The sequence below is a fragment of the Lissotriton helveticus genome, chromosome 10 (genome assembly GCF_964261635.1).
Source record: "Lissotriton helveticus chromosome 10, aLisHel1.1, whole genome shotgun sequence".
Lineage (NCBI taxonomy): Eukaryota > Metazoa > Chordata > Amphibia > Caudata > Salamandridae > Lissotriton > Lissotriton helveticus.
In genome coordinates this window covers 1,099,539,810-1,099,828,167 of record NC_136071.1, presented here as the reverse complement: position 1 = coordinate 1,099,828,167, position 288,358 = coordinate 1,099,539,810, and the positions used below count along the sequence as shown (strand labels likewise).

At 44.5% G+C, this 288,358-nt stretch overlaps 2 protein-coding genes across 3 annotated transcripts in view; both read left to right on the top strand.

The window, feature by feature from the left end:
• Nucleotides 1-44,304, top strand: part of LOC144784803 (Krueppel-like factor 8) — an 857,002-nt gene extending 812,698 nt beyond the window's left edge. For both annotated transcript variants that reach the window (XM_078663848.1, XM_078663847.1), the window contains 4 exons: nt 8,260-8,830; nt 33,566-33,668; nt 34,575-34,711; nt 42,769-44,304. In XM_078663848.1, coding sequence (XP_078519974.1) covers nt 8,260-8,830; nt 33,566-33,668; nt 34,575-34,711; nt 42,769-42,950 — 993 coding nt within the window. In that variant the 3' untranslated portion in view covers nt 42,951-44,304. The remainder of the gene's footprint in view (nt 1-8,259; nt 8,831-33,565; nt 33,669-34,574; nt 34,712-42,768) is intronic.
• A 77,101-nt stretch (nt 44,305-121,405) lies between these two features.
• On the top strand, nt 121,406-258,912 carry LOC144784801 (uncharacterized). The gene is made up of 8 exons (XM_078663843.1): nt 121,406-121,569; nt 153,127-153,332; nt 186,691-186,853; nt 203,290-203,433; nt 217,768-217,896; nt 218,765-219,022; nt 251,385-251,510; nt 257,583-258,912. The coding sequence occupies exons 2-8, from the start codon at nt 153,214-153,216 to the stop codon at nt 257,868-257,870; spliced, it is 1,227 nt and encodes a 408-aa protein (XP_078519969.1). The 5' UTR covers nt 121,406-121,569; nt 153,127-153,213; the 3' UTR covers nt 257,871-258,912.
• The last annotated feature ends 29,446 nt before the right edge of the window (nt 258,913-288,358 follow it).

Here is a 288,358-nt window from a genome sequence, read left to right as displayed (position 1 = left end):
AAAAAAGCTAAGAGATGAGCACACAATGTTCTGGCAGCTTGAGAACTTTCTGTGCCTGGACATTTTGTCATCAGCCACTTTCAGAAGGAAGCAGGCCTGGAGCTCGTCAGCCCCACCACACCCTCGCAGGACATGGGAGCCTGGGGCGGGTCACCCTTTCTTGATAAAGATTGCATGTGCTCGAATGTGTCCACACTGAGGTCATGCGACCCGCAAATTGCCCTACACTTGGGGAGTGGAGGGCGATGGATTAAAAACCAAAAGAAGCAAAAGTGGGGAATCTAACAAAAAATCAACAGAATCCACCAGAAACTGCACAGTTTCATCCAGACACCATTTTATGATCTGTGTGCACTGATAGTGCGTGCTAATACTAAGGCTGATCGTCTGAAATTCTATAATGTATTCACACTTTAATGGTAAAATAGTGTGGTATGTGTGTGTTGTGTGCACATGCCACAGAACTGCATGATCAGGCTGCCTGTGCATAAAACCCCGTGTGAGTGGAACCCTAGCCCTGCCAGTATTTGTTAGTGTGTCTGATTTTTTTCTAATAATGATGGGCAAAGCCTCAAAAGGGCTTCTGAAATAATGCCCAGTCATCCTTCGAATCCTGTGAGGGTTACTTCACAAGTCCAAGACACTAAACATGGATACAGAGGAACAGGATGTTCAGTGAAACAAGATGGTATCATTTAAAGTGTTACTAGTTCTATCAATCAATCCGGGTTGATACAGCGCTGCTAATCACCGGATAGGGTATCCAGGCGCTTGCAGGCCCAGGCCTCATTGGAACAGCCCGGTCTTGAGGGCACTTAGGAATTCCAAAGGTGGAGCTCCGGCTCAAATTGCCTGGCCTCAAGAGTCATGACATCAGTATATTCATAGAAAGCTAAGAGGTCTCTCGGAGCCATGTTTATTTTTTGTAATTTCTCCTAAACATATCCCCTCAGAAGTCAGTATGACCTTACTAAAGTGTAACGATGGAACGTAATGTTTGTTTTGAGGAGATAAAAAACAAACACACCGTTTAACTGCGTGTTACTACACAATCAAGTGCTTCCTCTTTTTTCTCGGCCTTGGAATGATGAAAGGCAGAGCCAGTTCTGTTGATCCTAGGACGTGCGGATGGGCCCAGCCCGCATGCAGCGATAACCTGCTTTTCCAGATGGGGAGCAGAGTCCCCGGCCCACGTTTGCAGGGCTGGAAGAGCCGAGACACGCGCGGCGTCGGCCGCTCCCCGCCCGCCCCACCCAAGCTCCAGAGCCCCTATCTCGGGCGGCCCTGCCCGCCCGCGCCTGGCTGCCTTTCAGGCGCACTTTGCTCCGAGGCCCGCCGCCCTGGGAGTGGCGAGGCCGGGCCGAGGCCTGCCAACGCCCCTGGCACGGCGCGCGGCTCGGGCGTGGCCCGGCTCGGGTTTCCGCACACTGGGGAGGGAGCGCAGGGCCACACCTTGCCAGGCCCTGGCGGTGCATCTCCGGGCACCGGCGGCTGTGAGAGGTTATTGGAGCAAACGTGGTGCCCGCAGCAGCATTGGAGTGGGCGGTCTCGCGTTTAATACTCAAAAATAAATATTTGAAGTTCACACGTTATATAATTAAGAATATCAGAACACCCATGTCAAGGCCGGGAGTGTGTTTAGTGTTTAAAATTCGACTACGAATTTCACAATTTTCACCCTGTACACATTTTGCGTTTCTCTTTAAACTTCGCAAGTGCAAAGTGTCTCCGTATACCCAGGTAATTTTGTTCAACAGCGCGAACATTTTTTTACTCTAATTAAAAGCAGCCATGCCGTAAACTGTTGACAGCGTTGTTCTGTAAAAGTTTACCCTGCACAGATTTATTTTTTATGTGCACTTGCCGTTTGAGGACGACCATTCATTGTGTCTTGGTAGTATTAGTATATGGTATGCAAGGCAGAGTTCTGCGGCCAAAATTGTCTCAAGATTTGCGATTGCCCCGCCGTTGTGGCAAAACAAAACCTTCTCATGGTCGCAAAGTTTTCTACAGAGCTTGTAAATGTGGCAAAAATAAATTTGCACACATCCTTGTGCAAGGGAAAATAAAGCTCAGGCGATCGAAATTTGAAATAGGGCGCCTGTAAACGTGAAAAGGGTGTCTCCCCTCTTGCATAGCTCACCCGGATGGGGTAGGTATTGGCATAGTTTTGAAATACCCCCATGCCGCGTTCAGTGCGGGGTATAGTGTGGGTTCAAATGGCACAGATAACAACTGTGACATGACAGGAAGTAAGAACGCACCCCACCCCCTATCAGGATTCCTTTGACGTCAGAGTGGTGATTGGCCATCTAGCCAGAACTGTGGCGTCCTCTGCTGACGGAACTGCCCAAAATACTGCATATGAATATCTGAGCTATTGGACTAGTGTCCTTGAAGTGAGTTTCGTAGCACTAGGGTAGGGGGCGCGTTTCTAGAATAGCCTAAAAAAATAAATGGCTGGCTTTGACCTTCACTGTCACAAGGAAGCCCTTCCTAGGGTGATGTGTTGACACTTGTGAACGTACCGAATGCTGAAGCTGGTCGAGATGGAAGGCCACGAGCCGCCGAGTGACAGCTGTCAATAATAATAATAAAAACATTTATTAAGCGCATGAATACACTAGGACAGTGCGTCTCCGCGCTAGGATGCGTTCCAACCCAAAAAAGTCAAGAGCAGGGTACGAACTGCCATCTGTTTACAACTCAGAACAAACTGGCACAAAAGATTCTCAGCAGTAGGTGCATTTTGCTGTTGGCAGCACCCACGTTTTGCAGTTGTCATTCTGCCTGTGTTGTGCAGCAACACTTGAAATCATGCCCTGAGATAATCCGTGAACACAACTGTGCATGTATTCAGCCCCCATGGTCCTTGCCAGCTGCACACAGAACTGGCAAAAGTGTGGTGGTGTTTCAAGGCCTTTGTGTTGTGTTATCTCCTTGAATCAAAAATGCTGAATATCGAGACAGAGTCTGATCCATGCCACATTTTCCAGATAACCAAAGACTGTAACAGTTCCATTCCCATTCATTGTATTACATGACGTTTCCGAAAATCTGTCCTGGGTCCATCCTGCTGGGACTTCTTTGGACGCCTCTTGTGCACATCCACGCAAGACGCGGTCCCCTTCAGTTCCAGGTACTGCTGATGCAATGCGTGCTTTTACATACAATATAGAGATATCTTCTGACATTTAGATAATGCTTCTTTCTGCCTTTCTCCACTAAAACATTGCCCGGATTCCTTGCAGTCACGTGACTTCTTAGAATGTCAATGTGTTTCTACTGAGACATCACCTGACCGTGCAGGGCATAGGAAAGAGGCCGCCCCAGGTCTCATTGCCTCAGGATGGTGTGCGAATAGAATGTGCCATGCAGAACAAGCATTTACAATGCAATGGTCTCGGCATTGTTACAGTTAGAGCTATTGGCATTGCTCATGACATTATTTTTATTTATTTTTTTGTTTTTAAAACATATAAATAAATGGCATTGTCATTTACAATGCCAATAGCTTAATCTCTCGCAAATGCGAGACCTATTGCATTTGCACCCACACACAGAGCCACACACTCAAAGCCACCCACACAGAGCCACCCACACAGAGTCATTCACACACACACACAGAGCCACCTACACACACACAGAGCCCAACACACACACACAGTCATCCCTCAGTCTAGGTCAGCCACACGCCCATCTCTGCCCAGTAACGCCCCAGGGAACAGAGGCAAGGAAAAAACGATCAGAAGCAGGGAACGATCAGAAGCAGGTACAGAGGCAAGAAAAACAAGATTATCACAATTATTACATACAATTTTATATAACCAAATCCATTCAGTAGAAAAACAACCACCCCAGGATTGACTTCAATAAATACAACCATACCACAACCATTCAAACACATCCATAATCTCACAACAATTCATACAGCCAGCATCTGTACAAGGTAGAGGCTATGTGTGACAAAAGAAACCTCTGCGACCAAATAGATATTTATATTCAGATCACAAGGCTCAATACAGGGTTGACGCGTGTTTCGGTGGTATAAGAAGGGTGGTTAGACAACCTTCCCAGATACCCACATCAATATCACAGCAACTTAAAATACAAGAAAGTCACTTATTATGAGTACTACTAGTAAAGCACTTATAAATTGTTGATTGGACCGAACATGAACACACAGTAGAGACTGTTGGTCATAAGTCACCCTACAAATGTACTGCTCCCACTACTTACAAATGGGGGCCCAAAACAAATCATTCAAACCACCATTTATTAAACATACCATAGTGTGAATGGTGTTTAGAAAAGTATGAACTTTGAAAAACTCCAGAGTACCAACCACCAGTTTTGAAAACAACTCTCACCATCATACTGTGAATATAGAGAGACTCCAGAGTACCAACCACCAGTTTTGAAAACAGCTATCACCATCATACTGTGATCAACTGTATCTTAAGAAAAGAAAGGGTGAACCCTGTCGTTTATGGTCAATGTGTCTAGTTCTGTGGCCCTATATTAAATAAATTCACATAATTACTCACAGGATCAGAGAATGGGGGGATTTCTTAGAAATTATCAACCAGCAGCTATTCGTGTAATCTCTTGTTCAGAGACCACGTCCTCCCTTGTACTCAACACTTCTGTGTCTGTATACATAGTAAAATAAGTCATTAAAAAGGTACCTGGGATGGAGTTTATACATGGTATGAGTTTAACCTGCTTCCCCTAGTATCCTTACGAAAGATTGTTTCCTTCGTCAAAGTCAGATTTTTCAATATCTTGTGCCTGTGGTCCAATGCACTAAAAGGCCAGGCTAGTCCTAAAGAAAGGGAAACATGAACCTGTTATATATTGTCTCTTCAAGTGGATCAACGGGGTCCAACTAGTCTGTTTCTGGTAGCCATAATTATCTTGCAAGTTGCCACAAGTACTAACCTAAATACTTTGAGAAGGTGAGACTCTGGCCAGTCTTCTGCGTTCTTATATGTCAGTCTTTGTTCCACATTAGTCTGTAGCTTTAGCTCAAACAATTATGTATGTTCCACTATAAAGAAAGACAACGAAATGACAGGCAGTCAATTAACTACCTTATCGCGAACACCAGGAGTTAGATTAAACGCGGATGCCATGCTTATCCTCACAAGGATCATTGAGGCAGTCCCGACTCCCGAAATTCCCGATTTTAACCACCTCGCATCTCAATTTAAAAAAAAGGAGTTTGTCATTTACCTAGTACCCCCACTACTAATAATCACTATATCGACCGCAAAACAACAGTACTTGAGTAAAGCGCGGGTGAAATGCTCTTAACCACCTCGACTATTAAGGCAGTCCCAACTCCGGTTATGCCAGCTTTCCAACATCGCTTCTCTTGATGCAGAAGGAATTCATCCTTAATATGACCATCCAACTGCTTATATACATATACTCGCCCATAAACGACTACAATTAAATTGTACGCGGGCGCAGTACTCTGGCCCCCATTAAATAATAATGCAATCCCGACTCCCGTTATATCAGCTATCCAGGGTCTCTCCTCTCAGTCAGGAAGGAGTTAATCATTAGCATAGTCCCCCCACTACTTAAAATCATAATGTCCACCCTAAAAGGAGGAGCATAGAGAATAGACAATAGAGACCCCCAGCTACCGCGCTTACCTGTTTTATAAAATCTGGTATCCAGAACGCTCTGGCCCACGGCTCTACACTCGATGTGCGATCAGTTATGCCTGACTTGAGGGGCTTTAAAGAGCCCCATAGTTAAATTGCAAAAGGCGCGAAACGTAACATAGGTGGGCGATCAGCAGAGATCTGTGATCACCTCCATAGAAATAGGACTATGCCTACACTGAAAGTGGGCGCCATTTTGTAGTGTGTAGTGACGGCTCTACAATTGATGTACGATCACTTATACCGGGCTCGACGTGCTTTTAGACAGCCCCAGACTCAAATTTACAAAAGGCGCGAAAATGTTACATAGGTGGGAGATTGACAAAGAACACCAAAAGTGGGCTCCATATTGTGGTGTGTAGTGACAAAGTTTATCATAGTACAAAAAAGGAGCAAAACAAAAGATTTAGAAAGATCAATGTAAAGATGTTAATTAGTTGACAGAATAAATAATCATCTTTGTAATAATAAGAAAACTTACCGGCTCGGGGGGAGGGGTCTCTGTCTGTTGTGCGGCCGGTCAGACAACGCCATACACACCACCACGTTTCTCTGAGGCCAAGCAGAAATGCCTCGGAGAAACCACTGTCATTCTCGGGATTGAGGGGCGTGTTTATTGTTCTCTCCTCTTCCCATTGGCTGGAATGTAAAATTCCAGCCAATGGGAAGAGGAGAGAAAGAAAACAGAAGGAAACGAAAAAACACACCCCTCAATCCCAAAAAGACGTGGCTTAAACGGACAGACGCCCCTCTCGTCCAATGGCTGGCTTCCATTTAGTAAGCCAGCCAATGGAGAAGAGGGGCGGGTTCAAGCCCCACTCTCTAAGACATAAAGTCTCGGAGCGAGACTGCGCAAGCGCAGCCTTTCGCTAGCCGAGACCTAAAAAGCAGTTCAAATGCAGCAAGAGCCATCTATGCTGTAGTGAATAATACCAGCTTGAACAGTTATAGGGCAAGAGTAAAAAGAAGACTGACTTAAAACAGGTAACACGGCTGGCAATGTGTTTGACTAAGATTTTGTGTTGATCATGTTTTCTTTGTGTAAGACTGTCTGCACATGATGGGTTAAATGCAAGGAGATTGTGTGTGGAAACGAAAATATGTATCATGTTTAGTTGTTCCAAGGCCCCGTTTTGCAGGCCTGCCCTTAATAAGCTAAGACTTTTAAAAAGTAAAATGTATGTACTATCAATACTTGCATGGGCTTTCGGTGATTCCTCTTAACCCATTGGCCTGCTGCAGCGTCAAGCACATTTTGTTTCTGCTCACCACAGCATACAGCATGGGGCACAGTGCCAGCCCTCTTCAGCCAGTAGCTTACCTGGATGTGTGAGTTGAAGTTCTGTTCCTGCACAGTGTTCACATCCACACAATAAGTAGTCCCCTTCAGTGCCAGGGACTACAGATGCAAAGAGTGCTCTTACATAAATGCTTTCTGGTCTTTAGACAATGCTTGTTTTCATACAATGTGTGCCACCACAAATAAAATAAATAGAAAGCCAAAAGATCAGCGTTCATCAGCAGGCTTGATGTCTTTACCAGTGCTTGTTTAATTTTATTGATTTTGGTTTTTAAGGATGGGCACAGATTTCATAGGTTAAAAGTGCAAATGGAACTGGAGACTCTGGAGTCTGTGAAATGCTGCAGTTGGCACATATTGGGCATGTTACACGAGTCAAACCACTTAATGTCTAGTTCGCTAAGCGTGATGGACACAGAGCATGGTACTTACAATAGCTGGGAAACAGATACCAACAATACTCGTTTAGGAATGTTTGCTAGAAAGTTGGTAACAGGCCCCAGTATGCTTTCTGAGTGGTTGAGTAAGTAGTTATGAATGTTTGAAAAGACTGTTAGTTTGAAGTGTAGTCTACTTTTTTGAGTGATTCAATAAGAAGTTACTCAGTTTGTTATGCATTTTTTAAAAGAGTGTTTGAGTAAGTAGGTACTCAGTTTGTTATAGTGATTGAAAAGAGTTTGGTTTGAGCTGTAGACTGGTTTTTGAGTGGTTTAGCAAGTAGATACTCTGGTAGTTAGGCATGCTTGAAAAGTATGTTGGTTTGAGGGGTACCTGTTACAATGCATACAATCCAGATAAATGTTGATGATCCATTGTCGTGAGGTAGCGCGGTTTTAAATGTGCTCGTTGGTTGGGATGGTGTCTATGTGCCCTCTCGGTCCGTATAGAAGTCTAGGAGAGACCATAGCACATCCTCCAAGTGGTATTAGAGTTATTTCAGAACATTGTGGACGAGGCGCGGGTGGTGCCTCTTTGACAACAGTAAGAACCTGGATCTGTAAAAACAAATCTAGCTGTTCCCTATCCTTGGTATAACTTGGGCAGAGTTGTGGTGGTAAGAGTGGTATGTTTCCAGTGCATCTAGCTTGTGACGGCATGGGACCCATAAGTGTAAATTACTTGTTCGGTTGTTGGAAGAGCTTGCTTGATATGGTATTCCAAACATTGCGGCAAGCTAAACGTTAGCATCAGAAATTGAATCCAGCTTTAAAAGTTGACTTGACTGTTTACTTGATGTAGAGCTGTTTCAGTAGTTTGGCTTGACTCTATCTTCCTCTCTTGCAGGCTGGCAGCCCGGTACAAACCAAACCGTTGCAACTGAAAACGGGGAAGGCTATGATGGCTGCGTCGTCGCTTCTTGAGGACCGTGGGATGGAGAACCCAGTTCTGCTTCAGGACATCAAATTGGAGCCACCTGAGGAACTTCTGGATAGTGACTCCAGCCAACCACAGGCAGAACCTGTGGACCTGTCGCTGAACAAGTCCAAAGGGTCATTCAAGGCCCTGCTGCAGACCCCGTCCTCTCGGTCGTCTCCAATTTTGACGCCGGCTCCCTCCCCGTATGCCACGATGATGTCCATGTCATCGTCAAGCTTGGGCTCCTCGTCCGCCATCCCAGCAGTGTTGTCGCCCGGGTCTATTCTCGCTTCCACGCAGGGCAGTGGTGGGCAGCAGATACTGCACGTGATCCATACCATTCCATCCGTCAACATGCCCAGCAAGATGGGCAGCCTGCAGACTATCCCGCTGGTGGTGCAGTCGCTGCCGGTGGTGTACACGAACATGCCGACGGACGGAATGACGGCTTCTATGACTGTACCTCTGATTGGAGGAGACGGAAAATCTGCAGGAACTGGTAAGATCACAGTTTTATTCCCATCGGTGTCACATACTTTCCATTCCTTTGAATTGTAGTTCCTTGGCACCTACCACTTTCTTCGTCAAAGGAAACTCTGGTTCTTTACATGTGGTTGTGAAACCACATAGGTGTGCAACTATATATTTTGTTTTGAGGGTTGTGGTTTAGATAGTGCTGTGGAATTGTAATTCACTTTTTTCCAACTAATCCATTTGCATTGCAAACAGAGTTGGGAAGTGAGCATACATATGCTGTGCACACTCTACAAGACTATGGTCTAAAAAAAAGTTCAAGGGTCACCAGGTGACTGTCAATTTCTATTTTTAATTCCATATTGTATACAAAAGGGACTCACCCAAGTTATGCGAGCAGTTTAAATATCCCACATAACTGCCGAGACCAGGAGACCTAATTTGTTTCCCTAGGATTAAGAAATGTAAGTCAGATGACAGTGTTTATTCCCTCATAGCAAGAGTTTTGTTACATGACATAATTCCCTCCTGCAATGCTGAGTTGTATGTTTCATGTTCATGTTTCAGTTTCATTTTCTGGTAGTAAGAGTTGCATGTTAAGTGGTATGGTGTCCACCTCCGGTACCAAAAGTCGAATAGTACAGCAAATAGCAAGGGTTACGTGTTTGATTACATCATTTCCTGTTCCTGGACCAAGAATTGCATGTTAGATGACATCATTTCCTCCACCTTGACTGGTCGTTGTAGTGAATTTTTGAACCTGTTTTTCTCTCTTTCTCTTTTTAAGACGTTTTGAGTCAGTGGAGTAGGCCGCGTTCAACTGTCAAACATGTTAATTTGCTGTGACACTTAAAAAAAAAAGTATACATTTTTGTTAGAAATATGAAGAGCCTCATGAACACCTTCGCCACTCTAATGACCTTATCACTTAGTAATATGTATTGAAACGGAGCCATTGCATGACAGTGGTATGCTGCCTGTTTGCGAAATTAATATACAAATATTCACGTATAAATAGGCTCCTGTAGAAGAAGGGAATTTTTGACATCCTTAAACAGTCCAGTGAGTTTTTATACAGGTCCCACTTGATTTGGAGTGGGCGATCACCAAATAAGTCTTATTCTGTTGACTTTTGGGCGCGTTTCTTTTGTGTTTGTTATTATTCTTTGCGCAGCCTCATCCCAACCTCGTTGCACCAACACATACATTTTCCCGCCATGTGCACTATTGCGAAACACATCCTGATGGCCGAAAATTAGATTCTAATTAGAATAAAATTAGATCCCTCCCTAAATAATAAAATCATTATTGTACATGACGGTCACAGTTTTCTCAGTTGTTACAGCATTTGGTATGTAGCTTATTTTTTTCTCGTGAAATATTATATTTACGTAGAAGTAAGACCTACACGTGTATAAACAGTAAATAAATGATGTAAGCAGCAAATGCATTAAAATGCATAATTTGCAAAGATTAAAACTAAATATTTAATTCAAAATAGGACTGGGCGGACTCAGTAAAATTGAAAACGCCAGAAGAGGTGTAAAGGGAGATGGAAAACAGAAAAATAAGACGCATTATGGTAGCTAACCGATCAGTTCGGACATTACGTTTAAACACTAGCCATAAAAAGTCGAGTAGTTGTTCACCCTGCACCAGTTTCAGAAGTCATAATGTGATTTTGGTTCCACTGTTTACTTTGGGGGGGGTCTGTGTTAGTCATGAGTGGATACAGAGCACGAGCTCATGCTGGGAGGGATGTGAACGGAAGGGAGTTTAGACGCATACGAAAATGAGCTTTGGCTCAACTACCCTTTTGTGATGGAAGGGTGACTGCAGCCAAGCTTGATTGACACTTCACAGGTACAGCACGCGCAGAGTCAGTGCAGGGCCCCCTGACGCATACGTGCGCACGCACGCATCCCACGTACAGGGCCGGCAGCGGGAGTGCGCGTGACTTGGCCCAGGCGTCCCTGACGCACTCGTGTACACAGAATTGACTACAGCCGTGCCAGCTTCTCAGAGACAAGAAACAGTCGCATCACGATTCAAGGCGTTGCCTCCCCCACCACACACACACAACTGGGACTACACAGAACACAGCAGTGCACTTTTTCTATCCTATACAGAACAGCTGCAGGAGCAGGGCAGCAGCAGGGAACCCCTCACTGGTCAAGGGCTGCGTTTAAAACCTCCTATTGGCTGCATTCAGAGTGTGTAAACAACAAGACAAGACCCAAAGGACAGCAAAGGAAATGCTGAGTAGCAGATGGAGAGATCAAAGACCAACAGAAAAGGGTGGTTGTGTCCTCACTGTGTGGCATAAACAGCACTGGTAGACCCTCGTCTGGAGAACAGTTTCCACCTCCCTGGAGAGAGTCTGCGCCATGTTGTCTAGTTCTTGATGCCACATCTGGGATACTCTGTCCAGTTCTGGGGGTCACCTCTTTTCTGTTTTTCCAGGTGATGGTGACACAATTGTTATGTTTTGTCCTGGCCAGGCGATCACTTCCGACGTTTGAGTAAGTGTACTGTTAGCGGGCTAGTTAGTGTGTGTTGTTGTGTGGGTGCGAAAGCAATGGGTTGGGTGGACAAGTAATGAATGGATGCGTGAATAGCTCAATCGAGCAGTATCAATGGGTGAGTAGAAGGCCGAGGTTTTCGGTGACTATATGGATGAATGTGCGGAGTGATAAGTGAGTACATGGGTGAGTGTGTGCACCACTATTACTTGAACACTATCGAATCAACTGACTGCCACATGGACTGTGCATTGGTCCTTAATGGTAAATGTAAATGTAAATGTAGTTGAGCTTATATAGCGCACAGCTACCCGCAGTGGGTTTCCCGGCGCTTGCTTAGGGAACCCGTCCTGATATTCCCCTGTGAGATATCAGGGTATCCACAAGGTGAAAGTCGGGCATCCCGCCGCGAGGGGCCGCTGTGGAGATTAAGCAAGCTATTGCCCAGAGTCGTACCGCGACTCGTCATTCCCTGAGCTTGGCTTTTGTTCTCAAATCGTTGTGATTAAGTTTGATTAATGCATCTGCCCGGTTGTAGTAATGGCAGGATGAGGGAATGGCCGTGGTTGATGTAAAGTTTATGTCGACGTAAAGGTCGTCCACTCTAAATAGAAGTAGGATCCAGTGTGAGGGTGGATGGGTGAGTGAAACAGATGGATAGGTAAATGGTTCAATGAGCTTGTGGGTGAGTAAGTTGAAGTACTTGTGGATGGGTATGGTCTGTGGGTGGTTGAACTGTTGTATGGAAGTGCTTATTTTTCGAACTCTTGTCCATGAGGGGTGCATGAGCCCAGATGCAAGTGCCTGTACCTCTGAGCTATAGCTCCTGGCTAAAGCTCTTATCTTTTGATGGGTGACTATGGGCATGGTGGTTGCCGATGGATGAACTGGTGCAAAGACTGGGGTGTACGTCAATCAATGTATGGGTGATTGGGTAATAGGCAGCCATGGGATTGAATAGCAGTGTTTGAGCCAGTGGGTGTATGAGTGAGTGACTGGATGGGGTAGGTCATGGGTGGCCGGATTGGGTGTATGAGTGTATTAGTGAGTTATTGGATTTGCAGGTGTGTGTATGGGTTGGAGAGAGACTGGATGCACGAGAAACAGAGAGGGAGAGAGAGCGAGAGCATGAGAGGAATGAACCAGATAGAACCTGGAGGCTTGAATAGTGATATTTAAACAGAATTTAGGTAGTAGTGTTCCCGAAGGAAGCGTCCGCACAATTCTTTATAATACAATAGTATTATATATGCACATAATACACGATGTATATGGAGCAACAAAACATAATTAAATACACAGAGGGTGCTAAAGAAACTCAAGACACCTACTACCTCAAGGTGCTATATGCATACACAGGAAGTGAATGCCACAAAGACTATTGAGAGTTTGAGATTCTAATTACAGCACTCCAAACGGTCATAAATTGTTCAGTCTGGGCTTAAGTATGGAGCCCTCAGCACAGAAGCTCTATCTATCATAGAGATTGGAATCAAGAGAACAGACAATGTTCCAATAGATAACCAGGATCCAAATAGTCCAAGATGAATTCAAGTAGAGTCCATTTTAAGTTTCTTCAATATTTTTCTTTATTGATATTCAAATTTCATAAAATAGATTTTCCCAGCATGTACAGCTTCTGTGCTGAGGGCTCCATAGTTAAGCCCAGACTGAACAATGTATGACCGTTTGGAGTGCTGTAATTAGAATCTCAAACTCTCAATAGTGATATTTAAACATCAACAGAGGTAACCAGGGAACAATAAACTCTTAAAAGGATATTGCCTCCCTGTTACCTCGCTTGATCTTGCTCATACTGCTTCCTTTCCCTTTCAAGCTACATTTTTGGAATTTTTACAACCCAGGATGAAACGGCAACATCAGTACTGCTAAGCAAACCGTTTCTAAACAAACAATTCATTTACAAAGCAGGATCTGTTTTGAATATGAAAATAACTTGGCAAACAGTGATTAACATTTTGAAGGCTGTAGAAAGCTCGTCTGGGAGCGGAGACGCAGCCTGTACAGTGATGACATATAGAATGACGCATGTATAGCCGTGTATGGGGTACACCCTGGGTGTCTAGGAACCCCACTCCCATATGGGCAGCCTGCACAGTGATCACATATAGAATGATGCAAGTATAACCGTGTGTGTGGTGCACCCTGGGTGTTTAGGGGCCCCTTCGCTCATATGGGCAGCCTGCACAGTGATCACATATAGAATGATGCAAGTATAGCCATGTATGGGGGGCACCCTGGATGTCTAGGATCCCCCCTCCCATATGGGCAGCCTGCACAGTGATCACATATAGAATGAGGCCAGTATAGCTGTGTATGGGGGGGCACCCTGGGTGTCTAGGAACCCCACTCCCATATGGGCAGCCTGCACAGTGATCACATATAGAATGATGCCAGTATAGCTGTGTGTGGGGGGCACCGTGTGAGGTTAGCCCCCTTCTCTCCCATGGGCAGCCTGGATGCCTGACTCAGCCTTATACCCCCGAACCAGGCAGGTATGCGTTGACCTCAATGCAGAGCCCGGCATCCCTTGCATGACAAAGGACACGACGCCTGCACACACATAGTCTGAAACCAGTTACCATCCCCTTTGTGGCCGGGATATTGTTTTTTTGTGAGTTGTAGGAAATTCATCCGTTATCTGATAAACATCATTCCAAAATTGATCGTTCCTCGGAATCCGGTTTCGGCCCACAGATCTGCATAGTTTGCATTTTTGAGCTAAAGGGAGCCGTGTGATGGCTTGTAACAAAAGCAGTGTGTGCAGGAATAAGGAAGGCGCCGCGTGATAAAAGCAATGTGTGCATAAATAAGTAAAGGGTGCTTGTGATGGCTTGTAACAAAAGCAGTGTGTGCAGGAATAAGGAAGGCCGTGTGATGGCTTGTAACAAAAGCAGTGTGCGCAGGAATAAGGAAGGCGCTGTGCGATGGCTTGTAACAAAAGCAGTGTGTGGAGAGACAAGGAAGGCGCCGCGTGATAAAAGCAGTGTGTCCAGGAATAAGGAAGGCGCCGCGTGATAAAAGCAGTGTGTGCAGGAATACGGAAGGCCGCGTGATGGCTTGTAACAAAAGCAGTGTGTGCAGGAATAAGGAAGGCGCCGTTTGATGGCTTGTAACGAAAGCAGTGTGTGGAGGGACAAGGAAGGCACTGCGTGATAAAAGCAGTGTGTCCAGGAATAAGGAAGGCGCCGCGTGATAAAAGCAGTGTGTGTAGGAATAAGGAAGGCGCTGTGTGATGGCTTGTAACAAAAGCAGTGTGTGGAGGGACAAAAAAGGTGCCACGTGATAAAAGTAGTGTGTGCAGGAAGGAATAAGGAAGGCCGTGTGATAGCTTGTAACAAAAGCGGTGTGTGCAGGGACAAGGAAGGCGCGTGATACAAGAAGTGTGTGCAGGAATAAGGAAGGCGCTGTGCTCAGAGGCAGTGTATTAACTAAGGATGGGCAAAATTTTCGAATTCGCGCGAAAGCGAATTCGCGGTCCGTGAAATCCGCGAATTTGTGCGAACTTGCGCATTTTTTTATTTTGGCGTGTTCGCAGTTTTTTTTTCAGCATGGCTACCGCGAACTTACCCATGCGGTCGTTTTTGGGCGCGACCATCTTGTTCGCGGGAGGAAAACAACTCTGCAAACTCAGAATCAAGGTAAGTCAACGCAGCGCGCGCGAGATTGTATATTTGAAGTGCGAACAAGCAAAAAAAAATCGCGAACTTGCGAATTGCTTGGCAATTTTGCGCGATTCGCAGAGCGCAAAATTGCCAAAAATCCACAAATTTCGCGAGCGGGACGAATTTTCAGCCCAGGCTTAGTATTAACTTGCTGGAACAGATAATGTGCATTGAATATGCAGCTGTTTTGTCTGCAGATACCGTGCAAGTTGTGTGTATGCGGTGAGTGCGAGCTGCGTGGTTGCGCAAGAGTGTAGGCTTCGTGTTTGTGCAGAGCATGTATGCATGGGAGGCAGGGGGCACAGCTGTCCATCACAAACTGATGTTAGTCCATACACCCAACAAGGGAGATGTTATGGTTGGAATGCACGCTTGCTCTGCTCTGCCCCCTGCGGTGGCTTGCAAGCATTCCCTACCGGAGTTCCTGAGCACGTGGGGCTGGTGCTGGCTCTGCTCCTGCCCTTTCTCCTGGTAGAAGAAGCCTGCAGGTGCTTCCGGAGACGTGCCATGCCAGCCACCCAGGAAGACCCAAAGAACTTGGGGGCCGTCGGAAGCCACCTCCTGCAGAACCCCGAAGTGGAGAGGTGTGGTGCAGCGCCCAGGGCAGCTGACTTCGGAGCACAGTGTTCACTGTTCGATGCCAGGCGGCAGCTCAGCTTAGCACCATGTGACTCTAGGCAGTAGCTCACTTAATTTCCACGACGGCCCTCAGCGCCTCGAGACCCGTATGGATGAGTAGTTCGTGCTTTACAAATAAGGATTTACATTTTTTACCAAGGGCTGTAGCTGGGAGCACATCCTGGGCTAGCATTGAGCTGGCGAGCCTAAGAGCAAGGAGAAGAGCACCAGCGGGCACTACCAATGCACCATGCCCGATGCAGGGAAAAAGCGAACAATGGAAGAATTGCTTCTGTGGACGACCTTCACTTCCGCTTGCAAACCCGAGCTAGTACTGAACACTAAACTGCAGTGGGAACAAAAGCCTCATATCACATGCTCAGCCATGTAGTGGCTCGCTTTTAGAGGGCAAAGCGGATATTTTCATAAAGAGGATCGCTTTGCCTCCATGGCATCAAAGGGGTGCCTTACCATAGCTGCAGTGCACGCGGAGCATTGCTTTTGCAAAGCAAGAGTCTTCAAGTCACCTGGCTCTGTCCAGGTCTGCAACCAGTGTGATGCCTGTTTGTACTGCATCAGCAGGGGATGAAAGCAATTGTTTTGTGTGATCTCATTTCCAACACAAGGGCAACTCAGGAAGCTTTATTAAAGATGTTTGTGGATCTAGAGATGTCCAGGCGTGATTGACTGAAAGACATCGCTGACCGTCTATTTCTAAACTGTTAAAGGGGGAAGTACTTTGGTTACACATCCGCAAGTCACTTTCACATGGGCAACTCTTGTGCTGCTTGAAGAAACTGCATCCCCATAGGTTTGGAGTTAGAAAAACCATTGCATGGCAGATGTGCGTTTTCCTCACCAGAAAATTGAAGAACAAAGGCATCTCCTTAAATGAGGGCCATCTACAGCTCTTTGGCACAAGTTAGAACTAGAAACTGGCAAGGAGAGCTGAGATAAGGGTACTCTAACAAAAAGTGTCCTCAGGGCATCGGGATGAGGCCTGACCCTTTGAGTGACATTGGCGGGGATATGAATATGTTCTTTTCAGGGACAATTGGCAAATCAGAACTAAATGAACAGGCCACGTTCGCGGGCGAGGATGTGAAACTATGTGTACATAGGAGGTGATGCATCTGAGAACCTTCAGGCTTTTATTGTATCTCCTGCTAGAAGGGTAGAAGATATACGAAGACAATTTTAACCTAGCCGTGTGCAGCCTCCCTGCACCATCCCGAGAAGGTGGTCTTCCAGGTAACGGTGTCACTCAGGGCACAAGTCGTAAAAAAAGAAGTGGAGGGACGCTGTCACCGGAAGTGACGTCACGACAGAAAGTGACGTCACGGAAGGTGCCGAGCTCCTTGTCCCAGAGACCAAAGAGTGAAGTCCAGCTGTTTGGCAGGGGGGATGGTGTCCCCCCGGTAAAATAAGTGGGGGGACTCCATCCACCCGCGTGGTACCCCGACTCGAGCCCTGGTGTCACTGAATCTCGAGGCAGAATCTTCTTTAATGAGAGTTTGAGCTGGAACCCAAGGGTATTTACCCTGTGAGATGCCCTCTGTGGCCCATGGCAACCAGTGCATGCACAGGAGGGCCCATCTACACGCAGTGGACCTGGTCCTGTGTGTGGCTGTTGCTGGTTGAGTTGGTTGTGAGTGAGCAGGTGTGACAGCCTTGCTGAGACCTCTGCCGAGTGTCTGTCTGTTGAAAGATCAGGTTGACCGTGCACCCAAGAGTCTTTTTTTTTGCCAGCTGATGAAGCTTGTGGTCCTTTGTTAAGTTTGAGGTTGTGTTGTTTTAGGAGGGTTCGGCTCACACATTAAGGCCTCTGCTCAGCAGAAGTCTCCTTCCCTTCGAGAATGGAGATGACATCAGTAAATTGTGAAAGGAATTAGCATGGATTGCCTGGTTGTTTGAGGCAAAGGAGATTATGTGGCCTTGGTTGGCAGTGCAGGATCCGAGGTTTCATGAAGGATGTTTTGTTTTTCGATGATTTTATCTGAAGTCGATGTTTAGCTTGAGAATGATGTCAGGACACTGCGGCTCTCGCTGCTGGACCTGTGCTCTATTGGCATTTCGGATTTGCCTGGCACTAGGTCTCTTGCTCTTCGGTCGTTTCCCTGTGGGATGGAGGAGTTCTCTGGTGTCGGGCAGTCTGTGCTCTCCAGTGGTGAGTAGTCGTCGGAGCCAGGTTTCCCACTGAGTCTGTGCTCCATTGCGGGGAGTAGTTGCCTGGCGCCTCTGGTGAATATGCTCTCTCTTGGTTTGTTTCCTTTTGCTGTCTGGATTCAGTCATGTTTTTGTAAAGAGCCAGGGTGTGGTGCAACATTCAATTGTGAGCTGGCCGACTGTTTCCAACAATTTAGCTGATGTTAAGAAGAGTGAATGACATTTTAGAGAAGCAGTAGAGGGTGAATGGTTGGTTGTGCAGGTGTGTGAAAGAGAGAGAGAGAGAGAGAGATGCAAAAAAGGTACTGACCAATAAACGCAGATGCAAAGTTTTACTCAGCCAAACACCATTTGTGACAGGATGGAGGCTGTGTGTGCGAGCCTGTGTGTGTGTGTGTCTGAGAAACTATGGTGGCTGGGCTGGGTAACACAGTGTTGGTAAACTCCTAAAATTCCAGCTGTTCAAAGACACATGTTGTGTGTTCGTGTATGCCTGTGTATGTGTAACCAACCTCTGTGGTGTATGTGTGTGTGGATTGTTTTTCTTTTTCCAGGATTTCCCTGTGATTGCTGATAGGTAGATATGCTTTTAGAGTTGAGAAATGTGGACGGGTTGACCTACTTGAAGGAAGTTGTATCCCGGTAACCATTGGGTGGTAGTCTGGGTGGGTGGGCATCCCTCAGGGCAAGTGTCATTGGGCGTTATGTGGCGAGTTGGTGTGCAATTTCTTTGTGTATGAACATTTAGAGTGGCTGAAGTGGGGGTGTTTTAGAGTGGGTGGTGGTTAAGAGTGTAGGGTGGTGGTAAGTGATTCCTAGTATGTATTGGTGTGAATGGTGTTGGAGGTGTGGTATGAGGGAGGGGTGGTGTGTTGAGGTAGATCTGTGGAGGGAGATGGGGAGAAATCTATAAAATGAGAGAGGAGAGTTTTGAGTTCTGCTAAATAACCATTCCTATGTCCTTTAGTGGCTCAAAACTGTTTATTTTGCGTTGTCTTGCTAACACCTCGATTTGCCATTTTGCCTTCATGGTCAAAGGGTTTCACCTACCTCGGTGCTGGGGCAAAGCCACGCATTTTGTCTACCCTCATTAAAAGCTTACCTCTATCCCTTCTTTGAGGACATTGTGCCACCTCCTCCTCTCGTCTTCCTTAACAAAGCCTCTCAAGATGCGTAACATGGCTCGAGCCTAGAGGACCGAAACACATGGCTCTTGGGACGGGGGCCAAGCATCCTTTGCAGGTAGGCCCAAAAGTGGCCACTACTTCTGTGCTCTGTGGAGATTAGCTTCCGGATTACAGAATACAAATGTATTAAAGTGTGACCCTCAAACACAGCTTGGCAATATGCCATTAAGCTCGTGTGTCGTGATTGATGGTGTTTCTAGGGGCTTTAACTGCATGGGGTATCTTAACAGCTGCCCGTTATAAAATGTAAAATGCATTTGTATAGTGCATCGAGGTACCCTTTCTACGCCCCAAAGCGCTTCTGGCATCTCGGATTCTTATTGACTGGAGTCAAAGAGGTCTGTTGTTCTTAATTCTGAGCTAGAGACAGCTTCAGCTGTTTGCCAGCCGGGAGTTTTTAAGAAATACATGCACAGTTACAGGGGTTCCGGAGAGTGCTCGAGTCTGCTCAAGTGTCAATCACGGTTTGCTTCCGCGAGCCACGGATACAGCATGCTGCACCCATTCACACGTGCACATCCACCGGAAAAATAGTGTTTTCCAGGGCTGGCGTGCTGGCACTGCCTGGACAGTCCTTGTGGTTTTTTTCTGTGTTAGGTGTACGTTGCTGCATATTGTATGTTTACAAAGGATACAAAACTGCTGCGTTCTGCATTGTTACGCTATTTGTCACTATTATCTGGTAACTAGAACATTCCCTCGAAGTCCTGAGTTCTTGTACTAGACAGGCGCTAGACTCGGGCCCCTGGCTTGTGATTACTGCACACCCCGTGCCACGGGCAGGGAACACCGGGCGACGGGCACTTTCCTAGCCCCGCACTTTTGAGGGAAATGTACCCTATTTAGGAAGAAGTATGCGGCGCGGGCCCTGTCGTGGCCTGAACGCCTGCCTGCTGCAGCGCCTTCCACGCTGGTGCTCGGGGGCAGGCGGCGGCCGTGCCAGCTGGCCGGGACGGGGGAGGGCGGGGCGGGCGGAGCTCGCGCATTGTTCTTGTTCACCTACCCGTGCACTCTCGTACCTCGGATCCTGCAACTGCGGAGGAGACCGGGGAATAGCGTGGAATGACTGCGAGAATGCAAGATGGTAGGCCAGGCAACAGTGGCACCTGGTGGCCGCGTATAGAACTGCTAACCTAGCAGGCCGCCTGCTGCGATGCCATGCTCATCTGCGTCGTTTGTATGCAAGGGCGGGATAATGTGCCTGTCGCTGCTCAGTATCGGAATGCATCACGCTGACGAGGAACTTCGTGACATCCTCGTATATAAATAAAACCACCAATGGCACCTGAAACTGCTAAATGACATTACTATAAATGTGTTATTCATCCTTCCTCCCTCGCTTCTCCGCTCTTTCTCTCTTTGTTAACAAGTTCTCATCCTTTCTTTTATCTTCACATTTCCCGCCATTTTTGTCCTTCCTGCTTTCTTTCTCCATGTTGCTGGCTTCCACTCCCATTTTACCATCCCTCCCTCCTTTTTCTAGTGCGCCCCCTTTAAGTCTTTCTCCACCCCCCTCCGCTCTTCCCTTCTCCCAGACCCTCTCTGATTTGCTTTGCTCCTTCTCGTCGAATTTCGGCAGCTCGCACATCCTGAAGTCAAGCCTCCCCTATTATAAAATGCCCCCGTCTCTCCCCCTCCCTCCGCTCACCCATCACGCTGCCCACCTCTCTCCTTTAAAAGCCTCCTTTCTTGTCACTTCTATTCACGCTCCATTCCTCGCCCCTTGGGCTCCTGCGCCCCTCCCTCTCGTCCTTCCTTCATCCCTCTCACCGCCTCCCCTTCCTCCCACACCCTCCCTCCCGCCTTCCTCGCCCTCTTCCTCTCCACCCAGCCCTGTCCCGGGGTGTGACCCGCCCATCCTGTGCTATCTCTCGGTGGATGACCTTTGCAGGATGGCGAGGCTGGCAGGTGCCAGGGCTGAGCGCCGAGCCGGGGCCGTGTCTCCATGGCAACAGCTGCACATGTCCAGGCGGTGCAGGAGGGGCCGGGCCGGGGTGGGGCTCTCTTTATCAGGCAGTGCAGGAGGCCTGGCGCCAGATGGGGCCATTCCCACCCAGACCTGTCTGTCAAACGGCCTTCCCTCGGGTTGGGTCACTTCCGGCCTGGCCTGGCTGCCAGGCAGTGCATCAGGGCAGATTTGATGTAAACTCAGCAGGAAACAGGCAGCTGAGGGGCCCTCCCGCAGCACGAGCCTGCCCACAGCCCGGTGGGATCACTCGGTGGACTCCTGCTTGTATCTGTGTTTCACGGCTTAGCCACAGGTCTGAAACGGGCGGGTCCGCTCAGCATTTCATCTTCGCAAGGGCGATAAAATGAGTACCACTGGCTGAGTTCATTTTAAGTATCTCTTATAGCGTGGCCAGTACTCGAGAGGTTCTTCGCAGATCACAGTCTGGACAGGGGCGGCCTTAGGCATGTGCAAGCTGTGCACATGCACAGGGCCACCAAACCCCAGCGGCCACCACGCCAATATATATCCTTAATGTAATAATCCTGAGGATGGATACATATATGCGTGGCGGCCCCTGGCAGGGATTTGGCGGCCTCCGGCTCTGTTCCACTTCCAGACACCCTGGCCCCCCCCCCCCCCCCTCTTCACTGGCCTCCGCGCCCCACCCGGACCCCCTCTTCCTGGGCCCCCTGCCTACGCTCCCTGCCCAGGGCCACCATGAGCCTAGAGCCGCCCCTGGTCTGGATTTTCAATATATTTATGTATGTGGTTTAGTTTGTAACATTTCTCTCCTGTAACGTAACTGGTTCTATTGTACAGCGCTCGGACACCTTTGGGTAAAGTCCGCGCTATATAAAAATGTATTAAATAAATAAATATATGTCTCGAGCACCTTCACTCCGAAAATGAATCCAGTGGTACCGGTAAATCTCCCACCCCCACCTGGCTTTCCTGATTTAGCAAAGGATGGAACAGACTTTATTTCTTTCTTTCTTTTTCTTTCTTCCTTCCAATGGCCATAAAAGCAATGCAGTTTAAAAAATTGGAAAAGAAAGCACAATTTATTTATTTATTTATTTATTTTGAAAGTTTTATATAGCGCGAACAAGATCTTTGCAGATATCAGAGCGCTTTACAGACGAAGGGTACAACATGTGAGTAAATAACAATTGGGGTGGGGAAGGTACATGCGGGAGCATAGTCAGACAGATACATCAATAATGATACAAGTACAAATAAGTGGTAGCGTAATCAATCAGATAGGTCAATAACACGAGTCATACAAAAATGCAAAAAGATCAGTAGAACTGAATGGTACAGCGTCTGTAAATATCATCCCCAATAATAATTCAAGTGTATTTAGCCATGAGGATAGTTTTTACTTCTTTCTTAAAAAGTATGGTAGAGGAGATGAGCCTGGTTTCAGGGGGGAGTGAGTTCCAGATCCTGGGTGCCATTCCTGAGAAGGAGCGTTTATAGGTTTTTTCCTTGCGGAATCTTTGGGGCTTTAGCAAGAGATTGTTTGTGCCTCTAGTGTTTCTGGAGCCTCCAGAAATCGTCAGCTTCTGAGCGAGGTATCCGGGTGAGCTCAGGTGGACAGCCTTGTGCGTCATGTAGGCGATTTTCAGATGTATTCTGGCTTCCAAAGGCAGCCAGTTCAGGGCTTTCAGGTCAGGGGAAATGTTTGAGTGTTTTTTTGATCCAGTGATGAGTCTCGCTGCGGCGTTTAGAGAAGCTCTTATGGGTGCCGTAGTAGTTAGGGGGAGACCGCAGAGGGCGATGCTGCCGTAATCTATTCGAGGAAGACTAGTGCTTGTACCGCAGTTTGGAAATCTTTGGCTGGAAGGAAGGGTTTGAGTTTCCTTAAGGTATTGATCTGGTAGTTAGCACCCTTAGTTGCTTTGTTGATGTGTTCCTGCATGTTGAGGTTTTACAGTGCGGCTAGAAAATATGTATTTTTATTTTTCCCATTCCGTTTCGAATCCACGGGGGGGGGGAGTGGGGGTGGTACTGAGCGCTGCTGGTGATCCACTACTCTGCGCCCCCCCCCCCCCCCCCAAAAAAAAACCGGACCACTTTTTTTGCCAAGGAAGGGTTCCTCAGGGACCCCTTCCTGTGTTCTGTGGGGTCAGGATACCTCTATCCTGACCCCTTATGTTCTTTTTCACCCTACACAATGGCTAACCGAGAAATAAAATGGCGGCTGCAACTTACCTTTTAGGTTGTGGGCAGACAATCAGGGCCTTGCTTTTGCCCCCTGATCCTAGGTGCCCCCATGGGTGGATCCACAAAGGATCGGCGTCCCTAGATATATATATTTTTTATTCTTTTATAACTCCCAAATTACTGAACAGATTTACACAATTGCAAAAAGAGCTCTCACTAGACCAAGAACTACCTTTCTGTAAAATTTGGTGTAATTCAGTTGAGTGGTTCAGGCGGTAGTTGTGTCTAAAAACTACAAAATCCTCAAGACATTGCTTGAGGAAAAAGCTTTTTGGAACCCACCACCCCACACTTTTTCTCAGCCCTAGTGGCGTAGCTAGACACTTTGGCCATCCATGGCGGTCCCTGACTTTGCTACCCGCGGCAGCCGCATGTAAGAGCGGGGTTGGGGGAGCTGGCACGATGCTTGCATTTGATGCGGGGCAGCAATCGCATGGAAGAGCGGGGGGAGCTGGCCCCAAAACTTGTGTTGCCTGGCTCGGACCGCCACGCCCTTGCTACGCTACTTTCAGCACTAATTTTGAAAATTTTGTAAACATTCATCAAGCCGTGCTAAAGTTATTAGCAAAACAAAAAAAGGCTTTGTCTATGGGAAAAGTTTGTCCTGATTATAATTACTTACTGGCTATCCCCAGTTGATAATATACATACATATATTATATATAAAAATATATTATATATAATAGTATCATTAAGGTGCACACCTCTGTCGCTGTATGTTAGAAGTGTACGCTTGCATTTGTTGATGAAGGTTGTATTTTTTATACAACAATTATAAGGTGGCTATTCTGAATACAATACACCACTCCTGCCAAACTTTTGTCTCGCTAGGGTGATCCAGCACTCCAGGTGCTGGCTATGGAGAACGACCATGAACCCTTTTTTTGGCTTCATATGTTTTTTGTGATAAAGAAATAGAAACCCAAATAAAAAGAAAGCAAAACTGATCAATACGTTGAAGTAACAACCACAACAGGGCACAGGGTGGCATTTATTTAGCTACTCATTTTAAAATTTTTAATGAGATTTATCTAGAATGGAGCAAGCCAGTCTGGGTAACGTGGCACTTTACATTTGTTTAGAACATGATTAGAACAAGATTGAAAGGTAAAAACCTAGTTTCATAGGACTACAAAAACTATAGCACAAAAGTTGAATCTCTTTGATATCATATATCGCTCTAAGAGCAAAGTGCAGCGACCCCGTCAAAAGGAGGTTTGGGTTGACACTCCGTCAAGTGCCGCGGCATTTCATACTGAAACAACAGCATGGTATAGTTCTCCCAGGATTTTCACACTGTTCTAAGGGCAGTGCTGGTGGAAATGGAGGGAAAATGTAATATTCTGTGTATGTAGGATCGTGCACCACTTTTATCCTTGGTATACTATTTTTCGTGCTCCAGGGCTCACTCCCCGTCTGGAGTGATACGTGATGAACCATGTGTTGCCTCTATACCTAATTGGGTGTAGCTGTCCCCCTGGGCACCGATTTGTGCTGTGTCCCAGCTTTGTATTTATATTTCCCTGATGAAGGCAGCAAGCACTGCCGAAATGCATTGGAATTTATGGAAAATAAATGAAACTCAATCGGCAATGGAATAATTGATTTATTTTTGAAACAAAGCATCATGTTTGAAACATTTAAAATTGAATTGTGAACGAAATACAAAGCTGGGACACAGCACAAATCGGTGCCCAGGGGGACAGCTACACCCAATTAGGTATAGAGGCAACACAAGGAAATGGAGGGATTCCAAGTCTTTCTTGAATACATTGTAATCTGGATTGGCTCTGATTGGTGTAGGGAAGCGATGTGAAATAAGGAGGGAGGGATTACAAGGGAAGCCGGATTTTGGGGGTCTGGAATATTTTAACCGTGGGAGAGAGTTCTCCCAACACATTGAGATAAAATGATTAGAATCTGGCAGAAGAGATTACAAGTGTTTAAAAATGGGTTCAGAGGCTTCTTCCAATAAATGTACTTTGTACCTGGATAACAAATAATACCCACATACTGAAAGATCCAGATGAGTTTCATTAGGTTTTATTCAAGATTCCATTAATGCAAGAGAGGCTCAGGAGGAAAGAGGTGTGTGTCTTCTGTATAAGCCTATATGTTAAACTCTGTTTCGTATTTGTATCTCCTTTAAATCTATATTAGTTCTAATTCTGAGATTATGAAGACATTAAAAATGAAAGCAGGACAGCGGGCATTCTGGGCAGGTGGAATCTTAAATGGTAAAAATAGGGGCTGTGATGCACAGTTATTCATAAAAACACAGCTTCAACATCACGACCCGCCCCGACTACGCCAGACTCCACCTCCCCTGTGAACACCACCAGCGCCAACCGCCTGACCTCCTGGTCCAACGTCAATGAAGACGAGACACGCACGGTCATGAACTCCATCCACTCAGGATCTCCGTGTGACTCGTGCCCACACCACGTATTTAGCAAACCAGACGCAGCCATCGCACCCCAACTACGGAAGGTCATCAACATCTCCTTCGAAACAACAACATTCCCGGAAAGCTGGAAACACGCCAAAATCAACGCCCTCCTCAAGAAGCCCAAAGCAGACCCCAAGGAACTCATTAACTTCCGGCCCATCTCCCTGCTCCCATTCCCGGCCAAAGTCATCGAGAAAATCATCAACATACAACGGATCCACCACTAGGAAGACACCAACATCCTGGACCCGTCCCAGTCCGGATTCAGACGAAACCTCAGCACCGAGACAGCCGTCATCGCCGCCACAGACGACATCAGACGGCAACTAGACAACGGCGAAACGTCAGCCCTCATCCTCCTGGACGTGTCAGCCGCCTTCGACATGGGCTGCCATCACACTCAAAAGACACGCCTCCTAGAAACCGGAATCCAAGAGAAGGCCCTTGACTGGACCTCGTCCTTCCTCACCGGCAGAACCCAGAGCGTCCGCCTCCCACACTTCCGATCCAAAGCCACCGACATCTGTAGCGTCCCCCCAGGGCTCATCCCTCAGCCCAACGCTGTTCAATGTCTACATGGCCCCCCTCGCACTAGTGGCCCACCATCACAACCTCAACATCCTCTTCTACGCCGACGACACCCAGCTCATCCTCTCCCTCACCAAGGACCCACACACTGCCAAAACCAACCTCCACAAAGGAATGAAGGCCGTCGCCAACTGGATGAGGAGCAGCCATCTGATGCTGAACTCGGACAAGACGGAGGTCCTCATCCTCGGATCCACCCCCTCAGCCTGGGACAACTCCTGGTGGCCGACAACACTGGGAACAGCACCAACACCCACCGACCACACACAAAATCTAGGATTCATCCTCGATCCTCCTTTTCCATGTCTAAGCAGGTCAACGCCGTCTCCTCCTGCTACGACACGCTCTACATGCTCCGCAGGATCTACAAGTGGATCCCGACCGAAACAAGAAGAACGGTGACACAGGCCCTCGTCAGCAGCAGACTGGACTACGGAAACGCAGTCTACGCAGGAATCCCATCCAAACTCCTACGACGACTACAACGCATCCAAAACGCCTCCGCCCGACTTATCATCAACATCCCCACCGCAGCCACATCCCCCCACCTGAGAAACCTACACTGGCTCCCCGTCGACAAGAGGATCACCTTCAAGCTCCTCACCCACGCACACAAAGCACTTCACAACACCTGATCAGCGTACTTGAACAGCAGACTTAGCTTCCACACCCCACCCGCCAGCTCCGCTCCACCAGCCTCTCCCTCGCCGCTGTCCTCCGCATCCAATGAACGACCTCCAGCGGTAGATCCTTCTCTTACCTCGCCGCCAGGACCTGGAACACCCACCCCACGCACATACGGCAGACCCAGGACCTACTCACCTTCAGAAGACTCCTCAAGACCTGGCTCTTCGAGCAGTAGCAGCACACTCCCCCCTCCCTTCAGCGCCTTGAGACCCTCACGGGTAAGTAGCGCGCTTTACAAGTACATTGATTGATTGATTGTACGGTATGGGCTCTCGATCATTGATTGCATTAACTTGCTCCGTAGGCCAGTCCCCATCTGCCTGGGACAAGAAAGTTCATGCTAGTCTTGAATGCCCTTTCTGCATCGGAGGTTACGGCATACTGAATAATGTTAGTAAGAAGTCTATTATTTGAGAATCATGTCTTCCCTTAAAACCTTATCAACAAGGACAGAGAACTCGAAGTGTAAGGATCGACTTTTGTTGTGTAGTCTACAGACAACATTGATTGAGTGATGTTTTTTTGAGAGGGCTAAATCCTGCCTGTATGAAGTGTTAGTGTGATAATTGCTCCAGGAAAGCTGTTCTTTTGATTTCATGGTTTTGGAAAAGGAAGCATAAAAATAGAAGATATTTGACGTGTGCAGACATGTGTCAGCGTGATACATTAATTGACCCTACTTGCTTGATATCCACTCATCTATAGGTTATCAAATTCTACAAAGGTTTCTGGAATATTTTGGTCTGTATTATGGAGAACTTCATAGCTGTCTTTGACGAACTTCGTTTTCTCTTTTTCTTTCCTGACAAAGGGATTTAGCTAGAAGTTTACCTGATCTCTTTCTCCCATCGTGTATTTTGGTTTCACTCTAGGAATATGGGTCAAAACGATTAGAATGGTGTATTGCTTGTTGAAGTTAACTTTTAACTTCAGAAGCTGTTGAAGGTAATAATCCAAGGTTTGTTCAGTGTGTTTAGTTTCCAAGAGTTTGGACTTAACTGCCACAGTCTTGGAATGTTATTCAACATTCCTTTTGCAGGTGGCTAAGAATGTAATCATTTCTCCTCTCGGTGTTGCTTTGGTGGAATCCCATTTCATTCTGCATAGTTATCATGGTTTGTAGCGTTTACTTATTCTTTACGGAAACGTAAAGTGTGGCACCTGAAGATGGTTGGCTGAGTTAAGTGCTACCCAGCTGTGCCATCTTGATTATTTAGGGATATGTTGATCCAGGATCAAAGGTCATAGAAAAGAAAACCATGAAAGCAAAGAAATACTCAAACCCGGAGCAGGAAGCTTTGGTTCTGTAACATTCTTCGCAAAGCCTTTTAACTATAACAGGCACGTAATGGGATTTAGACTCTCTATCAACAGTGGAATTTAATACTAACCAGCTACAGTCTGTGAGAAGACAACTGACCACCTTTACCCGCGAGGGCATTTTAGCATTCCTTGGAGACTGTCCGGGTCCAGGTACTGTAGAACCCCGCTACTGTGTGCACACAGCACTATACGGAGGCGGAAAGGGTCATGGAGGGGTGGGTTGCTGCATTATTCGATATTGACGTCATAAATATTGACGTTAAAAAATATTGAGTCAACACCAACAATCAAATCAGTCTGTCCTCTATGTAAATATATATAAGTACGCATTTACTATTCTTAACTCCACATGTACCTAACTTGACAATATAGTGTGGAATCAATATTTTTATAATTGTATATTTCGATCTATTTATTGTTATTCCCCCTTCTTCCACACTTCAAGCTGCCAACGGGCCTTTTGGCGCTGGTAGACATGACGGTCCATACTGAATATTTCTATTTAAAAAAAAAAAAAATTATTTTCATTTTTGCAAAAACAAGGTATTGATTTGTACTATGCCTAGTTCATACGTACATCATTTTTTTTGTTCTGTAGTTCACATCGAGATCTCTGTTAGGGACGTGCCCCGTTATTCATCCAGCGTGACTTTGTTGATTTGTTTAATATGGGGAATAAAATGAGGCGCAACGTTCGTATTTTTATTCACTCTAAACATCACATCTCCGGTGGTCTGTGTCATGTAGACGAGACACTGGTCATGCCTGCTTGCAGCAACGAGGAGCCCTTGCTTCCTCAGTAACTGCAGTGTGCAGCCGGCAGGGGCCCCAGGTACGCAGTGGCCCTGGAGCACTCGCGCTCTGCCGCGGAGCACACGGTGTGTGCAGTTAAAGGCAGAGCAGCCGGCGTTCCCCGCACGTCCCTGAGATATGGGCACTGCCAACAGACAGGGGGGGGGTCTGAGGAAATCAGTTTTATTCAAAACCCAACACTTAGATTGCTCCAGTCTCCCCTATTGTTAACAGTAGGGGAGACTGGAGCAATCTAAGTGCATTTTACTGAATATTAACCGCATGCGCGCTAGCGGTTTTCCCGCTGTGCGCTGCGTTTTTTCAAAAGCCGCGTTATATGACGAGCTCAGCTCGTCATGAGCGTGCGAGCGTCGTAACTCATGACGAGCTGAGCCCGTCATGAGCGCGGAATGGGTTAACCCCTTCCGTGCGGCCGCGATTCCCCCGTGTGCGGCAGCTGCACGAACAGGGCGGGCCGTGACGAGCCCCAGCCGTCATCAGCACACAAGCACCGTGGAGCGTGACGGCTGGGGTTCGTCACCAGCATGGAAGGGGTTAAATAAAATGAGCTGGTATAGCTCAGATTCAGTCCATTGTCGTTCTGTTGTGAAACAAGACACATCTGTTTGCTTTATGTTGTATTTGGTTGGCAGAAAGGAGACTTCAGGGAAAGTGTGGCTAGCTCCTGGGCACTTCAAGGGCTCTAGTCTGAATATTTTCAAACCTGGTGTGCTCCACAAGGTAGCAAGAGTCCTATATATAAAATCAGCAGCACTGCTGGCTGTGGACCTGCTTCACTACCATGTGGGCAGAGAAGCCAGATTAGACAAAGGTACTCCAGGCAGAGGCACACCTGTCCCATTGACTGGTTTTATCCCAGAAACCCTTCCATGGTGGGCAGTCAGGGTGAAGCAGTGTCACCCTCAGTGCTGCCGGTTAGCCATAAAAGGACACCCCAAGGTCACTCGACTACTCCAGTCTTTTACAGGACTCCAAATGCCCCTCTTGTACGCTGGGTGGCTTGGGCAACACCCACTAGGCTCCAAAAAGGCTCCCAAAAGCCTCACAGTGCAAGTGCTACAAATGAGGCCATTTCAAGGATGCTCTTGTTATGTTGTGGTAAGTAAGCTGTGGCTTCTGCAATAAGAGGAGAGTGAGGTTAGCCAAAGGGGGAGGTAAACTATACCCATGTATATTTGGTCTGCGGTGCAGCAGTCATTATGGCGCCCCTTAGTGGAGCATTCTGGAAGCACTGCAAATAGATGTCCTTGGGTTACCATGGCAATGGACCTGACTTGCACCTTTTTCTGACCTAGGAGTGCAGTACTACTTGCAATGTGCAGCAGAATCCGTGCAGCAAAAATATAAACAACCACTCAAATTGCAACCGGTTTCAGAATACGCCCAAGATGGCGGCCACCCTGAGTTTGTTCTGGGCCTGCGCAGGCATACACCCTTGGGATGAGGACTTCCCTATGATACACGCCCCGCTGCTGATTCACGCTGCAGCACAATAGAGAAACGCCGCCTTAGCTGCGTGTCCCCTTTGTTTGTACTCGTATGTAAAGAGAGGAGTAAGGCCTCGAGGGGATGAAAAAATTGGCAGAACAAACATTTTGGGTAGGGGCGGGGATTTATAAAGGTTTACAATTGTCTTTCATTCACCACAACCAGAAAGGCATGCGTTATTGTAGACACTAGTGTCTATGCAGATATCTGTATAGTTTTACCTCCGGTTTTATAACTGTTTCTTAAAATTGATATTTTCAATTCTGCATTACATCATATCAAGTATCAATTCCGTGCATAGACACCTACTGTAAATATCCCTACTAATCGGTAGAATGAAGGCAATGACAACTAAGGAAACAATGAGACAAGACACCAACCAGGGAATACTTAGGGTGCTTGTTTCCGGTCTAGGGAGGACCTGGCCTGGCAGTTTGGGCTGGACTGTTCCCATGAGGCACAGGGTCGTTTGGCATATGGCTGGGTCCAAACTGGGCTGACGAAGTGAGTAAAAGGAAGGAAGGATGGATTTTACCCAGATCTCTTGACTGGGGATGAATGTTTGATTTACCCAGCCTTCCAGCCATCAATTGTTGCTGTAGCACACCACGCAGTGAAAAGCCATCCACAAAGGTTAACTGGTCATCTTTCAGTTATTTATTGATGTATTGGGGTGTTAGAGGAGTATTAATAAGGCGAAATGCTTGCCTAAACAGTGTTACATTGTGTGCAAATGACGAAAGAATAAAGTGATACTATCTCAAAATGTGCTGCATCAAGTTGCATAATTTGACCTTTCTTACCGCATAATTTAGTCAACCCTGCTGCATAATATGGTCTTCCCATGCCGCATAATGTCCTTGGTTCTTTGAATAAAACTGCAAAAAAAAAAAAACAGTCCCTCTCCGGCCCTTTCTTGTGCTGTGTATTTTCTCCCAGATTAGGCGGCTAACACTGAGCCCCCTTCATCGGGATATACAGACAGGAAGCGGTGAATGCCGGGAAGGGCAAATGACCCTGGATGAGGCTGGCACGTGCACCTGGGCCGGCCGAGCGCGAGGCTGCAGGTAGCTTCTCGAGGCAGGCAGGGTGTCTGCTGCCTCCGTGTTGCCATGGAAGTTAAGTGCGCAGATCTCAGGGAAGCCTGGAGGCCGGGCGGCTCGGCAGGGGGCCGGGGACTTCATTAAATCGTGTATTAGAAGCAGTGGGCGAGCGGCAGAGAGGGGCCTGTGCCTCGCCGCTCCCGTCAAGGAGGAAACGTTGGCTAGTCCGGTGGGGGAGAAGAGGCCCCAAGTAGAAGGGGGAAAGATTCAGAAGCGCCTTGCTCACTTACATTCCATAGAGACAGGAAGCGCTGTATATTTCTGCCATGCCAGTGAAAACAATCTTGGCCAAATAAAACGTTATTTGGAACAGCTGTACTTGTATTTCTGCGGTGCAAAGATCGCATTTCACAACACCGCACTAAACCTATTGTCATGCTACGAAAGTCATTGTTGGCAAAAATTAAATCTGGCAGAGATTTATAAAAAAAAATAAAGCATTGGCAAAACCATCAGGTCTGGATTTAATGTGCTAATGAATGTAGCCTTAACAGCTACACGGACAGGAGGGAGCCGGGAGAGTTGTAAACAAGTCCCCAATGTGGTTCCAGGTCAGCACTGGAGTGGAGGTGGAAGGATACATAAATATAGGCAGTAGCATCAGGTGATGGATGATTATTCCACTGACAAGGCCAAGACGTTATGGACAGAGTGTGAAGCCATAGGCTGAAAGCGGCCATTGAAGAAGCCCTGTGATTGAAAGGGGTGTAACTTAACCCAGTTGCAATTACTGTTAGCAATATGTCTTTTGAGAGCAGTGCTTTCAATACCCAAATCTAATGCATGTCAATTATGCAATTTGTAGGATTCTCTACTTATGAGTATGTTGGCTAGTTCATAAAAATATATTTTTTGTTTTGTTAATTACTTTTGCCCCGTCTAAAAATCAGTAAGAATCCTTCTAGAAATAAACTGCAATTCATTTTCGATTGGTTTGGAATTTTCACAAAAGTTGGTCAAAGGGAGAGGGCTGCAAAAGAAGTTCAAATTATTACTACTTCACTTTAATTTCCATGGGAAAGATTTGCTGAGACTACAGATGAACCCATAGATAGAAAAACATTTAGCGAGGAAGGGCTTGGTGAAGTCGCGCCAGAGCAGATCAGGAAGAAGAGAAGTAGAATATGCGCTTTTGTGTAAAAGTAAGCCATTGGTTGTGCCGTCCGCAAGCTCACAGTTGTGTGGTAGGTTATGGACATATTTTTGGCTAGCCTTATATTCCAAGCGCAGCAAAAATGCTTCAGTTGGTCTGTGAACCTCAGATGAAGGTTCATGGTTTGCACAGGTTCTGGCGACCGCGCAGAGCATACGGGTAAGCGGATTGGAGTGGTTTGAGCTGCTGGGCACAGGACATGGATGAAGACTACACCCTGTGTCTGCTGCTGCGGTGCCCAGTGAGTGCTGTGTGAGGATGGTAGTTTCGGGCATAGAGCACGTAGGGGATGGTCTTTGACCCCGCCCTCTATGGAGCACGTACAGGGCATGGCCTTAGTCCATGTCTGCCGCCTGATACATACAAAGACGTAGGGCATATAGGATGAGCCAACACACAGGGTTTACCCATGCCCTCTTTGCCACCCGCTCTGGAGCCTAGCGTACACCTACGGGCCATGTTGTATAGGTATACATTGCTTTAAATCCTTGCTTCAGAGTTAGGACTAAGAGTCTTATTTAGATCTCGATGGATGGAATGCTGCATCACAAACATGACAGATAACCCAACCACCATATTTCAATCTCCATAGGATATAATGGGAACGTAATACGGCGAAATGGTAAATAATAGGTCACAGTGGTGTTAATGGTAGCATAAGGTTTGGGAGTTCATACTGTGTACGAGCTTTTCAGAGAGTTGCCAGGAAAATTGACGGCCATTTTGTTTTTTTGTAAGTGCTCCTGTGTGCCCTTGCCTGATGACTGATTGGATATTGTCTTATTTTTCTTTTTCTGCAGTGAAAATGGAGCCTGGCGCCATGTCACCGGTGGAGATTAACACAGATAGTGATGACAGCCTGGTGGACACCGCAGCCATGTCCTTTTCAGAGATGCAGCGAGAGTGAGTATTGCATGTTCCACCTATAGGAGCAGATACTTAGAGCAAAAGTGCACAGGGCAAAAATCAAGTAACGTAACACACCAGTGCTAAGTAGTCCAAAGTTGACAGTGATGTTAGAGGCTGTGTTGATCTCGGGTTGATATCATGGAACACGGTCCAAGCCAAGGAGGAGTATGGGAGGAGTATGCAGACCAAGTGAATCTATGATAGTTGCAAATTTAGTGATACAAATGAGTTACCGTTTTCCACATTTAGTGTAAGCCAAGCTTTTGTCCCTGGTTTGGATACTGTTTCTTAAGTTCTTGAATGACCTCAGTTCATGGATTGTGTGCGGAAACTGAAGAAAGAAGGCTACAAAAAGCAAAATAAACACCCATTATAGAGCTGGGAAACCCTTTCAAAACTCAGTCTTTCTATTAACCCCTTCACTGCGGCGGCTATTCCGCCGCAGTGCTAAGGGGGCGCGGCGGCCGCATGCTGGTGACGGAACCGCTCCGTCACCAGCGTCGGTTGAGCTATGCTGGTGACGGAGCGGTTCCGTCATGGCCCGCCCCGCTCAATAGAACCCTCAGCGCAGGCGCGGAATTCGCGCCGCGCATGAGCGTTCTATTGAGCGGGGCGGGCCATGACGGAACCGCTCCGTCATCAGCACAGCGCACCCGCAGCTGATGACGGAGCGGTTCCGTCATCAGCGTGCAAGGGGTTAAATGGATTAGAGAGAGTTTAAAAGGGGAAACGCAGTTTGTTTCCAGACATTGACGTTCTCTTGTATCTTTGCAGCCTAATCTCTCCTCCTTCAGGCGATGTTAGGGGCTGCTCGCTCGGGGGAGGAGGGTTGCATTCATGGTATAAGGAAGGGACTGAAGATACTTTTCTATAACCATCTTCTTTTCTGTGTTCTTCTAGCGCTTCGATGGGGCGCATGCGGCGATCAGAGTCCCCAGATGGCAGGAAGAGGCGAGTTCACCAGTGCGACTTTGATGGCTGCAACAAGGTGTACACAAAGAGCTCCCACCTGAAAGCACACAGACGAATACACACAGGTAAGCCTGGAGTTCAGATGACCAGCCTCAGGTGGGATGCAGGGAGGGATTTGTTAAAGTTGGGTCTGCTTAGTAGACAAATGCATCCATTTTAGGGGCCTGTATTCGACCTCGTAGTCACAGGTTCAAATCCTGGTGGGTCCACTCAGCCTTTTATCCTTCAGAGGTCGATAAAATGAGTGCCAATGAGTTGGGTAACAATAAACCTATTTTATTCAGCGCCAAGATACCCTAGGGTGAACTTGCACTTTACAAATACACGTTGGATGATGGCAAACACCCTACATAGGAAAGCCAAGAAACCATATCCTTTGTGTACATAGGCCGGCCTGCATGTTGGTTCCAGGTTGCAGAATGTCAGTAGGCATTCCACGACATCTTAGAAACAATATTTTTGTCCTCGATATTCTTGACACAATATTTTGACCACAGATACTTTTTCTCAACATTTTTTTTAAAACACCTCTCCAGTGAAGTCCATTCTGCTCTTGAGGTGCCACCTGGTGGCATCGCTGGATGCTGACACGTGGTTCCACCTTGAGCTCAACTAAACCTTGGAGTCATAGGGGCAGCAGCGGCTCCTCTGCTACGGTGGATGAGCATCGCCCCCCACATTCCCCCTGCCAATAGTGTAAAAAAAGTAGAAAAATAAAACTATAATAAACCTGGGTTTATTATAGTTTTATTTTGCATCCAGCCCGAGTCTTTGGGTTGGGGCCAGAAGGATGACGGGCATGGAAGGGAGTGGTGGTGACTGCTATTGATAGTTTGGCTGGCTGTCTCAGTCCGGCCAAACAGTCATGCACCCTGATGCTCTCTCCAACCCAGCTGCATTGCTGAGTTGGAGACAGCAAAGCGCAGGCTCTCAGTCTCCCTGGGAGCGCTAATCCTCGGCGCTCAGGCCAATCCTGAAGCTGCACTCATGCATGAGAGCAGCGCCAGGATGTGCCTGCAGGGCAGTCTGGAGCCTCTGCCAACAATAGAACCACTAGAGGAGCAGAAGACCGGCAATGCGTCGGGCTGCAGGGATTTTTTTTTTTTGTCGTCTCCCACCCTTCTCACTGCCATGCACCTCTCTTACAATACCAGCCTCTACTGCATAAGGGGAGTTCTGTTATATCCTTGTGCCCAACACTGGAACTTGCCTGATTCACTAAAAATGCTAGCAGTTGTTTACTGGCAATTTGATGATAAAGGTATGCACTCACTGCCCATTGAGCAGCATTTTAAGAAAACTAAATTTAATGTAGGCCTTGATTCTTATTGTCTACTCCTCTAGTAAAATATTTAAAGGTGAAACACAATTTCAAAGAAAACATGAGATTTGGAGAAAGCACAGCATGTGAATTAGCTACACTGCAGGCAGCATCCGATTGCTACAGGTAAGTAACCTTTTCTTTAACATAGCAGTGTATCCTGCAAACATACCAGAGTAAATAGCACTAAAACATTATTTAAAAAACCCAACAAGCTCCTATAGTTCTGTCCGTGTATTCAGGTACGCCTGTCAAACTGGACGGATATAAAATGTTGGGTAATCGATCCTTCCTACAACTTCGCCTTTAGCGCTAAATGTCGCTTACAGCACCGAGTTTGCACAGGGGCCTTTCTGGTAACAACCTATTGTTTGTGTGCGTGTGTTTAACTCTTCGCCTGGAGCCCCTTGGAGGAGGAGAAAAGTTGTTTCCTGAAGAGATCCTCAAATACCCAAAGTCAAAAGCTTTGAATTACCCAGTAATCTCTATATCTTACTGGCGCCAGTGCTTGTTCTTTTTTAAGGACTGCACTCAATCATTTTTCTCTTCTTTTCTTCTTTAGCTCATTCTTTTCATGATATTATCCAAGCAGCCATATTCCGCCTTTAACTTCAGGATGTCTTCTCACTCTGTGCACAGTAATTCTTTGAAAATTCTGCTCAATCTTTTCCTTTCACCCTATCTTTACTATTATTTTCTCCGTGGTGCTTTTGATTGTCCACTGTCCTTTTCCCACATCGTAGCTATTTTCCTCGACTTTAACTTTCAGTGGCTATTTGTCACAACTCTCACTTAAAGTGGATGTTTCCCACAACTTTCACTTTGAGCGCCTGTTTTCTCTGACTCTGGGCCTGGTTTAGAGTTTGGAGGCTGGGACATTCCGTCACAAATATAACGGCTCTCCTGTCCGCCCTATTAAAAGTGCCATAGGATATAATTGCGGGAGAGGGGAGAGGAGTTGGCCTAATGGCTAAGGCGCTCGACCTCGGACCTGGAGGAACTTGGTTCGAGTCTCGGTAACGACGCCAAAACCTCCTGTGATTCTGGGCAAATCACTTAATCTCCCCGTGCCTAAAATGAAAGTAACTAGAAAACGTAAAAATGTAACGTAACTGGAAAAATATGTAAAGCGCTCTGATACCTGATTCGGTTCGGGTCTAGTTCGCGCTATATAAAACTCTGCAAAAAAAAAAAAAAAAAAAGAGGTGTGGCACCGCGGGTAGGGCGACTGACTCCGGAATCTGGGGATCACGGTTCGATCCCCGGCACTGGCGGCAGATTTGCCCAGCGCCATGTGACTCTGGGCAATAGCTTGCTTAATCTTCCCAACGGCCCCCAGCGCCTGGAGACCCTTACAGGTGATTGTGCGCTTTACAAATGTGGATTATTATTATTATTATTATTATTATTATTATTATTATTTGAAAAACCTGCTAGATACCCTCTCAGGTCATTAGTGCGCTATACAAACCAATATACCATAACACAATATGGTGGAAAGGACATTTGTGTTGGCGTCTACCATGTTGCAAACACTAAATCAGTCCCTCACACTTTAAGCAGCTGTTTCCTGCAACCTTCACCTCCAGCAGCTGTTTTCAGTGACTCTTACTTCCAGCAGTTCAGTGTCCATAATAAATGCCCATTACTCACAGCCCACGCCACCGCCCTCACGGTTTGGCTTGTTGTACTCATCCCCTCTTTTATGTAGGGCGACTTGATGTTATGGATTAGCCAGTGTAGTTCTTATTTTTGGACATCTGAAAGGAGGCCGCCGTTGAAGAGGTTTTGTTGTTAGAGAGTAGAGTTCTTCACACTGGGCTAAGGCTGCGCATTATATTTGTAAGCTTTTCACTGCTGCATGGACGATAAAATACTTTGAAAAACAAAAGCTGTTATCTCTCTTTCTTCAACTTTGTATTAGAAGACGTGACCTCTTCAAACAACGTAAAAATGTCAGGAGTTGGCCCCAAAGTTTTAACTTGGTGCCTGCGATTCTTCATGCATAAAAAGCAGGGCCACTGGAATTGTGCGATTCTGCGGCCATGGTCATTGATCTGCCACATAATCCATCATCGACTGAAGAGGGTTGGGCTGAGCGATGAGCCTTGCGGTACACCGAAGGTTATGTTCTTAGGGAGCGAGGAGTAGGGTGGGACGATGACCTTCTGTGTTCTTCCTGTGAGCTAGGATGCTATCCACTTGAGGGCTGCCCCTCAAATTCTGATCTGGTGGAGTCTGTTTAGCATTGTGAGGTGGGATACGGTGTCGAAGGCTGCTGAGAGGTCAAGGAGGATGAGGGCTACTGCTTCCCCATTGTCCAAAAGCATTCTGATGTCATCTGTGGCTGCGATTAGGGCTGTCTCTGTGCTGTGGTTAGGTCTGAAGCCTGATTGGGAGGAGTCCAGAAGGTTGTGGTTCTCTAGATGTCTGGTGAGCTGGATGTTAATGGCTTTCTCTATTACTTTGGCAGGGAAAGGGAGCCGAGAGATAGGTCGGTAGTACTTGGGTTCCGCTGGATCTGCTGATGGCTGCTTCAGCAGTAGCTTCACATCGGAATTTTTCAATTTCTGGGGGAATTGGGCCGTGGTCATAGAGGAGTTGAGGACCTTGGCAAGCTCTTTGCTGATGGGCTGATTGCCGAGGTTGAAAGTATGATGTGGGCAGGAGTCTGCTTGGGCTCCAGAGTCGATGGATTTCACCATTGACCTGCTTATTGCTATACTTGGGTGTTAAACTGGTGCTAATGAGGTGAAACCTTTTACCAAGACAGTTCTAACATGTATAAGTGACAATATAATGAAGTAATACTGTCACAAAATGTGCTGCATTATGCTGCATAATTTGCCCTTTCATGGCTGTTAGTTTAGTGAACCATGTTGCCGAATTCCAGTGGCCCTAATGAAAAGGCACATACAGCCATTAAATTGCCCACATCTAGAAATTAGCTTTCAATGAAACAGTTCTTTTCATTGGAGAATGTCCCCTTTAACGCTGTGCATTGTCCTTAAATCTTCATCTGTAGCACTGGCAAAGCTTAATTTGAGCCAGTGCTTAGCACCGGAACTTAATTGGTTTCCGGTGTTCGGCACCTGCACCTAAATGTCAACACGATACCTAGAACAGTCCACCACATGGTGGCGCAGCTCATCCAATTTAGAGATAAGCAGAACAACTGTAGTTTAGAACTACAATATACACTAAAACTGCTAATACCTGCCTCCTAAGTCATTCCTTTAACTTTGGGGACCTGGAATAATCTGAAGTCTCGCATTTACATGCGAGAGAGATGGTAGTAGTTGTTTTGGCAGCGATGTCAAGGGTGATGGGTGGTGCAAGCTGCAGTGGCCTCCAGGTCAGAGCCCTGGCACTTAATATTTTACAAATTAAGCACTGTCAGTAGCAGTATTGATTAGCGAAGCTGAATGTGTATGTACCCTATTGGTTTGCGAGCTACACACATGTATGTTATAGGTTCGCAAGCTGAACACACCATTTAGCATTTGTTCATTGTATTTTTCGCTGCATTGTTCTTAGATTCTCACCTTTATTAGAACATTGGAATGTTGGGAGCTCCATTGCAGACAATGGAATGCTCCTTGCATCTACGGGCCGGTAAAGGCCCGCAAAGCAACATTCCAATGTTGTTTTCAAAGGCCTCTCGGAGCCCAAGGGAATTTAAACCCCTCGAACTCTGAGAAGCCTTTGTTTTATTTGTTGGAACATTCTGCCCTCTAGTGGTAGAATGTTCTAATAGTCGTATATCCCTTGTAGCTGGGATGTACCGGCTATTAAAGTCCTGCTCCCTTGTTAAAGTACCTCGCCTTCGGCTCGGGCCTTTAATACTTGAGCGGGCTGTAATAGCCGGTATAGCCTCCTACGGCGGGCTATAAGGCTATAGTATAATTCTACCAGCCCATGTTTAGTTCACAAATATCCCTCAAAAGTTTGAGAACTATTGGGCGTAGACACAGGGTTATCTGTAATTAGGCCCCTTGGGAAATCCAGTTCCATTCCACAATCCCTTCGATTCCACACCTTCTTCGGAATGTCTTGTTGAGCGGACTCATGACATCAGCCAGGTGCGTCTGCTGTTTACGGTTATGAGTGGCGTGGCCCCACTGTTCATAGAAGGGGAGAGAGAAGAGAGGCAGGAATACAAAAGCAGCTCAGCGGAATAAGGACTGCTCCATTTAATTTAGTCTCAAGATGTTTTTATGTGTGCCTTGTGGAAGCGACTACGCATGTGCCTTCAAGGGTCTCTGTCGCCCTTTAGGCACAAGCAATGGTAATTATGTCCGGTGTGAGGCAGGGTCTTATTTCAGCACCCTTCAATCTTGGTTGACTCAGGGCTCACTCATATCTGGCCATGGGCGATGTCAGCAAAGTTCCATTGAGGATCGAAAGCCGGGGCAGGACTGACTGGCGGAGTCAGGTAGGAGTGGGTGGTTTTGGGTAGTTGGCTCCTCCCATCCTTATGTTGTCATCAATGGTTGTGAGGGAGGAGTCAACAGGAAAGTCATTCTGTGGTTCTGGTACATTCTTCCCTCGTGTGGCGGTATAGTTCTATTCCTACTCCAGTGGAGAGTCACTTCCTTGTACCGGCGAGTGCTCTAAACGTCAGTGCCATGCCCACTCCAGTTCTTTTTGCTCTGAGATCGCTTCAATCACATCCATTAGACTGTCCATGCAACGGAGATCCGCCATACTCCGTCATCCAATTCACTGCTGCAGAACCGGTCCTCTTTCTCCTAAATGACTGCAAAAAGGAGTGTGACGAGTCAGCTGTAAACAGTACTATCTTCGGCATCGCCCTCCTTGTTGCTGCGGTCTCGGCTTTGGCTCAACATCCTTCAATTATAGGCAAATCACTTAATCTCTCTTACTTAAAAAATGAATGTACTCTTGTGTAATGTAACTTTTGCACATTTAAAGCGCTCAAAAAAACGTTATGTTCCCGCTATATAAAACAAACAATGTACGAACGGGCCCCGCTGCAGTAAATTGGACGGCTGACTGGTGTTGAAATGTGTCAAAAAAAACAATAGGAGAGTAAGGGTTTCTCCACAAAAGTAAAGGGAGGTACTCCTGGTCCCCTAGACCAATAATGTGTAAACAAAATGGAGGAGTATCACCACAGGACCGGGAGGTGGCCCTACTGGAGTTGGGGAAATTTATGAAGACTCAAGGAAAATGTTCCTTGTTTTTATAAACCCCTCACTCACCAACCTGGTTGGTGACGTGCTTCATCATCGGGGCCCACCCGGATCGCCGAGTGCCATCCGGGTGGGCTGCGACACCTGAATTACAGTGGAGCGAGTAGTTTTTTGTGTGTGAGGGGGTGAAGAAACAAAATGAAAGTGATTTAAAAAATTGGCACAGTATACATTCAATAAAACTTTAATCTGAAGGTACTGGACAATAATAAAAACAAAGTGTAAGATATAAGCGAAGGTTTCAATGGCCGACTATATCTGTGTGAAAAGTAGGTCTACATGTTTCAACCTCTTAGCGGGATTGCCAGGTTTTCGTCATGACCAAAAAAGGGGAAGGAAGAGCCTGGGCGGTCTGCGCTCGCTAAGGCGCACCCAACCCTAGGCCTTCGAAAAACTTGACTGTAGATTCACAGTCAGGTTACAATTGGCTCTCAAAAATATGGAGTCAAAAAATAAACACTCTGGGAGAGAGTGAGTGCTGCCTCATAGGAAATCGGGGACAGGCTGCGTTCCAGAGTCTGTTGTGACTTGGATGGGAAGCATCAGTTATGCCTAAGGGCTGGCCGCCGGATCCTTGAGGCATAACTGATGCTTCCCATCCAAGTCACAACAGACTCTGGAACGCAGCCTGTCCCCTTTTTCCTATGAGGCAGCACTCACTCGCTATTTTTGAGAGTCAATTGTAACCGGACTGTGAATCTACAGCCAAGTTTTTCGAAGGCCTAGGGTTGGGTGCGCCTTAGCGAGCACAGACCGCCCAGGCTCTTCCTTCCCCTTTTTTGGTCCTGACGAAAACCTGGCAATCCCGTTAAGAGGTTAAAACATGTAGACCCACTTTTCACATAGATATAGTCGGCCATTGTAACCTTCTCTTATATCTTACACTTTGGTTTTATTATTGTCCAATACCTTCAGATTAAAGTTTTATTGAAGGTATACTATGCCAATTTTTTAAAATCACTTTCATTTTCTTTCTTCACCCCCTCACACACAAAAAACTACCCGCTCCACTGTAATTCAGGTGTCGCAGCACACCCGGATGGCACTCGACGATCCGGGTGGGCCCCGATGATGAAGCATGTCACCAACCAGGTTGGTGAGTGAGGGGTTTATAAAAACAAGGAACATTTTCCTTGAGTCTTCATAAATTTCCCCATCTCCAGTAGGGCCACCTCCTGGTCCTGTGGTGATACTGGTGTTGAAATGTACCTGTTTGTGTATGCGCACCCTCCATCCCCACAAATAAAGCATTGAAATAATGTGAAGTTATCATGTAAAGTTCAGCTTGCCTGGTGACTTAAATATCTCCACTTTCTAAAGTCACCAGCCCCTACTGACATCAGCTCAGTCGTAATAGCATTTTCCTACCTGGTGGGGAGGCGAGTGGGTTGCGAGTGAAATAAGCTGCAAAATCAGTGTTACAGGTAAGCATTTTTTTTCTCCTATATTTCTCTTGAATTGTTCTCATTAATTCAACTTCATATAGCTGCCTAATTATAGCTGATTAATGCACAATGCAGTAAATCTATAACTGAGTCCATCAAGCAGTGTTCTGACCTATTCTCTCACTTCTTGCCTCCTGCAGGGGAGAAGCCCTACAAGTGCACCTGGGATGGTTGCACCTGGAAGTTTGCACGTTCTGACGAGCTCACCAGGCATTTCCGCAAGCACACGGGTATCAAGCCGTTCCGCTGCACGGACTGCGACCGCAGCTTCTCGCGATCCGACCACCTGGCGCTGCACCGCCGTCGACACGTCATGATGTGAGCGGGTCGTCCCCGGCACTCGGGAGAGGCGAAGAGAGGACGAGAGAAGAACAGAGAGGAGGAGAGATGGGGAGACCGCACAGGAGGCCCATGTGGTTGGTCCAAGTCCAACCAATGGCCCTCCCACTCCCCGGCATGATTCAGCCAATCACTGGCTGAATTCCAACCTGGCACCCATGGTTGCCCTCAAATTTGAGCAGAAATGTTTTTTTTTTAATTCTGAAAAAACAGAACAATGGACTTTGCAGACTGTGAATTCACTCAGTTCCTTTCTCTCTTTCAATTCCTCTTTTTTTCTTATTTTGTTCTTTATTTCCTTTCTCTCTTCCCTCCCTCAGGGCTCCAGGATGACTGGAAAACAAAAAATCGCAGTATTCCTTAGACATGCTTACTTTTTTCATCACACATGTCAAGCATTTCTGTCATCGAACAAATACACAAAAGTGTAAGGCCTGGAGTACGCCTGAACTGAAGGGACAACGGTGGCAGCCATTGAGGGCATAGTGAGCGGTTGTTACGGACACATGCACTGTCGCTCGCGTTTGCACGCACAGAAACCCCCCTGGCCCGCCACCAAGTACCCGCCAGGGCTTTGGCCAGTGGAAAAAAAAAAGCACAGAAATTTGACATTCAAAGGACACAAAATGCACGCCTGTGATGGACCTCCTCAGTGCATCAGGAGAATAAATGAAAACTTTTTTTGCCAAATTGACTTTCATTTAATAAATTCTTCTTCTTTTGTTGTGGACTGAGTATAAAGGGTGGAGGGTGGTCGGAGGGTGGGAAGGGAGTGGGATTGTATGTGGAATTGCCAGGCAAGCTGCTGCAATATTTGTGAAAGGGGGTTTGTCGTCTGTTCTCCAGGGGTTATGGTACCATGTAGACATGTATTAGATGGCGTGGGCCATCACCGTCTTGCCTCTCCATCAAATCCCACATGTGAATTTATGCACTTTGAGCAGCGGGACAGTTTACAAGGGTCTCTTTAAAAAAAAGGTCTCTCCTACCCTTTCCCTCTTCCACCTTGGCCCTCACCTACCCTTCTGTCACCCCAAAGTGGTGGAAAACACAAGGACTCAAAAGTGACCTCTACGTCTCAGCGGTGTGATGGCACAGCGCATGGGAATAAAGTAAGATACACTTTTGGCTGTTGGTCCTGTTTTAAGAAGGCCGCTCTGCTTGCCAGAGAAACTGGCATTTCTGTGTAACACGAGACTGTGATAGATGTGGAGCACGTATGTAGAGCCGGTGGGAGGCGTGAGGATTGTTGGTGGGTGGGCGTTTCCGCTCATTCTGCAATCATAACTTTGGAAATAAAGAAGTGTCTAGATTAAAAAAGGAAGCCTGGACACAAACCTTTCAAGAGTTTTTATGGTTATTTAGTTTTAATGTTTTATGCATTTCTGCTACTTTTCCTTTTTATGTGGTGTAAGTGAGCACCAAAACTGTAAGATGCTCACTTCTAATATTTCCGACACCATACGGACCAGCGCTCGAGGATGACACATGGACCACTTGTACTATTGGTTGCCAGTAATTTTGGCTGATCGGTAAGTAGATCAAGAAACCGAGGCTTCCCAAGCTGCATCTTACATCATAGAGGGAGGGGTACGTCCACCTAATGGTTGATGCCCAAGAGACTTTCTTGACCCAATCACTAGACAGCGGAATAATGCATAGCATGTGGATCCAGAAAACTCCTCAAGCTGCAAACTTACTCTTACTGATATGTAACCATTGCACTACCCTATGTAAACTCATCAGTTTTAGCCTCAACATTTCCTGTGTAGAAGGCCCTTACAGGTGGTTTCTTTCCATTAGGTGATCACCTGTTCCCCTACTTGTCCCCTGAGCCTCATCACCTACACCAGAGCCACTGGGACAGCATACGGTTTTCAGTTTCTCAACCAGCCATTTCGTGCCACCACTGAAACTGGTAATAAAGCCAAAGGTTTCAAAGAACTGGTTGGGAGACTTTACTTACGTTGACAAAAAAAAGCAAACAAAAATAAGAACATATATGAGCTAACACATCATTCCAAATGTGCTTGCTATGGTCATTCATAAAATAGTGTTTCAAAGCATTAGGGAGAGTTTGTCCTTATAAAACTAACAAATACAATATATTTGACTGTATACACTATCCAATTATGCTAATACAAAATAATAATAGTGATAAAGATAACATAACCTAATATTCCATAATACAACATATTATGACTGATAAAAGTAATTAATGAGTCTTGTGTAGGTATCCGCTGGGGATAGGAGTGATGAGGGAAATCTTGGTAAGTGTCTCTAGATCATGGGTACTCACAAACATTTGCCCAGGGGCCACAAAGTATGGTCTGCGGTGTGTCCGAGGGCTGCACTGATGCCAGCAGGGTGGAGGTAGGTGGCCTGGGTGGGTCAGAGATTGTCTAAGTAGGTTTAAAGAAATGCTAAATAAATGGGCAAGCACTTTTTTGCAGGTTAATAAATGCTGGTCTGTTTATTAAAAATAAAATTCTGAATATTAGAGCTCAGCAACTAAACAGCAGCTCCTGCTCCCCAGAGGGGCCGAATGTAAGGGTCAGGGCCCCCGGACCATACATTGAGTATCACTGCTCTAGATGGATCACCGCTACAAGCGAAGGAACGACCACTAAGAAGGAAGCATCTAAAAGGCTCCTCACCAAGGTCCCACACCATGGCAGAGAAAGACTCTAAATTAACGCAAAAGTGACTTAAATCGGATCCACCCTCTCTCTAAGACCCTTTTAAGTAATTGTGACCCGGTCTGTAATGTATCAGGTCTGGTATTGGTCTGAAATGCCACAGATTCAGAGGGATTGATTGATTGCCAAGGGGAGGGCTTGTTAAAAGGATGTCAGTGTCTGCACGTGAATGTGGGAGGTGATGATAACAAAGGGATGGTTCTTAGGGCTTATAGTGCATTAATGGGCCTTGCTGCACTAAGATGGGCCTTAACATTCTTGCAATGATGTGAAATGAACACCCAGGGTACTAGTTAGTACTGTATGCAAAATGTATCTTACTAGCGCCTGGCTAACTATCTGATTGAGAAAAACTAGTCATAGATGCGTTTGTGTGTTAAGATTCTGGCGCAGCCGGAGCTGGTACTGGAATAATATTTTGTGTAAAGTCCTGGTTATTAATTTTGAACATTGCAATTTGGCATTTATTTTCTTTGATAGTTTTGGGGAATAATGTAGACATCTCTAAAATATGTTTTAAGTATTTTACGCTTATTCTATTTGTGGTTTTACACTTCTATTTCAAATGGAAAAAGAATATTGTCATTTGTTGTTTTCCCAATAATTTTACCAGTGTTGCCAGGAAAGTACTAGCCACCAAGTTAAATACTGGCGCCAGGTGGCATTCCTAACCTATATGAAAGACAGTCTCTTGGTGAATAACAGCTGCTTCTTCAAAAACAGAACTCCCCTTTCTCTGAACTTTTATGACCTAATTTCATTAGATTTTGAGGGGTGCTGATTATTTTTCACATATCAGAAGCAGATCAAGCTTAAGCAGATCATCACAAAGCCCCTTTAATAATCAAATTAAATGTTAACCAGTTATTGGAACTGCCATTCTTTTGCTAAGCCATTCTTCTGTGAAGTCCATTCTGACCTTGTAGGAACCAAATCCCAATAATCATCTGAACCCCAAAATTTGATCACCCCAATATTTATCAATATAATCTTACTCCAGAATCTCCAGGTGATCTAGTCATACGAAACTACATTCCGCATCAAGGAAGACACAGTTTAGCGGAGTTGAATGGAATAAATGTTCACTGCAGACTGAGTTCTAAAATTAGTATTAAGGGTATTTTTAGCAGATAATCAAAAAGGCGGTACAGATGAGAAATGCATGAATTGCCACGAAAGCCCAATAGAGAAGTACAGATAAATGAAAATCAAAAATCCCTGGTTAGGCATATTCTAAACAAAAAATTGAAGTGTCAACTTGTGATGAGTACCAACAGCATGACGGGTCACCTACGAGAAAAATTGCAAAGTTAACCCATGAAACACAAAATCCCATCACAGAAGATTCTGCAAATTCCGCATGGTAGGATCATAGTTTGGGTCACATATGGCAAATCAGGAATAACAATGTAATAGTTAAAAAATACACAATTATTTAAACACTAGCCCATTTCTTAAGGTAAGGGAAATCTTCTGCTTGCTTCCTCAGCAACTGCACTCGGGAGATGTATAATACTAATGAAATATTTCTTGAACAATAACTTATAGAGCTAACACGTCTTTAGTGGAACTTAGAGCTGAAGTCCTGGAAAATTATACTTGAGCTGCATCATGGAAGCCGCATTCGCAATACACGATTCTAACAAAATATTGTGCATCACTAGTATGTCAATGTCATTTACTCAATGCCTCACAAAAACAAGGGGAGTGAAGGCTTTGCAGCGGAACACCGATTAGGAGAGGTAATAAGCAGGAAAAGTTGAACAGAAGATTAGAAAACTGTGTCCATTTTATAATAATGGAATACTACGTGAAAATGTGAAACAACTGCTTATTGCATTATGTACACTTCTAAGTGACCTAGGCCACTTCTTTCAGGTGCAGCTACATCAGCCTCTCGGTTACAACCCTATACACCATTAAATTAAATCCTTTCTAAATTAATTTATACACAATATTTGCACATTTTTCATAATAAAAAAACGCCTTCGCAGTTCTCTCCCACTGATTATTATATTAATCACTAAAACTCTATTAATAACTTTATTAATTCAAGCATTAGTCTTTTGAAGTCCTCCGCTTTTTGATTCTCCAAGCATCCTTCTCCATTCATCTCGTCTGTTGGAATGTTCGGTTCAGATAATAGTCCAATTCAAACTAATCCTCTGGTGGGTTTTTTTGTTGAGACTTTACATCACCTTGTTTGTTTTCCTTCTTATTATCATACTGTACACCTTATTAGTTGTAATAAGAAGAATAAAGAAATTGCACACATCACATTTATTATTATTGGTGTTTAAACAGCTTACAGAACTGCATCACTAATAATACTTGGCCATTCTCCTGCTTTTCCAAAACCATTACCCAAATTATTTATCCAGGACCCTAAGGTTTACGAGACACCTGGATTTTCCAAATATTTAATAGCAAATGTCAGATTAGTTATGTTAGTAATGTGTGAATTAATCTTTCCACTATAATGTGGGAAATAAGTACAACACTTCTTTGCCCCAATTACCTTACAGACTCTACCCTCCTTCGCCCAAATGAAATCTTAGGCGAGACGGTCCTGCCTCATCATTGCATTCATTGACAACACTTCTACATTCACGAACGTGAAATACCCTGCTGTATCCATGAAAAGTCTATGTACAATTCTAGACAAACATCTAATCTTCACATCGTTCACAGCTATTCCCATAGGAGAGATAATAGCGCCTAGTATGTTCAGAACCACTAGCCCAAAACGCCTCTTTATTCTTCTCAAACTATGTTCCTTGTTCAATTCTTGGACATTATAAACTCTAGGAAAAACTAAGGCTAGATAACAAACCTATGCAATTCTTTAGCAAATTAAAATAAGCAGCCTTCCCAAAAACACAATAAATTTCTCTCATTAGTCCAATTAGAAACTCCCCACTTTGTTCTTAGGTTTTGTCACATGTACTTTCACCAACAAACTCCATCTTACCTCCATCCATTGGACTACGCCTTACCATACACATTTCACCTCTCCTTTTTCATTGCATCCTCAATCTTGGGAGTAAACTCGAAAACCTAAATTATTATTCTTCTTCGAGCTCTTCCATAGCAATCTCATGTTCTTCTTGAGTTCTTACTAGTTTTATACCTCTCATTACATTCCAAAATAGAAACAACTTCTTTCTTACTCCTTAAACAGGAATAAGCAGCATCCTTATTAGTTTCAGCATTGATTTGTGCAATCTTAGATACTTGCCACAGTGTTTTATAATTTTCACAAATGAATACATTTTCTGTTGTCACATTAAAATTAGTCCGATTTGGAGAAAGAAAATCCTCATAATTAAAGATGGCAACAGACACATTGCAGGGGAGAGAGTAGGAAAGCTCCAGTTACTCCTACCTTGCCCTTGGGGACAGGTGTGGCGCCACGGCCAGGGCGACTGACGCTGGACGCTGGGGATCACGGTTCGATCCCCGGCCCTGGCAGCAGGTTAGCCCAGCACCATGTGACTCTGGGCAATAGCTTGCTTAATCTTCCCAACGGCCCCCAGCGCCTAGAGACCCATACCAGTGATTGTTTGCGCTTTACAAATGTGGATTATTTCCCCAGCTGACTTAGGACGAAAAGTACACATTAAGCAACAACTGACCTACTTGATATTCACATATTTTCTTATCATCCATGTATATCTCTAGAACCACTAACTAAATGCTTTTCATGTACTGGTATTCCAAATTCCGTATGATTATTTCCATTTTTAGCATCACTAGTTATATGCTGTGAAACATTTCCCAGAGGAGTCAGTAAGCACACCAACAATATAATTAATATTAAAGTTAATAATGCCAATCATAACATTTTATAGGAAGTGCTATAGCTCATCTTCATATTAGAGACCAAAAAGAAAACAAAAACAAAATTCTTGTAGCAAAAATCAATGTTTGAGGCATATGAGCTGCAGATCACACACTATGAATAGATCGCCATCTGGTGTTGAGCCCGGATGTTTGCACTTGTTTCTGTCTTGGAGAAGTCTTTAGAAGTCACAAGATAGGTGACTCCTCCTTTGGATGATAGTGCGCATGGGCATCGGCTCCATCTTCAGATTGCATTTTCCCGCCATCAGGCTCGGATGTGTTTATCGCGCTCCAGTTCGGTGCCGTTACGGATACAACTGTCGACGCGCAATCCTTCACCCTTTCTATGGTATTGTTTTCGATCGCGAACCCCAGTTGTCGCGCATCTCTTCAATTTCGAAGTCCTCGATTCCGGTCGTCGACGAGGGCCTTCGAGCCTACCTGGTCCTTGGCATCTGGCTCATGGAAAGGACTCCATTTAAAAAGTGTATTCAATGCGGGTCGAAGTTTCGCCACACCGATCTGCATGAGGTGTGTAACCTCTGCCTCACACCGGAACACGAGGCCAGAGACTGTGCAGCTTGTGCCTCTTTCAGCTCTAAGAAGACCATTCAGGATCGTTGAGCTCGAAGAACAATGGATCGCTCGTCGACTTCCATTCCCAATGACATCTTCCAAGAGGGCGTCGACGTACCAGAACAGGAGCGGGTCGATGAACACATCAGCGCCTCCGAAGCTGAGGAATCAGACACCGAAGACCTCACTCCAGCGCAGCGGGTCGTAAGTAATGACGTCGACCCCGACCCCCTCCATAAACCTTCCAAAAAGACTTTGGTCACACCTTCACCTTCGGGCCCAGCTGCATACTGAGAGGCTGCTTCACATGCCCCGCAAAGAAGCCTATCAAGCCTTCAGGCGAATCAGGCTTGAGTCTGTCTGCCATCAGCACCAAAACATGGTCACCGACAAAGAAACCGCCGCCCTCCTCCGTGCCGATCGCTGCCTCCACATCCAAACACTCGGCACCAAAAACAACAAGCACCGACCCTTTGACTCCGAAAAAACACACGGAGCTGAGCAAAAGACTGCTCCCTAAAAGTTCGGAATCACACACCAAAAAAAAAACGGGTTCCACTGACAAGCACAGATACTGTAACACATCACAGTTCCAAGCCAAAAGACCACAAAACCATTCAGGAGTCGGTGCTGCGTAAGGCTGCCGAACCAGAAAAGTCGGTGCCGAAAGACCAACCTCCATCACAAGAGCTTTTTACACTAGATCCTAAACAAAAGACTCTTCGAAAAGACCCTGAAACTGGGAGACCCTCTAGGCCTTCCCCTCCAGAGGATACAACAGGCTTTAATCAGCTACTATATAGAGCTGCCCAATACCATGGTGTTAACTTACATACAGACCCTGTGGAAGAGGATTTCCTAATAGACACTTTTGATACCTCACAAAGGACCACCTCTATATTGCCTATGCTAAAAGGGGTCATCAAGCATGCACCTGAAGTGTTTAAAGATTCTGTGAGGGCTAGAGTTATTAACCCAGGATTGAGAAAAAATACAAAGATGCCCCTGCGGACCCAGCCTACATTAAGGGCCCCGTACCTTTAGATTACCAAGTAGTCTCCAATGCTAGGAAGAGGGCCAATTCTCAGACATCAGGGGATGCTCCACCACCTGATAAAGAGTCCAATCTCTTGGATGCCTCTGGCAAAAGAACAGCATCTCAAGCAGCTAACATATGGCGTATTGCCAACACTCAAGCTCTGTCAGTCAGGTACGATAGGGCACATTATGATGAGCTAGAGACCCTATTAGAGCACCTCCCGGACAAATATAAAAACAGGGCCAATGACCTCATACAGGAGGGAAAAATCATCACTAACACCTCCATTCGGTGTGCTCTAGACGTAGCAGATACTGCCTCCAGAGCCGTCAACACAAGTGTGCTTCTGCGTAGACATGTTTGGCGACGCATTTCTGCTTTTGAACCTGAAGTACAAACTTCCATATTAAACCAACCATTTGATCAGGAACACTAATTTGGGCCTAATGTAGATTCATCACTTGAGAAAATTAAAAAAGACTCAGACACAGCTAAATCAACAGGAGCATTGCAATCACAAGCTTCCAGACATTCTTTTCGTCGCTCCTTCTACAAGGGTGCCTCCAGAGGCTACTCCTCTGACAACCCCTCCACCTCTTACCAGTCTCCCACCCAGTTTACATTCACCAGAGGTTACCAGAGAGAAGGCTATAGAGGCAACAATCACAAAGGTAGAAGCAAGACCAACAATACCCGGTCTGCCTCCACCCCTACCCAATGACTTCCCTCCGCTCCACCCGGACCATTCCACTCTGGTCGGGAGAAGAATACAACAGTTCCTTCCTGTCTGGAACAACATTACCACAGACAGGTGGGTAAGACAAATCGTTCAATCAGGTTACGGTCTAGAACTTACTTCTACCTCCCCAACATACCACCCAAACAGGATCCAATGCCGTTAGAACATTTATCGCTGCTCAAGCAGGAAGTCATCTCCTGACTACAAAAGAGTACAATCGAACCAGTTCCCCTGCACCAACAAAACACAGGAGTGTACTCTCTGTATTTTCTCATACCAAAAAAGGATGGTTCTCTGAAACCTATTCTAGACCTCAGACCCCTAATCCTGTACATACACTCAGACCATTTCCACATGGTCACACTTCAGCAGGTTCTTGCTCTTCTTTCACAAGGTGTCTTCCTTGCCACTTTAGATCTCAAGGACGCCTACTTTCATATTCTCATTCACACATCTCACAGGAAATACCTCCGGTTTGTAGTGGACGGTCAACACCACCAATTCAAAGTACTCCCATTCGGAATCACCACAGCACCCGAAGTATTCACCAAGTGCCTGGCGGTACTTGCAGCTCATCTCAGAAGACATCTCATTCACGTCTTCCCCTATCTGGACGACTGGCTAATAAAAGCCAGCTCATACAATCAGTGTGTACATCACACTCACGTCACGATTCAACTACTCACCGACAACATGACAGCAATATACTACATACAGAAACAAGGCGGGACACACTCCCTACAACTCTCCCAACTAGCTCAAAGCATATGGAGATGGGCTATTCCCCAGAACATTTTTCTCCTAGCCCAACACGTTCCAGGAGTCCAGAACAATATAGCAGATCTGTTAAGTCTTCAAACGTAACAGATTCACTAGGGGGAACTTCATCCGCAAGTTTTTCAACCATTTTTCCATATCTGGGGGCAACCAGCGATAGATCTCTTCGGCACACACGAAAACAGTAAATGCCCAACCTTTGCCGTCAGGTATCCACACCCATTGTCCAAAGGCAATGCGATATGGATGAATTGGTCAGGCAGATTTGCGAACGCTTTTCCACCTCTCCCACTCATTTCACTGGTGGTGCGCAAACTACAGCAACACTCACTAACACTTATCCTAGTTGCTCCAACTTGGGCCAGACAACCGTGGTACACAACATTGCTAGAATTATCAGTACTCCCGCATCAAAAACTACAACTCTCCCCACGCCTATTGACTCAGAACCGTGGAGAGATCAGCCACCCGGCCCCAGCGCAGATCAACCTAGTGATCCAGCTCCTGAGGTCTTAGAGTTTGGTTACCTTAACCTTCCCCCTGAATGTATGAACATTACCAAAGAAGCTAGACACCCCACCACTAGAGCCTGCTACGCAGCCAAGTGGAAAAGATTCGTAATATACTGTAACAACAACAATATCAATCCACTAGATGTGTCTATTCAACACATCATATGTTAACTATTACATCTTCAAAGGTCTAGCCTGGCATACACATCTGTTAGGTTACACCTCGCTGCCATAGCAGCCTACTTACAGAATAGACAGCACTTATCACTATTCATAGTACCTGCCATCAAAGCATTTATGGAATGTCTCAAAAGAATAATTCCTCCCAGGGTACCACCCTCACCGGTATGGAATTTGAACATTGTTCTCACAAGGCTAATGAGCCCTCCATTCAAACCTCTGCATAAAAGTGAATTGCAATTTCTTACATGGAAAGTTGCTTTCCTTGTGGCCATTACTTCCCCTAGAAGAGTTAGCAAGCTACAAGCACTCACTATCCAAGAACCATTTTTACAACTCCATCATAACAAAGTGGTTCTCAAAACCAATCCAAAATTCCTCCCTAAGGTTATTTCTCCCTTTCACCTCAATCAGTCTGTGGAGTTGCCAGTGTTCTCGGGACCACAGTCGCACAAAGAGCTCTACATACTCTAGACGTAAAAAGGGAGCACTCCTTAATTACATTGAAAGAACAAAACCTTTTCGTAAAACAAAACAACTTTTTGTGTCCTTCTCACCACCACATAAAGGCAACTCCATATCAAAATCTGGAATTGCTAGGTGGATTGTCAAATGCTTACAAATTTGCTATCACAAAGCAAAACGTACATTATCTATTCCCCCTAAAGCCCACTCTACCCGCAAGATAAGGGCTTCAATGGAATTTTTAGGGAGCATTCCCTTAGATTACATCTGCTAAGCAGCTACATGGTCTTCACCGCACACATTCACAAAGCACAATTGTGTAGATGTGCAAACAAGACAACAAGCTAATGTGGGCCAAGCTGTATTCAAAACACTATTTCAAACTACTGCAACAGATACTGGTGGTCGCCGCTAGGAACGGGTACTGCTATACAATCTATGCATAGTGTGTGATCTGCAGCTCATATCCTTCAAACGGAAATCCTACTTACCAGTATGCATCTATTCTTGGCATGTAGAGCTGCAGATCCACACACGCCCACCTGCCTCCCCGGCTACCTTTATCTGTTCCAGTATTATCTTATTTATATACAGCATACATGGGCATCTTTTCTGTTTCTTACAAAACTCCATCATTTCCCTGCTGGCAAAAAACAATCTGAAGATGGAGCCGAAGCCCATGCACACTATCATCCAAAGGAGGAGTCACCTATCTTGTGACTTCTAAAGACTTCTCCAAGACAAAAACAAGTGCAAACATCCAGGCCCAACACCAGATGGCGATCTATGCATAGTGTGTGGATCTGCAGCTCTACATGCCAAGAATAGCTGCATACTGGTAAGTAGCATTTTCCTTCCTCTTTATCTTTTATTAAAGCATAAACAGGAAAAATGTAAAACAAAATTATCTAGTTTGACTTTCTTAAAAATAAATCTTTCTTTTTTTTTTAGCTTAAAGGCTCAGTTCTGGTTAAATCCCAAAAACTAAATCAGTTCATCGGTTTTCTCTGCACACAGTCTATTTCAGTCTGTAGACAGAATTTACCTATCTTATTTTGAGTTTCATCAAAAACAAGAATATTTGAAAGTCTCTATTTTAGGCTCAAGGTGATTCTTCCACTGTATCAGTATCAGATTATAGATCTTGGTCATTCTCACAGTAATCTTAGCACCAGTTCCGTAGGAAGTAATCCTCTCATTTGTGTCATCCTCTGATATTGTAGCCAGATCTACCCACTCTGGGGTAGCATACTTCTGATTAGGGGCTCTCCTACGTCACTACCTTCACCAGAGCCACTGGGGTAGCATACTCTTTTAGGTTTCTCTATGAGCAATGACATACCACCACTTAAATAGGTAATAAAGTAAACGTGTGTAAACCTTCTATAAGAAGTGATACCTGCACCCTCTAACCAGGGAGGTATGGGCTAGTTAAGCCACAAACTGCAGGGATGGTGGGTCATCCCCTGTCCTTTCTGGTGCCATCACACAATGGTACATTGTAGGTCTCCAGCCTTTAAACAAAGCAAGTAGAAAACTAAAGGTTTCCAGAATAGATTCACATGCTGTGGATACTGCTGTCATCTACGTTGCAGATCTGGGTCCTTTGTAGTTTTTTTTCTTCTTGTGAAAGTCTTTGTTCAGCTTCAGGCATAGAAAGAAGGAACATATTAATAGATTTGAACCACATGTGTGGAAAAGCCTCACTTTTGCTTTGGCCAACAACAAGGGACACCACCAAGAGCCAGAACTTTACTGCCAACAGCTTTATCTGGTTGTTTGACTCTCTGGGAAGGGCCTGGGCTGAAGCTTAATAACATGTAAAATAGCCCACTTAAGGTCTTACTCTTGGGCAACGTTCACCGTCCTGGAAAGGCAGTAGCTAGCATCTGGAAGATTTGTTTGCTTGGGAAGCACAACATTACTTTATGCCATATTTACAGTTCTCTGTTACTCGAGCAGGACATTTTCACTAAAAAAGTCTGCCAACACAGTGGGAACACTTTGTGCAAAACTGTTAAGGCCACCTGTCCTTCCATTTCTAGACGGACCAGGCTAACACATGTTGTTTTTCAGAAATGTATCCTCTAGAGCACTCCTGTGGTGAGGTCATCCTTGACCTGCACCAAGCAGGTCTTCAGCACAATCGAGGATTCTCCCCATCTCTGCTCCTCTTTACATCTACATGGCATCAATTAAGACAATCCTTCGAAGTTATAACACAGGCCGCCCAATGTGTGCAGATTCATACAAGGATGCTGTAGGTGCTCCAGTTTGTTTGAAAACCTACAACGGGTATACCCCGATATCTTCAGTTTCTATCCGAAATCTGTAGATCTTTAATCTTGAGAAAAAAACAAGACCATGTTTTTTTTACTTTGGTCGCCATTGCTGTATCCCCCATCTACTTCTAATTCGTCATTTCATTACCCTCGTTCTTGCACTTAATAATAATAATAATAATAATCTTTATTTGGATATAAAACAGATATGCTTAAAAGAGTTTTTCAATAATTCACACCATGTACAAAGTATTAGATACAAACAGAAGGTAAATGGGACAACAATGGTAAAATGTAGAACATCCGCATCACGTTCTTCCTGTTTCTATTATATATTAAAAGTTGAGACATAATGTGCAAAATAGTTCAGACACATGGCGTAAAGCCAACAAAATTTTGTTGCGCTAACAGTCAATGATATTATACATATAAAAAACAATCCAGTGTTCTGGAGAGTGCACCTGGATACAATGACCAGTCACATTAAAACATAAAATGCTCCTCTTTTCTTTTTTCTCCTTTTCATCCCCTTTTATTCCCTTTTCTTTCCTTCTTCCCTCTTTCTCTTTTAAGAACTTAGTGGAAAAGTACGTGTTGGTTAAGACTTTCTTGCACTTGTCACCTTATTCCTCACCAATGGTAATGTCAAGCAATCTTCGAAGAATGCATAGCCTTTCTGCAAGTCTCGTTCTCAACCTAACAGCAAATAAACAAAGGGAACTTGCATTGACACCGCTCCACTGGCTGCAGGTCCAGCAGTGCATCTGCAACGACCATTTAATAGTATTTAGAATTCCAGAAAGAACAGCTCTGATGGAACTGGTCAATGACAGCTCTTTAGTCACTTAACCAGCAGAAGTAGGTGAGGCTATTCAAATCCTCTCTACAGAAGCCTATAAGAAAGAGTGTGTAAATCACCTATTAAACATTAAGAGGCATATTTACTATGAAGTGGCGGAGCGCGGCGTTAGCCTCCTTGGCTTAACGCTGCCCGCCGCCACTTCTGAAATGCAGGGCTGTGTTTCCCACTGTGCTGTTGCTAAATTTAGCAGCATAGCGCCAACGTAGGCACCCTTGCACCATAGGCCTGCGTTGTAGGGGAAGATTGTTTATGTGCATGAAGGTGCCCACTTAAATAATCTTTAAGTGCCGTTTTGTAACTTCTATGTGTGCTGCTTAATGCAGTGCACACAGAAGTTGCAAAACATAATTTTTTTAATTGATTGTTTATGTGCTGGAAGGGACTCCATCCTGCATATCAACAATCAATTGCCTTTTGCTGTTTCTATGGGTGCTGCACAACGCAGCACACATAGAAACAGCAAAAACAAGGAGAAATGAAACATTTCTCCTCGTTGTGCCTGTTTAAGACCAGGTTTTTCCTAGTGGCGGCTATTGCTGGATCCCAAAACGTGAAGCTGCATTCATGGTGGCAGCAAATCCCCGCTTTCCTCTTTTTTATGCACTCATTAAACAGAATGACCCATAATCTCTGGGACTGGTTCCATGTAAGAACCACTACAGCAGTTATGTGATTTCTTTGGTACATCTTTATGTTTCTTACACAAATGATACCAGAGATGTACTAAAGGATTTAACTTTGGTCCATTTGCTAATTTCTTCCGCATCTTGATGTGGATGCATGCTATCAGGATTCCTCAGGAAGTTAACTTTTCCATGATGAGTAACATTTTAAGGAAAGTGGCATCACATAATGTGCTAACCTAGCCATGCAAGAAAACGTGCCTAAATTTGAGCAGATATTAAAGGGTACTTCTATGGACTGTTTCCATAACCCAGTCTGGCTAATCTGTAAATGCACTGGTTTGAAATCCAGCACATCTACAGTTTCGACAAACTCTTTGGTCTCAATATTTGAGTATGGAAACGCTACATTGATGACACTTTGATCAACTGGCTTAATGCACAATGCACTAATTGGATCAAAGATATGTACACAAAACCCACACCTTCATTGTGCCTATGATACCCTGTCCTTTCTGGATCTTGTCATTATTCCCTGCAAGGGGAAAGTTATCATTAATGTTTGCACAGAACCTATCTGTTGACTGTAATACCCTTCTTCAGTTTGAAAGCCAACACCCTAGAGCCATTAGGGAGAACTTAGCTTTTGACGTTTTCCAAAGATTAAGAAGGAACTCCTCTTCTATCTCAATGTGATGGACAAGTCAACTCATGAATTGCGTGAGAAGGGATATCCCATGAAATGTTTACAGTGTGCTAGAAAAAGAACACACCACAATAACCAAGAAGCACTTCTTGACAACAAATGATAGGTTGACCAGTGTTATTACATTTTCTCTGCTTTCTAATTACATCAAGAAAGCCATTAGCTCACATTGGCATATATTACAGCATTAGAATATTGATAGTACAGTTGAAGACACATTTCGCTAATAATGGCTGGTATAGACCTTCTGCGCCGACGTTTCAAGGTTTGTCTTTGTTTCTGCCTTTTTCATTTGGAACATACTACTCTCAGCATGGAGAGTGTTCTAATAGCATTATAACTCTTATGCCTTGGGCTATCTTATAGCCCGCCGCAGCGGGCTATACCATCTATTAAAGGCCCGCCCCCGCGTTAAAGGCCCGAGGTGAAGATGAGGGACTTTAACAAGGGACCGGGACTTTAACACCTTCAATGCTATGGCTTTTCCCGTCCTGTGCTGAGATTTCTCAAATCTCTTTGTTCCATGACGAGTTCACCTTGTCATCCGCACAGGGTAGGTAAAGCTGATGACGAGCTGAGCTCATCATCAGCATGGAAGGGGTTAATAGCCGGTATAGCCCTACTACAAAGGGCAATAAGGCTATTAGAACATTCTGCCACTAGAGGGCAGAATGTTTTAACAAATAAAACAAAGACCATTCGAAGCTCGAGGGGAGCTCCGAGAGGCCTTTGTAAAACATTGGAATGTTGCTCTGCTGGCCTTTACCGGCCCGTAGAAGCATGGAGCACTCCATTGTCTACAATGGAGCTCCCAACATTGTAATGTTTTAATATTTGTTAAAGGCCTTCATCCTCGTGATAAGCCCTAGTCTTTGGCTTTGGCATATCGGACCAATAAGTCAAGTTCAGGGCCTTTAACAATGGATATAGCCCTCAACTGTAGGCTAAAATGCTATATTAAATATTGACAACTGTAAATATGATCCTTCCCTTTTCTACATTTAAAAATGGCAGTAAGTTGAGGTGCTTTCTTGCTCACGTTAGACAAATGAAACCTATCAGCAATCCACAGCGGACTCTGAGATATGTCACCTGTACTTCGCCACCACACATGGGATGTATGTCGCGCATGCATTTACAACGCATGCCTTTACCACGCAGGTTTTACAACGCAAGTCGTTACGACTTGCGTTTGGGGGCGCTGGATAGTGAATAGTTTAATTTACTATTCCAACTCTAGTCCCCGTGGATAGTAGGGAAGGTTTTGGATAATAAATTAAACTATTCCCTATCCTACAGCGCCCCCCAGCGCAAGTCGTTGTAACGACTTGTGTTGTAACAGTTGCGTGGTAAAGGTACTGCGTGGTAAAAGTTGCATTGTAAACGCTGTTCACCCCACACATGTGACAGAATTAGGTGTTTGCTGCTTTACGGAACATACGGACAAAGTTGACTTAAGGCTGGCCTCCTAGAACACCAACGGTAGTAGCAAGAACGTTGATGTAGAGTTAGATACCCTTGCAGGCTACCGTACATTGGAAGGACTGCTAGGAAAATGAAGATGCACATCAATGAACATGGTAGTAACAGCTGGCGCAGAAGGCGTTTTGGAGCAAGGATAAATGGAGGGTGAATTTAGACAGCCAGTGATAGAGAAACTTTGGTATTGTCAAGTAAGTGTGACCTCCAGGACAAGATAGGCATCCTGGGGGGTTCCATTTTAGAATAGAACTCACAGGCTTGCCCTAATGTTCAATCTGTGTCAGAGGACTGAAGGCTGTGGCTGGGGTGACAGATTAAATCTTTACTTCCCCACATGCTCTCCACTCGTTATGTTTTATTTGATCACTGGTGATGAGCTGGATGGGATCGACTTTTCACGTCACCACGCTGTCACACATTTGGTGTCGACGACCTACTGTGCGAGCTGTTCAAGACTTGGAGGATTCTATGTTACTGCTCTCTATGAGGCCAGGGCATTTGAGGAATGTTTACACCTGAAGCTTTCTCTGTTTCTGTCTTCTGTCCCAGCAGATAAGTGAAATCATCTGTTGCCGACATTTTACAAGGAGCTTTATTATATATATATATTTTTTAGCTTGCCTTAATCTGTCAGTTAGTCTTTAAATTGAGGCTGACTTGTGAGCTAAAGGATTATCTTGAGCACGACCTGGTGTTCCAGCTTGAGTCCTCAGTTCCTGACCTCACTGCGTCAGTTGGCCAGGCATAGAGGAGTAGTGAGAGAAATGCGTGCTTTCTCCTTACCAGAAATAAGTTTGATTTGTAAAGGCGTCTCTTTACTGCTTTCGCTACTTTATTTTGTGCCTAAACGTTGTGAGCCTCATTTATAATTTTTCAGCCGTAGGGCAGCGCCACAGGCCTTCCTGCTGCGTGCCCTACGGCGAAAGAAAAGGTCAGGAATGCGCCGTATCTATCAGATACGGCACATTCCTGTCCTTTTCCTCTGCGCTGACGCACAATGGGCTACTGTGCGCCAACGCAGGCACCTTTGCACCATGGTTCAAGGGTCCCTGCTTAGCAGGGAGGATTGTTTTTGTGCAGGATGCAGAATGCAGCACACATAGAAAAAGTTAAAACTAGGAGAAATAAAGCTATTTCTCCTCATTGTGCCTCCCTTAAGCCTCCTATGGGGAGGCATATGTTTTTGGCTCTGCCTCAGAGTCATAAATCTGGGTCAGTGTCAAAAAGCCATGGATGATGCATAACCCTTTAATGCAAAAAAAAACGCAAAAAGTGACGCACCGGCGGCGCAAGGCTGTGTGTGCCTCTTATTCCGTCAAATTTTATAATTCAACACATCCAGCTCTGGGCTGTTGTCTCACTTTACTTTTAACAATTGGATCGTCTCACTCGCAATCTCCATGAACACTGCTGCTTTCGACAAGTTTATTTTTTTTTTTAAATAAGAATGTAAAAGGTGCACATTTCACCCGGTTTCCAAGTGGATGCCTCTGCACTTCTCTTCTTATGTCGCTCACGTTGCTCTGAAGTACTTCCTTCACACAGAGATAATGTTGTACATGCTTCCATCTGCAGGTCACTTTTAGGAACTGCAAGTTTAACATTGGTAAATACTTCAGTTGAACAAACAGCATGTGTGGTTTTACTCCTAAAAAGTGTTCATATCCCTGTTTGAAAAGTAAGCATGAGACCCTAGTTCTTTGGCTTCCACTCAAGCTTAGGTCGACGGATATTTTGCGAAAACTGTTTTCTGCTTGACGGTGATAGGCACACCTCCAGAAATGTATAAAAAGTTGGCTTGTCGGTGACAGGCACACCTTAATCAAATGTGAACGTGCATGCTGTTTCATAGTGGAATAGAAATTGATAAACCCATCAAAGTTTTTGCTACACGGCTTTTTATTGATTTGTTTCTTATACTTGAGGCTGTTTGTGTTTGTAAACAATTGTTGGATTTTCCTCAAATTCATAAAGCAGAATGTTACAGCAACACCTTTTTTCCTGAGTCAACCAGGTGAACCACCTTTATGATGGTCAAAGTAGAAAAAAGGTGTTTTACAAGTATACACATGTATGTGATACTAATATTGGTGCAGTAAGAAAATTGTCTCTCTTATTAATTGTTTACGAGCAGAAAGACAGGAGGTATTGGAGAATTTACCTGCTTTGAATGTTGAAGAAGGGAGAGGTTTGAATGAATTCGAGATATGCATGAAAATCTCAACATTTATTATTTATCTCACATTAGTACAACAATTGAAATGTACTATTTTTGTACAAGAAAACGAAATGAGGAGGAATTGTAAAAGACTATATTACACCACTGAGGAAATTAGCAAGCATTTATAAATTGGGAGCACTGACTGAAGAGTGCATTAGGGATCAGTTTTTGTTTTGTTGCACAAATAAATGCATCGGGAAAGAACTTTGGGTGGTTAGAGGATGAACCAACACTGTGTGATGTGATTATGATTGCAAAAACACGTGCAAATGTTTGGAGGTTATAAAAAAACAGAATGTGCATTGAACTTATCTGAAAAAAATTCATGTGTGCAAGTTGTTGAGGAAAAAAAGATTAAATCTGCAAAGAGTTTTTTATTTAAAGGACAGAATTTTAGGTGTGGGAAAACTTGACACATGGCAAATGACAAAGGATGTCTTGTAAGCAAAGGTGTGCGCAGTCGCTGTGGAAAGAGGGGACATTTTATAAAATGTTGCAAGAGCTAATACATTTGCGAATACGTCTGTGATAAAATGGTTTTACAACCTGTTTCGAAAGTTGATGAATATCCCTCTGAATTACTAAAGGTTCATGGGATTGATGTAAAAATTATGTTAGATTCTTGTTCTAGAATAGCCATACTCTCTAAAGCGGTGTTTAAAGGGAAGTTTAGCAACATCACTGAACTAAGGAAAATGGACATTAAGCCGGGTGGGCATGGGGGAGTTAACATACAAATCTTGGGTGACTTTGAAACGGTGCTTGAACTTAGAACAGAATGACCGCTGAGGAGGTCTATTTGTCCCTGAAAGGAGCCTCTATAATCCGATGTAATTACAAAAAGGGGGTGGTGATGGACAGAGTATCTGAGTTAATCAGAACACTCCTACCCAGTCAACAGATCAGGGCTTTATCCATCACCGTTTTTTAGCTCACTGCACCATCCCAGTTCAGAACCTGGCTATATGCAAATTAGTCTGTCCCTGGCCCAGTGCATCATGGGAACAGGGCAGACCAAACTACCAAGCCAATTCTTCACTGGAAAGGAAACAAGCTTCCGGGGACCGGTTTCTGGCATTACAGCCGTCTTCGGCCCGGCTTGCTTGAATCCTGATGGTGCAATGAGCAAGGGACTCATGTCTGAGCATACCCTTCCACACTCATGGTGGCCAAAATAATTACAAAAAGGGGGTGGTGATGGACAGAGTATCTGAGTTAATCAGAACACTCCTACCCAGTCAACAGATCAGGGCTTTATCCATCACCGTTTTTTAGCTCACTGCACCATCCCAGTTCAGAACCTGGCTATATGCAAATTAGTCTGTCCCTGGCCCAGTGCATCATGGGAACAGGGCAGACCAAACTACCAAGCCAATTCTTCACTGGAAAGGAAACAAGCTTCCGGGGACCGGTTTCTGGCATTACAGCCGTCTTCGGCCCGGCTTGCTTGAATCCTGATGGTGCAATGAGCAAGGGACTCATGTCTGAGCATACCCTTCCACACTCATGGTGGCCAAAATAATTACAAAAAGGGGGTGGTGATGGACAGAGTATCTGAGTTAATCAGAACACTCCTACCCAGTCAACAGATCAGGGCTTTATCCATCACCGTTTTTTAGCTCACTGCACCATCCCAGTTCAGAACCTGGCTATATGCAAATTAGTCTGTCCCTGGCCCAGTGCATCATGGGAACAGGGCAGACCAAACTACCAAGCCAATTCTTCACTGGAAAGGAAACAAGCTTCCGGGGACCGGTTTCTGGCATTACAGCCGTCTTCGGCCCGGCTTGCTTGAATCCTGATGGTGCAATGAGCAAGGGACTCATGTCTGAGCATACCCTTCCACACTCATGGTGGCCAAAATAATTACAAAAAGGGGGTGGTGATGGACAGAGTATCTGAGTTAATCAGAACACTCCTACCCAGTCAACAGATCAGGGCTTTATCCATCACCGTTTTTTAGCTCACTGCACCATCCCAGTTCAGAACCTGGCTATATGCAAATTAGTCTGTCCCTGGCCCAGTGCATCATGGGAACAGGGCAGACCAAACTACCAAGCCAATTCTTCACTGGAAAGGAAACAAGCTTCCGGGGACCGGTTTCTGGCATTACAGCCGTCTTCGGCCCGGCTTGCTTGAATCCTGATGGTGCAATGAGCAAGGGACTCATGTCTGAGCATACCCTTCCACACTCATGGTGGCCAAAATAATTACAAAAAGGGGGTGGTGATGGACAGAGTATCTGAGTTAATCAGAACACTCCTACCCAGTCAACAGATCAGGGCTTTATCCATCACCGTTTTTTAGCTCACTGCACCATCCCAGTTCAGAACCTGGCTATATGCAAATTAGTCTGTCCCTGGCCCAGTGCATCATGGGAACAGGGCAGACCAAACTACCAAGCCAATTCTTCACTGGAAAGGAAACAAGCTTCCGGGGACCGGTTTCTGGCATTACAGCCGTCTTCGGCCCGGCTTGCTTGAATCCTGATGGTGCAATGAGCAAGGGACTCATGTCTGAGCATACCCTTCCACACTCATGGTGGCCAAAATAATTACAAAAAGGGGGTGGTGATGGACAGAGTATCTGAGTTAATCAGAACACTCCTACCCAGTCAACAGATCAGGGCTTTATCCATCACCGTTTTTTAGCTCACTGCACCATCCCAGTTCAGAACCTGGCTATATGCAAATTAGTCTGTCCCTGGCCCAGTGCATCATGGGAACAGGGCAGACCAAACTACCAAGCCAATTCTTCACTGGAAAGGAAACAAGCTTCCGGGGACCGGTTTCTGGCATTACAGCCGTCTTCGGCCCGGCTTGCTTGAATCCTGATGGTGCAATGAGCAAGGGACTCATGTCTGAGCATACCCTTCCACACTCATGGTGGCCAAAATAATTACAAAAAGGGGGTGGTGATGGACAGAGTATCTGAGTTAATCAGAACACTCCTACCCAGTCAACAGATCAGGGCTTTATCCATCACCGTTTTTTAGCTCACTGCACCATCCCAGTTCAGAACCTGGCTATATGCAAATTAGTCTGTCCCTGGCCCAGTGCATCATGGGAACAGGGCAGACCAAACTACCAAGCCAATTCTTCACTGGAAAGGAAACAAGCTTCCGGGGACCGGTTTCTGGCATTACAGCCGTCTTCGGCCCGGCTTGCTTGAATCCTGATGGTGCAATGAGCAAGGGACTCATGTCTGAGCATACCCTTCCACACTCATGGTGGCCAAAATAATTACAAAAAGGGGGTGGTGATGGACAGAGTATCTGAGTTAATCAGAACACTCCTACCCAGTCAACAGATCAGGGCTTTATCCATCACCGTTTTTTAGCTCACTGCACCATCCCAGTTCAGAACCTGGCTATATGCAAATTAGTCTGTCCCTGGCCCAGTGCATCATGGGAACAGGGCAGACCAAACTACCAAGCCAATTCTTCACTGGAAAGGAAACAAGCTTCCGGGGACCGGTTTCTGGCATTACAGCCGTCTTCGGCCCGGCTTGCTTGAATCCTGATGGTGCAATGAGCAAGGGACTCATGTCTGAGCATACCCTTCCACACTCATGGTGGCCAAAATAATTACAAAAAGGGGGTGGTGATGGACAGAGTATCTGAGTTAATCAGAACACTCCTACCCAGTCAACAGATCAGGGCTTTATCCATCACCGTTTTTTAGCTCACTGCACCATCCCAGTTCAGAACCTGGCTATATGCAAATTAGTCTGTCCCTGGCCCAGTGCATCATGGGAACAGGGCAGACCAAACTACCAAGCCAATTCTTCACTGGAAAGGAAACAAGCTTCCGGGGACCGGTTTCTGGCATTACAGCCGTCTTCGGCCCGGCTTGCTTGAATCCTGATGGTGCAATGAGCAAGGGACTCATGTCTGAGCATACCCTTCCACACTCATGGTGGCCAAAATAATTACAAAAAGGGGGTGGTGATGGACAGAGTATCTGAGTTAATCAGAACACTCCTACCCAGTCAACAGATCAGGGCTTTATCCATCACCGTTTTTTAGCTCACTGCACCATCCCAGTTCAGAACCTGGCTATATGCAAATTAGTCTGTCCCTGGCCCAGTGCATCATGGGAACAGGGCAGACCAAACTACCAAGCCAATTCTTCACTGGAAAGGAAACAAGCTTCCGGGGACCGGTTTCTGGCATTACAGCCGTCTTCGGCCCGGCTTGCTTGAATCCTGATGGTGCAATGAGCAAGGGACTCATGTCTGAGCATACCCTTCCACACTCATGGTGGCCAAAATAATTACAAAAAGGGGGTGGTGATGGACAGAGTATCTGAGTTAATCAGAACACTCCTACCCAGTCAACAGATCAGGGCTTTATCCATCACCGTTTTTTAGCTCACTGCACCATCCCAGTTCAGAACCTGGCTATATGCAAATTAGTCTGTCCCTGGCCCAGTGCATCATGGGAACAGGGCAGACCAAACTACCAAGCCAATTCTTCACTGGAAAGGAAACAAGCTTCCGGGGACCGGTTTCTGGCATTACAGCCGTCTTCGGCCCGGCTTGCTTGAATCCTGATGGTGCAATGAGCAAGGGACTCATGTCTGAGCATACCCTTCCACACTCATGGTGGCCAAAATAATTACAAAAAGGGGGTGGTGATGGACAGAGTATCTGAGTTAATCAGAACACTCCTACCCAGTCAACAGATCAGGGCTTTATCCATCACCGTTTTTTAGCTCACTGCACCATCCCAGTTCAGAACCTGGCTATATGCAAATTAGTCTGTCCCTGGCCCAGTGCATCATGGGAACAGGGCAGACCAAACTACCAAGCCAATTCTTCACTGGAAAGGAAACAAGCTTCCGGGGACCGGTTTCTGGCATTACAGCCGTCTTCGGCCCGGCTTGCTTGAATCCTGATGGTGCAATGAGCAAGGGACTCATGTCTGAGCATACCCTTCCACACTCATGGTGGCCAAAATAATTACAAAAAGGGGGTGGTGATGGACAGAGTATCTGAGTTAATCAGAACACTCCTACCCAGTCAACAGATCAGGGCTTTATCCATCACCGTTTTTTAGCTCACTGCACCATCCCAGTTCAGAACCTGGCTATATGCAAATTAGTCTGTCCCTGGCCCAGTGCATCATGGGAACAGGGCAGACCAAACTACCAAGCCAATTCTTCACTGGAAAGGAAACAAGCTTCCGGGGACGTTTCCGGAAGCTTGTTTCCTTTCTGGTAAAGAATTGGCTTGGTAGTTTGGTCTGCCCTGTTCCCATGATGCACTGGGCCAGGGACAGACTAATTTGCATATAGCCAGGTTCTGAACTGGGATGGTGCAGTGAGCTAAAAAACGGTGATGGATCAAGCCCTGATCTGTGGACTGGGTAGGAGTGTTCTGCTTAATTCAGAATACTCTGTCCATCATCACCCCCTTGTAAATAATTTTGGCCACCATAAGCGTGGAAGGGTATACTCGGATGCGAGTCCCTTGCTCACTGCACCATCAGGATTCAAGCAAGCCGGGCCGAAGACGGCTGTAATGCCAGAAACCGGTCCCCGGAAGCTTGTTTCCTTTCTGGTAAAGAATTGGCTTGGTAGTTTGGTCTGCCCTGTTCCCATGATGCACTGGGCCAGGGACAGACTAATTTGCATATAGCCAGGTTCTGAACTGGGATGGTGCAGTGAGCTAAAAAACGGTGATGGATCAAGCCCTGATCTGTGGACTGGGTAGGAGTGTTCTGCTTAATTCAGAATACTCTGTCCATCATCACCCCCTTGTAAATAATTTTGGCCACCATAAGCGTGGAAGGGTATACTCGGATGCGAGTCCCTTGCTCACTGCACCATCAGGATTCAAGCAAGCCGGGCCGAAGACGGCTGTAATGCCAGAAACCGGTCCCCGGAAGCTTGTTTCCTTTCTGGTAAAGAATTGGCTTGGTAGTTTGGTCTGCCCTGTTCCCATGATGCACTGGGCCAGGGACAGACTAATTTGCATATAGCCAGGTTCTGAACTGGGATGGTGCAGTGAGCTAAAAAACGGTGATGGATCAAGCCCTGATCTGTGGACTGGGTAGGAGTGTTCTGCTTAATTCAGAATACTCTGTCCATCATCACCCCCTTGTAAATAATTTTGGCCACCATAAGCTTGGAAGGGTATACTCGGATGCGAGTCCCTTGCTCACTGCACCATCAGGATTCAAGCAAGCCGGGCCGAAGACGGCTGTAATGCCAGAAACCGGTCCCCGGAAGCTTGTTTCCTTTCTGGTAAAGAATTGGCTTGGTAGTTTGGTCTGCCCTGTTCCCATGATGCACTGGGCCAGGGACAGACTAATTTGCATATAGCCAGGTTCTGAACTGGGATGGTGCAGTGAGCTAAAAAAACGGTGATGGATCAAGCCCTGATCTGTGGACTGGGTAGGAGTGTTCTGCTTAATTCAGAATACTCTGTCCATCATCACCCCCTTGTAAATAATTTTGGCCACCATAAGCGTGGAAGGGTATACTCGGATGCGAGTCCCTTGCTCACTGCACCATCAGGATTCAAGCAAGCCGGGCCGAAGACGGCTGTAATGCCAGAAACCGGTCCCCGGAAGCTTGTTTCCTTTCTGGTAAAGAATTGGCTTGGTAGTTTGGTCTGCCCTGTTCCCATGATGCACTGGGCCAGGGACAGACTAATTTGCATATAGCCAGGTTCTGAACTGGGATGGTGCAGTGAGCTAAAAAACGGTGATGGATCAAGCCCTGATCTGTGGACTGGGTAGGAGTGTTCTGCTTAATTCAGAATACTCTGTCCATCATCACCCCCTTGTAAATAATTTTGGCCACCATAAGCGTGGAAGGGTATACTCGGATGCGAGTCCCTTGCTCACTGCACCATCAGGATTCAAGCAAGCCGGGCCGAAGACGGCTGTAATGCCAGAAACCGGTCCCCGGAAGCTTGTTTCCTTTCTGGTAAAGAATTGGCTTGGTAGTTTGGTCTGCCCTGTTCCCATGATGCACTGGGCCAGGGACAGACTAATTTGCATATAGCCAGGTTCTGAACTGGGATGGTGCAGTGAGCTAAAAAACGGTGATGGATCAAGCCCTGATCTGTGGACTGGGTAGGAGTGTTCTGCTTAATTCAGAATACTCTGTCCATCATCACCCCCTTGTAAATAATTTTGGCCACCATAAGCGTGGAAGGGTATACTCGGATGCGAGTCCCTTGCTCACTGCACCATCAGGATTCAAGCAAGCCGGGCCGAAGACGGCTGTAATGCCAGAAACCGGTCCCCGGAAGCTTGTTTCCTTTCTGGTAAAGAATTGGCTTGGTAGTTTGGTCTGCCCTGTTCCCATGATGCACTGGGCCAGGGACAGACTAATTTGCATATAGCCAGGTTCTGAACTGGGATGGTGCAGTGAGCTAAAAAACGGTGATGGATCAAGCCCTGATCTGTGGACTGGGTAGGAGTGTTCTGCTTAATTCAGAATACTCTGTCCATCATCACCCCCTTGTAAATAATTTTGGCCACCATAAGCGTGGAAGGGTATACTCGGATGCGAGTCCCTTGCTCACTGCACCATCAGGATTCAAGCAAGCCGGGCCGAAGACGGCTGTAATGCCAGAAACCGGTCCCCGGAAGCTTGTTTCCTTTCTGGTAAAGAATTGGCTTGGTAGTTTGGTCTGCCCTGTTCCCATGATGCACTGGGCCAGGGACAGACTAATTTGCATATAGCCAGGTTCTGAACTGGGATGGTGCAGTGAGCTAAAAAACGGTGATGGATCAAGCCCTGATCTGTGGACTGGGTAGGAGTGTTCTGCTTAATTCAGAATACTCTGTCCATCATCACCCCCTTGTAAATAATTTTGGCCACCATAAGCGTGGAAGGGTATACTCGGATGCGAGTCCCTTGCTCACTGCACCATCAGGATTCAAGCAAGCCGGGCCGAAGACGGCTGTAATGCCAGAAACCGGTCCCCGGAAGCTTGTTTCCTTTCTGGTAAAGAATTGGCTTGGTAGTTTGGTCTGCCCTGTTCCCATGATGCACTGGGCCAGGGACAGACTAATTTGCATATAGCCAGGTTCTGAACTGGGATGGTGCAGTGAGCTAAAAAACGGTGATGGATCAAGCCCTGATCTGTGGACTGGGTAGGAGTGTTCTGCTTAATTCAGAATACTCTGTCCATCATCACCCCCTTGTAAATAATTTTGGCCACCATAAGCGTGGAAGGGTATACTCGGATGCGAGTCCCTTGCTCACTGCACCATCAGGATTCAAGCAAGCCGGGCCGAAGACGGCTGTAATGCCAGAAACCGGTCCCCGGAAGCTTGTTTCCTTTCTGGTAAAGAATTGGCTTGGTAGTTTGGTCTGCCCTGTTCCCATGATGCACTGGGCCAGGGACAGACTAATTTGCATATAGCCAGGTTCTGAACTGGGATGGTGCAGTGAGCTAAAAAACGGTGATGGATCAAGCCCTGATCTGTGGACTGGGTAGGAGTGTTCTGCTTAATTCAGAATACTCTGTCCATCATCACCCCCTTGTAAATAATTTTGGCCACCATAAGCGTGGAAGGGTATACTCGGATGCGAGTCCCTTGCTCACTGCACCATCAGGATTCAAGCAAGCCGGGCCGAAGACGGCTGTAATGCCAGAAACCGGTCCCCGGAAGCTTGTTTCCTTTCTGGTAAAGAATTGGCTTGGTAGTTTGGTCTGCCCTGTTCCCATGATGCACTGGGCCAGGGACAGACTAATTTGCATATAGCCAGGTTCTGAACTGGGATGGTGCAGTGAGCTAAAAAACGGTGATGGATCAAGCCCTGATCTGTGGACTGGGTAGGAGTGTTCTGCTTAATTCAGAATACTCTGTCCATCATCACCCCCTTGTAAATAATTTTGGCCACCATAAGCGTGGAAGGGTATACTCGGATGCGAGTCCCTTGCTCACTGCACCATCAGGATTCAAGCAAGCCGGGCCGAAGACGGCTGTAATGCCAGAAACCGGTCCCCGGAAGCTTGTTTCCTTTCTGGTAAAGAATTGGCTTGGTAGTTTGGTCTGCCCTGTTCCCATGATGCACTGGGCCAGGGACAGACTAATTTGCATATAGCCAGGTTCTGAACTGGGATGGTGCAGTGAGCTAAAAAACGGTGATGGATCAAGCCCTGATCTGTGGACTGGGTAGGAGTGTTCTGCTTAATTCAGAATACTCTGTCCATCATCACCCCCTTGTAAATAATTTTGGCCACCATAAGCGTGGAAGGGTATACTCGGATGCGAGTCCCTTGCTCACTGCACCATCAGGATTCAAGCAAGCCGGGCCGAAGACGGCTGTAATGCCAGAAACCGGTCCCCGGAAGCTTGTTTCCTTTCTGGTAAAGAATTGGCTTGGTAGTTTGGTCTGCCCTGTTCCCATGATGCACTGGGCCAGGGACAGACTAATTTGCATATAGCCAGGTTCTGAACTGGGATGGTGCAGTGAGCTAAAAAACGGTGATGGATCAAGCCCTGATCTGTGGACTGGGTAGGAGTGTTCTGCTTAATTCAGAATACTCTGTCCATCATCACCCCCTTGTAAATATTTTTGGCCACCATAAGCGTGGAAGGGTATACTCGGATGCGAGTCCCTTGCTCACTGCACCATCAGGATTCAAGCAAGCCGGGCCGAAGACGGCTGTAATGCCAGAAACCGGTCCCCGGAAGCTTGTTTCCTTTCTGGTAAAGAATTGGCTTGGTAGTTTGGTCTGCCCTGTTCCCATGATCCACTGGGCCAGGGACAGACTAATTTGCATATAGCCAGGTTCTGAACTGGGATGGTGCAGTGAGCTAAAAAACGGTGATGGATCAAGCCCTGATCTGTGGACTGGGTAGGAGTGTTCTGCTTAATTCAGAATACTCTGTCCATCATCACCCCCTTGTAAATAATTTTGGCCACCATAAGCGTGGAAGGGTATACTCGGATGCGAGTCCCTTGCTCACTGCACCATCAGGATTCAAGCAAGCCGGGCCGAAGACGGCTGTAATGCCAGAAACCGGTCCCCGGAAGCTTGTTTCCTTTCTGGTAAAGAATTGGCTTGGTAGTTTGGTCTGCCCTGTTCCCATGATGCACTGGGCCAGGGACAGACTAATTTGCATATAGCCAGGTTCTGAACTGGGATGGTGCAGTGAGCTAAAAAACGGTGATGGATCAAGCCCTGATCTGTGGACTGGGTAGGAGTGTTCTGCTTAATTCAGAATACTCTGTCCATCATCACCCCCTTGTAAATAATTTTGGCCACCATAAGCGTGGAAGGGTATACTCGGATGCGAGTCCCTTGCTCACTGCACCATCAGGATTCAAGCAAGCCGGGCCGAAGACGGCTGTAATGCCAGAAACCGGTCCCCGGAAGCTTGTTTCCTTTCTGGTAAAGAATTGGCTTGGTAGTTTGGTCTGCCCTGTTCCCATGATGCACTGGGCCAGGGACAGACTAATTTGCATATAGCCAGGTTCTGAACTGGGATGGTGCAGTGAGCTAAAAAACGGTGATGGATCAAGCCCTGATCTGTGGACTGGGTAGGAGTGTTCTGCTTAATTCAGAATACTCTGTCCATCATCACCCCCTTGTCTATAATCCGATGGCCACATCAGAAGGAGTTGGGAGTCATTTCTGATCCCAACTCGATTCCCGAAGTTCAACTGAAAGCATTGATGTAGGAGTGCATGGAGTCTCAAGATGGTTGTCTGAATTTTGAGGAAAAGTTTCCAGAAGTTTCGTGTTCACGGGGTGTGGCCACACCGGCGAAGCACTGGTGACCTCTGCCCAAGCGCTTTAAGAAATAGGCCAGAATTGGTATCTCTAAGTATCTGGGGTGCTTTGTTGCAACCTCAGGCATCCACAACCTGTAATGTTTAGGGCTGAGGTTCATGGACGCCTCCTACGTGGCAGATCAAGCTGAGTGGCTGGCAGCCCAGTCCGTACCTCGGAAGCCCCGTTTCATCATGGGCCGCGGGTGAGCCTGAGGTTCGAGGCTATTGGGCCTTGCCGGGCAGTCGAGCTACACTTATTGCTTGCATGAACCCTCGACACCTGTGACTGTGCCAAGTGGAGCCGACCTGACGTGGCACAGAGGGACCGCACTACTTTACAGACCAGACCTGGGGATACCGCTGAGACTCTAGGGCTGTCCTATTGTGGCTGTATGGGGAGGCCCAACTTTCCCACTGACCTGACTTGGGAATCTGGTGGCAATGCTGCATGTGCCCAACGCCTACCGGTAGGACACCATGGCCCCTGCGGAGCTCACTGTGCTTCGGACAGCAGCTGCCTCCGACTGGACCTGTCCTAGAACGCTGCTGTCGCTGCAGCGCCTTCACAGCCTGGGCCTGTTGGGCGAGCCACGCTTCCCTGCCTTCTATTCCTGATAGATGCCACGTGGGCCCCTTGAGACCTGATGGACCACGTTGTCCTGGCTTGTTCCCTACTGGTGGCTAGGCCTGCATGCTGCTCTCCTGTTGATGCTAGCCTGTGGCTACACCCGACCTGGGCCAACCACTCACATAACGCATCAAGTGGAGCCATTCTAGATGGTGGCATTCCACTCCCAATGATTCTGCCTAACCCTCCTTGCCGCCTGTGATTCCCCGTGGAGGGGCCCTTTCTAGACATGGTGTGCGGCAACCCCAAGCAGCGCAAGTTACCATTCGAACGGTCCAAAGTTTCTGATAGACTGGAGGCCATGTGGAGATGGAGACTGGTGTGACTGGGGCTTCAGACCCTGAGCAACTGACTGGCACTGCCACCATCACGAAGGAGCTCCGTGTGGGCTTTCACCCTATTGATGCCCAATTTCACATCCTCACAAACTGCCTTGACCATTTAGGAGAACTCTTGGACCGACAAAACATTTGACTGGAGGATGCGGAGGAGCGCATATCAAGCTTGGAGGAAGGAGCCATGACAATGGCTAAGCTTCTGGAGAAACTGGAATGAGGGCCTCCACAAAACAGTGGTTATCAAACATGAGGTTTAAGACGTGCGCATACTGGGGGCATAGCGAAGTCCACCGACAAGGGCTACCTCAACCTGTTTGTAGAACGCCTACTGTTCGAGTTCTTTGGCTGGCAGAACTTCACTTCCACTTTTGTTGTGGAGCGGGCCCACAGGTCCCTCGGTCCAAGCCTCTCCTCAGGTGCCCCACCACGTACTATAATCGCCCAGCTTTTAAATTTCCGAGATTGAGATACTGCATTAAGACTAGGAAATGAACATGGCCCAATACAATACAAGGGCTCTATGATCTCCCTCTTCCCAGATTTCATGATGGTGGTGCAGGAGGCATGTCACACATTCACTGATGCAAGGTCTTTGCTACAGAAGCAGGGATTCAGCTACGGAATGCACCTCCCATTTGATTTGCGAATTGACATTAATGGCAAAGCCTTTTTTTAGCTTTCCCGGCCGAAGCTCTTACATTCTGGAAGCAATATGCTAAGGAAAAGTCCCCTCCTTGATGTGACACGTCTAAACGCTCTCCTCCGGACATGCATGTTACGGTTACCAGTCCCCGCAGGATTGATGACCCCGGCTGGTTATGGACCCTTGCTTTGGATCCCCCAGAGTTGCCCCCTGTGTACTTCACATAAGCTATCCCACCGCTGTCCATGCAGCAACACCCAGGATTGCACACCCCTGGTGACAATTTATGATCCATTTCTACCTCCCCTTACTTCAGAGCAATTGGTGCCTGTTCGCCCCAGTGTTGGTCCTACAGAGGTGCATACCACCTTGGAGACTTTGAGGGTTTCTGTTTGTTTCAGGTACTTATACTTGGATCTGGTAGGATTGTTTCTGCCTAGTGTGGATGGGGGGAGAGTGGCGGCTGTTGTAATATTTGCTTTTTTATTTGTTTGCATCCCTTTATAAGAGAGACCACTGCACTTGCACAATGCTTCCACATTATGAGTACATTGTTGGATGGTGGTGACACGTAATACTGGGAGATCAGTGGCGGAAATCACATTCCTATCATGAAACATCAGAGGCCTTAATAACCAATGCAAGGGAAAGCATGCATTACAAAATCTGAGCCGACACGGCACCCAGATAGTCTTCCTACAGGAGACATGCCTCACCTCTGGGGACTCGCACACCTTTGCTTCCCTGTGGGGCCCCCACAGATATTTCTCAAACTATAGTACATACTTGTGTAGAGTCTGCATGTTGATAGATAAGTCTCCCCTTTTATCCCTCTGCTAATTTCCTAGATGAGGACAGCCGATATGTCATGGTGGCGGGATCTCTGGCAGGACAGCAGATACTGTTGATTAATGTATACGCCCTCAATAGTGATTCTCTGAATTTCTTTAAAAAAACTCCTATCCCTGATAGGGCGCATAGACATAATGGGTGGTGACTTTAATATGCTCCTTGACCCCGTGCTGGACCCCACTGCTACGGTGCCAACTGGTAAGCCATGCTCATTGAGGATTCTCTGTGATCTCTGTGACACCTAGATAGTCCAAGATTCCTACCGTCTACAACATGCCTCCACGTCAACATACACATTTTACTTCGTACCTCATGGCATCTGGACTCGTACAGACTATTGGCTTATCTCCACCACTCTTGCCCCGTGGTTAAACTCTGTTTCACATTTTGCATGCACACTCTCTTATCACTTTTGGAGGGGGCTTGGAACATCAATAGCGCTTCCCATGCACTGCGCTACTTGATGAGCTGTTTCGCTCTGAACTCCGCTCTGCAGTCAAAGAATATTTTTAACTCACTGGCTCCCTCACCTCATAGGCCAACATCTGGGAGGCTTTCACGGCCCATATCTGCGGGGTATGTGTCTCCAAACATGCAAGGGCGCTGTGTGACTTACGAAGTAGCCTGACCCATATAGAAGCTAAACTGCCAGACCGGCAAGGACCCTCAATATTGTGGCTCATACTGCTCTTTGTAACTGCTCAATTTTGATAATAAGATACTTGCTAAGGTTCTGGCAAATTACCAATTGCTCTTGATGAATCAGATTATATCTCCTTTCAGTTGGGTTTCATTCCCCACTAATCCGCATAATTGAACTTGCGTACTGTTTTGACAGTGCTTAATAGACTCTCCTCTGACTTCCCAGCCACCGTGGCCCTACTGGACATGGACAAGGTCTTTGATTCTTTGAAGAAGTTTTTTTTGCAAGTTGTACTCCTCAAGCTGGGAATGCCGCATGGATTCATTTCACTAACCATGCTTTTAAATTCTCAACCAGTGGCCCGGATTTGGGCCAACAGCTCCCTTACGACTCCCTTTGCCATCGCTACAGGGACCAGACAGGGTTGCTCCCTGTCTCCGCTACTCTTCATCATTGCCATGGACCCCCTGGTGCGTCATCTACAAGCGAGACATATGCATCGTGGTTTAAATTTCAAGCCTGGCCCCTTCCTCCTTTCCCTATATGCGGATGAGATTTTGGTGTTCGTACCCCTCCCTGCAGATAACTTAAGTCCAATCCTTGTTCACTTCAGTGGCCTCTCTGGCCTTCACATCAACTGGAACAAGCCTGAATTGTTCCCTCTCACAGATGCCACCGCACCTATTCAGTGCGTGTTTTCCCAGGCTTGGTTCGATGGCCCGGTTAAGTGTTCGGGCATTAACTTTCAGAAGGAGATGATGTTCAGTTCGTAATGCCACTTACATGGACCACTTCGTTCTGTGGCACTTCCACAGCACCCTGTGAGCCCAGATCCATTCATATCCCTTGGCCCCTGAGGAGTTCTCCCCCTTGGCATTGGTGATCACTGACAACGAAGGGTGGAGGTTGGTTTACAAGTTGCACTGTGCCAGCGTGGCTCGGCTGGCACTACGCAATGGGAAACAGGGAGGTTTGGAAAACAAATGACCTGGGACGCTCCCTGGCCGATTTAATTTGGTATTCTTACTACACCCAAACACAACTTGCCTCACCCAATCATCACTAAAAGTTCATACATTACAAATTATTATGTAGATCCTTTGTTATGCTTAGTACTCTGGCATGAATAGACCCCAAGAGATCCTCTAGGTGCCCTAAAAGCCATGTCAATGGGGCTGATTTTGCACACCTGAAGTAGACGTACAGTCATATCGAGACCTTTGGTTAAGAAAGAGATAGACAGGTTGTGCAATGATGGTATCATTGCTCCTGTGGAATTATCTAAATGGCTAGCTCCCATAGTAGTGATGAAAAAACCTTCTGGGGGAATAAGATTATGCATTGATCTAAGAGCCCTCAAAAAAGAAGTGGTTGTTGATAAGTTCCCCTTATCCAATATCATGGATTACTTACAGAATTGAATGGGGCAAGGTTTTGGTATATACCCAGATCTGTCTTCATGAAGATTGCCAAGCATACACATCTTTTGTTACTCCTGTAGGATCTTTCAAAATGTTGTGTATGCCTTTTGGGCTGGTTTCAGCTGCTTGTTTTACAAAGGGCTATGGCCTCTATTTTAAGGGAAATCAAAAGGGTGAGATTCTATCAAGACGCCCTGGTTTCTGGAAGGTGATAGTCAGAACACAATAACAGCGTTTCAAATGTACTGGAGAAGCTCAAAGAACATGGCTTGACTTTGCAAGCTGAAAAATGCAGTTTTGGGTTCAATGAGATCACATATTTTGGGAAAAAAGTCAATTGTCATGGTATCAAACCTAAAGTGATCTTTTGGAAGTCATTCAGAATATTAAGGAACAACAGAACAAACAAGAGCTTCTTTCTTTTCTCAGGATGGTTGAATTTCATGATAAGTTTGTAATTTGCGTGGCTGAGAAAACTCTTGTTATGCTCATGCTACTCAAGAAGGGTGTTGAGTTTCCTTTGGATCAGGAGTGTCAGGAAGGTTTCCTAAAGGTCAAGAATAATTTCTAAAATGCCCCAAGTTTTGAAGGGTTTGTTCCTGGTAGAAAGTGCTATAGGTTTGTATGCTGTGTTAGTTCACGTTTATGTGGGTGTTGAACATACGGTTGCATTCGCCTCCCAGGCTCTTACGAATTCAGAAGCAAGCTGCTAGGTCATTGAGAGGGACATTTTAGCTGTACATTGGACGATAAATACATTTTGAAATTTTTTATGGAGTCAGAGATTTACTGTTCGTATAGATCATAAACTGTTGCATTACATTTTGTAATAAAAAGGACTTAATGCTGTTTCAGCCATATTAAGATGCTCAGTGATTAATTAGCAAGAATATACCTTTTAAATTCAATACCTACCTGATGTAAAAAATGTTGCAGCTGATTGTTTGTCAAGACGTTTGAATCTGGTGACAGTGGCCGAGATGAGGGGTGTGAAGAAGAAAAGTATGCGTCCTAACTGTAGGTGCTATTTCTGAACATGATTGGAAATTTGAGGTCAGCAAAGATGAAACAGCTCAAGAGGATATGAAAGCTTTGAGAGAAGGGTGGCCTTCCATGAACAACATGTCTGATATAATCAAATATTTTTGGTTGGTCAAAGATGAGTTGATGATTCATGTTTCCATGGTACCAAACTTGTTATGCCTAAGACTTTGAGAAGATGTGTAACGGATGTAGCTCATGAGGGCCACCTTTGAATAGTAAAGACCAAAGACAGACTTAGTTCTGGGTTTTGGTGGCCTGAGCTGGAACTGGAAGTTGAAAGGCTGGGAAGAGAGTGTTGGGAGTGTGCTAAGAGAGACAACGTTTTGAAAATCAATAAGCCACCAATGTGTTGCAGTGGTTTGTAAACATGCCGTGGGAAGAGGTAGCTCAAGATATTATTGGATCTCTTTCAGGTGAACCAATGCTTTCATATGTTATTGAGTTGGTGGACTTATTTTCTAGATGGACAGAGATAAAGTGGGTACATGAAATCTCCTCTTGTGGTATGAGGAATTTTTACAGGAGAGTTTCTGCAGGGAAGATTATCCTAGAGCTGTGCTTACAGACAATGCTGTGTAATTGTGTTCAAAGGAGATTGAAGAGTCTTTTTCAGACTGGGATTGTTCCGAAGAAAGGAGCCTTATACCATCCGGAATGTAATGGTATGTTGGAGAAGTTCAATCATACTGTGAAAGAAGTTATACAATGTGCCAAGGCTGCAGGTCTTGATTGGAAGACTAAATTACTCGAAAGGATTGAGTCCTACAGACTAGCTCCTCATCAAATGACTGGAAAACTCTCTTTGAGCTATTCAGAGGCAGGAACCCAAATTGTAAATTAAGTTCTAGGTGGATCCATTGGCACAAAGGTTGCATCAATGCATTGGTTGACAGCGAATGGCATTTTTGAGAAAAGAAACCACGAGTGGGACGATAGGAGATTTTTGATCCTAGGAATACTATCAAAGAAGTGAATGTGGCAGTGGGTGACTGGGTTCGTATTAAAGCCCCAGTGGGTTCTGAGAAATTCTCCTAATTTACTAAGGCTTATAAAGTTATTACAATGTTTGAGGATGCAGTTATAGTTGTGATCATAGAATATGGAATTTGAGTATGGTTTATATATCCTGAATTTCAAGATGTGGTTCATCATCGATCTTGTCCTTGGTTGTTTCACATCTATGAAAAACACATTTGTTAAAAAATGATTTTAGAAATGTGTTTGATAAGAGTCTTTCCAGGAAACCATCATATCTCCAAGACTGTGTAACTTAAACATGTTTTGTTGGAAGTTATTTCTCAAACTAGGCTATGCTGTGCAAAACGGTGTACATTACTTTTTTTTGTATTTCTTGTGTTAATAGAAACACATTTTATATGGTTAAAAAGGAAGATGTGTAGTATTGTACAGTAACTGTGTGACCTCTTGGACATGATAGGCATCTTGGAAGGTTCATGAATGGAACTCACAGGCTTGCCCCTCTGTTCCATCTGTGAGAGTTGACTGAAAGCTGTGGCTGGGGTGACAGATTAAATCTTAACTACTTCCCCACATAATCTCCACTTGTTACCTTTGACTTTTTCACAGAAACTTTACCGACCCATTGTCCTATGAGAAGGTTCAGTCATGAACTCTATGTGAAAGAACAGGTATGGGTATGCAAATTACAAACGATATGATAATATGCCATGGTTATCACTCGGTCCCTGAACACCAGTCATAATCAAAATTCTGTTTTTTTACACGCGTCCTCAATTTTGAACCCCAGGATTGTTATTTTCTTACCTGTGCATCACTTGCCATACTATAGATCGGTCTAATCACAATCACCCAAATTATTTGAGGTATTTTTCCACTAAATACTGTTTAACACATCAGATATGGACTGGTGCATGGAATGATTGTCGAACAAGATATGTCACATGTTCTTACCATCGTCTTGACTATTGTCATACTAGTATTCTCAGTTTTATCCCATATATGAAGCAAACGACGACGTGGGAGCCTGCCTGTTCTCTTACCTTGACTGTTGCTGCTCGCCGCTCCCGCTGCGCGGGAGCCGCTTCGCTACGTGGGACCCTTCAGCCCACCAACGCTGTTTGTCCTCGCCTGCTGGCTGTGCTGCCGTGTGAGTCCATCATCTGTGGAGGCTGCAGGGGTAGCGCGGCAGGGACTCACTATCCCAGGAGTCTCTGCTTGACCACGTAACATCCGGTCAGCGCCCCCCTGCGTGCCCCGCCCACCACCGCCCATCCTATAACACCAGGAGAGAGCCGTCTTGCGGGACGCAAGCGGGACGCCGGGCGAAGCCCCGGCAAAGGGCGGGCCGTCTGTGGCCGTCCGGGGCCAGCAGGGGCCGGGACGGGCCACCCCTCTAACGCCACAGGTAAACCAGAGGTCCATCGCGCAAGGGTATACAGTAATACAACTAACTGTGCTAAGCATTCGTACATGTCTACATATTCCCCAATGGCAACTCGTTCAGGTAGAAGCTCACGGAGAGGGGGGAATTCTACAATGGGGACCATGGATAATTTCATCACTCGTGCAGTTTCTGTCGTAGAGAAGGAGATCATCTTAGCAGAACGTAGACTTTCACGCGAATATTTGGCGCACAAGCGATCCTCCATAGGGTCTCTTGCGCAGGCCAAATCTCCTCCAAACGTCATCCAAGTTGAACCAATTACCTCCCTTATCCCTAGCGACCAGCGACCATGTATTGTCGATTTGAGACCGGATAGTGACCTTCTTCAAATTGTATCCGATCCTGTATCTTCAAACGAAATGCCAACTAATGTCGGAACCAGAAACGTTATGAATTTTGTAGCGCCAGCTCCATCAGCTTTGCCCCTAATAACGGTACATGATACACCCACAGAACTTATTTTTCATTCACCTCCTCAGAAGATACGTAGGGCCGCAGTAAAACGCAAAAGACTACTTACCCCACGCAAAGCTTATAGATTAAAGACTTTAAAAAGAATTCGTAAAAATCATATGAACGTGGGAGCGTACAGCAAAGCAGTAGTTAATGACCCTACGAACAATGGGACGGAATGTAGTGAACCTCCGGAGTGTGACCAACCAAATGTTTCAGCTGACACCGCTGTGGCCATTGATTCAGGAAACACGCTTGAAGAATTGCCAGCATCAGACTTGCTGATGGAGCGGATCCAATCCCTCATGACATCTTTATTGCTGCCAGTAACTGACAAGTTGAAAGAGCTATCAGACCGCTTGGACAAATTCGAGCAAACAACCTTGGACAATTTTTTTTCCTTAAAAACGCTGGTTAAACTTCATTCAAAGATTGGCCAAGATACTGTAAGGGTGGAGAAGAGCACAGTATCACCCAAACTTATGCAACCATCGTGCCCACCCAGGAACGATAGGGCAGCAGCAGATCAAAGCAGGACTAATGCCGTACTGGGAGGATTAAGCCTTGAGCTCCCGAAAGTCTTACCGCCCAACGGCGGAAAACAACTGGTTGCTCCCCCAAAGCCTGCACCGCGTAAAATAAAACAATTATCAAATACTACCAATCCTCAAACCTCGGAACCCACAAAACCATCTAATGGAATGGGACCTATAGCCAACAGTAATAACATCAATGTTCAAACATCTGATCCTAGCACAGGACTACAGGTGCTAAAGAAGGTCCCAAACGCACACTTGCCACCAGGATGCCAACCATATGTGGTAGTTCTCACCGGGGTTCCCCCATTGAAACCCAACAAAAGGGAGTCTTACGATGAATTAAAAAACAAGACTTTACATTGGTTAAGGGAAAATAGACCTCTCCCCCACTCTGTCAATTGTCAAGTTATTCAAGTCCGTAGAGTCAGTTGGCTGGGTACTAGGTCTAAAGATATTGAAGGGGATTGTATCCTGGTTAATTTCAAAGATCCCTCTGTAGCACAACTTGTGTATAGCCAACAACCACGAAGAGGCAATCGAGGAATTGGAACCTGCGACCTCAGCTACTTTTATCCAATGCAACGGAAGCAAGAAAGCAGAGCCCCTCAACATTCAGGTCCAATTACCAATAGATATTCATTTTTCGATCCTCCAACCCCAATTGAAAGAATACACCCGATAAACTTGGGATCGGATAGTAATTGGTCATGGTGGGGTCATTGACAAAAAAACGAGGACAATGAACCTAATGGATTGCCCTTCCTTACTTTTAATGCATATCAGCATGAATCAGGTGACACACAAAAGACATGTACTGGGGTATTGAACTCTGAAATAGAGATAACCAGGCCAATGGAGGCAGGGAAAATGCCCGGAAGAAATTTGGTTGGCCATCAAGGACCGGACTTAAATGACGATAGTAATGTTCAGGCCCATGATTTATTATCACTGGCTAATAAAGTATCCCAGGACCAGGAGTGTGGAAAAGATTCCTTGGAGTTCCGTAACGAGGAGGGAACATTGATTATAAGTAATAGTGAACCAGCTTACCAAATTCATAGTAAGCCCAACCGAGATCTAAAAATAATGTCATGGAACATCGCCGGGTTGTCTAGGAACCTTTGTGATAGTAACTGGAGCTCCTTTATGGAGGAGCATGACATTATATTTCTACAGGAAACATGGGCTATTAACATCGTACATAGACTTGGTTATAAAGCATTCTATTGTGGGGCAATTGCATCGGTGAGAGGTAGACCCTCAGGGGGTTTAATAATCTGGATAAGTATATCCCTAGATGTTGTTGTAACACCCCTGTACCTTGCTTCCAATGACTTACTTGGTGTTAAGTTAACCATGAAAGATATGGGTGATGTGTATATGATAAATGTTTACAATAGACCTTCTCCGCAAAATAAGGAATCATTGGTTATAGAACAACTTAGCTCTTACTTGTGCAACTTAGAGCCTGATTCCAAAATATTTATAGGCGGGGATCTTAATTGCCAGTTCGAGCCCATGGTGGGGCTCGAAAATTTATTGGAAAATGAAGACAAAGCGCTCAATATCCCCTCCCTAGATAATGTAAAGCCGGTAAGATGTACAGTGGCTGCTATGCAGATATACGAATTGACTGTAACCCACGGTTTGAGGGCATGCAATGGGCGACTAGACCCGGACAAGCCAGCTAACAACACATTTAGTAAAGGGTTGTCTAAATCTCTGATCGATTTTATGTTGATTTCAACTAATCTCTGGTACCTATTGTTGGCCTTTAAGGTCGTGAATAGACCGGAGAGTGATCATTTCCCATTAATATTAGAGCTAGTGTCGGATCCCTTTTTGACACATAATAGTACGATGGAAAGTGAGAGGGAGGTGGCTGAGGTTGTTGTTTCCAACAATAGGAAAGCTATTAAATGGCCTCATATTCTAGCAAAAGAGGAGACGCTTTTGGGAATTTATAATATTTTCTCAGATATCATCCCTTTATATGAAAATTTAAGGTTGGGATCCCCTGAGGTTCTGAAAATGCATTACCATTTAGTGGAATCACTAACTCCCCTTCTGAGTAAAAATTGTACAAATAAAAAAGATAACACAAGGAGGCAATTGGAACTAGAGACACCATGGTACAATAAACAGTGTCATCTAGCTAAAACTAATTTAATCACTGTCGTGAAATCTAAAGACCAGCTGAGGGTTAGAGAATGCAGACAGGAATATAAAAGACTTCTGCAAAATGCAAAAAGGGAATGGGATGATTTAATCTGGGAGGATCTCTTGAGTGCTGCTAGGAGGCACGATCAATGCACCTTCTGGAACTTGATAGCCAAAAATAATAAAATAGGTAGCTCTAACAGGGACTTCTATTTGGATGAAAATGTTTGGTTTGATCACTTTGTGGTTTTGTATGATCAGGCAGGGTCACCCTCTGAGTACAATAATCCTGTTTCTTTTACCCAGGGCATTGACACAGTGAAGTTCACTATTAAAGAAACCTTGTGCGCAATAAAAGCAATAAAGGCAGGCAAGGCCCCAGGCCCGGACAAATTACCTGGTGATTTATTTTCCCACAACATTGACGTATGGTGCCCCTATATAAACTATTTGTGTAATTCCATTCTGCTGGGAACCCCGATCCCAGAATCATGGAAGGGGGCAGAAATTGTAACAATCTATAAAAAAGGGGATCGCTACAACCCGGGTAATTACAGACCAATTAGTTTAATTGATATTTTACAGAACATTTTTGCCAGACATATTTTAAATCGGCTTTTAAACTGGATAGAGGAATCTGAAATCCTTTCTAAATTCCAAGCAGGATTCAGAACCAAGACAAGCACGGTAGATCAGGTGTATAGATTCATGTGTATATGCTGGAAATACATCAAGATAAAGAAGTGTAGTATTTATGTTGCATTTGTAGATCTACGCTCAGCGTTTGATCTTGTTCCCCGCAACTTACTATGGCAATGCTTAAAGAAGATGGGTGTCCCGGATGAATTATTGGTCAACCTCATAAGACTCCATACCGATAACTTTGCTAAAGTAAGGTGGGGAAGGAATGGTGAACTTACCCGAGCCATTCCAGTAAAAAGGGGGGTAAGGCAAGGGTGCGTATTGGCCCCAACCCTTTTCTCCCTATTTGTAAATGATATTCCCCACTACCTAGCACAATGTAACTACGATTCTCCCAAATTGTGCAATGAGGCAGTTACAGCATTGCTATTTGCGGATGACACCATCCTAATATCCCAAACACCAAAAGGCTTGCAAAACCTAATAAATAAATTTAACAGTTATTGCGAGTTAAAGGGGTTAGAAATCAACTCATCTAAAACTAAATATATGGCCATTAATCCCTCTAAAACATTCAAGAAGAACTTAGCCTTAAATAGTACTAAACTTGACTATGTGGACTCGTTTGATTATCTCGGTATCAGGCTGGACAGCAGATTGTCTTGGACAAACCAATTAGTAAGAAGCAGGTTAATATTAAAGCAGAACTCCCTCCCTATTTTAAAAATACATGGTGGGAGTACTTCAAAAGCTATAACCCCAGCGATTGAAGTGTTCAAAGCTAAAGCACAATCTGCCGCCCTGTATGGGGCCGAGATTTGGGGGCCCCACACAAAAAAATCATTTGATATCGATGAAAATATATTTTTAAGACGTCTATTAAGACTCCCAGCAAGAACACCACTAGTGCCGGTCTACTTAGACATTAATCTAAAACGCACAGGTTATCTGTGCTGGTTGAGGCCATTGCTTTATTGGGTGAGATTATGGTCGACCCCGGAACTTGCCGAATACAGAGCAGGATTAGTGGAAGTAAGGGAGCTGGACTCTTTTAATTCAATTAAGTGGCTGAGACATGTATCTTATTGGCTTATAAAAATAGGCCTATCACACTTCTGGGAAACACCAGCATTGTCAATCACCTCGCCAAATATTTGCAAGGAACAAGTAAAATCTGCCTATTGGAATTATGTAAACAATAATGTATACGAATGTGCTACTGGTACTTTAACGCTCAAATTTCTGCAATTTAAGGACCATCCCTCGTTTGAACATTTTATGGACGAAATTGAGCCACCCCTGGCTAAATCCGTTTATCTCCAATTTAGATATGGGGTCTTGCAAATAAATGCTAATACTTGTCGGTGGGGAGGGGCAAACAAAGATCGGAATTGCAAATTATGTGATCTAAAACTTAAAGAAGACGAGGCTCATATTCTTTTTTTTTGCCCGTTATACGTATCACTACGCAAGAAATGGATTATACCCCTTTGTAAAAATTTGGGCACAAGATCATTCAAAGAGGCAGAGCGTATACTTAGATCTTCAACTATTAAGCTATTAATATTTGGCTTAAGTAGGTATCGCCATGGTGTTTGCATAACTAGAAAGAAACTTGGAATGTTAATGTAAGATTGTTTTTACTTCTGGCATTTTTAACTATTTATAACTGTTTTAATTGCTCTTAAATCATGGTCTTGTAAGATAGCCGGATTGTAGATTGCCTACAAACGTACGAGTATTGAATCACCTTACAATTTTTTGTAAATGATGGCACTGGACCTGCACTTTATGCACACTTGTATCTATTGCATTTTGCACATTATGAATGGTTGTTAATGTATTACTAATTTTAACCCAATTTTTTTTTTTAAAGATGATTAAGTTGTATGTATTATATGTGTGTGTTGGCTTTATGACAAAGTGTCGAATAAAAGCTTTTACAACAACAACAACAACAACAATATAAAGCAAACTACATGAGTTGGCTATCATTATGACACACTTTTTGTTTATTGCTTTCTACGGCACACTTGAGTTTTATTTTTTGGGGGTCTCCCCTACTAGACAGTGCCTGTGCTGTCTCTTGCGAGACATTGCGTGTTTACCAAGCAAATAGAGGGGTTTGGAGTACGCTCATTGCTTACCAATTGGATTTGCTGTCATTTTCATTTGCCTGTTTGTTATTCATGTTCCAGCATTGCAATCTAGTGCTTGTCCCTCCCATGGAGCATAGCATCTTTACCAATTTCTTTTGATTGTCTGGCTTCTATGCTTCCATTGCTTGCTTTTCAAGCAGTTCTTCTTTTGGGTTTAGCACTTCTTGGGAGTGCATGTGTTTTCCAGCTGTCACCCTCATGTACTTCTCATCCTCTGCACTCTGTGCTGCTCTCTGTTGCCCGTGTGCTTCTTCCCCACCCGCTTATCATTGCTCTGTGACCCATTGCTTCTCACTCCCCCTGCTCTCCTTGTTGTTTACCCCCACTCATGCCTGTCTTTCTTGCCTGCTGCTTCTCCTCCACACACTACCAGCTCTGTTGCTCTCCCTCATATTGTTTCCCCCCACCTGCACCCTCCATGTTGGTTCTTCCCGATGCTTTTGTGCTACCTATTTTTTTTATACTTACTAATCTACCTCGGTAATAACAATTTTTTAAAACGTGTTATTATGTAGGTGCACACGCGTTGTGTGCGCAGCCACAAATTGATGCGGCCACCGTGTAATAGCGCGTATTTGGCTTTTAGTTTGTTTTCTTTCGCCATGCTGGACAGCACTGGGGTTTTTGTACAGCATGGCTAACTACCATTGGCAAAGCCAATAGGCCCTAAAGGAGAGACCTATTAGCTTTGCCAATGCTTGGCCTCATAGCCTCTTCATTGCATGGAGCTTGTATAGAACCCACATTTCTTTTTCAGATTGATAGATCGATAGCACCCTTCTACAACCTTATTGTGTAGGTCCAATTAACAGACCCTATGATAACTGTTCCTCATCATTGATGCTTACGGCAGGACAGGTACTACCCATGCAATGATGTCACACGCAGTGACGCTGATGAGGCAATGACGGGTTACACTTACTGTGGTGACCAAAGGAAATTCTAGGTATTTTTTAAGCTGCCCGTCGAGCGAGAATGATCCTCTAGGTTGGCGGTGTCTTACCCCATAGGTGGATCAGCGAGGAAAAAACACTTTTAAGTTAAGGGTGAGCAGTTTTTTGTCCCATCATCATGGCCCTGTTGCTATTCATTACATTTGTTTTCTGATGCTTTCTATTTGCAGTTGAGCATTCTCAGCACCCTGAACTTTTCCTGCCTCAAAAAAGAATGGTACCAAGCCGAGTCATTGTAAGGTTGTGACAAAATATCAAAATATTATTAGTGTTCAAGTGTGAGGGTTGTATATCAGTTTCTCTGGTAGTCACACAGTCATAGGACTGTTCATAGCATTTGTTTGATGATTAACAGGTTTGTGTGGAAGCTTTCAAACCTGCCTTGAAGGGTGATGAAATGTGTTGGGCAGTGTCATCTGCCTTGTTATTTAATTTGAACAATTTTTGTAGTTGTTCCACAAGGTAATTTTAGTTAATCTTTCTTTAATTAACTTCTAAGGGTGTTCTTTGTTGTAGTGTCTTGGATTACAAAGTAAATGCTAACCGGCTCCCTTATGTCATACGGTTGAGAAAACTTGTGTCACTAATCAATGAAAGTTGTGAGGAGAATGCTACTCCTGGGTGGGTGTGAGCTCAGCGGCCAATCAAAAAACACAGACTTCATCACGTTTTTATTCTAATCCCAATAGGGGTGCACGTGACCCCCCTTCCTGGCCTAGCCTCTTGGCTAGAATTCCATAAATTGCATTTTTCTTCCTTTTCTATCTCCACCTAGAGCTCTTATATGTTTCGTTTTCCTATACTATCCTCATTAGTAGAAGTTTCTGTGAAAAACATCAAAACAAAATAGGTTTTTGCATCTGCTATATTAACCATGTTTGTGTCCTTTTACATTCACACGATCTGTAGGCCATCTAAGAACTTTTCTCATCTCCCTGAGACATCTTAATTGAGACATCTGAACTCTATCAACACGATGGGCGAGCCCTAATTTCATGTTCCTGCACCATGATCTAGCTAAGATGGCTCCTTGCAAACATGAGGGCCTGACTGGGGATGGGTGGAAAGTTACTATAAAGCTTCCCTGCTTAAAATATAGATCTCAATTCATCATAATGCCAAGGGTATCGAGAGTAACATCATACATCCTTTCACCAACGGTGATATCACAAGGTTGACCCCTTGTCCCTTCTTTTGCCCCCTAGTAGCCTCCTATTTGGTGATGAGGAACTGGGAGACAGGTATGAAGTAGAAACTAGGAAGTAAACACAGTTTTGCAGCACAAATCTTTTCTGGATTCATATGCTATACATTATTCTGCCATCTAGTGGTTGGGTCTAAAACTCTCCTCTTGATATAGTCTGTTTACTCTTTCCTCTTTTTCTTAATTTTTAATTGGTGGGCATTGACTGTCCTCACCATTTGGTGTTTAGCCATCCTTCTCCTGACGTCAGTCACCCATCCCGTAAGCGTCTGCACATGATCGCCATCTTCAGTTTCTTTTTTCCATGGTTGGGTCTGGAAGCATTGCTGAAAGCTCTCCAATTGTCAAAAGAAAGAAAACAAGCTAACAGAGGAAAAATCGAAGGTCTAAAGGGAAAACAGCATCACAGCAGAAGGGAGGGATTCTCATTGAAAGATTTCACCAATTTTCATCGAAAGACACTAAAGTAAGTAATACACGCGGGCGGCCGATGAGCGAAGGCTGAAGGATGTGTGTGCATGGGGGCCTTTGCTCTCAGTGAGATGGAGAACACACCATTCCGTTTGTGTCCTTAATTTTGCCCGAGGGATAACTGCCAGGTGTGCAATCTCTGCCTGCAGAGAGACCACAGCATTGAGAGCTTTGAGGCTTGTGCTGAGTCCAAACCTAAAATGCTGAGGGCACGTGGAGAAGCAAAGGCTGGCACACTACGCCATGCAGGGCCAGAAGAAAACTGTATCAATGAGAGACCTCAGGCTGTCGAGCGAGGAGGAGGACATTGTCATTGAAGGAGCCGAGGGGAGGGCTCAGATGTAAAAAACAAAAGATCAGCGACATTGAGCAGGAACACAAGAAGCAGAAAAAAACTTTCAATGCTGAGAAAACAGGGAGCAGGCAAGCCGAGAACATCTGACTGTAGATCCCAGAAGACCACTTCAGCGCTGAAAATCTCACTGACCGAAGGCAAGTTGAGGTCGAAAGAGCCGCATGGGTTCCACACCAAGGACACCACAGGCAGTCGAGTCTCGGAGAACACGCCAGCGTCAAAAGGCAATCAAGGTTGAGAAAAACACAAGACGTGGCAGTTGAGACACCAACAGCCGAAATGTTGACACTGAAGAAAAGACCAGCGACCACACTTGACGTCAAAGAACATGCCCTTGAAATTGAATGCAAGAAAAGATGGCTTGAGGACAACATTTCCAAGGACCTTCCAAAAAAGAAGAGCTTCAACGCCCCCCTCCAGGAATTCCATATTATGTCTAGCGCTTCAACAGAAAGCGTACATGTGAGGAAAGACTCGGGGGAATTGGAACCCCCAACAACCCTAGAACAACAGGAAGAAGAGGAACAAGAAATATTCCCAGATGAGGGCCTTCACCCACAGATGACATATCCATGTATAACCAAATTGTGTAGAGGGCAGTAGATCGGTATTGGGTCCAGGTGAAGGAGAAGTCGCAGACATGTTTTCTACTCGAGCAAGAAGAACTGTGACCATGAGGTTAAACACAGGCCCCTGCAGCGGACGCTTTCATCCACTGAGCCACCAGACCCGACATACACACATCTCTCTCTCTCTCTCTCTGTTTCTGTTTCTCTCCCTCTCTCTGTCTCGCTCTATCCCTCCCTCTGTCTGTTTCCCTCCCTCTCTCATGCTCTCTCTATCTCCCTCCCTCTCTCTATCTCTCCCCCTCTCTCTCTGCCTACCTCTGTCTCACTAACTCTGTCTCCCTCCCTCTCTCTCTGTCTCCCTCCCTCTATCTCCCTCCCTCTCTGTCTCCCTCCCTCCCTCTCTCTGTCTCCCTCCCTCTCCCTCTGTCTCCCTCTCTCATGGTCTCTCTATCTCCCTCCCTCTCTCTATCTCTCCCCCTCTCTCTCTGCCTACCTCTGTCTCACTAACTCTCTCTCACTCCCTCTCTCTCTGTCTCCCTCCCTCCCTCTATCTCCCTCTCTGTCTCCCTCCCTCCCTCTCTCTGTCTCCCCCCTCTCTCGCTGTCTCCCTCCCTCTCCCTCTGTCTCCCTCTCTCTTTGTCTCCCTCCCTCCCTCTCCCTGTCTCCCTCTCCCTGTCTCCATCCCTCTCCCTCTGTCTGTCTCCCTCTGTCTGTCTCCCTCCGTCTGTCTCCCTCCGTCTGTCTCCCTCCCTCTGTTGTCTCTCTCCCTCTGTCTCCCTCCCTCTGTCTGTCGCCCTCCTCCCACTCTCTGTCTCCCTCTGTCTTTCTCCCTCTCTCTGTCTCCCTCCCTCTGTCTGTCGCCATCTGTCTGTCTCCCTCGGTCTTCCTCTGTCTGTCGCCCTCTGTCTCCCTCCCTCCTACCTCTGTCTGTCGCCCTCCTCCCTCTCTCCGTCTCCCTCTCTCTGTCTCCGTCCCTCTGTCTGTCTCCCTCTGTCTCCCTCTCTCTGTCTCCCTTTGTCTCTGTCTCCCCCTCTGTCTCCCTCCCCTCTCTGTCTCCCTCTTTCTGTCTCCGTCCCTCTGTCTTCCTGTGTGTCTCCCTCTGTCTCTGTCTCCCTCTCTGTCTCTCTCTATCTCCCTCCCTCTCTTTCTGTCTCCCTCCCTCTCTGTGCCCCTCCCGCTGTCTCCCTCTGTCACCCCCTGTCTACCTCCCTCTCTCTCCCTCTCTCTTCCTCTGTCTTCCTCTCTGTCTCCCTCTCTCTGTCTCTGCCTCTATCCATCTCTCTGTCTCTGTCCATGTCTCTGTCTCTCTCTGCCTCCCTCTCTGCCTGTCTCTGTCTCAATCTCTGTCTGTCTCTGTCCGTTTCTGGCTCTATCTGTCCCTGCCTCTACCCCTGATTAAATCTCTCCCTCTATCTCTCCCTCTTTCTCTGTCTCTCTCTCTGTGTGTCTTTCTCTCTCTCTCTGTCTCTATCACTGTCTGTCTCTACCTCTAGCTGTCTCTGCCTCTACCTGTCTCTGCCTCTACCTGTTTCTGCCTCTATCTGTCTCTGCCTCTATCTGTCTCTGCCTCTATCTGTCTCTGCCGCTATCTGTCTCTGCCGCTATCTGTCTCTGCCGCTATCTGTCTCTGCCGCTATCTGTCTCTGCCGCTATCTGTCTCTGCCTCTATCTGTCTCTGCCTCTATCTGTCTGTCCCTGTCTCTGCCTCTATCTGGCTCTGTCTACCCCTGCCTTCATCTGGCTCTGTCTGCCCCTGCCTCTATCTGTCTTTGCCTCTATCTGTCTCTATCGGTCTCAGTCCCTATCTGTCTCTGCCTCTATCTGTCTCTGCCTCTATCTATCTGTCCCTGTCTCTGCCTCTATCTGGCTCTGTCTACCCCTGCCTTCATCTGGCTCTGTCTGCCCCTGCCTCTATCTGTCTTTGCCTCTATCTGTCTCTGTCTCTATATGTCTCTATCGGTCTCAGTCCCTATCTGTCTCTGCCTCTATCTGTCTCTGTCAGTCTGTCCATGTCTCCGTCTGTCTCTGTCTAGCTCTGTCTCTATCTGTTTCTGTCTCTATCTGTCTCTGTCTCCGTGCCTCGGACAATGCACACGTACTGTGTCTACACGTCCCGGTCACCAGCCCAGAGACAGCCCTCCCCCTCTCCCTGTGTAATGTAAAAGGCCCAGTTGTGTCCCACCACTGGGTCTTGGGTCACATCTGTCCCTGGCTTTAATTCTTACTCTCACCCCCGAGCTGTCAGATCAAAGCCCCCCTTTTGCGCAAGTCACCCGAGTACTCCACAGGTCTTTAAAAGACCATATACTTGTTAATGAGGCTTTGTTGTATTTCACCTCCTTTTAGCGTCCATGCATCTCCACTATCGCTGGAATCGCCAGCCCCATAGAGCAGTAACCGGCGGTGTTTGCTGACACTCTTAAAAAAAAAAAAAACGCAGGTACAATGTCTGCAAGGTCCGCGGGCCGCCAAGGAAGGCTTGTGGGCCATACTATGAGTACCCGTGGTCTAGAAGAATGGCTCCTGAGTGCATAGAGTTCGGACACCTGGGATTTCTAGAGAAAGCAATGGCAGCCCTCAGGGAAGCAAGAAGGCCAACAGCAAGGAAATGCTACACAGCCAATTGGGAGAGACACACAAGGTGGTGGTAGAGATCTGGCCTTTTTCAGGACAGGACATGGGATACTACAGTCATCAGATGTCTTAAACATCTGCTATACAACAGCCTAACCTTCGCATTACTATAGGTACATCTAGCAGCGATAGTGGCCTACACAAGAGGATACATACGAAGAGGCTTCTTCACTACATCAGTGATCAAACGGTTTCTAGAAGGGACTAAAAGGATAGCTCCACAAAGGAGCACGGCAACAGTCATGTGGAACTTAAACGTGGTGCTCACTCAACTGATAAATGAAGCATTTGAACCTTTCCACAGGGTTACCTTAAAATACACCACACTCAAGCCAGCGTTGCTATTAGCAATGACATGCACTCGGTATGCAAGAGTCATACCTGCAAATAAACAAGGACAGGGTAGTAATGATGACCAATCCACACTTCCTACCAAAGGCCATGTCCCACTTTCACATAAATCAAACAATCCAAATTCGGAGTTTTTTTCAAGAACCATATACTCGGGCCAAAAGAGCACTACATACACTGGATGCCTGCAGGGTGATAATTACTATTCGGAATGTATAATTCACAGACAATAACAAGGGGAAACTGGTTACAGAGAAAACCATCACAAGATGGATAACTCAGACAATTAAAGTGTGTTACAAAAAGTTGGCATACAGCAACAAACTAAACCAAGAGCACACTTGACAAGACAGACTGGAGCTACATTAGCTTTCCTGGTAAACATTCCTCTGAGTTACTTTTATATGGCAGCCTCATGGTCACAAGGCACTACTGCATTTATGTCCAGGAGAATAGGGAAGCACAAGAGAGACGTAGGGTACCGAAGGATTCATTTGTAAGCTCATCCTCATCTCCAACCCAGTGAGGAAACTGCTACGAAATCAATGCACAGCATCTGTAGCCGGAAAAGAGTCCCACCTCAAAACGAAACTAAAATGGTTACTTATCATTAGAAGCAGTTTTGCTGCTTCAAGAATTTTCTGGATTCAAATGTGACCCATCCACCTCCCCAGGAAATTAGGCAAAGTAACGAAGGGCATAAAAACGGTTTCAATCAAGAGTAAGCCCTTGAAAAATTAATTGGACAGACAATCGCCAGAAAAAAGAATCTGAAGATGGCGACCACGTGCAGAGGCTTCCGGGAAAGACATCTGACGCCAGGAGAAGGCTGGATTAATTTCCAAATGGTGAGAACAGTTGACGCCTAACAAAAAAAAAACAGAAAAGAGACTAGTTCAAGAGGAGAATCCTGGACCCAGACATTGGATGTCAGAATAATGCACAGCATGTGAATCCAGGAAATTCTTCAAGCTGCAAAACTGCTCCTACTAGTAGTAACCATTTTGTCTTCACGTCTTATTTTAGATTTGATGGGCAATGGTGCTTTTTCAGTTCAAGGCATACTGTATTCTATGCATATGCTAAGGGGCTCTGGCTCAGCCTCCTTCAGCCATTGACCTCTTTGGCCCAGCAACCTTTTGCCATTGACTATTTGGTGTATTCTCCCACTTCACTGAAATGCTTGAGGACCTATTTTACATCTGAAAAGAACACTTTTAATTGTTTATCTCATCCTTGTGTTGCATACGCACAGCAACACTTTTTAAAATTGCTTTAAAAACAGCAGTCATTTGTGTTAACAAATGCTTGTTGCACTTTGTTCAAACCACTGCCTTTGTGGCCCCAGGTAGCAAGGGCAGCGACAGTAGTACCAAGGGGCGAAGCCTGAGGCTGCTACCACTGACTTGCCATTTTTGACTCAAATAGCTCCCAATGATTAAGCCCCCTGGAACCCTTTGCATCTCTTGGTACTGTGCGAGAGCAGCTTTGAAACTCATCACAGCATTGAAACTCATCACTTCTACACTGTGAGTTTTAAGGATGGGGACAGAATTATGTTTCATGTCACGGATCCGTCGAAGAATGTGTTTGGTTCTGATGAGAAAAACACAAGATATAAAAGAAAGTACTGGCGCAACCTACTTCAAGTGCTGGGGGTGGAGCTGCAGCATCATGCCTTCATCGAGCTGGTGAGCTGCAGCTCCCCCAACTCACCGGTTACTCCTAACTCGCTCATTGAGCACCTTCTCCAGTCCCAGAGGCACACGCCAATCATCTTCCTTCACACCCTAGGCATGGTGTCTCATGTCATTGGCTGGGGATGCCATCTTCATTCCAGAATATTTTCACCCATCTACTTAGCATTGTACCATGGCGCAACGGTGCCTGCGTTGTTGCATGGAAGCCCATAGTACCCCAGTGCAGGGGAAATGGACAGGAATGCACCATGCCTAATAGATACAGCATATTCCTGCCCTTTTCTTTTGATGCAGGGCAGTGCAGTAAGATTCCTTGTGGCGCTGCCCTGCGCCAAAACCTGGGAAATGAGGCCCTAAGTTGGTCGCCTTGGCTTGATTCGTGGGAGCAGCACAAGTGCACCAGACAGAATATAGGGGCATATTATCAAGGGGGTTTATCTCCGCTTTTTTGACTTTAAAAGCCAAGAAAGCGGAGATAAAATGATCTCCCTATTACCTAGCTGTCGCTAACACCAGTTAGCGACAGCTAGTAGGAGATAGCGACCATCTTGGGCCCCACTTTGCATGTCAGTGATATTTATAACTAATGACATGCAAAGTGGGCGTGCCAAGATGTTAGAGACTGGAAACAGTCGCTAACATCGCTATCTCCTATTACCAACTTTTGGAGATATTCGCGCTAAGCGCGAATATCTCCAAAAGCTAACGCCTGCCCAGAGCAGTTCTTAGCCATGTTATCCAATGGGAGGTGGATAACATGGCTAAGAGCATTAGCTCGGTAATGCATGAATATCGCTGACTTTTCAGCGATATTCATGCATTGCGGCCGATTTTTATCGCATTTGCGATAAACCTTGGCAATACCAAGGTTTATCTGCGATACAAATCGCCGCAGCTCAGCGGTAAATTTTTGTCTCTAACCAAGCAATAGCGATAATTATCGCTATTGCTTGGTAATATGCCCCATAGTGTGGGCAATGGGTGGCCTCAATTGAAGTGCAGACAAAAGACAGCGTGCATTAGAAGCAAAGAAGACAAAGTGACGAGCAAGAGTCCAGTATACCGCTTTGTCTTTTAGAATTAAAAAAACAAATTCAGCATAGCTCCAACCTTCCAATTAAAATGTACATTTCAATTTTTCTATATTTGTTTGTGAATCAAATATTTAATCATTTGTGTATTTGTTTAATGTATATTTTTTCTGCAGTCTCCATCTTCCAGTAATGACTCTGAGAGACCACAGGTTGACAGTAATGATTCAGTGGCGGTCCACAGAGGTCAAAAGGTTAAAACTGCTGTTATAGAAATTCCGGTGCATTGCCCTGAAGGGTCAAGGGTTGTCATGTTCAATGGTTGCCAGAAACTATTTGCTCCTTGGTAGGGTTTGGGCTTGCAGTGGCACTGTGAGCTAGCTGGTCTATAGGCTGACATATCCTGTGGGGATGTCCGAAATCAGTCTAGACACTAATCCCTTAGTTTATGTTGTCCAACAAACAAGCAGATCCTATGTATTCTTAGGAACTACACGACAATGACACACATGCTCCTCCACTGACCACACCCAACGTGCTCTTCGAATGATGGTGCTCAATAACTCGAGAGGTCAGAGTACTCACACGGGGCATCTACGTATCCAGGTGGAATCCAGTAGTTTTGATGCCCTGTGATGCCAGTAATAAACGGCAGCACCCACATAGGGTACGGACCAGGAGTTGCTGACTGCCAGCAGGGCACGAAGAAAGGAGCTCACACTAGCCATCAAAATGTGGCCCCAGACATTCAAACCCAAGAAGAGCACGTGCTGGTAGGGACCACCCTACAACCAGCAGTGATAAAAGAAAACGTTCACTTTTTTAAAATACAAAGTTGCTGGTTGGCACAACACAGTGCAACATGATTTAGAAAAAAAGGAGCAGATGTAGCCTAATGGCTAGGGCGGTCGACCTAAAATCTGGGGTACTGGGTTTGAGTCTGGGCAACGAAGCCAGGGCCGGACTGGCCGTAGCGGGCTCTGGGCAATCCCCTGGTGCGCCGCACGGGTGGGGGCCGGTTTTGGGCCCCTTGGGGGCGTTTTTGTTACAGGGCCGTTTTGCAGCATAGGTGCAAAAGCGGCCCTGTAACAAAATTGGCCGAAAACCGACCCTGGCAAAGAGCTCGGCGGCACATGGGGGGGGGTTTGGGGGGGCGGCCAGCACTTTGCCAGTATGAGTAATAAAGGGGTGGGCCCTTAAAAACTCGGGGACCTGGGTCCATAGAACAGTACAAAAGAGATTGGGTCCGAGTTATGGTTTCACTAGTACCAAGAATCACTTAAATATTTGTTTGTACAGACATTCACCACAAACTTTTGACCAATTGAAATGGAACTTTTAAAGAAATATTGCAATATTCAAAACCTCAAGTGGCATTTATTTATGCAAGGTTATTATTTCATTATTTTGCAACAATTTCTATCACGTGCATACAGATTACTTCAATGTAATTGTAGAATCATTACATTCAAAGTGCTCTCTGTGAAGAGGGGAAAGGGTGTGCAAAAGATGTGAGGGACAGGGTAAAGGTGCTGTGACTTTTTAAGAACATCGCGTTAAAATCAGAAACGCCTTTACAATCAAATGCATGAAAAAAGTTCCCAAATTACATCACACATAGGTATGAATCAATTTCTCATTTAAATCCTATGGTGTGTTGGATTGGCGTAGTTCTACGTTTCGACCCCCATGTACGCTAAAGGGTTATTCAGGCCTCATGTTGGGGTCTTCGTCAGGAAAATAGTTAGAGAGCCTATAAAACAATGCAAAGGCTAAAATTAAATTACTGTGGTGATTAGTCAATGAAGTTGTAGGGTGAAAAAAGGGTTTTACATACATCAAAGGACGGTTGCCATCTATACCGTCTGATAGTGGGCCTTGATGTGCTCCTATGATTTCTGTAATATATAAATTTGAGGAAAGTCTCAGTGGACTGAGTCAGGCTGTGGGCCCGGACTAGGTCGAGTGAAGGCAGGGGGAGGACTTACTTGGACGGTGTTCCTCATTGAAGGGTACACATCGCCGTGTCAGGTGTGGTCAAAGGGATCGCTCCTCGCGTCCCAAAGCGCAGATTGCGTCTTTCTGGAAGTATTAAACAAAAAACGCCATTAGATGCTGTGCAGGCGTGGAGGTTGGATTACAACTCTGTTGAAAGTCGGACAGATCGGTAAAACGTGCATGCGGTGTTCATATTAAACAAAACGCCATTAGGTGTCGAGGTTGCATTACAACTCAGTCAATAGTTAGAAAGTTAAAGTAGGACGTGCACGCGGGGTGAATGGTTCAAGGTTCTAATGTAAACCCCAACTCATACCTCTTTGTGAAAAGGCAGCTGCCGTCAGTCCTCCTGGCTGTCTCGCTGCATCTGTCGATGCTCGCGGTGCAGCCGCTTAGTGCTAGTATGACAAAAGGGGGCTCGTCACACGCGAACCAATCACGGTGAAGTATTCTAACAGCGCGTGACGCACGAACAAGGGAGCCGGATAGTTGGCTCAGGGAGCGGGTACAAAGTATGTAGTAGGTTTTGCAAAGTGTGTTTCAGACGAGTGGCCATGCGTTGGCATATAACTGAGATACAATTGTCGGTATCTTACAACCCAACCAGCATAGAGGTGTTGGGCTGAAGTGCTGTAAAATGCAGTGATCATCATGCAAAATAAACATATACATACACAATACCGTCTTCATGAGATAGAAATAACAGTTTTAAGAAAATGGTTTTAAGGAAAATCAAAAAAATTACCATAGGATATATTAGAATTCGTGAGTAGGAGACAGTTCAAGATACAAATTGCCTATTCAGGATTTAAACCAGCCATTTGTGCAAAATTATCATCTAATTCATTGAGCCCTCCAGTTATGGTCTTAAATTTGTGCATCCATTTACATTCCCTGATATCGAGAATGGAGTTCAAATTCCCCCCACGTGGTCCCAATGAGATCTTTTCAAGTAGCAGCCATCTGATCGATTCCGGGGCATGGTTTTTGTCTTTAAAATGGTCCACTAGTTGTGCCCCCACTGTGGAACAACGGATCCTGCTGCAGTGTTGGAATATTCGATTTTTCACTTTTTGTTGTGTTTGTCCAACATACATCAGGTCGCATGGACATAGAATCGCATAGATCACACCACTAGTATTACAATTTGTGAAAGACTTCAGATCTATCGTGAGATTATTGTAAACTATTTGCTTGGTTTCCCAACAGGTGGGGCATGCTTTACACGAGGTACATCTGTAATGTCCTACTACCTCTGGTAGTTTCCATAAGCTTTGAATCGTTGGTGCCTGTGGGGTATCTAGTAGTGATCGTACCACGTGATCCCTTACGCTTTTCGCCTTTCTGAAGGCATGCATCGGCGGCTCAGGGCTCTCAAGAGTATCCGCAACCAGATCCCAATGTTTGTTGACAATTCTTCGTATGTCGTTGCTTCTTGTGCAAAACGTCGTTACACAAATCATACGTTCATGAGATGTGGTCCGTGTCTTGGGTGCAAGTAAAGTAGATCTGTCTTGGAACCATGCTCTTTTACGAGATCTCTTGACGAGGCGCTTGGGATAGCACTTTGCCAGGGCTTGTTTTGGTTCCAGTCCGGCCCTGAACGAAGCTCAACATCCTGTGATTCTGGGCAAATCCTTTAATCTCCTCGTGCCTAGCAAAAATGAATGTGTCCTTATATAACGAAACCGGTGCCCATGTAAAGCGCTCTGATACCTTCGGGTCGAGTTCGCGCTATATAAAACTCCTGGAAAAAAATGCATTCCTTGCTAGTTAAAAAGCACGTCATTCATTGTTTGATAACCAACTGTTTGCAGTGAACAATTTGTCTTCGCTTTCACTACTACTGGTCCATTTTGGTGTAGTAAATTGCAAAGACCATAATGGTGGAAATAAATAGCCAACATTATTGAAACACATACGGATTTGAAAACAACAAACGTACAAACGTATACGTCGATCGGCTCGGCATTTGGAAGGTTTGGTGAGGATGCGCTACATACATATAGTCACTAGATGTCACTATTTCTCACAAAACAGCAATTGACAGTGCAGCAAAAATAAAAGGATAGTCAGTGTGTCCCTTGAAGAGAAATTGAAAAGGTTGAACTGGAAGTGTGTGTTGTAATGCCATTAGTATCATATCACTGGGGTCCGTATTCTGTAGTGGAGAGATGTATGTCACTTTTAGTAACACACATCTGAGTAAGGTCGTGGATTTACCTCACCTATAATATTCTGTATTCTAAAAGGTACTCCATATTGTGTAATGAATGTGATAGATCAAAAATTCACTATGTTTCGCTATTATTAAGGAACTCGTCTACATCGACATTTGAACCACAGGGGTCACACAATATCAAGTAATCGACAGCACACCAGGGTATGGCACAGCACACAGGTGAAAACTCAGGTTTCGTTTGAATTAAGGAGTCTACAGTGAAAAATTAGGTATTAGACAGGATAAAAGACCCCCCACCTAGATTACCATGAGCCTACAAAGTCTCTTGGACTCACGAATGCTGACAACCAACTGAACTTTCCAGTCTCAATAAACATGGGTCTCTGGGTTAAATTCACTATCATGATTCTGTATTGTACCCCCTGTATAACGGGGCAGTATGTATACTAGCGCTTAATGAATATAGAGCATCCCTGATTTGTTTTGCCTTGAACTCTCAGCTGGGGCCTAGTTGGAGAGGGTTTCTAGCATTTGTGTACTGTGATTTATGGGTGAAACTTTACTGTGGTGGAACATTGCTTGTCAGTCTGACATTGATCTCCATGCTGAAACGGGGGAATGGTTGTAGTGTTTGTCAGCTTGCTGGCAGACCTGTAGTCGTGTGCTTGTTTGTTTGCGCCAGACGATTGCACATATGGGGCACTGATGGAAGCTCTGGCAATGAAGGCAAAGAGCAGGCATTGCATTTTGTCTTCCAGCTACACTACCAAGTCATAGGAGGGTGGGTAAAGTTGGAAAGGTTTTCTCTTGCAAACTTCCCGTCATTCTTGTGAATACTTTGCTTACACTACATTTACTTCCTGTAGGGTGCAAACTTCACCACCTGTGGGTATTCACAAAGAATCAGGACTTCCACAAACAACCCTTTTAAGTAGTTGCAAGAAAAAAAGATTGTCAACATCCCCCAGTTTTAACGTGTGAGTTGAACAATTAACTTGCGCGAAAACAGCACGTCCCATTTCGGCGCCAAACAGCATTCACATGGAAATATTGCCAGTTTGCACGGAAAACTGGAGGTTCGCCAATACTCAGGAACTACGCAAGTCTTCACGCACACAATAAAAATGTGGCACACCCCCAGGGACAGATTTATCATTGGATTGCGTTCCCGTCACGCTAGGTGTTGTCAGCGCAACGCAATCCTTCAATCACATTTACCAAGCAATGCAAGGCTACCTTTCTGGCCCTGCGCTGCATGGTAAATCAGGAGTACCGTGTGGTAGGGCAAATCGCTGCCTTGCGTTTCTATGGGTGGATTGTGCACCAGCACAAGGATAGAGCAGGAAAGGCCACATCTTTATAGATATGGCGTATTCCTGCCCTCTCTATTAGGGCGAGACACACAATGGATGGACGGAATGCAGAACAAATCAAAACATTCACCCCCAGTCAAGAGATATGGGTTAAATCCATCATTCTGTTGCTCACCATGCCACCCCAGTTCAAACCTGGCCATATGCAAATCAGTCTTGACCCTGTGCCTCATGGGAACAGTCCAGCCCGAACTGCCAATCCAGGCCCTCCCTGGACCTGAAACAAGCATTCTAGAACCGGTTTCGGGGTTTCACCTCTCTTCAGCCAGGATAGCTTGATTCCAGTGGCATGGAGAGCACGGGACCCACATCTGGGCATACCTGGCGCACTTGGGGCGAGAAAGCAAAAGACACACAATAGATGGACGGAATGCAGAACAAATCAAAACATTCACCCCCAGTCAAGAGATCTGGGTTAAATCCATCATTCTTTTCCTCACCATGCCACCCGAATTTAGACCTGGCCATATGCAAATCAGTCTTGACCCTGTGCCTCATGGGAACAGTCCAGCCCGAACTGCCAAGCCAGTCTCTATTGGACACAGCGCAGTAAGTTGTCTTGCAGCGTTGCGTTAAAGTTTGATAAGTTCTGTCCCCAGATTATAAACAAGCTCGCAAAGTCTTGGTATCAGGAGAGTTTAAAAGGGAGTTGTAAAAAAAAAATCAAGCATATTTTAACAGGTTATATGAACTACCAGTGCTTTGTAAATGGAACCATATTTCATTTTTTATTTTATTACGGTTATTCGTATAGTATGGAACTCACCCCGGTGGACAGTAAATTACTGTATATAGCACCGGCGGGCACTGTAAAAACTTCCACGAGTACTGAACAGTCAGATAGTGGCCACTGATCTTCATCATGGAGTGAGTGAAGGCCTTTTCTTGCAAAGTATGTGAAGATTTGTGCACATTTTCGTAAAAGCTTGCAAGTTAAATCACACTGATGTTAAAATAGCCTCAGCAAAATCAGGATTTATGAAAAAATATAAGCAAACAAGAAAAGAGACAAGTACCACTATTTGTTTAATAGTAGTGTCAATCTTTTGGACATCTTTGTATAAATGCCAAAAAGCATGTAACACATATTTCGTTCAAAAACTACAAAATATGTGAGGGTCACAAACTAATAGCCGAGTTAAGTTTTAGCCTGAAAATCTGAACTTTTGTGAGCATTTTTGTCTGCAATTGTAATCTGATGTACATTCCTTCGTGTCTGTTGTCACCTGCAACAGAAAGGTATTTAGTTGTATAAAAAAAAGCTCACGAGTTACAGGCACAACTCTTTTTGAGAGTACACACAAGACAAAGCTAAGCAGGGAATACACTTGTGTACAAAATACTCATGGGTTACTATGCAGTATGACTTCAAAATACTCACGAGAGAAAGCTAAGCAAGGTAAGCTCAGCCATACACATTTTTCACAAGTTAAACATGCCAACTAACTCATGCAAGGAAAAACTACTCCCAGGATTATACGAATGGCTGTGAGGCAATTTAGCGAACTATGCGAAGGTCAATAATCGGAAAGTATGACTTTGATTGTACAATTAAACATTACACACTTCTAAACCATTACTCAATTGCAGACCATGTGCAAACATAGATAGAATTAGTTTACATTCTTTTCTCATCCAAGAAACTGACTGCATCACAAGACAGTACAGAAAGTGCAATATGTGTCCATGTTGTGGCCAATATTGATAATCCATGTAATTCACACTTTGACTTGCTCCTGAGAAGGCATCACAGCTGCTTTTCACACAATTATTTTATCGAAGGCATAATTTACATTTTGGTGCAAACATTTTCAAAATACTAGAGGTATTTTGAATATTATCACATTTACAGCAATACAAGCTCACTAACATTTAAAACCACCACCCAAGAAAAGTCTGACCACTGCTCCCTTTTCAAACACACATTTGGATTTGGGCTGCTAAAATGGGTCAGTGCACAGTCAAGAAATAACATGATCTTTCTTTGAAAATATCTAACAAAAGAACTGTTTGATAGTCATACATTCACCACAGTAAACAGCGTTTTGTTCGCATGCAAAACAACGCATGCCATGACGCGGTCATTACAACGACCACGTTGTTATTTCGCATACCGTTACAAAGCAAGTCGGAAGAACGACTTGCATTAGGGGGAAGAAGGTGTTGGATTTAAAATCCAACACCTTACCTAGTGTCCGCACAGACTGGAGTTTGAATAGTAAATTATACTATTCCAACATCCAGCGCCCCCTTAAAGCAAGTTGTTCTTCCGACTTGCATTGTAACGGTATGCAAAATACCAACGCAGTCGTTGTAACAACCGCGTTGTTATGGCATGCGTTGTAAAAGCATGCGAAAAAAAGGCCTATATTCGTTCACCACAGCTTTTCTGTGCAACGCAGATTTGGCTGTCCCTCCTCCCCAAAACCCTTTAAGGATTTCAATGAAGGAACAAATTAATACATTTCAAACGGACCAGCGACACAACCTCAGGCAGGACTGGAATTAGTAGACGTGAAGCATTTGAAAGTGATATCACAGAAGAAAGGGGAACATTGAATAGACAGTGGCAGTTTAAGAAGTGATTAAATGAGTTGACAAGAGGATGCAAGTAAAGTAGACTAAGGGGCATATGTGCAAGCCTCTATCGTCACCACAATGTCACTTTTATCGGCGTTGTGGTGATGATAGGGGCTGCGCCTATATACAAGGCAGTGTTAAACCACTTAACGTGGCTTAATGCTGCGTGGTACACAAGGCCGCCTTTCATGCTATGGTTGGCGTGCAGTGGGTGTTGTGGTGGCAGTGCCAGACTGGGAACCAAACCTGGCCCTGGCAAAGTGCTCGGCCGGCCCTCTGGGGAGGTTGGGGGTGCGACCGAGCTCTTTGCCGGGGCCGGTTTTCGGGTGATTTTGTTACAGGGCCGATTTTGCAGCTATGCTGCAAAAACGGCCCCCAGGGACCCAAAACCGGCCCCCACCCTTGCGGCGCACCGGGGGATTGCCCGGTGCCCACAACGGCCAGTCCGGCCTTGTGTGGTGGGCGTTCCATAGCAACACCCATTGTATTTGACGCTGCCCCCTATGTACAAGAGTGGTGTACATAGGAGGCAGCTCCAAAATTAAGACCAGGAAAACCCTGGTCTTAAGTTGGAGAAACGAGGAGAAATGCATTATTTCTCCTCGTTTTTGCTTTTTCCATGTGTGCTGCCTTGTGCAGCATACATGGAAAAAGCAAAATGCCATGGTTTGTTTATGTACAGGAAGATACAAATATATATAACCGGATAAATCCTTTGAACGCATTTCAGGTGTAGTCATGTCAATCTTATGTCTTAGGATAAATCCATATGCGGCCATGTATTGAACTGTATATATGCAACAATGTTTTCTTCTTTTTTTTGTTTTTTTTGTGCAAATAGGTGCAAAGTGTGCAAAAAGTGCCAATTTAAAGTGCTAAATAAACAGCATGTAATTATACACAAGAAAGATCTGATAAAGTTCAATGATAATACAAACCATTTAAAAGTTAATATATTATTAACAGTAAAATAACCACAGCCGGGCAAAATACTAATAAAAGACATATAAAAAACCTTAGTTTGCATTAAAAGAATTTCTTATTATACTAGTTATGTAGCTGTGTAGCAAAGAATAATAAATCTATATTTTAGGCCTGGCCGTAAAACTCCGCTCCAATCGCAGAGTTTGCGGAATACAGTCAATCCGCGGCGTAGCGCGAAGCTTCTGAATTCCGCCTTTCAGGCACTAAGTGGATTTTTATATGTTCGAGCACTTGAGATTTGTATTGGCGCTCTCTTGTGAGCACCACAATACTCTTGGACCGCTCGCGAGCACAAGACTTCGTGCTCCCTTGCATCACTAGCGAGCTCCCGCAGGACTCTGCACTCACTGGCATGGATTCCGGCAGTGACGGCGCCAATCTAGTGCTGATCATGAGCCCAAATGGAGCGCTCGAGCAGCTTTTGTGCTCAAGATGCAGCCGAGAAGCATTTTGAGGGGATTTGCTTCTCTAACTGGCTGTTGCAGTTGTTATTTTGTGTGCGAGAAGCCTTTTCTAGAGGCTCAAAAACATTTTTATGTAGACATTGGAAAACTTCTGGTAGGTCTTAGGATGTAACTGGACAAGGAATAATAGGCCTAGGTTTAAAAGTCGAGTAGCTAGAGAGGACACAGACTGAACTGCTGCATCTTTGAAGACCTGAATAGCAGCCCATTGGTTTTTAAGGCACAGCTGTGCCTTAAAATGTTTTGAACACTCAAAGGATGATTGCAAGAAGCAGGAAGAATAACTTTTGTTTCACACCAGCTCTCAAAACTATTCAAGTGGTAATTGTAAACCATTGACATTGCACGTCTTCTGGACTGCTGAATACTTTAAGCCACTTTAGGAGAGCAACACTGTACCATACGTTCTCCCTTTTAAGAATACTACCCCAGTCTCAGATGCCTGAAAGTGGTGGTAGATAAGGAACTCTGAGGGAAGATGGATGCCCAATGAGGAAGCGTAAACGGCTGAAGACGCAGAGGAAACCAAGCTCTTCTAGTCCCACCTGGGATTACTAGAAGCACCTCACATGATCACCCGGGATCATCTTCACTACCCTGGATATTAGCAGGAAGGGAGGAAATGTGTAAAGAAGACCTGGGCACCAAGGAACTGATGTGGTATTCCACGCCCCTCCCACAGCCTCCCTGATTGGAATTAGCTTGCAAAAAATGTGTGAGAAGGATTTTCTGTGCTATGGCAAAGACAGTTAACCATGGATAACTGAACTGAACTTCTAAGACATTTCCTGAAACTGAACTGGACTGGATAGAGATATCGCGGAAGGAAAAGTCAAGTTGGGCAGGTCCACAGGTCCATGCTCCTCTGAAAGATATACTGCTGACAGAGAGAGCCGGTTCCCCTGTGCCTAGTGTCATATTTTCCAGGGAAGGAATTCTAGGGAAGGAGCCTTCATGATTTATATAGGTTTTCACCACCTGATTGTCAGTTTAAAAACAGACTGCTTGATGTGTCAATAAGAGAGTAAACTACAAGGAGCTCTCTTGACAGCAGCCACTTCCTTCCAAGTGGAAGATGCATTTTTTCCTGTCTGTTCCAATGACCCTAGGCCTTCCTGTCCCCCAAAACTGCTCCTTGTCCAATTTAGCTTGCTTCTATTGTGAGCACTACAGGTGACGTGGATACTAGCTGGAACCCCTTGTTCATAGTCCTCCGAATTAACATAGATACTAAGGAGCATATTATCAAGCAGGCCGTTAAAATTATTGCCGTTTTAGCGGCAGAAAACTGCTGCTAAAGCGGCGATAATGGGCTTGATAATATGCCCTGGAGAATTCCAATAGAAGCCCATGTTCACACCAGAACATTGGTTTCTATTGGAATTCACAAGGCCATATTATCAAGCCCATTATCGCCGCTATACCGGCGGTTTTCTGCTGCTAAAACGGTGATCATTTTTAACGCCCTGCTTGATAATATGCCCCTAATAGATTTGAGGAGTCACTGGTAACACACATCATTGTTTTGGGACATGGGCTCCAGAAATGTGAAACCATCTAGTGATGCACTACAGGGTGAAGAGGAAGTCATCCCCATGGAACGAGAGATAGGATGGATTACATGTCCCCTTTGCTCTCATTCACCTACTCTCTGTTGCTTGATCTTTGGCTAGCAGTGCTGGCAGATGAGAAGTGGACTTCTGTTTCCTTTCCTCTGAGAGGAACACCAGGCCCATGTCTGTTTAAAAAAAAAATGACTCATATGAAGAATAGAATGTGCGAGGGATTTGGGTTTGATTTCTTGATATTTATAAGAAAACCATGATCTTGAAGAAACCTGCACCATTGCTGCACCCCCTCGATTTGTCTTGGAGAAAGAATAAGATGCAATTAACCAATCATCAAAGTATTGATAAAAATGAATACCTTGAGAACGTAATATACCCACTGATGATGCCAAGAGCTCTGTAAAAACCTTTGACGCACATGCGAAACTGAAGGGCAACAGCTGGAGCTGAAAATACTCTCGATTCGAGCAAAAGCATAGGTATCTCTAGAATTCTGATACTTTGAATACGGAGATATGCATCCAGCAGATCAATTCACGTTAATAATTCTCCTGGATGAGAATCCAGAAGATTAGTTCCTGGATGTCTAACACTGGATAATAGCCCTCAGATACCTTATGTGCCGAAAACATAATTGAATAGAAGTTGGAAAACTCTCTGCCTGTGTGGTAGAGGGATATTTTTCAGATACGATTGCTGCTTTGGTAAACAAGCCCTGAGCACTCTTCCAGAGAGCTGTGCTTGTTGGCAATTTATGCATCGAGGAAGAAGAGTCTTGCATAACGTTTCTTGTGGAATCCCCGGAAACGTTATCTGGTAGTCAAACTTGCCAGTTGCCAGAGCACAAGTGTAAGAATGTGGGTTATTGGTTGAGGGCGGGGTGGAAGCCCCAATCAGGCAAACACCACAATCCTTGTCAGGGTGAACCACAAAAGTCACTAAATTATCCTGGGCTTAACCCTCTGGTAGCTTGCTGAGAAAGCAGTCAGGCTTAACTTAGAGGCAATGTGTAAACTATTATGCAGCACACAAACAGGAATAAAGTGAAAACACGAGAAAAATAGGAAACCAATTTAGAAATATAGTTTACATTTTAATTGATACCAAAATGACAAAAATCCAATCCATACAACTGGGGATATGCAATCTCAACGTTTTAGGTGGATATAGCACTTAAAAACACAAAAAGTGCCATTTGCAGTCATCTGATCATGCTAGACCAGGGGAAAGCCACAGGTTCACACTGACCACGATGGAGTGCCGGCTGGATACAGGGACCAAGTTAGGCCTGTTGAAAAAGGTGCCTTCTCAAAGTCCAGTTCATAGAGTTCCGTTTGTGGAGGGCAGGCCCGAAGGAGCATGGACAGCGTCGCAGATGGTGGTTGCTATAGCTCGAAGAGCAGGCCTGGCAGAATGGGCTGTTGTCACTGTAGTACGAAGAGTCGGTCGGGTGTCGTGACGGTTGTTGCTGGAGCTTTGCATTGGGAGTCACTGCGGGCTGTCGTTGCTGTTGTACGAATGGTAGATTTTGCATTGCTGGCTATCACTGGTGGTTGCTGTAGTGCGAAGAGTCGGGTTCATGGGAGCTTCGCCTTGGTGGCTGCTGCAGGTGGCAAAGACTCAGTGGGAATTGACCCATTCACTGTCAGGAAGAGCCTAAAACTTCAGGATTTTACCTTTCTTCCTAGAAGGAGCTGACTAGGTGCCAGCCTTGGATCCAGGACCTGAGGTAGACCTCTTGGGGACTAGGAACTCACTCTAGAAGAAATCAGCAGGGCTCAGGCAGGTCCAGTGCAGCAGGTCAGCTGGGCAGTTGCAGGGAGGCCTCTGGAGCTTGTTGTGTTCCAGTAGCTCAGACAGGAGGTCAGTCAACCAACACTTGGAGTCACTCTGGTTAGCCTGGGATAAAGGGAACAGGTCTAGTCTTCCTTCTCAGAGAGCAGGACAGTCCTCTGGTAGCAGCAGGACAAACCTCTTGTGGCAGGGCAGTTCTTCTTCTGTAATGTCCCTAGCTCCAGGAGTCTTCGGATGGGTGGCTTGAGAGATCCAGTATTTATAACTGGTGCCAGCCTTTGTATAGGAGGAACATCCTTTCCTAACCCTACATCTGGTTCAGGAAATGTATTATATTTGCCTTTCAAGGCTCCAAAAAGTCTGGGTTCACAATAGACTGATGTCATGCTTCTTTGTTTGTGCTAGAAGCAAGCCCATTGAAGTGTTAGTGGGGCAGGGCACAACTCCGCCCCCATCCATTCTGGCAGGATAACTCATTCTGTCTACACCTATTCCCATTTGTGTCACTGTCTGGGAGGAAAACACAAACCGCGACAGCAGGGACATTCTCAGTCACATGGTACAGGTAGAAGGCACAAATGGTTTGAACAAGAAAATGCCAGCATTCTAAAAGTGGCATTTTCGGAATTGTGATTTAAAATCCAACTTTACCATTAAGGAGGATTTTAAATTACAATTCATTTCAGTCTAAACTGCCTAGATCATACCTGCTCCCAATCCAAAGTTAGCACGAATTAAATGTAATAAGATAACCCAGTGTTAGCCAATGGTGGAGCTAGGCCTTACAGTAGAAAACACAACCTTAGGAATTTTTCACTACCAGGACTTGTAAAACGTAATCCCACATGCCCTACTTTTTAAATTCCATACACTCCGCCCTATGAGCTTTTAGGGCCTACCGTAGGTGTGCGTTATAAGTATTAAAAGGGAAGATTTAGGCCTGACAAAAGGTCTATTTTGCCAGGTCTAAATGACAGTTTAAACTGCACTGCAGGCTGCAATGGCATGCGTGAGGCATGTTTTAAAGTGCTACTTCAGTGGGTGACACAAAGTGTGCTGTAGGCCCACTAATCAGGTGAGGCCAATTTGACTATCTTTTGAGGGAGATCACAAGTACTTTAGCACTTTTTATCAATGGTAACATTCACAGAGTCCTAAAGCTAGAAAAAAGGAATTCAGCAAAACAGGAGGAGTAAAGGCAAAACGTTTGGGGTGACCCTGCATAAAGGGCCAGGCCCATCAATGGGTATTTGTGACTGTAGAGTTCTATGTTTCCATGAAATAACGGATGCAACCCCCAACCAGAAACTCCCTGGCACAGTCCGACTTTAGGAGGAGCCAGAGGTGTAGATTCCGAGTTTGGCTGGAACTGCGATTTCTCTGGAAGATGAGTCTGCAGGCTATGCACCCCCTCCCAGAAAGGACTCATTTTCTGACTTTGTCATTCCTGGACCAAAAATGTGTTTGGCACCAAATATTCAGCCTCTAATAAAGAAGCAATACTGTCAAAAGTTGTTTTTATTTCCACCGACATTTGAACCATTTCTTCCAATTGTTGCCCAAAACATTTGGAACCTTCAATGGTAACTTCATCAGGGCTGACTTCTGAGAAGCTTTAGTCTTCCAAGATCACACTGATATGTGTCTAGGGGCTGCAATGGATGCCCTAGAAGATGCTGCTGTTGCACAGAGCCCCTCGAAAGACACATCTGATAGGAAACAAACCTTTGTCCCAAAATTGATAAAGCTGTTGAACAGCCCACCCATTCCTGCATTTGATCAGCAAATACCTGTGAATCGTCCTTCATAAGGGATCTGATTATGTAGGTGGCATTTAGCCGGATAGCAAACTTTGAAGCAGCGTAGGACCATTTAATAGCCTTCAACACAATTTTATTATTGGAATCCAATGGTAATGCATCTACTGAGATAACCGTGTCTTTAGATGGTAGCCCTGCTATGAGGTTATCAACTATTTCTGCAGAGTGGTACTCCTCTGCAAAGTATATCAATACATACTGCCTGAATGAAATGTAGGCAAAGATGTTTTCATTCATGAGTAAGTGCCCTTCTTATAGAATCTTGCAAAGGTAAATAATCTGGCTTCTTCAGTATGCATTGGGCAAAAAATCCACATCCTCCCCTAAATGAGCTGGATTTGGAAAACACAAATGTTCTCTCAAACGCTGAAGTAATTCACTTAAATCAGATCCCCAAACAAAGTACAGGGTGATTTGTGGGATCATTTTCAAAGCCTAACCTAGGCACTTTAGAATTAGGAGGTATCAATGTAGCTCTAAAAGCAGCATCAATAGCATATTCAATTATCAGCGGCAGATGGAACTTAGTCAAGGACACAAGGGGACAGACACGCGATATTGGATGTTGCTGCATCACTAGAGATCCCTCGCCCCCCCCTTCCCCCCGACCCCCCCCAGGAGTAGTGGCCCGCACCCACACCGAACTGTTTACGTAACACTTGGGGGAAAAAACACGCACACGCAGTTGCCCCTTGCCCTGTTTTGATTAGCATTTTGATTGGTTCTATTTTTTTGAGTTTCGATTAGTCTGAACATTCCCAGTTTGGGATGTTGGCAGTTGCACCAGGAATTACTCCTCCCTGAGCTATAGGTGGAGACTGCCGGAGCGGATAGTGTCGCACCGATACTTCAGGATCCCTAGAAGCGAGAACGTATTATCTGATCGAGAAACGGCTGGCATGATCACATGAACAGGGATATCCCAATAGGATAGCTAAACCCTGACACTGGAGGGCGCAGGCACTGTCCCACACTGCATAGGCCCTTGTGTATCGATTACTCGAAGTATTACATGTTATGGGTGTACAATTAACTCTACCTGGCTGGGTATGCGCATATTAGCTAACATAGCCCTTATCAAGTACCTGTACAATGTGGTTTCAGTGTGGTATGTTTCACTTCAGTTTATTTAGCTTATGGGATATATGTGTTGCCACTGACTGCGGCACTGACCTGCTGTTGTATACGGATGTCGAGACAAACAATTACCAGATGTACATGTCTTATTGCATTCTTCGATCATCCAGGCCTAAATAACATGTATAACAAGTGATATATGCACCAGACCGATTGCTGTTGTGTTTAATCCTGCTTGCTGCATCCATGCACTTTTGTATCAAACACAGCAAAATGTTAAAATGTTAATAAAAATATTCAAACAATAGCATATTCAATCATCTGCTGCTTCACCTGTATTGTCGGGGCACCCTGAACTGAAGCAGACAACTCCTCAGTAACCGGCTGAGTCGAGCTGTTTCCTAGAAAACCACACATTGAGTCAGGCACCAATGAGGGATATTAAACAAATGCTCTTATAGGCCCAGATTTAATAATGGATTTGGCATTTACTAAACCACACAAAGCCATTTTGCATGGCATTGCGTAGTTTAGTAAATAAAAAGCAACACAATGCAGCGCAAAACGCGGATTTGCATTATTTTGTATCGGAGAGGCATTTTATAGTTGGAGCATCCCCCCACGGATTCTGATACATTCTCAGATTTACTAAGGTGAGTAAACTTGTGATTGTGCCAAGAATCGATGCTTCCTGAAGTAGGCGTAACGAGGAAAAATATCTTTATTTCTCAGCATTACTTCCTCTTTCTATGAGTACACACAGAAAGAGGAAATTCGTTCAATGGATTGTTTTTGTGCAGAAAGATGTACAATCCTGCCTGTAACACAGACAAACTTGGAACAAAGTGCAAGGGTGTCTGTATTGGCACTGGGCAGCATGTAGTGCGCCAACGCTAGGAGGCAGCAGAAATGTGCCATATCTCACTAGATATGGTGCATTTTTGCTGTATCCCTTACATACAACTCAGTGCAGCAACTTTGCTTGCTGCCTTGCATTGCATGAAGTGTTTGCAAATATGTCCCATATCATTTTTATCCCCAAAGCAATGGTCGCTAAAGCATAGCAAAGAAAAGATCAGGATAATATTAAAAAGACAACCCAGAAGGTCTATAAATGTATCTCTGTTGGTCCCGTCTGCTCTGCAAGATGGAGATGATTGGTAGCTGCACTGGCCCAATAGAGAAGGCCCAAGTAGAACAAGAAAGGTTCAAAATATAGAAATATCAGATAAATATAATAATTCAATATAAAATTCTTAGCCTGATAGCATGGGAAGGTAACACTTCTGTACAAAATAATTCAAAACTGGAAGTAAAAAGAGCAACTCCCCCATTTAAGGAATTATGGATAATAGGGCGCCCGCCATGTTCCGGAAGTGTTTTAGCCGGGATAGTTAAACAATGTTATGTTATGTTATGTTATCCGGATTTATAGAGCGCACAGATGCCCCAGCAAAGGGGCGTCCCGGCGCTAGTACAGAACAAAAACCGGACAGGAGGTGGAAGACACAACACAACAACAAAACTAAGGATCCAAGGGGAAGAGAAAGGTTTTAACAGCCTTCCTGAAGGCGAAAAGCTCATCAATGGCCCGAATGTGGACAGGTAAGGAATTCCACAGCTTGGCGGCGAGAACTCGGAAAGATCGACCGCCGGTCCTGGCTCTCTTGAAACGAGGAACTATGGCTAGGTGGAGAGCAGAGGACCTCAGAGAACGAGCAGGAACGTAAGGGGAGATAAGTCGCTGTAAAATCTGAGGGGAAGAAAGCTTTAGGATTTTGAATGTCAAAATCAGGGATTTAAACTTTATTCTCTGTGCCACCGGAAGCCAATGGAGATTAGAGATGGTTTTTCTAGCAGAGCAAAATCTGGGCAAACCAACCAGGGCCCTGGCGGCAGCGTTTTGGACGCGTTGGAGACGGGAAAGCTCAGCCTGGTTGACTCCAAGAAAAAGGGAGCTAGCATAATCTAGTTTAGACAAGATCATGGCCTGCACAATCAGTTGTCGGGTGGGAGCGTCAAAATATTTAAAAGTAGACCGAAGCTGACGCAGAATCCCAAAGCAGGATGCAGCAGTCTTTTTAGTATGAGTGCAAAAACTCAGTTGGGAGTCAAACCAGACCCCAAGGTTTTTCACTTCAGTAACGGGGGTAGGGGTAGGGCCGAGTTCAGGTGGCCACCAGCTATCGCCCCACAAATGAGTTTGTTTCCCCACAATGAGCACCTCGGTTTTCTTAGCGTTCAATTGTAGGAAATTATCATTCATCCAGTGGGCCACAGATATAAGTCCCTCACGGAACTTAGCTGCCTCGAGATCGGAAGCTCCACTAATCGCAACCGCCAGCTGCGTGTCGTCTGCGTAGGACACGATGGAGAGGTTCCCACGCATGGCGACAGCAGCTAGAGGCTGGACATAGAGATTAAATAGGGTGGGGCTCAAAGCCGAACCCTGTGGAACTCCCTGGGCAATCGCATGTGGGGTGGATTCAAAGGGGGGAGTGATGACCCGGAAGGAGCGATCAGATAGAAAAGATCTGAACCATTTAAGAGCCAGCTTATCAACCCCAGCCTCAACCAGACGTTGTAATAAGATGTCATGGGAGACAGTGTCGAAAGCGGCACTTAGGTCAAGGAGCACAAGTGCCGCCGTGTGACCTGAATCCACCAACATGCGAAGGTGTTCCGCCATATACAAGAGCGCAGTCTCGGTGCTGTGACCGGGCCTGAAGCCATTCTGCGAGGGGTCTAAGATATTCGCAGAATGGAGGTGTTTTGCTAGAATGTTATTAACATGAGCCTCAGTCAGTTTAGCGGCCCACGGGAGGAGAGAAATGGGGCGATAGTTTTCAGCTTTATTGGGGTCGAGAGCAGGTTTTTTCAGGACAGGAATTACCTGCGCCTGTTTCCAAGGACAAGGTACAAAGCCCGAGGACAGAGACAAATTGATGAGCTCACAGAGCGGGGGAAGGCAAATAGAGGGGGATTCCCTGAATTGTGAAGGCCGCAGAGGATCTTTCGGGGAGCCTGATTTCACCCTAATCACGAGTTTGTCAAACTCCTCCGTAGAAAGCTCCGGAAGATGGGATAACAAGATGGTAGTTTTAGGAATGACTGTGTTACACTGCCGGGAGCCTGTGGGGCTAGGAAAGGCTAAGTAGATATCATCCACCTTATTGATAAAAAAGGCGGCCAACTCCTCACAGTGGGAGGCAGAGCAAATTGCAGCAGGAGAGGTTCTACAGGCAGAAAGGTCTTTCAGTGCTTTAAAAATAAGTTTACTAGGGTTGGTACTAGCACTGAACTCACGAGAGAAGTAAGAAGCCCGGGCCCTGCAGATGGCTCTATGGTATGTCTTGATAGTGGCAAGGTACAAAGCTTTCCTGATCGAGTCATATGACTTGCGCCAAGCTCGTTCGGCTTGTTTACACGATTTTTTTAACAGCCGAAGAGCATCGTCATACCAGGGACTGGAATGGCTGCGCTGTTGTTTAGTCAGGGTAGGAGGAATAAGCTTGTCCAATGCATTAGTGAGCCAGCTGCAGTATGAATGGTAACCAGACTCCACATCTGTGAGAGGGGCCAAAGGAACCTCACTTAAAAGCTGATGGAAATCATTAAGATTCAGCTTTTTCCACGGGCGCCTGAGAGTGGCAGGAGTAGGAGCGACAACAGGAGGGTCTTCAAGTAAAAGATGGCATTCAATTAGGTGGTGGTCAGTCCAGACCATAGGTCTAGGGAGCAGGACTTTGGCCGATGTAAGGGAAGTGAAAAAAGGGTCTAAAATGTGGCCACCAATATGTGTGTCATGATGTACTAATTGAGAGAGTTGGAGAGCCTCCAAATCAGCACAGATGCTACTGGCTGCCGAAGGACAAGGAGAGTCAAAATGCAAATTCAATGTCTGTGGGATATGGGAATTGCTCAGTGTGTAAAGACTGTACAAGGAAGACAGGTGAGGAGGTAACAGCTTGGATAAATCTGCTTCCCATTCTCCCTCAACCCTTTTATTCAGAGTAGGCGTGGAGACAGTGCAGTGCGTAGTGCATGCCGATGGCCAGGAGATAGGCCCCAGTGCCATAGGAAGTCCCTTTACGTTTCAAGGAATGCTTCCCGTGGCAGAGGAATTAGAAATGATTAGTGCTGTGCACATAGTTTAGGGCTGAAGGGTGCTTCTGCAGAGGCAGTGCACTGGAAGTGTCTTTCCCGAGGTACCCTGTTCTTCCTTTGGAGATAGGTCAGGGATACCCAAGGAGTTCATTGACAAACTCCCCAACTAAAGCGTGCAAGTGTGGGTTTTCCCAGTAGCGGGTCTGTGTGATGAAGATGTGATCTTCCACCCCATGAGATGTATATGTTGGGTACCAGAATATTGTAGCCTATAAATAGTGTGACAAAAATATTGTATCCTAAATGTCATGTACAAAAAATCTCCCCATTGGAGTTAATGATAGAAAATCTATACCCAGTGGGATTTGGTTGTAATCTAATTTTTGGGAACACTATACTTATGCTAGAAAATATCTATGTTGTTAATAATCCGACATACAGCTGAGTGTAAATCATAGGTCTTCTGTATACCGTGTCCTGTCTCCTATTTCGCTGTGTACTATTGTCAGTGTTTCCTTTCTCACCCTGTCCTGTAGCTCCCTGTCCTTGTGTTTCCTTGTTCCTGTGATTCCAAGAAAAGGTGTGATTATAACGCCTTGGTACAGTCACAAAGGTTAAGTGAGAAAGCACTGGTTCATCCGCTTGCAAACTTACAAGCATGGGCAAACACCCCCTTTTGTCTGATTTGCAATTTGTAAAAGCAATTGTTTTATTGCCCATTTGTACGTAAAGAATTTAAATTCTGTTTTCAAAGTCAGCTGTGGTGGCCTCATTAATATCAGCTGGCATCCTATTTTCAAGACTCCTATAATTGTACGTTTTTTTTATTTATTTCCAGATACATATTTTCAAAGATGACATGGTTGGGCTGCATGAAAACATTTTTATAAAAATATATCTTATAATGGGTGTAATAGTTCATTAAGAGCAGGTTCACCTTCTATAGCTGAAACATACTGGAATTAGTAAAAACAAAAATACAAAATTATAAAAAATTATAAATGCTTATAAAGGTAGTACCAGCAGAAAGAGGGTCACATTTGGATCTTATGTTAAGATCTCTCCTGGGGGATAATACCAGTGTAATCATGCAGAAATTTTGTTTACCATGAAGATATTCCTCAGAGCCTGGTCAATTTATCAGATGTTGGAAATGTAGAATTACCCTGGTCGCAAAAACGTATATATTTAATTCACAAAACATTTTGCTCATAAATAATTCACTGAGAATTTTGCACACATAAGTCACCTTAGGTGCACAAAAAAGCTATTTACAGATGAAAATTACCAGTCATGATTCACAGAATAGGAACTTGAGGAATTTTCTGTTCAGAAAGTGTACTTGAAGATTGTGGTCATTTGGCTTCTATGGAAAATTGCTACATTCATGATGTAAATTTTAAAAACAGAATTGTAGATTCTTTTTGAGTGGGGCACTCTGAAATATTGGTGATACATAACAAACACACACAAACTAAAATGTTTGCAGATATCTGCGTACCTCTTGCGGGTAGTATCCCACAATGGAAACAGACAGGGGTAGATATGTTTCCAGAACGGTGACGGTGAGGGAGCAGTTCTATATATTTCCAGGGGGTGTAGAAGAAGGCAATTCTCCATGTGGAATCTTTTTTTCACTGTGACGAGAAGTACCTGTGTAAACACACATTTGCATCACATTTATTTCTGTAGAATTATCCCCCTGTGGAAGATTTACGTAGGTAATTTTTTTTCAGTGGAATACTCCAGAAATTCTGACTGGTGTATACTTGTTTGGGAACTTATCTGATCCTTAAAATGTCAGGACTCAGTTGTAAGCAGGGAAGTCATTCAGCAGTAACTGAGTTTCAACATATGTATGAGGGCTTTATGAATAACATACGAGAGGATATGTTTATGACTGGTTTACTCAAAAGTAAATGGTTTTATTATTATTATTAGAACATTGGAATGTTGGGAGCTCCATTGAAAACAATGGAGTGCTCCGGGCTTATAATGGCTGGTATAAGCCTGGAGCTCCAACATTCCAATGCTTCTTTGTTCACTGCTCTGGCTGTGAACAAAGGCTTCAGGGAGCCTGAGGGGATTCCAATCCCCTCACGCTCCCATAAGGCTTTTTTTTTTTTTAGAACATTCTGTCCTCTAGTGGCAGAATGTTCTAATAGCCTTATAGCCCTTCCTAGTCGGGCTATACCGGCTATTAAAGTCCCTCTCCCTTGTTAAAGGCCCTCGCCTTCAGCTCAGGCCTTTAACGCTGGAGAGGGCCTTTAATAGCCGGTACAGCCCTCTACAGCAGGCTATAAGGCTATATTGAATTTATAAGGCGCAACAGCTACCCAAAAATGGTTTCCCGGTGCCGACAAAGACCAAAAAGAAGGAGAGGCTGCTTATTTATTTACTGATTGAAAAGCCATGTCTTGAGGGATTCATGAAATAGCGTGTAGACCGCTTCATTCCGGATAGCTATAGGAAGTGTGTTCCACAAAGAGGGACCAAGATATGCAAATGATCTACCTCCCATTTGAGACAATCAGATTCTTGGCACAGAAAATTTCACTTGGTTTGATGGAAGTATCCCTCTAACCTACCAAAATATCTCAATGTAGATTTTCCAAATTTTGTTTCAGAGTAAGAGGGATTTGGAGGCGCTGGATATGTTGTGGAAGGGGATGTATGTATGGGTGGGAGGAGAGGACCAAGGGCTTTGGTCCCGATACATGAGGGTTCCTTTGTGGGAGAAGAAAATATGAATGAGATTGTTTTGGCCCCTAATTGTAAATACCATTTGATGGTGGCAAGACAAGTGCTTGAGATATAACGATGGTAACACCAACCTACTGCCCCTTATTGTTAAATTAAACAAACAGCTTAGGGAAATGTTCTGAAGCACGAGTATGGTCTTGAAAAGGATGTAATACAAGATAAAAGATTTAGGGCCCGATTACAAACTTGGCGTCCGCCAAATGATAAGTTCCATAGGATATAATGTAATTGCAATATGGCGGACGGGATATGTCACGTTTGTGACGGAGTAACCCTGTCTGCCAAGATCGTAATCAGGCAATTATTCTCCTTCCTGGGATTGGCAAGACGCCCCTGCTGAAACCCTGTTGATAAAGCATGGCTTCTAATGGGAATAATTATAGGAAAATTTGTGGTGCTCGTTCAATGCAATGGTAAATCAAAACTGCATGTTGAGCTACAGCATAAGAAAATGCTGAATCTGGTGGGGATGGATACAATTCCCTATTCAAATAGAGGTAAGATTTGGAAAATTTGTATGGATTTTATATTCAGAAAATCTGCTGTGGAAATGTGTATTTTTGCAGCTAGGCAGGGCTGTTCTATTTAGATGCTATAAATGCTTTGAGTACCTAAATAAATGGATGTAGGTGAGAGACGTTATTCCATCTAGATGTGCATCAGGCGGTGTAATTTGGTAAGCTATGTCCCCTTTGAAAAGGTGTATTCATGCACTGCCCCTGGCCCCCCTCTAAAATACAGAAGGGGCTTTAGGGCCCCATCAATAATCCTGATTGTTTGACCGCTGATGCAGAGGACGCAAATTCTAAGAGGATATTGTCTCCTTACAATGGGAGTGTCCCTTTATGGCACCGAGGAACTCCCCTTCACTTCTGCTCCCATTATTTAAGTATAGTCCCTTCAGGAAATAAAGCCTTGCTGCATGTGCTGAGTGTAAGCCGCCCAGGAGATGAAGGACATTCAATACAACCCTTGGGGGCACTGTGGGTGGGTCATAGGGTGCATTGTGGTTCATTCATGGGTTGTGGTCTCCGTGAATGTAGCCTGTCCCCCTTCTAAAGGGTGTCCACCGGTTAACACACCTTGTGTTTGCACCCATGTATGCACTAACAGGATTCCCACTGCACATGTGATATTACACATGTGGCTTTACAAATCAATTAACATTGAGGTGCTTGGGGCCCAGTGAGCCTTGGTCCTACCTAGGACTCAAACCGCTCTTGATGACGCTACCCCACTGCCACCCTTTCTTTACCAATTCCTGGAAGGACTGTAGCACACTCTGGAAGAGCTGCAAACTGTTTCAAGGTGTAGTCAGCACTCTTCCCTGCCAGTGCACGAGTAATGAAAGTGTGAATATGAATGGAGACATTTATTTTTAAATTAATAAAGTTAATAAAATATTTTATAAGAAATATCTCGTTTTTTTAACGAAGTTAAATTGATTTTTTGTTTAATGTAATTTAATTTAGCATTCTTTCCTATCGGTGGTATTTTAAGTCCCTGCCCCCATTATATTCCATGTAAGAGTATTGTAGTACCAATGCCTGGCCATGTGTGGTGCTGGACTTACTCCAGGTCTGAGCTGTAGTACATGATTAGGGCAGTATTTGGCAGTAGTAACTTTAGAAGTGCAGGCTGTGAATGGTAATGAGCATACTCTTTTTTTGGGGGGGGGGGGGTACATGTTCCTCTCTAAACCCCTTCCTAACCTTCACTTAAGTAAGGAAAGTATTCCTGATTTTCCAATCTCTCCTCCCTTTCCCACCCACGTATCTTCCTATAACATATACAGAGGCACAACTAGAGCCAAAATTCGTGGGGGCAGGGGCTAATACAATTTTCAGGGGGGTAATTCTTCCAGCAAAAGGCAGAGTGGAGATGCGGGGGCTCTAAGAAGGGGTGAAAAACAACAAAGCCTCGTTAGCAAGTAAATGGTCTTTTAAAGACCTGTGAAGTACTCTGGTGTGTGCCCGGGAAGCTGTCTCAGCCCGGGCTGCTACACTCGACGGGGGAAGGGCTGAAGCCATTTGAGCCCTATGGGCGTTGAGCAGCTCAACATATACCTACATGTGCACAGGGTCGGCGCAGTCAGGACCGAGGTTTTTCCACACATAAAAGATAGGAGGTGGGGAGGGGGACCTCCACATGTAGGTTTGTGAATTGCATTTTGTACTATGTTAGTCGTAAGAACTATTGTAGTGCTAATAAACACACTACAACATGCAGTTTGCTACTAAGCCTATGTAAGGGTACGTTTATACGTGTAGATTTACTCATGTGTAAAGTTACCATCGTGACAAGGCCCCACGGTATTTTTGTGGTAACCCAACACATGGTGCAGGTTTGCATATGACGCTTTCATGCACACATTTCTATAATACGGACCAAAATACACCTTTTGCATATAAAGCGATGCAAACTAAAATAAGAGTGGGGACCTGCTCTTTAGTAAAACATGTGACTTTCAAAAAAGAACCAGAAATGTAAATAGCACAATAAGGTTGTGACAAGGTCGCGGATAAAGTGAACGCGCCGTGATTACCCCACCGCCAGCTCACGTGACAACAACACTGGACCCGGAGGCCGATTTGTAGCCCTTGTCGCCCCGTGGTATTATCTTTCTTTCGCTTGGCTGGAGGCCTGTGCTTCAGGAAATACGTTGCAAAATAGTTCTGCATTTGTCTCTCGGTTTGTCATTGAGGCTGATTTGGAATTTCCCAGGCTGGGCGGTGTCTCAACCGCACACGCACAGACACACAGACACTCTGCTCGCCTCTCTCCGCAGCGGCGCCCGTGCTGCGCCCCCACTCGCTGCTTTAGCAAGACTGAAACAAGGAGACAGCCGAGGGGCCGGAAGCATCCCGAGGAAGGACGGCCCGAAGCGGAAGTCCCCCGGGGACGCAGACATTCGATAAACAAGGTAGGTGTGAGCTGCAAGCGCACGCAGTGGTTTATAGTTTAATTATCAGTATTATAGCTAAGGGGTGAACATATGTCTCTTTTAAGGAATCCCTTAAAAAACTTTTGCTGCAAAAAACAAGGTACATTTCGGTTTCTTTGAGTTTTTGGATAATAAGTGGACACGTGTGAACATTGACTTGTTGTTGTGGTTAGTTCTTGGAATGAAGAACGCCTGAAGCATCCGCAGGGGGGTGATCAATTTGTGGACCATGTATGTATGGATTCTACGGGATACTGTTGCGCATGCGTTCCTGGTCATAGAGCTTTACTAGGGAAAAGTACCAGCTGAAAAAAACCAAAAAAACTAAAGCTGCAGACACCATAATCGCTTGGCCAATAACCATTTGCAGAAAGGAAGCAACTGAGTTCTATTGGAATTTTCTCCACAGCATTTCAACAGATGGCCAAGAAGCCTGGCCAGCCCCCGGATTAGTACAATCTATCTTTAATGGTTCATATATTATAGGCCCTCATTTTCTAAAGTTTGTGCAGGTGATCATACAATACTACCCAATTCAGTGCTGTGCATGCGCCTTTCAAAGTCTAAGATAGCGCTTTATTTTCCATTGCATGGTGCAAGTGCCCATGCACATTTCTATTGAATTTGTACCTTGATCTCTGCATGCAAGAAGGCTTCCATTCTGGGAGGCCATCTGCTTTGCGCAATATTCTCTGCCATGTAGGGTACCACATACTTTTTGACAGTGATGGGGTTACAGGCTAGAGGCCAGAGAGCTGTCACATCTGTACTCATTCAATCAACAGTGAGAGCAACTCCAAACTTGCATGCCACTTTGCACAACTTGCAATGGTTATGGATGTAAGTAAAGTTGGCGAACTTGACTGAGTCTAAGGTTCATCTCCACAGCCCTCCCCACCCGCCACACTGTCACTGGTCCGCCGGATTCACTTCCAATGACCTACAAGGAAGCAGTAGGGAGTATTGACCACATAAGAAAACAACAGCACAAATATGAATGCAGTGACACTGTTATTATACACAGCACCTGCAGGATTTTGAGTTCACAAGTCAGACAAATATTAAAATTAAACTTCATATAAGGGTGGCATTTTAATACGATAAGGCTCGCTATTTTTTGTTTTTTTACTGCTTTTTTTAATAGAAAAAAGATGTCTCTTGCTTAAAATTGGGGTTAAAACTGTGATTTCATGGCTTGCTTTAGACTTTGCAAAGTTATATGGTGCTGGTGCCTTAGGTAGCGTGAAACTGCTCAGTGCATATATCATCACAGGACATGCCTATAACGTCATATAAACATAATATTACATGTGTTCCCTGAAAATGTCAGATTTTTTTTATTGTGTGGGATATGGAAAGTTGTTAGACACGTGTCACTGCACAATGATCATGGCTCACCTGAAACTTGCTAGAGGGATCTGTGAGTTCATGGCCTGCATGAAACTGCTACGGAAATATGTAGGCGCCTGCCATGTGTGAGGCTGCTAGAAAATATGTGAATGTGAAACATCCTACAGACTAGTACACAAATATGTGTAGATTTGTGAACCTGCCTGAGAATTCTAGACAGATCTCAGTTTCATCAACTGACATCTTTGCGAATTTTTAGAATAAAAGAAAAAGAGTGATTGAGCTAAAACAGGGCTTTTCAACTTTTCTGTAATGAGAGCTACGTATGTTCAATGTAAATCATCCTGTGCTACTAATACTAGTGATGTACAAGTGAACCCCCCATCCAAGAGCAGCAGCAGTGAACACATCGGTGCATTAGGCAGGGTTTCCAGCAGTAATGTAAAAAAGGTTTTGACAATTTGAGCAGAAATATTACATGGGTAGTACAAACAAACCATAGCTGCAATCCCCCTGGCACCAAGGTACACAAATATGAGTAATGAATCCCTCCAACTCAAAAATTGTTTAAAGCACATTTTGAAAATTCAACTATTTTGCTACAGACATCAGCTTATGAGTTGTGAAAATCCGCACATTTTTGTCTTAAATACATGCTTTTTAATTTTGGCATACATGTCATAATTCAACCAAGCAAAAGTTGTGCTGGTTGCTGGCTGAGCTGCACACATGAGACCTACTCACAGTTACCTGGAGAGTTACTGGTAGCTCATGAGCTACTTGTTGGAGACACCGGAGCTCAAATTTATCAGGATAGACAATAAACGTGAGCTGTGGACTGAGCTGTGTTCCATATTGTCACTTTTCATGCAACGCGGCTCTTCAGAGTGCAGCGCTACCAATGTTGTGTTGCAGGCACGTATGCTCTTTGAGAATGGCCCGGCAGCTTCGTTCATTCTGTGCTCCTAATAAATCTCCTCAACTCTTCTATAACATTTGTCGCCATTATTTCAGTATCTGGGCTTCCAATAAAACTCTTTCAAATTTTGTTTAACCTATTTCCACCTTTGCTACGTTGAAGAGATATTATCCCTAGTGAGATCCATCTGTGCCTTTTCTAAGGAAGCTTTCAAACAATGTACTTCCCATACTCTGGATTTTTAATTAGAAGGCAATGTGATAATACCATGGACCAGGCTTTGTGTGCTTCCTAAACAGGTCCTAATAGAATTGTATTATTAATCTCCATGAAAAATGCCAGAATCAGTTTTTGATTTTATTAATGAACTACTTATGACACTACCCCGCTTTCCTTGTTGCTGTCAGTTGCTCAGTCCTTTTTTTCGGAACACATTATGAATTGCTTATCTAACATCTCAGAGAACCTAACCAAAGGGAAGGGCTTCCGCTAGATGTGCGAAACAACGCCCCGAATCTTAGAAGGGAAAATTCTCTTCTTGATTCTTTTTTCTTTTGGCAACGGTGTGCCTCACGGACTGCCAGGGTGGAGGGGCTTGTAGTATCCTTGGCTCAGCACTCCTCCGTCAATTACACCTATTCGTACCCGGGCTTAGCCAAGGATACTACAAGCCCCTCCACCCTGGCAGTCCATGAGGCACAGCGTTGCCAAAACAAAAATACTACGAGTCTGATTTCAACCGTATGTATTTAATTTTGGTGCTCACACATTAGGTGTGCATCTGTTCTTTATTATATTATTTCTTTAGTATAGGATTGTTTTTCTCACGGAGTGGTACGCATGGGGCTGGCCCCATGTGGTCCTGAAGAAGAGGTTTAGGGGACACCTCGAAATATGTCGACCAAATACTAGGGACAGAATACACATAACAGTTACACTTCCTCCCTACTGTCACCTAGGGGCTGGCCCCATGTGGTCCTGAAGAAGAGGTTTAGGGGACACCTCGAAATATGTCGACCAAATACTAGGGACAGTATACAAATAACAGTTACACTTCCTCCCTACTATTAACGCCTTTTTATCCATACCAACTAGGAGCAGGAATAAATTAATCGCTCACTAGCTAGGTATTTTTAGCATCACCATCACCACTCCCCCATACACTGCACTCAAATTTTTTCACAAAAAGTGCTCCTACGTAGTTCCGCAAGTTGCAGCACGCCCCAGACAGTAGCTGTCTGGGATGGCCCCAATGATGAAGCATGTCACCTAGGGGCAACCCTTGGTGAGTGAGGGGAATCAAGAAGAGAATTTTCTCTTCTTAGATTCAGGGCATTGTTTCGCACAGTTAGTGGAAGCCCTTCCCTTTGGTTAGGTTCCCTGATCTGTCATTTACAGATTTGTTAATAACTTAACACAGTCTGGAGGATGAACCTAATGTCAACCTCCATCTACCCCCTTTTTTGTTTATATTATCTAACATCTCTTCATCTTTGCTCACTGGTTATGATTACTTAAATCATACGGCTTCAGACTTTTTTTCTCTTAGTCACATGGCTGCTTTAGAAAGAAACAAAGTAACTCTTCCAAGTTATTCAGATATACATTTGACTGCACTTCTGATGAAATGAGCCAGCCACAATTGTCTTAGACCTCACGTGGGTCCGAGTCCCTGACATCACTGCATGTGAGACTGGAAAACTGTAGCTGGCTCTGTATATTGTATATCACTAAGTGGTTGTACGGTGCACAGAGTCCAGAGATTACCCCAAAAGGGTTACAGGGCTCAATGCAAACCCAAAATGCTCTATTTGTGGCAGCGTGGGCGAGCATCTTTAGGCCTAACACAGATGAGAGTAAGACATTGTTGTGCACACAATGACCAATAAATGACACACGACTCAAACAGGATGCCCACACCAATTTTATAAAGATAAGCTTTGCTCAAGATTTCTTTTAAGACCAAGATCTTCGCAAAAAGGTAAGTATGTTTTTAAATAGAAATACTTTTCACTTTCAAAAGGGGACGCAGTGCAATTTTCAGTCTTTGCAATCTTTACCTATGGAGGAAAACAACAATGCGATTTTACAGGTAGGAGTGCAACTTACACTTCCAGTCTTCGGGTTCCTGGGTAAGCAGAGGGCAAGGTTCAGGCAAGCACAAACACTGCAATACCAGCGGTGCAATGGCCGCCAGGTGCAGAGGTCAAATCTGGAGGTCGGGACCAATGTTAACCATTGGAGACTGGAGGTGCTTGAAGACATGCTGCTTGCATGTCAGTTAAGTGGATGCTGGGCTCAAGCTACAGAGGTTTAGGCAAGCACAGAGGGACCACAAGGCAGCACCAAACATACACCACCAGCGGCACAGGGATGGCCGGGTGCTGGGCGCAAACACGGTGTCGGGCGCCCAATGCAAGTGAATTGGGAATCTTGCATTTGGGAAAACAGGCTGCAGCTGTCAAACAGAAGGCTACATGAAGAACACCAGCAACAGCAGAGGTAAGTTGGAATGTTGTTGGTTGCAGGAGCATCATCAGTCGAGCTCCTCAAGGCCCAAAGTCTTCGGGTGCATGGGTGCCCTTTGATGTCGGATTTCTTTTACCTGAGCCGGTTTGGTGAAGCCTTTGGATTCACACTGCAGGCATCATTGTGGAGTCCAGGAGAAGTCAACCAACACTGGACTTGAAAGACTCACAATTGCTGGAGAACCTTTGATGGATTGTTCGGCCACCGGGACACATGCCAGAGGCTTTGGGTGCAGAGTGATCAGGAATCTCGGGGTTCAGGACGGCACTAAAGTCCTTTGTGTTGATTTCTGTGGACAGAGCCGCTGTCCTAAGAAGTTCATGTCTTTTTCAAAGGCAGGCAGTCCTCTCAGGGGTTGTGGAGGTAGCTGGCTGTAGGACAGGTGTTGTTCTCTTCGTAGGGTCTTTGAAGCTGCGTACAGGCCGGTAGGGCTGGGGCCACGTATGTGGGCATCATCAGTCTTCTCCGTACGGTGCATTGTTCATCCTTTTTCTTCTTAGGCCATCAGGAACTAGTTTCAGGGTCTGGGGGAGACACCTAAATACTAGATTTAGGGGAGGTGCAGGGGAGTAGCAGGTAGGAACCAATGGGTTCCTTACCTGGGCTGGCTACACCCACTATTATGCCACCCTCCTGTGGGTGGGGGCATAGCCCTAGCCCTGAAGTTCCACCCTCTTCAAGATGGTGGGCACTGAAAAATGAGCTTTACTTCGGCTCCTCCACCCGAGGGGAGGAGTTGGTGAAGGAGGGCCCAACTCCTATTCTTACTAAGTTTCCCCACCAGTTCTACCGCCCAAAGTGGGGGTGTGAACTGGGGGCTGCCATCTGCTGCTCGCAGCAGAGTCTCGGGTTGCATTACAAAGGTGGCAGGCATTTGAAGCTCCCCTCATGAGCACTGTGCCCATCCTGGGTGAGGGGGTGTGACACCTCCGCCCAGGGTGTGCTTTGCTTCTGGCCAGAGAGAGCAGATGCTCTCTACCTAGGGGTCCGGAAACATGTTTGGTGGTGGCAGGCTGCCTAAAGCCAGTCAGAGACCACATGGGTTTGTTGGTTTTTAGGGGGCACCTCTGAGGTGCCCTCTGAGTACATGGTTTATTAAATCCAACACTGGCATCAGTGTGGGTTTATTAAGAGGAGCTGCTTGGTACCAAACACTCCTAGGCTCAGAGAAGCCATCATGGTGCTGGGGAACTCAGTTGTCGAGTTTCCAGCCCCTGTACTCTATACGGCTGCCCTGGCACTTACAATATCTAAGAATAGACTAATATATTGTAGGGACATATCTGCTCATGCAGGTATGCCCACACCTATGATATAGTGCACCCTGCCTTAGGGCTTGTAAGGCCTGCAAGATGGGTGACTTACCTATCCCTGAGGCATTGCTGCTTGGCATGGCACACAGGGCAGTGTGCCATGTCAATTTTGTTGGTTTTCTCTTCATCCTAGCATTCAGGCTGCAGTGGAAGTTGCATGGCTTGGGTGAGAGGTCCCTAGGGTGGCACAACTGGTGCCGCAGCCCTAGGGTACCCTCTTCAGTCCCAATGCCCTAGGTACCATGGGCACCATTTACTAGGAACTTACAGCGGCAGCTGAAGTGGTGCCAATCAAGGTATAGTTTTAGCGAAAGAACACTGGCACACTTTCGGCCGTATTTGTACCAGATAACAGGCAAAATGTGGGGGGATACTGCAACAGAACCCCTTTTTTTTTTACAATAACTGAAATATAACTTATTTATCATAGAGGTCTTATGGTTATGATTTGGCTTGCTATGAATACATTGAGTATAATTTTAATTTGGCTAGTGACTTAAACATGCAAAAATTCTTCTTGGGCTAACACGTAACCCCTACATTTTTTCCAGTAGATAAATGCTACAGTAACCATGAAGCTCTTTCTTAGATGACTAATGTACAATCTCATTGACGGCCTGTGGTAAAACGTAGTGGTCCTTTTGTTACGCACTCTCATAAACAGGCAGGCTTTGCTTTGCCAAATTTTACCATCTTCCTTGCAATATAGATCAAGATGCTAGCATATGCTAGGATGCCTGGGGAGCACACGCTAAATATTCAGATTTTTGTAGAAAATTATTAAAAAGTCCGGACCAATTGCTAGCTCTTTCCTTAGACAACTGTTTGTATATGGTACCTGGCAGATTGCTTTCTGACTCCCCAGCCTTCGGTACATTTAGCACTTTTGATAAAACACTTAATTTTTTTCTTAATATGATTTCAAAGAACTTGCCAGCGTAGAACGTATTTGTGATATTTTGTTTCTCCAGCTCTAATATTCAGACCTATTGACAAAGCACATCATGAAAGAGAATAACTCAAATGTTGGAGAGTCTAGTTACAAAAAGTGTTGAGATGAGAGTTTTTTTTTTTAGTATTTATTTCCTTTTTCTGGAGTGGAATACTGAAACCCCCATCTGTAATTCTGGAATCTGAAGGGCTAATACCTACTTTTTTTAATAACATTACCAAGTGAACATGAGAAAAGCACACTGGTCCTTGATTAAACCTATTGTAAATGGTCTGTGGGACCACAGACCGCAGTGGTATTCACCGGGAGGCACTGGGTCGGCATTGGCACGCCGACCCAGTGCTTCCCTGTGAGTCAGACTACAAGTACTCAATAGAACAAGCACTATGTTTGAGGCTCTGCAGGACACAGAGAAAGAAAGGAAGAAACACTATAATGGCCCAGCGTATTTCTAGGGAGTTAAGCACTCATTCCGTGGTTGTCTACCAACTATGTTGAGGCACTAAATGTAATGCTTAACACTCTAGGTATGTGCCAAGTAGTGGATAGTGCTTGCCACAGTAGGCTTAGGTTAAGGCGTCAACTACAGAGCAAGGAAGCACTCCAGTAGAAGATAGAATGGAGAGTCGCAGATTAGCAGCGAATCCCCAGGAGCAGGTACATAGCAGAGAAGAAGTTTAGAGGTGAAGCAGAATTCCATCAAGGGGGAACTAAAGGGAGCAACAAAAACTACAAAGGAGCAAGCAAAGGGAAGGACGCATGCGAACCGGCAAAGGAACAAAGAAACTAAACAAAATGCCCAGTTGACAGGCAAGGTGTTCTTAGTTGTGCACGATTAAATCCCATCTCTTCCTCACTTGACCACGAAGTACTCCTCTGCAGTCTTGAATTTGGGAGTCTGTACTTTCCAATGAGCAAGTAACCCTGATGGAATGGGAAGGACTCTAACATTGCTGGCACCCCTGAAGTCGTGTTATGGGTCTCAACAGTCTCCTTGTCCTCTTCTTAGGTCTGTGGAGTCTGGTGTGTCCAAAGAGAAAACATATGTAGTGGCAATAAATTAGGAACATTCACAGACTAATCATACGAAAAGTACAACCATAAAGAACTGTGGCTTTCTTTCACTGTTTTTAATAGGGCATTGGATAGTTCCGTCTTGATTCACAAAGACATGAACAAGTTTGTAAAAGAGTACTCCTGCAGTATTATTTTCCATATTCTTAAATGCTTTTGTGAATCAGCCCCAGTGACAGCTGGGTGAACCACCAAGGCAATTAGCATAGCTCTAAGAAATAAATTACTAATCCTGTCAGAAAGCCCTTACATAAATGGCATTGTTAATGTTACCTGACATTATGTTGGTATCCTGACAGTATTTGAGTTTTAAATATCGAGTTGCAGAAATATTGAAAAAAAATATTGTGATACAAAATTTGTGATGCAGAAATTTCGTTGTCAAGAATATAGATTTTTTAGGTAAGTAATCTTGCTCTAAAGAATATTGGTGTTGTTAATATCATTTTCATTAATATAGTTGTAAATCTTAATTAACTTTATGTGTTTTAGTTCATATACTATATATGTTATTTTTGTTTGTATAATTTTTAAGAATATTTTAAAATATAGTTTGCAATTCTAAGTGATTTATAATTTTTAATTTAATTACTAACAGTAATTTATAGTGTTGTAGCGGGTTTCTAGGTTTATAGGGGTGGGAAGTTAAGTATAATTAATTAACAATTAATTATTAATTTGTTATTACATTATTATTAAAATGGTTATTAATTATGTAAATTGTATAATTATATGTTTTAAGTTTTATATTAGGTGTGGGCTGCTGGATTTGTAGGGTTATAGGGCGAGGAGTTAATTACTAATTCATTAATTAACAATTAATTATATAATTATTAATACTTATTTAATTGACTATACACACATACATATTTGTGTGTATGTTTTTAAAGTATGTATTTATGCATATTAAATATTACTTACATTTATTTCTTTTACATTAAACTAATATTATATATTAAAATATTTAAGATTTACTATTTTAAACTATATATATATCTATATATCTATATATATATATATATATATATATATATATATCCACAACACTCCTCACAAGGAAAAGAGCAGAAGCCCGTGGGGAACAAAGAAAACTTCCTTTTTTGGCAGCTGTGTGGCAAATGCATTTCGGCCTCCTTCGGCCTTCGTCAGTGCCAGGGTATTTTCAGCAAGCTGTTACAAGGTGCAGTTTAAATGTCAACAAGCCCCACTACAATTGGTGACTGTCCTCTCCACCCCTCGTGATGTCATGTGCACCTGTGTAGTCCACGCCGTCCCGGTGGACCACGACTCCCAGGATGCCTCTGGAGCCCTCCAGGTGAGTGGTGCACGGAGTGTGCTGCCCCATGTCAGCGATGTAGAGCGGAGGGGCAAGATGACTCGCACAATCTGAAAAGCAGTTTCCCCTGCAGCCTGAAACTCCGGTTGCTTCCTCGGGTCCCCACATAACTGACTCAGCCTGTACAAACAATTCAAAATTGAGGCAGGGGCATGAAGACAATGTCTGCCGCCCTACCTATATATATATATATATATATATACATATATATATATATATATATATATATATATATATTAATATATATATATATATAGATGTATTTAAAAAAATGATAGTTTTGTATGGTTTTTAGGATATTAGGTTAAAACAATATTTGTTTTGATATTTTTGTACTTACCTGTATACGGAAATTTATATTTTGGTAATCGATAATTTTGACACAATATTTCTGTATCTCAATATTGTTGTGATCGTTATGGAATTGTTATGGAAGAAAGTTGATTTCATCTGCCATCATGGTGTAAAGACCCATTTTTCAGGAAGTTATTTCCAGCCCAGTTGTACACCTGTGCCGTGAAATGAGGAAGTTGTAATAGTTTATTACATTTGAGTTTGACAATAAGAGTAATTTATTGCATAGATATGATAAAATACCAGTTACAATCATAAAACAATAAAATCAGCATAAACACTAAAAATAGAAAATTAAAGCGATGGAGTAAATATAATGAAACACAAGATTTAAGAATTTGACATAATTAGCAGAAAAACAATATCTGAATACTTCATTAATTGTTCTACAATTTGCTTTTATAAAAGCGGACTTCAGATATATTTTCCTTGCAGATAGTAAAAATTGACACAAACACACAATCTGCTCTAAGATCCTTCCTTATAGCCACAATGGGGTCACTTCTTGCTCCACGATCCTTCAAATTTGGTGATTGGTATACAAAGAAGGCAGAACCTCAACTATTTAACCTTACAAACTAGTTTTAAAGTAAAAGAGAGATATCCCTAAGCTATATTCAGGTAAGTATCAGAGGTGTATTCTTAATGTTTGTAGGCCTCTAAGGGGGCTACATCTATCTGTAACAAGGCAGCTTTCATGCCTTGCTTTATAAGGCCCTTCGAGACAGATGCAGCAGTTTTATTAGGACCTATAGAGGTGGTAAATTATTTTAACTTTAAACCCTAACGACAACTGCAAATCCTCAGAGTAGAATTTGAATTGCTTAATAATTGCAACTCATTATGTATACAATGTTTCAAGTGGTCTTCTGTACCATAAAAATATTCACATAAACAGTGGTGGCTGGCATCTAGTGAGGGAGGGTGGCATGCAAACAAAAAAAACCACTTACCTGGTCCTGATGGGTGACGTTCCCCTCACTCTGACCTCTTCTGCTGGGACTGCAGGGCTGGCCCTAGCAAACTCCCTCAACCAATCCTGGCCTACTCACGTGCTGTTAACTAGCATGCGAGCAGTGTCATGATTAGTGGGAGCAGCCTCTCTCAGCGCTCCCAAGGGCACTGGCTACCTGCACTTGCTCACAACCCAGCTGTCTTTTAGACAGCTGGGTTGAGAGATTTAAAGTGCACATGTCTGACATGCGCACTTTCAACAAGTGCAAAGGCAGCCCTCTGTCCACCACTCCTACCTGCTGTCACTCAGCAGGCCCCGCCCCGTCCTGACAATCGGTTAAGTAGGGGATTATATAAAATAAAATGGTAATTAATTACCATTTTATTTTTCATCTCTGGGGGGCACTTAAGTGGGGTGATGCTCCTCCGCTCCAATGAAGTAGCCACGCCTGCACATAAGTAATTTATAACTACACCAGTCTGTTTTTGGGCCAATGAGGTCAAAGCAAACTCCAAACGAATTTTACAGGGAGGCAATGAAGTGAGAAGGCAAAGTAGTAGCTTAATTTTTATTAATGTATCCTTTATCCAACTCAGCAATAGTGTTCTCATTAAAAATCATGCAAGCATGCAGAAGAGTCGGAATAAGCTTACTCTTAAGAGTTTTAACTGATGGAGAGAGTGCCTGACTACCGTAAATTTGAAAATATTTTGTCCGTGGCCGCATAATTACCTGGGCTTTTATTCGTTTATTGGCTAGATGGTCTGCCCACGTAAGTTTCTTGTCGATTGTTACACCCAGATAGTTGTAATGTACCACTTCTTCTAATAGATAACCCTCAAGTGTAATGCCCAGGTGAACTCTTTTGCATCCAAAAAACATTATTTTAGTTCTATCACAGTTGACCTGCAAATCGTTTGACTAACTTAACTTGCATAGCCTCTACAGTTGATTTGGAGTACACTTGGGGTGAATGAGAAAAATACCGTATCATCTGTATACGCAAGGTAGCTGATGCGTTTAATGCCCAGTTTGGGGCAAGGCCGTCCGCCTGATCTAAAAACAGGGATAGGTCAGCCATACATAGGGAGAATAACAACGGTGCAAGAACACACCCATGTTTTAGGCCACACTCAGTTCATAATCTTGACAAACAAACTCTCTTTGCAAGCTTTATTGGCATCCAGGTGTGGTCATGCAGTGCCTTCAAAAATATGAAAAGGTTTGATCAATGCCCAGTTAGTAAATTCATCCCACGGTTTGGCCCTATTAACTTTATCAAAAGCCAGAGAGTATTCACTATAACACTCACTATATCTGGTAGTATATTGGCACAAGAGTCAGATCGTCAGCAAACACTAAATGATAAAATAACCCCATAATGGAACAAAATTATTAAAATACAAAATTTCAGTTTATTACACAAAATTTAAAAATAGTACATCCATCAAAATACATTAAAAAACCAAACAAATTCAACATTTCATGATTAAAACTCAGAAAACAAAGTCGACGCTGCGTTTCGGTGATTCACAAAGATGTTCACCTTCTTCAGGACAGTTTTCTCACTTCTCTATTAGGTTACGCCTATTGTCAGTTAGTCTTTACATCAAAATTTGGAGACCTTCGTTGGAGCCACCGTATAATATAATAAAAGACTCATTTAAAATTAACAAGGAACCTTTAATATGGGGTACTTGTAAGTAGCGACTGGATAACGACTGAGCCTAGAGCTTCACCATCGGTTTCCTCTTCCAGATCCAAGAATCTGGTCTTAGAATGTGACATATTTGTTGCGCGGGTTAAAGGTTCTTGATAGACCTCAATAGTGAAAAACGGCCTCCCTGCGTCCAACGAAGTCTCTTCCTGTTGTGGAAGAGGAACAGGAAGAGACTTGGGCGTGATTCAAAATTTTAGAAAGGTTTCTACTTTTAAATCTTATGGAAGATAAAGGAAATCCTTTCAACCTTCGTATGACTACCATAATGCGATTCCTCCTAATTGTGTGATTTCTGATATCTTAGAGTTCATGTGGGATGGTTTTAAGTTTAGTTTGGTTTGGCTCTTTCAAGTCTCGATGAGATGCTATAAGAGCATTTAGAGAACATTGTGGTCCTGTACAAGAAGGCGTGTAATTGGTTTCTATACTATTTAAAAGCTGTTCTCTATCCTGACCTTCAACAAAGCCTAGAGTGCCTTCATGCCTTTTGTTCTGAGAGCTCTTAAGAATTCTCCCTTTAAACCTCTAAATTTTGTGGACACTAAAGTCTTACTTTAGAGTCTGCTTTCTTGCTTTATTTACCTTCCAGTGGAAGGCGCTAGTTTTATGACCTGAGCTTCCTTTTCACTCTACGATTTCTTCTACCTCCAATGGATCTCAGAAGATTATTCTTCCAGTGCTTTCTGATCATCCTTTTTCCGAGGAGGAGGGCAGTCTTCAACAACTGGACGTGGTTAGCACTCTTACCATGTATTTTGAAAGATCTCAAGATTTGTATGATTTGTAGAAAAGGGTTTATCTGTTTATCTGTCATTGGATCAGGTCAACAAGTTAGCCCATTTTGTTTCTGATATTTCTATTCCACATGGTATTCAAGGCAGGTGAACTAGAAGTTTAGCTGCCTCTTGGGTGAAGTGCCTGATTAAAATTTGAAGAACTGCTACACGGGCAACGTTTCTTTGTTTTGTCCATCATTATGACTTCATGGACTACTTACGAAGGTGTGTAGTACTTGTGTCCATGTGTATTGCCCTTTCTGTACCCACAGAGTGGCACACAGGTGTACAAAATGTTACATTGTGCACCACACGCTAAAATATGCCCTTTTGTTCAATGGATTTTCAGTCTGATATTGGTTATGAGAACTGTCTGATCTGAGACGGACACTTTATCTTCTTTGTTGAGTATAAGCATGCACTATTGACCATTAAACTTAAAAAAAAGGTATTTGGACATTGAAGGCACTTACACTTAACTGATTGTCACTTTAATCACAATCTTCAGGGGTCCTTTGTTTATTTGTTCCACTGATTGATAGATGCATTGTATATGTCCATATAAGACTGTCAGATTGACACAATGGAGTGATAATGTCGACAACTTCCCGTGGACTCGCTATTGATTGTTCTAAATGGAGACCTGAAAAGTAATAATGGACTCCTTTGTAGTTTAGTGTTAGACAACCCCGGGTTTTCTTGTGTCACTGCTGTTGAATCCACGCAGTCACTTTTTTTTAGCACTGTGCCATATCTACTATTGTCTATCTTGTCCACTTGAGAGTCTATCTAATGGAGGTTTACTGGGATTTTTGATCACCAAATCTGTTTTGTGCAACAACTGAGAGGCTGTTATGTAAATCTGTTTGTGTGTTCACACTAGTTGAATTGTTCTTACAGTTGGATATATGTACTGCACCTGTTGAAATCAATCCATGGAACTGCTGTTATTATGCTGCAATTCACTGCATGACAATACTGGTTTTTAAGGTCTGACCTTGAGACAACTTTGATTGTCTCAGAAGTCTATGTACATAGGGGCCTTTGGTTCAGTGCACTTCCTTTGTTCTTTTCAAATGACATTCACATTTTGGTTCTGCCCACCACAGGATGTACCTGGGGCAACGGGTCCGCCCATTTCAGCCATTGGCTGTCTTATGCAGTTAGTGGTAGCATTTTGACGGATCACATGTGCAACTACGCCTAAAAAGAACTGCAATGCAGTGTCAGGGCTAGTGGGTAAATACTTAACTTTGCTTTTTTCTTTCCATTCTTTATCTTTTTTAATCATATTTGTGTATTTAAACTGTGTGCTCAGAATACAGTAACTGAAAGCTAACACTGGTGTTAGTTTCTTTGTGCGAATAGGTAAATTTGCTAATACTTCATATAGCGCAAGAACTACATTTGCTACACTGTGTTGCGCAAGGGGGGGATTGCTCAGAGCCATATCTACAAAGATTGACCTCCTGCTGGTGTCATTGCCTGTGCTGGTGCCCAAACAGAGATGCATTTCACTATTCACAGCTTCGCACTATGGTGCATTGGTGAGTGTGGGCTGTCTAGTATAGGATTTGTGCTGGAAGCATGCACTTCGAGTACAAATTTACATGGCTAGACAAAATAACAAGAATCCCATGAATTGGATGTGAGTGGTGCCCTTCAGCACACATGCAATGTGTGGTATTTTTGAAAACAGAAATCATTTCCCCATGTTAACACCTGCTTCAAGTGGGTGTTTTAATGCAAAGCTCAGTCTGGTTATCTACGAGTGTGGGATTGGCCTCAATAACTTTAGCTGTTTGCACTGATTCACCCTGGTAACTCCTCAGTAACACCCCCTAAAAATGTGACACAAACCAGCACAAATCACGTTTTGTGTTCAGAAAAAGGCACCTTTCTAGCACAAAACACATTTGACTTTAGAAGGAAAACAGCAATGCATTGCTTTGCATTACATTGCAATAATGCAAAGCCTTAGTAAGTCTGGGGCATATTTACTGCCATGTGCATGAACCCCTTGCCTGCGGGGCTGATTCCCCCGCTGTGCTGGGGGGAGGGTGGCGCGCACAGCGCCCCTGTGCTCGTGACGAGCTCAGCTCGTTATGAGCCACGGTGGTCGTGTGCTCATGACGAGCTGAGCCCGTCATGACCACACCCGATTCTTTAGAACGCTCGCACAGCAGGGGAATTAGCCCCGCGTGTGACGTTCTAACGGTCATGACGAGTTCAGCTCGTCATGAGCACACGGGAACCATGGCTCATGACGAGCTGAGCTCGTCATGAGCAGGGGAGGGGTTAAAACTAAAATGGATTTATACATGTCCAAAGTGCTGCCTCCTGCTAGGAAACATACTCTCCCTGTTCTATTAATAATGTTTGCATTTTTTTATTGCAAGCAAAACTGCCATCGCATTTAGGAGATAGAAAACAACATTAATCGTCATACCAGCTTGCCCTACTGACTTGCCAATATTTGCGTTTTAGGTTAAGGGTACATAAGCTCTTATCTTGTGCAACAGAGCAAATGGGCACCTTGATGATCAGAGCAGCAAATGTGGTGAATGCTTCAAAACCGACTCATGCTACTGGTGGAATTCATTCCACCCATGGACAGAGTCGGGTCACTGTCTGAGGCGCTAATCAGCCAGAACATCTCTCTACTTCCCTATAGGTCAGTCCACTTCTAACTGATTAACGAGTCTTGTATTACGCATTCGTCGCACTGTGCCAGGGAGTGCTCACCTCTGCCTGTCTCCCTGTTATGAAAAGATGGTAGATCTAGCAACTATTCATGAATGATCCTCCTTAAAAAGTAGGGGGCATATTACCAACGATTAGCGATATTTATCGCTAACGATGCTTAGCAACAAATTTTTTAACGCTAAGCATCGCCGGAAATTATCGCAGAGATAACTTGCTATTAGCAAGGTTTATCTCAGAAGTGATAAAAATCCTCGCGCTAACTGCCAAATGAGAGATTATCGCTGGAAAACCAACGATAATCTCTCGAAGTTTGGCATTAGCTTGATGATAGGGGCTCACAAACTCTGCCATGATATCCACCTTCCATAGGATATCATGGCTAAGTCAGGAAAATACCAGGTGTAAAAAAAGCAGTGCTAACCGCGGTTAGCGCTGCTTTTTTTATCACTAACAAGGTTAGCGAATGTCGCTTAACAACATTTCTCCTATTATTTTTCTCTGGAACGCCCCCTTTGCATCTCATTAGAGATGCAAGGGGAAGCGTAGAAAAAAAGGGAGCTAACATGCGAATTTGCGTGTTAGCACCCTGTTGCTGATAGGGAGATAATTTTATCTCCGCTTTCTTGGCTTTTTAAGCCAAAAAAGCGGAGATAAATCCCTTGATAATATGCCCGTTGAAGTTCCCCACTTTCCTACAAAGAGGAAGGTCCCAGATATGACGCTAACAGTTTATCATCTCTTTCTCCCATGCTATGTTAGAATACAGTGAAAATAAAACAACCAATGAATGGGCTTTCTGCTCTAGGAGGCTCTAAAGCAGGCAAAAACTCCCTGAGCATTCAGTGTCGCTATGGCGACAACAAAGCAAACAAGCATTGGGGAAATCCAATAAGTCTGGCGTAGGCAGTCAGCCTTTAGATGTATGGCTGTCCCGCGTATGATAAGAGAGACGACTCTGTTCCTGGCAGAACACAATACCACAAACATAAAGTATGCCTTAAACCAAAGGAACCATGGAATACAATCAAAGACTTCTTTAATGGCTAACTTTGTAGGGAAAGCAATTCTTAGAGCAAGAAATCAAGTGTTATATATAAATACTGTCGCAGCGGGCCTATATAAGACTGCTCTACGCAGGTGTGTGCTGCACTCTAATAGTGTAGGCCTAATGGTGCTCTATTAGGACCCTACAAGAAGGGTGTAAGGGCCTCAGGGGAAGAGAGAAATTCCATTCTAAAATACATTTATTGATAATCCTTGTGGTTCCTTGGGTAAGGTCGACATTTTGTTTGATTACAGATCTAGAGATAGAATTTGAAATGGGCTTGGATGGTTTACTGGATTTTAATTGGTCTCGGAACCATCTTTCAGTCACCAGGGTAAACAGAAAGAGAGAGGGCGTAAAGTCGAGGTGACAGTTGTCAGTGGGTCATACTGCTTGTCAGTCACAGTCAGCGAGTGCCGCTCTTTTTTTAATCAAGGTGGCTGTGTTTTCACAGATAGTTTGTAAGACAGGAAATTTGTAAGCTACCACTTAGTTTCTATAAAAGATTTAACTGTACAAAAATGTACTCTGAATATAATTGTCTCGAGGCAAAAGGGTTGTTTTGCTGAAAAAGTGGCTTTGTGACCGGTCAAAACTGCTGATTTGTCATTGGTTTTCTCTGCTGGTTTGTTGGACATCCTCCATTTGGATTTGCCGGCCCTCGCCTTGCTTTTTCTCATCTTGTCAAGTGGGGTAAACCACGGGGAGGGTGTTTTCCATAATCTTCTGAGTTAACTTGTGCCTGGCGGTTCTAGTTATATCCAAGAATGAGTTGATCGCTGGACAGGAGTGGGTCAAATGAGCTATCGAGCAGGTTAGCTGTCCGCAGTTCTAGTCTCTCTGAAGTCAGATTTTTTTTAAGCAATTTGTAATCTTTAACCTCTCCAGCTTGTCTGTTTGTCTCATGAAGTAAGTTAGTGAAGACACTGAACTAAACCAAAGAGTGGTCTGAGCAGATTACTGGGAGAGTATTCTCAGATATGATTCGACAGTCTTGGTAAAGTCCAGAGTAAATAAGGGGTGAGTCGTTGGGGTGGGTAACCAATTTCACGCGTACAACATTCCTGTAAGGCTATGGTGAATCTTCTGTCCGTGTTGTCTACATGGATGTTGATGTCTCCAAGAAAGAGAAGATAGGAGCTGTGGCGGCAGAGATCGGAAGCAAAATTTACAAGGTCTTTGAAGAAAGACTGAGCATAGAAAGGCTGACGATAACAGAACTGTAATCCATACTTAGGAAACAGTGAGAATTTGAATAGGTTCCATTCTATCTCGAGTAAAGAGGTGGTTTAAGTGCAAGGGCTTCCTTTCATATACTCCTCTTCTACATCAAGCAATGCCCTCTCAGCTGACACGGGTGGGCCAATTGCATAAGAAAACCTTCAGAATCAGGGTTATATGAGGAGGACTAGGTGTTTGCTACGGAAAGTCAAGACCATCGAGGGAGTCGACTATGATGAGATCATGGAGGTATGGGCGTTACCTACTGCTCACTTGCAGTTGATATGGCTACATTTAAATGTAGTGTAATTAGTCGTGGGGTAAATGTGAGGTTTTGGATGCCCGGGGCTTGGATTTTTTGGTCTAGACCGTGAGTAGAAACATGTGGCAGACACGTCTATGTAAGAAAATGTGAACATTAAGAAGTATAAGTAAAAAGGCAGGCGAAGAGTCCAGTGTAGGGCAGTAGTGTTTGCAGGATTCTAGATCAATCCCCCAACATCCCAGAGGTGCTAACATTCTAACAAGGGGTAAACAAATACTGTCCTTTTCGTTCTACCCTCTGCGTACTTACCAGTCCTATTGCTGCGTTCTGGAGGGGAGATGCCATCATACTTGGCCCCTATTTACAGGCCTAAGCTTCCGGGTGTTGGTGGAAGTGACGCCAAACGCACACCACGCATGCATCTCCCACGGTTGTATGATGTAACAATGCATACATTTACAACGTATGCCTTTACAACGTAGTTTTTACATCACAACATCCTTTACAACTTATTCCATTACATCGCATGACACTAGATCGCATTTTTAAAAACTACCTTTACAACGCATTCCAACACATCGCATAATACCTTTACAATGCATACCATTACAATGCATATCATTACATTGCATTTATGGTAAGTATTGTATAGTATAGGGGTAAAAGGTACTGTACTAACTCCAGTGGGTGCAACAGTAGTGTAAGTGTTGGATAGTATAGGGGTTAAAATTACTATTCCCACTCCAGGGAGTACAACAGTAGGGTAAGTGTTGGATAGTGTAGGGGTACAATGCGTTGTAATGGTATACGTTGTAATGCCTGCATTGTAGTGACATGCGATGTAGTGTCATGCGTTGTAATGGTATGCGTTGTAATACCTGCGTTGTAGTGACATGCGTCGTAAAGGATGTTGCGATGTAATGACTGCGTTGTAAGTGTAGTGCGATGTAATGGCAGCGTTGTAAAGGTTGTTTCCCATCTCCCACCTGTCAGCTGCCTGAAGAAGGATGGTGCTAGAGTGCAAATGTCCAAATACCTCTCAGCCGAGGGGCCTAGAGGCGATGCGCAGGAAGAGGCAGCCACCCTTGCAAGTGTAAAATAAACCACCGAGCTGTAACAGGTGTGTCCTCCTGACAGGGAGTCATAAGTTAACCCTCCTTCGTGTTTTTAAAATCAAACTGCATCCGTACATTGCAGTCAGGGCTGAAACACATTTCAAATGGATTGTCGCATCCAGTTTGGACATTTTACTTCTATGTACAACCCTCTGGGTGCCTAAGTAAATTGGGTGTGGACATGACCAAAGCACCCCCATATTTTCAGGATAATGAAGTATTTTCCTTTAAGATAAAAACGTAGAAAGGATTCTGTTACATTTACACTTTAAAGCAAACTAAAAATACTGCAGATTTTCTGTTGGCAGATATCCATAAATGCAAGGTTTAGCATAGGTTGAAAAATCGACCATTTACCTGGATATACATTTTTTTTAATCTGTGAGTCCCTAAAGTCGTTTTTTATATCTTGCACGCTTAAGCCTATGACTCATAAAAGTACTCATTTTTGTGAACTTTGCCCCCATAAACTCCATAGCATATTGCGCGCCCACGCTAACCCACACGTGAAAAAATAGTTAAGCAAGCACGTGGGTTTCTTATTCCTAATTCATTCAAATGTCACAGTGAATCATCAGCGCTTTGTGGCCCACTATTGACATCAATGCGCTTTATGCATAGCATTGACTCTCTCTTTCCATTGGAAACTAGCTAACACGTTAAAAACAAGACAAAGTGATTGAATTATGAACCCACATACTCAGCAAATCAAGAGAGACCTCCTTTTGTCTTTAAAACACCCCCTTTGCTGTACTGTCAATGTTTTATAGACTTGTTGAAGTATATGTGTACTTAATGCTTTATGTGAGACTACATGCCATAAGCAGAATATGTGCTTGTGCCACCAAAGTCTCTTAATTTTCTTATAAATCTAATGCTGGCATGTTCTTTGATTATTAGGTGGGACTAGAAAGCTTTAACCATTACCTGATCTCTAAACATCACGTACAAACGAACCCAAAAAGAAATACTTATAAAGTGGCTTTGGGTGAGCCCCCTTCAGCGATTGGCTTCTTTGCATATTGCTCCTATAACCATTGCGTCATTGAAGTGTCAATCACGTTGTGGATCAGCCTTCAATATTGTGTTTATGCTTACATTTCGCAGATGTTCAAATTTTTGTGTTTACATTGTGGGTGGTGACAAAATAGTTGTGTTTTGTTTTATTGTAATCATTGATGCCTTCAGTTCAATTGAAGAATAAAAGAATATTATGGACCCTCGGAACTCAACAAGCCATGCATCACCTTTTGCATACCACATCTTCACTTAAAGGGTAATATTTGAAAGAAGTCACCATCATCACAACTAACAGTAAATGCATGTGGACCTCAAACATTGTGGGCCCAATTCACAAAGTTAACTTACACTTTTGCTTTGTTTGATTTAATAGTACATTTACGACTGCGGAGAACTCCACACATAAAAAGACAGGCATATCGCATGAGGGCAGATTCTCCAGGAAGCAGGGACAGTCGATGAACTAACCAATAGCTTGCATACGTCATAGATCAGGGGCAATAATGTATAGAACAAGATGTAAAATTTTTGTGGACAGAGGTCCATGGGACCTGGTCTTAACAGTGCACATAAGAGTTCTGGTGTCAATCTCAGAGAAGCTGGAATTGAGTAAGTTGAGATGCCGCAGTGAAAGAGGGAAAATAAGTTTGATCAGACTCATCCAGGGTGAAAAAGGCCAGGATATAGTCTATTTTATCATGAGTCAGACTAAGAAGTACAGATGATGGCTGATAGTGTAATTGGTGGGACACACCATTTTGGAGAGAGATAACTTTATCAATCTGGAAGATTCCCTATTGGTGTTTTGTTGTGTAATAGATTTGATTAGTATAATAATCAGGAAAGCTTGGGTGGGTTTTTGTAATCTTTGACACCATCCGGTTATGCGCCCCAGGAGAAATGGAAGTAGATTAGATGCAAGGTGCTTCCCACAGTTTTGCATGCAAGTTTAGGAATGTCTAAATCTGGGATCAGATTTACTAAGATTTTACGTCTTGGTATCGTCACTTTTTTCACACAGCCCCAACTCAAAATATATTCTGGTATTTACTATGCCACACAAAACCCGATTTGCGTGACTTTGTAATAAACAAATTAACGCAAAGCAGCTTATGGCTTTGCATAAAGTAGGTATTCGATGGGTGGTGCATGGGCTTTCCTGTGTATCCAACCTTGGATTGTGATGCAAACCCATGTCTACATAGACTTGTAGACATGGGTTTGCCCCAAAATGCTGCATCTGCCTGAGGCTGGCATAATGACGAGAAATATATGTATTTGTACATGTTACGTTCGCTTTGCATTCTGTAGCACACATACAAAGAGGAATAAGCCTCTAAGAATAGTTTTTCATCAGGAAGTTATCCCTTCCTGCACAAAGGTTATTCTGACTACAGCGCAGGCACCCTTGTGTATTGTCGCAAGGGTGCTTGCGCTGATGCTAGCCACCCAGAAGTGCGCCAGCGCTACAAGAAAGAAGATCTTAATAGATATGGTGCATTTCTGCTCTCTCCCTTTGATGCAAAGTAGCCCAGCAACTTCTATTGTTGCATTGCATCAAAGTTTAGCAAATCTGGGACATGGTGTCCACAAAGGAGCACATGGCCGAGAATGAGTCAACGTGCCCTTTTTGACTGGGTCAGTAGTGTCCAGAGATCTCATGACCCAGATGTTAAAGAGGTCACCTGCCAAACCCTGTTGAGGAGAATTCTGATATTCAGCTATAGAGAAAAGGAGATTGATAGTCTTATCTCTGGATCGGCAACAGATTGTCCTGTTAATAGGGATTGGTTCAGTGGAAGGGCTACTAAGAAGATGGACAGGATAGAGGACTGGAGAGTGACCTGTCCAGTTGAGAGAAAGAAAATTAGGTTCTGAGGCAAAGTCAGAGGAAGTAACTATTAAATTGAGCGTATGATCGGCATAGTGAGCAGTGGAAAGTAATTTACGCTGAAGAGCTAAATTGACACAACATTCAAGCGAGATTTTAGTGGCAAGTAGAGCAGTGCCATCCACCAAATATTGAAATTGTCCAGAAGCAAGAGATTGGATGCAAGAATATTTATTGGGAAAATGAATTCAGCAAAATGATGACTAGAATCCATGGCGGGACCTGCTGGTGGCAAATCTCTAATTTTGGCATTGCGTTTGGACAAAACCCTCACATGTAATGCAGTTTAACACCCAAAATAACAAAAAATAAACTGAATGTGCACTCACAATCTCGCTTCTAACAAAAACAGGCCTTTATATATAGGTTAGTAAAAAAGGGCACAATGGGTGAACTGTTGATCCATTTTGACTAAGGTAGGTTAAAGAGTTTAGGCTCAGAGACTGATCTAATGTGTTAACACAGTCTTGGCTGATGGGGCATTGGTGTCAGGCAAGAAGATGATTAACATAGTAGCTAATAATATGTATTCTTTCTAATATAGTTTTTCTGTGGACATGGACATGGACTTGGTAGCTTCATAACCTGGTGCTGATTTTCCAGCCACAAAGTACAAAAATCCTTCTATCCAAACCACATGTCCAAAATGAAAACTGAAGTCCCATCCAAGGCCAATGGTGAAGATTTAGGGTGCCAGCGCCAATTTTTCAAAGTCTCAGGTTTGTTTACTCTGGCTATCAGTCGTCAGGGAGTCAGTGCACAAAATGCAAAGATCTCCTATGAAAATTGTTAACGGTCCAACAAAAGTGTACCTTGAGAATGGCAAACCTCTGGATCATCTGTCTTGATCCAGGCTGGGCGGAAGCACCAAAGTAACTGGGATACCTGCTGCACTGATGGATCCCAACTCATGAAATGAACAACTAGAGTTTTTGGCCTGGAGCCAATCACAATCTTAAATGCCAGTATCTCTCCAAATACAAGAGCTAGAGATTTAACCACAACTGTTATGGTGGCAGGTGTCCTTGCCACACTCAATGGCTCACAACCACTAGACTCTGGAATGAAGGAAAATCTTGTGTGTCCCTTTGGGGCTAAACAGGGACAAGTGCGGGGCTTAAGACTACAGGCGGTGAACACTGGTGCTCTTTTTTGGGGATGTGACTTATTTTTCAGCATCAGACTTTCACCCAGAGTAGGAAGTGCAATCCTTTAATTTAATCTGCCATGGACATGCATCTGTCTGTGTAATTTACATATTGTCAAGAGAAAAAGAGGAAGGGACAGGGAGCAGATAAAGGTCCAGCACCCATGCTCCAAAACTAAAATTGAATAGGGAGGTTACTGTTCATCAAAGTAAGAGATACGAGAGAGCTAGTTACATTAAGAGCAGTCACCAGGCCTGTCTCTTGTTGCCCTCACACACCCCCGGGGTAAGAAAAGGGAGAGGGGGCAGGGTAGGAATACCCTGACCTCCTAGGCCTTGAGGTGGGTTTCCCCATGGACCCTGCCAGGGCCCTAAAACATTTTTTTAATGTTCCTGTGAAAAATCATGGCAGATCTATGGAGCTTGTGATTTTTTTTTATAAATAACCAAGCACGGTCTCCTATGCTTGTTTATAGTTGCGCCCCTGAGTAGGCCAAGTCCCGCGGGCTAATTTAAATATTAATTTCGAGACAAGGGGGCGTACACTACCCTCATGGCTTATATCAGCCCCGGGAACCACCGCCTCTCCTGGTCTAGGCCAATATAATATAATGGAGGAGGGGGTCAAGTGCCCCTCTCTCCCCAGACCATTTAAGGCCCTAGTGACCGCCACCTCCCTGGGGCAAGGCGGGAAAATGAAATACCAGTGGAAGTGAGCCATGCAGGCCCCCTTCAGGGTCCTTATTGTCCCCGGGGACCACCACCGCCCAGGGCCAGCCCGAGATAACAAAAAGGGTGAGGGGGCCGCACACCCCATGGGCCATTTACAGTCCTAGGGATCAGCAGGAAAAATGAATGTAAAAAATGCGTTTTGGGACCCCCCCCACTTTTTCTCCACCCACCCCCACTTGAAGGATCACCCAGAAACTTTCCATGCACAAATTAGGCAAAAAGTAGGACTTTTTTTGAATGTTTTGTTAAGATTCGTGAAACAGCACCAAAGTTATTAGCAACACAAAAAAACATTTTCTCCGGAAAAACGATCCTAACTATAACCACCAAATATATATAATTACCTTATCAATACTTACCATGCGTGGCACAAAAATCTACCTGGGTGATAAAGGCTTGCATGGTAAAGGCTGTGTGGTAAAGACATTGTGTGGTCAAGGCAGCGTTGTAAAGGCTTATTCCTCTTCCTGTGCTGCCTTGAGTGCTGGCGGTGCACGTCCGGCGGGTGCCAGTTCTCTGACCTCCCCCTCTTCATCTGATGTAACAACGAGCCATTCAAAAGCAGAAGGCGCCCAACAAGTCTAAAAGAGGGTTGCTGGTACGATGTAGGACTAGGATCATGGCAGATGTGATACCAAATGCTGAGTGGTTCAGCCTGGCAAATGAGGAATGCACGCGGCATGGTTTTAAGTGAAGAATATGCGGGTGCACTGCGGCTGGGCATGCGGGTGTTAAGCCGATAAGCTAGGCTACTGCTGTCAAACCTGGGGAGATTGGGCCTTTTCATTTTTCTCAGCAGTCGGGAACAGTCCATCCGTTAGGGTGAGTTCAAATTCAACGTATACAGTCTGCCTTGCGGGGTCCCCCAGGGATACTCGCTCAGTCCCACCTTATTTAACATTTATGTTACTACTCTGGCAGACTTGATGAGATATTTTGGTCTCTTGTTAACTTCATACGCGGATGATAATCAACTTGTCGTTAAGGTAGACACTGGGGATAGCCGGTCCGCAGCGATTTTTTACAGCTGTATGAGGGCAGTCAGCTCCTGGATGTCCAGGAACTGCTTGAAACTAAATTCAAGTAAAACATTGAACCTGCATTTTGGTCCTCATCCCTCTGTATGATCTACGTCCTGGTGGCCTTCAGAGCTGGGCTCACTTCCCACTCCAGTTAGAGTGGTTAAGAACCTTGGAGTTCTAGTCAAATATAGACTGTCTTTTCATCGACAAGTAAAGGCAGTCGCCTTTACTGCCTACTGTGCTCTCAAGATGATCAAGAAGGTCATCCCATTCATTCCCGACAATCTCAAGAAAACATTTGTTACCGCCTTAGTGCTAACTAAGATTGACTACAGCAACAAGCTGTTCTTGAATGCCCATCAGCATGTTCTTAACAAACTTCAGACATTGCAAAATGCAGCTGCCAGATTGCTTTTGAAAATTCACAAATATCTTTCAACGTCAAGCTCCATTAGGACACTTCATTGGTTGCCAGTTAGACAGAGGAATACTCTTTAAGTCTCTCTACATTGTTCACAAGGGCCTGCACGACCAAGGTTTGATTTCTTTCAAGAAAATTTTTTTCTGATACGTTCCAGCCAGACCTCCACACTCAGCCATGGCTAAAACTATTCTAGTGCTTTGAGTTAAGCGCGCCACCTGGGGTGGCAGAGGCTTTCTATTGAACGCCGCTAAGGCATGGAAAGCTCTCCCATTGTCAATCAGATCACAGTCCAGTTGTCTGCTTTTTAGGAAGTCTTTATAAACATGGCTGTTCTCCTCCTATTAGACCCCACGTTAAACTTTACTCTGGCTGCGACTAGCTAGCACCAAGACACCCAAGGTTATTTGAGCGCTTTACCGAAACATATAGCATTAACATTTAATCAAGGGCGTAACAAAGCCCCTGCAGCCTCTGCAGCACATATGCGCCCCAACCAAGGAGGGAGCAAACAGTCATTTCAGAGGGGTCCCATTCAGCCCAAGCCTAATTAATATTTTTGAGACATGGGAGATTTCTGATCCTTCATCACATTCTGCAGGGGGCCCCATCAGTTTGCATTACACCACTGCTTTTAATTTGCCGCTGGACCTTGAAAGCGCTGTCAATCAAGATAAATATACAAGGTCACACGTGAATGCATCTCAATGCATGGGATTATCAAGGGACGACTTTATGGGTGAGTTGATGGCGATGGGAGAATAACTGACACTGGGTCATCTCTGCGCATCAAACACCATCGGCAGAGCAGATGCCCACCAGACCCGCTTCTATTTGATTCCCGCAAATGAGTGTGACCGCCAGAAGATGGGTGCCCTCACAGCGCAAAGATTTCAGAGAGTCTGACAGAGGATTGAGGAAGGATACTTGCTCTGCTATGGACATAAAAGAGCTGCATCTAGAAATTAAAGGAAATCAAGCTGCACATTGATCGTTCTAAAATAGACTCCTTGACCCGCAGGTTAGACTTCATGGCAGACAGATTGGATAAGCAGCACTCCTGCATCGACATGGCAGAACGCAGGATCTGACGTTGAAGTTGATGGAATGTACATACTAAGATGCTCAAAGACATGGTGGGTGAATTGAAGAGGATGAGCCTAAAAATGAGAATTTTGAGGCATGATCATACAGAAGTTATAGCGCATTTCTGCTCTCTCCGTTTCACACAACGCAGCGCATCAACTTTGCTTGCTACCCCGCATTGCGTAAAACATTAGTAAATACGCTCCGTAGAATAGAGATTGTAGAATCCTTCTGTCAATGTATGCAAACGATATGCTCCTGTTCGTCAAAAACTCATTCACCAATTTAAACCATCTCAAAAGAGAAAATACAGCCGTTGGCAGATGGTGTGGGTTACAGATCAACTGGTGAAAATTAATAACCCCTGGAAACAATAGTTTGCACATTGGCCATTGGAATTTCCACTAACATTGCAGGCCGACTCTATCATATACCTGGGTATATCATATCAATGGGACATAGACACTATCCCTTAAGAAATCTACGAAAAAGGCCTAAGCAATATAACTTTCTTAACAGTGAGATGGATCTGGCTTGCCTTGCCAGTGGCTGGCAGAGCGGCACTAATGAAGGTGGCTCTGCTCCCGCAACTACTGTATCTCTTCCAAAACCTTCCCCTTCCCCTAACTAATTGAGAACACTCACGATCAACGTGACGTGGGCGGTTGGGCAGCCAAGGGATAGCTGGCCAAAAATGCAATTAGAAAATGAATAGGCGGATTTGCCACTCCCGTGGCTTGGTCGCTCAAGCGCAAATTGCACACCACAATAGTTGGCATGCACCACACTATGACCTGAAAAAAGGCTTGTGAACCCAGTTCTTCCACTGCTTTGTTTTAAAAGTCACACAGGCCGATCAGAGAGATGATTGGTGTGGGCATGGTCAAGACTGGAAGTGCTATGGAGCTATGTGGGGTGACCACAATATATTCCCATCACATCGTGCAGTCCACTAACCATGCGGCTAAGTGTTTGGTGCGACGCAGAAGTAAACGGGCAATTGCAAAAAAAGAAAATGTATACGCATGTGGGTGATTTTAAATAAATAATTTAGCTCATCCCAGGAATTCTTGGGAGGGATACCTAGACATGTTGACATACCACAGGCTGCGACACACCACTAGGGATACATTCTCATAGTTACCTGATCTGATGGGCCAGTAGAGTGCAAACTAGTCACTTTGTGTTTGGTGGTTCTCCATCAATCTAACTTTTTGGACAGACAATACACATAATGGCCCCGATTCACAAAAGTAATCTGAGACAAAATCCTAAATTTACGGCTTTTGGTATTCACAAAGGGCATTTAGGAGTAGTAAAGTTAGGATTTAGTCTCATTTAAACTTAAGTTTTGGTTTTAAGATAAACTTAAGGCCAAAACTTAAGTTTAACTGAGACAAAATCCTACATTTACGACTTTCGGTATTCACAAAGGGCATTTAGGAGTAGTAAAGTTAGGATTTTGTCTTAGTTAAACTTAAGTTTTAGTTAAACTTAAGATCAAAACTTAAGTTTAACTGACAAAAAATCCTAACTTTACTACTCCTAAATGGCCTTTGTGAATACCGAAATTCGTAAAGGTAGGATTTTGTCTTAGATTACTTTTGTGAATCAGGCCCAATATATCTAAATAGTCACAAGATTTGGGATTTGAGATATCAGCCAGACTAACGAGACGTCCCCTCATGTGAAACGTAGGTTGATACATTTCAAATCCATCAACGTAGTCTATTATTCACCAACGAGTATGGCTGGGTTTGAAGAGCTCCTGAGGCTGGCGACGTGCAGCACCGGTGGCAGACTTCATGCAAATGGATTGGTGCTGCCCTTGGATAATTAATAAAATAATGTGCTGGCCCTAAGTTTTAGAGCAATTTTACCATTATAGGTGTGGGAGTGAGTGTGGGAGCTGGACATTGATTACTCCCAGTCCCTCTTTTTCTCTATATTGGCTGCCCTTGGATAGCCTTGTTCTGGGTGCAGGTTCTGAAGGCTGTGAACTCTACATTAGCGATATGTGGCTATTGGCACACTGCTAATGCATAGCTCTGGTCAGGGCCAGCTTTAGTGCTGTAGTGCCCGGTGCGATAATCATTTTTGGTGCCCCCACCCCCAATGACTTCCTCCTCGGATTCCCTCACTGCCACTCAGCAAAAGTGTCTCTCATCTCTCCATAGCCTCCCACTTGCATGTATTTCATTTGTTTTAAAGCCCCTGTAAAGGCTGACTTTACTAATCTGCTCAGTTATCAACATAACATACGATCTGTTGAGCCCCCATGAACAAAGCCCTCGCTACAGATAATATAATCGGTGACATCACTGCCGTTACACTTGTATTATTGTATGCATGTGAAATGTTCTTTATTATGTGTACCAGAGCGACAAAGTGTGTAAAGTTGCCAATAATGCTCCAGACCATCAAAATATGTATCGCCTAACTGTGCCCCTCCCTCTCTTCTCTATTTCTTCTTCTTTCCTTTTCCTCTTCCTTAGCCTGTCCCTTTCTCTTCTCCCAAGGAATGCCAGGTTGGGCTCATGGTGTCCATAAAGGAGCATAAACAGGGCCGGACTGGCCGTAGCGGGCACCGGGCAATCCCCCGGTGCGCCGCACGGGTGAGGGCCGGTTTGGGGCCCCTGGGGGCCGTTTTTGTTACAGGGCCGACTTTGCAGCATAGCTGCAAAATCGACCCTGTAACAAAATCGGCCGAAAACCGACCCTGGCAAAGAGTTCGGCCGCACCTACAACACCCCCGGGTGGGGGTAGGGAGGGCCGGCCGAGCACTTTGCCAGGGCCGGTTTTGGTTCCCAGTCCGGCCCTGAGCATAAATCCTTATACGCACATGTAAATTTGGATACACTCGCTTAACCGAATATATATGCCTTCTGTATACCTTGTGAAAACCAATAAAGTATTTTGGAAAAAAAAACATACGATCTGTTCTTTGCAGCAGGCATATTAACCCTCTGCGCTACTTTATGGCGAGTAAAACTGCCTCTAGAGAGCACTCCGATATCTCACTCTCTAGCAAGTACATTAATCACAAGAGTTATCTTGACATTTTTATTGCTGCCTAAAAGCTGGACGCACAAGGGACTCTGCCGCAGGTGTTTTTAAATCTTAAGTTATTGCTAGCACAGCGCCCCCCTGAGGTCAGTGCCCCCCCTGCAGGTAAGAGCCCAGTGCGCCCGCCCCGGTCCCACCGCCCTAAAGCTGCCCTAGTTCTGGTTCCAGGGTCAGACAGTGATAAAAGGCCGCTGATGACACGTCCAGCAATGAAGTTTTGGTGTCATGTGACTCCTAGACACATCTAGGGCTGGCCGCATAAAATGCTTGGAGTATGTATGTATGTATTTGGTATTTGTTAGGCGCGTATATCACCCGTAGGTCTCACAGTGCCAACAGATACTCAGACAACAAGGAGAAGGGCCTCGGCAGAGCTAGAAAAGCCAGGTTTTAACCCCTTCGCTGTGGGGGTAATTCCCCCGCTGTGCTGGGGGGGAAGAGGGGCGCGCACAGCGCTCCTGTGCTCATGACGAGCTGAGCTCGTCACAGGTGCACCGGCTCCCTTGGAATGCTCAGCACAGCAGGGGAATTCTCCCCGCACCTGAGCGTTCCACGGCTCATGGCGAGCTGAGCTCGTCATGAGCACCGGAGCACCGTGCCTCATGAGTCGGCTCAGCTCGTCATGAGCATGGAAAAGGTTAAGGGTTTTGCGGAGTGATGGGCGGTAAAATATAATCCCACCTAGGGGGCAGCTTTCTTTGTATATATATATGAATGTATGTATATGGTATTTCTATAGAGCTAACCTAGCCAAAATGCGGCTGAGCCTTCACTGCACTATAACTGCTTTTAAAGTGTATTCTCTGTTCGTTAAGAGGAACAGAAACTTTCATCTTGACCTTTTAAACATTTATAGCTAATAAAATCACCGATGATCAGAATTAGAAATGCACTTTCCACCGAAATGACCTATTGGCCAATGTTTCCCTGCGTCACGTGGAAGGGGATATTGCGTCATTGTTGTCTCTTACTGAGTGAACAACAACGTCCCTCCCCGGGTCAAGACCTTTGGTTCCCCGAGTCGCACACTTCCTGGGCTTGCGAACATTCTTATTTACATCTCGTTTCGTGTGAAGTAAACAACAGGCCTGCGTAGAGTTTCCATGAGTGTCTGCTCTCGCCCTATGGCCGACGTCACTTTCTCCTCACAAGTAGTATTTTTGCCGTGGTGGGGGTGAAGGGTGAAGCGCGGCTCGGTAGTCAGTGGCAGCAGCAGCTGATGGGGGCGCCTCCGACTTCCTCGTTCTCAGAGCAGCGCTAGAAAACGCACAGCAGACTTCCTGGTCGCGCTCATAATAACAGAGTCTGACAGAGCAGCCTCAGAAGCGCACGTCCCCGGGGTTTTAAACCCCAGCTGAGCCCATCACCAGCCTGTCACTCACCTTCACTATTTTTTATATTTACTATTCTTGATTTTCTTTGTGTGTTTTTTTTATCTTTGCCAGGCACAACTTGCCTGCTTTGTTTTATTTATGTTTTTCTCAATTGTACAATTCAAGCCCTGAACCGTTTTTCAAACAGATTTTCGGCAGTTGGACGCGGACGTGTGGTGTTTCTTCCAGTTGTGTTTTCGTCCAGCGGGAGTTCTGAGTGGCAGCTGGGGAGGGCATGGAGCCTGGCACGTATGTACCCTTCCAAAACCTGTCGAAACCCGAATATTTCACCGCCATGGAAAGAACTGTCTCTGACTTCGCTCCCGAGAGGCGGGCTGAGGTGGACGACCACAGGTAAGCGAAAGCACCAGGTGCGCTTCTCATAGCTGCAATATTGTTAATTTTGTCATCATCCTGATTTACGGAATCCGTATTTGACACTAAGTCAGACCTCCTGGAGAAAAAGCGTAAAAGCAATTCCACACCCCTGGCCAGATGTGTGGTCAAGACATGCTTGGACCTCAGCTAATCCAAAAATACATGTAGTTTGTCAATTACATTAAACAGCTCGAGTATTCCAAAATATTATGTGGCAATTTATTCCAGATACTCAATTCGACCATTGGTAAAGTAACCATAAACGCAAAACTCACATTTAATGCCACCATGTCATCATCAGGGCCACTGGAAAAAAGTGACTGCGTGGCTGAGATGTTTTCACATAAATATGAGTTTACCACTCTTGCCACATAATCCATAATTTGGTTCATAATATACAGATTTTATCAAAAATGTTAGTAAATCAAATTGATCAAAAGCTATTAAATTGCTGCATATTTGCTGCAGGGCTGCGCTAGACATTTTCCGCAGTGAGCTAGTCACCTTCAGTTGTTGATTGGTGTAATTACCCGGTGGTGACAATGTTGCCCAGGTAGCGCAAACATTCCCATTTAATGGACTGAAAGGATTTTGCCTTCAGAAGAAATCAAAAACCCTTAACTTCTTAAATGTAATTAAAACTAATAAGATAGAATGATTCCTTCTTCGTCATGATTTTTTAAACTATTAGTACAAATTGATGTTCACATTGCAGAAACTATTCTCAAAGCTGTGGATGTTTCAACAGGTCACACACACTCTGGGAGAATTACAGATATATTGCATGTCTTTTGTAAATTCCATGTCCTAAATCATAGGTTACTTCCTAGAGTGGCAAGTTCATAATGAATACAAAATGTGCTTTCCTGTTCTGCATGGCTCTTTTGAAGAAAATGAGTGATAAACGAATTCCTCCTATTTTGCCTCTTGCTTCATAAATCATAGGGCTCTCGGTTTTATGGTATTTTTTTGTCATTTCCATCTGTATTTATCCATATTTATTTTGTGTTTTGTGAAAAAATGTAAAGCTGGAACTGGTATATTTCCACATTTATTTAACTAAGAAATATGCAGTCATACTTGAATGTCTGCCATGTTTCAGTGATAAGAACACACACCGTAGATAAATCAATGCAATTATATGAAAATATGCACATTTCAGTATCAGTCTTGTGCATAACTACTGCTGTTTAAGCAATTTTACTAAAATTCCTTTATTTTAACCCCCTTACCTATCGACCCACACAGTTATTGGCCTAGCCGTTATGGCAAGGTGTATTTAGAATCACTCGAAAAGCACCCAATTTCCTTTTTATCCACGTTTAAAAATAAATACAGACAAGAAAATAAATGGTTTTCTGTGTGTATCTGTAAACATGGAAAACAGTGAGCCTTTTTAACCTTAATTTAGTCATTTAATCATTTTGCATAATTGGGTCCCCCACTGCCACATAATTACAGTCGCGCTGGGTATGGTTTCTCCCATACACCTCATATGGTGGCAAGCCTGCATCAAGGCATGTACAACTGTTACCCGAAGGATGTGCACTAAGGGAGTGAGAAAAGAGAGAAATTTGACATATTAATTTTCACATTTTTAAATAGACCACTTAATCCAATGGGTGTCAGCGCGTTGTACGGTAGAACAACACTGTGCATAGCGTCATCACATAGAACAAAATCAAGTAACCCTATAGCTGGTGTGAGTAAGCAGAGCTAGATATCAGAACAAGATTCCTTGGAAAATAGAGGAATCAAATAATGAAAAAAAATGTACTGTTTTATTTTCTGACCTTTGCAAAGATACAGAATGAGCCAGTCCATGAGGGAACCAGCTGAATAGTCAGGCTAGTCCATGTGAGTGGAATGTTAGCCCTGGTTACTTACCGGTAATCTTCATTTCTCCGAGTCCTGGTCTTCCTCACTAAAGCTCATTGTTTAATTACTGTGGCGAGGAAGACCGTCGAGGAGGTAATGTAACAGACCGCTCCTTCAGTACCAGCAATAGTTAATCTTGCATGAAAGACCTCAGATGAGAAGGTGCAACCGTGTCAGAAGCTATGCGGGCCGGTTACTGCAGGAAATTGACCCGTTATGCGGTTACCAGGTGACTCAGTGACACCGGTGATAACAATGTTTTCAGACTAAGGCTGGCGTTGAACAATGTATTATATTATAATAATTCAGTTCAAGAATTGGACAAAATGACCAAATTGCTGTGCTACATAAAATAAAACACAGTACTGGCAGCAGTGTGAAGGACATACAGGCAATTGCTTGAGTTCAACCCTAAGGTTCCACCTTCTAAAAAGATTTCAACAAACTCATAAGACCCCAAACCCCCTCCCCCCCCAAATATCCTTGCCACTGTCCTCGTTCTTTCTTGATTTAGGGAATTGTAGCCCAGAGTGTTGTAGGCTTCAAGCAGTGCTTTAGCGTTGCCTCCCTTTGCGACAGCGTCCAGCGAAGTGTTCGACCAGCAGCGATGACCACCCCCTGCAACGGAGGGGTGAAGGCGGCGCTGCACGGCATCCAGAATGCTCCTACTGTTAGGATAGATGTCTCCATCAATGTTTAAGTTGTTGTATGTGAAACAGTTTTTACACCGTGCTGTATTTGTCAATTGCTTGGAATCTTTGAACTTTAGGGGTTCTCAGAGGGCAGGCTCAATAGAATTTCCCGGTGCCGGGGCTTTCTAAGGGGCAGAGTGATTCTTGTCCCTGTCAACTGGTAAATACTTTGCATAGAGCAAGATAGGATAATTTGTTATACTCTTGGCATCTTCAGTATTTGCTTCTCCTATCTCTCCTTAGGGATATGAACCACATTCTTGAGGTTGTTTAACATTTGTAGTATTAATGTTTTATGCTAGTCACACACATACCACATGCGGGCGTACATGGCATGCAGGGGACTCATTTCTTTGCACAGCGGCATAGCAGGAGGTGTAAGGCAATAGATTTGAGGGGACCTCTGCACCCTGATTAGAGCTTATTGTACTTCCAAACAGGGGATGGGGCCATTTTACTTGCTTACATTAGGGCCCTTGCTAGGCCACTGGGTTTAACTGAGCCTCGAGGCACCCGCTGACCATATGCTTGATATAAATAGGGCACAGATAGCTTCCCATTCAAGCTGTATCAACCCAGTTGTTTGAGATGTGTTTACTACTATGCAAGCACAAAGAACAGATTAGACTGAATGTAACATAACTGCTCAACAAAGCTGAAATCTGCTGCATATCCTTGACCTGTTACCACTTTAAGTAAGTGAAGTTTTAATAAGGCGCGCTAATGCATGAGTAGTTCAAATTGTTGCCTACCCGTGGCTCATGGAGTTACTACTTTTCGTAGTCTGCACACTGGTACATGATAACAGGCAATATTTCACTGTCACTACAATATTTCCTTGTATTAGTGTACTAACTTTAGGACTCCAAAACTGGGAAAAATCCTAACTTTAAGACTTTCGGAATTCACCAAAGGCATTTAGGAGTCCTAAAGTTAGGACTCCTAACTTCCGTGAATACCGAAATGAGTAAGTGCCTTCTGTGAATACCAAAATGAGTAAGTGCATTCTGTGAATACCAAAATGGTAGTAAGATTAGGATTTTGTCTTAAGTTAGGTCTGTAAATCGGGCCCGGAGTGACATTACCTGCTACAGTACACACCTGTGAAACAAATAACAGAACGAGGCAAATAGGACAAACCAAATGAGGGAAGCATATATGGAACAAACAAACAGGATTCGTGGTCTCCACCTACTTGGAATGAGATTTGAAATGTGCAAGATCCCAGCCCAGCAAAGATGAAGCAAGGTCGAGACCTCAGGACAAAGGTGGTGCGCATGAGAAGCCAATCAACCTCAGAGAAAGAATGACATATTGTTTAAGCTGCAGGCCATTCCAGCTGATGAGGTGCCCAGGTGTTGAGCCCTGAGGTAGAAGCAATGGCCGCTCTAATAACAAGACTGAACAGGAACAGAATCTTTAGGGTGTGTGAGAGCAGAGTGTGTGAAGGATCTGTGAATATACAGGACTGGGCACCTTGTGCTACTACATCAAACTCGGGGAAGGGGGAACAACTTGTAAGGTCTCTTAGACAAAATGTGAAAATATTTGTAAAATGGATTAGGAGACCGGCATGGGATCTCCCTGGCAGCCCCAGGGAAGGGGCGAATTTCCATGTTTCATGCACTATACTCATGTCACTTCAGAAAATGACAGTGAGGTCAGAAGCCACCTGACTCCAGAGTTTGGTGACTCTCCTCTGTTGTGGAATAATTCTCTGAGGTCTGATCATAGGTTTTAATCAAGATCAAAAGACCGGTCTTTCATCTCTGTCTATGCACTGGTTCCAATGAGGCCTAGGCATTTGTGAGTCCTTCATAAAGAAGGTGAGTTTTCTAGAACTGTGGCCCATGCAGTGATCTTTACTGTCTCTGTAGATTGGGATTGGCACAGTAATGGAGTCTACGTATTCTGCTCCAGAACTTTAGTCATTAGACAGGCTCCTCAGACTCTCTGCCCATGCCCATGCCCTGGCTGTGGGACAGAAGTCCAGAGTCTTTGGTGAGAGCTGCAGAGCCCCAGTCCTGCTGGTCTGTCCAGACTCAGGGACAAACGCAATCAATGTATGTCAAGCGGTCTGCTGACCGACTCACAAGATCATTCAAAAGGGGGCACCTCTATATCTTCCACCCCGAGACCTGAAGAACAGGAGCTAAATGCGTATGTTTTGAGACTGGTGAGCGGTAACCTTTATCCAAGCTCGTTCTTGCAGAAGTTGTGAAATATGAATGTCATAAGAGACTTTCAGAGAGTTGGTAAGTCCCTTCTTTCTTTGACTTCATTAACAAGAACATGTTTGTTTGCCTTGCAGCTGCTGCTCACATGTACTTCAAAGCACTTTTTTAGAGATGTTGGTACTTCCATTCTTGCTCAGGCGGCTGGCTCAGACCTTTTCACACGTTCATTCACCCGCTTCCCCAGAAGTGTTAGTATGACTCACATTAACCTGAAGGCAGTAGTCTTTTGCTTCTGTTTCCTAAAACTGTAGAATTGGCAAGAATATAGCTCAACAAACTGACATGATTGAGCTATGTCTAGCAAGTCTCCTTGGTAACTTACTCTCATATGCCTTACCATCCTTGAGCCGAAATCGCATGCCACAGAAATCCCCATCTGCTGAGTTTTTTCATTTGGCGCCAAATGCCTGAAGTGGCCTAGAGTCTTCACCCTCCCTTGAAATATGTGGTTGTCCGCTCTTCAGCAGCAACTGCATCTTAGATGGATTTCTGGGAAGCTTCAAGGCTTCCGCTAGACCAATGGGGTTCCTCTGCAGTTGGGAGTTATGGAAAGATTACATATAAAAGGATTGTGGTGAGACCGGTGAAGAGCCATGAGGGGTCAGTACTATTACTCATCATTACATTACACACACTGGTCTAAAGATGCGGCCCTCTAACACACCAGGAACAAATCAATATGTTTTCAGAGATTGAATATCAAGATAAGGCACTATCTGAACATGTGACCACTGAAATCAGGATGGTGAACAGAGAGGGGAGTGACATTGATTCCTTCTTGGAAAATTAAAATTCAGGCACAATAGGATATCTCATAAGAGAATGAATATGTAGTGCTAGAGTGGTGTATTTCACACAAAACACGGATTGCTTGGAGCCTGCTTGCACATTGTGGGAAGCATTCAAAGTCAGTATCAGAGGGAAGTGTATGAGTACAGGCTATTGTGTGAGAGGGGTTCCACCCTACGCAGTCACTAAGGTGGAGGAAGAACTGAAGAAATTTAAATAGAAGTAGCGGCTGGAGTGGGCAACGTAACAGTGCTGGAAGGACAGAGAGGAGGCGATGGCAATGTTTGGGAATCACGATTATAGATTGTTCACCAAAAAACAACATGAAAGTGGGCGTAAGGAAGGCTGCCTTTTAGCCTGGGTGGTAGACAGGAAACATAGCTCAGAGGCCATAACAGCTGTGAGAGATGAAAAAAGAAACCTATTAATGGAGGACACTGCCATTATTGATGGATGATGGAATTTTAGAGGGCATACTACATGCAAGTGCTGGAAGATAGAAAGGATAATACAGATGCTAGACGAGGCAAGATTGCTTAATTTAGCAGATGATCTGTGTGAGCAGCTCAGCAAGCCCATACATGTGGGACAGGTCCAAGTGAAATGAACAGTCAGTAACTTGGTTGCAGGGAGAATGCCAATAACCAAAGGTCTACCCATTAAATTTTATAAGGAGTATGCATACTTTGGGGTCAACCCCTTATTGAATATATTCAATATATGCTGGCTGACCAAATATTGCTAATTTCAATGAGAGAACCCTTGTTGATGTTGTTTCCAAAACCAGATTAGGATATTCGTAAATGTGAGTCCTACAGGCCACTGTCCATGATTAATGTAGATAATAGAGTTGTAATGAGGAAGTTACAATGAAGGTAAGCAGTTTTCATTCATGACTCACCTTCACAATGCCGCTGAACTGATAAGAGCTCTACGTAGAACACTCAGCATTCACACAACAAGCAGCTTGAGTGTAAAGTCATCGAAATCACATTTCATGTGAAAGGGAACCATGAAATGCAGGGTGGAAGCAGGGGAAAGAAGGATACTATAAATATATTAAAATACGACAAACCTCTTTATTTCAGAACAAGAGGAACAAATAGGAAGGTTAGGTATTAGGTAGCGGGACAGGACACAACCAGAGATAGTGAAAGAAAAGTTATATGAAATCTTTGAACTTCATTGATACAGGGTATGTATACAGCAAACCTGACCCTTGTAGCAGCATGGCAGAACTAGCAACCAGTAGCACCTGGGAAGCAGGAGAGTGCTCACCTAGTCTCACCCACAAAATGCTCAGGAGATGTATCACAACCAAAAAGCTGACCATCATTCAACCGTTCCCCATGCCTAACATTCAACACATTTCCATATTGAGGCACTACACTACAGGGATTTACCTTCAGGATTTTCATCGGTTTACCAAACTTCAGACTACTCTTGGTGATGTGACCAGGCTGCAAGATTCTCACCCAATTTAAAATCTGGAGGAAAAACACTCTCTTGAAAAACATGCCTTCCGTTAGATACCATGTGCTTTTTATAATTCGATGAGCACATCTGGTCCAGGACACCATTTGCGTACTCAGTTCCACAAATGTTTTCTTGAGCCTTAACCGACAGAGTTTGGAGGCAGATTCTCTGCCCTTTACCAGTTTAAATAGGTTGTCTTCATTTGTGCCGTGGTGTGTGATGCGATGCAACTACAACGTCTTCCGCATAAATGCATAAGTCCTTTAGAAAAAGCTCAGGCAAAATTGTTCTTGATAATATGGTTGAACTGTTCAACCTGTCTGTTGGAATGGTGCTCATACAATGTTGTTGTGACATGCCTAATACCATACAGCCAGATTCATCAATGTGCCGATTTGCGTGTCCTTAATAGCGATTATTAAGGAATCGCTATTAATGACTCGCAAAACGGGATTCATGTAGAAATCGCAATATTATTTGCGATTTCTACAGCTTCCTTATTTGCGATTAGCAAATTGCTAATCGCAAATAAGGAATGACTCCCCATTCATTCCTATTCATTCCTAAGGGCCCATAGGAATGAATGGGGAGTCATTCCTTATTTGCGATTAGCAATTTGCTAATCGCAAATAAGGATGCGATTTCAAGGGTGCCAGGGGTGTCCAAAGGACACCCTGTAGCACTCCTGAAATGTAAATGTAGACTGATGTTGCGCACACACATGTCCAAAGGACGTGTGTGTATAACATACAACTTAGAAAAATGCACTAAAGTGCATTTTTCTAAGTTTTTGCTATTTACCGCAAAGTCAGACTTCGCGGTAAATAGCGGCCAAAAATAGCGATTTCGCAATTCAAAAATGCTTCATGAAGTGCATTTAAGGAATCTCAAATAGGGATTCCTTAAATGCAGTTCCTCGCAATTTAGCGATTTCGCAATTTGCGATTTTTGCATTTGGGGTGATGAATCCCAAATGCAAAAATTGCGCTTGCAAAGGGCCAGATTCGCAGAATCTGGCCCTTTGCGAGCCGATTTTACAATGATGAATCTGGCTGATAAGGGGCATATTTATCATAGGGTTGCGTCACTTTTACACCATGCAGTGAGGTGCAAAAGCGACGCAACCTTTAAGTGCAATTTATCAAGCCACTTAGGACCACCTTGAGTGGCCCTAAGTGGCTTGATAAATCTGGAGTAATGCAAAACAGTACAAAATGCTACATTGCGTTACTATTCCCTAGGGAGACATTCCATGGATGGTGCGTGGGTGATCCCATGTAACACCCATTGATTTTGGAGCATTTAAAGATTTACCATAGTGGTAGACCTGGGATTGTGCCAAAATGCTGCGCATCCCCAGGGGAGGCACGAGGAGGAGAAATATCTTTATTTCTCCTCGTTGTTTCCTCTGTCACATAGAAAGAGGAAAATGTCTCAAGGGATTCTTTTTGTGCATCAAGGTGTCCTTTACTTACAATGCAGGTACCCGTGCACCATGGTGCATGGTGCCTGCAATGGTGCTAGGCAGCAAATTGTGCGCGAGTGCTGGGAAAAGAGAGGAATGCAGCGTATAATGTTAAATATTGTGCATTTCTGCCCTTTCCCCATCATGCAGTACAGCAGGCCACCTAACTGCACTGCGTGACTTAATGATAAATACACCCCTTTGTTTGCAAAACCTCCATCGTAATAAACTGAACACCATTGTCAGTGAGGAGGGCCTTGGAATGACTGTCCCTTTAACCCCTTGGGCGCGGCCGCGATTCTCCGCCTGTGCGGTACTTCTAATGAGTGGGCGGTTTCATGACGGCCCCCAGCCGTCATCAGCACACGAGCACTGTGATGCATGATGGCCAGGGGCCGTCAACAGCATGGAAGTGGTTAAACAAAACTTGACAACCACCTCAGTAGTGCCATGGCTAACCAAGTGATTTTCAGACCACATTGAGAATTAATCATCCATTCGGAAGCTAAACTTGAATTCATGGGGTAATTTATTACAAGGTCTACAAATGCCAAAAGCCATATTTTTTTTAAGGATGATCATGTCAGGACACAAAACTGAGGGATGCATTTTTAGTCCTCAACATCCTCTCACTATCACAGCACTTGGTACACACCCTGACTCCGGAGTCTAACCCCGGCCACCATTAATTTACTTTCAACAGCTTCTTCATAGAGGAATTCCCAGACTCTTTCTCATGGGCAAGTACAAGAACCTTGTTGTGCAGCCCTATAGGTACTACATACTTCCCAACTATAAGCAACATTCAATCTTCAACTTCCTACTGCAGGGCTCCCGTAACGCAATCTGGCAAGATGCGGTGTTCATTTCAACCCGCACCCGGAGTTAAAATTCCAACCAACAACTTGTGGTTTGACCTCAGTATGAACCAACTTCCCTAAATGAATTTCCTGAGATGTTCTATGGCTGATACTCACACCAGCAGTTCCTTATCAACCACTGTAGAGTTTTTTTCAGCGGCATTCATAGTACGTGACTTAAAAGCGACAGTCCTGTCCTCTCTTTTCCAGCTTTTCTGTTTAACACTGCCTCCATTCAATACATTCTGGAATCAATTTTTACCTCACAAACCAAGGGTACAATGTGGGTACACAAGGAATGCTACAATTGACTCCATCAAACATAATCTGTTGTTCTTCCGTTGACACAATCTCTACACCCTTTCACACTAAAGCTTTCATTTTCTATGCACAGTTACTCACAAATTTCCTATAATTGTCACTCAAAACAGTGATTGATAACAATATACCTTTTGTGTCTGGCAGGGGTGCCTCATGAGTTGTCTCCATTATTGACTTCTTCAGCACCATTTCACGATTCAGTATGTGCAACATGGTCTACTTGATCACAAAACATTCACAATTCTCCCTATTCAATGTTGAAACAGTTTCATGTGGGCTCCTGCACACTATTTTTGACTGTTCCATGGGTTCCTTCCCATCACTTGCAAACATGTATATATTATCCTAAAAGCACTCTACAGTGCTCCACACCTACAATAATAGGTATGTGTACATAACTCTCTAGAAAATCACAGCTGCTGAGGCTAAGTGGAATGACTAGCTCTTGAATTAAAACAACCCGAAAGCAGTGACGAAAGCTGTGAGAGTTTTTAAGTGATCTGGTGATAGGTAGAATTCAGACCTATTGTCCTTTGCCTGCTTCAAAATAAACACAAAATCATTGATATTTGAGAGTGGATGGCTCTCTCTCTCACAATGTTTGCATTCAACAACGAAGGCCGATGTAGTGTAATTTTTATTAATTTAATTTCGTGGTAAATTCTACTCTCTATGCTTTCTGGGGGGGGTAGTGCGGCCAAGCTGTTTGCTAGCCAATTTTGTTACAAGGGGCCGATATTGCCGGCCCCGGTAACAAAAATAGCCCACAGAGGTCCATAAAAAGCCCCCACACTGGCGGCCCACCAGGGAAACACCCGGTGCCCACTATGGCCAGTCCGGCCCTGGCCATACCACAGTGGAAGTGCCGCCAGCACCCCAAAGGCGTACCACAGGCAAGCCCGTCTGCGTCTGAACAAGACCAGGGGCCAGGAACCCTGCCCGTTCTAACATGGACAAAACTGTCTTTCTGCCTAATCACCTCAGAGCTGCCGAGGCCTGCAGAGCTACCGGGCTGCCGAGAGGCCTGCCGGTCATCGAGTAACCCCTCTGCCGGCGAGGATGGCTGCAATCACTGGTGCTACTCCTGCAGGCTGCTTAAAATATGGCTGCTGCCAGTAGCACTCAGATTTAACCTCTTTCGGAGGTCAACAATGTACCGGCCCGAATAGAGAACCGGTGCTCCAGCGTTTTTTTGTGCTTTTTCAGCATAAACTGACGCTCCCTTGCCAGCAATCAACTGCACATTCACGACTTTTTGGTAGACAAGGCACTTTGTGCCCTGTTTTTGACAGAAACCTAGCTACACGATGCATCCTTGCCAGACGTCATCACTGCTATTCCCCTTCAACTATTGTATCCTTAGAAGAGACCGTACAGATAAGGAGGGAGGTGGAATAGTGATTGTCTTTAAAGACATTTTTCAGTGTAAAATTCAGGCGATACCTCTCCCAGCCGGATAAGTCTTGCTCTTCTCCCTTAAACTCACCAAAATGTATGATCTCTGGCACCCTAATTTACTGCCCTCCTGGTTACACGTGACCTTGATGCTCCACTATCTTGGATGCAATCCCCCCCATATACTAAAAAGCAACAATTTTATCCTACTCGAATTCCTTAATATGCACCTAGAGGATGCCACCTGTACTCCCAGTCAAACTTTCATTGAGAACCTTAGTGTCATAATCCATAATCTAATCAATCTTTCTCTGACTCACACAGCAGGGAACCTGTTAAATCCTATTATTTCCAACATCCCTTGTCTCACTGCAGATCCCCTTCTTCTGCTACTGTGGTCCGATCACCTTGCTGTGCCCTTCTTCATACCCTCCTTCTCAGTCAGGCCCAAGGCAATGATCAGAAACTGGACCAAATTGGATACCTCCGCTTCCAGTGCCTGCCTGCTAAGGACGCTACCCCAGGTAGTTTAGAAGGCTGAGTTAGACCAACCTGTGATGGATAACTGGCTTTGAGATTTCCTAAACACAACACTACCAGCTAAATTGAGATCTTTGCTCTGACACCAAGGACCATCCCCCTGTTTTAACGAGTCCCAGTTGACAGAAAAAAAGCTCTGTGGGGAATTAGAAAGGGCTTGGAGGAAACCATATGACTCTGCCTCAAAAACAAAATATAAAACACCCCTGAGCCAGTACCACTTGCACTGCAGGAATGCACGTGCCATGTTCTACTCAGAAAAAAATCTCCCAAGCACAAAACTGCCCTAAAATACTTTTTAAAGGGATCCAAGATCTATCCAACCCGACTTATTTCTTCTTCTCCCTCACTGTCCCAAGCTCAATGTCAGGAGATTGCTGACTTTTTTTAATCCAAAAGGTAACAGACATTAAGGCCATCTTGACCACCACTAGTGCTGATAATATCAATCCAAAGCATGATAGACCCAGCACTTCTCTGACCCTACCCCCTACTAGGGACACAAATGCCATAGGGACAAGTGAGGTACCCATAAGACAGCAGTCCCTACTTCCATTGGACTACCCTAGTGTGACGGACCTTCTGGCGTCCATTAAATCAGTGTCACCTCTAAACCCTCTCCCCCAGCTAAATTAAGCACCTTAAGCTGCAAGCCATGCAGCCTGTGTTAGAACTCTTTAATTCCCCCCTACGCGTTGGGCAGTTACCCCTGGCCTGGAACCATGCTATAGTCCTCCCCTTGCTCAAAAAACCCCATTTGAACCCTGCCAGTTGGTCCAACTTTAGAACTATCTCGCTACTACCCATCTTCTCCAAAATACTAGAGAAACATGTACATTCTCAGCTCACTTCATTTGTGGAAATCTAGTACGCTGTCAAGTACGCTCCCAGTTGGGTTTGTGAGCAGGGCCAAACCTGAAACTACCCTTCTGGGAGTTACAGCACACATAAGATGACTTGTGGACAGTGCTCTGATCCTATTTGAGCGCGGCTTTCACCACCATGTCCCATGCTGTTCTAGTAAAAAGACTGACCCAACTGGGCCTCCATGGCATGGCTTTCCTTCTTCTGGACAGACCGCACATTCCAGGTCTTCACAACAAATACAGGAGTTCCTCAGGGTTCCGGCCCCAGCCCTATGCTTTGTAATATCTGTGTCCGACCTTTGACGGGCTTGGTGGAAAGCATATTTGCAACCACACCCAGATGATTTTCCCCTTGTCGTCTAGGCAGGAAGTTAATTTGGAAGATCTCAACTCCTGCATTGGCTTGGTCGCCACCTTTATGAACTCCCTGAAATTAAATGGTGACAAGACCAAGGTTATGTTGTTGGGTAAGAATCACCTACTCTGGGGTCCACAGCACTGGCAAGCAGTGCTGGGAATTCCAACGACTCCCTCCAATAAAGTAAAGAACCTCTGCTTCCTGCTTCACTCCACCCTGTCTATGAAGCCACAAGCCAATGAAGTTGCCTCCACATGCTTTGCTCCTAGGAAATGGTTGAAAAAGAAACCGTGGCTACTCCCATTCTCTACACAAAGAGTAGTCGTCCAGGCCATGATACTGTCCAGACGATTATGGCAATATTTTATACCTTGGGGCAGATAAGGCTACCTTACGACGCATGCAGAGTGTACAGAATCCTGCCTCCAGGCTCCTGTTTCGCCTCTCAAAAACCTCATCAACAACTGGTCTTCTTTGTCAACTCCACTGGCTCCCAGTGAACAAGTGAATAGAATTCAAAGCATACTGCTTCATGTGCAAGATCCGCTCTTGCTCAGGTCCATGGTACTTGCAAAAACTAGTGAATCCATACTATCCGGCTCGCACTCCTGATGGGCAATCGATCATTGTCCTTTCTCGGTTCTAGGCTATTGAATGTCCTTCGGTGTCCTTAAGATGCTGTGCCTCCCTTTCCACCTTTCGCAAGGAACTGAAAACGTGGTTGTTTTAGCTCCTCCTAGGCTGATCGACCTGCTCTCAAAGCGCTGGAAAACCCTGGTTGGGTAGCCATGTGCTATAAAAGAACTGTATAGTAATAATAATAATAACGCTTGTCAGCATTTCTGGCTAAGACAATGGGCGACACCCACTCTGACAACTACACTTCTTATACAGTGTCATCCTCAATCAGTCTTTCCAACATGATTTTAAACTCTGCTCTTACATTTAAAGTCACACCCCTTAGATTGTGTTTTACAGGTATCACTCCTTGCTTCAACCTAATTTTGTGACAGAAATTCCTGAGTGTTCGTAGCTTTCCAGTGAACAATTTCAGAAAAGACTTGACCACTCAGTCATCCTTCGTAGACTCTTACAATTAGCATTTGCTCCATACAATGAATGTTCGGGCAATAACCACGCCTCAGACCAAGATGGGGTAAAAGGCCGCTTTATTGGACAGGTAGGCAGAATAATAAATGCATACATATTATATACAGAACATTTCCTAAACTAACACCCCAAAACCCTAAGCCCTAACCCCCCCAACCACTAATTCCCCCCTCGTACCTACTAAACCTCCTTCCCAAAACGCCTAACTCAGTCTCCTGCCTACCTCTTGGCTCCAACTTCTCTCCCCTGTTTCCCTCTGCCGAAACCTAATCCTAATGCCCCCAAAAACCCCTTCCTGCCTGTCTTGCTGTCCTCCAAATCTGCCACCTGTCCAAGCGACACCACAATATAGAATACATACATTATGATCAAAGAACAAAAAGTTTTTTATGAATACGATCTTATTAAACAAAAGAAAGAGGGCGGGAGGGTGGGCAAAACACCTCGAAAATGCCGTCGCTGCCTTCTGGAAAGTGCCTGAGGCGCGAACGACGCTCGAGCTGTCCTGCTGCCTCGCGCCGCCTGACCAATTGGCTGACGCCGGCACCCACGAGGAGAAAGGGGCGTACCATGTGCCCGAAACGTTCCGGGGGTGAACACTCTGCGAGTGTCACCCCCAGGAGCCCATTAAGCTAATACACAATTCCAGAACATTCCCTCCCTTAATAGCAACATATACTTTAGTAATTGCATCTCTGTCCTTGAAAGTGGGATTTACTTTATAAAAACCTAACATGCCAAAGCTATGCCCTACGAGGGCCTTAGCGTCATTTTCTAACTGTTCCAAATAAATAAGCTTAAAAGAGGCCCAAATTCCTCCACAAATAACTCCTTGGTGACATTTATCCAGGGATAACCAGAATCGGAATTCAAGGAAATTTCCTTCCCCAGGATTCACTTTTGACGCATTGGTGGACCCATCTTTCCTGCTGATTCATTCTTCCTGTTTCTATCACTTACAGCTACCACAAACCCTTTTCCTGACTCTGACTCTACTCTTGTGGCTTTCCTGTAACTTAACCTTTCACTATCTTCTGACACACGCACTACTTTAGGTTTGTTGAACTTTTCGCCTTTCCGCACATCTTTACAAACCCTTGCAAAATGTCGCAAATTATCACAGTTTTTGCAGTCCTTACCGATTTCAGGAAATGTTTTGGGTGATGTAAAATGACTCATGTACCACACTTACAACAGGCCATTTCATCATGTTTCCTTAAACAAGTATCTTCTATGTTATAGTGATACAACTTATTGCACATTTCTCCTCTGATGTATGTCCTCGTTCACAGGTTTCATCTATCATTCTGTTTGCTCAATATCTTTGGCTGTTGAAATGACATCAGGAAGTTGCGAATCCCATAAAAGCAATAACTGCTCCTTTATCTTTTTAATCTCAACTTTCACTATTATCTGACCTCATACCATTGCATCTGCCATTGTGCAATAACTGCATGCCATAGATGATGACTCCCTCTAAGCACATGCATAAAATGTGTATCCCTAGTGTTATATTTGCATTAGGCTCAGACATTTTCCCCATCCTCACCAAAGCTTCATCAAATTAATTGATCTCCCTAGAGACTTAAGCAGGGAGCTAAAAATCTGGGGGCATATTACCAACAACTAGCGATAATTATCGCTATGTTGGTTTAGCGGCAATATTTTTATCGACGTGCTGCGGCGATTTTTATCGCTTAGGAACCTTGCTATTATCAAGGTTTATCTCCTAAGCGATAAAAATCAGCCAAAATGCATGAATATCGCTGAAAAGTCAGCGATATTCATGCATTACCGAGCTAATGCTCTTAGCCATGTTATCCACCTACCATTGGATAACATGGCTAAGAACTGCTCTAGGGCAGGTGTTAGCTTTTGGAGATATTCGCGCTAATTTTGGAGATATTCGCGCCTAGCGCGAATATCTCCAAAAGTTGGTAATAGGAGATAGCGATGTTAGCGACTGTTTCCAGTCGCTAACATCTTAGCACGCCCACTTTGCATGTCATTAGTGATAAATTTCACTGACATGCAAAGCGGGGCCCAAGATGGTCGCTATCTCCTACTAGCTGTCGCTAACTGGTGTTAGCGACAGCTAGGTAATAGGGAGATAATTTTATCTCCGCTTTCTTGGCTTTTAAAGCCAAAAAAGCGGAGATAAACCCCCTTGATAATATGCCCCCTGGTTATTTTAATCTTCCACTTCATGCCAATGAGCCAAAACCTGGCTAATTCCAGTATCACGCCTGAAGCTGTTTAGTCTTCCACCTTATCAAGACTGCAATAACAGTAATACATGAAAGTCTCCTATACAATTACTGCCAGTCTGAACCCTGGTAGTACAAAGGAATGTTTTTACATCTCTCAACAAGCATTTTCTGTCCTTCAATAGTGCACAACAGCATCCAACTTCCATATTCTCCCTTGTAGTGGAGGTTCTCCTTTGGTTTGCAGGAACTTTGGCAGAGGGTAAACTGCATTCTGTACGCTTTTTTTTTTGTCCTCATTGTGCAATAAGACAGGATGAGTTGAGGTAGCAGGATTTTTCGCGGCTAGGGGACCTTTGTTTCCATCCTGTACCACTCTGGCCCTTTCCCCAGGCATACACCTTCGATTGAGGAGTTTTTGAATGTGGGTGTCACACCGGCCTCATAGGCCCCCTTTTCGCACCTCTAACCCTCTTCTCCTTGTTGGAAGTGATATCTGCACAAGCAGATTCCCATTTACTCATATTGCTGTTTTGCTTAATCATTGGACCTGAGTGCATTCTGTACTCTAACCCTGTCTCCACAGCAAAAACATAAGCAGAAACATTCTGTGTACGTATCAGGGGCAACAAAGTAACAGAGCGATTAGCAAAGTTTATGAATGTTCTTGTTTCAGTCAAAAGCTCTAATTCAGTGTTCCCAACATAACACAGATGAAGTTTAGCAGATTTTCTAGTCTAAATTGACACTCCTCAGAGTTTTTGCACTCCTCACCGCGCTGAAGCACTGTAAAGCCGCTTGCGTCAGTAGAAGGTGCAAGACACTTGTAAATATCAGCGGATGTTCTTGTTGCTGCACTAACAACAGGACATTCATTGATGTGAGCAGAGGTACCACTACAACATGATTGGTTAGATCAGCACAGGCAGAAATCAGTGTCAAATAAGGTGTGTGCGCAAGCGCACTGTTGCTCCTGACCTCAAAGCAAAGCACAACACCTAGGGAGCTGTGATCTGGAGGTGTATGCCTGTACTAGAGTTTATGGACGTCGTGGGTGTATTCAGTCAGGTGGTAGCTGATCTTGATGCTGCTGATGGAGTATAGGAGTGGTCACAGGCCATGGCATCCATCACACCTGGCAGTAGTTGGGTGAGATACACATGGCATGTGGCAGCAACGCTTGGGGCGCCAACCCATATGCCAGTGCATACTGGTTACAGTGAGGCCCAAGGTCTCTCATACCCAAAATGTAACAAAGACGTCATCATGGAGGCAGGAGGATTTTAGTAAAGCCTCCCCACCACAATTCAGTGTAGACGATAACGGCTTTACATAGTACGCTTACCAGGTCACACGGTGCTGCTTGAGCTTAAAAGCATTGTCCTCACATTCTATGTGAAAGAGCAAACATACAATGAAAAGACAAACCAGGGGAAGGATGTGTGAGAGAAGAGTTTAGCAAACAGACTATCCGGTAGTAGCAATGGGTTGGTGTATGAGGATGCAGTTTCATAAGAGGCCTTAACACCACATCCAACATTAGGCCTGCGTCCCCGCGTATGGACTATCTGCAAGATTCAGAGACTCCCTATGCTCTGATGAGACTTGATGCACAGAATGCCTTTGAAACAGTTAGTTGGCAATATAGAGCCAAAAATAATTCTATGGGGTTAGAGTAGTTGAAACTAACACCTGATGGGCTTGACTGCTGTACCTGAGGGCTCAGACAAGAGCCTGAGCTACCTATGTGACTTCTGAGGCATGGAAGGTAACACGTGCCCAAACACAGGGATGTCTGCGGTCCTTGTAAATCTCTGAATTGGTAATGGAGTGTATGGGAATAATAACAAGGTGTAGACTCACAGCAGCTGGAGTAACTGTGGGCGCGAAATGCACATGAGCTCACTGTATGCTGATGATGTGTTGCTCTTTATTAAAAATCCCTAGGACAATATCAATAATATGTCTTGCTCACTTTTACCATATGGATTGATATATGGAATTTTGGTGTATATACAGTAAACATCATTCAGGTGTCTGAGGATTGACATGAGTCATGATATGATGGACGTGTACAACACAAATGTTTTGCTACTATTGAATAAAACCATTCAGTCAAGAAATGGTTACAATTTCTTATGTCTCTTATGAGACGAATAGCCCTTCAGATTGCTGGAAAAGCTACAAATATGCTTATGCTAATACCTGAGGCCTGCTATAAGAAGATAGATTCATTATTGTATTTATTATTAAGTGATAACAGTGGAGCTCACGTTGCGTTTGGTGCGTTAAGGTTGGTATTGGATAAAGGAGGCATGCAACTGTATGATTTCAGGACACGTTGCTGCACAGTGCAGTATGTGGTTCCTGGTTGTCGTTAAGGAGCCTGATCTAGAACACTTAGACGGGTTACTCCGTCACAGCTGGGACAGATATTCCTTCCACCGAAATATAAATCATATTATATCTTATTATGGGATTAATAGTTCGGCGGACGGGATATCCATCACCATTGTGATGGAGTAACTTATCTTCTGAGATCTAAATTAGGCCCTAAGTGACAATGTTGAAAGGAGCATTAATATTCTCCATTCAACTGAAGGAAATACCTCTGTTGCCAGACACTGCACTCAGAACTCCACCCCAAAATGTCTGTACGATCTACTCCGTGTGGATCAAGCACACAAAAAACAGAAATCAGGGCTGAGTAAACATGAAAGACTGATGATCTAGAATACTGTTTTGGACTCCACCACACCATAGTATTCGTATATTATGGAACACCTATATATGGAAGGCACATTGATTAGATTTGGGAAGTTTAGCAAGACATGGGACATACACAACCTTCACTTTCTGACATATTCACAAAATGCAGCAGTAAAAATTAAAATAGGCACTTTGTTCCCTAGGGAATCGCCCATGCAAACTGTTAATTAAGCCATGCTGATGGTGGTGAAGAGGGAATTCTGTATCAACAATATATAGGCCTGCGGTTGCCAGTAGGTAGTTATAGTTAGGATTGGCTACCATAGGAAATCCGCAACATTCTATTGGGAATAACTCTGGCGCCGGTTGAGGAATTTGTGTGTAATTTTCCAAAATTTTGACCAGCTCCGCTCCGCTCCTTCCCTGAAAGTTTCGAGGGGATTCGTGAAGTGGGGGCTGAGAAAAAAGGGGGGTCCCAAAACGTGTTTTCCCCATGTTAATTTCCATAGGACGGTCTGACAAGTCTACAGCCCGACCCACTGAACGGAATTACGCCAAACTTGGCAAAATTGTAGGGACTGGTACGCAGATGTGCCTTTGCTATATTTGCTGAAAATTGCTCCAGTGGTTTTTTTGAAAATGAACTTCAAAAACACATATATATCTATAGGCGCTCTCCGAGCGCTCACAGGTGCGCGTACCGGGGAGCGCACCCGGTGCGCTACGGGAGTGCGTGAACGGAAAGCTGATTGGCTGTCGGGTGTCTGTCAACATTCTAAACAGTCCGGAGAGTCCGCCATCTTGTGTCTCGGTAGAATCGAGACACAAGAGGTGAAAAAGAAAGGGGGAAATAATTAAAAGGGGGCAGAGTAGAAACCCCCTGACCCCCTAGGTTTTCTGAGGGGGCCTAGAAGGACCCTGAAGGGCAAAAAAACTTATTTTTTTAAAATTTTCTCTGTGTAAGCGCTGGGTGCGTTCCCAGGTGCGCGCTCCGGTACGCGCACCCTGAGCGCACCAGGAGGAAAAACAGTGTAAAAAAATAGAGTAAAAAAATAAAGTAGAGTGTTTAGAGGAAAGTGATGCATTGCTGGAGTGTGTCACAAAAGTGACGCAACTCCAGCAATGCATCCTTTCACATGGGGCCAGCCCCATGTGAAAGGGCCTGCGTCAGTCTTCCGCCTGCTGTGAGGCAGGCGCAAGATTTTGACGCAACGGTGTCCTAAACGTGACGCAGTGAAATCTCATAGATTTTACTGCGTCACTTCTACGACCCTTTCTTGCGTCAATACGCCCCCCTTTGCATACATTACACCTGGCGCAGGTATAATGTGGCGCAGGGGTTTACAAAGTGACGCATCTACCTAGATGCGTCACTTTGTAAATATGACTCAACAAGGTGCATTTTTTACACCACTGGTGCGTCACAAAAAGTGACGCACCGGTGGAGTAAAAGCGACGCATGGCCTCATAAATGAGGCCTTCAGTCTTCTACTCATGCGTCATACTACTGCATTCATCAGAAAGGACAAAGGTCTAAGGAAACTGGTCAGTATGTCAGAAAACAGAACTATACTCAGCAATTACTGTGGAGTGAAGTCTCAATGAACAGCTTAGTCTGTCATAAAGCACTACCATGCACATACATCAGCAGGGGACATGTGTCATCGTAGAGGCTAGTTCACTCAAACAAATACCACACCAGCTTTAAAAACTGGATTATACTTCAGATGATATATGTTAGAAATACAAAAACTCATTAGTACTACAGAAATAATAATTTAACTTATGCAGTAGCTCAGTATATATTTTAGCTCAGTATATATTTTTCAGAATCAGAAACTTTTATTAAACACACTCACTTGATGATGTCATCAGTGATGTCATTTGAGATGTCATCAGTGATGTCACTAACCATGTCATGAGTGATGTAATATGTGAGTTCATAACCAGTGCATTGTGGGGCGTAATTAATAGTTAACCTCAGGTAACTAGAACTGCTGAATTTCTGTGGTTTTGTACGAGTGAAATATGAGCCTAACTAAAAAAGTCCCTGTTACCTTTGTTTTTTTCCAGTGAATTTTTAAGTTTTTCAAATGTAATTTCCTAACTATAACATCTCTGTAACCTTTGTTTTTTTCCAGTGAATGGCTTTGGTTTTTTAATGTTATTTCCTAACTGTAATCTGTAACGTTTGAGTGAGTGTGTGAGTGAGTGCATGAGTGTCGGAGTGGATATGTGAGTGAGTGCATGAGTGTCGGAGTGGATATGTTAGTGGGTGCATGAGTGTCTGAGTGGGTCTGTGAATAGGTGTGCGATTCTCTGAGTGGGTCTGTGAGTCTTTGAGTGGGTCTGTGAGTTGGTGCTTGTGACTCTGAGTAGGTCTGTGAGTGTGTGAGGGAGTGTATGAGTGATTCTGTAAGTGGGTGCTCGAGTGTGTGACTGGGTCTGTGAGTAGGTGCACATGTCTGAGTTTGTCTGTGAGTGGGTGCATGAGAGTCTGACTGGGTCTGTGAATGGCTGTGAGGGTGTCTGTGTTGTTCTGTGAGTGTATACATGAGTACCTGAGTGGATTTTGCTTGTATTCTGCCTTTTTTCTTCTCACTTCTGAAATTTATTTTGCCTCTTTTTGCTCGTTGCTGATCTTTGTTTTTCCTCTTTCTGCTCGTTTCTGACCTTTGTCTTTCCTCTTTCTACTCATTTCTGGCCTTCATCTTGCCTCTCCGCTTGTTTCTGACCGTTATTTGCCTCTTTCTGCTTGTTTCTGACCTCTATTTTGCCTCGTTTTGATAATTTCTTATCTCTATTTTGACTCTTTCTTCTAGTTTCTGACCTTTATTTTGTCTCTTTATACTCCTTTCGGATCGCTATTTTGCCTCTTTCTGCTAGCTTCTGACCTCTATTTTTCCTCTTTCTGCTAGTTTCTAACCATTATTTTGCCTTTCTCTGCTCGTTTATATCGCTATTTTACCACTTTCTGCTCATTATTTGTCTTTATTTTGCCTCTTTCTGACCTTTATTTTCCCTCTTGCTGCCGCTTCTGACCTCTATTTTGCCTCCTTCTGCTACTTTCTGACCATTATTTTCCCTCTTTCTGCTACTTTCTGACTTTTATTCTGCCTCTGTCAGTTCGTTCCTCACCTCTATTTTGCCTTGTTCTGCTTTTTTCTCACCTTTATTTTGCCTTGTGCTGCCCATTTCTCACCTTTATTCTGCCTCTTGCTGTTCATTTGTCACCTTTATCTTGCCTATTTCTGCTTGTTTCTGACTCCCTTTTGTCTCCTTCTGTTCATTTCTGACCTTTATTCTGCTTCTTTCTGCCTTTATTTTGCCTCTTTTGACTTGTTTCCGACCTTTAATCTACTTCTTTCTGCTCCTTTCTAACTTTTAGTTTGCCTCTTCCAGGTCGTTTCTGACCTTTATTGTGCCTCTTTCTGCTAATTTCTGATCTCTATTCTGCCTCTTTCTGCCTGTTTCTCACCTTTATCTTGCCTTTGTGTACTCTTTGTTGACCTTTGTTCTGTCTCTGTCTGCCTGTTTCTGACCTTTATTCTGCCTCTTTCTGCCTTTATTTTGCCTCTTTCGGCTTGTTTCTGACTTTTAAACTGCCTCTTTCTGCTTGTTTCTAACCTTTATTCTGCCTCTTTCTGCTCGTTTCTGACCTTTAGTCTGCCTCTTCCAACTCTCTTTCAGCTCATTGCTAGCCTTCATTTGCTTCTTTCTGACTGTTCCTCGCCTTTATTTTGCCTCTTTCTGCTTGTTTCTGACCTTTGTTCTACCTCTTCCTGCTCGTTTCTGACCTTTATTCTGCCTCTTTCTTGCTCGTTTCTGACCTTTATTCTGCCTCTTTCTGCTTGTTGCTGGCCGTTATTTTGCCTCTTTCAGCTCATTTCTAACCTTTATTCTGCCTCTTCCTGCTCGTTTCTGACATTTGTTTTGCCTCTTGCTGCTCGTTTCTGACCTTTATTTTGCCTCTTGCTGCTCGTTTCTAACCTCTATTTTGCCTCTAGCTGGTCGTTTCTGGTCTTTATTCTGCCTCTTTCTGCTAATTTCTCACCTATATGTTGCCTCTTTCTGCTCGTTGCTGACATTTATGTTGCCTGTTTTTGTTTATTGCTGACCTTTATCCTGCCGGGTTATGCTTATTTCTGACCTTTATTGTTCGTCTTTCTGTGCGTTGCTGACCTTTATTCTGCCTCTTTCTGTGAGTTTCTGAACTTCCTTCTGCCTCTTTCTTACCTTTATTTTGCCTCTTTCTCCTCGCCCTGGGACCACGGGGGGATCATCAAGGCCTCTATGGTCCCAGCCGGCTCTCCGCCTCCTGCGGGAGCCAGCATTGCTCTTGCACAAAGGGAGCTGCTTGAAATGCAGCTTCTTGCATGCAAGATCAATATTTAATCTCTTTCCCTGCCTTCAAGTCTGCGGGCAGGGAAAATGATGAAACCTTCGCTTCTAGTGGACGGTAGCAATTTCACAGCTCCCTCCCACTGGAACCGTAGTGTTTGCTTTGGCTTGTCAGAGCAAACAGCTATGTCCCAGGGGTGTGCACCCCAGGATATAGCAGGGGCCAGCCCTGAAGGGTGGTGATCTGCAGGGCCATTATTGGCTCCAGGAGGGGGGGCATGCGTGGTTGTCCCTGGGGTGGGTGGGAGTCCGTGCGCCCCGTTCATTTTTAATACTAGCACCGGAGAGGTGGTGGGCTCGGGTGTAGGGGTCCACGCAGCCTAAGCTAAATAATAATAATAATAATAAAAACATTTGTAAAGTGCATGGTTACACTATATTCAGTGTGTCCCCGCGCTGTGGTTACAGTCCACGAGAAAAGCAGAGATTCAAGCAATCATAGACAGGAGAAGGGCAGAGGACACTCCACCAGAGTTAATTCCTCGGGAAGAGGTGAGTTTTAAGTTTCAAGCGAAACCTAGTTTCCGATGGCTCCATCTGGGTTCAATAGGCAATGCATTCCACTGTTTACCAGCTAAGTATCTGAAAGAGCGACCTCCCATCCGCGCTTTGTGAATGCGAGGAACATGGAATTGCCTACTGCCGAGGGACCTCAGGATGCGTTGGGACGGTAGATGGTCAGTAAGTTTTGCAGATAAACCGGGGCTTTGCCTTGTGCAATGCGATGAGCTATACACATGGTTTTAAACAGGATACGTTCCCGTATAGGGAGCCAGTGGAGAGTCGCTAAAGCTCGTTTCCCTGATGTTTTTCTGGGCAAATTAAGAACGAGTCTAGCAGCTGCGTTTTGAACACATTGGAGCTGTTGAATCCCTTTTTTGTTAAGACCAATAAGCAAAGAATTCCCATAGTCCAGATGCGGAGTGAGCTAGATGTTATCAATAGCCAGAGGCCTGAGGAGGTGGTTGTCTCTGGGGCCTGGGGGCGTCGGCATGCCCCCGCTAAATATTAACATCAGCCCGGGGGAGGTGGTGGTTCCTGGGGCTAAAGTAAGCTCTTGGAGGGGGTCCCTTGAGCCCCTTTCATTTTTTTAAATGCTCACATGCTCCTGGGACTTGGCCCAGCCAGGGGCTATAATGAAATGAAGCGCAAGAGACTAAGCTTGTTTTATTTACATTTTGCTGCCGATTTGCTGCTCTGTTATTTTCCTGCTGCAAATGCTTGTTCAAAAAACCTGCTTTTTGGCCCTGTCACTGTCACGGGGGAGGGCCAGGATAACAGTTAGGGGGTCAGAGTATTCCTACTCTGCCCCTTATTCTTTTTTTAAACGTTTTTGTGGAACTCGACTGAAGTTGAGTAACAAGATGTCTGCCAATACTTCCTGGTTGAAGTGTTGGCAGCCAATACGATTTCAGCATGGGGGCAGTCGGATTCTCTGAGGATCCGCATCCCTATATATCCAAATTTGGATTTCTTTTAATATCTCAAAAACTACTGAGCGGATTTACACCAGTTCACAAAAAAGGTAACTTTCTGAACCAACAGCAACCTTTCTGACAAATTTGGTGTAATTCCATTCTTCGATTCGGGCTGTAGTTGTGTCTTAAGTCCCTGCAGGAATTTGCATTGGGAACACTCTTTTTGGGACCCCCCCTTTTCTTAGGCCCCACCCCCCACATGACGGATCACCCCGAAACTTTCAAGACAGCAGCTGAAGTGAGCATCATACTAATATTGAAACGTTTGCGAGGACTCGTCAAGTGTTGCCAAAGTAACTATAACTACCTACTGGCAACTGACAGTAGGTAATATATATATCTGGTGGCACTAATACCAGTGTGGTTAACGTTAGGTCAGGCTTTCCATAGGCAAGGCATATTTAGTTATTTTTTATTACTTCGGTGCCATTTAATGAAACTCCACGAAACTTTCAAAATAAAAAAGCTCATCCATTTTAGCTCCTTCGTGGAAGGTTTTGTGCTGATCTGTCCAGTGGGAGCCAAAAGCATGGTAAATGTGATTTTACATTTCAATTCCAATATGACTCAAACTTTTTTAAAACAAATTACAAACTTAAATCGCACCCTCCTCCCCAACCTACCTGTGTGACCACACAAAGTGTTCTTGACTGACCTTAGGATGGATGTTGCCTGGGATTTCCCAAAATACTTCTGGAATTTCCACTCCTGTTGTTTGTTCTTTTCCTGGTAAAACCTGTTTAGCCTGTAAATGAAGTCTTCAACAAGCCTTAGCTTCTGAAGGTGCTTAAAATTTAAAAAATTCACATTGCAATGTAGAACCAAACTGCACAGTGTATTGCCTAGAACACTCACAACCCCTTCCATCTTCCCATCACAACCAACGGCTGTATAATACGTCCCCTTCGGTATTACTGATAGTGCTGGCACACATGTAGCGCCAGAACAATCAAGAGAGAGCGTTTCCTCATTTGCATAGGGGCATGATGGCAGTGCATTTGACAAGTTGCTAAAATATAACCAAGCTCCATGTGAGAAGTTGTGTTTGCATAATTCTTTTTTGAAACGCGCAATTTTTTGCTTTACAAATAAGCATAACATAATTTTCTAAGAACTCTTGCTCTCTCTATTGCACTCTCTCTTTCTCTCTATCTCTCTACATATATTTATTTATTGCTAGAAGCTAACACGCTATGTGCAGATAACTTTTTCCATTGTTATCTATAAGGATTGCTATATATATATATATATATATATATATATCCACAAACACCCACTCCATCAGGAAACAGGTAGAGAGGCCACTCGGGGGATGACTTTGAAGAATCTTTAATTAAATTCAAACAGCGTGTGCATGATGCATTTCTGCCTTTACGGCCTTCCTCATATGCTGCTGTATTACCAAGAATCACTCCTCCCCCACCTTTAAATCACCAGAGTCACTGCCATTGGCGGCAGTCCGCTGACCAATGGTCAAGTAAGTACAACCTTGCTGTAGTTCTGCCACAACTACAGTTCCCAAAATGCTGTGGGCTTGGGTGAGTGTTGCTCGGCAGTGGCTTAATATGCTGGTAAGGTGCAGGGTTTATTAATCCGGAGTCTTAGCACAGGTTTAATCGACGATTCTCCTCTGGTCCCCCTTGGCGTTCTAGCCTCGTTACACGTGTGCCGGCTGGATTGTGAAACGGAATTACAGTGAACCCGTTGTCCATATCAGTGATATGCTGCATCTCGCAGCCGTCCAGGGTGCAGGCGTGTGCTTCGGGGCGGGCCGGAGTCTGTTCAATCCCTTGAACCAATGAAGAGCTGCATGCAGCGGATGCCAGTGAAGCTCCGGCCTCTTCGCAGCACGGGGCCTCTCACGCGTCTCTGGCCGACGCGAAAATATCCACAAACACCCACTCCATCAGGAAACAGGTAGAGGCCACTCGGGGGATGACTTTGAAGAATCTTTAATTAAATTCAAACAGCGTGTGCATGAGGCATTTCTGCCTTTACGGCCTTCCTCAGATGCTGCTGTATTACCAAGAATCACTCCTCCCCCACCTTTAAATCACCAGAGTCACTGCCATTGGCGGCAGTCCGCTGACCAATGGTCAAGTAAGTACAACCTTGCTGTAGTTCGGCCACAACTACAGTTCCCAAAATGCTGTGGGCTTGGGTGAGTGTTGCTCGGCAGTGGCTTAATATGCTGGTAAGGTGCAGGGTTTATTAATCCGGAGTCTTAGCACAGGTTTAATCGACGATTCTCCTCTGGTCCCCCTTGGTCTATATATATATATATATTTAATTATATCTTATGATCCGATATTGGCCTTCTGGTGACATGGTAACATCATAAACCAGGAGGCTGAAGACCGAGTAGGGCAGTACAGCAAAATGTCAAGTGGTACCATATAAGACATGCTCCCTGTTACATGTTTTTGATATTATATGGTTATTTTGTAGTGGCTAGCTCGTAAATGTTGTTTTCTTTAAAGGGGTGCTAACAATGGGCACTGACAAAAATGATAATGTTTAGGTTTTGTTGTGGGTCTGTGTATGTATGTCATTATGTCACCGCAACATACAGTGGGCCCAAAACATCTGCTGCTGAAAAATGTGGAGAGTTTACAAACATATTTCTAGCTCGAATGGATGACCATGATTCGGCCAGATATTGTGCAACATAATGTTTTGTCTTTGCTACATAATTTAGATAATTTTATAACATGAATATAATTTAGTTTTCCATGCTGCATAATCCTAGTAGCCCTGACAATGGTAAGGCTCTGTAGAGGGGTTTGGGGGCTGTCATTATGATAATGATTTCTGAGTGAAGAATACATTTTTACACAATGGCATGTTGTGCAATAAAGACACCAATGCGGTGATATTCATATATTTATGTATATTACAAAACAAAACTATTAACATATGTGCATGTGAAAAGGGTGTCAAGATGAAGTGATTTCTAATGACTGGTTAATGTGGCAGGAGTTTTATTCCCAGACTTGATGTTCTTTACCTGATTTTGGTAGTTAAAAAGGTATCGATTTGATGATTACCAATTGATTTTATTTGCCTGAGTATCTACTTATGGCCCTTTAGAATCGGTGTGTGTCTGTTTGTCTGTGTCAGTTTTACACATGTGCCCCTTATGGACATGCAGGTGAACACATACACTCACACATTTCCCTCCAAATGAGACTTAATATAGGCTTAACACATAAACACAAAGACTTTTCTTTCATTCTTGCTAACTGTATCTCACTGTATTATTTTCTTTCTCTTTTTCTTTCTTTCCCTTCATCTCTCTCTCTCTCTCTCTCTCTCTCTCTCTCTCTCTCTCTCTCTATAGGTTAGTCTACCTCTTTCTCTCTCATTCCTTTCTATTGCTGGTCAGAGAGGCTTTGAGGGATTCTTCTTTGAAGAGAATGTGAACCCAAATGAAGTCTAGTGTGACTTCCATATCACACATCACTTCCAACCTTCATGGCGCCTCACTCTCTTTCAGACAAACATGTTGCCCTTCAGTATCCACACCCAAGAGTCTCCCTTGATGTAATGAGGAGCCCAGCATAACGATAACACGCCCATCTCTCTCTAAAAGGAAAACACCACTATACCTCTCTAGAGGAGACATTGAAGAACGCCTAGGTGACTATAACAGTGGGATCCTGCTCAGAATACCCCAAGATAGCGCCCCCAGAGGGAGAGAAAGAAAACACCGGCTCACCCCAGCAAAAGATATAAAGCACAACAAGCTGATTGACACTCAAACGTCGTCTACTCCCAGTCCTGTCCAGCTTCCATCACTGCTAAAATGACTCCTGCATAACTGCAGATTGCTATTGAAGAACAGTCTAGACATAGCAGATAAAACATGGCCTAGATATCCCTTTCCATTTGGAAACCTAGCTTAATGAATCCATACAACTGGCCCTCAAGTTACTTGTCCTGACAACAACAGAATGCTCAGAACAGGAGGGGGATAGGCAATCATCTTCGAAGACTTTATCTCGTGCATAAATCTCACCAACGAACACCACACATCATTCGAATGTCTCTGAACAAATCTCATGGTGATTGATCCTGTTCTGTTCAAACTGCGCTTTATATGGCACCCCAGGAAATTCAGAGTTTGCTGATCATCTAATTGAATCCATCATGAGATCAACTCTATCCTTAAAACATTCCTCTGTGACTTTAATCTTCTTTGAAGTGACCAGAATGGCCCTGTAGTTTATTTCCTCTCCTCATATCTTGACAGCGATCTACATCAATTATTCTCAGTCAACTAACTCAGGAGGAGCCACTCTAGACCTCATCATAGCTCATCCGCCTTCTGACTGGTCCAATCACTCTTTAGTATTAATCTTGATGAAAGTGAAAAAGAAAAACTGTTATCAGTGTCCACTGCAAAGACCAATAATATGGACCACAGAGCTGAGAAACCTACGCATGACCATTTCCTCAAAACATCTGAAGACATATTTTTTGAATTTGTCAGATGGAAATAAACTAACCGACTACTATGTGTGGTTTATGACAACGATTGCTGACCCCTGGCTCCTAAAACATTGAAAAGACAGAAAACTCAAATGGCAGCCTCTTGGTTCTCAAAGGAACTAAATAAAGAAAGGAGAGTCCTACATAAAACTGAAAAAGCTGGCAGCAAAGCCCAACAACTGGAAACGTGTCTATTGACAGGCAGCTCAAGAAACAACACATTAGCACATATTTAGAGCAAAAGCTCAGGACACGACCAAATAACTAATCAAACAATTAATCATCCTAAGAAACTATTCAGTATTAAAAAGAATACCACATGTCCTTTACCTGCTCTGGTGCTAACCACTTCCAAAGATTTTCCTCTCCCTGCAACTCGGACAAAAGCTGCCAGAACCAGAATAACCTAAAGATCCTGGAGATCCTACAAACTTCTGCCCTATAACTAATATTCGCTTCCTTGCAAAGATACTGAAACGTCAATTAGCATTTCTATGCAGATGAGACTGAACTGGACCTAAAAATGTCCACCCAGTGATGTGGAGATTCTCTCTGAAGTCAATAAGATCTAGCCTGGACCACACACTTCAAGCTGAAACTTTCCCCTTAAAATCCGAATTTCTTCCACCACCAACAGCACTATCATTATACAAACCCAGCGTGGTATTACCACTCTTTATTATTGCCTTCCCCTGTCTGGATCTGCATCATGTTTGCTACTTCTTAATCTCTTTTGTAAAGTATAGTGATACTCTAAAGGTTCTGGTCTGCCCTATGCACAACTCTTAAATAACAAAACAAATAAGAGGGATATACATGTGACCTTTCTATGACCATATACCTTATGGCATAGATAGCTACCAGAGATTCACTAGGCTGACGCTCAGATTTCCTGCAGTGTTGTGGAACATTTCAGAACATGCAGAAATGAACTCAGTCATAAGCTAAAACAGCAGTGAAACTGAGATTCAACATTCATGACATTGCGTTGTGTGGAACAGAGAAATGCAAGACATTTGCATATTTTACATTCAACCTTAGTTCACCATCGCTCCAGGTTTGGGTTTGCTTTGTTTGTGAGATTGTGGTGTGAAAGTGCAACTTTGTACCAAGGAAGAAGTGTCGTTTTCAGTATTATGTCATTTCTTTTCATTCAGTACATTTCAGAGAATGATGTTTATAAAAAAACACTTGAAAGAGGAAAGGCAGATTTTGCTACCGGTACATAGCAAAGACAGTTGAATGGACATTTCCCCTCATAGCATTTATATGGAGCTGGTGAAGGCACTCATCAGAACCCACGTTGCAACACATGCTGAGCACAATGCCTGATTGGAAGCATTCAGAAGCTTTAGTATATGTTACTTCAAAACCTCATTAGCATGGAAAATAAAGGATTAGAAAGGTTACTCAGCTGAGGTGTAATACAATGTACCTACTAGAGAGAAGCAAAGGCTTTAACAGGGGCACACACATGTGAGTGAAAGACCCACTCCATATAAAAAAAGAGAAGACAAAGCTTTAAACTGTAAAGCTTCAATCTGTTTTCATGCCCAGCTCAAGTTGTTTGTGGATATAAAACGCAAGTATTAACAGCCTCACTCAACACCTCAAATTCCTGGACAGCCAGATGGCATATCTGCAAGAACTAATGTGTTACACAGCACCATTGAATGATGGAGTTTTGGGTGAGTAATGATGTTCCTTGTGAAAAATATTGTGGTGTACTAACTAGTTGCTCACATTCCCCTCCTGATCCCCAGTGTAATTTGTTTTTAAAGACAGGGGCGTGCATGGCTATTGCTAAATTGCCTGAGATTTTACTGAAGACATGATAAAAGAACTTATTGGAATTCTTAGACTTTGTGATTTCAGCTGTATTTTAACTGCCATGCTGTGGTTTGCCCAGTAAACAAGATGTAAACCAAAAAGGGTCATTTTACAGAGTGCCCAAATCTAAAACTTTTATTTGACCTTATTTCCCTTTTGATGTTCAGAAAATACATTTATGTGCCTATTGCCCCAGTTGTGATCTCTGGAGAAGTATGTTGGTAACTGAAACTTTCAATTTGGGAAAATCTGCTGCCAATAAGGGGAATACGTCTGTCCAACATCCTCACTAACACCCTTGAAACCAGAACTGTATCAGTATTCACAAACAGTTTGTATGGTCGCTGCCACCATACTGATATAACTCTATCACACAAAATGTGTGCATTGAGTGTAGTTTCAAGTTGGGAAACACAAGGGACACCCCAAAATCTTCGGGGAGGAAGGAAAACCAAATAGGTACTTCCTTTCTTGTTGGATGAAAAAACATAAACCAGAAACATTGATGTGACTTGTAAATGCACTAATCGGCTACACTTACTCTTGTTGATTTTACACTCATTCAACAGCTGCATAGGTATAGTATAAGGGGCATTTGTACTCTATCAGGGGCATAATTTACAGATGGTTGTGAGCAGCAAATGCTACCCATGTTTCTTTTTGAAAATCACCCAGACTGCTCTTCAATCCATGTGATTTATTTAATCTGATGTCTGCTATTAAGGGATTATGAAAGTCACCACTTCAAAGTTGAGTAGCTGGTGTTTTTGTCTATTATCAGTGACTGTTGATCAATATACTTGCAGCCTGGATTTTTCAGTAAGGTTGTATAAGAGAAAGGTGACGACCCCTCAGTGGGGGCAAAGGGCATGCGATACTAGACCTGCAATGACATTGTAGGTTGGGAGATGTGTGATGCTATTTCTGCTACACCATTTAGTCTGGTAAAATGGCCGCACTGGCCAATTTACAGAACTTCACAGATGTGTTCACCGATGCACCGAGTGAATGAGTCAAGTTCAGAGTAATGGCAGCATTTTAAGGTCTGCTTGACGTAAATAATATACAGAGAGTGTCTTCCCCTTTCTGCCATTTGCTTGTCTGGACAAATATGAAGGAAATGGGATTATCCCGTATTCCCCAGGGAACTGGGTTTACCATAACTGCTTGTTTGGGTTAGCCCCTCTATCCCTTGCTTTGAGAGTGTCTGTCAGATTTTTTGGGATCATCTCATAGTAGCATTTCTCTCCCACCTTTATGGTATTGGCGATTAGCTGTATTATTTTGCCTCTTTATTGATTGGTGAATTGGTGTTAGTGTGTGATATTGTGTTCTGCGAGTGTGTGAATGCGTCAACGAGTCAAGGAGTGGATGCTCCATTCATTCACTCATGTACTCAATCACTCATCTTTGTTTTGCTCGTGCATCCTGTCATTCACCCAATAACTTATTCTTGCATTCAAGCACTGTCCCCCACCACACACACACTGATCATAAATGAAGAGTGACTTGCAATTACATGTCAGACCTACTAACTTTATCAGTTCTTATGAGAACAACTGCAGCATTGTACAAGCGATGCTCTGAGATTAGATGCATTTGGCAGACTAGAGGAGATTGTAGACTTCCTTCCAGTCTGCTTGGGGTTTACACCGCGGAGGCTGATTCACCAAAATGTTAAGGGTAATGGAAGTGACTTCACACACCCTTTGATCCCTAATGCCATCAAAAGGCTAACCTATTGCCCCGTCATTTGTCACTCATCAGCCTCCTGTTTGCTACTGAGGTGGGTGGTGATAGACACAAAGTTGAAACATCAGAAAAATTTGACTCTAGGATACCTAATTACTTTTCCCCTTTTATTACCTTCAGGGTCTCTGGCAAATCCCTACAGATCTCTCTGGATTACACTAGAATCAGGCGTGTTTGAATTAGGGTCTGGTTAAGATCAAGACAGGCTGGGAACCAGTCTGGAATGGTTTGAAGTTTTGTTGGAAGGGAGACCCAGACAAGCGTAGTTCGCTGTAAATGCAGAGGAGAGACTGGACTTCAAATCAAATCAAATCAAAAATGACTTTATTCGGATGTTCAATTTTTAGGAACACCATAAAAGTTCATATCATACATTTTATACACTTTTCACAAATTTAAAAAATTTAAAAGGTTTAAAAATATAATTGGACTTCATTCTTTTCACTCATTGACTTTCTTCTCTTCCCACTTTCTTCTAGTGAGCCATCTTCAGCAGCACACCACGATCCTGCCCTGTTCGAAAGGAACGACTCAGAGGAGAACGTGACAGTCATTTCCGAGAGCATGTCGGTGACTTCCTCGGATGAGGAGAAGCTGCTGCTACTGAACAAGAACACAGAGCTCCGAAGAATCAACAAAGAGGTGAGTGCCTTCCACTCTGCTGCCAGAGGCATGAGGCTAGTGTGCTGTCCTATACTCACCTCTGCTAGCCAGCACCCCTAGTCCACTACGCTCTGACAAGTCGCCATAATCATGGGCATTGCAACCTTGTTTTTGTGGCCATTCTTGAATTATTCCTTGCAAACAGACCAAGATATTTAATTAGAAGAAGAAACTAATAGAAGATGCAACAAGATAAAGCAATCAGCCAAAATAACTAGGGGAGACTCAGCAGGTCATAGACATGGCTCTGTACCTCCTACTCCAATTCACAAACTGCCCATTTCCTAAATGTTCAGCAACCTGTGACAATGGCAACTTCACAGTCTCTTCATAGCGGCAAGTAGAAACAAACTACACACATGTGAAATGGTGTGAAGAATGTGTTGTCCAATGATGTGATGATATCTGCATACTCTGGAACCCCACTACCCCACAGTATCAATCCACACACACGTCCGCACAGGAGAAATACACACCCTGGTTCAAGTGCACCTCCACTTTGATGTGTAGAACAGATGTGAGAATAGGAACCTATCAATAACTTGTGAGCCACCTCACCAGCAGGCAAACAGGCCATACACCGGGATAACATGTTTGTCAACCCTACCGATTTAGGACATAGCTACTGCTTTTTGGCAAAGATACAGCCTACAGTTTCTTATGAGTCATTCTAGTTGCTACTTTAGGGATTGAAGCTCTTATGAGTTGAACCTCAGCTCCCTGAGGAGGAAGCAGTGTAGTGTTATGACATGCATGCCTTGCATACATTCCTTCTGAGTCAGAAACCACAGGAGCCTTTCTTCTGAACCAGATGCCACAGCATGTCATCATCACTCCAAGGCTCAGGTGAAGACATTTCAAGTGGTGTAACATTATGTTTGTTGTTGGTTTTCTAACCATGAAACCCCTTCCTGCTGCAGTTATGACATAGGGGAAGGGTCTGTGGGTGACAAATGCCCGAATAAGAAGATCCTCCAGTGTAATCTGAAAGTAGACACCAGTACAAGGTTTCCATCTAATGCAAGCCAAGCACAAAAGGTCTGATTCACAAAGGTAAAATTACACTTTTGTGTAAGTTAATGATTTTTTGCAATTCACATAGCAATTTCACGAGTAGTATCTTTGTTGTCCCTTATCCCCCATTTTGCCTGCTGCTAATAGGCAACCAGACTACATGCCTCACAGAAGTAAGAACAGTGTGGAGTAGTTGTTATGTACAGTCCACTGGGGATCAGGTGGTTCGAGGGGTGACCACGCAAGGCCAATGGTGTTCTCCTACACAATAACACTGCGCAATGCTTCCAAGTATTCTACTGTACGACGGCCTATCTTTTTATGTGCAGAGTTTCCACCAGAAGGGTGTACACTACTCAGTACTAATGACACTACTCTCTAAGGGCCATATGTATCAAGCCAAATTGAATTCGCAAACGGCAACATTCGCAGAATTTCGGCGTTTGCGAATGCAATTTGGACTAATGGTATGCATCAAGCAAATCTGCTTGAAAAATAAGGAATCGCAAAATAGCGATTCCTTATCTTGCGATTGCATTTAAGGAATCGCAAATTTTGCGATTCCTTAAATGCAATGTAAGAAGCCAAAAAAAGTAGCAAATTGGCCTTAAGGAATCGCAAATTACCACCAACTGCTAGTTGGTGGTAAGTTGCGAATTCCTTTCAAAATGCATATTTTTTCAATTTTCTAAGTGCCATGTGACGCACAAACATGCCCTTAGGGCATGTATGTGAGCCACATGTGCACCCATGCCGAAAACAGGGGTGCAACAGGGTGTCCTTTGGACACCCCTGCACCCTTGAAAATATTCACAATTTGCGATTAGCTAATTGCGAATCGCAAATTTCCCCTTCATTCCTATGGGCCTCCTGGCCCATAGAAATGAATGGGAAATTATTCCTTAATTGCGATTAGCAATTTGCTAATCGCAATTAAGGAATTTTAAGAAATTGCTAAAAAGAAGCTAATTTCTACATACATACCATTTTGCGATTTCTAAATAGCGATTCCTTAAAAATCGCTATTTTGGAATCGCAAAACGGAATGTTGATACATATGGCCCAATATTTCACTGTGAATTGCAAAAAATCGTAAACTGACACAAAAGTGTAACTTTACCCTTGTGAATCAGGTCCAAAGTTCTGAAAAGGCAGACTGAGATCAGACATTGGTTTTACCAGAATGAGAACCGAACAATAACAAACACAGCCTTGCTATCGCCAGGCTGGCCTCACATGGCTAAAGGCACAACAGAGCTGCCAGGGCACACCTAGGCACAGCGGAGGCACTGAGCCTTTACGCATGACACAGTTGTTAATTCACAAAAGCCTGAATTTATATGTCGGTTGCTAGGGGTGTTATGTGTATACATGAGCCAGCGTTGCAGCCAGCTCACATGACGTACTACAACACCTGATGATACACAACAAAGCTGGAGACAGCACAATACCATTTCTGCAACCTGAACTCATCCTCCCCGCCATATTAATGATAGTGAACACAAAGCTTAAATTAGTGCAAATAGATAAATGCATTGCAAAAATGCAAGATATGTGTAGGCAGAGTAACAATTTTTCGGAAATTATTTATTTTGGGGTAGATAAAAGTAAATTGAACATTATTTATGAATTTGTAAATTTCCTAATTCTGAAATGTGTATTATATGCAATTCGTTACATTAAGCACATTTTCTGTTTGAAAACAGTTGTATTTTTGATATTTTTCTGAATTCAAAAGAGCGGGGTGTCCAAGTGCATACCTGCCTTCCAGTGTTTCACCACAAAATTCTTCAATTTCATCAGTGTGCGTGCTGCCCGGTTTACCGTGGTCTGCCCAAGTACCACGTTGTGAATACTTAATCAAAGGTCGGAGCAGCATGACACCCCTATACCGGACGCACAGCAATGCCAGAATCATAACAGAATTTCAACAAATTTATCAATTTTCAACGAGTTTTATTCCTTGTATTCCAAAGTTTTTATGCTGTTTCTTTTCATTTCATCATGTCACATAACAGATGCGGTGTATTTAATTAGAGATTGTGTTGAGGCAGTTAGAGGCTGGAGACCAGAGATCTGGCAGTGTCTGTTGGTGGTTCTCGTTACGGAATAAACTTCTCTGCAAAATCACTCTGGGGCATATTACCAACAACTAGCGATAATTATCGCTATGTTGGCGTAGCGGCAATAATTTTATCGCCGTGTTGCGCCGATTTTTATCGCTTAGGAGCCTTGCTATTATCAAGGTTTATCTCCTAAGAGATAAAAATCGGCGGAAATGCATGAATATCGCTGTAAAGTCAGCGATATTCATGCATTACCGAGCTAATGCTCTTAGCCATGTTATCCACCTCCCATTGGATAACATGGCTAAAAACTGCTCAGGGCAGGTGTTAGCTTTTGGAGATATTCGCGCTTAGCGCGAATATCTCCGAAAGTTGGTAATAGGAGATAGCGATGTTAGCGACTGTTTCCAGTCGCTAACATCTTGGCACGCCCACTTTGCATGTCATTAGTGATAAATATCACTGACATGCAAAGCGGAGCCCAAGATGGTCGCTATCTCCTACTAGCTGTCGCTAACTAGTGTTAGCGACATCTAGGTAATAGGGAGAAACTTTTATCTCCGCTTTCTTGGCTTTTAAAGCCAAAAAAGTGGAGATAAATCCCTTGATGTTTGTCTTTACAACACAAGACATATCTTCAGTGTCTCGTCATAACGGTTCTGTGTCTAACTGTAACGGCGAATGGATATGCTTGGCAGTATCTCTGTGTAACCAACTCTGTACATTGAGATTTCTAAAAATTAAACACACTCCAAAAAAGAGTATCTTACATGCAGATCCATTAGCACTTTCTCCTAAGACTTGAATGACTACCTCAATATTCATCACTCTACACTTTCTTGTGGAAGGTAAGTTAAAGGGCCAGATGTACTAAGGGATTTAGCTGTAATAAACCCTGCAAATAGGTAAATTACAACGTTTACGATTTCTCAATCAATTTTTATTTTCCTCATTAATAAGCATGCGGTGGGTCAATTTGCGACCCACTAGGAATTGCTAATGAAGCTCAAAAAAGTTTCACACATTAGGAATACCGATTTCCTAATTGCGATTCAGAAAGAACGCAATTAGGATATCGGTATTCCTAATTTGAGTACATCTTGCCCCTAGTTCACACAAAAGAGTAAACAGAAAACAGAGGATAAAGGCCAAGGGGTTCAGAGGACAAGCAGCACAGTGGAAATGAGAAGGGTAAAAATTAAAACCAGTAAAGGATTGTAAATGGCAGGTGATGAATAACGGAAGAGAAGTAAGCTGAATCAACTGGGGGATGTTACTAGGCACCGATCCGCTGCCCTCTCTGGCCTTTTATAGTAATTTACCCATCAGTCAACAGAAATTCTGACCATATACTAGAAGTGAGAAATAGCCGAGCTTCCATATTGTCATCCTACATACTTCCCAAGCCTTACCTCTTCCGATCTTATATTAGGGTCTAAACCCTGCATGCCTGGCTAAAGTTACTGAAATTCGTGGCATAACCTCAATAAAAGGTAACCACCCTACGTCTTAGATGGTTTCAAATAGTGTTCAAGAAATAGTTTATTTACATCTACAGCATGACTTTATGAATAATCATTTTGTATTGCCAAAGTTCACCTGGGCAAATCCATAGGAAGCAATAGGTCTTGGCAAAGAAATTAGAAACCCTAATAGTAATACCCTGGTGTCTTCAACATTGTTTCATGATTGCCAAATCGCTGCCATCTCTCCAAAACACTTTCACTGTCTAAAGGAGGGTAGCATATTCTCCACAAGCATTCATTCTCATTCCACACAGCACTGAATTTCCATTACGAATGCCAGGCTTCCCCCCCTGAAAGAAACTTAGCGCCATCAGATCTGAAGTATCACTCTCCCGCACTCGAGCCACACCAAGCCGTGAGCAGTGTCCCCAGCCCCTGATCCTGACTGGGGCCCAATGCCGTCTGCTGCTCTGAGGGATAAAATGTTATCCTTCTAATACTACCTTTGACCTTAAGGTTAGGGGGGCAGATTTACAACCCCCCTGCGCCACCAGTACGTCACTTTTTGTGACGTACTGGTGGCGTATTTCACTGCTCCATATTTACAAGGAGAGGAAAAGCCACCCTGCGTGACATTTTGTTTGTCCTGGTAAATATGGCCCCTTCACACGCAGCACTTAGCATGGAAGGGGCTTTCCATGGGTGTTGCTGTGGGTGTTCCCACGCAACACCCATGGAACGAGACACATTTCCAGATTTACGAGGACTCATAATTCTGGAAATACGTGTCAATGCTACGCCTCCCCAGGGGAGGCGTAACGAGGTGCAACGAGGAGAAATGTTTTCATTTCTCCTCATTTTTTCCTGTTTCAAAGCGTGCTGCATTCTACAGCACGCATTGAAAGAGGAAAATGCCTGTAGTGATTCTTTTTGTGCGGAAGGTGCCCCTTCCTGCAGGAAAGCAATCTCCCCATGACGCACATATGCTTGCACCATGGTGCGGCGCATGGCTGCAGTCTGTGTGGCAGTGCAGGGGACAGCATAGGAATGCAACATATTATTGTAAATATGCCGCTTTCCTATGCTCTGGAAATGGCACCGCGTGGTGCAGCCAAAGGGTTTCATTGCCGTGCTGCGGCACTTCCTTGTAGATCTGCCCCAAGAGAAGGAATAGCCATAATAGTTACCAGTAACCTTAACAGCCATGTTTTTAGATCTGACACAGCCTGAGCATTTGTCATTGAGCGAAAAAAAACTCAAGAGTGGGGATTTTGGTCAGCCCCCTTTAGCCATGGGTTTGTTTGTTATCTGTCATTCACATTTTCAATCAGCTGAGAGCAAAGACAGGTGAACAGTGCCTGTCCATCACCAAGGTCAAACCTCCCCTGGTTCTCACCATTAAGACACTGCTCACGGAGAGGACTGAATAAGGCTTGTACTCACACATTTGGGATAGCACAGCACCCGCTCCTACATCCAAGGTGCGTTTTTAGGTCTTGCTTAAGGCAACGCGTGCATGAGACATATTGTTAGCTTACAATGGAGTAGACCCCACCCATTGCTTACCATTGGTTGGCTTTCTTGTCACTCTAATTCTCTTCCTTATTATTTTTAGCTGTGTGGGCTTTCCTTCATGGTCTTGTGTTTGTCCCTTGCCTGGAGCAACGATGCAGTACTATGTCCTTCCACTGATCACTTTTTCAGACTTTACTTTTGTTTTTGTAAGAGCTCTACAACAGAGTGCGTGTTTTTCCGCAGTATCCTTTGTGTGCTCTGTGCTCTTCTCGCTTTTTCGTGTGCTTCTCCTTCATTGCCCCTGCATTGCTTTCTCGCACATCACGTACTTTCACCCATTTTATACCCCCAATCCCCATGTTGCTTCCATCCGTTGCCCCCATAATGCATCTGCTCCCACCGTAACCCTGTGCTTTTACATGCACATTAAAATCCCACCACCCAACGTGAACCCCGATGTTGCTTCTGCCCCTCGTCTCTTATATTGCTTCTGGCACCCACCCTTGCCACCAGTGTTGTTCTTTCTACTTTCAAAAGAAAGAAAGCTTTCAGTCCTTTTTTTCTTTTTAGTTAATGATCCAAATACCAGATTAATATCTAAAAAAGGTGCAAGCTTGCATCATGCGAACACCTACAAATTGACGTTGCTGGCTGCTTCAAAAGCTGTTTATACATTCTTTAGGCCTGCAGCCCACCATCAAGGATGTGGCGCCAACAGATTTCCAGGGCGAGACCTACTGGCTTTGCCAGTACTTGTTTAACAATATAGTCTGCCTCAAAATCTATACAAGTGAGGGAAGGGCAAAAAAAACCAGGGCAATATTTTTGAATCATTTTAAATGTTTTATTCAGAATGTCAAGAAAGGAAACAAGATATACAATAATATCAAGTAGGATACATTTGTAAAAACTTTAAATCATGAAGCATTGTCTTTTTCAAAATTATAATTCTGGTTTGAATCAAAAACTTACAATGCAGTAAACCATTTTAAAAGCTCTTGACTATACAAGTTAAAAGTACAGAAAGAAGGAGAGAGAGACTGAGCGGAGTCCCTATCTATGAAATGTACATGGAGCAACATATTTATTATGGTGGGAAAAAAACAATGGACTGGAATGTAGCACAAGTAAGTAAACAGTGGCTGAGATTAATTTAAGCATTCCATACATCACTTTTATGTATTTCTCAGAGTAATAGATACTCCCAGAGGTTGGTCCTGTGCTCACTGTGCCACTGGAACCATTCTGCACCCTATTGATAAGGCTCAAAATGGTGACACAAACTGGTCTGGGCTTGCTTGTGTTACGGCTCAGAGGTGTAGGAGCTTGACGATCCCTATTGGAGCAGGACCAAGATTTGTTTGCATATGGTGTGTTCCTTTTGAGGTGGCATGGTGGGCAAAAACCCAATAGGCTGGATTGCGGCCCCTGAGTAGTTACCCGTGGCTGAGAATAATTCAAGCATTCCTTCCATCACTGCTTTGTGTTCCTCAGAGATAGACCTACAAAAGTATTGTGGCCTAATTATTCAGAACGAGCGTGCCGCCATGGTTAGGGGAGAGGAGTTGGCCTAACGGCTAGGGCGGTCGACCTAACATCTTGGGAATTGGGATCGAGTCTCGGCAATGACGCTGAACATCCTGTGATTCTGGGCAAATCACGTAATCTCCTCGTGCCTAAAAAAAATGAATATGGCCTCATGTAGCGCAACTGGTGCTATGTAAAGCGCTCTGATACCCGATACCTTCGGATCAAGTTTGCGCTATATAAAACTCTGCCCATTTTTTTTTAAATGGTTAATATATTCTTAACTCCTAAACCCATATATCTTGAAGATTTATATATCGTCAAAGTATATGTATGTGGAACTAAGAATAGTAAGTCCATACCTACCTGTATACTAACTCTCACAAACGTTTGGTAGTGAGAGTTTGACCACAATATTTTTATAGGACATTACTTTGATGGCATGTCCCAGTAGTATTCCACCCTGCATAGCCTTCCCAAGTGCTCTGTGTCTCATATGCACATTGATCATAGGCTGGGATAGTCATCACGCAACACTACTACTACCACTACTAAAGAACTCACCTCATGTAGTAGTTCATGACTATTACTAATGCTGGAAAAAACTATTATGACTACTTATTCTGTTATTATTACTAGTGGTATCACTACTATTTGGTGTAGTGTTAATGGAGCTAATACATCTACAGCTAAAAGCCTCAATTACGCGTTAGATGGTAAAAAATGCCAAACTTCCATCCTTGTTAAATTTTGATTCCACATGGTTCATAATTTAGCATATGCAATGAATATAACCATGCACAACTAAGTGAATTATGCACTGTACAAGCACTGATAGAAAGAATATTTGCTGGAAGAGCTCCAGGACCAGCCACCCTCGGCTGACATTTTAAAAGGATGTGAAAACCCATCTACTCATTCTCGCTTTCGCTTCTTCATCGGATCTTGTCCTCTCTTTCTGTCTTTCACATCCTGTGGTTATTTGTGACAAACAGCCTGATTCATCAAGCTAAATTGCACTTGCATAGGGCAAGATTCTCAGAATCTTGCCTTTTGCGAGTGCAATTTTTGCATTTGGGATTCATCATCCCAAATGCAAAATTCGCTATTAAAGAATTCGCACATTTGCGAGGAATTGCATTTAAGGAATCTCTATTTGAGATTCCTTAAATGCAATTCATGAATCATTTTAAAATTGCGAAATTGCAAATTTGAGCCGCACTTTACCGAGAGGTCAGACCTTGTGGTAAATAGCAAAAACTTAGAAAAATGCATTTAAATGCATTTTTCTAAGTTGCATGTTACACACACACATGTCCTTTGGACATGTGTGTGCGCAACACCAATGTAGATTACATTTCAGGGGTGCTACAGGGTGTCCTTTGGACACCCCTGCACCCTTGAAATCGCATCCTTATTTGCGATTAGCTAATTGCTGATCGCAAATAAGGAATAACTCCCCATTCATTCCTACTTATTTGCGATAGGCAATTTGCTAATCGCAAATAAGGAACATGTAGGAATCGCAATATTTTTTGCAATTCCTACATGAATCCCGTTTTGCAAGTCCTTAATAGCGATTCCTTATGAATCGCTATTAGGGGCTCGCAAAACGGGAGAATGATGAATCAGGCTGTAAGCTCCTAGAAGTCCCCTTAGGAATCACCATCGAGTGATTCTGTCCCAGAGTCAAGTCACATTAAATGCTGGGAATTCACACAACTAGGAATGTAACATATGCTTGGGACACATTTCATTCTAATGGGTCCACTGCCCTAGACTGCAAGGCCCTGCTTGCCATGCGGGACAGCAGACTTCTATAGTGTAATAGTGTTGATTAAAAGATGAGACAGAGGTAGCCACAGGATTTCTGACAACCCAGCACCACTTCTGGGACAGGAAGTGCTGTGGGGAGGGTGTGAGAAAGGGGTGGACCTGGTTTCAGGGGAGAAACAGGCATTGTAAGAGCAAAATGTATTGTAATTATTTCAGCAACTGCGAATAAAGACTGAAAAATTACCCGGGCCGTAAAACAGAAAGTGCCCTATGGGCACAATGGGCATGTGCACCCGCTTTGTGTGCCCCAGAGGCACTTTGGTATTACAGAAGGGGCTTCAGACGCTTGTGCAGCTCCTTCTGAAATGTTGATAGCGCTGGCGCTATCTTCAGAGGGTGTTCCGCTTGCAAATGAGGATATCAGTTTGCCTCTGCGCCCGTGCTGTACAACAATCACGGACGCAGAAACAAATAGACCCCTAGAAGGTGCACTTTAAGTGCACCACAAAAATATGGCGTACTTTCAGTGTGCCCCTGAGGGCAGTTCTCTGGAGGTTGAAAGGGGGTCTCATGTGTAGTGTCCTGCTAGGACACAGTCTAGTTGTTCTGTGTGTAACCCTACACTAAACACCCACCCACCACAGACGTCACTGGGTCAGGTGACGCTGGTAATAAAAGAGCCAGAGCGCACGTGCTCGTGGCCAGATCTGCGATCCCCTAACTGGTGTCCGTGTGTCATGATTCCTTACACCATGTGGGCCTAGGGCCCAACACCACATTGGCGACGAGGCGGTAACGCAATGCCATGCGTGCCAGCTGCATGCGAAACATTGTGGGGAAAGATGAGGGAGCTGAGAGGCGACATCGCGCCCCCCCTCCCCCACAGGATCGGCGCCGGCCGCCGAGAGGCCCGCGGGGCGTGTGCTCTGCCCCGGGCCTAAGGCTCCGCACCTCTCTGACCTGCTGCAAGCCGCCCTGCCGTGGCGGTGCCCCCGAGGAGAAGATCGGACCGACCGGAGCCCACCCGCGTCGGCCGCGACTGAGCCCCTGCCTGGGGTGAAGAGGGAGCCGTGCAGAGCCCACCTGCATCGGCCGCCACCGAGCCAGGACTGGTAGCCGAACGCTACAACCTCCGCGGAGCCTACCCGCGTGAAGGAAGCCAGCCAGCCGAAGGTGAGCGGAGGGGGCCGCGCCAGCCTAGAGCGACCCCCGTGACCTTATCTTAAGCGGTGCCCACCCGCATGGCCGTGGCGCCCTGCCGAGCGCCGACAATAAACTGTGCAAATAAGCAAGGCCAGCGGAGCCCACCCGCGGCCTGCGTACAGCGCTTCCCCCGCCGCGTGTGTGAAGTGCGGCGGAGGGGTGAACAAAACTGCACCGAAGAGCGCCCGCAGCGTGTGGAGAGCTGCAGGGCGCCGATTAATTAAAGCGGAGCCCACCCGCTGTAGCAGGAACAGTCTCTATGGGTCATCGTGGCTGCTTGCAAGTACCCCCAAGCCAGCGAGAGCCTACCTCGCTGCACCCGGTCCGAGCCCGCACTAACTTTCCCCGCCGGCCGCGCAGTGTGAGAACAGTGAAACTGCGGCGGCCGGGTGAGGGAGCCTCACGGTAAACGAGCCTGCAGCGTGAGGAAAGCTGCGGGGCTCTGAGTAGTGAAAGCGGAGCCCACCCGCGATTACACTGTGCCGACTTGTTTTGCACCACCACCAAGAGGGGAATAGAATACAAACCCTCACCCCCGCAGCGTGTGAACTGCTGAAGGCTGCTGCGGTGGGGGTGAGGAAAACAAAAAGGAGAGAGAACAGCGAGTGGCTCCCAGACACATGCCAGCCACCCCCTACGAGGCCGATCAGGGTGACTCCTCCCCCGCAGCCCGTGAACACTTTTGCCTGCTGCGAGGGGCAGGGACCAGGGAAAAGTGACTGCCAACAGTGCCCTTCACCTCACAGAAATGCTTTCCCCCCGGGTGCCATTGCAAAGGAAATGCCTGTGCCGGCCCGCCTCCTGAAAATTAAGTAATAAGAAAAAAAAGACCTACCTGTCGTCCACGCAGCCCAGCACTGGCAGCTCAGCTCCATCTGCAACAAAATCCGAACGAAGCCCCAGAGCAACACACAAATACGCAGACTACCAACAGGATCTATGCAGCACTGCCATCTAGTGGCACTTTTGAGCAACTGCACCCCACAATAAAGAAACGTACCACAGAACGAGTATGGACTAAAGCAGCATTCAGGGACAATCAGGCAGAGACAGTCCCAGGTTACTGTGACCCACTAAAAGAAAAGAAAAACAAGCATTGCACAAACCCACAATGGGTCAACAGCAGCAAGGGGCAACAGACTGAGTAACGCCCCGAGGAACCAAGCAGCAAGTAAATGCGCAACGCAACCACAACTAGAATCTACTACCACGCAGCAAGTAAGTGCGCAACCACGCAGAAGACACCCACACACACCAGCAAAGGGTCTGCAGATGCCACTTCCAGCGCGACGTGGGAAAGAGGCACGAACGCCTCACTAAGCATCCAAGCACTGACAGAACGTCTGGAGGAAACGACTGCCAAGCACTGGGAGAACGTCCAGGGAAACGACTGCCGAGAGCAAACGACGGAGAGAGCAGCGACGCCTTGTGGCCACAGGTGTTCACCGCAGCATCAACCACTCCCGCCAACGGTCCAAAGCAGCAAGTCCCTGACAACAGCCAAAACAGCAAGTACCCAACGACTCGCAACAAGCATCCAAGAATTCCACACCGGCACGACAGGACTGCGCAGCACTGCGCCGGAACGTGCCAGGAATCAAGAGCGCCAAAGTGACGCCACACAGCAACACGCCAATGCCACGGGACAGCACACAAAGGTCCCCAACAGAGACAGCCATGTCTCGCAGCAACCGGAGCGCCATCGTCAGCACGCATGGCAGCATGCACCAGAGTTGCACCAGGAGCGGTGACGTAACCCTCCTCCGCGCAGACAAAGCGCGCCAACGCCAAAACACTGTGACGGTGAATAGCGACCACAAAGAAAATAGCACAGCATGACAACTCATGCCCAAGATGAAAACCGACCACCCAGTCTGGTCACCAAGGAAAGGAAAGCAACAACAGAGAAGATACGACGCCAGGTCTAGTCACCAAGCCAAGTGAAGACAGTGTCCTACCACATGGACAAGACCACGGAGACGACATGTAGAGGGCCCGCTACATGGAGAATCCTGGTTAGCATGAGAAAGCAAGAAAGAAGACCGGACCGCGTCGAGGAAGAGAACGAAGAGGAAGAACGGAGTAACACAACATCACTCCACAGAGGAGGAGAACCACAGCACACAGGAACATCGGTGCTGTCCAAGGAGCATCGCAACATCCGTGTGGATCCCAGTAATCCCTACAACCTGCATTCGAGGAGACCAACCACTGAAGAACTGCATGGGTGCCCCGTGAACCTGAAGCTTACCGAAGCAGAGCATACCCGAGCACTAGACAATCCACCCTTGTGGACTACACAAGACTCGACTGTGGCCATGTCCGAAGTTCGGCAGCGACCCGTACAGCCCACGCGATCAAGTGGCGGTCCAGGGGACAAGGGCCTCGGCCGCATATCCTGTGAGAGAGGAATCCGGATGGGAGAGGTGCAGCAGCGGCAGCTCCACGACAGGCAACAGGAAGCATGAAGGCCCCAGGTAATCACCTGGCACCGAGAAACGGTCTGTTGAAGACACTGAACCCATGTCCTAACGGCAAGACCATCCTGGCGGATGACATCAACACCCCCGAGGACATCATGAGAGACTTGGCGGTGAGTCCGTTGGCAGTTCGGCAGCGACGCCTTTGCGCGGCTCATGCGAAGCCCGCACGGTCCACCCGGTCCCATCGTGTCCGGCAAGAGGGTCCTCCCAGCGTCTCTGGTGAGAGAAGAGTCCAAGCAGGAGAGGCCAGTCTTCAAGGCTCCCGTGAGAGAGGAGTCTGGCAAGGAAGGCAAGTCGGAAGTTTACTTGGCCGGACGGAGATGTGAAGGCATCAAGATCAGCAAATCCAAATAAAGACCCCTCGTGACATAGTCGTCTCCTACAACCAACAAGCGTTGTCATCCACTGGACTTGGAACACCTGCGAAACCCCTCAAGGGTCACACCCATTCTGCTCCCAATGCTCCAAGTGGTGAACACTGTATATAAGCGTCAACACAGCAAGACACGGATGATCTGAAGTACACCGCCGAGGTGAAGCTCATCTGACTGACTTTGTAGTTTTGGAACTTTCAACATTCTCCCAGCTGATCGCCTGAAGAAGATCTGTTGGAGCTATCAAATGTTATTGTTCTGTTTTTCTTGCAGGTCGGACATTCGCTTTTCCTTTCATTAAAGTATGGGAGGAATGTAGTGTCCTGCTAGGACACAGTCTAGTTGTTCTGTGTGTAACCCTACACTAAACACCCACCCACCACAGACGTCACTGGGTCAGGTGACGCTGGTAATAAAAGAGCCAGAGCGCATGTGCTCGTGGCCAGATCTGCGATCCCCTAACTGGTGTCCGTGTGTCATGATTCCTTACACCATGTGGGCCTAGGGCCCAACACCACATCATGGACCCCACCAGACATCCTACGAATGTGGGTGCAGTCAACCACTGCAGGTGCCTGGAAGGGATCTCTCGCTTTTTGTTAAAGTGCAAGTGGGCTGCTTTGTACACAGAGAAACATGGAGAGGCTTTGAAGCAGCCGCTAGTATTTCACTGATCCCAGGGCAGGGCATGTTTGTGGCTGCCCTGGGGGCACTGCATTTATCATAATAGGGCGCACTGTCCCTGTCTGCCCCCCTGTGCATCTGTTTAAAGGTGGGCTGTGGCTGAAGCAGGGAAAGTGCGCCTTATTTGTGATACGCTACTGGTCACATCCTTCTTCTTGGACCTTTCCCAACACAATGAGGATTTATTTTATTCTGACTCGCCTACAAGCACGTTTCAGAAGTATTTATGTTGCGTTGCATCTTAATGCAGTGTAGCATTTGCATGCTGCTTCACACCCTGCCACAGCCTAAAGCAATTTACGGATACTCAAGTAAGTGGCAACTCCGTCTCTTGAGCACGGTAGGTATCGTGTGGGTTTATGGGGTAGTCTATGTGAAAAATGTGTGAAATCTGAGGTTTGGAGGTGTGTACAATTGTATTGCACCTGGCTTCTTGCAGGGCCAGTGCTTAATTTGTAAAAAAAAAAAACAACATAAGTGCCAGGATTCTCGCCTGGAGGCCACTGCAGCTTGCACCATGCATTGCCCCTGCCAGCGCTGTCAATGATAGTAACAACCCAACAACTAACCTTCACACTCCTACAAGTGAGACAATTCAGACTATGCTGGGCTCCAAAAGCTATAGGAGTGGCTTGGGTGGCAGGTAATAATCATTTTTTATATACATTGAATTAACTGTTGTGGTAATTTCTAAATTAGCCAGACACTGCCACCTTGTGGCAGACAGTCACAAGCGCCGGTGTAGACAATTAAGTGTCTGTGCCAAGCACCAGAAATCACCAGCTCAAATTAAGCACTGGTTGCAGCTCGTATGCCTGAAGGTGATGCATTTTTTTATTATTACCATTCACCCCATGACTGTAACTTTATTATTGCATCAAGGTATTACCAATGGATTGAACACCCAGCTCAAAACTGTGCATACATGAAAGGAAAAGCAATAGGAATCCAACAGACACTAGTGACATTTATAAATGAGCTACGCCTCAAAACAGTACACTTTTTGGCAGCCTTTCCTATCCAAGGTGCGTGGTTTTCTTCACTCCCACTTTGTTGTTGTGATGGTCTAACATATTAAAGCACCAGGCACTTTATTTTGTTTTACACTCCTCAGAGAAGGCAATTACTTCGACCATTACTATTAGCAGAGAAAATTAGGAATCACGAGACAGTGTTGGCTTATTTGTTTTCCCTAGACAGTACTCATATTATATATGCAGTTTTAAATGACGTTTTAACTATACTTAGGATACGTAGCAAATAATAAACATGCATCATGTTCATTTTCTTTTTTTAATGAAATAATATGTATTTATTTATGACTTATATATGCAAATGGAAGTAAATGAACTACCTTTTGCACACTTTTATGGCTCAAATAGAGCCGAATAAAGTATTTTTGACGATGATGATGATAAAATGAGCACCTATTGAATGCAGTAGGTTAAAGGAGGTGCGTCCAGTAACATTCTGTAATGAGCCATATATTTCACCTCATGCTCCATGCCATCTTTAAGGGTTGTATGACGTTAAAACGCATACTTTTACAACGCATACCTTTACAACGCATTTTTTACAACCCAACATCCATTACAACGCATTCCATTACAACGCATGCCATTTCAACGAATTTTTAAAAACTACCTTTACAACACATTCCATTACAACGCATACTACCTTTACAACGCATACCATTACAACGCATAACATTACATTGCATGTATGGTAAGTATTGGATAGTGTAGGGGTAAAAATTACTATTCGAACTCCAGTGGGTGCAACAGTAGGGTAAGTGTTGGATAGTGTAGGGGTAAAAATTACTATTCTAACTCCAGGGTGCAACAGTAGGGTAAGTGTTGGATAGTGTAGGGGTACAAATTACTATTCTAACTCCAGGGGGTGCACCAGTAGGGTAAGTGTTGGATGGTAATGGTATGCGTTGTAATGGTATGCGTTGTAAGGACTGCCTTGTAATGACATGTGTTGTAGTGGTATGCGTTGTAGTGTCATGCGTTGTAATGGTTGTGTTGTAAAGGCATGCAATGTAATGGATGTTGCGTTGTAAAAGTTTCTTTGTAATGGTAGTGCGTTGTAAAAGTTGCGTTGTAAAGGTTGTTTCCCTCTTTAAGTAAACTTTAAGGTAACTGCATCATTGTGCTGCATTTTTATGTTGTTTGTGCCAACTTTTCCAAGATATACCTGCTGCATTGGTTTCAATTGTACTTAGAATATTGCTTATCATAAACATCATCAACAAGAGCATATCTTTCCGTCAGTGACTGCCATCTCACTCTTGTTCTCTACCAGCTCATGAAGCTAAACCAGGACTGGGATCAGATTTACCGCAGCTCCACCACTGGTTTGCAGCAGACGGTGGCTTGTCTCCAGCAGGAAGTGGTAGCTCTCAAACAGCACGTTGAGCGACTTGCTATGAAGCTGGACCATGAACAGGTGTGTACAAGAAGCAACTTAGTTACAGATATACATCCTTCCAAAGTATTTTGGGGCATAATAGCAAGAACCTCGTTGAAATTATCGCCGTTTTAGCGACAGGAAACTGCCGCTAAAACGGCGATAATGGGCTTGCTAATATGCATTATAGAATTCCAATAGAAGCCCAGGTTAGATGTGCAGGACATCTAACCTGGGCTTCTATTGGAATTCTATAACGCGTATTAGCAAGACCATTATCGCCGTTTTAGCGGCAGTTTCCTGCTGCTAAAATGGCGATAATTTCAACGAGGTTCTTGCTAATATGCCCCTTTGTTTCCATTTTTAGGTCTCGCTTGAAAGCATGCGTCTCCAAGACATATTGCTGCCAATTGTTCCAAATGAACATAGCGGTGGCTATGGCTCCACCCAGAGGAGAATGACTCTCCAGACTCATGCTATTGGCTGTTTGGTGTATCATTTCACCTTCCAGGAGGTGCTTCCATTGCAATGCATGAGCAACTATTTTGCATATGAAAAGCACACTGTTTGTCTTCTATATGCATTCAGCAATGTTTTTTCTACTTTATTCCAGCACTGACAAAGCCAGTAGGGCAGGCGTAAATGCAGTAAAGAGTATCTGTGCATTCAACACATGTAAACAACATTTGTGGATATCTTTCTTTACGCACATTGACACATTAAAGCTATACCTATTGGCTTTACCAATGCTTGTTATGAAACAACTAGTAAATCTAGTGCAGTTGTATTTATTCAGAACTCCTTTTCAAGGCCATGGTCATCAACATTAAGATGCCTTTAGGCATGAAGCCGCCGCAGCTCAACACAAATGACCATAGTATGATGAGGAAGCCGCCCAGCTTTCTGTTTTTACTGATTTTTACACATAAATACAGATGATAAACATTTGTTTCCCTGCATGCATTTGTTTTAAAATGGAAACATTAAACAATGTGATCTTCTTTTGAGTGTGTATCCATATTGCCAAGAAGCATTGGCAAAGCCAATAGGTCTCACCTTTGAGAAAATTGGCTGTGCAATTGCCTTTAGTTTCTGCTGTATAGCATGGGCATTGCCGACTTTGTCAATAATTTGTTGTCATGCTGTAAAGCAGGTGGCTGCTGTGCAGCATAGCTTAAAACATGAATTTTAAAAAAGACAATAAGGCATGCAACACTAATGCACTTAAACATTTTTTTTAGAAAGCACATTTGCCTTGGCTACATTATAGCACTTTTTAAGATTAGTTTTGGCCACACTGCATAGCATCTGCACTGCTGTGTAGCATGCCCACAAATCATTGCCAAAGCCAATAGCTCTCATAGGCGAGATTGATTGGCTTTACCAATGCTTGTTATTTAAAAATTGGGGCAGGACTAGGAGTTTCACAATAATTGCACATTTTCTTGTCCACGCCCAAACTGAATATCCCTTCCAGGAAAGGACTCAGTTTGCAGATTCTCTCCATCATGAATTGATAGAGAGATGCAAATTCCCTGGTTATCTGATGGAATTCCAGGTTTTGGTGATTGCGAGACACATGGTTGCATTCTACATCTACTAAAACAAATATTTACATCTCTTGAAAATATCTTGGGGCTTATTTACAAGCCCTTGCACTACTTTTGCGTCATTTTTAACATGGGAAAAGTGACTTACGGGTGGCGCAAGGGGCTTGTAAATAAACCCCCTTGTTTTCAAGAGATGTGAGGAAGAGCTGTATAGCGCCTCTTACACAGGTATCTGTTCTCTATGGTAACACCTGTGAGAAGCTTAGAAGTCAATTAGGGGTAGCCGCTGCTACTCCTGGCTTGTCCTTTGCTACCCCTGCCACGTGCTTTATTACTCCTGCTGCAGGAAGCATGGCAGTAGCAGGAACTAGAAGTGAATGCTGTGAGGACATCGAGGCCAAAATGTGAGTGCTGACACTTCCACTACTCCTGGGTGAATTGATACTATTGGCGAGGGTGATAACTTCAGTGCATGTGGGGTGGGCGGGGCTCTGAGCACAAGCACTGTTTCAAAGTCCCGCCCATCTCTCACCTCTGATCTAACTGGCATCAATGCAATTGGTTTATTAAAACCTGGGAGAGAAGGTACAGACACAGCTGCTTATAGGCCACTATCGATGTTATCCACGGATTATAAAATCCTGAGTCGAACATTGGCGTCCCGCCTCTTGCAGCATATGACTGGATTAATACACGCGGACCAGGCTGGGTTTATCCCAACTAGGAACACAGCTACAAACGTGCGGAGGTTGCTGAGGATTCTGTGGGAAGATCATCAGGGCTCGTCAATGCACACGATACTGTCAGTAGACATAGAGAAGGCCTTGGATAGTTTGGAATGCCCGTATTTATACAAGACGCTGGGGCGTCTTGGACTAGGTGATGCATTTGTAGGCTGGACTAGGCTACTATATATCTCCGCAGTGGCCTGGGTGCGAATGGGAGCGTTGGTCTCACCCCAATACAGAGTGTCTCGTGGGATAAGACAGGGCTGCCCACTATCTCCACTATTGTTTGCACTGGCGAAAGAACCTTTGGCAGCGAAAGCTAGAATGGGGCGGAGCTATGAGGGTCTGTGGTTTAGAGGAGATCAGCAGTACATTTCGCTCTACGCAGATGACTTATTGATGTTTCTGGCAGATACGGGGGGAGCTTTAGTGGGAGCTGCAGACTTGTTATCGGAGTTTGGTGACATCTCAGGGCTGCGGGTGAATTGGAGCAAGACGTGCCTGTTCCCGGTGAACCCTGACAGAGTATTACCTGTGATATCTCGGGATGTACGCTGGGAGCCGACATGCTTGACATACCTTGGGGTCCGTATTTACCATGAGGTTGGCAACATGCTGGAGGGAAACATAGGGAGATGTGTGAGAGCTCTGCAGGGCAGCATGGCATTCTGGTAGACGCTTCCACTATCTGTGATGGGACGGATAGCTTTGTTAAAAATGGTGGCGCTACCTAGGCTGCTGTACTTCTTTCGAACATTACCCATTTGGATCCCGGGCTCGGTGTTCAAATTATTGAAATCTATGATTGTGGGGTTTCTCTGAGGATCTGGCAGGCGGAGGGTGGCCCAAGCAACACTAGTGAGACCAAAGGCTGAAGGTGGCCTAGCGGTTCCTGATTTCGAGCTTTATTATCTAGCAGCTCAACTTCAGGTCCTGACACAAGCAATCACAGTGGAATTTAGAGGCCCTGATCACCTGAGAGGTAAAGGGAGCCCAAGACACATACTGGCATTTATAGTCCTGCAGCTTAACCTTAGAGATCTCTTGCTCGAAGAAAAATCGTTGAGACTGTGTTGGAATCGTAGCCAGCGTAGAGCCGGTGTATTACATCCCTATGCACCCGAAATCCCATTGGGGATGGGAACAGCGCGGCCACATGGTGGAGACTGGAAACCTTTGATGGAGTGGGAACAAGCAGGGATGCAGGTACTGTGAGACTTATACGAGGAAGGTGAGTTGCTGTCCTATCAGGTGCTGCAGGAGAGATATGATCTCCCTGGGGGAGGATTTTTGATATACGCTGCTCTTACATCTGCAATTCGGAAACATTGGAGGAAAGGATCAGTGGAGCCCAAGGTGACGATGGCATGTCAGTATGTAGTGATGGTGGCAGGGACCTTTAAAGCAGTTACGTGCCTTTATTCAAGGATGCTACATGAGGGCCTAACACCACTGGATACCCTACGACAAAAATGGGAGGTAGGCATTGGGAAGCCCATACCGGAGACCGCATGGGAACATGTGCAGGGCTTGGAAAAGTACTAGGAACGCACAATTCCAGCTGATGCACTTCTGTATACTGCACAGGGCATACCTAACACCAGGTAGGATCAGGAAATACTTCCAGGCTGAAGACGCGGCATGCCCTCGCTGCGCAAGGGAAGGGGTAGAGTTGGAACACATGCTCTGGAAATGTCCAAAGATAGGGATTATTGGGACGAAGTGGGAAACCTATTGAATGTAATCACCGAGCGACACTTAGAGATTGACATGGCTACATGCTTACTACACTGGTTCCCCCACACTTCTAAAAGAAAGGTGACAAGTAAATTTGTGGATATGGGATTAATATTAGCGAAAAGGGAAATCACGATGCACTGGAAGTCAAAGGAAGGTCCCATTAGTAAGAGATGGAGAGCTGAGTTGAGTAAATAGGCTAGTAGCGAGAGTACTATCAGATTCCAGCAGGCGCGACGCTCAAATAATGAGAAAGCATTGGAATCGGCGGCAGCATGGGAAACAATGGTGCAGTCTTTGTTTGATCAGCAAGTGGAGGTGGGATAATTGAAGAGTGATATTACAACTAGAGAACCCTTACTTGGCTATCACAGGTACACTTGGAAAGCAGCTAGATCACAAAATGTGTGTTATATTTGTTGTGCTTGATGTGATACACACCAGTGGAGAGGGAGGGGGGTGGGTTTTCGGTTGGGATTAGAAATAGTTTAGTAAGTAGGTTGAGGTACAGGCTGAAGAATGTATTTGGAGTTTCGGCAGATCACTATGCCGCAATTGTATGCTACAATAATTGATTACTCTTATGCAGATGTAACCAAAAGTTTTGGAACACGACTTGAAATAGTATGGCAGGGACCTGTATTGTATTTTGCACTTTGTCATCATGCAACTAATAAAATACGTTAAAAAAAATAAAATAATCAATGCAAATGGTCCCTATGGGGGAAGTGTGGCCCTTGATTTCCACGGCAATAGTTACAAAGAACCTTTTTCTACAAGTAAGGTTTATTATGCGATTTGTGCATTTATTTTCATTTGAACACGTAATCCTGTTCTAAAGCCAGGACTAGGATTTACAATTCACGGTATCGATATTAGGACAAGGTGCTCCTATTTAGTGGTGGCGCAGTGAAAGTGATGAAATGACTAAATGGTGCACGAGTGCTATACATAATAACAATATATACATGTGACTGATAGGGACATTATGATGTAACAAGCAACACTTCAGTTAAGTGTCGAAATCAATTATTTACAACAGTGTCTCGCAAGTGAGTTGCATGCGCTCGCACATGTACTCACTGGCTCGACCCTAAAAAAGACCGTAATCCAGAAGTTGTGCATACAATGCTTATGGTTTCAGGACAGTGTTTCGTTTTACTATATAATACTACTTACCACACTCAAATCCTAGACACTAGTGTGAGTGTAAGTCCCCATACACATAAATGTGGAATTATACGAGTTTCAACTTCATTTTTATGCCAGACTAAAAAGTACCTATGGAGAGGCACCAATAAACTGAAACACAAATAAATATGGATAAATACCAAGACATTGAAAAAGTACAGATAAATAAACACTGACTGGTGACAAAATGCCATTAAACTAAGTGCACTAATTACATACCTTTTGTCAGCAGAAAATTTATATGATTGTGTCTCGATGAAGAAGCTAAGAAAACAAGCACTGGCAAAGCCAATAGGTCTCATCTATGTGACCTGCTCCTGTAAGTGATTTGTTGGGCTGATTGTGTGCACACCCTCTCCTTTTGTTTTTGTTTTAAAAACAGGACCAAGATAGGTACAAGCAGGTTGAGGTCAATGATGGGGGTAATATATGATCTGCTTTGTGCATGGGTCCAGACACAGCCGCATTCATGAAAGAACGTGTGGGTGGAGATTTACATCCCCATCTGAGCATACTTTTAGACGTTTTTTCTATTTAGAAACTCTTCAGAAACACGATGCCAGGTGCAGGCTTCACGCCTTCTTCAGGGGGTGTCATGTGACATATACCATAGGCAGCCTCGGTCCGTGCAGGTAACATCAGTGGGTTGCTTGGGGGGGTGGAATTCGAGGGACGATGCAGAAGGAAAATTTATTATTTATTTCATATTCCCTCAGCATCGTCCCTCGAAATCCCCCCCACGTGGCCCGACCGATTTTACCTGCACGGACCGCGGCTGACCATAGGGTCCTACTTTCCTGTGCGGAAAATTACATATTGTAGAAATTCAAACAAGCAGAATGGAAGGTCCTATCCAAAAGTACACAGTTTTCTCCATGCAGAACGCCCTTCGCTTATACCTCCACCAAATGCAGGACGACCCACTCCCTTTTCTCTCCTAGAAATAGAGTTTCTCCAGCCTTAGGCTGTGGAATTTTCCAACCATTTCCAGGGTGGTAAAGGGTCGGTTTGGAGTTTGAGAATGCCCACAAATGTACATGTTGGTGGGTGTTCTCAAAATTCCAAGGCATAGGAACAACCTTCTGCCTCCTTGAGTGGGATTTACTACTGTGGATTTCTTTGCACTTGAAATCTGCAGTAGTATGCTACAAGGAGTCATTTTGTGACTTCCTGACATGCGTAGATAAAGGTATTTTCAGCTGTAAACAAATGATTACAGCCAGAAATAAGTTTGTGAACAGGGCCCTCTATGGACAAGTTGTCTGTCTTCTAGTAGGACCAGTCTGATCAGATGATGGAATCAGCCAGGGAAGCACACCATCTGTCAATGAACATGCAGCAACTGGGTCTAACAGGCTGGCACTGAAGGTTGAGCATGAGTTTCTAAATTGTGTTATGCGTGAGATAGAGGTGTATGCATTAAGAAAGCTTCTTTCACCTTAAGCTTAATGCTATGAATAACAGTTCAATCTCTTGTTGGGATGAGAATGTTCTCTAAATAGTGTACAGCCATATTCCCCTTTCCAGGGTGCCCGCCTGCGAGAGTCTGGTGTCCTGATTGTTATTTATTTTGGTCCCACCCTCACACTAGACTGTGTCCAGAGGCCCAGGCTTGTCCCTTGACATGAGTGTGATCCTGGACCTGTCCGGTGACATGGAGGAGCGCACCAAGCAAGCCCTAATTTTAATGGCAATGCACTACTGTCCCTGTCGTTGGTTTAGCATGTAGAGCGGTGGTGGCAGAGTACCGTGCTTTGTGAATCCACACCTGTGACCAGACCTTTTTATCTGTGTCACTGAAGTGGAAGCGGACTCACCGATGTGACCAGAGCTGTGTCGAGGCAGACTATCCTGCCGCAACCAAGAACTGTGTCCAAAGCAGATTGTGCCACAGCAACCTAGAACTGTGCCCAAGGTGGACGCTTCTGCCGTATTTGAAGAGTCCGCCCATGGTTGCCATCATGACTCTTTGATCCTCAACCCAATAGTGGACTAATTGCTGCCCCTCACCGGAAGACCCAGAAGTGGGACTGACTCCTGCTGTGATAGTCTGCTGATAACCAGTGCCAGCATCCATCGTCAAGGATGCTGGGCGGCAACCCCACTGCTGTATTCTACTATAGCCCATCTGAATGATGAAGTGAGCCGACAGCTAGCGCATCTCCTCCGACAAGCAGGAGGTTAGAGAGACATGTAGCAGGACCCCGACAGCTGCCAAAAGAGAAAACTGAAACATGTGTTGTGATAGGAGTACACCAAACTGGGATAATCTCCTCCTGAGTCTTGATACGTGCCGCATAGACACTCTAAATCCTAGGGGAACCTGCCTAGACTTTTGAAGGGGGACACCCGGTAAAGGGGATGGGGTCCGCAGAATCCAGGGTGAAGTAACCCAAGCATCAGTGTGTTTTCATTATATCTGCTATAAGTTACTCTATAGTATTACATTTAAGGTGTATACATTAAAGTACTTTACTTTTCTAAAGTAAAGTGCTGGGTCAGACAATCAGTTATTGCATTGCTAAGATCTGAGTTTCTGCACCCCTAGACTACCTCCCTGAGAAGGCTGTGACTGCTCGCCACTACTACCACTGAGAGTCAAGTGATGAAGAAGCTGTACTTGGCTCAGTTTGCAGAGCCACAGAAGGACAGACCCAGATGCAAATGACCTAAGCTTAAGTGTGAGGCTCAATAGCCCTTGCTTGCCCTGTCACCCACCAGCCCCCCAATGGCGTCTGTCACCTCTATTATTCCAAAGTTTCTGAAATTACTGACTGAGAAGAGGTGGTGTGGTACGGTAACATTAGTTGCTAGAATTATATTTGGCAGTGTAATCAGAGGTTGACACAAGGAATTAAACCATCTCCGTTAAGTATCCCACATTAAACCTGGATCTTAGTGCTTCGAAGCCGCTTTCTGGAAGGATACATACGCTATACAAATTGCATAAAACAACATCCAAAAATGCTTTGCCCACATTAAAATATATGCCTCTTTGTTTATTTATGTATAAGTGTGTGCACTCCATTAAAATAAGATCAATACAAATGAACTGCCCTTGTTGGAACATGTATGATATTTTGACTGTGGAACGGATGAGCCCTTTTCAGTAGCTCTGACTTGGCAATGCATCAGTCTGCAGTAACTGCTGTCACTAATTATTTAAAAATGCATACAAGAGTTGGCGCAACACAAAGAAGTATTAATGTCCTGGGTGTTTAGTTTATCATTCCACCTCTTATGGAGTGCTTGAGAGATTATTTTACATTTCGAAGGTACACTGAATCATTTGACAAAATTCTTTGTCTCATGCGTGTACAGTACACAGAAAACATTTGTATTTTTGCTTTTTTCAAACTGCAGCATTCTTTGTTTGATGTTTTAGTCAGTACTCGTGTGCATGTTTTTCCCTGTGTGACATACCCATTGATCTTTCAACCTACCTTTTTTTGATTTTGCATGCATGTAAATTTCAAGTTGTTTATCGCTATATTGACTGTCCCATCGTTTTCTCCAAGTTTGTTGTTAACTCTTGTCTACCTCTATGTTTTCTTGTTAAAAAATTAAAGGGGCATATTACCGAGGAGTGCGTTGGAAACGCACAACGCACATTCCCGTATCGCCGGCTATCGCTGGATTTCATCGCCTTTTTAGCGCGCAATTATCAATGCGCATCAGGCAGGCGAATAGAAATCCGGCGATAGTCGGCGATATGGCAAATTAGCGCATGAAAATAAACGTTGTTTTCACGCGCTAATGTGGGCCTTGATAATATGGGGCGGTGGATTCAGCTTTATGATCCACACCCCCATGTAATCAATGCCTAACGCCTGGTCATTGCAGGCATTGGGAGACCTGCGATAAATGAGTTTATCGCAGGTCTTTTCCTCCCATCCCCTTCCTTGGTAATAGGGTGTTCCCACCTCCAACCACATTTATCATGTGGTTGGACGTGGGAACGCCCACTTTGCATGTCATTAGCGATGTTTATCGCCGACATGCAAAGTGGGCTTGGGGCAGGCTTTAAAATGCCCTTGTGAATAGGGCTCTGGCAGTATCGCCGCTTTCTCGGCACAATTCGCCGAGAAAGCGGCGATACTTGCCCTTGGTAATATGCCCCAAAGTTTTGCCAAACCGCCCAAAAATCTGACTTTAACGGGCTAACACAAGCTATACACAGGCACAAATGCTATATCCATGTGCTAACACATGAATGCTAGTCCTATTGGCTATGCCAATGTGTGTTTTTACAGCTCCTTTTCTCTGACGAATGTGTATATGTGAAGCAAAAGACATTTGCACATTGCAACCAATTACATATTCTGACGACTTGAAAACTCAGATCTTACACCCCTGGCAAAGACTGCCAATGGTGTTTAAATCGTAACTCACTTTGAAGCCCCCCTAACTTCTCCAGGGCATTGTTGCCCCGTGTTACCGCGACCCTCAACCGCCTGCAGCCAATCCCCAGCACTCTCTTACACAGACCCTCCCAGACGCTGAGACAGGCACACATATTAGTCAAGGATAAACACTAATTTTCACCCACAAGCAGCCACTCTGGGTTTTGCACGCAGAGCTCCTGCTGTATTTTACCGGGGGCTCGTAGGAAATGCCGGTCAGATTTCATGTGCGGCAGTCAAGGACGTTGACGGAGCTGGGGTAAATCTTTGGGCGGAGTACCTGCACGGAAGCAGCGGACTCTACTACTGTTGTGGGTGTACTGCTGGTGAATACCGCACCAGTGACCTACCAGATATGATCATAGGGGCAGATTTACGAGCCCCATGCGCCACATTTACGCCACCGTTGTGTCACTTCTATGACGTAGTGGTGGCGTAAACCATGCGCCACTTTACGCCTTATTTATAACATGACGTCTCTAGGCAGCTGCGTCACATTGTAAAGCCCTGCGCCACATGAAAACTGCGTTAGGTTTTTATGTGGGCGTTCCGGCACAGGGTGGGCGTTCCGTCGTAGGAACGCCTCATGAAAGTAACGCAGTGAAATCTCCAAGATTTCACGGAGTCACTTTTACTTCCATGCTATGTCAAAACCCTGCACCTGCTTGAAGCAGGCGGAAGGAGTGATGCAGCATGTTGGACATAGGGCGCCCCTGAGCATTGCTGGAGCCGCGTCGTGCTTGCAACACGACTCCAGCAATGTGCCGCCCTTACGCCACAGGATGCAGCACGCATCGCCCTATCCTTGCGCCACGGTGCGCAGCATTTTAAATGTGACGCATTCGTGGTGGCGCAGGGAGGGAATTGCATGTCGCATCTTTTCTGGCGCATCCCTGCTGATTTGCAGAGATGTGCCAGAACTCGTAAATCTTCCCCCTAGAGTTTATACTTTACTGCTCCTTTCTCACCCTCCACAGCGCCTCTTACTGCCAGCTTCAACAGCAAGAGGAGAGGGGTCTGGTTGGCCTCCTGAGTAAAGACTGGCTTCCTCATGGCAGCCGCATACAAGGGAAGTACTGTGTCGCCCCTCTCCGTATAACCTCTGTGTTGCAGCCACCAACCTCAAACATGAATGGGCTGGTAATGTAAACCAACGGAGGGTTATTGGTGTTCTCCTAGTTTGAGGGGCGCAGTGAGAGGTAGCAACATACTGATTCGATTACAATACCATTCGGTGCAGCTCTTTTAAGGTTCCCCGGCCCATGTGCAAGTAGCCGGTCTAGTCCAGTCCAGGTTTTTCTTTGCATTCTGAGTCATATGGCGTAACAGCTAGAGCGGCTGACTTTGAAGCTTGGGAAACAGTTTAGAGTCTCGGCGGGAGGTTCCAAATCCTGTGATTCTGGGCAAATCACTTAAGCTCCCCGTTCCTAAAAAACACCTGTTCACAGATGAGCTTGGAGCAGCGAGTGAAAATACGAGCGTGCATGTTAAATGCTCTTTCACAAACAAAAATGTAGTTTCTGTACCAGATCCTAAAATGGAAGCAGTGGAGGGATAGTGTAATTGGTCTATGCTCTTGTGGAGGGCTAAACACGGGAAGGGCATGACAAATGCATGCCATGCACATATGGGGATCAAGTATATGAGAGCGATGATTGAGACAGCAAATGGGAAGCCTATGAGTGGACTGAAGCCCACAAAGTATACACAACATGTCTCTTCGAGACATTGCATGAACGGTCTAGCTGAGACCTAAAAACATGGGTGGGGGCCGGCCCCAACCAACCCCCCCCCACCCCCACCCCCCCTCCCGGGGAGAGGGGGCCCGGCCGAGCGCTTTGCCAGGGCCGGTTTCGGTTCCCAGTCCGGCCCTAACTGACGGCCGGATTGATCAAGATTTGACGCAACGCAGCAAGACAACTTGCTGCGCTGCGTCAAATGGAGAGGGCAAGAATGCTCCATATGTGCTAACATATGGTGCATTCCTGCTCTTTCTCTGCACTAGGGCACTTGTTCACCTTCTCCAAACTGACAGCTTCCTGCACAAAAACAATCCTTAGATGCCTTTTCCTCTTTCTAATTATGCCCCGTAATGCAGCACACTTAGAAAGAGAAAGAAATTAGGAGAAATAAAGATATTTCACCTTGTTTCGCCTAACCTGGTGAGGCGTAGCATTTTGTCACATTCCCAGGTTTACAAGTACTAGTAAGTCTGGGAATGCACCAAAATACATGGGTGGGTGCGTGGGAACACTGATTCTCAACCCACATAATGCCTTCCGGCATAGAGTAACACAAGGCACGACTGGTATGCCCAGACATGGGCCCCGTGCTCACTATGCCATCGGATTCGACCCAGCCTGGCTGATGAGAGGGTGATACCTTGAAACCAGTTCCAGAATGCTTGTGTCTGCTCAAGGTAGGACCTGGCTTGGCTGTTCAAGCTGGACTGTTCCCATGGGGAGCAGGGTCAGGACTCATTTGCATATGGCTGGGTCCAAACTGGAATCGCATGGCGAGCAAAAAAAAAACCAATGGATTTAACCAGATCTGAGACTGGAGGTGAATGTTGGATTGTTCAGCATTCCATCCATCACCTGTTCTTTTTGCAATTCCTGGCGAAGAGTAACACAAGGCAGTGACTTGTGCTGCTATGCGTTACTCTCAGAATTACTATGCCACAGAGAGCCATGCAGGGTGAATCTGTGTGCTATAGTAAATCTAACTTGAGACTTGCGCTGCACTTGCGTCACCTTGCGTGCAACGCATGCTCTTGATAAATCTGGCCCTGAATATTTATAAAAACTGTAATAATTATTGGTTACAATAGACAAATGTTTATATTTTTAGTTTGCACTTCTTCACCCCAAAAAGTAACTGCCCCCAGCCCTTCTTGGGTAAGCCTCCAACCTCCATACATTCAGTGAGTACTCTCTCTTTCCCCATCCTTTATATTTCTAAAACTATTACTGACCTCTGTATTTATTGTATGCTTTAGGGGCCGTGACTATTATGCCGGTTTAATGGAGTTCCCAACAACATCATCCGCCTCTATTGTTCAAATAAAATGCACTGTTTTGTACATGATTTTCAAATAAGCAGGACAGTTCCTTTGTACATTTGCTCCCAGTTGCCTAAATTCAGCAATCCTTTGTCTCAGCATTCACAGGCTCTGTTCTGTAGTTTAAGTATTTCAGATAACATATTTTCTTTCACCAAACATGTAGAAATTAACAAAGATGTTTCTAGGTTTGTCTTGTTTTGGAATGAGCCTGTAAGGGTCTGTAGGCACTCGTGGAATTTCAGCTCCCAGGTCAATCTCATCATCATTCTTTAAAATGTACATCTTGATTATATTTAAATATATAAATCTTTAAATATTGCTCCATCTCTGATATCTCTGGTATACTTAGAATGTGCAGATTATTCCTAGATGCCCTATTTTCCAGGTTTTCCATCCGATCCTGAAACTCATTTGTGCTGGTGTATTGTTGTATTGCACATATGATATTATTGACAATTCTGTCCTGCATTGATGCTAAATCTGTTTCAAGCAATGCAGCCCTATCAAATAATGAATCTGCCATAGTTGCAAGTCTTTTTTTAGTTTAAGTGTGGGATGTTTTGTAGCATGGAACTAGCCATGATGGGCATTAAGGCATTATACAAAGTACATAGGGGCTTATTTATAAGAAACTGTCGCATTGGCATAGATGCGTCAGTTTCCCTGTGCCTACGTGCAACACCCTTGCGCCACTATTGATGTTCCATATTTACAATATGGTGCACCATGTTACAAGGATTGATAGATGTGTCGAATGTCGAATTCTTACGCATCTGTCGGTGCAATAGTCACGCATTGCTGGAGTCGTGTCGCAAGCACGATGCAACTCCAGCAGTGCCTGTGAGGCCTAGTCTTAATACACTGCGTCACTCCTTACGCCTGATCTGTGCAGGCATAGGGTTTTGTGGCAGTGGCATCCTGAAAGTGGCGCAGTGAAAACTTGTATATTTCACTGCGTCCCTTCTACCAGGCTTTCCATGTGGGAACGCCCACCCTTCATACATTATACCTGATGCAGGTATAATGTGGCGCAGGGCTTTACAAGGTGATGCATCTCCCTAGAAGTCCCATGGTGTAAATAGGCCGCAATGTGGCGCATGTTTACTGTGCATCAGAAAAAGTGACGCAACGGTGGCCCAAAAGTGTCGCAAGGAGATTGTAAATCTGCCCTAGAGTATTTCCAATGTGTGGAGATTCAAGGTTTATGGGTCAGCTATTTACTAATCTTTGTTGTAGCTTGATATGGCATTATTTTTCAGATCAGTAAGCCCATCTCCATTAGTGTTGGCTCTAGGCTTGAGAAAACTCATTTGTACATGGTTCAGCACAGTTCTTAAATGCGCCCTGTGTCATTATTTATATGGTAAAGGAGATTATTCTGAAAAATAATAATTTGGGATACTGACCCATTAAGATTGTTAGGCTAATTAAAATTTCAACCATAACTTAGTACTGTCTCTTCTACCAAGGCTGACTACTTACAGAGAATGTACTGGAGCTACTTAAGGAAGAATGTACCCGAAGGCATAACACGGGCAGTCAGTGTCCTTGTCCGAGTCCCATCATCCAGTACCTTTGAAGGACCAATATGATAGCCATATTAGACTTCAGTATATGAGATATACACATCAATTTAGAATGACTAATGCATATTGTGTTCTGAATATTGATTTGTTAACCTGGGATCTCTTCTTCAATAGAACAAGAGAGAGTACTATGAACAAACCCTTCTTCAGGAGCTGAAGAAAAACCAGCACTTGCAAGAATACATCCGACATGTGGAGGGGAAACTGCACCAGACTAACAACAGCGAAAGGAGAAATCCAGCCGTAAGCCATCTTGAAAACTTTAATTTTTTTAACAATAATATTGCTCTTACAAGCAATATTGTGTAGTCAAACTATTCTATCATTGAGCCAATGGAGCCCATGCCAAACTTTAAATGCCTATTTAACCAATTGTTTTGTTCTCATTCACATATGCCAAAGCACCCTAATCCTGAGCATCAGTGTTTCTCATCATCTACATTTTGGGATTCCTACATTCCTCCCAAATCACGCATTCATGAACAGCCCACTTCTTTCTTTCAGTTTTATCTGGTTGCAACATTATTCCAGACTGTGGAACCAAAGCTATTGCAGCCCAAGGCACCCCAACTTCCTGTACATAAACAAACCTCCCTACTTGCAGACACCCTTGCACTTTGGTGCAAGGGTGCCTGCGTTGGTGCTAAGTTCTGAAACGTAGTGCCATCGCAGGGGGAAAACCAAGGCTACACCATGTCCTTGTGCATATGGTGCTCCCTTTCTTTTTCGAAGTGGCGGAGAGAGGCGTTAAGCCACGAAGGCTAACGCCTCTCTCCGCCACTTCCTTGTGAATATCCCCCTCAGTGTCAAATCCATTGGTTTCTGTGGGATGGCTGACATGGGCTATGTATGACCTTTAACATTCAATGTAACAAAATAAGATTTGAATCATAATCCCACAGTGTTCTATCGTGATCCATGAAGTCTCTTCCAGGACTTATTGAAGAGTTTGGGAGTGGATTATCGACTAGTAACCTCTGATACTTGAAAAAGACTGCCTACCTTGAAATTAGCTTTTCACTGAGACTATTTCTGCAAGAATTCTGAACAATGCATAAACTGCACTTGGTGCCTGGCACTCACTGTTGGGTACTTTTTTCTGCTTCCTCAGACCACTGAACTACTCAGAAGACCAAACGATTCGGAGGAAGTTACACCCACCCAGCTGGTTCCTCAAAGAATCACTTACACCGAGAGTCCAGTGCCCCTCTGGGACCCATCAGACCAGACAGCTAGAGGCAGTGAGAACCCCAAGCACAAACTCTCCAAAGTTACTACTCAACACAGCAAATCTCGTTCCACGGAGATCAAAGGCACAGGGAAAGAAGTGACGGAACTCAAGGAACAGCTTCAAGCCATGAAGTGCCAGGTAACTATTGCTGTGCTTTGTGCAGCATTCCACCTGTATGGTGTTCTCAGAAATGTTGCCATCTGTTCCCTACGCGGCAAAAACTTTCCCGGCACAGATTCTGGCATCGATTTTTCCCCAAGACTGTAGTGCTCAATCCACACTTTAACCTTCAATTTTCAGAATGCAAGGAGCAAGTGACCTCTTATTTGTTGACTGTGAGGTTTCCCACAAGCAAACAGTCCAACTCACACAATTAGATTACCCTTTCATACCTTTCAGGTCCTACTGTGATTTTGGAGTTACCTGGCCATTCTCCACCTTCCTGTTTTTGCTATGTTCCAAGCAGTCAACTTACTTTACATAAAGTATTTGAACGAGTGCCTACCTAGATTGAAGGAGGAGTTGAGTGACTTACAATTAACTTGTTACTGTAGAAGGAGCATCTCAAACATGTTTTGCTTTACGAAGAACTGTTTTAAATTTGGGGTCCAATTGGTATTATGGTAAAGAATCAAGGCTTGACTGGAACAAAGCTGGACACTTGCAAATGTGAACTTGCTATATTACAGCATCACAGCCTGCTTTAGAGGCCTACCCCAGTTCTTGCCCTGGCCCGAGATTTGCAGCCTGATTCATCAATCTCCCGTTTTGCGAGCCCCTAATAGCGATTCATAACGAATCGCTATTAAGGACTTGCAAAACGGGATTCATGTAGGAATTGCTAAATAAATAGCGATTCCTACACATTCCTTATTTGCGAGTAGCAAATTGCTAATCGCAAATAAGGAATAGCTCCCCATTCATTCCTATGGGCCAAATGGCCCATAGGAATGAATGCGGAGTATTCCTTATTTGCGATTAGCAATTAGCTACTCGCAAATAAGATAGCGATTTAAAGGGTGCCAGGGGTGTCCAAAGGACACCCTGTAGCACCCCTTAAATGCAAATTGAAACAGGTGTTGCGCACACACATGTCCAAAGGACATGTGTGTGTGCAACATGCAACTTAGAAAAATGCTTTTAAAAGCATTTTTCTAAGTTTTTGCTATTTACCGAGAGGTCTGACCTCTCGGTAAATAGCGGCCCAAAATTGCATTTTCGCAATTTTAAAATGCTTCATGAATTGCATTTAAGGAATCTCAAATAGAGATTCCTTAAATTCAATTCTTCGCAAATGTGCGAATTCTTAAATAGCGAATTTTGCATTTGGGATGATGAATCCCAAATGCAAAAATTGCACTCGCAAAAGGCAAGATTCTGAGAATCTTGCCCTTTGCGAGTGCAATTTAGCTTGATGAATCAGGCGGATAGTCTTGAACCACAGACTGAAGGGTTTTAATACTATTAGAGCACTCCACACACTGTGGGTAGAATGCCCTACATTAAAAAGGGAGAAAACAGGAAGACAAACATTAGATTGTTGGATCAGAAGGTCAATCCCAACAATTAATGGCCATGACCCACTTGATTTTTCTCAATTGAGCACGCAACATTCCAGTGTTTCTATGCACATTGTTATACATTTCACAATTACACATTGCACTTTTTTTTTTACAATATGAGGCAAAGGGAGAAATGGTCGTTTTGACCAGAACCACACAATCTTTTGTTCAGGTATCTAGAAACTAGATTAGAATTAAGGTCCTTTTAGAGAAGACGTTTATGACTAGCCTCTCTTCTGGACATCTTATTAAAATATTTTTAAGAACTATTGCTTTGTAAACACTTTGGGCCTAACTCATAACGTGTTTGTGCCGACAGCTGTCTCCAAATTCATGCTTGTTGTTAAAGGGTTTACTACTGTGGGAAAGTGTAGAGTAGCTTAACTTCCTGTGGGAAAAATGTTTTCTAAGTGGAGGACAAAGGAAACGAGCATTGGTAACGTCAATAAGTCTCACCTTTGAGACCTGTTTATTGGCTTTGCCAATGCCTTTATGTGATGCTGTACAGCATCGGCAGGACGCTATGTATTGTAGATGCATGCATGTATGGTGATGCACATGGATCATTAAGCATGTGCATGTCTATAAAATGATGTGGGCGCCTTTATTTTACTTACCAATCCGATCGGTAAATAAAAAAAATAAAAAAGATGTAGCACACAAGAGCTTTTTTTAACCCCTTCCGTGCGGGGCTGTTTCCCCCGCTGTGCTGGGGGGGCGCGTACAGCACCCCGGTGCTCTTGACGAGGTCAGCTCGTCATGAGCTACGGCGCTCCGGTGCTCATGACGAGCTGAGCTCGTCATGGCCACACCCGTTCCAATGGAACGCTCAGCACTGCAGGGGAATCAGCCCAGCATGCGAGCGTTCCACGGAATGGGCGCGGTCGTCATGAGCACCGGAGCGCCGTTGCTCATGACGAGCTGACCTCGTCATGAGCATTCAAGGGGTTAAGGTAGAGGGGCCATCAGCAATTTGCTGCATTGACCCCCCTCCCCTCCAAACAAAACCCCCCAAAAAAACATCGGGCAGGGGTGAGGTGTAATGGAGGAGTGGGTGGGGCAAACGCAATAGGGAGTGGGTGTGGGGAGGGAAGAGCAACAAAAGAGGGAAAGCATTGCGGGGAAGAAGCACACTAGCGAGAGAGCAACGCCAAGTGCAAGAGAGGGGGAAGTTTGGCAGGGGGAGAAGCACACAAGAGAGTGGCGGTGGGTGACATTTCAAAGTGGTGGGGCGCTAAGTAATTTGCATACAGCACCGTAGCGAGCGAGCGCAGCGAGCGAGCCGGAACCCCAAAAGGGGGGTTTGGGGGAATTACCCCCCCCAAGAAAATTTTGAAAAAAAAGAAGAAAAATCGTGCATTTTCAAGCAAATTTGAGAAAGCAGGAAGGTTAATAAAGCAATTGTGAAAGTGCAGTTATTTCATTAATAGATGGCATAACATAGGTAGCTGCTTATTCACTATAACCACAGAGCTTCTTACATTCCGTCCTATTACGCTCAGGTGCTGAATTCAGACTATAAGACTTTCATGAAAATCTCAGCTCTAAGAGTAGAAGAAGTTGCACAGCAGTTGGGAAACAGCCTTCACAAAGCATTAGGAAAATGAGAGGCAATTACTTGAAAGCAAACTGAAAGCAATGCATCAAGTAGTAACTTAAAGCAATGCATCCAGCAAAACAGTGCATGCAGTCAACCATACAAAAGTAAACTAAAGCTAGTGTGAACCTGTGAACCTTCACTTTGAAAGCAGGGTGCTAGTCAACAGGCCATTCACATACATTTAAACTGAAGAAGAGTACACCTCAGCATGCAGGCACCAACATAAAAGCACCAAGCAAGTCAAACAGTTTAATGAAAGAAAACTGAAAGCAATACATCCAGCAAACTAGACAGTGACTCAAAAAGTAAACTGAAGCAAGTGCACACTGAAAGGAATGCGCAGTCATAAATCAGACATTCACATAAAAGCAACTTACCAAGACACCCAATCAATTACATGCGAAAAACTTGAGCCAATGCACCCAGAAAACCAGACCAGCACACCAAAGCATCCCACCCCTGATTGGATGGCAGCTGTGCTCTTAGGGTCACCCCTCAGTTTTTTGGCAGGGTTGAGCACCCCCCAGTTTTATGCCCTCTGCGTCTGAAGGGGAGACAGGCAAAAGGGGTCATAATGGGACATCTGGCACAGCTACTTTGTAATCGAGGTCACCCACCCAGCTCAAGACTGAGTTACAGGCTGATCTTAAATCTTTAAACAACCACAAGGGTCTCCAGCTAGTTGGTTCTTGAGCCAAAAGAGTCCTCAGCTCACTGGGAGTCTTTACATCGCGCCTGAGATGACATGACAATGTCCCTTAATCCGGAGCAACTGTGGGGACTGGTCTGGGTCTGGATCTGACTTGGTACGAGCAGGATACAAAAAGTAACAGGTAGGTGGTAACCCACTTCAAGTGAAGGAGCTGTAAGGAACCTAAGCGCACTGGTGTTGATACCACTAACAGGGCAGCTCTGGCTTTCTCAGGGTGGGTGTCAGCTGTGTGATGAAACCAGCATGTGAAGCAGTTACCTCAAACAAACTAAAACCAATGCACTCATCAAGACAAGGAGTTACATGAAATCAAATAGAAAACCACCATCAAGCCAGGTAGTCACCTAAAGGCAAATTGAAGTGACTGCACACTTTGGGAAGTGCACTTCACCAGCCTGCCTATTACACTAAAGGAAAATAAAAGCAATGCTTCCAGTAAACAAGACAACATAAATTGAAAATGTTTCCCCGCAGGACCAACAGTCACAAAAAGTAAAGAAACAGAACGAAGTCAGAGGCACTCCAGGAATCCAGGTAGTCACACAAAATCATAACTGATTGAGCAAACTGTGTACTGAAAACTATTGCAAATAAGACAATTGTATCAGAATAAACTAGTCACAGGGAAACAAACGCATGCACCCATCAAGCCGTGCATCACAAGTCAGCAAATGGAATCGAATTAAACCAGCAATACTTGGTGTCACTCAAAAGCAAGTATAAAGTGCACTTCAGCAAGCAGGTCAGCCACATTAACAGGAAACTTTCGAGGATACACCCCAAAAAGTCATAGAATCAGTTGCAAAAAAAACAAGTGCACTCCAGCAACATAGGAAGTCGAATGATGAACACCACTGTACATAACAGCACTGTACATAACGCACACATTACACAGAGACTAGCAATCATAGGTGTGTAAAACAGTGTATAGGACATGTTATATAAGACAAACGACAACAAGGGGTGAATTCACATGTCATCCATATTGATAGGCAGTATAGTTAAAGAGTACTTGGTCTGAAGAAGCACAAACTCTGAATTTAAAATGTAACACAATGGATTGATGCTCTCTTTAATAACAAGAACTGATTTGTACCCAAGTGAACCCTTTTCCCAACATTGGAATAATGACAGTCTTGGGGAAAAATCCATACACACTAATCTATACCTTGAAGTCTGCACGCAGTTCTTTGATGATGACAGTTAATAGTTCACTGAAAACTACAACTAACAAAAGGAAGTCTCTGACAAAAGCAGTAACCCACTGACCGGTTTACATTACATTCACTGTTATATGCATGGTACATGTTCTTCGCAGCAAGCATATTAACCCTCTGCTCTGCACTACCTTACCATGAATTAAAACTTTGACGAGTCAAAACGTCTATTAGACAAAACTCCGATCTCGCCTGGAAGAAAATTAATCACCGGAGTTTTTTTTGACATTTTAATTGCTGTCTGGACATTGCTAGACATTGCTAGAGCGCGGCAGCAGGTGAATTTACGCACAATGTAAACAAGCAAACACCAAACAGGCGCCCCCGTTCTAAATCAGCACCCGGTGCGGTGGTACCGGTCGCCCCACCCTAGAGCAGGCCCTGTGCATTATATAACGCAACATTATAGGGCCCCTTCTCTATCATCACCATCAATGTGATCAATCAGGTCATTTGTAGAGCGCACTACTCACCCGTAGGGTCTCAAGGCGCTGGGAGGGGGGGGGGGTGCCGCTACTGCTCGAACAGCCAGGTCTTGAGCTTCTTCCTGAAGGAGAGGTGGTCTTGGGTCAGGCGCAGATTGGTCGGAAGTGAGTTCCAGGTCTTGGCGGCCAGGTAGGAGAAGGATCTTCCTCCTGTTGTCGCTCTTCGGATGCGGGGGACGGCGGCGAGGGCGTGGTTGGTTGATCTGAGGAGGCGCTTGGGAGTGTAGAAGCTGATCCGGTTGTTGAGGTAGCTCGGGCCTTGGTCGTGTAGGGCTTTGTGCGCGTGGGTGAGGAGCCGGAAGGTGATTCTCTTGTTGACCGGGAGCCAGTGCAGATCTCTCAGGTGTCCGGTGATGTGGCTGCGTCGGGGGATGTCGAGGATGAGTCTCGCCGAGGCGTTCTGGATCCGCTGGAGTCTCTTCTGGAGCTTGGCGGTGGTTCCGGCGTAGAGGGCGTTGCCGTAGTCCAGTCTGCTGGTGACGAGGGCTTGGGTGACCGTCTTCCTGGTCTCGGTGGGGATCCACCGGAAGATCTTACGTAGCATGCGCAGGATGTTGAAGCATGACGAGGAGACGGCGTTGACTTGTCTGGTCATGGAGAGGGAGGAGTCCAGGATGAAGCCCAGGTTGCGTGCGTGGTCCGTCGGTTTGGGTGCGGTGCCCAGGGCGGGGGGCCACCAGGAGTCGTCCCAGGCGGAGGGCGTGGAGCCCAGGATGAGGACCTCCGTCTTGTCTGAGTTCAGTTTCAGGCGGCTGGTCGTCATCCATTCGGCTACGTCTCTCATTCCTTCGTGCAGGTTGGCTCTGGCGGTGGCGGGGTCGTTGGTCAGGGAGAGGATCAGCTGGGTGTCGTCGGCGTAGGAGATGATGTTCAGGTTGTGTTGGCGTGCGATGGCCGCGAGGGGGCTCATGTAGACGTTGAAGAGGGTTGGGCTCAGCGAGGATCCTTGGGGTACGCCGCAGATGACTTTGGTGGCCTCTGACTTGTACGGTGGTAGGCGGACTCTTTGTGTTCTTCCGTCGAGGAAGGAGGTGATCCATTCCAGTGCCTTCTCCTGGATTCCGATGTTGCTGAGGCGCTGTACTAGGGTGCGGTGGCAGACAGTGTCGAAAGCCGCGGAGAGGTCCAGGAGGATGAGGGCCGCTGTTTCTCCGTTGTCCATCAGAGTTCGAAGGTCGTCGGTGGCGGCGATGAGGGCGGTCTCCGTGCTGTGGTTCGCTCGGAAGCCGGACTGTGAGGGGTCGAGGGATCCATTCGTCTCGAGGAAGGCGGCCAGCTGTTTGTTGACGGTCTTCTCGATGACTTTGGCCGGGAACGGGAGGAGCGAGATGGGACGGTAGTTCTTGAGGTCGGTGGGGTCTGCTGTGGGTTTCTTGAGGAGAGCGCTGATTTCGGCGTGCTTCCAGCTCTCAGGGAAGGTGGCGGAGTCGAAGGAGGTGTTGATGATGTCCCGCAGGTGGGGTGCGAGGACAGCGTCGGCCTTGTTGAAGACGTGGTGAGGGCAGGGGTCAGTCGGAGATCCGGAATGGATGGAGTTCATGGTGCGGATGGTGTCTTCGGTGCTGATCGGGGTCCAGGTGCGGAGGGTGGTGGATGGTGGCGTCGTTGCTGTTGTGGCTTGCGTTGGTTGGTTGTTGAAGCTGTTGTGTATGTCCGTGATTTTGTTGTGGAAGTAGGACGCGAGGGAGTTGCAGAGGTCTTGCGACGGGGTGATGTCGTTGTTTCCGGCGTTGGGGTTGGAGAGCTCTTTCACGATGTTGAAGAGTTCCTTGCAGTTGTGTGCGTTGTTGTCCAGCCGGTCCTTGTATGCATTTTTCTTGGTGGCGCGGATCAGTTGGTGGTGTTTCCGGGTGGCGAGCTTGAGGGTGGCCATGTTGTCCGTCGTTGGTTCCCTTCTCCAGGCTTTCTCGAGGGCTCGACAGTTCTTCTTGGAGCACTTGAGTTCGTCGGTGAACCATGGTGTTTTTCTGCTGCAGGATCTGCTGGGCGGGGTCCTCAGAGGGGCGAGTTCGTCCGCGCAGTTGCTGATCCACTTCGTGAGGTTGTCGGCGGCCTGGCTGGGGTTCGCTGAGTTGGCGGGAGGGTGCTGGCTCAGGGAGGCGGTGAGCTGGTCGGCTGTGATCTTGTTCCAGCTTCTTCGAGCAACCTGTTGCTGGAGGTGGTGGATCGTCGTTCTTCTGAAGGTGAAGTGGACGCAGCTGTGGTCCGTCCAGTGGAGTCCTGTTGCGTGGCTGAAGGTGACGTCTTTGCTGGATGAGAAGACGGCGTCGAGTGTGTGTCCGGCGAGGTGGGTGGGGGTGGTCACCAGTTGCTTGAGTCCGAGGTTGTCGAGGTTGTCGAGCAGGGTGGTGGTGTTGCGGTCGTTGTTGTTCTCCAGGTGGAAGTTGAGGTCCCCCAGGAGGATGTAGTCGGCGGAGGGGAGAGCGTGCGGGCTGACGAAGTCGGCGATGTCCTCGCTGAATCGTGTGCGTGGTCCCGGGGGTCGGTAGATCAGGGTGCCTCTGAGGGTGGTCTTCGGGTTGGTGTGGATCTGGAAGTGCAGGTGATAAGGAGACCCTGAACCCAACAGCTCACAGCTTGAATAATTTAGCATATTCAGATCAATCGCCATTTCCCTGAGTGTCTAAGGGGAGCTGCATGTGGGGGGGGGGTCTAGCTGGTCTGCGAGCATCCCCGCCCAAGCCTGCAAGTCATCAGCGAGTTTATTGTCTATTCAGCATTCACCCATACAGCTTTCTCAGCCACAGCCTATTCAATCATGTCTCAAACCCACTTACACATATCTGAGGGTTAGGGAACATCCAACGAATAGCCACTCTGCCACCCCAGCAACAGGAACCTCCAACTAAGTCCCTTCTTCTTGCGTGTCGATACCTGCCTCAACAGGAATTGTCTAGCGTCTCCAGGGACTCCCCACTCTGTGGCTTCATTTAACCTATCACCTATGGACTGCCACTATGCGACCCGCTCGGGGCAATGCTATAGCATACGCATAAAGTCTGCTCCGTCAACTAAACAACTAAGGGCAGGTAGGCGGTGCACACCTCTTCCTACTGGGCATGAGGCCCAGTGGTGTAACGAAACTTAAGGCCCCCCTTTGCAATGTAAATGGATGGTCCCCCCTCCGGAATCAACCAGGAGCTCTCAGGCCAGGATACTGTGCTGAATGTGGCCCCTGGAGCTCGGGCCCCCACACCGGTGGGGCTGCGGGGGCCTATGTTACATCACTGATGAGGCACATGTTGATGGGCTAGATGGGGGTGCTCAGCAGCTGCCAATGACTAGCGTCGGCTATATGTGATAGGATTATTCGAAGTTGGCATAGAGCTAAATGTGTACTGTGTACAAGTTGGCATAGAGCTAAACGTGTACTGTGTACAGCTAAGCGCCTGTCCTATCATGCTTAACACTGAAAAAAGAGTGGTTGAAGATCATTCTTCTGACATGGGTTCAATTAACATTTGGGTACATACATAACATGTTTTCAATTAGGAATGGGAAGCGCTATATAAATTCCAATACAAAACAAGTCGGACCTTAAAATGCATCCTTTGCAACGAAAATGTGAACTGTGCAATGGATAAAAACCTGCATGTGTACTCAAGCTTAAACGGGTGCAGTGAGGGGGAACTCACGGTATTTCATGTTTTACATCTATTGGAGTCGCAGGCATGTTCTATTGGGGCAGAGCTTGGGAAGCCTTCATAAATCAAGCAATATAATATGCAGGCTCTTTGCTTTATATTAATTGAAAAATTCAAAACCGATTGCGCAAAAAGACCCCATTAATTCTATGACATCTTGTTTCCAAAGGCGTTTTTGCAAACGAAAGAATACTGAATATACAACTCTTGCAAATAGGTTGTTTCCTCAAAACGCAATTGCATGCATATTTTTAATGACCTTTTTATCTCTCATTTCCCTAAGGGCAGCAAAATAAACTTTAAACTTCTTAAATGGCACTTAATTCAAATGATTTTCCTGTTTACCCTTTTAAAAGTGACAGGTTGTTCAATAGAATGTATAATTGTTGGAAAATTAGAGATCACAAATGAGGCACCACAGCTGCTTGCACGTAGTTAATTTTTCGGAATTTACTAATCACTTGACATAAATACAGTGCACAAAATGCCGAACGTGTTGAGAGGATATTCTTTCCAGGCAAAACTATTTTATGCTAGCTCTAGCCTTTGTGTCAAGTAGTTATAACGTGCTTCTTAGAAGTCACTTCTGTTTTCTTTTATGAGTGGAATGCATCCTTTGCCTCAGATTACTTGTTAAGAGAACTAACACGGCTGAGCATGGCTCCCATGACAAGCAGCGAGAGAGTGCTAACACGCATTGAAATCCACCAAGAAGTGCAGATGTAACCAACACCTAAATTAAAGAACATCTGTGAATTTCTAGAGTGGCCGGGTTATTTATACATTTCTGATATTACGGTAATTTAAAAAATGTTTCGGGTCCTGATTTTTTTTGTTGTTTTATACTTAAATGAATAAGAGATACATCAAAATATTCCTTACCTCAGACTTGCCAGTGCCAACCTATAAACAAATATCACTGCCTTGTGCCCAGAGCTATGAAAGAGGCACTCTCCTGGAATCTTCCCTAGTGTGTGCCAGTGCCACCCCCACGCTATCTGTGCCCGAGTAGCCCAGGAAAGTTGTTTTCTTTGCATTGTGGGACCAATAGTTCTGCTGAAAACCATTTTTAAATCACAAGTCCCAGATTTAAATTAATAGAAAAAATACTTCGACTCAACCATGGTCCTGGGAAACACCAGTGCTCGGAGGCCTACTTATATCGCACATTGCATACTGAGTTTTGTAACTGCATTATTTCCAGCGTAGTCGCTCGAAGTGTTGGTACAGTTCTCTTTGATAAGGAGCACATGTGACAGCTCCCCCCATTCCAGTGACAATCCAATGCAAGCGCATTTTTTGTGGGCATTGCAAACCATAATGGAGAATTCAATCTCAGGGTTAATCAGTAAAAATCCAGGACTGATATATTGTGCCGCAAGACGTGTCTAAAAATCTACTTGAGCAGCAAACGACTGCGCAGTGAGTGTGGGGAACATTTCTCTTAATAGCCTCAAAGACTCAAAACAAGTTTTGTTTATCCTTTCACTCGGAACCGTTTCTGTTTAAAACAAGATTTATAAAAAATGCAAACATAACTTTTTGGGGTTGCTGTAGCATTGTGAATACTCAAGATTCATTTAGCTTTAAAAACACATTGCACACAATCAATGTAACGGTTCGTTTTTAAACACTTTTCTTTTGCATTGTAACTGCATTTTGAGTTCCATGCCTAGAGAAAACGAATAGTTTTTTAAGCAAAAATGTAATTTTGCGCGAGATGACTACTAAACACACATATGGTACGGGGGGAAACGCATTAAAACAGTAGTTGTGCAATAACCTACCTGCTTTTACTGTCGACGATGGCAACCGGGTGGTCAGGAAATGACTAAGTAACGCAGAATCTTCCTTTCAAGCATTGAAGTGACATCAGAAAGAAAGCAGGTCACGCGGTATCCACAAAGTTAAAGTAGCAACAGTTTGTTATTTTTATTTTTACTACGAATTGTTTTTAGAGCAGTCTAAGACCTGTGTGTGTCGTGTCTTCACACTTCAGCTGTAGAAAATCATTCGAATCGCACTGCTGTCATCACGTGAGGCGGCTTCTATCTCGAAACGTGGGGGTTGCGGCCCGGGGCCCTTTGTTAGCCCCCAGGGTCGCATTGGTCTGATTTCCAGCTCGGAGCCGCTTTTCTTGGCAGCCCAGAGGCCAACTTGGAATTTGTCGAAGCTGTTCAGATAAGAACCCAATCTGTAAATGACACTGCCTGTCTGCCTTGTGCCCAGAGCTACGAAAGAGGCACTCTCTGGAATCTTCCGTGTGTGCCACCCCCACGCGTGCAGCATCCAATGATGGATGCTGCGTGGTGAACCACCAATCCTGGCCCTGCATTGAGCGCCAGGATTGGCTAGGGGGGCACATTTGCTGCTCGCCCTGTCGCCCTTTGAAAACCCGGGCTGTGGCAGGCGAGCAACTACCCCTGGGTCCCGCTGGGGAACTTACAGTGCACTGTGCGCATGCTTGAGATAGTTGTCAACTATCCCAAGCATGCGCACAGTGCACTGTAAGTTCCCCAGCGGGACTGCGCACTACGATCTCGAGTGTCACTCAAGCTAAAGGCCACTCCCCCCTGCACAATGCCCGGCGGCGGGCTGAGGCTGATTCATGATGTTGCAATGTTAGATAGGATTGGATTGCGGCCGGCGGCCGCGATGCAGGTCCATTGTGGCTGGAGGGGCTACGCCCCTACGCCCCAATGGACGCACCGCTGATGAGGGAGGCAGGAACACAGAATATGGGGTGGCGTGGATATTTAGATGGGAGAAGCACACAAGGACGACAAACTTTAAAAAAAATCACAGCTCAGACGAACTACTGAGCTTTGCGAATAAAATAAAATTGTAAACCTGCACCCACGAAGAGGCTCATTCAGTGTCGTAAATGTTCATGCAGTGCCAACATTATTTTCTACAATGGACATGTTTCTGCTTTGGCCAACCACCTGGATTGGGCCTGGATGGTAGATTAGACTGCTCGAATGGTATGACTGATTCCTGTGCAAGTTCCGTCACTAATCATCAATAATCAGGTAAACTAAAAGGTCCCCAGCAATACATTCCAGTTGCCAAAAAAATCAAAGTAGATTGTTTATAAAACAGGGATCCTGCTTTGGATGGAGTGTGCAATTAGAGATTGAACTGGTCTCTCAGATGGGTCATTATAAGCAAAGTTTTCCATATATGTCTGTGATGTTCTCACAAAATTTGGTACATTTTCCTTATTTCAGTGCCAAGCGTCCATGTGTAGTTGCTCTTCTGCATGTCTAAAGAAATTGTTTGCCCTAAGGAACCTCTTGGTGCTGAGTAATAGATATTGTTACTCAACTCAACGGTACTCCTGTTACTCATCGTTCAAAGGATGGAAGGCTGAATTAACCCAGTGATTCAAATCTGTGACCATAAGCTCAGAGATAGATTCAAGGAGATGCTCTAGTCCACTGAACCTTATTAAGTGTACATTGCCTCTGACACCATGGATCTCACAAGTTATTTTTATCAATGTCCTATTTATTGACACTGAACGCTTGAATACTTTAAGCACATTATTTTACACATTTTACAAAGAGGTACACATTGGGTGCAAACATTTCATTTTTGATTATCTCCTTATGTCATGTAGCACATTCGACATATATTTACAACAACTAATAACTTGCTGACTTAAAAATAAATCAACGTGAAACAAATAATCAATACATAGTGATGAAATTAATAAACAATACACAGTGGTGAAATTAGTAACAAGGTCCTACTAATGGTCTAGGAAAGATTTTGTGGGTATCCTAGGGGTATGTTATCAGTTTGTCCCTCAAAAGAGTAATTAATTGTCCTGCGTATAGCCAGGGAAAGTCACTTATTTCGTGAAATATTTTGTGCCTTACTGTGAGATACGTCTCTCACGGTATATCCTAATTATTTGACTGGATCATACGGCATACATTTCTCCTGGCACTATGGTTGAGCCTACGCGTTTCGACCTTTTTCAATCTTGACAGGATGAATTATTTAAACAGGTCTTCATCAGGGCTTGCTGTCGGTGCTGTGGGACATCGTGTTACACCTAAGGGAAAGTTATAAGGGGCATGTTTTAATGATTCAATCTGGGTTATAGGACCAATAGCAGTGCTTTTGTGGTGTTTTCAGGGGCTGGATGGTACATATAAGGCTCACGTACCCAATTGAAGTTGAGGCGATTCAGCATGTCTTGTATACATGTGAAATGCAGAAGGCGATGTGGTGATGAGTCCCTCGGTGGCCTGGTGGAGCTGTGAGCCCGCAGTCGGGGTTTACTGCGGAGAAAGCAGAAGAAAGGATTGAAAATTCATGGTGGGTCCATGGGAGCCTGTGGGCATCTCTAGTTTTGCAATTGGGAGTCTACTTAAAAGTTCATGGTATTTTTCAAAAATGCCCATCTGCAGGTGTCTTTAAAAGGCATGAGGGGGGTGCGCTTTGTTTTGCTCAAGGGTCCCTGGTGGGTCTGGGGCCCGCCATGGGCATCGCGTACCTGGGGGTGATCTTTCTGATCAGTGGTCGCTTTTCCTTTTCTTTGTGTTCGTCACGTCGTCATCATCGCGGGGCAGTCTTTCCGCGAAGAGGACGGACAGTGGTGCGGGTCGTTCCTAGATTTCCGCGTCTCCCTTCAAGGCGTGGCGCTTCTCTGCCGGCTCTCGCTGTTGTGCGTTTGAACAGCGCGCGTCCGGCATGAAAACTTTTCTCCCGGGTTCTGAATGAGAAGAGTATTCTCATTGGTGGGTTCTCCGGCCTGAGTGTCTCAGCGCTCCTAATTGGTCAGTATCTCCGCATCACTGGCATGTGATCTCATTGCTATGGGATCAGGACGCTAGTTTCTGTTATACATCAGTGAATGCATTAGGTGCAGGCTGGAGGTTGCGCTGAATTCTGTATGGTGATTAACACGTGAAACTGGATATTTCCGCTAGTTCATTTAATCCATGGTTCACGGTGTTAAGATACATGATAGTTTTAGCTTCTTGTTTAGACAAATTGTTAGCCACATTTTTACCCTTCACATGTTTTACAACTGTCCATTTGAGATCGTCTGGTCCATGACTTTTTTCAATACAGTGGGGAACCATGGGTGCATTTTCTTTCTTGCACCGAATCGTGGAGCGGTGTTGGGATATTCTTGTTTTTATGGGTTGGCTTGTTTTTCCAACGTACGCCAATCCGCAAGGACATATGACACAATAAATAACGTTACAGGTGTTACAGTTTGTGAACACCTCATGTTTGATTTGTTTCTGGTCATAAGAGAATATTGATCCTTCTATGGTGCTGTCGCAAGAAATGCAGTTTCCGCATTTACGATGGCCTTTGGTGGCAGATTAAAGAGTGACTGAATGGAACTTTCGTGCCTTGGTAGTGATGTGTCTGCTCGAACCAGTTTATTTCTCACACTTTCGTTCTTTTTAAGTGCGAAGATGGGTGGGACGTCAAAAGGTTTCAGGCTCCGTACTGTGTTCCAGTTTTTGGTGACTATTTTCTTGATTTCTGTAGTTGCTCCAGAAAAGGTTGTCACACATACAATTGGGGTGTCTTCCTTATTCTTTACTTTGGGGATCAAGAGGGTGTCTCTAGGGATGTACCAAGTTCTCTTCATTGTTCTCTTCAATAATTTCTTGGGATATCCTCTCTCGATAAGCTTATGCATCAGCTCCTGGGCATGGTGGAAGTAATCAGTTTTCTTTGTGCAATTCCTGCGCAATCTCATGAATTGACTTAACGGTAGATTTTCCCGGAGATTGCGTTGGTGGAAGCTGGAGAAGTGTAGGAAGGTGTTCCGGTCAGTCTCTTTGGTGTATAAGGTGGTAAACATGGTGCCATCTTCATGTTTAACCAACAGGTCCAGGAAATTGATTTGTGTTTTGTTATACGCCAAGGTGAATTGAATGTTGGGATTGCGGTCATTTAACCAGACAACAAATTCTTTTAGTTGTTGTTCTTCACCTCTCCATTGCATGAAGACGTCGTCAATGTACCGACGCCAAATTTTAATATGCCCATCAAATGGATTGTTGTTATAGATCCAAGTTGATTCATAAAGAGCCATGTACATTATGGCCATTTCTGGAGCAAATGGACATCCCATGGCCGTCCCCATGGTTTGGAGGTATTGGACGTTGTTGAATTTGAAGAAATTGAATTTCAAGCAGATTTCCGCTAGTTTCAATAAGAAATCGGTGGGGACATTATGTGGTCTTTCTCTCTTTTCAAGAAAGAATTCAAGGGCTTCCAAGCCATCTTCTTGAGGGATATTGGAGTATAGACTCACAATGTCCATGGTTACCAGAAATTCCATTGACTCGTCAAAAGGTTGGCCATCTAGAAAGTTTATTGCTTCCGTCGTATCTTTGATGAAGCTTGTAGTCTGGCCAACAAGGGGTTTTAGAAAAGTGTCGACATATTTGGCTGGTCGTTCTAGGATTGAATTGACTCCTGAAATAATAGGTCGGCCTGGAGGATTCAAGGGGTCCTTGTGAATTTTGGGTAGAATATACATCAGAGGTGTACGTGGGTTCTTATTTATTAAATATTCTCCCTCCTTTTTGGATAGCCAACCTTCCTTCCGGCCTTGATTTACTAGAAGTTCCAGGCGATGTGTCAGTTTGTCGTTCCAGTTATCGTTTGTTTTCTTGTAAGAATACTCTTCTCATTCAGAACCCGGGAGAAAAGTTTTCATGCCGGACGCGCGCTGTTCAAACGCACAACAGCGAGAGCCGGCAGAGAAGCGCCACGCCTTGAAGGGAGACGCGGAAATCTAGGAACGACCCGCACCACTGTCCGTCCTCTTCGTGGAAAGACTGCCCCGCGATGATGACGACGTGACGAACACAAAGAAAAGGAAAAGCGACCACTGATCAGAAAGATCACCCCCAGGTACGCGATGCCCATGGCGGGCCCCAGACCCACCAGGGACCCTTGAGCAAAACAAAGCGCACCCCCCTCATGCCTTTTAAAGACACCTGCAGATGGGCATTTTTGAAAAATACCATGAACTTTTAAGTAGACTCCCAATTGCAAAACTAGAGATGCCCACAGGCTCCCATGGACCCACCATGAATTTTCAATCCTTTCTTCTGCTTTCTCCGCAGTAAACCCCGACTGCGGGCTCACAGCTCCACCAGGCCACCGAGGGACTCATCACCACATCGCCTTCTGCATTTCACATGTATACAAGACATGCTGAATCGCCTCAACTTCAATTGGGTACGTGAGCCTTATATGTACCATCCAGCACCTGAAAACACCACAAAAGCACTGCTATTGGTCCTATAACCCAGATTGAATCATTAAAACATGCCCCTTATAACTTTCCCTTAGGTGTAACACGATGTCCCACAGCACCGACAGCAAGCCCTGATGAAGACCTGTTTAAATAATTCATCCTGTCAAGATTGAAAAAGGTCGAAACGCGTAGGCTCAACCATAGTGCCAGGAGAAATGTATGCCGTATGATCCAGTCAAATAATTAGGACATACCGTGAGAGACGTATCTCACAGTAAGGCACAAAATATTTCACGAAATAAGTGACTTTCCCTGGCTATACGCAGGACAATTAATTACTCTTTTGAGGGACAAACTGATAACATACCCCTAGGATACCCACAAAATCTTTCCTAGACCATTAGTAGGACCTTGTTACTAATTTCACCACTGTGTATTGTTTATTAATTTCATCACTATGTATTGATTATTTGTTTCACGTTGATTTATTTTTAAGTCAGCAAGTTATTAGTTGTTGTAAATATATGTCGAATGTGCTACATGACATAAGGAGATAATCAAAAATGAAATGTTTGCACCCAATGTGTACCTCTTTGTAAAATGTGTAAAATAATGTGCTTAAAGTATTCAAGCGTTCAGTGTCAATAAATAGGACATTGATAAAAATAACTTGTGAGATCCATGGTGTCAGAGGCAATGTACACTTAATAATATTTACCTTGATTCCAGCCTCTGATTACCTTAACAGAATCAATCCCCTGTGATTTTTGCTAGTCCACTGAACCGTCAGAACCTGCTAACACCCACTCACCAGTCCCACTCACAAGGCGCCTGGGTTTCTGTACGCTCAAGGACTTTGATATTGAACCTGCAAGTAGCAAATGTGTATAGGTTGCCTCTAGGTGTTCGGAGTACAAATATTTCGCCAGTAATGAGATTATAGTCAGGCAGTGTTATGGTTACTTTTTCTACCCTTTGCAATAAAAAATTACATTTGCAAAAAGTGGTCGCAAATTGCACATCTTTTTTGGGGGGGCGAATTTTTTGCGAATTTTCCTTAAAAGAACAGTCACTGCTTTTAAAACAAATGTTTTCTTATTTTAACAAATTTCAAAGAGAGCTGACAGTGGTCTTCTGGAAAGCCTCTCTGAAATGGTTTTCACAATTCACAAGGGGAACGTGTCCTAAGGGGACCGCTTTCCCTTTGCAAATCAAATACCACATCTTTGTGATGTGGGTGTCTGATTAATGGTTTGTACCACAATTACGGTCACAAACCACGGATTCATTCTTCTCCAGCTTGTAAAATGGAGGAGGAGGCCCATTTCATGCCCCCGCCTATTTGCGATCCAGACAGGGTTGCAAAAAGCCTCTTATAAGCAGAAATAATTTCCTGACTCATAAAAGGGCATCTGTACATAAAGAAAAGTCATTTTATGGTTGCAAACACTGCAATTTTTTAGTTCGCAGGGTTTGCGATCACAAAAGGGCTTAGTACTTAAGGCCCTGCATTGTCTGATCTTTGCAAATGCCCATATCATGTGAGTGGTGCACTCTTCATATCACATGGAAGAAACACTTGTGTTCTCTCAGGGGTTACAAAGACAGATGCTTGGAGAACAATGGCACAATGAGAAGCCTCTTATGTATCATTCTCAGTGTGTCCATATAAAGCAGGGCATTTTTAACTCTTTGAAAAAAAGTTTAAAAACAGTAATGTCTAGACTTCCCAACAGACAGATCTAGCCATCTAGTAGACCTCATAATACCAATGCATTTAAACAAGCATTGGCAAAGCCAAAAGTTCTCACCTATGCAATCGGTTGCCTTTCTAAGTGTTTTACCCATGTTGCACAGCTGTGGAAACAAAGAAGGGATGGGGCAAGCGAAGAAGGGAGGAGGGTGGTTTGGGAAAAGCATCACACGGGTGGTGGAAGCAACAACAATTGGGTGGGAGTGGGCATGCAACACAACATTGGACGGAGAGAGTGGGAAACAGCAAAACAGGAGCAGGGGGGAAAGCAACCGAAAACAACAACAAAAAATGAATCTTATCTCCTACGCCCTCAGTCAGATGTCATACAATGCAACAAAAAAGAAAAGCTGCAATGCGGAGACGGGAAGGAGGTGTGGGTTAGTAGCAATGACCTGCCTGCAAACACATGTACTTTCTGATGTGCTGCAACTACAAGTAGAAAGTAGCTCCAAATGTGTGAGCTGTGGAAAGAAACAGAGCAAGGAAGCAGTACTTGGGACATGCTCCTGGGAGGGATAAACACACAAAGAGTAAGTGAAGCTGGCCCACACAAACCAAAGAGATGGAAGAAAACGAGAGTGACAGTTGCCACGGTAACTGCAGTCTGTGCATTTACATTATTTTTATTTTTTGTTGTCGAGGTTATCTTGAGAGTATTTAAAATGCATCCAAAATATGCTTCTGATTGAGAAGTACAGTTGAAAGGCCTGTTGTTCTGTAGTGTTGAGAAGGATCGTTCCACCCCTCGTAGTGCCAATGACTGCAGTTGGACACTACTGCATAGTGTTGTGAAATGCCCTGCACTGCTGCTTGAAGAGATCCACAATGTATTTGTGTCCTCTACCGAGGCACATTTACAGTTTGAATTGCAGCAGTTGTTGGTGCACCACACTCCATTCAAAGAAATGCACCGTCAGTGCTGGAAATGAGACACATTGTTGAATGTGTGCAGCAGTGCCTGCACAGCTACTCAGAAATCATGTTTCACTCTCTAACACTGCCATCTAAAATGAGAAATGCCCAATCACATTTCATGTTATACTGCAGATGTGATTTTAAACAGCTGGGTGTTTCTCAGATTACCCATATAATTTATTGAAGGTGCCTTGAGCATGTGAAAGAGGATGCTACTGCTTTAAAAAGTCAATGTGTGTGTCACAGCATGGCCACATATCAATCTGCAGACAGGTCAGCCTCTTATTGCCCGACATGGCGGTGGCTGCTCCAGTGCAACAAATAAAGACCCCATCAGCCTGTTTTCAAAATGTGATGTGTCCAAGAATCTTAAACTAGAAATTGTATTCCAACAACCAACATATAATGATATTTAACAGGACAAATATTCTGAAAAATGAAAAAAGATGAGCAGAACAGGTTAAGGTACTGCACGATGCTACAGCAAGGAATGATTTACATAACACCGAGTGACCTCTGGTAGTAGCCTAGGGAATTGCAACCTGCTACAGCAAAGATTATTATCATACTTAAGCGGCCTCTAGTGGCAGCTAAAGGTACTACAGCAATGATTTGTATCTTACTTGTGAGTCCTCTAGTGGCAGCCTAATATATTGTTGTAAATAATTTTGTCCACCCTAAGCGTGGAAGGGTATACTCAGACATGAGTCCCTTGCTCATTGCACCATCAGGATTCAAGCAAGCCGGGCCGAAGACGGCTGTAATGCCAGAAACCGGTCCCCGGAAGCTTGTTTCCTTCCCAGTGTAAGAATTGGCTTTTGTAGTTTGGTTTGCCCTGTTCCCATCATGCACTGGGACAGGAACAGACTAATTTGCATACAGCCGGGTTCTGAAACTGGGATGGTGCAATGAGCTAAAAAACGGTGTTGGATCTAGCCCTGATCTCTTGACTGGGTGAGAGTATTCTGCTTAATTCAGAGACTCTGTCCCTCACCACCCCTTGTTGTATATAATTTTGTCCACCCTAAGCGTGGAAGGGTATACTCAGACATGAGTCCCTTGCTCATTGCACCATCAGGATTCAAGCAAGCCGGACCGAAGACGGCTGTAATGCCAGAAACCGGTCCCCGGAAGCTTGTTTCCTTCCCAGTGTAAGAATTGGCTTTTGTAGTTTGGTTTGCCCTGTTCCCATCATGCACTGGGACAGGAACAGACTAATTTGCATACAGCCGGGTTCTGAAACTGGGATGGTGCAATGAGCTAAAAAACGGTGTTGGATCTAGCCCTGATCTCTTGACTGGGTGAGAGTATTCTGCTTAATTCAGAGACTCTGTCCCTCACCACCCCTTGTTGTAAATAATTGTTCGAGGCATGTGGGCTGCTAAATTCATATCTTAGCATTAGATCGCCGCCTAGTGTTGGGTCCGGATGATCGCACATTGTTGTCCTGGAAGAGTCTTCGAAGTATCCTGAGATAGGTGGCTCCTCCCCTGGACTACAGTGCGCATGGGCATCGGCTCCATCCCCAGATTGTTTTTTTCCGCCATTGGGTTCGGATGCGGTCTCGACTTCTCTCTGTCGGAATCGAGAAAAACTAACTTTTTAAGGCCAAAAGGCCTTGTATTTCTAGCGTCGGTATTGTTCGCGCACGGTCTCGGGTTCTTCCAACTCTTGGAGTCGGATTCAGCGGAGTTTTCACTCTTCGGACATCGAGGCCTTCTCATCGCGACACGACTACAACTTTCCAGCATGGAGCGGAGTCCGTTTAAGTACTGTCCGCTCTGTGGGTCCAAGTACCCACATATAGACCTCCACCCGGTCTGTAACAAATGCCTTTCACCGGACCATGACGACGGCAAGTGCAAGGCTTGCGCTCAATTCAGGTCCAAAAAGACTCTCAAGCTCCGGCGCGCGGTGCGCCTGGAGGCCAGACAAGCGGCCCCGGATCCAGAAAACATCTTCGGCGACCAAGAAGAAGATGAACAGGGTCATCATCTCCAAATATCCCCACCCGAAACGGAGGTCGAGGCGGATCCGGTGGACGACGACGGAGTCGCGGATCAAGACCTTGAATACGTCGACGAGGTAGGGGACGTCGAAGAGATTTATGGGGCCGCGGCAGATAGCTCTGGGGACGAGCTATGCCCCGAAGGTTTCGAAGATCACGATCGGGTCACGGGATCGCCAGTTGGACTTACCCAAGACCCCGTGCCGCAAGCCACGGCCCCGCCATCAGGCCCGGCCACGGACATACTTGCTGGGCAGGCCGGATCGAAACCGAAACCGAAACCTACGGTGTCGACTACACCTAAAATGGCCGACCCGAAAACGAAACCGAAACTTATGGACCCAAGCGTCCCTAAAATGGCGGCCGGCCCACAGAAAACTACTGCACCCGCAGCCGCATCGGCTCCGTCGACCTCCGGTCCGCAGAAGTCGAAGAAGTCGGTCGATTCCACAGGATCGAAATCGGCGCCGGAGGATGGATCCTCTAAAAAGGGTGGTCGGCACGGATCAACCGCTGCGACACCGTCTAAGCACGCCAAGGCCAGCAGCACGGCTCCGGTTACGCCTGGGACTCCGTTGGTCGGTCGCGTAGTGGAGACGGAACCGACTCAAGCGCACGGATCGACGGCTGGCACATCTGCGCATCGATCCAAGGACTCTGGGTCGGCGACAACTGCATCGGCGTCCAAACCTCAGAAGGGCCACCATCACGTCGGATCCGAGGGGAAGGTCAAGACATCCTCGTCAGCGCCAAAAGCCACTGTGGGTGAAGCGTCTCCCATCGCCGCTTCGCTACAGAGAATCAGGGAAAAGGCCGCTGCTACGTCGGCTCCGTTACCGTCGCCTCAGACGCCGAAGGATGCTCCGGCCAAGCCTAAGAGCAAGCTTCTCTTCCTTCTGCCGCCGAAAGAGGCTCCGAAGGCCTTTTCTACGAAATCGACGCCAAAGAAGTCGGATTCTTCTACGGCAGGGGTACCTTCAGGTCGAGAACTCGAATCAGAGGACGATTCTGAGCACTTCATCGACGCCAACACAGGCAAATTAACACTATACAAAAGGAGGATCACTTCAGAGCCTCTGGACTCATATGTTATCCCACTAAAGAAGAAAAGGGTTCCTCAGGACGCTTCTAACCTCATAGAGCCTATCCAGCCTCCTCCACGAAGAAGCCCTACTCCCTCACCAGAACATTCTGAAGGTGAGGGATATGATGAGGATGACCAATACACCTTCCCCGTCAATGAACCTGATGCACATCCAGATGCATATGACGACGTTGGTGACCAAGGCACCCAAGGTGTGGGGCAAGACCCACAGCCTTTCAGTGCACGTGCATCCCCAACAGAGGACTCTGCAGGTTTTCATGCACTCATTGAAAGGGCAGCTGCTAATCATGATGTGGACATGCATGCTGACCCAGTGGAAGAGGACTTTCTCTTTGACACTTTTTCAGTCTCTGAAAGAACTGTGAAAACGCTGCCTATGCTCAAGGGAGTCCTCAAGCATGCAGCGGACATCTTTAAAGAACCTACCAGAGCGAGAGTGGTCAATCCACGTATCGAAAAGAAGTACAGGCCAGCACCTGCAGACCCTGCATACATTCGGGGACAGTTGCCTCTAGACTCTCTTGTGGTCGCAAATGCCAGAAAACGGGCCAACTCCCAGACAACGGGTGAAGCTCCTCCCCCTGACAAGGAGTCCAAAGTGCTAGAGGCAGGGGGCAAAAGAGTGGCGGCACAGGCTGCCAACTTTTGGCATATTGCGAATACACAAGCACTCTTAGCACGTTACGATAGGGCGCATTACGACACCCTAGAGCAAATTGTACAACACTTGCCTCCACAGTTTCAAGAGGGCACCAAACTGCTTATAGAGGAAGGTAAACTGATCTCCAACGCAGCCATCAAGTGTGCACTTGACGCCGCAGACACAGCAGCTAGGGCTATCAACACTAGCGTCATGCTGAGACGACAAGCTTGGCTCCGCATATCTGGGTTTAAACCTGATATTCAGACAACAATACTTAATCAGCCAGTCAATCCTGATAGACTGTTTGGTCCAGATGTTGACACCACCCTCGAAAAGATAAAGAAGGACACAGAAACTGCTAAGTCCATGGGGGCCCTGCAATCACAACAGTTTCGTGGCAATAATTTTCGTCGCTCAGGTGCACGTGGAGTCACCAGAGGACAAATGGGTCAACAATCTCAATTCTCAAGGGGTGGAGCACAATCCTCGTTCACAAAACAGAACAAGGGAGGTTACAGAAATAACAGCAACAGAGGTCGCGGCAGAGGAAACAACAACTCCCGCTCCTCTACCCCAAGCAAACAGTGACTCTCTGTCACTGCCCCCCGACCACTTAACACCTGTCGGGGGGAGACTGCAGCAGTTCCTGCCCGTCTGGAGAAACATCACCACAGACAGGTGGGTGCGACAACTAGTCCAGTATGGTTATTGCCTAGAGTTGAAATCCACTCCACCCAACATCCCGCCAAGGCAAAGGCCTATGTCCGCAGAGCACTTGCACTTATTGCAGCAGGAAGTAGTGGCGATGCTGCAAAAAGACGCAATCGAGCTCGTGCCAGTGGGAGAGGAAGGCACAGGGGTATATTCCCTGTACTTCCTTATTCCAAAGAAGGACGGATCTCTCAGACCCATTCTAGATCTACGTCCCCTCAACCTGTACATACTGTCAGAACATTTCCATATGCTTACACTGCAACAGATTCTCCCCTTGTTAAACCAAGGGGACTTCTTAGCAACCTTAGATCTCAAGGATGCTTATTTCCACATTCCACTACACCCGTCCCACAGGAAATACCTCAGGTTCACTATCCAAGGCAAGCATTACCAATTCAAGGTCCTACCCTTCGGAGTCACCACAGCCCCAAGGGTGTTTACCAAGTGTCTGGCGACAGTAGCAGCGCACCTCAGGAGGCAGAACATCCATGTCTACCCCTACCTGGACGACTGGCTCGTTCAAGCCAAGTCGGAACAACAGTGCGCCGCAGACATGTCGACTACCATTCACCTCCTACACAATCTAGGTTTCTCGTTGAACTACCCGAAGTCGCATCTTCAGCCGGCACATGTCCGGCAGTTTCTAGGTGCGACGATCAATACCCTGACGGCCATGGCTCAACCAAACCAAGTCAGGATAGACAGCATGCAGTCTCTAATCCAGAAGTTCAGACCACAACACTCGCTTCCAGCGAGAGTGTTCATGCAGTTGATAGGCATGATGGCCTCCTGCATCTTCATAGTCCCTCACGCACGGTTACATATGCGCCCGCTCCAGGAGTGCTTAGCAAATCAGTGGACACAGGCTCAGGGAAATTTAACAGACCTAGTGTTGGTTACCAGTCGGGCATACCACTCTCTGCATTGGTGGACTCCACACAACCTTTGCAAGGGCCGACTGTTCCAGGAGCCAGTGCCACAGATTATCCTGACGACGGACGCATCTCTCCAGGGATGGGGAGCTCATCTGCTCACTTACACAGTGCAGGGACTATGGACGACGCAGCAGCAGAAGATGCACATCAACTACCTGGAACTGATGGCAATCTTCATGGCGATCAAGTCCTTCATTGTACATCTGAGCAACAAGGTAGTGTTAGTCCGGACGGACAACATGACCGCGATGTACTACATTCAAAAGCAGGGAGGCACCCACTCGCCACAGCTGTCTCATCTGGCTCAGAGCATGTGGAAGTGGGCCATTCAGAGGAACATTTTCCTCATGGCAGAACACCTCCCGGGCAAGGACAATCAGATGGCGGATCTGCTCAGCAGATACAGCCATCAAATGCACGAGTGGGAGTTACATCCATCAGTACTCCACCCGTACTTCCAGCAGTGGGGTCATCCGGAGATAGACCTGTTTGCCACAAACGAAAACGCAAAATGCCAACACTTTGCCGCCAGGTTCCCTCACCCACGGTCGCAGGGGAATGCGATATGGATGAACTGGTCAGGCAAATTTGCGTACGCTTTTCCACCAGCCCCTCTGATACCGCTGGTGGCAAGAAAGCTAAGGCAGCACGCGATGACTCTCATCCTGGTTGCTCCAACGTGGGCGCGCCAAGCATGGTACACCACGTTCCTCGAACTCTCAGTGGTGCCGCATCAAAGACTGCGCCCCACGCCCAGACTTTTGACGCAGAACCATGGAGAAATTCAGCATCCAGATCCGCAACAGCTCAACCTGGCGATCTGGCCCCTGAAGTCCTAGAGTTTGGATACCTTAACCTGCCTCCAGAATGCATGAACATCATTAAAGAGGCGAGGAAACCTACTACCAGAGCATGCTATGCTGCGAAATGGAAGCGTTTTGTCATTTACTGTACAGCCAATGACATCAACCCGCTAGATGCGTCTATCCCTAACATCATTTGCTATCTGTTACATCTGTACAAGTGCAATCTAGCCTATACTTCCATTCGGATACATCTATCCGCCATAGCAGCTTATCTTCAGAACAGGCAACATCTCTCTGTCTTCAGAGTGCCTGCCATTAAGGCCTTCCTTGAAGGTCTGAAACGAGTCATTCCCCCAAGAACACCGCCAGCTCCGGTGTGGAACCTCAATGTGGTACTCACCAGACTGATGGGACCACCTTTCGAGCCACTGCACTCGTGTGAACTCCAGTTCCTAACGTGGAAAGTAGCTTTCCTAATAGCTATTACGTCACTGAGGAGGGTTAGTGAGCTACAAGCGCTCACAATCCAAGAGCCATTCATTCAGATTCATCCAAATAGGGTAGTGCTACGCACTAACCCCAAATTCCTTCCGAAGGTGGTGTCACAGTTTCATCTCAATCAAACTATTGACTTGCCGGCATTCTTTCAAAACCCACAAACAGTGGCGGAAAGAATGCTCCATACCTTAGATGTACGGAGGGCACTGATGTACTACATAGACAGGACACAACCCTTTAGAAAGACAAAACAACTTTTTGTTGCCTTCGCACCACAACACAAAGGCAACCCTATTTCCAAAGCAGGAATAGCCAGGTGGATTGTTAAGTGCATCCAAATCTGTTATCAAAAGGCCAAGCGCACTTTAACAATACCCCCAAGGGCGCACTCCACGCGCAAATTGGGGGCATCCATGGCTTTCCTAGGGAACATTCCTTTAGAGGACATTTGCAGAGCAGCCACGTGGGTTACACCACATACCTTTACAAAACACTACTGTGTTGATGTGCATTCCAAGCAGCAAGCCGCTGTAGGACAGGCTGTTCTCAAAACACTTTTTCAGGTTTCTGCAGCTGGCACGGGCAACCGCCGCTAATGGAGGGACTGCTATGTATTCTATGCTAAGATATGAATTTAGCAGCCCACATGCCTCGAACTGAATATGCTACTTACCAGTATGCATCTGTTCTTGGCATGTAGGGCTGCTAACATTCATATCGCCCACCCTCCTCCCCGGTGCCTGTCGCAGCTGCAGATATACTATTGTATTCAATCATTAGCATGGACATCCTTTACACTTTTCACTCCATCTTCTGCCACAATGGCGAAAAACAATCTGGGGATGGAGCCGATGCCCATGCGCACTGTAGTCCAGGGGAGGAGCCACCTATCTCAGGATACTTCGAAGACTCTTCCAGGACAACAATGTGCGATCATCCGGACCCAACACTAGGCGGCGATCTAATGCTAAGATATGAATGTTAGCAGCCCTACATGCCAAGAACAGATGCATACTGGTAAGTAGCATATTCATTGTCCACCCTAAGCGTGAAAGGGTATACTCAGACATGAGTCCCTTGCTCATTGCACCATCAGGATTCAAGCAAGCCGGGCCGAAGACGGCTGTAATGCCAGAAACCGGTCCCCGGAAGCTTGTTTCCTTCCCAGTGTAAGAATTGGCTTTTGTAGTTTGGTTTGCCCTGTTCCCATCATGCACTGGGACAGGAACAGACTAATTTGCATACAGCCGGGTTCTGAAACTGGGATGGTGCAATGAGCTAAAAAACGGTGTTGGATCTAGCCCTGATCTCTTGACTGGGTGAGAGTATTCTGCTTAATTCAGAGACTCTGTCCCTCACCACCCCTTGTTGTAAATAATTTTGTCCACCCTAAGCGTGGAAGGGTATACTCAGACATGAGTCCCTTGCTCATTGCACCATCAGGATTCAAGCAAGCCGGGCCGAAGACGGCTGTAATGCCAGAAACCGGTCCCCGGAAGCTTGTTTCCTTCCCAGTGTAAGAATTGGCTTTTGTAGTTTGGTTTGCCCTGTTCCCATCATGCACTGGGACAGGAACAGACTAATTTGCATACAGCCGGGTTCTGAAACTGGGATGGTGCAATGAGCTAAAAAACGGTGTTGGATCTAGCCCTGATCACTTGACTGGGTGAGAGTATTCTGCTTAATTCAGAGACTCTGTCCCTCACCACCCCTTGTTGTAAATAATTTTGTCCACCCTAAGCGTGGAAGGGTATACTCAGACATGAGTCCCTTGCTCATTGCACCATCAGGATTCAAGCAAGCCGGGCCGAAGACGGCTGTAATGCCAGAAACCGGTCCCCGGAAGCTTGTTTCCTTCCCAGTGTAAGAATTGGCTTTTGTAGTTTGGTTTGCCCTGTTCCCATCATGCACTGGGACAGGAACAGACTAATTTGCATACAGCCGGGTTCTGAAACTGGGATGGTGCAATGAGCTAAAAAACGGTGTTGGATCTAGCCCTGATCTCTTGACTCGGTGAGAGTATTCTGCTTAATTCAGAGACTCTGTCCCTCACCACCCCTTGTTGTAAATAATTTTGTCCACCCTAAGCGTGGAAGGGTATACTCAGACATGAGTCCCTTGCTCATTGCACCATCAGGATTCAAGCAAGCCGGGCCGAAGACGGCTGTAATGCCAGAAACCGGTCCCCGGAAGCTTGTTTCCTTCCCAGTGTAAGAATTGGCTTTTGTAGTTTGGTTTGCCCTGTTCCCATCATGCACTGGGACAGGAACAGACTAATTTGCATACAGCCGGGTTCTGAAACTGGGATGGTGCAATGAGCTAAAAAACGGTGTTGGATCTAGCCCTGATCTCTTGACTGGGTGAGAGTATTCTGCTTAATTCAGAGACTCTGTCCCTCACCACCCCTTGTTGTAAATAATTTTGTCCACCCTAAGCGTGGAAGGGTATACTCGGACATGAGTCCCTTGCTCATTGCACCATCAGGATTCAAGCAAGCCGGGCCGAAGACGGCTGTAATGCCAGAAACCGGTCCCCGGAAGCTTGTTTCCTTCCCAGTGTAAGAATTGGCTTTTGTAGTTTGGTTTGCCCTGTTCCCATCATGCACTGGGACAGGAACAGACTAATTTGCATACAGCCGGGTTCTGAAACTGGGATGGTGCAATGAGCTAAAAAACGATGTTGGATCTAGCCCTGATCTCTTGACTGGGTGAGAGTATTCTGCTTAATTCAGAGACTCTGTCCCTCACCACCCCTTGTTGTAAATAATTTTGTCCACCCTAAGCGTGGAAGGGTATACTCAGACATGAGTCCCTTGCTCATTGCACCATCAGGATTCAAGCAAGCCGGGCCGAAGACGGCTGTAATGCCAGAAACCGGTCCCCGGAAGCTTGTTTCCTTCCCAGTGTAAGAATTGGCTTTTGTAGTTTGGTTTGCCCTGTTCCCATCATGCACTGGGACAGGAACAGACTAATTTGCATACAGCCGGGTTCTGAAACTGGGATGGTGCAATGAGCTAAAAAACGGTGTTGGATCTAGCCCTGATCTCTTGACTGGGTGAGAGTATTCTGCTTAATTCAGAGACTCTGTCCCTCACCACCCCTTGTTGTAAATAATTTTGTCCACCCTAAGCGTGGAAGGGTATACTCAGACATGAGTCCCTTGCTCATTGCACCATCAGGATTCAAGCAAGCCGGGCCGAAGACGGCTGTAATGCCAGAAACCGGTCCCCGGAAGCTTGTTTCCTTCCCAGTGTAAGAATTGGCTTTTGTAGTTTGGTTTGCCCTGTTCCCATCATGCACTGAGACAGGAACAGACTAATTTGCATACAGCCGGGTTCTGAAACTGGGATGGTGCAATGAGCTAAAAAACGGTGTTGGATCTAGCCCTGATCTCTTGACTGGGTGAGAGCATTCTGCTTAATTCAGAGACTCTGTCCCTCACCACCCCTTGTTGTAAATAATTTTGTCCACCCTAAGCGTGGAAGGGTATACTCAGACATGAGTCCCTTGCTCATTGCACCATCAGGAATCAAGCAAGCCGGGCCGAAGACGGCTGTAATGCCAGAAACCGGTCCCCGGAAGCTTGTTTCCTTCCCAGTGTAAGAATTGGCTTTTGTAGTTTGGTTTGCCCTGTTCCCATTATGCACTGGGACAGGAACAGACTAATTTGCATACAGCCGGGTTCTGAAACTGGGATGGTGCAATGAGCTAAAAAACGGTGTTGGATCTAGCCCTGATCTCTTGACTGGGTGAGAGTATTCTGCTTAATTCAGAGACTCTGTCCCTCACCACCCCTTGTTGTAAATAATTTTGTCCACCCTAAGCGTGGAAGGGTATACTCAGACATGAGTCCCTTGCTCATTGCACCATCAGGATTCAAGCAAGCCGGGCCGAAGACGGCTGTAATGCCAGAAACCGGTCCACGGAAGCTTGTTTCCTTCCCAGTGTAAGAATTGGCTTTTGTAGTTTGGTTTGCTCTGTTCCCATCATGCACTGGGACAGGAACAGACTAATTTGCATACAGCCGGGTTCTGAAACTGGGATGGTGCAATGAGCTAAAAAACGGTGTTGGATCTAGCCCTGATCTCTTGACTGGGTGAGAGTATTCTGCTTAATTCAGAGACTCTGTCCCTCACCACCCCTTGTTGTAAATAATTTTGTCCACCCTAAGCGTGGAAGGGTATACTCAGACATGAGTCCCTTGCTCATTGCACCATCAGGATTCAAGCATGCCGGGCCGAAGACGGCTGTAATGCCAGAAACCGGTCCCCGGAAGCTTGTTTCCTTCCCAGTGTAAGAATTGGCTTTTGTAGTTTGGTTTGCCCTGTTCCCATCATGCACTGGGACAGGAACAGACTAATTTGCATTCAGCCGGGTTCTGAAACTGGGATGGTGCAATGAGCTAAAAAACGGTGTTGGATCTAGCCCTGATCTCTTGACTGGGTGAGAGTATTCTGCTTAATTCAGAGACTCTGTCCCTCACCACCCCTTGTTGTAAATAATTTTGTCCACCCTAAGCGTGGAAGGGTATACTCAGACATGAGTCCCTTGCTCATTGCGCCATCAGGATTCAAGCAAGCCGGGCCGAAGACGGCTGTAATGCCAGAAACCGGTCCCCCGAAGCTTGTTTCCTTCCCAGTGTAAGAATTGGCTTTTGTAGTTTGGTTTGCCCTGTTCCCATCATGCACTGGGACAGGAACAGACTAATTTGCATACAGCCGGGTTCTGAAACTGGGATGGTGCAATGAGCTAAAAAAACGGTGTTGGATCTAGCCCTGATCTCTTGACTGGGTGAGAGTATTCTGCTTAATTCAGAGACTCTGTCCCTCACCACCCCTTGTTGTAAATAATTTTGTCCACCCTAAGCGTGGAAGGGTATACTCAGACATGAGTCCCTTGCTCATTGCACCATCAGGATTCAAGCAAGCCGGGCCGAAGACGGCTGTAATGCCAGAAACCGGTCCCCGGAAGCTTGTTTCCTTCCCAGTGTAAGAATTGGCTTTTGTAGTTTGGTTTGCCCTGTTCCCATCATGCACTGGGACAGGAACAGACTAATTTGCATACAGCCGGGTTCTGAAACTGGGATGGTGCAATGAGCTAAAAAACGGTGTTGGATCTAGCCCTGATCTCTTGACTGGGTGAGAGTATTCTGCTTAATTCAGAGACTCTGTCCCTCACCACCCCTTGTTGTAAATAATATACTGCAGCATGTATCAGGAAAATGGTGATTGCACTTTTTCAAAACCCCAAATGTGAATGACAATATTTGATTCAGCAATCTTTGTTTTAAATACACTTTTCTAAGCAGCTTAGTTTGCAAGACAGCTCCTGATATTGTTGGGGAATCAACAAGGGGATGTTCATGCAGTCTCTTCCCATTTGCAGTTTGTTGTTTCAGATAAGGTCCTGTATTTATCAGATTCTTTTTTCATGGCTGCTTGGATTGCCAAACTTACAAGTTCTTTCACTTAAACCAACAGCACTTAGGGAGTATGAGCTCAAGTCCCCCAATTGAGACTGCTGTTGGCTAAAAATCCAGGACTGCTGAAGATGCTACACACAGTTGAGCCACCTGCCCCTCTGTTTTTATTACAATATCAGAAATGTTTAGTTGTGTTCAAAAATGAAAATAAATGCAATTATGGGACATGTTGAAAATGAATCGATCCAGTTATGTATCAAGTTATGCATACATCTTTTGGAATGTGTTTGTCACACAGTAAAAAGCATATATTTTGGGTGCACTCCAGCAAACCTGTCTTGAAAAAATGTTGGTGCATTTCTCGTCTTTAATAAGCCTTTCTCTCTTTCTGTTTTCTCTCTGCAGGCATTTGCAGCTCATAGGCTTTCTTCGTTACATTCAGTCCTAGTTTAATAGCTATTGGGCATATTATTAAGGGCTGTATCGCCGCTTTAGCAGCACTTTTTATCGCCCTATTAGCAAGCTGTTGCTAACCACTGTTAGCGACAGTTTACTGGCAATAGCGCCCGTTTTTTTGCCGCTTTGCATGTCAGTGATATTTATCGCTAATGACATGCAAAGTAGGCGTTCCTTACTAAAAGTAAAGGGAAACAGTCGCAAACACAACTTCCCCCTATTATCAATGCACACGAAGCGATAAAAAAAGTCTCGCTAACCGAGATTATCGCTTGATTTTAACGCCTGATAAAAACCTGACTTAGCCATCTTGTCAATGGGGGGTGGATTGTTAGGTTAAGTACACACTTGCCTATTAACAAGCTTTTCATTAGCGCAGTTAATTTAGCGCTGGTATTCTCATGCTATTTCTGGTTTTCACTGCTATCACTGGATTTTTTATCGCTTTAGAGATAAGCGATGCTAATAATGCACTATCTTGGCGATGACATCCAGCGATAGACGGTGATAAAAAAAATGCCGCAAACCTGGGTTAGCGATAATTATCGCCTATTCTTGCTAATATGCCCTTATATTCTCATTTCATTCCCTAATCCATTATGGTTATTGTAGTTATTCATGTGTTAATCGTCACTTTTTGTACCAAAACAGTGAGTAATATTTCGCTTCATTTGAAGCTTATCACTAAAGCTTAGAAATGAAAAACTTGAAAGCAATTGATACAGCGTGAACACCTTTTCTGATTCAATGTTTTGTTTACATTTTTCTTCACAGACAGAAATTTATGAAGCAGATTACAAGACAGAACACAAAGATCGACAGAGAATTAAAGCAGAGAATCAAAAACTAAAGAAAAAAGAAGAAGATATGAGGCAACAGATGCTGTTATTGCAAGAACAGGTAGGACAGCCTCTAGAAGGAGTATAGGCATTCTACAGAGGCAGAAAATAAGGACAACTTGGGGTGTCGATGAAGGAGAGAGCTGGGAGGTCTGCTAGAGTTAGGCCTGGATCTGCTTTACCTCTGCCCAGCATTCACCCGCTGGCCGCCTACCTCCAGGAAAGGGGACGAAAGCCTCTGCTCCAGTGCAGATGCTGCAACAGTGGTGGGTGGCCGTACAGAGGTAGCATGGCTGCCCTCACCAGGCCGACCTTTGATCTGATAGAAGCCTCCTAACTCCCTTGTCTCATCCATGCTCTAAGTTCCTAGATCTTTTGCTGGGGGACTTCTCCACAGACTATGTTGTAATAGCTCAGCCGGAACAGAACAAGAGATCTAGTGGCTTGATCCCACGCGTTGTCTGCAGCGCTGAGAGGACCCTTCCCAACACTCCCAGCTCGAAAATTGTGTTTTTTTCCTCTGAAGGCTGAGAGACAAACTCCAGGAAGAACGGTTTTGTCTGAACTAGGATTATTACTACTTGAACCCAATTATGGTGGTCATGAGAATGGGATTGTGGGGTCTCTTGAATCCCCTCGTAATAGGCACCTGGTTTTTAGATCATTCAATCTGTTCATTATCTGCATGCATGTGGACATGTAGCTTATGCAGCAAAACTAGCTCTACCAAGGGGTGCATACACATGTTTTAATGTGAGGTGAACAGACAAAGGTACAATTAAAGCACATCTTCCCCGACACAATATGTGTATGGTGGGACAGAGTAAAATCTAAAAAGTGTCTCTCTCACTCATTTCATAAACCATGATTTAGGAGAGAAAACAGCACACACCATAAAGGAAAGATCAAGACAGCAATCCTCTAATGCTTGAGTATCTGACAACATCACCATGATGCGGTACCTTGCAAAATCACACAGAGACATACTTTACAACTTTATCCATATTATATTTGTGCTGTATAGTGCAATGCAAAGTTAGGAGCAATAAAAAAAAAAATCTCCTTGTTACTGCCTGCAGTATTTGTTTTGTCACAAAGTCCTGTCTAACACTGCATTTAAATAGGGCTTTGCATCAAAAATATGGGTGGTAGCGGGCCAATGCTCATTTACCGCTCATTGGAAGCCATTTGAGGCAAAGTAAGGCAAAGGAATATTTGCACTACATTTGGCGCCACATTTCTGCGCAAACAAGTTTTGTGCTGGAAAATAAACACTATATCGACATTTTGTGGCAAATTGTGTCACTTTTAGTAGCTATTCACTGTAGTAAAGTGTTGACAAATCTGCCCCTAGAAGAGCGATTTACTAATTTATAGCACAATAACTGAAGTTGCTGAACTGGGGGTCTTTCAGGCTGCCCAATTCCTTGCTCCCTCCATTTCACCAGTGCAAAAGTGCATGTGTGATCTCTAGCATAGATTTTTAACTTCCAGTACAAATTACTGTGCTTAGACATACTTTAAAACTTTTACCACATTGTATGTGTGCTGTACAGCAGAGGCCACATGGTTGTGTGAAAAGTAAGAAGAACTAAAAATATTTCGGCTTGTTAGCACCTGCCTCAAGGAAGCTTTATTTCTTTGGGCACTGAAAGACTTGTCTACCATTGTTAGCATATAGGGGCACATGCATCAAGGGTTTTTGCATACGCAAACGGTGCGAATTGCAAAATTCGGCCGTTTGCGAATGCAAATCCCTTTTTTGGGCTGCATGAAGCTTTTTGCTTTTTTCGCAATTTAAGAAATCGCAATTTATTTGCGATTTCTTAAATTGCGATTGCATTTAAGAAATCGCAATTTTGCGATTTCTTAAATGCAATGCATGACTTTTTTTAAATTGTGAAATCGCAAATAGGTAGTGGTAAATTACCATGAAGTTAAACTTCATGGTAATTTGCGAAAACTTTCAAAAGTGCATTTTTGAAAGTTTCATTTTACGCACACACATGCCCTTGGGGCATGTGTGTGTGAAAAATGTACTTAAAGGTACATTTCAGGGGTGCAGGGGGGGTCCTTTGGACCCCCCTGCACCCTTGAAATTGCATTCTCATTTTGCGATTCCTTAATTGCGAATCGCAAAATGAGAATGCCTTTACATTCATTCCTATGGGCCTTTAGGCCCATAGGAATCAATGGAAAGGGATTCCTTAATTGCGATTCGCAAATTGTGAATCGCAATTAAGGAAAATTAAGAAATTGCAAAAAAATTGCAATTTCTTGATGAATAGACGTTTGCAAATTCTTAATTGCGATTCCTTAATTTTCGCAATTAAGAATTCGCAAACGGGAACATTGATGCATGTGGCCGTATCTGCCGTACAGACCTCCTGACTGTGTATATCTGGCCCCACATTTACTAAGTCTGTGCTTCACCCTTGCGTCATGCAGGGCAACACAAAGGCTTATTTGGGATTTACAGAGCCACACAAGGCCTGATTTGCTTGGCTTTGTAAAGAAATGCAACACAACGAAGCAGCTTGCACTACGTTACATTTCTTAGTGCAGGCGTTCCATGGGTGGAGTAGCATGAGATTTCCTGGGCTTCCACCCATGGATTTCATGCAATTCTAGTTTACCAAGGCTTGTAAAGCTGGAATGGTGTGAAATTGGTACTCCTACCGCAGAGAGGTATAATGAGGAGAAATATGTGTATTTCTCCTCATTACTTCCTCTTTCTATGCATGATGCATTGCGCATCACACACAAAATGAGGAATATGTCTCTCTGTATTGTTTTTTTGCAGGTAGGTGTTTCTTCCATTTCTACTTCCGATGGGCTTTTGCCCATCCCCACGGATTTACTTCTGGTACCCGCTGAAACATGATGTAACCTATGAATAAGCTTCAATGAGAAGCTGAATCTAGAAACCCAAGTCAATAAGATTGTGGAGAGCAGTTTCGCTCTTATTAGAACACCCCAGAAGATCTTACCGATGCTACCAATCCAGGCACGAGCACAAGCAGTAAGAAGCGTTATCCTGAGCCGTTTGGACTATTGCAATGCGTTGCTACTAGAGTCACCGAAGTATCTGATTGAGAGACTTCAGAGAATCCAGACTGTGGTGGCAAAGCTCGCCCTCATGAGACCACAACGCTCATCTACATCTCTGGCATTGGCGGAGCTGCACGGGCTTCCGGTTTTACAGAGGATACAATTTAAATCACTCTGCATTGTCTTCAAGGCGCTGTATGGGACGGGGCCTATACCATTACAGAATAAGTTTGACTGGTATATTCCCACCCGTAGCCTTCGTTCCTCCTCGGCTTACCTGGTGAAAGTGCCAAGGTTTAAAAGAGTAAAAACAGTGGGAAGAGCCTTTAGTGTCGCAGCAGCACGGCTCTGGAACGGCCTTCCAACTGATCTGAGACAGACGCAAGATCTGTTGAAGTTCCGTAGGAAAATAAAAACCTGGCTATTTCCCAGAGCATAAGTTTCTGTAGTAACATGGTCCGTGTGGCACTTTGGTGGCAGTGTACATGTATCTCAGCGCCAGGATGCCCATAGGGTTCCAGTGCGCTTTACAAATATGGATAACAATAACAAAAACAACCTTCACCGTAGCGCAAGCACCCTTGTATCTTGGTGCAACAGTAGCTTTTCGATAAACAATGAACCCTTCCCTCTAGCGCCTTGAGACCCTCTGGGTGAGTAGTGCGCTATATAAATGCCTGAACTTGAACTTATCTGCGCTGGCGCTAGGCTGCCTCAAGTGCACCAGTGCAAGGAGTGAGTTGAGGAGACCCATATCTTAGTAGATAAGGAGCTTTTCAGCTCTCTCCCATTCACCCAACCCAGCACTGCAACTTTGCTTGTTGCCCTGTGTTGCATAAAATATTGATAAATATACTCCAATAACGTGAAACAATAACGTACACAAAGTTCCAGATTGTCTCACCAGCGAATACTACCTAAACACAACAGGGCAGTTTATAACAGAAGTTAATGTGCTGTGAACCACACTCGTAAAACCCTTGTCTTTGTGCTGACAACTTTTCATTAGTGGGTCCCACCTGTGTACTATATTATTTTTAGATCCACGACTACTTACAAATCACAATTATACAAGCCTCTTCGGATTTGTAATATTTGCAGTGATTCTTGGGTTTGTACAGTACTGTTGGATAAGTCTAAGGGGCCCATTACAATGTCGGTCGGATTGCCTCCGCCAGGCTGGCGGTAGCCACCGCCTGCCTGGCGGAGGCAATCCGCCTGACACTGTTTCCCTAATTACCCCCCCTCCATATTAGTATGGCGGGGGGGAACACGGCGGACGGAAAGACCGTCCGCCGCTTTTCCGCCCTGGTCGCCCTACGACCGTGGCGGAAAGGGTATAATATGGTGGCGGTGTCCAATGGACACTGCCAGCCATATCATGATGCGTGCAAATAGGTGCATTTCCGCGGCGGCGATGCCACCACGGAAAGGCAGGCGGTCTTTGCTTTGGGGGGGCCCCTGTGGGCCCCCCTGGTGAAGGCCGAGGTGGGGGTGCCCAGGGGGAGTACCTATGGTACCCCCCTTCATTTGCATGTACAAAGCGGCAGGCACCGCGCGGTGCCTGCCGCTTTGTATATCCAAATGCATAAATGCATTTTTAGCATTGTGGCGGGCGGTGCAGACTGCACCGCCCGCCACAATGCTAAAAATGAAGGATGTGCCCGCCACTGTGGCGGGCACATCCTAATTCCCCCAACAGGACCCCGCCCTTATGGCGGGCGGTCCCGAATACCGATAGGGTCCGCCCGTCATCCTAATGAGGCCCTATGACTTTTTTTAAAGACAGATTTTTACATCTTAAACAGGTTCTTGCCCTTCCTTCTCCTGACACTGAACCAAAATGTAATCCCTAATCAATAACTTAAACATTTGTATTTAGTAGCGACCATTGTAAGCCCCATCCCATAAGCACAAACAGATATACCAGCTAGGTGTTCTCCAGTAAATCATTTGTGATTTTGCACACAATGCAACAAGCTGGGTCAAGAAAGAACTGTCCTGATTTGAAAAGAAAACAGCTTGGTTAAGGGAGAAGCTGACTGGAAACCCCAAGAGAGGGAAACACACACAAGCAGAGCAAAGGAGACCAACAAATTTCATGTAGCTGCAAGATACTTGGCGTCCATTGCCGCACTAGCATACCTTTAACACTCAATAACAGATATGAATGCTGAATGGTTACCAGCAGCCATGCACACTATTTTAACTTAACTGATGCTACAGCACTATGAAACAGAAACATCAGTTATAGCCTGTGCTGTAGAAAAGACACAACATTATAGATTTTCTTATTTTGTATATTTATTAAGCACAAAAGTGTGCTATGTGCAATTATTTCGATCATTCTTTCATCCTCTTTTGGGTGGGCGTCTTCACAATGTCAGCGGCATACTTTGATACAACCCTTCTTCACTTTTGGCAGAGAGGAAGAGGCAATCCCTCATTCATCTCCATCAGTGATAGGGAGAGATAGGGCAGTTGCAAAGGGGCATATTATCAAGGACGGGCGATACATTATCGCTCCTTTTATCGGCAGGAAACTGCCCATGAAGCGGCGATAATGGGCTTGGTAATATGCTCTATGAATTCCTATCAAAGCCCATGTTAGATGTGAAGACATCTAACATGGGCTTCGATAAGAATTCATAGAGCATATTATCAAGCCCATTATCGCCGCTTTATCTGCAAAAGCGGCGATGATGTATCGCCCGTCCATGATAATATGCCCTAAAGTGCCTTTGGGACCATCTGACTTCTCTCCCTGCCAAATTTCCATAATCGGTACTAGAATGTGTAGAGCAACCATTGAGTGGTCTAGGTGTATGTGCATAGGTGCATGGGGGAAGTGGTTCTTTCTTTGGAACACTGAAAGTGGCAACAAAAGAAGGCTAGTGTTACTCATCTATAATAGACAATGTTACGTAAAGCCCATGAGCCAAGGAACTTTGATTCTCTAAAGCGTTGGCTAATTGTGAACGTTTATAAATGTTGTACCTCTGTGTCAGTCTCCCGCCATGTATCCGATAGTGGGTGATATTCTACATACCCTCACATTCTATCTTTTGGCTCTTTTTGACAGCTTAAGGTCTACGAAGATGACTTCCGGAAGGAGCGTTCTGACAAGCAGGTGCTCCAGCGCCTTCTCAAGAGCAAAGCCAATGCCAAGGATCCGGTGCTCGTGCACCGCTGCAACAACGGCAGTCACGAGACACCGGCAGCGGCACGGACCTCGCCCCCGGCTCCAGTCACCAGGCACAGCGGCAGCAGCAAGACCTGCGAAAGGCACAAGCACATCGAATGCTCCAAACACCACCTCCTGAGGGATGCAGTGCTGCCATCATCTCCTTTCTCCACAGAGTACAAATAGCAGGGCCTACTGCTGGACAAAACAACATGAACTGATGATAAGAATGTATGTGTTGACCAGGGCCCCAGAAAAGACATAACCAGAAACAGTGCATCTTTTGAATACACAGGAAGATTGGTTGATAAACTAAAAACACCTACAGAAGAATTTAATATTTTGCTCCTCGAGTTAAACTGGCCTCCAAATGAGGCTTACTGCAATCAGCTTTTTAGAAATTCAAGCAGCATATTGTACTCCTTGGCAATATATTAATTCCTTATTTCTGCAATCAGTCTGAGATTTCTAGTACCCTTTATGACTGAAATCTTTAAATTGCATTTAAACGTTTCTATATCAGATATAACTGCTACACTGAGCTATAAATAGGCAAACTGGCAAATGTTTCTATCCAATAGATACATCGGGGTCATCTTCACCCACAGGCATTTGCCGCAGAGTGAAAACACAACACAGTGTTTGTTCAATGTAGCATAGCACAACTTTGCGATTTTGGAAAAACTTGAAAATAATTCTGTATTAATTATAATCACCGTTATATCTTCTTTAAAGCATTTGACATGAAAGGCTCACACTCTCCTAGTAGAAACTGACAATTATGTCATTCAGAAAACCGCTGAAAACCTGACACTTAATGCAACCTTTTCTTGACCCAGAACTTTCTAAATGACTGGATGAAATTCCACCTGGGTCGACCACCTCAACTCTGGTGACCTCATGACGTATTTAAGGCATCATCTGATGCTGCAACCATTGCTATGAATGGAAGACTAACCCACCCGGTCTACAGGAAGTACCATCTGAGGCCACAGCAACCAGCCCTTATGATGCAGATGGCCCTGAATTTGAGTCTACAGAACCATAAGACATAGTAACCGCACCTCTAAGACTTCTACAAGCCAAGATTTTAAAGTTGGCAGCTGTCAATTTAACTTATGAAACATATACTCGTTCACATGTTGTATTTTTTATACAGTACAGTAGGGCGTCACCACTAGCTGGAAATAGAAAGAGGGCTACATGAAAATAAAACAGATTAATTTGAGCCTTTTTATTGGATCATTATTTTCTTCCCACTCTAATGCAATTTAAGGCATATACAATTTCACTGCTACAGGTTGGAAACAAAATGCAAATTAACACTCGTTTGGATTGCTGAAATAACCTAACATCTAATAAATAACCATTGCCGAAGGTTCCAAACATATCTCCTATTTGCCCAAAGACAGTAGTTAGGCAGCAAGTGATTTAGATGGTGGGCATCTCTCGCAGCTCACAATTTAAGGCATATGAAATGTGTCAGACTGAAATTCATACACAGATAAACATAGAAAACGAAAAGAACCTAAATGTCTATCATACGGGGATACTCCATTCCAGACAGCGAGGCAGAAAACAACACCATATCCGAGTCATAAGAGTTCTTCAGCCTTATTCATCAACGGGCCGTTTTGCGAGCCCCTAATAGCGATTCATAGCGAATCGCTATTAAGGACTCGCAAAACGGTATTCATGTAGGAATTGCTAAATAAATAGCGATTCCTACACATTCCTTATTTGCGAGTAGCAAATTGCTAATCGCAAATAAGGAATAACTCCCCATTCATTCCTATGGGCCAAAAGGCCCATAGGAATGAATGGGGAGTATTCCTTATTTGCGATTAGCAATTTGCTACTCGCAAATAAGATAGCGATTTAAAGGGTGCCAGGGGTGTCCAAAGGACACCCTGTAGCACCCCTTAAATGCAAATTGAAACAGGTGTTGCGCACACACATGTCCAAAGGACATGTGTGTGTGCAACATGCAACTTAGAAAAATGCTTTTAAAAGCATTTTTCTAAGTTTTTGCTATTTACCGAGAGGTCTGACCTCTCGGTAAATAGCGGCCCAAAATTGCATTTTCACAATTTTAAAATGCTTCATGAATTGCATTTAAGGAATCTCAAATAGAGATTCCTTAAATTCAATTCTTCGCAAATGTGCGAATTCTTAAATAGCGAATTTTGCATTTGCGATGATGAATCCCAAATGCAAAAATTGCACTCGCAAAAGGCAAGATTCTGAGAATCTTGCCCTTTGCGAGTGCAATTTAGCTTGATGAATCAGGCGGCTTGTCCCCTAAATTTGGGACAACAGGCAGATTTTAGTAGGGATCTTTGGCTTGGTGTTTCAATTCTAGACTTGGCACTTTCTTGCCAAGGGCTCCAGAGTCACTGTATTCAGATTAACTAGTGCCCTGGGAGGCAACCACAGCAGCTTAGTGCATTTTCTGCAGCAGCATCAGAAAGATGTCCAGGGTTCCCTGAAAGAAGAAGTGAATTTGCAGTAAGAGACAGAGAATTGATCATAATTCTGGTTTAAAGAGTATGTTTATAGAGTTAGTCCACAGCTCTGTTCCTTGTCCTGGGAAATGGAAAAATTAGGGGCGTATCCATATACCTGCAATTGTGGTGTGCAGTTTGAGTTGGAAGAAGGATCTAGGTAGAAAGTTGAAGGATGTAGGAGTTTCCATAGAAACTGTTTAGGGAGCTACTTGTGTATTTCTTTTACCCGAGCGTAGAGACTGTTTATGGGGCTGGCTGTGTATTTTTTTAGCTGAGTCTATTTATATATATGGTTGTTGCGCGTAGACACAAGGAGGAATTGGACTATCCTCACAAATACCAACAGGTGCTCGTCAGTTTACTCTGAGATTCAGGTGAAAACATGCCTTGCCCTCTTCAGACTTGTACGCATAGACATAACAAAGCCATATACGCCCAGAAAGTATTTGGATTCTACCAGAAGAGTCTGCATTCATAATCATTTCTCAGGGTCCCCAATGAAGAGAAGATTCTTCTGGCTGGATCATTTTTGCGTATTACATTGCTGATGATCCCTCTTGTATGGAGTGACAGTCCAAGCATAGCTTTGCTGGGATACAACTGGCTTCAGCTTGTGAAGTAAACAAGATAAAGGACAGACTTTGAAAAACCAAGCCAGACTGGTTATCAACAGAGGGTGCATTAACCTAGCTGGGAAAAGAGCATGGGAACTTCCCAGAAGCCTAGATATTATTAGCTGGAAAAGAAATGCAGAGATCCGGTCAGGCTGTTTCCATAAAAGTAGGCAGGGTGGGGAGCTCACTGGGTTCACTGGAGGAAGTATCCTAGAAAGGATCCGGTGCAGACGTTGCCTCCGAGTTACTCTGTTCATCCATCTAGTTGTACAACTCTCACAAAACCAGGATACAAAGTGGTAGTCCACAGAAATATGTGCACTCAAATTTGTACCTACATGAAGCGGTATGGTGAAGCTAAAAGGTAGACATCTGGTCATCTATACGACTCCTGAGCCATTTGCAGCAGACAAAATAGGGGTAATTTTCTCCTAGTATCAAGCCCATCAGGCCACAGGGTGGTGGTGCTTGGAGAAATAGCAAGGTAACGGACAGAGCGGGGCAAATGAAGGAAGAAGCCATTGTGAGTCCGGTGATTGATCATGCTAAGGCTCAGAAGGACCAACTCCCTAGAGGAATAGGAAATCCAAGGACTTAAATGGCTCCATTATTGATCATTTGCAAGGCAGAGCTAAAAGATTTTCCTCTGTAGTGATTGAACGCGCTACTAGCTAGCATCAGCATTGGGTTTTGAATGGGGAATCCGAGGGGGCACTCTGCAGCCAAAGGAAGACCGATTTGAATAATTTATATAAAGGGCCAATGAACTCAAACAGAGACAGTCATGCCAATGGGGATGCTCTGGCAGGATAAAATAAGCTGTTTGCCAGAATTCTGCTATTATAAAAGACTAATGCTGCATTCGCGAAAATGACCTGCGGGAACCTAAACGGGCATATGGCCCACAATGAGGAGACAATGAAGAGGCATCTTTCGTCCTAGGACCTCAAACTGGGGGGCTCATTGATCCGGGGGGGAGGGGGCTACAGGCACTATCCAAGAGAATCATCTTGCTGATAACAGTGCTTTGTTTTTACAGATAGACTTGGGTATTACTAAAAATTTCTGTCATTCATATGATATCTGGGAGTAGGTGCCAAAGGGGGAGTGGCCACTGAATAATACTTTTACATTTTAGTAAGACCTGGCTGACCAGAATAATATGTTGCCAATCATGCATTTGATTGTTTTTAAAACGACAATGTTTAAATATGTTTATACATATTTAAAGATTGCCAATGTTATCGAATGATTGCGGAAAATACGTTTTCAATCAGAGGCAATGACTTTGGGTGGGGGCACTTCAATATAAAGTTCGAAGATTATTGTCTTTTGGGGAGATGAAAAAAAATGCAGAAGCCATGTTACAGCACTGGTATACTCACCCTGATTAGAGGACAACCAACACACCACAGACAGCGCAGCAATGAGGGCCACAAATTAGAAGGGGCTTCTATGGCGGAAGTGTGGGGAGTGAGGTTGCCAGAGATCGATGGTATTTGTTAACTGTGGTGCAGCAGATCGCTGACTCTGGCGCATGAGCCATGGGGCGCAGTGTAGGAGGAGTTCAGGAAAGGAGAGTTAAACAAAGATTAGGATAGACAAGAACAGCTCACTTAGAATTCATGGAGCTGACAAAGACATGTAGATCTGTTCGCTAGGGATGGGGCTCTCTTTAAACGGTATTTACAGAGTACTGCACTTAACTGGGCTCTGGCAGGGTCAATACTGGTTCTTCCCAATCCCCGTCAAGCTCACCTGGAGCAGAGTCAATGAAGTAAAATAGAAAAGGGGGTGTTAGAGAAACTGCAAATGCATGACAGGAATAGTGAGAGACGAGTAGTAGTGTTCCGATACTTCTTCCATGTTTACAACAGTACATGAAGAATTGGTGTAGAAGGTGTAGAGTTTTGTGTGACACGTTGTGGCGATGGACCCCAACTGAGTGCAGCATGGGTTGAATGTTTACAGAGGGTCCACCAGAAAGCTATATGGCTCTAGTTGAATTAGAACATCGCCTGAGTGGCCACTCACCTTTGTACAAGCCCGACAACCTTAGTCCCACACCCAGGACGGCTATTAATTTTATCATCCCAACTTCTCACAATGACACCACTCATTCAGCTGTCCACCATCACTAGCTGGAATGGCCCAATGGATCTCTCACAGTTAACTGAACAAGCATTAATGAGCTCCCCCTGTCCCCTGAGGGATATCAGCTGATGCTCTGAGCCACTGTCCGTCTCCACAGGACAAACCATAGCAAATCGATACCCCGAAGTCCTTTTTTAATCCCCTGACAATCAAGTGTACCACATAGGGATCCAACGATGAGACAACGTAAGTGCACCTTTGAGTATTCCTAATGTGCACATAGGGAACTGGAAGATCATCCAATTTGTATTACACCTGGGTGTGCCACAGGCAACTCTGATGTGAACTTATAAAATATCGTTTCACTAACGGCACACATATCAAGTTACATCTGAATGTTTATAGCATACCTTAGACTTACAGGCCTTCAAGAGTCAAGAACTCGGTTACATAAAGTGTCACTTATAGAATTAATTTTAGATTTATCATCCATTTGGTACATGTAGCATAACATTTCTTTGACATAACACAAAAGCCTTTGCTCGACAATGCACAACATCCAACACTTGTTTCGTCCTTTACCATGGAAATATTTGGAAGGGTGGAACAAATCCTTTGTACTTTGGTTGCAGAATAATAAAGATAAGCTAAGATAATGTCAGGATGAGCCAAAGGTGCCACATCTGAGTCATCACATTTCTTAGCGATCCTCTGCTGATTTACATAGGCGTCTTCCACGAGTTCCACATGTAATGCCAAGGGGTAAGTGTTCAATGGTACTAGGGTTCAGAGTTACTCCAGATTGGGTGCATCACCATACCTGATATACAATGCTCAAGAGTCCATGGTAAGATCCTTAATAAATAGGTTGTCGATCGTTGAAGTTGAGAAGGCTTAACAGTCAGTAACTATTTCTGGTGAATACATAATCTGCAGATTACTCACCTCCCCACGCCTTAGACATTTCTGGATAACTAGTTCCCAAAAATAACTCTCCAGCTGTACCAGATGGCTCAAGCTACAAATCCATTTCTGGCCATGTCCTCATCAGAGCATATTAGGAAGAAACTGGTGTGCTGCCATCAATTCCTGAACTATTTCCATGCAACACCAAGAGAGGAGGATGAACCTAGCGAGCAACAACGATGGTAAATCCAGCACATAACATGTTTGTCTAACTTGGGATTTTATTAGTCACAGCACTAAGGCCTCAGCAGTGGGAAGATTACACCAGAAAAATTAAATGTTCGAGGCATATGAGCTGCAGAATTCACACATTGTGCATAGATCGCCATCTGATGTAGGGATTGGATGCTTGCACCTTGTTCTCTTGGAAGAAGACTTTTGTAGTCACCAGATAGGTGACTCCTCCCTTGGACGATAGTGCGCATGGGCATCGACTCCATCCTCAGATCGTTTTTTTCCGCCATCGGGTTCGGATGTAATTTCTGCGCTCCGCTTCGGCACCATATTCTCCAAACCTTTTCGACGCACAAAACCATCATAGACTCGACGGTATTGTTTTTGATCGCGTGATCTTCGATGCACTCCTCAAATACGCAAATCCGATCGTCGACAGCATTCGGGCCTACGGCTAATGGAGAGGAATCCATTTTAAAAAACTGCCCCCAGTGTGGAGCTAATTTCCACACAGTGACCACCTCAAGATCTGTAACCTATGTCTTTCACCTGAGCACGACAAGAACAATTGCCAGGCCTGCACCTCCTTTAGATCCAAAAAGGCCATCCGTCATCGTCGGGCCTGATGACACATCATTACACAGCAATCAGCTCCGGCACCGGTGGACATCTTCGATGAAGGCCCTGATGTTCCGGAAGAGGACTTGGAGGATCTGCAAATCGTGTCCGAAGCAGACTACTCCAACTCGAACCATCCCATCACGCCAGGTCAATGAGTGAGTACAACTGCATATGCCCCAATCCCACATCCAAAAAGAAGGCCCTGGTTAATATTTCACCTGCTGGCCCCAGTCGCGACCAAAAACAAGCTTCAAAAGCCCTGACCTTGGGATCGGCTCCGAAGATAAAAGACAAGCCTTCCGGTAGCTTGGGAACGAGCAAACCACATATCACTGTCCCACAAGCGCCATCGGCACGGAGTGCAACCTACTCCTAAAAAGACTTCGGCACCAATGCCCCCATGCCGAAGGAAAAGGCATTGGATCGGAAAGCGAAACATTCGGAACCGAAAAAGATTTCCGCCTCCACATCGAAGCCAAAGGACCCGAAAAACACCCTCCTAGGCTCTGGAGCAGAAATCCAAACCCCGCTCGGACCCGAAAAAAATCGTCGCTGAAAGCATCCACAGAAGAGGAACAACTTTTTCGACCAGATCCTATCGATCTAAAACAAAAAATACTCCATATAGACCCTAAAACAGGGAATGTGTCTACTGTTCCACACACACAACAAAAGGAAATTTGACACCCCTGGCATTCCTGCAGTGCCTGTAAAGAAGGACTGCTACTTCACCTTTGCAACCCTCTTCTCCTGTTCTTCCTTCTGAGGCTGTCTCTCCTCCACACTCTCCTATAGTTCCACCAAACTCACCACTACCACCCAGTGATGATGATTTAGGGCATGGGGACATAACACTGACCCTTTTTTTTTAGTTCAAATTATTTTATTGTAAAATAATAATAATAATTTTCATAATAAACATTAAGCAAGACATACAAAAAAAGAATAATAATTCAAAAAATCTAGAACTATATATATATATAACAAACTATTGTCTAATTCAATTCAGTAGATATGAGGTTAAATGTAATCAGACAAAACTAAAAAAGGGGGAGGAGGGGAGGGAACCATGAAATAGCAAATTAGTAGTAATTTATAAACAGAGCTACAATGCAATATCAATTAATACAATAAAAGAACAGTAAAAGGGGAACAAACAATAAATATACCCATTAATTTGATAAATAAATGTCAACAGGAATCCAGAATGAATGATATGAAATAGAATTATGAGAAACCCCAGATAATGATAACTGTGCACCTCTTCTTGTAAAAATAACCCATGACCACCAGGCGTGAACTGATAACTTTGAAACATCTTTCCAACAGAAGGTTATGGATTTTATCGCAGCTGAGATTCAGAAATTAAATAGTTTACATTCAAGATCACTTAAATCCTTCGATAATGTAACAGATTTGTATATTAACAGTTTATATGAAATGTCTTCATGAATATTAAAAATCTTTTTAATAATATCCCAAACTTCTGTCCAGAATTTGTAAATTAAAGGACAAGTAAAAAGCATATGTTGAAGTGAGCCAGGATGCAGATTACAATGCCAACATGTATCAGATTGAAGCAGTTTAGCTTGAAATCAACGTTTTGGAGTCCATAAGCAATTGAGTAAAATATAAGAATTAGTTTGAACAAGCGAAACAGGTAACCATCCAGATATCTTACTAAGCCATATATGTTCCTATATATCAATAGACAAGGAAAGCGATAATTCATTATTGCAGAACGTTGCAATCATATTTATGTTACTACCTAAAGTATTGGACAATTTTTTATATAAAATAGAAACACCATGAGTACTCGTTGATATAGTTTGGATATAAATGGATAAATCAGCTTGAATATTCAATGGAATAACTCGTGAAAAAGAATCTAAAATCGAATTACTTAAATATTCATATTTTATAAGTTCAGAATTAGCTTAACTAAACTTTGTTTGTAAAGTCTCAAACGGTAAAAAAGTGTTATAAGAATAAACATCTTTAAGGTAAAAAATACTAGCCAAAAACCAAAAACTAATATTTCTATTCAGTTTAATGACATTGCTATACCACAAAGACAATTCGTCAGGACTACACATGGGATTTTGAAAAATTGAATCTATATCATTGAAAATCATTTTAGTAGATTTGAGGATAGAAGATTTATGAAAAACTGAAGATTTGTTAGACATGGTTAACAGAGTAGGTAGTGGAAAAGGTTTCACAATGGATTTTTCAATATGGAGCCATGTAGGTGGATTATGGGGAAAATTTGATTAAACCATATGGCACTTTGTTTTAAAATAAAGGCTTTATGATAAAGAAGAAAATCTGGAACACCAAATCCAGCATTACATTTAGACATTTTTAATTTATTATAACTAATACGGTGTGCTTTGTTATTCCAAAGAAATTTTGAAAGAAATGTATCAACATCTTTATAAAATGTTAATGGAAATTGAGTGGGAATCATGGCAAGGGTGTACAAAATTTTTAGGAGCAACATTAATTTTAATAGATTCCATTCTACCCCACCATGAAAGATGAAATGAAGACCATTTAGACGTTTTATCTTTAATATAATTTAACACAAAATCACTGTTTAAAGTTAATGTCAATTTTATAGAGGAAGAGAATAAAATACCTAGATATTTTAATTAATTCTTTTGCCAAATAATTTCATTCATGGGAATCATATCAGGAGTACAGTATACATTTAAAGGAAAAAATTATGTCTTGTTAGTATTTAATTTGTATCCAGACACAATAGAATATTTTGTTTAATATTTCTATTAATGAAGGAAATGAGGATGATGGGTCACTGATAAATAAAAGTACATAATCGGCATACGCCAATGTTTTAATGATAACATCCTTAACATTGATATCTTCAATAGTATCACATTTTGTTATAGAGGCCAGAAAGGGCTCAATACTAATTAAAAACAATAGTGGAGAATGGGGACACCCCTGACGTGTACCTCTAAAAAGGGAGAATTGATTAGAAACTTGGCCATTAATAACTAAACGAGCAGTAGGGGCAGAATATAAAGCTGAAACCATGCGGATAAAAGTGTCACCAAAATGAAAAGACGATAACGTATGAAATAAAATTGCCAATAAAGTTTATCAAAGGCTTTTTCAGCATCTAAAGCCATGACACCTGAAGGACTAGTCAACGTATGACCTTGTTCAATGACATGTAACAAAGTTCTAGTATTATTAGCTGAATATCTATTTTTCATAAACCCAGATTGATCTGGATGTATGATAGAATCTAATACAGGGGATAAACGTGTGGCCAATATTTTAGCATATAATTTACAATCTTGATTTATTAAAGAAATAGGGTGACAATTAGAAACAAGAGTGGGATCTTTGTCTGAGTAAGGAAGAACAATAATTAAAGCCTCAGTAAAAGAACCAGACATAATTCCTGATGAGCCAAACGATGTAAAAAGTTGAAGCAATAAAGGTGAAAGTTGGGATTGAAATTCTTTATAAAACTCTGCAGGCAACCCATCAGGACCTTGAGATTTATTTAGTTTGAGAGAGTTAGCTGATAAAATTACTAATAGGTAAGTCCAGTCCAAGTTTGTCTGATTGAGAAATCTCAGGCAGATTACATGAGGATAGAAAAGACTCAACCAAAGAATCATCATTAAAATCAGATTTATTATATAATCTAGAGTAAAAATCCAAAAATTCATTAACAATATCTTTATGAGATAAAGCACTTTTACCATTGGGGCCATGAATAGAAGTGAATTAAGTTTTATCTTTTTTAATACGGAGATAATTTGCTAAAAGTTTGCCAGATTTATTTGCATTGAAACTAAATTTAGCTTTGGCATTAGAAATCTGAATGCCAGCTCTTTTACTAAGAATTGTATTAAAATTATAATAGAGCTTTTGTAACTTAACCCTATATTGTGGATCATTAGATGTAATAAAGAGTCGCTCATATTTCGCTATTTGTTTTTCTAAGCTTTTAACATTTGCATTAAATGCCTTATTTTCGTGGGCCATAATAGAAATAGTAGCTCCTCTAATATAAGTTTTGAAAGCATCCAATCTATTAATCACAGAAGTAGAACCTTCAGGATTCAGTTGAAAATAATCATTAATGGCGGATAAAGGTTTTGGCTTATTATGATCATTGAGAGCTATACTAGAATTCATTCTCCATCTAGATTGTTTAGTAAAAGTTGAATTTAGGTTTAAAATACAAGAAATCATAGCATGATCAGAGACATCAATATTGCCAATCATAGGTGTTTTGATAGAATTAGTAAATTGTCAAGTAACTAATATATAATCAATTCTAGAACGGGAATTGTGTAGGTTTGAAAAAAAAAGAAACATTTTTCCGTAGGAAAATGGAGACGCCAGATATCAACTAAATTAGTAGTTTGAAGAAAAGTTTTAAAAGCAAAATAAACCTTAGGGGGGTGGAATTTCGTACAAGATAATCTATCTAATAAAGGATCAAAAATAACATTAAAATCACCAGAAACAATTAAAGGGGCATTCCCCTTTTTTAACACTTCCGTTGCAAGATTATTCCAAAAACAAGGATCACCTGCAGTGGGTAAACATTTAATAAAAATATAATAGAATCATGAACTTTAACTTTAACAATTAAATGTCTCCCATCTGTATCAGTAAATTTACTTTGGCAATGAGATTTCTTTGCAAATAGTATAGCTACACCGTTTTTCTTACCATTAGCAGGAGAAGAAACAATATTGTCAACCCATTTTCTTTTCATGTAATCTAAAACGTTATCATCAACATGAGTTTCTTGTAAAAAACAAAAATCGGCTTTGGAACTGCCTAAATAATTTAAAATTTTAGTACGCTTAACTGGATGGCGCAAACCTTTTACATTTAATGAAATAATATTAATATTAGACGTAATGGAAGAAGAAGAGAGAAAAAGGTAAGAAGAGGATAAGAGTAAGCACAGATGATGAGAAGAGAGTAGATCCAGAAAATATAAAAGGTAGAGGAGAGGAAAAAACATAGACAAAAAAAAGACACATAAATATGAACCGTGAAACGCACACACGTTTCTACAAGCATGGCCTGAACCGTTGGAGCCCAAAAATTGATGAAGTACTGATAAATTTGTCAGCAAAAATCATACTGGAGAAAAGTCAAGTAGTAGGGTCATGAGTGTCCATTGAATGTTGTACCTGTTGATCAAGAAAATGTCGCAATCATTCTTGTCAGTGAAAGAATTTGGAGAAATTATCTTTCCATATGCGCATTGTAGATGGATCAAAAAGGTCGTATTTGAATCCAAGACTTCTTAACTGTGAGCGAAGGTCAGTAAATTCCTTACGTATTGCAACAGTTTCTTTAGCAAAGTCTTGATGAAGATTTTATTGCCATTGACCATCAGCGAGGGAATTTCTCGTGCTGCTTTTCGAATCAGTACCAAATGATGATGACGAAACACTTTAAATATCATTTGTCTAGGTTTGGTATGTTGAGGATTGCGATGAGAAGGGATTCTGTGTGCCTTGTCAACTTCAAATTTTTCTGGAAATTTGATATTTAAAAGACCAGGAATCAGATTTTCCAAAAATAATCGACAGTTAGATCCCTCAACTTCTTCAGGTAAATTAAATATGCAAAGGTTGTATTGCCTATTACGATTCTCCATATCCAAAAGATGTGAGCACATGGGAGATATTTTCACCACCAATGGGGTAAAAGCATCCACTTTGGTTTTATTGTCTGGAATCTTGATTGAATTATCAGAGATTTTCGTAGACAAATATGCCATTTCTTTCCGCACATTTTTAACTTCAGTCGCAATGGTCTCGGTATTAGCACGAAGTGCTTGAATTTCTTCTAAAATTAAAGAAAGTGAAGGTTCAGCTGACTCTACCACTTTCAATTTTATTGGAGGAGGTGAAACTTGCTGCCTCCTTTTATTGTTAACAGGATTTTTATTTTCCATTTTGAGGATAAAAAAAATCAGAATTTAATTGAATTTGAAGTCAAATGAGCAATAACAGATTAAATACAGGACAAGTTATTAAGCAGACTCCAAAAGTACTGGTGCAGCAGCTAAACAGAACTGTGGGTGTGGCTAGTCCCAAGCCTGGCCCTTTCCTGATGAACACTCCGCCCCCCTGACAGACAGATCAGGCAGTACCTTGCAGGAAGACTGGGGGCAGGACCCAGGGGGATGAAAACAGCACTTCCGGCGTTCACAGGGACTCCAAAACTCCTCACAATGCAGGTAACAGCCTTAACCACATTGGTGCTAAGGCAATTCCCGCTGGGTGCTGACTAGTCTGATTTTACATTGTTCATGACAAGGTCAGCTCGTCATAAGCACAGGAGCAGTGCACTGCATGACGAGCTGACCTGGTCATGAGCATGGAAGGGGTTAATATTACAGTGACCCCATTTGTGACGAAATGCTGACAAAAAAACGTTGTTTTTGATTAAAAACGGGCTTAAAGCGCGACGAAGCTCGGACGGCGGCCATCTTGAATTGCGCACTCACGCGTATCAATACTGACCCTTTTGATGACCCTGATAACGATACAGACGTACTACAGGATGATTGGGACCATTATGATGACCCAGTAGATCCTCCAGATCTCCCTAACCCTCATGCATATCCAACAAAGCCATCTCCTCCAGATGACAATATTGTTTTTAACCAGCTTGTAAATAGGGCGGCTCACTACCATGGTGTCCGCATGCATTCAGACCCCGCAGAGGAGGATTTTCTACTAGACACCTTTGAACAGTCACTAAAAACTGTACAAACACTGCCAATGTTAAAAGGAGTCATTAAACATGCCACTGACATATTCAAGGACCCTGTTAGGACTAGAGTTCTTAATCCAAGGATTGACAAAAAATATAAACCCGCTCCCAATGATCCCGCCTACATCAAAGGTCAGCTCCCTTTAGATTCCTTAGTGGCAACTAACGCTAGAAAACGTGCCAATTCTCAAACCTCCGGTGATGCGCCACCTCCGGACAAGGAGTCAAAATTATTAGATGCTTCTGGCAAATGAGTGGCTGCCCAAACTGCTAATAAGTGGCGAATAGCCAACACACAAGCATTACTTGCTAGGTATGATAGGGCTCACTAAGACCAACTAGAAACCCTATTGCAACATATACCTGATCAATATGAGACCAAGGCCAATGATTTATTTCAGGAGGGGAAGTTTATAACTAATGCATCAATCAAATGTGCCCTTAATGCAGCAGACACCGCCTCTAGGGCCATTAGCACTAGCGTGTTACTCAGACGACATGCCTGGTTGCACATCTCTGGCTTCAAACAAGAGGTACAAACAACTATCCTCAATCAGCCGTTCAATCAGCAGCTGCTTTTTGGACCAGCTGTAGACACCGCTCTTGGAAAATTGAAAAAGGACACAGACTGCTAAATCCATGGGAGCATTAGAGTCTCCATCCCCACGTGGTTCCTTTCGACGCTCCTTCTTTAGGGGCGCATCCAAAAACATCAATATAGACAATGCTTCATACAAAAACACCACACAAACATCTCCCAACAGGGGATATTTTAGAGGTGAATACAGGGGAAACAACAACAAAGGGAGAGGCCGAGGTAATAACAACACTTGCAGGAGTTGGAAACTTTTCAGGGCTATCACGGTGTGCTACCAGATGGCACTATGCGGCTCCGCATGGATGCTTTCCCGTTGTGGAAATTACATGTGGAGCCTATATAGGCGCCACCCCTGTGTGCTGTCAGTTGATTTTGAGGCTGTCCGTGCCCCCAGATGCAGAGCCCTTAGACCAAAGCGGTTGTGATCAGTGTGCAGATTCATAGACTTGGGATAATATTAATGGTTTGAGACCAATCGGAGCAGGGAGGGAGTATCAGGGAACAATCTGTCTCTAGATAGAGTTTCTACCAGAAAGAGGAGTACAGAAGGTATGTAAACCGTTCTTCCGATATAGATTTCTAGCTGCTGACCCTCACCTCTTTGATAGATACCAAAGCAGTACCTTTTTGGAGGTGGGTCTGTGAATGTACTCAAACCAGAAGGTCCTCCAGGACCAAGTGGGCAAAATGACCCTCCCGGCAAACCCGACTGTCCAGGCAATAATACTTTGTGAACATATGGAGGGATGCCTATGTAGCAGCTTGGAAAATGTCTAGGATAGGGACTCTGCATGCTTAAGTAGTAGAAGCCACTTTGGAAGGAATACCTGCTCATTCTATCAGAGTCTCCTTTTTGGCCAATGCATAGAAGATCCTAATGTAGAGCACCATCCAGCAGGAGGTGCAAGACCACCTGGCACAGGCTTCGTGACCCCACCCAGCCTTGTTTGTTGCAGTACCACATGGCAGTGATGTGGTCTGTGAGAGCCTGTACTAGTCTCACCTTGATGAATGAAAGGAAGGCTTTCAACGTTATGCGGATGGCCCTCCAGTCCAGAAGGTTGATATGGAGCCAGGATTCCGCAGGAGACGAGAGGCCTCTGATCTCCACCGCTTTCAGATGACCGCCCCAACCCAAAAGAAAAGCGGCTGTCACCATTGTCAGCTTTGGGTGTCTGGGTGGAGAAGGGAGACAGTTCTGCTGCTGACCCAATAGTAGTCCAATTACTACGACTGCAGGTCATCTGTAGTCTCCAGTGAAATCTTGGTCTGAGAGGTACACTTGATGTTGTGCCCCCTGAGACTTCAGGTCCCACTATGGAGCCTGCATAGGCCACCTGGAGTGCTCGACCAGGAGGATGCAAGAAGCCATCAGACACAGCAGTCTCAGAGTCTACCTCACTGAAATCCAAGACCGAAACTGAAGATCAGGATCATAACCTGAATATCCTGGACTCTCTTTCCCTGAGGAAAGGACCAAAACCAAACAGTGTCCAGAAAGGCTCCAATAAAGGATAGCATCTGAGAAGGAGTCAGGTTTGACTTTGGCACGTTGATAGTGAACCCGAAGATGACAGAAGCCTCGCCGTAGTATGGAGTCGGATGACGACTGCCTGAAGGGTGAATTCGCCTTCAAAAGTCAGTTGTCAAAGTAGGAAGAAGACTAGCACCCTAACCTTCAAAGGCGAGTTGCTACCACTGCCATCAAAGTTGTGAACACCCGAGGGGAGCTGGTGCGAGCAGAGGGGAGCACAGCAACCTGAAAATGGCTCCTGTCTCACCACGAACCACAGGAAGCCCCAATGGGTCTGTAGGATGGGTATACAGAAGTAAGCATTCTACAGATCCAGCACCACCATTCAGGCTCCCCTGTCGAGGGCAGACGAGACCTGAGCCAGAGTAGGCATTTTGAATTTCTCCTTTCAGAGGAAGGCATTGAGACGGCACAGGTCTAGAACAGGACGATGGACTCTGTCCTTCCTGCGCACTAGAAAGTAGCTGGAACATCAACCACATTCTACTTATGGTGCTGGCACACTCTCAACAACCCCTTTGGCAAAAAAGGTTGAACTTGCTGCCACAAATTAGAAAGATGGTCCTCCGTCAGTCTCTAGGTTGATGGTGGAAGGTGCAGTGGGAACAGAGGAAGGGTAAGGCATATTGCCTGCGAACGATCTGTAGAACCCACCTGCCCAATATCATTGCATGCAAACCCAGTAAGAATTGTGGCTTCTGCTTTCCACCGGGACCTCCTGTAAGGGCATGTACAAGAGGTTTGCAGGTGGGGCTACAGTGGAAGGGGTAAACTGAGCAGCCCTATGACCTTGAAGGAATGGGCGGTGGGCACTACGGCCCCAACCGTGAAAGTGCTGAACTCCCTGTGGAGGCTGGCGGTACAAGTTATCTCTACCAAAGCAGCAAAAAGAGCGTAAAAACTGGTGTAGTTGGCATGGTAGAGCAGACAGACCTTGAGAGTGCTTGGTAACCCTTCTCTTCTTTAAAACGCTCCAGAGCAGAATCAGCCTTGTACCCAAACAGACGAGGCTTGTGAAGGGGCACATCCAAGGAGGATTGAAAATCAATGCAGAGCCAAGTCGACCACAGTCATACATGGTGGCAAATGGCAACACTGGTGTCACATTACAACCTTTTTGAATCACCCAAGCAAGTATAGGTCGGAGATCTTTGGGCACACCGGGGAGGACTTGTGCACTGAGCTCCAAAGGGGATGCGAGTACTGGCCTAACAAAACACTGGCATAAACTGAACGGAGTGCCAGACTGATGAAGGAAAATACCCGTTTCCCAAACGTCTCCACTCGCTTAAATTCCTTGTCAAGGGGAGCAGTAGGAAAAGTGATAGCCCTGCTTGTCGTCGAAGGGCGCTGCAAGAGAAAAGCAGGTTCACCTGGAGCAGGAGATGGCGCCTGGCAATTTTTCGATTGACTTGCGGACCAAAACAAGATTTGACTCAAGTCTCTAACAAGGTATACATCAGCGTCTCATTAACTGGATGAAGTGGCTCAGAAGATGGGTGCCCTGGCTGAAGGACTTCTGTTAATACATTGGTCTTACCCACCAAGGAGATGAGCAGGGAGTCAAGTACTTCAGCTGCCCTATGCATGACTATGACGTAGGAAGCAGATTTCTCTGTGGCCAGTCCAGGGGGTGATAAACCCATTTCCATGATGTACTGAGTTCAGTAGCTTCCTGCAAGTCATTGTACCAATTATCGTCCTGGTAGGGTTGAGTGAAGTCATTACCCTGGTCATAGTCGTTATCGGAATCTGTACCAAAAAGGGAATGCAATGTGGGTGTCCTCCCTTGTGGAGGTGACAATTCAGGTAGGGAAATGGCATCTCAGGTGGTTTCGGTTGCAACTTCAGTCGAGGTTAGATTGGCATTGAAGAAAACTATCACAATCTCTTTCTCCAGAGTTGACAGAGACAGTGTGAAGTTCCCGTAGGCCATGACACCAGAAATGGGGTTTAGGGTGGAGCCGGAAGCAAAACTGGATCAGAGGGTCCTACTAGCATTGCCGGTGAACCCACCGGGTGGTATTCCAGATTGATGGCCTCTTGGCTCCCTGGGGCCCGAAGGCATGCCTGAGGAAGTCGGTAGAGATCCAAAGAGCTGGAGCATAATGGTGTGGAACTATACAATCTGATGTGGCATGGCTGTTGGTCTTGGAAACTCGGGTTGTGCTGGAACCAGCTGCAGGATCGTCTCTGAAGTCGGCCGACATTGGGAGCGAGACCAAGAGCTGTAGCATCACCCGCACGCCTGTTTAGGTGAATACGAATTGTGTGAGGGGTAGAATTCTGCTTCAATTTCTTGTGCTTCTTTTTTGTTTTACTGGACAATTTGGACTGTGACAAAGATCAGCCTTCTCGAACGGTTACATAGACTATGTGAATGGGATCAAAATTTCAACACAGACTTGGAGCAGCCACAGCGAGGGGTCTTTTTATGCTAGACAATGTAAAGCTTCGCCTCGCGGTCTCTGATGGCTTTCGGATTCATGAATGTGCAATCACTGCATGCCTTGGCATGACCCAAGACACAACAAGCGTAGCTGCAGGGGATCTGTCTCCATCATTTGTCTGCAACAGTCCAGAGCTTAAAACCAGTTGCTTTTGGGGGAGACATCCCTTGCATACTGAAGAAAAACTGAGGTAAATATATCTGAGACACACAAAGGGAGCTCTGGATCTATGTCTGGTGGCAAGGAAATAAACGAACGTACCGAACGGACGTCAGTGCACAGAGTGGCACCTATGTTGTAAAGTTCGATCACAGCCATGGCTGTTGCGACTGTGCAATCTTGTGGGAGCGAGATGTGAATGGCAGAAGCGGATTCCCTCTGCCACCAGGATCCTGTAACCACCTGAAGGTTAAGGCAATTTCCAGGTGAGAAAAGTGCCCAAAGGAAAGGGATAGTGGTGTAGTGTAGTTCCTATTATCCCAATAGGCTCTGCGCATTGGAATAATACCTTCAATAGTATAGGCCTAGACCAGACGTTAACTAGGTCTACTACTGTCGATATTAGACTTAAAGTTTTGGGTTTGCTAGCCAGCTCAGAGTTCACTAGAAACTTTCTCGAATAGGCAAGGAGGAGTTGAACCTCCCTGGATAGACAAGAAGGGATTTAGTTTCTGACAACCATAGAACATGACAACTTTGCTCTCCCCTAATCAAGAGTGTATCTCTAGAGTCGTGTGAAACAAAAGACGACTTATTTTACTCAGTCAGTACGTGCATTCTTAGTCTCACCAGATTGTAGAGAAAAGGAAGAGACGGGCGTGTTCAATAAAAGATGTTATTTATTGATCAGTCTCTTTTCTCATACAAGAGAAATGGATCGATATTTTTGCAATACTTATGGTTAAGTAAAGTGCATACAATAAAAGCAGAAGTATAAAATAATACTGTAAAAACATTGATATGGTTTCTAAGCCATATGAAGGTTTAAAATGAATAAAATGAATACATACACATTTACATTTGACTAATCGTACTCAACTGGTGTTTCTAACTACGCCTACCCCGTGTACCTGACCTAAGCCTAATACGTGGGCGGGAATAGAAAGTTACAGTTTAAGTTAAGTTTGTTTTGCCAAGTGACTGACTAAAGAATTCTCTGCAAGGGGTTATTCAGTTCTGTACCTGGAATCTAGGATGAATGAGGGATGGTATCTCTCGTCTCTGGTCTCGATATTCCAGGCTGCCTGCGAGGGCTACCCGGAAGCGCCGGAGCTGGATTTCTCGGCAGGAGAAAGCAGCGTCTCGTTCTCAGCGCGTCAGGAAGGCGGGGCTGCGCCAGCGGGGTCTGCTCTGCTCTGGGCTTCGGCCAGTCTGGCTGCTCCGATCTCGTCACCACCGCGTGTGTTTGCATAGGGCAATATCGGTAATATTTATACCTTTAAGGTGCCGAGATTGACGTAAGGATGGACATAGATACGTCAATAAGGATGTCATACGACCTGGTCGTTAGCACATTCTTTTGCTGAAGTTCTCGGTGAAATCAAAACAATGGGCGCAGGGTTTTTCCCAGGTTGTCATAGGTTTGATTTGTTTTGAGAACTCCGTATGCCTTATCAGGGGCTGGAGGAATATCGCTTGTCTAATTAGATGGCAAGCGTTATGACCTAATCAGATAACACGTTCCTGTGCCGTAGTGTGGCTTTATCAGATGACGGTTCCTGCATCATGGGGGTTTTCTGCCTCATGGGATGGCTGCTAGTTAACTTGTTAACCAGAATAGGGTCAGGAATAGGGGGATCGATACAGAACCTATAGGAATACATCACACCCACTCCACGCTAACTATGGACATATTTACGAATCTATGCATAGTAAAACATACTGTAGAGTATCGTGTATACCTTACCACCCCAAAATACATAAATGCATTTTGAATTTATCAAATATACGGAAAAAACAGTCACATGTAATATATGCACTCAAGCTGTAGAATAATGCTAAAGTAATCACGCATATCTATACATTATCACTAATTTGTATGAGAATTTACACATGAAATGGCTCTTAATACAGAAAAAAGTTTCGAGACCATTCCATCACAGAATAAAATAATTATGAACATACCAGCGGGCAGCTAATGTCTATAAAGTATCTAAAAATAGAAATCTTAGTTCTCTAAGAATAGTTCTCACTTTAAGCAGAAAATAAGTGTCCCGAAAAAAATCGTAAAAATATGTTGGGGCTGCTGAAAAAAATTGCTGTCCGTGAACTGGAGGGAAAATTGTTCATGGTATTTTGCTATTCTAGTTGAAGGCCAAATTCAGGGAACGCCGTGTGCGAGCTTGCTCAAAAGTCTCTATTTCTGCGCTGGTGAGAACATCATATCATTTAGACTCTCGAAAAAGTTGTCAACAGCTTCCTGGGAGAGTTCCACTAACTCGGAAAAAGATGTAACCATGCATTCGTGCGCATGATTGTCTCCATTGACGTTTTGATTAGTATTGCTGACAGAAGGTCGTACCTGATCAATGCTGCTTTCATCTTGAACTTCACTACCCCTTAATCGTAGTGGTGAAGCTTCCACGAATGCCGTCATCAGGATTGGTAGCCGTTGAGGGCAGCACAAAGTATGAGCCTTTATTGGACTCAACAATGTTTCTGCATCCATTGGCGCATCTGATTGTAGAGTCAGACAGGTGTCTAACACGCATTCTTCTCCGCATAGCAGGCACCTTAATACAGGTAAAACACATCGATGCCACATTGGTCGAAATGAAAGAAACCAAGTCATGTTCAGGTCTCTAAGCCGGGATAGTCCCAGGATTTTTGATATCCGGTCCCGGTATCCAATGGCTAGGATTGTTTCTTCCCTTGTCGCAGGTGTTTTGTCTGTGACATGGTTTGCCATAACGAAATATAAGGACTAAGAATAGGATTCCTGCAATTAGTCCCAAAATGAGGGGAAGTCCGCCAAAAATCGAATGGACGAAATCTGGAAAAATACCCAGTATGGCTTTGAATGGTGTTAATGCCATCGAAAATACTGTCTTAAATACTTTTGAGACTCCACTGGTATCAGAAATATTTAAGATTTCATTCAGGATTTCTGCGAAATGTATGGGGGAATTAGTTGATAATAAGGAGTGAATCTCTGCAGTCGTCCTTGCGACTAGGAGATCATACGTTTCTTTTGATGACGTGAGTCTGGTCGGCGTCTGAAGAAGCACTGTTTTCATTCTGCTCAAAGTATCTATTCGAATAGAAGTAATTTTCAAGTTGGGCCATGCCCTTGCCTCCCTGTCTGGAAGGGAGCTGGGGAACAATAAGCGTCCACAGCACTTGACCTTCGCAGTCGTAGTTACGAGATAAGGAGTCCCGGGCATAAGACTACAGCATCTGCGATCTACAATTAGAATGTAACTCCCATTATAGAGTCTTTGAAAGAATGGTTCTATCTCTGTTGCAGGTGCGCCTAGCTGGTGACAAGAAAGGTTATTTGAGTTCCCTTCACAGGCTCCATGCAAACTAATTCCATCACACAGAAGTGTACCGCTCAGCGACATTGCACAATTATTGCCACTAAGAAACACTTTCTGGCCTTTATTACTGACACATGCATGTGAATAGGGCAAGTTCCATGTTGTTTTAATGTACCCCTTTCCCAATTTTTCGTACATGCCAGCCTGTATATATTTTTGGCAGTATTGAAACCTGAAGGTTGATATTGGAATATTAATTATCCCATGTATTATCCATTCACTGACAGGTCGTTCTGACATTGTCACTGGTAATCTCTCGAGTTTCTCAATGCTCAGGATTGTATAATCAGCACCCTTCTGGGCCATACTGATTTGTTTATCAGTAAGGTTAAAGATATTGAATAGTGACGTTGTGTTGATTAAACGCCAAGGCACATAGCCTGAACGCAGGTTTTGTAACGTCCAGCCAAGCTGTACAATAGAACGCAATTGAGACTGACCGTGTTGTAACAACAGTAAGTCTTGCGATAATATGTCGATTGCTGAAGACACAATGCTGTCCAGAGAAAAAATTCTGGAGGACAGAGTCATTAACCCATTGTCCGCTACAGAAAGTGATTTTTCCAAATTAATACGGTCAATTTCCCGTATTCTTTCTGCTGTCTCAATTTGAGTCACCTTCCAGGCCTCGTTGTATGCTGCATATACAGAGGCTGCTATGAAACGTTTCTGACGCTGTTTGCGCGGTCCCATAATGAAATCACGCAAGTCAGCACCATCAGTAAGTAAAGTTAGGTGTTGCTTAATTTCTGCCAGTGTGGAAGTCTGTAGCCATTGAAGGCATAATTTGCCCACACTGTAGGTGGTTATTATTCCTGGGTGTTGTCTTTGGGAATATCTAGGGTCTGGCCTGGTCATTTTGAACCCCTGTGTTTTGTTCAGGAATCTGTTTTGACAGTTATTAGTATCTGTGGGCCAGATCAACCACTGTTTCCAATCAGGATGTGTTCTGTTTTGGTTTAATACATAATTTACGTCTATCTCTTCATCTGTGGAGCTATTGCTGTTCAATGTTGGTTTTGGAATAGACGGTTTATTTAAGTCTTTTATTTTGGCTAAGCCAAGACAGGTGGTTTGTTGAACAGTGTCATTTAAAAATATAATTTGTTCTGGGATCATGCAGGCTCTAAACAAGGATTCTATACCCTGTACTTGCCATTCTTCTGTACCCCAAACACTTTTAACTTCAACATTTTTGTCCCAATAATCAAAACCAAAAGTATTCATTTGTTCAAAGAATGAGTCTGAATATATCAATTTCGTGTTTGTTATCATGGTCTTTGTCCCTGTCTTATTTGACAATTTGAAATAAAATGTTTCAGCATTACTTGTGTTGAAACCTGAAAAGTATGAATATTTGTCATAAACGGTTCTTGAGCTTCCTTTTTGAGGAGTTGCACAATGTTCCCATTGATTATAATTTAAAACATTTCTAGGTTGTGCAGATCTATGTAGAAAATGGTTACCATAGTGGTTATAACAGTACATACTATCATAATTTGTCGAACCCTGCAAATAATCATGTTTGGTAATTTTAGCAGACATTACTAAGTCAGACATCATATTATTTATACTTTCAAAGTCCCAATCATCAGCAAATGAGCTTGGTTTTACAAAGTCACTCAATGAGATCTTAATTTGGTGTGGATATTTCAGGATTTCAACCGGACCATAAATTTCGTAGTCAGTTTTGTCCCATGCTACCCCACCCGGTATAGGATTGGCTGTGAAGTTGACTGAAGAAAGTTCTCTTTTCTCGACGTGTGAAGATGTGTGTGGTTTGAGGATCAAGTTGATTTTCTGACTTGCTGTGTCCATTTTAGCATATTTTCCCTCAATGAAGCGTCCCAAAGTTAGTACCATGATGAGCCAAAGTATGAGGATAAATGCACCAAAACCCACCCAAAATTCAATCCATGGAGAAATTAGATATGTTTCTTTCAGTTGTTTCAAAAGTACTTTAACTTTATCTTTAAAGGTTTTTGTTGATGGCTGTGTTTTTGATCCAGTGAAGCCTTCAGAGGAATCATCGAAGTTTATGAAGTAGCCGGATGCAGTTCTGTCTATTGTTCCAATTGTTTCAGGATTACTGTTTCTTGCATAGTCGTGTGTTACTTCATTATAGATTGGTGTGTCTCTGCTAAATGTTTTTATTTGGGTTTTCAGAGGTCTAAGTTCCATTGCATTGTTGCATAGTCCTTGTTGTAGTTCTGTAGGCTTTTCTAATGTGATTAGCCTCTTCGATTGAACCTCTGTGTTAGTAGCAAATCTTGGTGTTCTACTACTTTTCGGGAGTCCACTTGGCCTACTATTTGTTATCGGCCACATGTTGTGGTTTTACCAGGTCGATGGATACAACTCGGTTCTCCTTTTTACCAGCAAGCGGCGATAGTACAACTGATCTTGTCCCGTTGACAGACAAGACAGGAACTGCTTTTCTGTAAGAAGGCCCAAATTCCTTCTTTACCGCGATCTTTTCTCTGACTAGATCCCCGATTTTTGGAATCCAGACAGGTCTTGCTGGGACAGGTGGTGGTTCTTCAGTGGTTGTTGGCTGCTGTTTCAACTTTATGTTGCTCAGGTCTTTTCTTGTTTCGTTTAAGTCCTGCAAAACAGCCAAACGATCTTTGATATCAAAGCATTTTTCCTTCACCACTGAAGTCTGACTGTCGAGATCTAAGACTAACATCCTAGTTCCAAATAATAATTCGTACGGACTGAATCCCTTCAGAGAATTTCTTGGCAAGTTATTTAGACTACGTTGGACACTTATTAGATGTTTGACCCACCCAGTTCCCGAACCTAATATCCTTTCTGTTATAGATAGCTTTATGCCTTGGTTTTTTCTTTACACCATCCCGTATCCCTCAGGAAGGAAGTGAGAAGAGTCCCGCTGTGCTATGCTCATTTGGCCATGTTTCCCCTCAGGATGGAGGGCTAGAGTGAAAACAATGGCCAAACGTAGCATGCTTCTAGGGTATATGCCATTTAGACTCGCAAATCTTTGTATAACAGTCCAGATGTCAGCCGAGTGCTGGTGATCTACATTATAAATGGAAACTAGCCTGTATATGTTAATCGGACGCTTTGCTTTTTATTGTTGATCTTTTCTGGAGTGAAACGACACGGTATTACACCGTTTCTCTCACCACTGCGATTTCTGTTACAGTTTGGGCAGTTCTTTACAAAAATGGTATGATGCAGGCTCATGCCTGGCCACCAGTACCTTGATTGTAATTCTTCCAGAGAATCTTTTAGTTTGAGGTGTCTGAGACACTCGCCCATATGTGCGTCTGCTATTAACAAGTTTCTCCTGTCCATGTTTGGAATCACTCTATCCCCCACTCCAGGGATTCGAGCAAAAGGGACGGAGTTTGCATCGATTATGTATGTATAATTGAGTGGATAGTTGATCGGTAGCTCCGAGCAGTCGCCTTTTAATGACGTTTTCACCGCCAGCACTGTTTCACCGTCAATATACTTCAATGTACGCTTTTTTCGAGCTACGGAAGCCGATTTAGTTGCTACCGCTGTGGCTGTCTCAGCCAATGAATTCCCTGCAACGTGAACGCCATCACGCTGATGACTCAGTGAGTGTGTCACGTGAGTCTTTGGTAGTTCTTTTTGTAAAAGAGCTATTTGTTCCCAAAGCAGTTTTTGCTTTATTGTTGCATCTGTGTCATCTTTGTAACCGTTTTGAATCCATGTCTGCAAATCGTTGTTATATGATTTGACGCAGTAATATGAATAGGACACTATAAGTGTCGGGAATTCGCGATCCGCATTATCTAGCGCCATTTTCAATGCTATTATTTCAGTCTGTTGTTCTGAATTAGTTTCTACTGAGTGTGTTTTTGTTAATAGAGGTCTTAGTTTACCTCCGCGCCACACTTCTTTTGTAATCTCACATGTGGGGTTGTATGCTTGTTCTCCTCAAACGGAGGGTTGAGCATGTCCGTCTGTATAGATTACACAAGCGTATTGTCGTAAGGGCAGAATGTCGATAGGCAGAGGGAATGTTCTTTCATATTCTAGATTTTTCAATTCTTTTAGTTCTGGATCAAAGTAGTAGTATACTTTGTCCGTTGTAATTGAATTCACCCATTGTATCCATTCCGGATTCAATGTTGTTGTTGGTAAATTACAAGGTGTTGTTAGTGCCTCAAAGGCTGATTCTGCTGTTCTGACTGTGATGTGTCTACCGTCCGCTTGATCTTTTTCTCTAGCTATTGCGGTTTGAACTGCATGAACAATGTTTTCTTTAATGCTGAATTTCTTTTCAGCTTCTGTGTACAAGTGTGATTTGAATGCAATTGGTACCTTTTCTCCCTCATTAGAGGTCAGGTATGTTAATCCGCATCTTCCTGGGATGACTCGAATCACAAGATTGCGTGTGTTATCACGTGTTTCTAATTTTGTTTTAATTAACATGTCTGTTTGTAAGGATCTCAAGATTTCTGTGTGTATTTGAGTCCAATTGGTTCTTTTAAAATCTGGTTTTATTAGATCATAAAGGGGTTTGACCCTTTCTGCGTAATTTGCGATGTATGTTCTTCCGAAATTTAGGAAGCCTAGAATTGACTGTAGGTTTTTTAGCGTTCTAGGTGCTTGGAGTACGGCACATTTCTCTAGGAAATTGTCAGCCAGGCTTTTGCCTTCACTTGATAATTCTGGATTTTTTAAAGTTGAATTTGTAACCCTCTGCTGCGAAGCCAAGTATTATGGTGTTCACTCTCTTCAAGTGAGTATCCAAGTCATCATCTGTTAAGTATATGTCGTCGACATAAGATAATGCTTCGTCATCATATGTTTGTAGTAATTCTGTTACTCTCGCTGAGAATACCCCTGGGCTATTCTTGTACCCCTGGGCTAACCGACAGAATTGTTTTTGAGTGCCATTTATTGAGAATGCAGACAAATATCTGCTCTCTGGTGCTATGTTTTGACAAAAGAATCCATTAGAGATGTCTAATGTTGTTTTGTATTTTTTGCGCACTATGTTATTCATTAGTGCAGCACTATGCGAGTTTTGCACTGCAAAAGTTTTGCAACATGAGTTAAGGTGTCGGTAATCCAAAACTAGACGATATGTTCATTTGTGAGGTGCAAGTTTCAATCACCCCCTGGTATTCTAATTGATCTAGAATTTCTTTTACCTGTTTTTTAGCTTCTTGCTTAATTGGGTACTGTCTTTGTGCAGTAGGTTGTGATTTTAACTGGATTTTGTGAGGAGGAGAGTCCTCATCCCATCCTACATGATTTTTATATAAAGCAGGAGCTAGAGCTACTGCCCACTTTCTGGCAAGTGTGTATTTTTTATGAATTGGGATATGATTTGAGAAGGCAGGCATAACTATTTCTTCGCCATGAGGGCACTCCCTGACAAACTCTGATGGCCAGTCTTTTTCAGCTAGAAGGATGTCATAGCCCTTGGAGAGATTATCCCAAAATAGTCCCCTTATTTTTCTAGTCTTATCCCCTTCTATACGTAAAGTTATTTCATATATTTTGTGAGGTTTGCTAACTCTGGTGTCTGCAGTTTCCACTTGAAGATATTCATTCGTGTCCACTGTCTCCAGATGATTCATAAGGACTTTGCGAGCTATGCTCACTTCTGCTGCGCTGTCTAGCATTGTCTGAGCCCATTCTCCGTTTTTCAGTTGTGTCCTCAGTATTCTCGGCATTGTTAACTACCTTGATACTGGCTACCTTCTTTTTTGGAAATTGTAATTTCTTTTTTAGATGAGCAGGTTCCTTGTCTTTGGACTTCGCGTGCTCTTCTCTTTGTTCTGATCGTCCTCTTCTTTCCGATTTCTGCGAGGAAGTCTGAAAAGATTGAGAGGGACGTGTATCAATGTCTTGATATCTATCAGGCTTCTTTATATTATCCCTATTTCTAAGGTTATATCTTTTCCCAGAGGGGTCACTTTGGGGTGACCTGTGTCTTTGGTTCGGAGATTTTTCTCTCCGCCGAGGAGACCTTCCTCTGGACTGGAATTTCTTTTCTTTAGGATTGGATTGTTTGTTTCCATCCCAGCTCTTTTTTTGTGATGTTGAATTATTATTAAAAAATATTTTTTCAGGACTTTCAATCAGTTGTGGTTTTACTGGTATTCCACCTAAACTATCTCTACCTAGTTCCTCATAGGATTTTTCTATAATTCTGGCAATTTCAGCTGGTTGGTCTGCTATATCTGTCTCCTTTAACCTCTGGCGGATCGCCACGTTTGCTGCTTCTCCCTTTATGTTGGCTAATAATATAGCCGAGACCTGCTTGAAGTCTTTTAGTAATTTCATACCAAGAGTTAAAGCGGGTTCTGGACCGTATTCGTCTTGAATTTGTTTTAGCACATCTGGTATTACCGAAATGGATGGAACACCGCGCGTTTTTGTGTAGATGGAAGCAAAGACTGTACCCCAAGTGTCACAGTCCTCCACGTGTGGTGCGATTCCCATTGGAAGACAGATAGTCAGAATCCTGTGTTTTTCTAACGGGGTGGTGTCTGGAAACACCGCCTCTATTTGGGTGATTTTTTGTGCTAACCAGAATGGTATTTGTTCCCGTTTGGCTGGTACTTTACCTAGGCAGGATTGTATGTTCTGTGGTGTAATTTTATTTGTGTTCCCCTGGTGAGGGGTCAGCTGTGGAATTTTAATTGCTGGTTGAATTGTTGAAGTCCGCATCACATATTGGACTAATTGTCTATGTAATTTTATTAATTGTTTTAGCTGTGTTAAAAGCTCTGCTTGAGACATCCCATTGATGTCTGGATGTGGTGTGTATCCGTCTAGGACCGGCCACGTTGCTCCTGGTCTACCTAATGGACCGAGCCTGGTGATGTGATTATTATGTTTTAGGGCGCCATTAAATAAGAGCAGATGCTCTTGAAATTTAAGTGGTACTTCCACCTCCTCGAAAGGAGTGTACTCATTAGGAGGGTCCTCTGTTTTGTAATAGTGGAAGTACTTTGTTACAGCATTTGCTGCTGGAAAGTGTATCCATGAATAATATACCTCTGTCTGCCGATATTCGTGTGCCTCAATCACGAATATGACTGTGCCACCTCTAGGTGTCAGTCCATTTTCTATAAGTTTTAAAGTTATAGATTTCCTCTTGATGACCGGGATGAGTATTATATCCGAGTCTGCGTCTTGCAGTGCATTATCAGCAGCTGCGAGTTCAGTTGCTATCCTAACTGTCTCTCTTTCGTCATCACTGTCTCCCATTTTACCGACAGGAACGTTATTTAGTTTGTTTGCAGATCAGGTTTCTTATGGAAACAAAGATTAGATGCACAATATTTTGGAACAGTGTATCCTTCAACGTTGACTAAACCAAGAACCATACATAGGAGTTTCCTCCTGCGAGGTCTGGCGGATATTACCTTTTACCCACTCCAGACGTCTTTGGAGTATTATGGGAAAAGGGGTCTGAGTGAAAAAGCACGACTGAGTTACTCTAAATGTCTTACGTTAGTTTTATCGCCCTTCCAAACGCGTTGGGCGCCATGTAGTGTAGTTCCTATTATCCCAATAGGCTCTGCGCATTGGAATAATACCTTCAATAGTATAGGCCTAGACCAGACGTTAACTAGGTCTACTACTGTCGATATTAGACTTAAAGTTTTGGGTTTGCCAGCTAGCTCAGAGTTCACTAGAAACTTTCTCGAATAGGCAAGGAGGAGTTGAACCTCCCTGGATAGACAAGAAGGGATTTAGTTTCTGACAACCATAGAACATGACAACTTTGCTCTCCCCTAATCAAGAGTGTATCTCTAGAGTCGTGTGAAACAAAAGACGACTTATTTTACTCAGTCAGTACGTGCATTCTTAGTCTCACCAGATTGTAGAGAAAAGGAAGAGACGGGCGTGTTCAATAAAAGATGTTATTTATTGATCAGTCTCTTTTCTCATACAAGAGAAATGGATCGATATTATTGCAATACTTATGGTTAAGTAAAGTGCATACAATAAAAGCAGAAGTATAAAATAATACTGTAAAAACATTGATATGGTTTCTAAGCCATATGAAGGTTTAAAATGAATAAAATGAATACATACACATTTACATTTGACTAATCGTACTCAACTGGTGTTTCTAACTACGCCTACCCCGTGTACCTGACCTAAGCCTAATACGTGGGCGGGAATAGAAAGTTACAGTTTAAGTTAAGTTTGTTTTGCCAAGTGACTGACTAAAGAATTCTCTGCAAGGGGTTATTCAGTTCTGTACCTGGAATCTAGGATGAATGAGGGATGGTATCTCTCGTCTTTGGTCTCGATATTCCAGGCTGCCTGCGAGGGCTACCCGGAAGCGCCGGAGCTGGATTTCTCGGCAGGAGAAAGCAGCGTCTCGTTCTCAGCGCGTCAGGAAGGCGGGGCTGCGCCAGCGGGGTCTGCTCTGCTCTGGGCTTCGGCCAGTCTGGCTGCTCCGATCTCGTCACCACCGCGTGTGTTTGCATAGGGCAATATCGGTAATATTTATACCTTTAAGGTGCAGAGATTGACGTAAGGATGGACATAGATACGTCAATAAGGATGTCATACGACCTGGTCGTTAGCACATTCTTTTGCTGAAGTTCTCGGTGAAATCAAAACAATGGCCGCAGGGTTTTTCCCAGGTTGTCATAGGTTTGATTTGTTTTGAGAACTCCGTATGCCTTATCAGGGGCTGGAGGAATATCGCTTGTCTAATTAGATGGCAAGCGTTATGACCTAATCAGATAACATGTTCCTGTGCCGTAGTGTGGCTTTATCAGATAACGGTTCCTGCATCATGGGGGTT

Coding starts and splice junctions, on each gene's coding strand:
- LOC144784801 (XM_078663843.1), top strand. CDS start 153,214: ATGGAGCCTGGCACGTATGTACCCTTCCAAAACCTGTCGAAACCCGAA. Junction 153,333..186,690: donor GCTGAGGTGGACGACCACAG/GTAAGCGAAAGC, acceptor ACTTTCTTCTAG/TGAGCCATCTTCAGCAGCAC. Junction 186,854..203,289: donor TCCGAAGAATCAACAAAGAG/GTGAGTGCCTTC, acceptor GTTCTCTACCAG/CTCATGAAGCTAAACCAGGA.